The 262,500-nt window shown below is 31.0% G+C and overlaps 5 protein-coding genes and 2 long non-coding RNA genes across 9 annotated transcripts; 2 read left to right on the top strand and 5 right to left on the bottom strand.

The window, feature by feature from the left end:
- Positions 1 to 119,119: 119,119 nt before the first annotated feature.
- Positions 119,120 to 175,214, top strand: LOC126835330 (uncharacterized). The gene is made up of 5 exons (XR_007685189.1): positions 119,120 to 119,193; positions 133,259 to 133,340; positions 149,092 to 149,174; positions 162,624 to 162,653; positions 175,136 to 175,214. It is a non-coding gene; the product is annotated as an uncharacterized LOC126835330 (long non-coding RNA).
- Positions 175,215 to 198,020: 22,806 nt separating this feature from the next.
- Positions 198,021 to 203,349, bottom strand: LOC126835306 (UDP-glycosyltransferase UGT4-like). Its single transcript, XM_050567801.1, has 6 exons — positions 203,177 to 203,349; positions 202,864 to 203,086; positions 200,983 to 201,575; positions 199,743 to 199,965; positions 199,180 to 199,399; positions 198,021 to 198,795 (listed from the first exon to the last, which is right to left on the bottom strand). Exons 1-6 carry the CDS (start codon positions 203,201 to 203,203, stop codon positions 198,501 to 198,503), a joined length of 1,581 nt encoding a protein of 526 aa, XP_050423758.1. The 5' UTR covers positions 203,204 to 203,349; the 3' UTR covers positions 198,021 to 198,500.
- Positions 203,350 to 204,556: 1,207 nt separating this feature from the next.
- On the bottom strand, positions 204,557 to 209,716 carry LOC126835305 (UDP-glycosyltransferase UGT5-like). The gene is made up of 6 exons (XM_050567800.1): positions 209,576 to 209,716; positions 209,242 to 209,488; positions 205,765 to 206,357; positions 205,456 to 205,678; positions 205,170 to 205,389; positions 204,557 to 205,080 (listed from the first exon to the last, which is right to left on the bottom strand). Exons 1-6 carry the CDS (start codon positions 209,627 to 209,629, stop codon positions 204,795 to 204,797), a joined length of 1,623 nt encoding a protein of 540 aa, XP_050423757.1. The 5' UTR covers positions 209,630 to 209,716; the 3' UTR covers positions 204,557 to 204,794.
- A 1,303-nt stretch (positions 209,717 to 211,019) lies between these two features.
- On the bottom strand, positions 211,020 to 214,652 carry LOC126835304 (uncharacterized). The gene is made up of 2 exons (XM_050567799.1): positions 214,446 to 214,652; positions 211,020 to 213,594 (listed from the first exon to the last, which is right to left on the bottom strand). The coding sequence occupies exons 1-2, from the start codon at positions 214,542 to 214,544 to the stop codon at positions 212,014 to 212,016; spliced, it is 1,680 nt and encodes a 559-aa protein (XP_050423756.1). The 5' UTR covers positions 214,545 to 214,652; the 3' UTR covers positions 211,020 to 212,013.
- Positions 214,653 to 217,812: 3,160 nt separating this feature from the next.
- LOC126835302 (uncharacterized) lies at positions 217,813 to 222,469 on the bottom strand. Its single transcript, XM_050567798.1, has 2 exons — positions 222,352 to 222,469; positions 217,813 to 219,722 (listed from the first exon to the last, which is right to left on the bottom strand). The coding sequence occupies exons 1-2, from the start codon at positions 222,448 to 222,450 to the stop codon at positions 218,079 to 218,081; spliced, it is 1,743 nt and encodes a 580-aa protein (XP_050423755.1). The 5' UTR covers positions 222,451 to 222,469; the 3' UTR covers positions 217,813 to 218,078.
- Positions 222,470 to 223,509: 1,040 nt separating this feature from the next.
- On the bottom strand, positions 223,510 to 228,215 carry LOC126835329 (uncharacterized). Of its 3 annotated transcripts, XR_007685188.1 has the most exons (5): positions 228,027 to 228,215; positions 227,753 to 227,972; positions 227,100 to 227,208; positions 226,832 to 226,996; positions 223,510 to 225,658 (listed from the first exon to the last, which is right to left on the bottom strand). It is a non-coding gene; the product is annotated as an uncharacterized LOC126835329 (long non-coding RNA). The 3 variants fall into 3 exon arrangements; XR_007685186.1 differs by having other exon boundaries at positions 223,510 to 226,996; XR_007685187.1 differs by having other exon boundaries at positions 223,510 to 226,996; positions 227,111 to 227,208.
- A 7,234-nt stretch (positions 228,216 to 235,449) lies between these two features.
- On the top strand, positions 235,450 to 262,075 carry LOC126835301 (nose resistant to fluoxetine protein 6-like). The gene is made up of 14 exons (XM_050567797.1): positions 235,450 to 235,592; positions 240,265 to 240,472; positions 244,836 to 245,047; positions 247,339 to 247,553; positions 251,187 to 251,281; positions 251,415 to 251,617; positions 251,682 to 251,842; positions 252,013 to 252,181; positions 252,303 to 252,496; positions 253,460 to 253,601; positions 253,693 to 253,882; positions 256,564 to 256,706; positions 260,775 to 260,905; positions 261,879 to 262,075. Exons 2-14 carry the CDS (start codon positions 240,289 to 240,291, stop codon positions 261,934 to 261,936), a joined length of 2,097 nt encoding a protein of 698 aa, XP_050423754.1. The 5' UTR covers positions 235,450 to 235,592; positions 240,265 to 240,288; the 3' UTR covers positions 261,937 to 262,075.
- The last annotated feature ends 425 nt before the right edge of the window (positions 262,076 to 262,500 follow it).

Below are 262,500 nucleotides of genomic sequence, written 5' to 3'. Positions count from 1 at the left end.
GAGTCATCCAAAAGTTATTTTATTCAAAACCATCTCACCAGACCGAGAATATTATAGAAATGTCAAAAGGTTTTTTGTTTATTTATTAGAAACTTTTGATATTGTCTGATAATAATTGGAAAACAATTTGTAAGAGCAGTTTATTATACGATTTTTAATTGGTCGTTATACTCCAAATAAATTGGGTAAAATAACTCTAGTTAGATTAATGCATAGCCAACCAAAGCTATATGTTATAATTTGAGTAGAAATTAGAAGTCCGGTGAATTTGAATAGCACCGGTGGTTGAAAAGGTAATGGGACGATTCTGTTTACTGCCGATAGGATTCTGGGAATCAAGTGGAACTTATTAGTTTAACAACTTCCAAGTATTATTAGGAACAAATAATGTTATAGATGTTGAAGTGACCGAGAAAACAGACCTTATTAGGACTACGAAACTTAGCTACTACTCACAAGAATGTCTATAGTTCTATGTAACATGGCTAATCGTAAAATAAATAGATTAAAGCGAAAATAAATTAACTAGTAACACCTCTTACCACTGATATATTTAGGATAATTATATTAAAAAAATAATTATATACAATGAAAAACATAATATGTATAAGACAAATTGGCATACGTTTTGAAAATGGGTTGTCCCATTTAAACTTTTCGGAATAAAGAAGTCTGATTGTTTGCTCAAAAATGATAAACTGCAAATTGGTGAGTTAACTACTTAAAATTATTTTTAATTATTATGAATATAATAATATTTTTTTGTGAAGGCACTGATAATTAATATTTTTCATACTCTCTCCGATACATCAATAAAATTAGCTTGCAACAGGTTATAATTGTCGACAAGTTATTTTGAAAGCGTTTGTTTGATATATGATGTAGAATAGTATGAATCTATATATAAAACCTATATCATTATGAAAATTAAAAAGTTATTAGGTAAAATAAAATAATGTATTTAACTAACTAAATTATAATGTTATAACCTTAATATTAAAAAATATCTTGTTTTTTTGAAGTGTCAGCCACCTACTTTATAAAGTTTTAATAAAAAAAAATTGGAACAAAATCCTTTGTACCATTTTTAAAACGCTGAATGGACAACTGCAAACAATATAAATTTATATTTCGTTATTAATAGTAATTTTAGAATTAGTTGACTTAGAACTACATTCTTATTATTATAATCGACTAACGAATAAAAATAATGGGTTATGCGTCAAATGTGTGAAATATCAAAAAGTACAAAAAGCGCCTCTTATTAGCTGCGTTAACAAAATTCACAACATTTGTATTATTACAATTTAGATTATATTTATTAAAATATTGTAGGGGATATGTAATGTAATGTAATAATGTAATACTATGTACATATTGTAACTTAGGTTTGACCCGTAAAATAAACAAATATATATATTTATATATATAATATATGTAAAGCCAAATTTTTTGTGGGTGGTATTTGCGCGCTTAAATTATAATATCGTTAACAAAATACCTTGTACATTTATTTAAAGTATTGATGGCAAATCAATTAGAAATAGAAAAGTGACAATATATCGATTTTTGTTACCGGTGATTTATGCCGGTGACTGAGCGCTGGTAGGCGTATGATTTACGGTGTTGCAATGGAGATCTGCTACTGTTTTTTTTTTATACCTATATATTGTCCGCGCGAATGATATAGCTGGAAAAAGAAAGAGTTTGAGCTCGGTAGACAACGAGAGCTAATGACGTGTCGGTAGAGTATAAGGGATCAAAAGGGGCGTAGTATTGGCATTCATTTTTGCATTGTAGTTCACAAAATGCTAATCTCGATATTTTTTTTCATTTGCGTTAAATAAAACCAATCACAAAGGGCACGTTTTCCTGGGTTATAGTTAAAGAAAAATACTTTATCGCGTTAATGGAATATCCGTTCGTGATACCGATTTTTTATGTTTTAGCTAAAGTACGACGTGATTATAACTACACTGTTGTTGCAATAAATGAATATTAAGTGATGTATATAATATAACCATTGAAATCGCTACAGAAAATACTGTCATCACTATTGTAATATTAATACGAAAATGAATAAACGAACAAAGATTAAATACCTAAAAAGTTGAGGTGAAAATTCAAAAAATACTGGAACAATAAAAGACAGTATAATAACTGATTAATGATGATACTATTAGGTCGGATGCTGTGTGTATCGTATATTAAATAATTTAACTGTATAATAAAGCCTATATTGAGATTTTATTTCAATTTTGTTTATGCCCAACTTTATAAAGTATTTATAAAATAATTAATTTGTAATATCACATTGGAATTTACAATTTTTCAAAAGCTTATAACAATGCTCAAAAGTGTTTTATAAAAAATCGCCCATAGCAAAATTTAGATTAATAGCACTTTTACGCTAAAAGTCTCAGAAGAGTCTACAAAAACCATTCAACGCTGAGAACATCATGTCTCAAACTCTCTATCCGTTTAGACTGATTGGCTCTAACCGTGGTCAAACATAAAATCCTTAAAGTTATGTCCTAACGACTACTACATCTAAAGCGTCGGACTACGAATCAAAAAAGTTGATAGAACTTTCTTGCGTTACAAAATAAAAAGGTTCAATACATTTAAGTAAGTACGGTCAATGTATTCACTATGGACAATAAACGTTTTAGTAGCAAACGTTTCAACGAGTTTTGAAAGGATTGAAAGCAGATTGATTATTTAAATTGTTTCTATAAAATGAGGCTACAAACATAAATTACATTTTCTCGGCTACACTGGAAAACATAGAACTATAAATAAGTTTTTGAGCTTAGAATACGATAGAGCTTTCTTCAATCCCCTCGAATTCTCACTATACCCGCCTTTCCATTGTCCTTCCCTCCCCTCAATTTTCCTTTTCCTTTCCTCTCACGTTTACTTTCCGGTAGATATACATCCAGCCCAAAAACTTATCCATGTTAAAATATTACATTTTCTAATTTTGTATTACATTTGCTTACTCATTGATTAACTTATATATTTGAATCGACTTCATCATAATATATGCAGTGCAGTGTACACTGTAGAGTTTAGCGGCGTGTCACTAAAATCTAAAATGATTACAATATAATTGTTATTTTTATGGAAATAACTACGCATTTTTATTGGTAAGCTATTAGTAACTATTGGATATTATACACGGTGTAGGTGTGCAATAACATTATTTTGTTATTCTTTCTGAAATTATGAAAAATATGTTTAAAAATATTGTATTTGTACGCCTAAGGAGTACATAATAATTAAAACAACTAGCGAAGGTCAATAAAAATATTATAATCTGCTGAATTAAACTATTTAAAGGGATAGCTATAATAGCTCACTATTTAACAAACTATTTTTTGATGTGTTTCATTAATATTTACTTTTTATGGTTAAACAAAGCAATTAAAAGTAAAGTTGTTGAGCTTTTATAAATACCGACCGTTAGCGGCGTTTGGAATATTGCTAATATGAGCTGCCATTGTTTTGTGCTATATTATCGTTATCTAGAGTTTAAAATTAATTAAATTGCTAAATGTCTGTGGGATAATTAATATCTGTTATACCCGAGTGTTCCTTATCAGTAATAATTAGTTTTTCTTTTTTATAATGGAAGCAGAGAAGTTTTATAAAGTAAATACGGGGGTAGAAAATATTAAAACTGGAAGAAGTGGACTGGCAAGTGGCAAGTTAAATATAACATAAGTATTCAAAAAAATAATGTAAATAACATCAAAATAATTTATAAATAAAAATATTTATATAGTATATTAATAAATGTAAATAATTATGTATAAGGACATAAGAAACGAATTTTGAAATTTTTTATCTCAAAACGGTCAAGCTGCTGTATGAATGCTGTGTGCGTTTTATATATTATTATAATTTCATAAAACATTATTATTACTTGAGTTTTTTTATACAACACACTGTATTTCTCGTTAGTTTAATGATATAATAATAATTTCTATACTTGTTACCATTATCTCATTTTACTTTGTTACAAAACTTTTGTATTTTAAAAATATTTTTAAGAATGAAATCGACAAGTAAATAATTTTTTAAATGATAAAATTATCATTGAATATTTTTAATCCACGATACAAATGAAGGAAATTATATTACATACAATTTTTCAGTGGACTAATATAGAATGTGCCCTACAATGATTGCCCTATAGTATACTTTAAAAAGCGAGAGTATACAGTAGGCCTCCACCCCAAATAGGCCCTCAATATTATGTGTATATCTCATATTATATGTTTGATGTAGATCTTTTAATGTTGACGACGCGATGGAGGTAATTATTTAGTTTTAAATATTATCACGATCATGGTCAAATTTGGAAGTGTACAAAAGACGTTTGGGTTGTGTGACACCGCGCGATAAACAATACAATATTATATTTGTATGTTAAACGTGATCATCGGTCCGTAAACGGTTGTATTCCACGATAATAATAATAATAATATGACTTGGTCACAAAACGCCATAGAGATTATTGCGGACTGTGGCACGACAGAATAATTAATTATTGTCCCACGAAAGTCCGTACAGAACTGGCACAACAGCCGTTGTTGCATATGCAATATTCGAGTGGTCTGCAATCCGGCTGGGGTGTTTTGAATAATAACGTTTATTTGAGAGTCGTTTGCTCATCTGGCGCCATCAACTTCTTATTGGCGTCTCATTTCCGGCAACACAATACAAATGCTTGTCTGAATATGAGATGAATCTTTGCATCGCATCCATGCAGAGGTTTGAGTATGCGATGTAAACGAGGTGTAGACGGTAAACGTGCCATTTATTGATCGTTTATAATTTGATATTGTCGCCATATTTATAACAGTACTGCTATACATATTTATTCTGTTTCACTGAACACATAATGTGTCCACGCATTAAATCTTCGTGCAAAGTTTTTTTTAAGAACGACGAAGGTAAAAAAAAAACACATCTGAAAAAGTATTGTGGGCAATGTTATTACGTTACCACCGTCCACCGAGAATAACCTACCGGGTCAATAAGATTGCATAACCTATTCTAGAAAAGTCTTGTTGGAAAATAAAACGTCCTCGGGCACGTTAGTAATAATTATTTTAGGTTGTCGGTAAGTACGCAGTAAGTTAATTTACTGCACGAGTTGTGTTTTTCTTTGTTCGACTACAAATTTATTATTTTTCGTGGCAAATACGAAAATTCACAGACGCAACAGGATATTTCGAAGAGTTCTCGAATTTCCTTTCCGAATACAAACGCCAATAGCCATTTAATCAACACATAGTTAACGATCTTGAGATCCTTTTTCCCAAATGGCCAAACTAGTGAGTATCTCATTTCCGCATAACTCATCACTCGATTCTTGAAAAACTTACCAGTGTCGAGTTTATCGGTAATGAATTACCGACGAATTTCTAAATATAATATTATCAGTTTTTTTTAAATCTAACTATATAATTATTTAACTCGTATCCAGATTTTTTAATACGTCCTTTAATTTTCTAAGAACGTTGAGTAGAACAAGTATGGTCATTACGTTAAGTGTTATTGGAAAAGTATTCCAGATGGAAAAGAGTTTTGTTTAAAAATCTATGAGTCGATCAATTTGTTTAATACTATTTACCAATACTCCTCAAAAACAAGATAATTACACAAAAGTTCTATCTAATAACAAATGTTGGAATAGTAATTAATGGTGTTGTATAATATTGTATACTTTAAATACACTATGTGTTAAATGAATAGCAATGGATGGAAAATAATTGTAAGTGGATATTTGGTACTGATTTCATATTGTGTGATTTATATTTGATAATATAAATAGTATTTGTGTAAAGGCACGAGCATCACTATTCCGGTTGATTTAAAAATGTAACGTTTTTATTAATTTGTAATAAAATATAATATCATATTGTAATTACTTTAAGTTTTACGTTTAATTGTAGTGTGTTTAATCATTTATTCGTGTTTTTTTATTTCCTACTTTAAGTACCAAATTTCCACAAAAATACTACGGTGTATTGCAAAAGGTTACGGATCATACATTAAGGCATACAGACACGTGTATATTGAAGCATCAGGACATCGACAGCCTAATACCCGTCGGAGTATATAATATTGTATATACACCATGAAAAGTCGTTTAGGAGTACTGTTTGATTACGTTAAATATTGACAATAAAAGAGCCAATAAAGATTACTAAAATGAGTGATATCGAGGACACTTTAGAAATTGCAAACGAAGGTAATAATTAACTCATTTGATCTTGGCGGACTTATTACAGGAGATTGTAAGAAACCGATGAATGTTACAAAAGGAACCATTGAAACAGAAGACGATAAATAGAAGAGATTATAGTCAGGACGAATAGCTGTGTTAAAGGATGACAGTAATTGTCAAAGCTTGACTGTAACGTCAGTAGACAATGATGAATGAACTGTTACAATATTTACTTAATTTTAACATGGCATGGCTTATGCTATGTAGAATGAATTATTAAGTGTCTACAAACGGAAATCTGAAGCAGGTATATATTTATTACAAAACACATTTTTCAGTTATGTGAAAGATCCTTCGGATGATATATCAACACATATCTGCAAACTTGAGAATCTTCAGAACCCATAAAATTGATAGAGGAAACATCTCAAAAAATATATTGCTGACCAATATCCTGATAAAATTCCCACCGTCGTGAGTCGTATAAACATTTTTACATGCACGAACGAATTCATTGTAAAAACTTATCTCGATTACTTTATGAAGAGTCAAGAATACAAATGGATGGTTCAGGAGTTGAAGCAGTCGAGACAATTAATGCTATAACTGTCAAAAAGTTTCAAAATAACTAATGTATAGCTATAGAAATAGGCCGTCCGCTAACCGAGCATTGTATTATCTATATAATCGGATGCCATAATATGTACAATAGATAACATAAAGATACAAGTCTCTGTACAATAAGATCACTAGCCATCATTACAAGTAAACTTAAAGCATATTACATTTAACTAATAAAGAATGAAATTGTTAATAATAAGGTTTTGAAAAACCCAGCTAGTTGATCAGTAGTCTCGTAGATTTTTAAATAAAACACATTTTTTCTTTTAAATTTTTATTCTAAGTTAAATATGCTTTTTATATAAAAAACATATCCTTGAACTTAGTTACAACAAATTTCTTATTCATATTATGTATAAAGTTATCTTATTTCAACATTTACTCTATCACAATTATTACCTACTATTACTTTGATATTTAATTAATATTTATTATTAATACAATGGTACAGGCCTAAGAGCCTACGTGTAGCGATAGTACAATATACAGTACAAAGAAAAAAACATAACACATTGTTTATTTTTAGTAGTACTACTTGACTAATTTCAGTGTTCTTGTAATCGCTATTAAAATGTTTTCTACGAATTACAGCTAGTTAACTATGATAATAAAATATACTTAAGAGAGACAAAGGCCACCCGTCTGAGATCAATGATAAGAGTGAGAAACGCTTAAGCCAAGTCATAAAACGTATAGATAGTAGTTATAAAGTAAGAGGAAATCCAAGTGTTTTAGTTGATTATGTTATAAGATTGGGTACAAAATTTAGTGATAAAATCTACTAGGTTTATACGTTTTTCATTCCAAAGTCATAAACATATTGCTCTGTTAGTTATCTATTGTTAGACATCTAACTATTTAGGTTATTTCTGGGTTTTTTTTAAAAAGTTTTTTGCTCAATATTGCTATGATAACGACGGTTATATTCCAACGGCAAACCTTTTCTATAACAATTTGAAATGTCATACATTTATCGTTAAAAAACATTTAAGAAACTTGGAAGACAATTTGAGTTATAAGCGAATCTTTTTAACCCTTATATACGTGTTATTTAAGATAACTATACTGCAAATTTCACAAAACTTTTTCAGCTCGTATGTAGTGATAGAGATAATTACAGTTGTTATTTGTATCAAGCTTAATTGTGAAAAAAATGTCATATTCGTTATCGGTTAAAAGGTAAGAATTAAAAGTAATAATTGGGTGGTCATTTGATAATTTTAATGAAAATGTAAATATGCACTGATTCAATAGGTTTCTACTTTTTATCTATTATTTTGTAATGTTACTATCATAAGCCCCTTAGGTCATGTATTGGACGTAAATTCGGTTGTCAAAATTATATTGTGGCTTTTTTTTCTTCCACGAACTTAGTTCTTATTCTCCTAACCACTATAGTTACCACTTTGACTGGTTAGGAGGTGGAAGTTGTTGATATAAGCGTCTAACAAATTTATACTTAAACCTTTATATTTATCTGCTTTACTTTGTCCCATGCTAAATATGTGGCCTTCCCTTATTATACCCATGAATGTATTATTTAAACAATTTGAACATCAAACGGGTTTCTTGAGACTAATATATGCGTTAGCAGCAATTAGAATTCTGTAGACGACATTTTCTTCAGCGTAGGATCATCGTAAATTGTAGTTACTCGACGTTGCTGGAATTTCAATGTTATTCAATTTTACTTTGACATAAAGGGATGTTTACAGAATCGGTGGAAAAGCAGAGATGTGCGCAAAACGTGCGTAAGCTCATAACTATATTCATGTATATATATATCGGTATAAACTTGTGACTTCAATGTAAACAATAATTTTGACCATTCGAAATTCCCACAAAAAACATTAAACATTTGACCTGGCAAGACCTAGGTCCAGACATCCATGTAGCTACTGTTCAAATCATTCCCCGAGCCAGCGCAGCGGTGAATTGATAGGAGTGTATAATAAACTGTCGACAGTACTAAAATTATCTTCCAGGACATTATAGGTACAACACAAATGGCCGATGATGGATTTCCGGGGATTATTCCGAGTAGGTAATTAATTACCCCGCCAAGACCGAGATGACATTTCTTATCATTATTGTTGTTGCAAAGTTATTTTCGTGCAAGTGGTCTGTCCGCGTTTATAATCAGTAATCACGTTTCAGACACACCATCGCAGTTGTTATATTAATCACTATAACAGCTGTAATGGTAGAAACTTGGTTATTACGAAGCGGCGGTAATTATTACAAATTATTTTAATGATGATGATATCTAAATTGTAACAACGACGGTTTGCGTTATTTGGCTGAAATTAGCTCATTTACTTCTACTTATGTGGTAAAACAATGATTGTATATTAATACAAAGTTTTTAAATCTTCCCAATTTTTGTTGGTAAAATTAAATTATACATTTTTTTATCATTTTAATACAAATATAAAAATGTATATTAAACGGTAAAGTTGAAGATACAAACTGTACAATTTAGTCGATATCAAAGTACTTCTAAAACAAGTTTGCAACTGGAAATATGTTATTGAATACATTAAAAATATTACAGCTTCAGTAGTTTTTATTAGATTCTGTCTACTGCGTATTGCAAAATTTGATAATCCGGTACTTCTGACGCTTTTTATATCAAACAAAGTATATAATAGATTTTTTTCCATTAGCTCAATTTTTCGTATAAGTTTTTAAATCAGTTCAGTGTAGTATAATGCAACAAGAAAATATTTGAACTTATATATTTACAGGATATCTCGTATACAATGTATTGTTCTACTGAAAAATTGTTGCAAAAATAAACAAATATTTTCATAATAGATCTTTTTTCTATAAATTGTTGAAAAAAAAATATTCTCCAATAATATTTTATGTAGGATTATTTTTACAATGTTAATATTGATAGTAATTATATCTACATACATCTACAGTAAGTATGCCTTAACCATTTTTAGTAAACATCAGACTGACCATATAATCCATATGTTAATAAATAAATACCGTAGACTTACTGTAATAGGTACTGTAGAAATGTATTAACTAGTATTTATGAGTATATGAAATTGAGTTGAAAGTCTATTGGACAATTTTAAGTAACTAATAATTAGCATTTTCGCAGTAATAATTAAATCAGATCTGATTTTAGTAGAATGAGGAATCTAGAAGCAAATAAAATTGTGGAGTGTGAATATCTTAATTCATTCGAAAGTCAAATTAGATTTTTCCTTAATATAATATTATCAAACTTTTGATTTATTTTATTTGGATTTACATTTTTTTTAGCAAATAAATGGTTGTAAGAGTTGAAACAAAGTAATACGTTGATACATAAATAAATAATTACACAAAAATGTAAACTTTCTCTTTTACTATATTATATTACGTAAAAAAATACTTAAAATTAACGCACAAACAATAAAATTAAATATCTTCATAACACTATAATGTTATATGCATAATATACCATTTTAATATTTTAGGTTGAATATATTGTACAAAAAAAAAATCCGTGTTTTTTTCAAACATAGTTTTAACTGATCGTTAAAACAATTAATATTCGTTAGTACAAAATACAATATTATTTGATTTATAAGCAGCTGCGCTGTCACAATGACAGTATTTTAGAAAGGTTGATAAATCATTGTTTTTTGGGGGAAACATGTCGTATAGCTTATTTACTAGGTATCATATGTTTCGCAGTGAATTTTATGTACTCGAAACTTATTAGTACAATATTTCATATCATATATCATAACCAAACTAAACGTGCCTAATATCTATCATAATGTTAGTGATTGCAGTTGATAATAATATAACACTATTTTCCCAATATTGGCGGAGATTAGGGGCTTGAGAATCTAAAAACCTTTAAAATTCCTCAAAACTTAAAATTAGTGCTACATCTATTTTTATTTCAACAAATCTCTCACTAAAAAATAAATGTAGGTATTTTTAAATGCACTAATTTTAAGTTTTTGGTATCCCAAACCGGGATACTAACTGGCGGTGATTAGGGGGGCCTAATCCCCGCCAGTGCTTTTTAAGGAGAAATAATATATCTCCAACAAAAACCTAACAGTGAAAAATGGCCAAGTTCTAGACCCCTGCCCAAAAAAGTCAGCCTATCAAAGTAGATGATAAACATATTTTACAATAATTATGAATTGTCAAAGTATTATACATCTTGGTTATTTGTCAAAGTCAAACAGTAAAAACTAAAAAGTGATGAATAATAATTCTTTTCAGATTACAAATTTAAATGACATATACATTATTTTTTATAACATCAAGCAAATACTAGGCTTATAATATTTTTCAGAAAACTGTTTATTATTAATATGTATGTTTGTATGGGACTATTAATTCAAATGTAGCATAACTAGACAGGTGTTATGTTAGATAAATAAAATATCTATGCTCTTGTGCGGGGTGAGGGTGTAAGGTTTTATTTCACCATAGTAGGAAAAATACCGACACTAAATTTAAAATTAGTTTTCTCTTGTCCTTTTCACGGTGCCATAAATCTAGAATAAGAATAATACAGAGTAGAGCATTGTTAACACTATCACTTCGTTTGGACGTTAACGAAGATTTAAAGCGCATCCCAAAAGATAAACTCGACTAATAAAGTAACATTGCTGATGTTTGTTGCATAACTTTAATGTTGACAAAGTGTTTTGGGACAGAAAAAAAGCCCATTCCAGACAGTGAAAAAAAAGTACACAAAGTCACGTAAGCGGATTTTATTAATCCATTCGTCATAATATCATAATATACTTCATTTTGTTTTTTTTTTTAGTTGGAATATAAACACCGCTTGCATAATTTATATAATACAAAATTCGAGAACGAAAAAATTATAACATTTGTGTGGTGTACGACTGGCGCATTAAATTATTTTTACGTTTGGCTAATAATATTTTAACGTAAAATACAATTACTTTTTTTTTTTTAAATCGTGAGCTTAATATTAAGTAATTATTATTTTATACGGTTGATAAAATAAAAATGAATGTATATATATATAATACTATTATGATATTAAAAGAACTATTGAATGTTGCACGAATGTTCAACAGTGGCCCAGCGAATTGCAATTTTAATGAACCGTTCGGTTATTGATCAATGATTTTTTACGACCTCCCAAAAGGGGTTTCAATTGAAATGAGGACATTTATAAATATCTCGGTCCAATACAACAGTAATTACATAATTAATTAACCGAGTACCGACTACAATACGAGGAATCGAGCACTCGAACTCTGCGTGGAATTTATTGAACAAACAAGAATAATTGAAAGCGTGTAAAACAAATTTAACGTCGGCCTTGTTACAACAAAAAAAAAAAAGCGCTGCAAAAACATTATATTGAATTACAATAATTTTTTATCTTAGTTCAACTCGACATTCGCAGGAACTACTCCAAGAATTAAAATAAAATCTATTTTTAATAATATTATTTTATCAAATACTTCTCAATCGCAACTTAAAACCATGTAACACAAAAATCAATAATCCTAACATTTTTAAAATGGTAATAATATTAAGACAGTATTCATACAAAACATTAATTTCTTACACGTATAATTTCTCAATGTGTTTATTTGAAATAGCCATGTACTTCTTTTTCAGTCTACTTTTACATTTAAATCCTTTTACATCAATAGGTATCTCCTACTTTTACAATTTTAATTTTACTTATTTCTTACCATAAACATTCCACTCGACTATTTCAACATTTTCATTTTAGAAACTTTTATTTTGCTTTCGTCTCTCTTATTCAATTTACAATTTTCGCCTTTAATTATTTACATACTAACAATTTACCTACTTCACGTTGTTATACTACCGCATGGTAACCATTCGAGCTAAGTGGGTTTAGTGAGTTAAGTTACCGTGCGTGTAATTACTGTAGTAGTTCATCTTAAAACGCGATTGGAGGACACAAATATGTTATATATAATATAAATATAAATATATATATATATATATATATATCATGTTTATCCTTAATAATTGATTGCGTCTATGGTAGAATCTAGTTAAGCCGTGCAGTCAATAATCACTTTACACGCTATACGGCTTTTCGACTGTCGCGTCGCAGAAACAGAATAAACACGTCAAGGAAGAAAGCCGTAGAATGTAATTGAGTTGGAATGGCAAGACGGCGTTGGTATAACCATAAGGGAAAATATTGAATGGTAGACAGTGTTCCGGTCGCTGAGTATGTGTACTCACCGAAAGACCACGGAAGCGGGGTAATTGAGTTACAGCAGTGGAAAGTGACGAAATTGTTGAACTTATAAGCCACACAGCAGTGGGAAATGTAAAAAGAACGTTAAAGTGAAAAACATTATTTTAGGTTTAAATTTTACAAAAGGTACTGTTTAAAAAATAAACGGCGTAAGGACAAATTAGTAATCGAATGGTTTATGTGCTATCAACAATTTAATGCATAGCCCGGATATGATAACGTTTAATTTTCTCTTCATACAACAGTAAGATACTAAATTTCAAATAATATTATTTCAACTATATTGTTTTGACGCATATAAATTTTTATAAAACTGTAAGTTTTTAACTTAAACTAAAATGGTGTACTTTTTAACACGCTGTATTAATTTAATTAGTCATAAGAAAGAAATAATAATCACATTTAACCGTATTAACCGATTAGAATTATCATTGTCTCCATTATTAGGTAGGTATATAGAATATAAGATAAATAGAATATAAGATAAAATAAAACAAATGTAACAACAAATATAATGTCAATTTTGTTGAGATTACTAGGCATAATAGTTTGATATTGTGACTAGATTTATCGTTCTCATAAAAAACCTTAACCATTACTTTAGTTAGTCGGAATATGTATTTTGAGTAAACTTTTATTATGATGTTTGATCAACCATAAAAAAACTATTATTTTACAATTAATTTTCTTAACGTATTAATTTTGTGGTTTTCTTGAGCTTGTGGTGCAAATTTTCGCAACACTTATCTTATTTATGTATGTATATATATTTATATTGCGTATGTATTATAATAAAATGTATCAATTACGTCGATCACTTTATTAATACGTTGTGGTGTCTTAGCTAAACAACTAACACAAGTCATTATCTTAACAGCGTCGTGCTTGTTATGAAACAGATTTTACTATCTACAGAGCAGTATTATTTTACTTGGAATTGTTTGTTTATTTGTTATGATTTGGATATATTGGCGGGTTTTTAGCACGCCATTTTCCAACGATAATTGTTTTTCCCGGCAATACGTCATTCAATTCGTTCACCTTTCAACTTCAAACACTACGCTTAACCGAACACGATAAACAAAAAAAAAACGTGGAACAATTTTCGATTGAAATTCTCGCTGTATACGTTTCTTTACCCTCGTATTGACCCTTTCAGTCCCGTTCACATCAATGTCTTGGGTGCGCATATATATATATATATATATCGTGTGTTGCCATAGTCCATCTGTTGACGCAATCAACTTTCGAAAGCCTTCAATTACTGTCTGCTCCACGCCACCCGTTCGCAGCCGCCTCTCTGGACATTTGGTGATTTCGTTGTGCCAAAACAACTTCGGGTTTCACTCAATTATCCCGTCGTTCAAAAAACATCCGCCACTCGTACCCTCCGTCCCCCCGTCCACCAAGCTATTACACCAACAATACGCTATTTCCGGCCTATAGCCGAAAATCTGTTCCTCTAACGTCAATTTAATAAACGCGCATCAATGTATGACGAGAAATAGGGGAGGGTCTGAAAGGGGGGTCTCTAAGCAGACGTCGCTCACCTTAATATTGATTACATTATATTGATGTCTGGCCAATTGCGCGTTTTTCCTATAGATTCATTTCAAGTGTATTTTTCATTGAGGGAGCAACGATTAGACCAGAGCCAAGGTGATTAGCTCGTTAGAAAAAAAAATAGAAAACCTATCGTGTCGTTTAAAAATAAATGACTCCTTCAGTACTCATCAACTGCTAAGCAGTTAACAACGATTTCAATAGAGCACATCATCGTGTGTCGTCAAATTCGATGAGCTACACTCAGCGAAAACGCAGTAAACTAAACTAGTAACTTACGCGCTACATTATATGATAATGCCTTATTGAAACATATATTTTAGTTATATTTTAGATTAATCTAGTACATTATAGCACTAGATACTACTATGTAATTCAGTAGTAATAGTAATTTAAAAAAAAAGTTCACGGATCTTCTATTAATTTTATACTATTCGAAGTATAACAATAATATATTTATTTAAAAGCTCATATATAATTAATAATAACAATTTTTTTTTATTAAAATAAAAAAATACTATCTGCAAAAAAATGTATGACAAGTATTTGCGATAAAACAATATATACATAACTTTATAAATATCTTGTGGAGAAACCGCCCAGTGGCGGAACTTCTAAAATAATTTAATAATATGACAAAATAAAGTTTAACCATTTCGTTACTGACATCCTCGTACGAGGATTTAACTTTAAAAATCGAATAAAATATTAACAACGTACTATCATTATTATTACTATTAAAAATGTCTTTGAACACATGTTCTAGTATAGATTGATGATAAAAAAATCGACACAGCTATATTGATAATCAATATCAGTCCGATAAGTAAAAAAATTGTTGAATTTTTTCGAGAAAAAAAAAAATCCCATGAACGAAAGGGTTAAGTGTTACGCATATAACAGCTTGCTTATGAGTCTGCAACCACGGGAGACATTTTATGTCCACGGGAGGATATAAGGATATGTTGACTGATCAGCAAGAGGACCAAAATTATCTAAATAAATAACAATTTTAAATGCACTCTACTATACTTATAATAATTATAAACTATAATCAGTGGTGTAGTGTAAATTAAAATGAAAAATTAGACATACGATTGTTAAAAAAAACACAATGTAGAATTTTTGCACACATAAAATAAAAACACGTATACACTTCATTATTCTTTACACTATAATACAAATAATTTAAAAGCACTATTTATTTTAATAATATTATGATGTATACTTGTAATAACTAACATTTGATACTGTTCACTAGTGATACTAATTAAAATTTTTAATAATACCACGGTTCGCTTCTTTTAGTTGTGTGTTAACCAACAATGACAATATTGAATAGCAACCACGAATCGCCTTTAAAAACAATGAATTATAATTACTAATATGTTTTTAAGTATATAAATGACAACAAAACAACTTAATACTATAAAAATGACACTTTTAACGTAAGAAAAACAAGGGGGGGACTTAACATACCAAGTTAGTTAAAAACTAACAGGAGGTAGGCAATAAGGAATAATTAGTATTTGTTATATGTATGAAAAATGTATTATTACTTATTATTAATAATTTAAAGTTAAGTTTTTCTAATATAGGTTAAAAGTCTATTTTGTTATTTAAAATCTTGAGCAAGAACATTGAATAAAATAAAATTAACATAGAACACAAATTAATCTATTGTCTACAATTTTTTTAATGTAGAAAAATATCAAAAAATCCTTAAATTACACTACAATTTGTCTTTCGGCCATTCATGTAAAGGATAGAAAGCGCAAGAACGAATTTTGGATAGATTCAATGTTATGACTTATGATTAAGATATTCTAGAAATAAGGCACTAGAAGAGAACTGCATATACTAATTGGGAGCGAACCAGGGAAGATATACGTTTTTATTGCTAATGCGTTATTGGAGTAGAAGCAGCCACGTTTGAGTAATTCTACTATCGAAGATGCTTTATGTTTTAATTTTATTACACATCAGTTAAATTTAATTTGATGTGAAAATAACACACCTAAACCATTGACCATTAAAATACGTTGGACTAGATTATTTTATAAATTACTAGCTGTTAGCCGTGACTTTGTCCGCGTCAAAATCAGTTAAGCTGTTTCGAAGATTAGCTGGACAAACAGACAAAATCCTCAATTTTATTTATACTCGTATGGTGTAGATAGTTAAATTAATACTGTTTTTTTATCAGAAAAAATGATAGCTGATCATTTACTTATATTATCAGCTATTAATTATATGTGTGACATGATACTGTACACACACAGATTCATTAATATATTATTTTTCATTATAAAAATAAGTTTTTTAGATAGTGTATTCTCAGACTCTGTTAATATAATTGTCTTCTTTTATTTATCAATTGGTTTTAAGATATTTAAATTCAAATGAAACTATGGTTAGTGAATAAAGGTAATACTTACGCCGGCAAATAACTCCAAGTTAATAAACATTTTGATGGTAAGTCTTATATAAAGCTTGTTGGAATTGAGAGTTGTCATTGCCAATAGAATCAACTTTTTAGTCGCTATATTCATGTGTGTCCAGTTGCTGTTATATAGCGAGAAATTCATCATGTTTTTCTGTGTAAAAATACAAATCAATGTTTGGACAATTAAGTAATACTTTGTACATAAAAAAGAATTACAATTAATTCTATTCTCTAGACTCTGTTCAGCGAGAGAAAGGGCTTGCGCAGAAACCAAAACACGTTACTCCTATGTATACTTTGTATGTGTATGTGCATACGAAAGTAAATTGTTTTGGTTTCTGTGCAGGTCCGTTCTCTGTGGATAGAGTGTAGTATACTACTGGACCAGGAGTATCTTAAAACAAGTTATCGGCTAATTTTCTGATACCCATCGAGATAGATAAACAATATTGATACTAAAAACGAACCATGTTTTAGAAGCTTTCCCACTACTGCAAAGCAAGAAATATACTCTACCATAATATGATATATTTGCCCTGCAGTAGTGAGGAAAACGTTCAAAACTTGGTTTGTGGTCATCGCACGGCTGTTTTCGAAAAGAACGTTCTCCAGTATTGTTAATCTATCTCGATGCTGATATCTAACGGTTATCCGAGGATTATTGATTTCCTTATGTCATTTATATCTTATCAACTTATTTGTTTATAAATAATTCTAACTTAACAATAATCCAGGGATTGACGATTACCTCATGTCACTATCAAATACACTTTACCATCCACAACCCCCACTTCACTCCTAATTATAAGCCCATTGTCTCTCCATTCCCAACCTCCTCAAGATGAGTAACACCGTAATACTTTTTCGACCTAAACACTTTTTATGATATTATAATTAATAGTTAATTTATATAATTTATATTTTACTCTTTTCCAAATAACCTGTTCCAGGTTAAAAAGGCTATTATACTTTATAGTGAGGTCCAGTGATAGCAGAAGAGAGTATTATGTGTAAACAAATTTAGGCTTCTATTGGACGATTTTTTTTCCGAAAGATATAGTGAACCGTATTCTTATGTTGTAAAATATGTTTATTAAATTTAAGTGTTTTTATCAGTCGTAATCAATAATCCGCATCAAACATAAAATTCATAAGTAAATAAGTATTAAATATAAAAATTACCTGAGTATCGATGTATTCGAAGATATAGCAAGTATAAAATAGTTGGCAAATAAACACAGGCAGGGAACAAAATTTCAAAGATTGTGCTGATGATAATAACATTCCATTAAAATAGTTCTAAAAAAAATTAAACAATTAAAAATGATGTTATAAATTATTTTTTTCGTGTTATCAATAAACATCGGTTGACTTACCATTATAGTTATGTATGAAACACTGATAATCGTGAATGATGCCACTATTAATTGAGGTAAGATAACTGGTTTTATAATTTTGTTGAAGTCTCTTAATTTCCTATTCATTTTTTTAAATTTGTGTAAAGAATAACCGTAATTATTTATAATGAAAAAATTAATGATTGAATATCATTTAATAAGTGTACCACAATGTAATTATTATCAAATATTTAAATTCTTCTTTAAAAATAAAAAAACAATTTTTGTGTAAACCTAACTCACCCTAAAACTAGTTGATGGTCGTTTATAATACAAATTAAATCTTCCGTTACGTCTGATGTATCTTTTTTATTTCGGGTGGCTTGTCCGTGATCTAAAAAATTACTCGATTAACATGTAAACAAATAAACGTATATTAGTATAAGACAGCGCTGTTGGCGACTATATATTTTTTTCTAATTTAATTTTTACTACGGCACCTTTTTTAAAATTAAATAACACCCACATTGCCTTATCTCGTTCCACATCTTGTCCTAATATATTATACAACTAGTATGCACCGGACAAAATATGTAAAAATATTAAAATTAATATACTGTTTATAATCAGTTAATGATAGGTGAGAATTTATTTTTAAACCCGAGATTTTATTTAGTTACAAATTAAAAAAAATAAAAATGTTTAAAACGAATAGGTCAATCTAATATGTTTTTATTAAGGAACGGTGATTTCTGTGGGTTCGATGTTTTGTTGCCAACTTGTATTTAAATATTTCAGTTTTTCGCTAATAAATATAATGTTTCTGAATTTATTTAGGATGAATTAGTATTTTTTGTGTCCCCAAAGTATTCATGTCGGGTTCCTAAAAAACATAGTAAAGTAGTCAACTTTTTATAGAATTAATATTGGACAATCTTAAGTATAGATAGGAAAGGTTTTTTTAAGTCTAAATTCCTTTATATTTTGTGTGTGTGATAGACAAATTAGAAAATGTTCTTAAATAAAAAAAATGTAATTTTTGTATACATTCCTTTTATCTACTTTAAGTTGAACATTATTGTCCAAATAAAGTTTAAACACAATTACCGTGATGTGACTGACATGGTGTAGAATTGTATCCAAGTGATTCGTAAGTATTGGCGATTACGTTTAGTTGACCCGCTATGGCGATGTACATGCAAATCATCAATGTGTCATAAGTTGCAATAGACTGAACAAACCATAATCCGTTAACAAATTCAATGAAGTGAAATAGTAAAGAAAACTCGTTGTATGTGGCACTGGGTATCGGGAAAAACATGTTAAACGGGTTGAAGCGGTAATCGGTGTACGTGCCGTTTAAGTTTTTCACGTGGATATGTTTACCAGAAAATACAAATGGAAATATCACCCAAATAGTTAAAATTATATAGCAAACCACCGTGAATAATCCAGTGAGCTTAGTCGCTCTTGCCCGATAGACGTCTAGCACGTCAATGTTATAACGATAACTTCCTATGAAATCAAACCTTGTGACGCTTATACATTCCCAAATTTGTTTCGCTTTCCACACTATCGTTATGATTTTGTACGTGCCAAAGGAAAAGTTGAGTAGCATTATTAACATCAGTACGAACTGCGTTCGGTCGTTTATCCAATAGTATAGACCAAAAAAACAAAAAGACAAACAAAATAACGTGCACGCTGAAATGAACACAACGCCAACGTGGTAAATGTTGTAGCCAAACAATTTTCTGCCGTCAGGGTTGATGATTTGATAAAGTCCTGATATCTTCGCTAATGTCAAATTCATTATGACATTAGTGGGTCTGCTAGTGCTGGACATCATGTACGTTAATTTTGCAACTAATGACACCTAGTGTTACAACACAAATATAATACAGTTTAATAAAATATCAAAGTTTTTTTTTTTTGCAGGATACGATGTTTGGTACAAATTTTATTTCATTTCTACGAGAGTTAACTTATATTATAGGGTTCGGTATGCTTAGTGTGATCGTGACGTCTTAAATTATATATTTATCGCTTAAAAACATATTATAATTATTCATGTAGTTTAACTAAGTTACTAATCTTGAAATATCTAGGATCAAGTCATTAAATCCTTGAGGATTGAGATATTTTCAAACAATCTATTAACTATAAATGGTCAGTAAAATTACCCTTCAAATTGCCTATACGTTTTTTAGCTTCGGTGCGGAGCTGAGAAGGTATTGTTTTTCCAATGATGTGTTTTTATTTTTGTGTCTGGACCCACGATATTTCGTAAACCGCTAAACCGAGTTCTTCGTGTAGCAACTCTATAGATTAGAAATCATACCTGGAAAGTACTAAATTTGGCCAAAATTTTTAAAAAGTCATCAAGAAAAACACCTAAAAAATGTATAAATTTATCAACTTAAAATTACGATGTTCTATAACTTTTTTAAAAATAGTCGAAAAAGTTCCAAATTTATATGAATTGTTCTTCAAACCTAGTACTATCGATAAACATTAACAAACGGAAAAATTATTATAAACCTTTTCTCCTAGAAGGGATAGAATTTTTTATTTATTTCACTTTATTAAGCAAAGTTTTAGAGATTTAGATCTGAAAATTAGACCAAAGGTAGATCTATAATGGAACTATAACATATACAACTTTCTCAAAAATCTGTAGTAAAATTTTTTTTTATTAAGGAAAACACCAAAATTAGAGTAAATTTACACTTTGACCGTAGTCAGTTTTTAGGTTGCTATGTGTGAGTGAATCAACAGTCAACAGGTAATGAAAATATTTTCATTATATTGTTAATTACGATATATAGGTAACTATGACAGTACATTTTTTTAGACAGGCGATCTACCCTTATCGTATCCACCCTGCACAAGACTAAATATTAAATTTTAAGTACATTATTGCTGGTCCCACGATAGAATGGAACTTTAACTGGTTTGAACATACTATCCACAAATTGGCATCGAAGCGTTTATTTAAAAGTGATTTTATCATTTTCAGTTATAATAAAATCTGTAGACCTGTGACCTCTCCGTCCCCACTATGCCCCGACCCCACTTTACTGGCTTTTTTAATATGTAACGAGAAAAAGTCTATTAAATGAATAATCCTAATAGAAAAATTTGATTGTTATGTAAGTATTTCAGGTAAAGTAAGTAAAAGTTAAGTAGACCAACTCATGAATAATTAATATTAAAAGCTTTAATTTTTAAAATATCACCAATATTATATTAAGTATTAACTCTTTCAATAAGTAGTGAGTAATAATATAACAAATACTAAAAATATTTAAATACCTAATTTAATAAACTTATAGTATTCAAATATTAGCACGTACCTTTAATGTAAAAGATAAGTGAGCTCAAATGCCGTTTTAATTTAATATTATGACATACATAAAGTGTAAATTTTCAATAAGAATACGACTGCACATGGAACACAAACCGTAGTTAAACATAAAATGGATAGAAATCGTATATAAACAAATCTTTTATAACATGATTTTCGAAGAGAACTATGAAAATTTAATGTAGACAAAGTAGGTGTAGCAGTTTTACTCAACAATGTTTCACCTAGTTTAGAAACGTTTATTTTTTTTTTTAGTATAAGACCTTGCGTGTATAAAAACTTTATATCGTCATTTTGATTCCGAGAATACGGAAACATTTTCAGTAGTAATATATATATGTTTTAAAATAAATGTTTATATAATATAAATATATATATGTAAACGTTCATGTATATGTGTGGAAATATATGACCTTAAAATAATTATTTTAAAACTGAAATCATAATGTATTATATCCTAATACATAATTAATGTGTTGTCAACATTTAAAGCATCATTTAATATTATGCAATGACTTGTTATCCTCTTTTTATATTATTTAAACTGTTAAAAGAAATAAAAACTTTACTATATTTTAATCAAAGTGACAATTTTTTAACATACTATGTGAAGATTATATTACCAGTCATACAAATAAACAACTGTGTATTTGCTGTCGCCTGTTATCTATAACTGTAAGTGAAACTATAATTGGGTACTTTTAAATTTTATGTATCCAACAAAAACCGTACTTTTGTGTGTAATATATTATAGTGATATTGTGAAATAAGTTATTAATTTGCAGTAAATACGGTCCTTTAGTTAAAAACAATATGAATGGTACTAATATAATTTGAAAATGAAACATTAATATCAAATCACTAAATCGTTGATGTTGTCGCTGTCGAGCAATCCATTAGCTATAAAATGTTAGAATTCATATCCTCTATACATTTTTAATGACAAGGAATAGTCTAGTAAATGATTAATGAAATTATAATGGTTTGATTTTATTCCGAGTACTTATGAAAAATTCAGTAATATGTTCCACTTATGGTTAAAATAAATATATTATTTTGAATTCGTATTATTAAATGAAAAATGCAAGGAGTTATTTAATATTTAACATAGTTTCGGGTAACTTTAATTTCTATTATTTATGAAGTATTAAAACTTTCTTTCCCTATATTGGAATGAAAATAATTTGATTCAACTATTGTTATATTTATGTGAATTGATATTGGTTAAAAAATTAGGTTAATATCAATATTTAAGGAAAACAAATTATTAATAAACGACTGAAGGTTGTAAGGAAACTATAAAAAAAAATTCCATAATATTCCACTAAAACTCATAAAGTACAAAAAAACAAATAATTTTAAACGTTACAATCAGATAAAAGCAGTACAGTAATAAAAGTTAGCAAAAAATGGGTTCAAGCATAGAATAATAAATAAGTAATAAAAAAAAAAAAGAAAACCACATAAGTTTAGACTATAAGAAATAAAAGACAAAATGTCATTTATTACTGATTATGCTAAATTAAAATTCTTAAAAGAACTCATCTTAAAAATAAAAGTATTATTCGACTATATTACCAAAGTCTACCTCGTGACTTTTACCTCGTTGACCATATAATTTTTGAAACATTATTTTTTTTATTTATTAGAAGAGGCCATCACAATAAGTTCACCGATTTTTATGAAAATTTGGGAGGTTAATTAAAAATGAGAGCTTTTAGAACTTTCCATCACAATCCCTACCTGTTATCAGCTTTCAAACCAACATTTGTTAAAAATGTTTCACTTTAATCTCGTGCTTTTATTTTTATTTGTAATTAACTCCTCAAAGTTTCATCAAAGTCGGTGACACCATTGATATGACCTTTTTTTCGTAATGAATTATTGACACTTATTAGCGCTTTTCGACTAGATTATTCTTACCCTGTTCATATACATAAGCTTTTTTATGTATATTTGTAATCAAGTAAATATTTAAAAAAATGATTTACGCCTTTTTTTAATAAATATTTTATTTATAATTTTTTATTTGCTCATAAATATTATGTAGTATCTAATATCTATACATATAAATTATGCATGAGTAGTTATTTAAATTTATCATTAATGTTATTTAAGACATTTTTGAAGTGACTCTTTTTATGTCGTGGTTGAATGAGTTGGCGTGTGGGAAATAGGAGCATAACGAAAAATGAAACGCTCAGGAATGGGCAGCACGAATTATTTCTTATCAGCTGGTTAGCTTATCAATAATCTTTTATCAGTATCCAGTAATTTCATAAAAACCCCTTATCACTATGCCATTGTCGTCCCCACGATCTTATAATCAGGTCTGCTAACTCTCTACACGGAAAAGCGTAGCCATTTTTTCACAACTTTTGGACATTTTTTGCACAACTCTGTCCGGGTATTTATTATATTTCACCATGAATATTATTTTAATTCCTAATACATATTTGAAACACGTCAGAAAAAATCTCTAGTAGAGTTATGATGCACGTTACCAAAAATTGGCATCAGAATAATTCCCAATAGTATCAATTATATAATATTATTGTATCGGTTGGGCGTAATCTGAAGCTCAGGCTAGGCTAAAAAAAAAAACACATTATCGTGAAACTGAAAGTCGATTTACGTTAGTACCGCGTGAACTCTCATATATATTGGAAAATGAACGCCAATAGAAATTATTAACCGATACGGGATTTTAATTACATTTCCAGACAGATAAAATACTAACGGGGTTGATTTTTGTTCACCCATTAATGGTTGAAAATTACTGATTGTAAGTATGTTAGTTTTAATATCCTGGGCGTTTTTTAGCGCTTATTTTCTACTGAAATATGTTAATCTTAATAATTTTTTTTTAAAGTTTAATAATATTTTAGCTAAATAAAAAAATAAAAAAACAGCTTACTACTCGCAAATGCATTATTATTTTAATATGCGCAATAATATTTTTATAGTGCTTGAGTTTATATAAGTTTGCGAGCTTTAACTATTAAAAGATTCTCGGTAAACTCAAGAAAGTGTGTGACAAGCGTAGACGATCATAAAAAAGGATTGGTGTTACATTTCCTAGAAAGCGGTCTGCTCGTTTAAGCTATATAAAGCAAGAAAATGTTTTCGCGTTGCATAAATTATTTAAGGGTTTATTGCAAAAAGTTTTGTAACTCTTTTCTCTGGATATTGAACGTAAATGCGCATGTAAATATTTATACATTTTGTTTGGATCTAAAACATTAGAGATATAATTATTGGTTGCACAATTATAGGGTTTCTTTGTAGTCTGAGGAATGAATAGTGTTCGAAGGGTTTCTTTGGCAGATTTATTTATAATTTTACAAGTTTGATAATTAGTACCTGACAAAAGAAAGTGTTGTATAAAAGAGGTCCTCTATTGTGTATACAGTATCTAAAAAATACACAATGTTTTACTTAGTAAAATGATAAATTTCAAGCAAATAATATTGTAATGTATTACCTATTATAGTAAGAGCTAAATTTTTTTAACTTAAAATAAATAAGTTTATTCAATACACTGTATCATTTAATTACCATAATAAGTACGTAAGTACAATATTATGTAATACATAGAATATACAATGTATAAGTTATAATAATGTAGCATAATATACCTACAATACTTTACCCTCAATAATATGATTAAAAGGTGTTATTATAATATTGTTATCATAACAATTTAATATAAACGGATTAGATTAGGTTAATATAGTTATTAGTTAAGAAAAAAAATATGTTTCTACATAATATATAATATTATTTTTAGACCATTGTATCGTTAGTACTTCTTATTTTTGCATGATCACAAATTGAATCGTATTTTAATTATCTCTTAAATATAGTTGTTTTTGATATTTGGCGAAACTGTTTGAAATTACACGTTAGCGCACTTTTGAACATGTAGGATTGTAGACTTAAGTCTTCATTCGTGGATTCTAATGCAATTCACACAGGAAATGTTTAATATCGATAAGTTTTACCTCTCTATAGTAGTGTTTATGTTTAGATATAAATTGTAATAGGTAATAGTTTTATTTTCAATAAAATTATAGTAATATTGTAATATATTATTGTTGTGCGGGATGATAAATCATCGAATTAAAAATAATTTTAACGCTTTAAATCATATTAAATAATACTAGCGTGTAATCGTGAAAATATATTTTAATCAGCTAAATATAAACAATGTCTAATATCTATACATAAAACCACCACGGTAGAATGATTAAAGTGTGTTTAATAAATCAGTGTAATACTACAACGATGGCAGCGTTTTCCGATGGAAGGAAAAAAATATAAATACAATAATAAATAAATAAACGATATAAATTTACATTTAATGCTCTCTTGGTCCACATTAGAAAACAAAGTTTACGTACACACCGGGGGAACCGAGTGGCAAGCTCGGGGTAGGTGGTTGCGTTTTACCCTGGCCTCGTTAATATTGCATTACGAAACACACTGTATCGCACACCGACCCTCTTCTAAATGATCGCCTTTAAATTATTAAATCATTCCCTGTTTGTTATCATTAAAAGCATACCCCCGAATTCTCTTATCCTTTCCCATCGTGCCTACCACACTCTTGGAAAAACCTTTATTACTCACCTGCAACTTTCGCATAATTCATTCATTTTACTTGAGAATTTGCCACTAAGACGTCGCTGAAATAGGTCACACATCGTCCATGATTTTAAAAATAAACTTCATTTAAAATAAACCTACGGTATTCAACCAAAAATTAATGAGTAAAAATCGTATTTAAATTTACCCTTAAATATGAATTTTGGTATATTAAATATTTAATCCCATTTACGCAATTTTTAGACTTGACCCTTAACCACGTTCACCAAACTTTTAATTAATATATTTTTTTTATTAATCAAATTGTTACAGTTAAATATGAAAGCAAAATTAAATTTATTTTATAAGTGAATACTTATTAAATATATACGATACCACATTGTTTTTTTTGTCAACTACATTGGTGTTTTAAATACACCACTCTTGTAATTATTGAAAAAAAAATAGTAAGTGGACATACCCGGTCACCGCAGAATTGTCTACAAAACAATACAAATCTTTTGTTAGAGGTCAAATTAAAAACCTTTTTTATGGCAATTAATTTTGGGCTTAAGATCTTTTATCCGAGCATCACAGATTAAATTTGTATTAAAAAATTAAAAAATTTGTTTAAAATTATAAATGACAAAACCCATAAATTAAAAAATTAACAGTTTACCTTCGTTATTTAAGATTATGTAATACATCATGATTTTGAACCAGAATAGAGTCAAATAAAAAAGTAAAGAATATAAATTACCTAAAATAAATACAACAGAGAGACAACAAAGAGTCGAAGTGGTCCTAGGTTTTTAGGAATCTTTATGTCTAAAAGTGATAAAATTCCCTTAAAACATGATTTGATACGAATCTACAATTGCTAGCAAAATCACAAAACCTATAAAAGCAATATTGATTAGATACATGACAATTAACGACTATGAATGACTATAAACGGTAGGTGAACTTTAATAAAAACATTTTAAACATTCGCCCGTATCTTTTTACTTTACCTAATGCACAATTTCAAATTGCTTACGGTATGCCCTTTGGAGCGTTATAGCGTTATGAAAACCACCCTGGGGACACCTGTGGTCCGGCTGCCTGGTTTTTATCAGTATCGCAAACACCGACGGAATTCTTAATTAATTTGCCATTAACTCCTTAGATTCGACTCTTCAGACAGACATTATTAACCCAACACGACAATAAGAATTATGACGTTGTGAAGTGTTATTATTGTCAAATTCGACTACTAAGCGTTCGCCCAAAGACTTAACTTGAGATTTTAGCCCGACACCTTGTGTTTGTTTTTAAACAAAAAATTAAAAAAGTAAACGAATACACGTCACATCGAGGCTTCTGTATAATAATATTATTCTTAAACTATACGGAGTTCTAAAAAATAGAAAACAAATATTTGAACTATAATAATACTATATAAATATTCCCTTGCCCGTAGTCACTGCCACGTCCGGTCGATCCAACGTGTACCACATAAGTACTTACGCGCTACAATGGGGTTTTTGGGGAAAAAACGATATTATGTCACGTTATTATTGTAGTCAGCGGGCGTAAGATACGTGTCTTCCAAAACGAACGGATTTCTATAATATAGTATTATACCCAAAGGATTTACCTCCATACTCGTATTGTGCGTTCGCCTCATTCTTCTAGAGTTTAAATAAAATTCATGTAATATATATTACGTAACGTCTTACTCGGCGAATCGATTCGATAAAAACCACGGGTGTACTCGAACGGAGAATACAAAAACAAATAGATATACTGTGTATATGTATATAAGTATAATATACTCGTGTGTTGCAGTTAACCAATATTACACGCATATATGTTTAAGTCCAATTATTGGTTTCCCAAAAACGCTATCTCGAGTTTTTTCTTCAAAGCAATTCGACAGTACTGGGCCTTTGAATGAATACAAAACAAAAATACAATATATTATATAACATGTTCCTTCTTTTTTTTTTTTTAAAGCATCCCCAGTAAAACGATGATTCGACGGCTCACCCGACATCGACGTTTCCGAGAAATATACTTAGTACTTACCCACATATATTAATATTATGTACAGCTGTACTCAATTTAAGATTATATTTGTTCAGTAAATCGACCCTAATGTAAATAGTTTATTATGTATGCCGTTGCTTTCAGACTATCCGTGCATCATGAACTAATCAGTATAATGATTTGACTAAGAACGTTTTCGCATACACCAACCCCATATAAATGTAATACACTTCGTACATATACGAAAACACACCCCATGGTATTTAGAATTTGAATACTTAAGCTTATTGTTAGTATTCATTTACAGCAAACTAAATGGTTACCTTATCGAGTTGTATAGTATGGTCGTTCTCACCAATTTAGCTTAAAATTTATGTTTATTTCAACAATACTTATATATAAATGTTAAGTCAACCTGATAATAGTGAACATTCATATTTTAAACAAACTATATAGTTCATAATTATTAACTGAAAAACAAATTTAATTATTTAAAGTTCTATCATGTTTTTATGCATATTTTAACAGGTAGACATTTTATTCTCTTTACTTATTTCTGGTGGGTATATCCGTGAGAACAAAATATAAACTGACACAACTATGGCAAAAACTACCCTATCGTATGATGATCATTGTTTTGAACAGTTAATGATAATCACCATTCATTTTTATATTAAGATTCATGTCATATAAATAAAATATTTTGACTGTAATAATAACGTATACTGTAATTACAATTAACTTTTTTATGAATAATATTTTATTTTATACTTTGTTTAATGATCTGGTATATTTTTCTACTTTCATTATAAATAATAATACTTGTTTTAAGTCAAGTAAATAATAAGGATTAAGTTTTTGTTGGGCCTGAGTGGTTATAATTGTGTAATTAAACATCAAAGGATAAAATTTAATTTTCGAAAAGCTATGTTTATCGTGGAAAGACCTTACGCGTTAATGATACTTAGGGTGCCCGTTATTAAGTATGGAGGTTTATAACAGTGAAATATAATATACATGATCTTTTTAGGGTTTCGAAGATTACGCCAAATTTAATTATAAAATACCTAGTATACCGGGTACGGAGAAATATGATCTGAAATGATTTTATAATTATTATTTCAATAGGCCCGAGCGAATGTTCTAAATTAAATCGCATACCGTATTAATAAGTAAACGTCATTAAATTGCTAGTAATTATTATTATGCACACACAGCGAAAATGGACTTATAATTCAAACCCACATTATATAATACTATTTAAATATCGTGACAGTCTTAGCTTAAAATATAATATGGTTTACCTACCCAGCGAAATAATTTAAAGTATACAATCTGTTAGCTGTGTTACTAGTCACGATATTACAAATATTTATTTTTACTTATTAAGATTACTTAAATTAGTACTTAATTACTTAATTACATAGTTAAGTTGTTGCTAAGAGGTTGTTCAGTTGACCTAACCTAACCTAACCCTATTTATCTATAAAAATCATGTTCAGTAGTTGCTCTATTAAGTTTTCTTTTAACTAATAGAGAACTATTGAAGAGATTTTTCAGTGGCAAAATTGCAAAAGCAAACATATTTTCAAAACTATTAAGGGACCTCTACATCTGCGTATTTTTGGTCGAAAAAAACTTATTCTTATTCAAACGTACTGTTCCTAAAAATACTCCGATTTAAGTTTTTAAAAAAAATTTGAGTTCTTCAAAACATTTTCAAGGCATAGATTTAGTTGAAAAAAGTTTAAAATAGCATTTTTTTATATTGAAATAATTAACTAACTGAAAATAATTTAAAAATTGTGTCATAACCGATGCCTTGGAAATTTTGTGAAGAATTTAAATGTTTTTTAAAAATTTAAAACGATATATTATTAAGGACAGTACGTTTGAAGTAGAAACATGTGTTTTTGTACAAAAATAGATCCTATATGCGTTATAAAAGTAAAAAAAAAATTATTTTCAAAATAGATACTTCTTTCTTATGGTAGTATGTCTGTTTAAAAATGTTAGCTTAATGTTAAGTTTTAGCGAAAAATTGCCTATACAATGCGCCTTAATAAATACTAGTGAAGAGGCCTCTTAAATAAGTTAGGTATTTATTTTTAATGTACGAATATGTAGTGTATGCATAAATAAAACATTTTAAATTTGGATACATTCAATTTTTCTGTAAAGCTAATTGCATAAGAAACGAATGTAATATAATTTGTTATATTATAAAGGAACTCGTTTCGTGTCATAAAATATTTTCTCTGATCAATATTATAGAGAAAACAATTTTTTTTTTAGTCTAGAAAATGTACAATAATATTTTTTTTTCTATGAAAGTGGTTCGTTGTGGTTGACAACATATAGCTATAATAATAATTTATTAGGTCTGCGAAAGCAGTCGATTTTAAATTTGAAAAACTTGTAGATATATATTCATTAATGTTAAACAATAAAAGTATTATTTTTTTACAATAGGTCCAAAGTTTGTTTTCAATATGTTTCTTCTCTACAGCTGGAATACCAAATGTGTAGTTGTATTATATCACTCATATAAAAGATTTGAAATAGTTAAAACTTTGTAGATTCATACGGAGGAGTGTTCAGGATAAGTTGGGAAAATATACACGAATACCTAATGTAATATAACCACATCAAATCTATATTGTTATGGATGTTAAACTGCGTTACAAACGAAGGTTACCAATACAACACTGTGTACAGTATAGTATTGTAGTGCCTTAATGGTTGGTACATCTATAAACACACAGACACGTGCGACGTCGGAATTAACGAGCGACCAATTAAACAATACGTAAGTGCGTGCACTAGAATGTATGCTTCTTTGGCCGGTCTTCGCAGCGTGATGGGTAAACTTTAGAAATTAATTACAGTCGATGAACTCAGTACACACCCACATGTCCACATACGGTAAGCCTCTCTCGTCTCTTCGTCCTTTGCTCATATCGCCTTATAAGATACCAAGGTTTGCAGCTTCTATCCGGTATTTAGATACATGCTGCCTTTCTTTTGGTCTAATTGCGATTAAATTCTGCCGACAAACAACGGCAACGATAATTGTCGTACACGCACATATTTTGGCATATTATACTTTTATACTTTTTTTTACAAAAGTAGGTATGTATCGTTGTTGTCGTTGTTCAAGAAAACCGGCCCTTGACCTTGAATGTAACCCAATCCCAGCCCTGACTGTTATCAGTGGTTTCCATTTTTCGTCAATTTCTAAACAGAGCCCGCCCCTTTAGTATTTGAAATATTTTGGTCTCCGATTATTGTCTGTACATAGATTTTCTTAAAAAGAGTATGAATAGTATTTCCATTCTAAGCAAAATATTACAATAACGTTGATAATATATATTTATATAAAATAAATCGCGCCAAGTTAATTTTACCGCACTTATAACCCATAAAGAGATTTTACCACTAGACGCGCTACAGTCGGGCTCCAGTTTACGTGAAAGCAATTACAGGATGATCCATCTGATGTAAAACACTAATTTTCTCGGAATATAAATCATATTATAAGAATTTTTTTTTTGTATACATTAAATGTATAATGTAGATATATATTTTTCAATACTTTTAAAATGTTTATCTTCATTCCTTATACGTAAAACAAACATGGACTTCGTTATTTCCAATGGGAACATGATGTTTTAATTGTGTAGAAAAAAATGTTTTTAATTTTTATCAATGTGTTCATTTTCTACGACTTTATAAAGATATATGTTACATTCCTCTGTATTTTTTCAGTTGTCCAAAAAAACAATAGTGCATACAATTCGTATATTTTATGTTCGGATTGTCCGATAGGCGATAACAGCGGTAACCCGGCACGATAAAATGTGTAGAGATAATGATACCGAGCGGTTCTTATCTACCTATTCAAAAACAGCGACGACTGCTGTGTATTTGGATAACCTAAGAAATAGAGGGAATATAATATATTTGAATAATATCTTCGCAAAGTCATAGCAAACGAACGGAATGAAAAAAATTAAAAATTCAAACTCTAAAATTGTTTAAACATTTTTCGTCTAAATATTTATTGAGTTAAAAACAAATATTCCATTTTTAAAAACGAAGTCTATACTTTTATTGCGTACAAGAGATGAAAGTTAAAAGTTTCTAAGTATTGAAAAATCTAGTAAACTATGTACCTACAAGTATAAGAAAAAAATAATTTACAAAATATTCATACTTTCCGAGAAATAGAGTGTCTTACATCAGACGGATCACCCCGTTAAATACATTGGTGTGTGCCATTCTTGATATGGAGATTCGGAATGGGATACGTATTTTTTTCTGTCGTCTTTCGGAAAATAACGTTTTCGGACACTTCCCGTCGCAAATCGGATACTGTACATGAGTGCCATGAGTGTGGAATAATACATGACGGGTTACGAGGAAGCCCGGGGTCCGGAAGGCTTAACCGGGAGAGAAACGCGCGCGTGATACAGCGAGATTTACTAATGCTTTTAAATTGACTTTTGGCTGTTGACCCATGTGGAGGCAAAAAAAAACAACCATCAGCTCTCCAATTGTATCCTATAAGATTTAACGATTGAACATTGACGAAATTTGGGGGGGGGGGGGGGTGGAGGGCTAGGGATTCTAAAAAGCTTAAACAAACCTTAAAACTTAAAAAAATAGTTCTATATTTCTAATAATTTTTCAACAAAATTTGCATTAAAAAATAAGTAGGTATTTTGAAAAACACTTATTTTAAGGTTCAAGTCTTAAGGTTTTTAGTATTTCAAATTTCAACCTCTCCCCTCTCCTGATCACCGTCAATGCGATTAAACCGTTTTTTTTGCATTTTGTTACAACACAATGATGTACAACTTCCTCGTCGACACCACGAGTGTGTGTGTAGATTAGATTGGACACTTTCTAATGTAAAACATAATTTATTTCTACTCCGTTTAGAGTAAATCTAAGAGAATATTACCATCCATAAACTAAGTATTGTTTTTTAATAGATAATTATTTGTTAGTTAACCGTTATGTTAGCAAAATTGAAATCGTATTTAAAAACATGAATATTAAGAATGACTTCTACACATTTATTTTTATACAAATTAATAATAATTAAGCTATTTGATGAAATGAAAATATTGCGTTAATAACAATATCTTCTGTGATTAAGTTTTAAATACTATAAACAGAAACGACATATATTTTTCTAGATAAATTAATCTTAGTTAAATTAAAAAAAATACAATATTTACTATAAGTTATCCCTTCTTCAACATTAGTTCAATATCAAGGGAATAACATTGCACTCCCTAGTAGTTCCGGAAATATGCCCGGAATTAACTCTGAACCCCTGTTTGTAAGTTCAATCGGATTACATTAATTTCTTATTTTTCTATGGCAGACATTTTACCTCTTAATCAACTTCCAATTCCAATAATCCATTTGTGAAAATGTTCAAAGGCTTATATTATTATACTTTGTTTCATTTTCTTTCATGATGTTTATTACTTATTATTATTAAATTTGTGTCATCCTTTTGATGGATGTGTTCTGCTAAAGTTTGATCATAGCATTAGTTTGGTAAAAAGGTCTCCATATTTTTTTAAACCTCTTTGAAAAATGGCTATGTTAAGAATAGTTTTTTTCTTTGGTCTTTTTGTTTCAGTTTGGCTTTATTAATCATAGGGGTCATATTTAACTGTTATAAACTTTTTTTAAACTAATTAACTTCGTTTACCCTTTTACTTAGGGTATGTTTTCATGTATTACTGCAGAATAGCTGAATTACCGTAGACGCTAATAGCCAACCAAGGTTGGTAATTTAATTTACGACCTATTAGACCTCATTGTTTGCTCTATGTTATGGTCCGATCAAACAGCGTTGGGCCGAAGTAAACTTCAGTCAAGGCTGTGCCCGGTGTATTATTTCAGTAATAACATTTTGTGATATAGAACGTTTAATAATCGTATTATGTCAACTTAGAGTATTACTAACAAGGTACCCTAATAGACTTTCGAGTTCCAATAAGACCCAACGTCATTAGTTACTCGGTGTTCGTAAAGTTTTTCTTTGTGACCTTATTTTGGGTAGCGCTTAAAAGGTATAACCGCTATGAACACTTAAAAAGCAAAGTACCATACAAATAATCGTGGTTTCAGTAATATTGCCTGAACAGACAAAAAACCACAGAACTGCAGATTCTACTTAATATACTTTCTCAGATTCGCATTAAGACTTAAAACAATTTCTACATATTTGTAGGTTGCGTTTGATAGAATAGTTTGGCATAAGTCTCGAATGGTTAAATCAAAACGAATTATTAAAGGTCCAAATACACGCAGTGCGCTAGTTGACTCGGCTTAGGTTTGACCCAATACATAACCACATCAAAATGTACAGGGAATCTAAACTTTATACTACAGTATAGAAATAAAATAATAAAATATTTAAATAAACCTTTAACCAAGCAGGATTTTTGTGGTTCAGAGCTGTTTGTTTAAATATTTTATTATTTAATTTCTTAACTATGTATGTATTCATAAAACCGCAAGCGTTGCTTGAGTATTTTCAAGATTTATATTCCAGTAATAATTGCATAGATAAAATTGACAGAATTGAAGACAAAATTGTCTTAGGAGGGTTATAAAGGTTCATGAGAAATAATGATTACAATACATAACTAGTATTATAAAATCAATGTTTGAAAATTACTGTAGTTTAATGTAAACTTTTAATCACCCTGTAAGTACAATCGAAATGTGATGTTTATTAATGCACTATATAATAATATTGCATATAACAGCTTAATTTTAAGTCATACTAATCGATAAAATAATTGCGCACTACTGAAAAATGCGTCCGAGTAATTCACGCTCGCTTATTGCATAGAACGCCCAATATGTGCAATTTGAATTACTTTCAAGAAAAAAAGAAACATCCGTCACGTTGGTTAATAACAATTTTGTTAATTAATTAAGCTGTACTTACGTGCCGGGCCTTAATGGCGCCCTCGTGAAAATGGGATTTTTGTGGGAGGGAATTGCAACAATGTGCTGTTGTCCTGTCTATAACGTGATTATAACTCACGTTGCTTGTATCCAGGCTATCTGGCAACAGCAGGATATCTGAACGAAAATTGAATGAGTCGTGTACGCTTCATAAGGCGCGTCTGAGGGTAATGACGTTATTTTTGTATCATGGCAATAACAAACCAAAATCGAATTACCTGATACGGGCAAAGTGGCTGGCGATCAAGTTTATGGTTTACCGAGTCCGGTCGATGAGGAATTTTTCCGTCGGCAGTTTATACGGCGACCACTTTACGGGCGAGCATTGGAACGAAAACATGGGAAAACAATATCATATAAAACTTTATGGCGTACAATGAACACATATACAGCTGGCCATATTATACGAACTGCGCAAAATGCATCGTAAAGTTTAGCGTTTATGTGCGAGTGAAAACGTGTAATGTGCCGTTGGAAAATGGCTTCTATAATACCCGTCGAAGGCGTCACGTTTTCCAACCGTTCGAATCTGTAACGTAGAACTTGATTAAAACATTAATTCGATAAGTAGTAAACGGATAAACGTGCTTCATTCCGTTATTGTTACTCTTTTGATTTCGACTCGCATGCATATAATATTCATCACCATACTTTAACACAAAACTATAAAAACTATATTATATAAAATATGTGGCGTCGTATTCTATGAATAATAATAAATTCGGTACTGCGTTAACACGCATTCGTAATGCAATTTAGTTATTCAACTCGATTCCTGAATTTTCATAGAATCTTACAACGGCCGTGGCCTTATCCCCACCTTTTTACTTACACCACTGCTCTGAAATTGAAAATTGGAAGTAAACTTAAATGCTAATTAACATTTCTATTAAATCACATAATATAAATGGAATGTAACCACGGTATTCAGCTACCGATTTCACATCGAGTCGATAATAAATCCATATTAATTAAAAACAAATTAAGTTAATCTGACGTTAAGGCGATATGGTATTGATATTGCTAACTTTCTTAATTTTCAACCTAGGCTTTTAACATTTTGATCTCCTGATTACTCTTTGAATAAAAACATGTAAAAAAAAATGTTGTATATGTATATAGTGAATTAATTTAGGTGAAAAAATGTACTCTCATAAAAGTCAAAATAATTCGACTTCTAATCTATGGAACTTTGTGTTCTTAATTTCATACTGATGCTGGTGATATACTCAAACAATCTTAGAAAAACGTTTTGCTGTAACTGAAGATATGTAATTTTGACGGCTTCACACACTTTGTTTAAAAAAATAGGTTTTTTATGCCTTCCGCTTTCCCCCTCCCTTTCTTTTCCTATTAAAGCTATCGAAAATCCCTCTTTAGAATTTGACAAGCATATCACATGAAATAGAACGAGACCAAGAACGTGAAAATCCGTCATTTAGAAGTGGAGGTATTTTGAGACTTGTATTGCAAAACATGCAAAAATTCAATAGCGGGAAATGAGCTTCTAAGTTAGCATAAGCAAGCTCCGAAAGTGCACAACTCGTCTAAAAAGTGCGAAAACTCGCACTTACAAAATCCAGAGTGACTTTTTTGACACATACACATGTTCTCCACATCCAAGAGGGAAAAAAAAAATTAGAAAAAGAAAGGAAAATTTCAAGTTATTGGGTAGATTTTACTACCATATCGCCTTAAGTTATACAAAAACCCATCCTTAATGCGCACCAGCTTGACTCCTATTGTCAACACCAGAAACGCTTTAAATTTGCCCCTCCCCTTCGTAAAAGAAGTGGAGTGTTACACTTTAACATTCAAATGGATGGCAATAACGCACACGTGTTAAGTTAGTTTACACCATGCGTTTGAGCAATTGGCAAATTCAAAGTTTTTAATGAGTTTATATATAACTATACTTACACTGTCATCTTATACCGTATAGTGTGTACGAGTTGTCTAAATCTATTATATATAGATGTATATGTGTGTATATATCTATTTAACTTAAGACCGTAAATTTCTTTGAAAATATTTACAGTGTTGTACTTATCTTTTTGTAGACGATTTATTAAATGTTATTTTACAGTATTAAACAATATTTACATTTTGTTTTAAATTCTACACATCTATTGACTTTGAGACATAAATAATAACGTATATATTATATATTATCTTTCCAAAATAAGATTAAAATCTAGCCAATAACCAGTTTTGAATAACTGTTGAGTCTTAAAAAGTCACGAGTGAGTGCACGCCGAGTGGGGTCTGTGAGAAGAAGCTTATCACTATAGACTATTGGTAGGTTGGTCCCCTTTTTTGCGAGTTCACACCCTGCAAAAACAACTTTCACTTGGAAAATTTCAAAAATAAAAACTTCAATATTGTAATTATTTTTCGAAAAAAATAGTGTCGAACGTTAAATGAATGACCCTATGATTTACTTCGCAAAAAACAAATTTAAAAGTTTAACTTATAGTTATTAATCTATGAGTGTACCTAAACGAATTCTTAACTCTACAGACTCTACACGTCTATATTAGCACAAAATGTATTATAACAAATTTAAATAAATTTATAATTTTATACTTTAGTGAAAAAAGCCTTCGAACTCAATAATTCAATTTTCGATTTCTCTATATACTACCGACCATTAGCCAGACAGCTAAGTATAACTTAATATTCATGAACGTTAAAAAAAAACTACTATAAAACATAAACACTTAAAAACTTTTTTATTATATTATTTAAAAAATATAATAAAACCTAACCTAACCTGTACGGTAATTTATAATCATATAGGTATGTCTTTTAATAGTGAATGAATTATTAACGTTCAACTTTGATTTTTCTATAAATGTTTTATATATAACATTTTGACATTTCCAACAAAAAAGGTCGTATAGAAAAAATTTGTTTTAATGTCGAAAAAGTCAAAAATAATTTAAATGTTGAATAAAGTGATTCCCGATTATTTTGATGCGGTCTATTAGTATTACAAAAGGTAATAATATATTTTGCTTTACCAACCGCATTCTATTCATATTTGTTACTACGTCTACATGCGTGATGTGGATTGTTTTAGGTTAGTCTTAACTAATTAAATAGAATATATTATTATACAACTAAAAAATATTATTTTTTCGGTATACATATTGGTTTGTATTAGTTGATTAAACCACACTTTTTATGTAACAGTACGAGTATAGTTAAATACAACCTCATTAAGAGCTTTGAATTTGCGAATTACTCAAACGCATGATGTAGTCATACAAACACGTGTGCGTTATTGTCGTCCATTTGAATATTATTATAGCAGTCTTATATGATAGGATATATTATTTTTTTTTTAGTATGTGGGCAGGGGCAAATTTAATGTGTTTTGGGTGTTGATAATATTATTTTACCGGCGCTTAGATGTTATATGGCTGTGGTATAGTGGCTGAGCGACGGCGGCAGCTACAGAGATGGATCAATAGACAGGCGTTGTTGGTCGTGCTTGCATACAGAGCGTACGCGTAGCTAAAAGCTACGAGAGTGTGTATAATCTCTTTTGTTTCACTTATTGTACTGAAACACAATAGAGTTTTGTTCACTTTGACCGCAATATCAATTAAAAAATATATAAATATACACAATGCATTAAATTTCAACAGTATTTAATATATAAATTTGTATTTATAAGCGATTACATGATTAATTTCGCATACACTCGCTTTTGTTAGAATTACCATATAATATGTCCATACAAGTACAATATTGAAATGTTACATATTTAAAATAGAGCTTAATATGTAAATTATTGCCAACAACGATTTTTATACGTTCTTTTTTATTAATTGACAAGTCAAATGTATCGTTGATGGCCAAAATCATTTGTGATTAAAGTCATATTGGTATGAATTTTAAATTAAATTTGATAAGAAGTAAAATCAAATCTGAAAATCATCTAAGAAAAAAATTGTTTGGCTTATGAGCATAATTTATCCACTGCTTATCAGAGAAACTGAAACATTTGCACAACACTAACTTACAATTATTTTTTATGATTGTTTTTTTATAAATAAAAATAATAACCTTAGTGGTGCCAAAAGAACTTTTTTAAATGATACTAAAAAAAATTAATTTTGAATACATTTTGTAAGCCACATAAAATAAATAGGAAAATTTTTAAATATTGTAAATAATTTACAAACTGTTTCTTAAGCTATGTTATTAACAATTACTCGTATAGTTAAAGTATTATTTTAACGTATCGAACAAATTAAAATTTCTTGTAAATAATTAGAAATTTAAACTTTTTTTAATTGTATTATTATTAATTGGCTCTTGTTTGTTTTATGTATGGTCCATTTCATAGAATTATTAAGGTAAATATTTTGTAGTACAAGCTCTTATTTAGAAAATGCTCTTACACTTGGTATACACATTTTTAAAAACTATTAATACTTATGCTGAATTGAAGGTAAATGGTTCTGTACAATTATTCGTTATATTATTAGTGTTTTAATTAAGTGAACATAAAAATAAACAAAGTTGATCTAATCGGTAGAGTTGGGCATTATTAAGATAATTTTTTATCTAGATAATTATCTAAATAATTTTTGTATTCGAATGATTATTATTAAAATAAAAAAACTGATTAAATTCTTTATTCCAAGTTGTTTTGAATTTTTTTTTCTATGCTAATTTTTTTAATGTTATCCTAAATAAAAATTTTATTCCGATTTATTTAAATTAGCTAAACAATCATTATTTTTTTTTGATTTTAATGGGTTTAAGCTTTCGATACAACTTATTCATATTATGGGTTTTTTTAAATATTAATTGAGGGGATTGTATGCGGTCTGTTTTTTTACATGATTTAGACAAAATGTTGACTGTTTAGGTTGGTCCGATTTCAATATGTACGAGTTCTTTGGCAATTTTACTAGGTTATGTTGGAAGCGGATTTTTAAATTTTTTTATGTAATTAAATTGTTTTTTATAATATATAATATGGACAAATGTAAATTTTGTTTATTTGATTACAAGAAACTGAAACTTTAAATGAAAATCATCTTCCTACATAACATAATTAAGTAGCCAAAGAACTCGTTCCAGAACCAGTTCCTCTGAAAAAAGAATTCGTTCCACTTTTCGTTCCTTTTTTGTAACCAAGTTATTTAAAAAATGTTGTCATTTTTAAGGTATATTTTAATCATCGTGTCAAGTTATTACGTTTTTCATCAAATAGTATATTTAATATCATTGAAGAATATATTAATATCAGAGTAATATATTAAATAATTAATAATTCAAATATTTTGTTTTTCCAATTCACACTTCATAGTTATAGGTATCTCAATAAGTTAAAAATATGGGAAATGGAAAACAAAAATAAATCATACCTATTTCAAAAAAATAAGTAAACATACCTCATATCGTTTTTTTTTTGTTAGAATTTAAATAACAATAATAATTATAAAAATGATTTTTAACTATTGAAAACTTTGGGAAACTTGAAAACTTATATCATAATAACAGTATTTATAGTAGGTTGATTCATTTAAATAGCTTACTATATAGGCTGGGGTATGTAGGAGTCGTTCCGTTGTCAATAGTCAACGTAAACCAACTAAAAATACCTTTATTTATAACGTCTAGAAACAAAGAAAACTACACTAAAATATGTTTTTAAATTTTTTAAGGAACTGTCATTTTCGTTCACTTTCCTAAAAAAAAAAAGTATTCGTTCATTTTCCTCGTTTCTTTATTTTTAATGGAAACAGTTCCAAGCTGCGTTCTTACAAAAAAAACTCGTTCCAGGAATCCGTTCCTTTTGGAACGAATTCCTTCTCAACACTGTTAAACCAGGATACATAATAGTAAACTAATTAAATGTTATGAATATTTGATTTTGTGCTAAACAGTAAACCATGATGTAAAAAATCGCGTGGCATTAATAATAATTGTCTTGCAAAATATAATATTGTACCAAACGGGATACGACAGCTATTTAATAATGCGGAACGCTATCCGTAGAATATGTATATATATTCGATCTCCGGACGACCGCGCCCATTCAATTACACGCGGTATGGTAATAGTTATTGCGGTGTATCGGGCGGGTATGTACAGTGCATATTGTGCAGATGTCGATTGGAAGAAATAAACCCAGCCATATAGCTACTGCGGGGCGCAAATCGAGTTCCATACTCATTGCGGATTCGTTCAGCTGTAAGTCAAAACTTTCAGCTCCGGTCGGCCTTTTAGCGGAAGACCATGTAATAAAGCTCTTTGGCCGATCCGTGAGTTACGGTTATTTTATGGAACATTGCTTATGGTTTTGCATTGGTCGGGAGGGGCCAGTGGAAAAGACAAATCATTACTCTGAGCGCTTGTGTGTGCAAGGAATTTCCAACGACTAATATCCATCCAGCTTCGTTTGGATTCCACATACGGTCTGAACCCCTTTTTACTCTTCGCAGCATAACCGTCACCCTACGCTTAAAAAATAAACATGTCTTTCGGTTGAATAAACGATTTTTAAAGAAATAATATTAAGTTTTTCTGTCTCGAATAAAATAAAAAACAAATTAACGAGAAACAACGTGTTGACATAATTTGTGTTTAAATTAAATTTCAGGTTATCTACGTGATGACGTTTTATGATAGCAATTATTTTCGTTAATGCGTAACGAATTACATTATATAAATTAAACATTTATTTTGTAATTAATTAAAACCTACAGCGGACGTGGCTTACACCAGAAGACCCGCTTTGTACCTTTTTGTATGTGTTGGGAAATAATAGGTTATTTACAATTATACGTTTAATTTATAGTTCAGAAATACTATACGAATCCTACTAAGGAAATGATGAAAATATAATTATTGAATTGTTTATTTTATTTTGTATACTATACAAAATATAATCTACGGAAAATGCTTTTGCTTTACACGTCGTTTTAGAGTAAGAATATATGGAAATGTTTTAATTCAAGTTTGAAAGAACATGTAATAATTACAAAATTTGAATACATTTTTAAAAATATGTCACACCTATGTAATACTAAGATATATAAGGCGTAAGGTATCTTACGCCATAGTATTACTAGTTTGTAGATCAACAATCAAAAAGTATACTTATTATTTTTTAATAATTTACAAAATTATCGATAAACTAAAACTTGAAGGTGAGTTTACTATCTAAGAAGAAATCAAAATTCAGAAAACTTACATTTTCTAGTGATCGGGTGTGGCATGTTTTTGTAACTTATATCTCTTATAATTAATAATAAATGTCCTCGCTTAATGTAACTGTCAAGTCAAAGTTTAAATGTAAAACTAGAATTCTAAATTATTATTTTTAATATTTATATTTCTTTTGTTAACAAAATTAAAAAAATATTTTATAATATTTCACATTCAGTGCTACAACATATTAAAATAAATATTTTATCTTGAAAATTTCTGTTTTTCTTTATAAGATCAAGTACTTCCAGTTTATTTACTAACGCAGTAATTTTCTCATTGTCTAGTTCTAATAATTTGCCTAAAGTCAAGTATAATAATTTAAATATTATGACAATTCGTCAATTAATCACTTGTCCTATATTTTATTTTTTACTTTAAAATATTATAAGCTATCAATCACAATACCAACTAAGTATAATATACATGTATGAATAAGACAGTTGTTCATTTATAGTGTGCAAGTTGTAATTTGAGTGAAAATCAGAATATTAAAAATTTAATAATTTAAGCTTTTTTTTTTAAACAAAAACTAAATAATGAACCACATTTCGACATAAATAATTACTTGTACTTGTACTTCACTTTATGTGAGGACTGTCACATAAAGGATAAAAAGATATATCACATAAAAAGGATTATTACACAGATTAAAAAATATAAAGTTGTGGCGTATTTAGATATAATATTATTTTAGACTTAATATTTAGATATCTATCTAAAGTATAGTGCATACTAATACCATTGATTATAAATAATATAGATAGCCCACTGTCATGTAATTTTTGCTGCGCGTAAATTGTTGCCGTTGGAGAGCGCTTTATGCTGTTTTCAGTAGCAGGGTTTCGGAACTAATTCCGGAACATGTTACTTCATGACCCCCTGTTGTAATCGTTCCGGAGCAAATACCCCGGAACTCGTTCCTTTCATATTTGTACCGGAACAAATAAAATGTGAAAAATTGAGATCACATTGTATAACAGCAATATGAAAAAATATATTTTAATTTCATATTAAACCCTATGAGATATTAAGTGTTTCATGATAAAAGAATCACCCTGTATATGCTGTGTAAAAAAATTACACTGGAAATTAGCCCTATATTATAGCCCGTATAAATATGTAAAAACATATTAAATTAATACAAATTAAGTGTTTTTTAACTTTGCAAGTTTAATTCATGATTAAAGGACTGATGGTTTTGATGGATTAGTTGCATACATTTTTCTTAGTATGTATAAATGTATTATAATAACTCTGTTAACTTTCACCAGTATATACTATATACATTTATTGAAAATAACAATAATTGTTATATCAAATGCATTAACTATAATCTTTTGGTGAATTAATTAACATTTAACTTAGATAAATGTGTCTATTGTTCCTAAAATACCACACACAAAAGCTAAAGTAACAAAAAAAAAAATGTGCACCTTCAATAAACTCAAACGAAACAACACAATACGTAGAACAAATACATTTTACTACATTAATAAATTATTAATAATGACAAGGAACAATTACATTTTATTTGTTCCGGAACAAATACCAAAGGAACGAGTTCCGGGGTATTTGCTCAGGAACAAATATCAAAGGAACGAGTTCCGGGGTATTTGTTCCGGAACATAAAAGGGAAATGAGTCAAATAGAAACGAATTTTGATGAACCCCTAGGCGGTAGATACCGCGAGCGCTGATGATGGACGCGTAGGCGCAATACAATCAGGAATGACGTAGTTTATTATCAATGCTAATACTTATGCTATGTCAAGTAAGCAGTTTATAGTGTCTGTACTCCTTAAGTTTTCGAATAATGTCATTTTTATTTTTGAATAAAACAAGAACATACACAAAAAACGTTCTTGTTCTGTTTCAAGTATATATTATTTTTATCTAGAAAAATTGTCCAATAAAAAAAAAATTGTATTTTTTCTTATTCATATTTTTTATGCGAAAATATTATATAGAATTCACAATATATACCTAGTGTTGATGTTTTATGCTTGTTGTCTCGTGAGCTGATTGTAATAAATTTCAAATAAAACATAGTTTGTTTACAGTATTAAATTAGCATTTTAAACTATAATAAGCGCTTGTGAAATATGAATTCCTGATAGAGTTGTAATTAAACCGTGTTACGCAATGAAAGTTGTGTCGACTTACTTTTTATCTTTTTTTTTTTTTTAATAAAATATGTAAATTAAGGGGTGATTGCGAAATAGAAAATAAGGCGGAGGGGTAAAAAACGGATGCCTCATAAAGATGAGACGGAATTAGTTTCTTTACGGTGACTCTCCGAGTTGTCTTGGCTCATTTTCCGCTAATCTGGCGCTGATAGGTTTCCCGTATAATTAAACGGCGTAGCGCGACGATTTCGCGATGAAGTAAAAAGACAAATTTTATTCAATTAGTTCTGCTCGTTAGGAGTCGTGGGAATATTCAATTAGTATGCTTAATTAACGGATGAGATTAATTTCCGGTTTTTCGTCTGGGCCAAAAGCCTTCCGGCGTCAACAGCTACTACCCGGCGCGCAATTTGTGTATTTCTTTTTCCGAGTTCATTAAAATGTATATATACACAAAAACGCACACACACACACAATATATTTATTTATGTATGTACAATTTAAGTAGTAGACAAGGGACGAGCAATAACGGTGTCGTGATATTGTGAAAAATAAGAGAAAAAAAGTCCAACAGTATTAAAACGGATTATTTAAATCAGCGCCACCATAACAGCCAACTTTATAGGAATTTCAATTTGTAATACCAATTTACTGTACCTATACGTGTATACAACATACATTACTACTGCATTATTCATGTGTCTAGAGACTGACTGAAAAGTTGATTTTCTATGACACTACATGTACCCGATCCACCGCCTTGCGAAAATAAAATAAAAACATTTTACTGCCGTCGAAACAATGTAAGGTGTAATATTGATTTTTTACTATTTCAATATATATATTTACATATTACATTTATTTAAATGACTAAACCGCGTATTTGCATAACACTAAACAACTGATAAATGTTTCATCCTCTGAGTATCCAATTGGAATAAAATACAATAGTTGAATTGAATCAAAATAATTGTCTATTATTGCTTCAGAAGTTTTAGTAATCAATGATAAAATAACGATTTTGAATTATAGAATAGACTATATTATTTTATTCTACGTATACGGTAGACTTAAGGTATTATCGATAGTGATGTAAGCCCTATTAATAAAATAAATGTCTCTAGTTTCCACATTTGTAAGTAATTTTCCTACTAACATTTTTACTTTACTACAAACATTGGACACACCTTTAATATTACGCGGTTTGGTAACAATTAAATGTGTGTGTTTTTTTTTAAATAAGTTGTCAAGACGTTATAAAGAATTGCTGAGGCTAAAGGGTAGTAATATATAATTTTAAATTCTCCATTGATCAGTTATTTTGTCGGAAAATTGAAATTCTTCTCATTCTGTTAATACTGTTTTGCTTAATCATAAATATTACTATTATACAATGTTACTATAATATAGTTGTTGTACAATACTATTATTTTCGTCTGATAGTTATTTTTGTCGGTTGACACGATAGTTTAAAAAAACAACTAATATAACGGCAAGCGTTAAAAAACTAACTGCCTCATAAATAACAGCTGATGATAAAAAATACAGCGTAGGTATGGTGTTCTTTGACTGAATCGACGGTGGCGCTGTCCTATAACTGGTGACCAAATCATATTAAAACGATGGAAAGCGTGTAGGTAGACCGTGGGTGTGTGTAAGCTTGTTGCAGTAGTTAGATGAGGCGTAACAAGAAAATTATTTGTCACACGGCTAAATCGACTGGCTGGTGATTTTTATTTGGGTGTGCCTAAAAGTGGCGATAAAAAAAATACTTCTCCGCAATCTGTTCACATCAGAGCAGAAAATACAAATTTAATATACAAAATGTAATAACGTTATTCTCGAGGTTATTTTTCAACATTTTTGGTCATACATCAATTTCAACAAAAAGGAAAAAAAATGAAGAAACACTAAATGACGAACGCATAGAGATAAAAAAAAACTACTCGAATAAGCTCCAGATATTGAATATTATGATTTTATTCAATTCAGATCGCGTCCTTTTTTATCCCGTAATACGATTTTATTACTGGTAATATTCGAGTAAAAACGTCGATTGTGAAATATTGAACACACTAGCCATTTATTCTAAGAATTAGCCGAATATTTTCTAACAGAATAAACACTATAAAAGTATTTGTTTTTAATTGTAACATGTAATATATTGTCCACATTAATTACCGTTAGTAGACAAACTTACATAGTAAATTAATTTCTATATGAAACTAAATCCGTATAATATATTGTTTTACAAGCACATTTTAAATAAAAGGCATAGGAACTAAGAATTACCAAGATTACTAGGAATTTCCAGAAAAATTTTTAATTCAATCTCATTGATCTGTATTAACTAAAACGTTTTTCCATTTTCTTCTATTATGAAACTTTTTGTACTGAATTTTCATAAAAGCCGGCTTTGAAATTTTATAATCATACACAATGTTATTTGAGGGTAGTGCTCTGAACAATATATTATATTATATACATGTACATTCCGTGGGAATAAAAGTACGGAAAACTAAAGAATCCACGAGAGCAGCTGAAAAGACTATGTATACTGAGCATAATCTGAACGTGTGTGCTTTGTCTTTTGGATATAATTGTCAGATCTTTTTTCTAGAACACAAGTATTACGCCTAAAGTATTACACCACAAGTATTATACCTATACATTGTAAAAAGTTGTTGCTGTGTTTTTCTCGTAGTCGGTTTTCCCTCGTGCAAAGGCCATCAAACCAGTATCAGTGTTATACATCCGCCGTCGTTGCTATTGCGCCGGTCGGTCATAATTTATATGGTAAACATGTAGATTAGTCAAAAGGTCATTGTGGAAATTTGTTGTACGCCCAGAAATCGGAGAGCATCTGTTATACGAGCAACGCAGAAAAGTTTGAATATAAATTAGGGCGGATGTTACCGGACGGTATTAAAATAACGTCTTTGGGCCCCATCCACTGCCACCGCCCACTACCTCTATCGTTGTTATCCTTACAACACCGTATACTGTTTCCGCTACTCCCCAAAGGTGACACTTGTAGTAATCCCCGCACGTACCGACCTTCCTCGAGCCAACATAACTACGATGGCCTAACAATTTCCTCACCCCTCATACTTGGTTTTCTATATGCCACGTCTCTCGCTATCTCTTTCTTACACAGGCACACATTCATAGACTCCATCATACTATTTCTGTCCCTCTTTCTCTCTCTCTCTCTGTGGCTTGTTATTAAAATACACATTCACTGTACCTCCCGGCGCTTTTCATCCCTTATCCCACTTCTTTACCCTACTCCTCCCCTTTTAATTCAACACGTACACGGCGACGTCTGGATGGAATGCACAGACAAGCGTGGTGACACGGACATTAGCATAAATCATTTTTGCACTGCCACCGCAACCCACGTTCATCTGTAAAGCCAGTCTGCGACTCTCAGCGGTGAAACTGTCATCGCCAATTGGTACCAAACTAACAAAGTTATCATTACAATAATAATAAGGATTTTTTTTAATTATAATTTTTAATTCATTGTAAAAGTTGTAGAAATATTATAAATGAAGTAAAATAGGTTACATACTACATTATAGTAAATATAGTAAAAATTTGTTTAAGTAATAACATTGACCATTGGCCATGCGTGAAGTTGGTAAAATGTGTAGTTTTCAAGTATGTAGCATAGTAAAGGACTAACAATCAGGAAAATATGAGTTTTATAAAATGGTTTTGAAGTTAGCATAGTATTTTAAAGAGAGAATGTTAAGCTTTATATTTTAATTCAGAGGTTAAATGTAGAAGAAATAAGTAGGTGTATTCTAAAACAATAAGACCCATCACATTCACCAGTATGACTGATTTCTGTACACAACTAATTTTCATGTCGACTAAAACAATAAGACTATTCCTATTCATTTATGTATATATATGCCCCCCCCCGTTTAGGACCTCCGTATCCGCCCTTGTGGATTGTTTTGTTATTTAATTTTTACCAACTACAATGAACATTTGATTGCATGGTAGATTATTTCATCGTCTATACAAAATACAATATGATACAAGTATACAACATTATAGGCATTGAAAATGTTTGCAGTTACGTTGTGCGGTTAGATAACACCTATTATTGTTTAAAATATGGTACCGAATATTATTGTACTGCTTGTACATGATTATAATGAAACTACCGAAAAAGTTTAGGCACGCATGCTCGTTATTTAGAACTTTTTAGGTCGCAATAACCTAAGTATAATTATCGCAGCAATCTGTGCAAAACATCAGTATAAATATATTGCCATCGATGTATACAAATTCAAATTCCACTGCAATTCCCTTTTTGTATATAACTTTTACCACAGTTAAACATAATGATAACTTCAATGTGCTTTCCGATGACTGTTGAATAGTAAATATCCACCATTGCAACAAAATTAAATAGAAATAATGACAACTGTTATTGGTGGTCTATACTTTCTTCAATTTCTATCTTTGGTTTTAAGTGGATTCTGCTGTAACGAATCTCAAGCTTTTTAAATATTGTAGTAAAATATTTGATTATCACAATAGTACATTTACCATAATAGTAAAGAAAACTTTAATATATTATAATATTAGATATTCAGTCATTCCTGTAAGATATTATAATTCACTATCTTCAGTTACTCCGGCTTATTAAATATGTATATTTATTTTAAAAGCCCACGTAGGATAATATGTATTTTTTCCCCAAATTCTTTGTTTTAGTAAATATATTTTACAGAAATGACAAACTTCTTTATGAGTGATTTAGTTGTATTCATTTTCATAAATCCAGTCGAACTTTGATACTTCCTCTAAAATGTTTTGATACTGATTCGTTTATATTTGCTTGCACTCTATTAGTTTTTTTGTCATATGGTTTATTTCCAGGAAATTCTTATTTCCCATTGATCTGTACTACCTAAAACGTTTTTTCTTTTTTTCTTTTATTATAAAACTATTTTGTGTTAAATTTTTATGAAAGACGGTTTTGAAATTTAATAATATTACACAATACTGTTTGGGTGGTTGTGCTCTGGACAATATATTATCTACATGTATACTCTATGGGAGTAAAAAAAATAAGGAGTCCACGAGAGCAGCTAAAAAGGAAATTGCCTACTTCTCCGAAGTGTGTTCCTGATCCACTTGTTAGATTTGTTTTCTTGCGCACAAACACATATACATAAGCAATGTAAATTTCTAACAGCGTTATAATATTTTTCTCGCAGTCTTAACCATATATAAAAGTGATAAAAGTTTTTAATAATTTAGCAAATTAAAACTGACAAATACGGTTATTTATAAATAAAAAAATTGATCCTTTACACACACCTGGCGGGAAATTACTAAACATTTAACATGTTTTAGGTTATTCTCAACTAGCTTGTCTTATTTATCACTGTTGTGTCCCTTATGAGCTGATTTCCTCTTGTTAATCACTGTTCTAATCTCATCATGTTCACTTTTCGTAACGCTTTTAGTGAGGTTAAGATCGCAAAAACATACTCAATATTAAAATGCTTGTTTATAAAATATGTTGTTCAATGAATTATTAGTACTAGCTTTATATGATATGTATGGTATTTGCTGCTCTATACGTATAGATCATAATAATATGGGCTATATTTCTTTGGTAGTTAACTAACACGACGTGTCGCTATCATTAGACGTTACATATGACTGTCAACTATGACAATGATTGTCAATTATAACACTGTGTCTGATGTTTAGAGGGTTTATGGAAGAAATTCGTACTTAGGACTGTTTGTTTTATTTTTAAATAAGAAAAATGTTTAGAGTTCATGCGTTCTGTAAAGGGATTCAGTTGTCTTTCATCGCTGGCCTGAATAAGATAATGTCGACTTTATTAAAGGTTAAATTGACAGCAACGTACGCATATATGCTATAATAGTTTATTTATTTTTATGTGTATTCAATTAAGTATTTGACTAGTTTTATCATTTTTCTAGTTCTCTACCTCTATTTCTAACCTATCAGTCAACTTCAATAATCTCTATTCCCTACAATAATCAACCGCTACGACATGAACATTTTAGTAACTCTTATTCTATTGGGCTCTATTTAGTTGACAATAGAATAAAAAACATTATTCTTTTCTTGTATAAAATCTCTTGGCATTATAATCTGTTTGTTCATTAAGCTCGCACTTATTACAATATCTCTTATTGCGCTTTTCGTCGTTTGCAGCTCCCGTTACACTTAAGTACAAACATTTAAATATAACACTTTCTTTTGAAACTTTGTACAGCCTACGGCAAGAGTAAACGCTTTAGGTATAAGAGTATAATTTAACAGTTCTCCAAGACCTCGTATCATATTACAGTTACCCGAACATAACATACCATATATACCCAAAACATACATATATAATATAGTGTAAAGACTGAACATGTAATTTACATAAGTAAATTTACAAAAGTAACAAACACTCATAATAGCGTTTCATTTTAAGTAATATCATTATACCAATGTTGAGTAAACACGACGTGTAAATAATAACATACAACCAAGCGTGAAGCATGTATGTCAAACAGCAAAAACAATGTGTATGTAATTATATACAACAGCTATAATGTGTTTATTGTTGTTTTAACATTATATGTGTATGATACTAATGGTTTTATATTAATGATGTATTTTTCTTTGAATACATAACAAGTTAAAACACAGTTTAATAATATATAGCATCAGCTGAATAATTTTCTTCTGTTTAGGTTTGTTTTTCTTTATGAGTATTTGTTATTGCATTAACATACTTACGTAGATACTCTGGTGTAATTGTTATAAAATAAATTTTACATTTTATAATTATTTAAAATTATATTCAATAATCGAATCAACTCTTTTCTTCATCATGCTGGCTTTTTTTCAATGTTAATTTTCGATGGTAAAGCTAAGTATGGTGACAGGCCAGAGTAAATTAGTACGGTCAGGTAGCGAATGTTGGTCAATAGGACTAAAGGCCCATTTTCACGATAAGAGTACTCTTGCGATAGTACTATCATAATAATCGCCTCGATAGTACTGACGTGATAGTGTAGTGTCTACACAGTCATATTTGTTTTTTGCGAATTGTGTGACAGTTATAAAATGGCCGACATAGAATTAACTGTCATATTACTATCATACAATACTATGACAAGGTTTACACGGTGATAGTTGAATTTACTGTCGCAAAAGCACTATCAACTATCAAGTCACCCTTAATAGTGTGACAGTACTGTCACAATAGTGCGATAGTGACTATCATGTTGTTTACACGTTGAGAGTTTTACTATCACTATCGTATTAGCTACTATTGTGATAGCAGCTATCACGTTTTCTATCATCGTGTAAATGGGCCTTTAGTTAAAATAAACTTTTAAGCTTTGCTGGCTAGTTTAATATTTCAGTGGGCAGTCAGGTAAAAGGGATTAAAATAATGAAGAAGGAATTGACCCGGGCGTTCCATGAATTTATTATTATACTTACTGATATTGCTGACCAGTCACCGGCACGGTTTGAAAGCAAAGCCGCAGCAATGTATTAAAAGCAGCACGCCAGACTACTCGGGTCCTCTTCCATAAAGAGCTTTCACTGTTTTAGAGACACGGGACAGGGAAAAGGTCACTGTACATACCTATATATATATTTGCATATGTATTTATATTGTAAGGGACGGTCGAAGGTACTTGAGCTGTTCGAGAAATTCAGCAATAAATAGAATGCGACCATTTGGCTAAAGCTCGAGTTGTACACTTACCCTTATATCTACCATTTAAGGTAACTCAGCTGTGTCACGCAAAGCTTTACCGCAAGTAAATTAAACTTTACTTTTTAAGTATAAATTTAGCGTAGCTTGTCAATAAAACCGTTCGGTGATTTATCAACATTATTAGCATAAATACTTGAAAATCCTAAATTATCAGTCTATATCGTCTTCTCCTAAATCTTACAGTTCGACCATGTTTAATATCAAACAACCGTATTTTAAAAATAGAAACGAAATGCTATCAATGAAAACATCAAAACGGAAAGAAAACAGAAAAAATATTTTGTAAAACAAAAATAAGTATTGTAAATATCTGGGTTATAAAAATATTATTGATTATTTAGTTGTTCGTTGTGGTTTTAAAATCTTATTTCCAATCAAGTTTGTAAAATACTGTGTGTCAATCTCCCGTAAAAAGTTTCAGTATTTTTTTCTAGACAATCAGATCAGTTAACATTGGGGCGTTCTGGAGTATGTAAAATTCAATGAATAAACATCAAGTAAAAGTGTACATGTAGTTTGTATTTTTTTTATATTGGATATCTGTTTTATCCGTAGATACCGTTCTCATTGTCATACAAAACAGACACAGTAGCCTTAGGGATTTTCTACAACTACTGCAGACTCGTTCGTTTTCTTGATTTTGTTTGTTTGAAAAGTTTGATACTAACAGCCGTTGACATCTGTATGTCACCTTAAAAATACGATGTTAATGTTAAAGTTTTTGACAAACTTTATGGGATGCTCGTTTAGTTTTAAATGAAAAAAAAAAATGCTGAACGGTAATCTTTTCATCGATTTTCACCCCACTCATTCCTCATTCCAAACTCTTCTTATTCTTTTCTTTTAAATCCTCTGAAAGATTTTCATCTCTGTCAGTCAACAGTATTATACTAAAACATTCTTCATTTTTTTTTTTTTTTTGGTTATAAGTTAAAACGTACACAAAAGACTACAAGAATAAAATCTTAACGTCGAGCAAAGTAGTGCAATTTCATTAACCAGAGTTTGTAAGTTATTATATTTTTTTTTTATATTTACCAAAATTATAATTTCGAGAAAAATATTATTTTACTTTTTTTTAATAAAAGACAAACATGACTGCAAAGTGCAAACTATTTTTTTTAGTATTCATTTTAAGAGTATAGCTTAGACAGAAAAAATTATTTGGTTATAATTTAAAACTAGACATTTTATAGTTGAACCTACTATATTATGGTTTAGTAAATCCAACTACAGTTATGTATATTATACAGCTACAACTAAATTGTTTACTTAATTTAATCATAATTAAAAATGTATATTCTTGTAATCTTATCTTGTATATTATTGTAAGTCTTGTAATCTAACAATTTTAGTTAATGTAACTATATTTTAATGAACTATTTAACGCCAATGGCTCAGCTGTCATAACATTTGTTAACAAACAAAAATGGCTTAGTAATTCAAACGGCATTTATTGTATCCATTATTCACCATTTATGATTGCGTTAACTATTTAAATAGCTATTTTATTATATATTACTATGTAGTTTTTTCCCGTGTGTGTTATATTTATGTAGAAATTATTATTGTAAGTCTCGTATATAACAAAGAAAAAATAATATGTAGCTACCAAAATGTAAAACAAAATAAAAAATGAAATTTATCATTAGACGTCAATTAAATTTACCCAAAGAAAATGTAAATATTATTATATTGATTTTATAAACCATCTATTCATTAATGTACCCAATTTGCCTATACCAAACGCCGTCTAAAATTAAAAATGATATTAATGTAAGCTCGCTTCTAATATCCCCAATTATAATACATCTAACCTTTTTAATTCAATGTTAATTTAAAAAATAGTTAATCTAAACCAAATTTAATAAAAGAAGGTAATGTTTAAATAATTTCCAATATAATATATTTATTGTCGTTCTTTACCACAATAGCTAGTCAAATATATTTTATATATTACATTTAAAACGTATATTTAAGGCCAAAAATGAAGTTTTGATTTATTAATAATGTTCAAAAATCTATTACAGTGAGCCATTAAAACTTTTATAAAAAACAGTAATAGTTTTCTGTTTATTTGAATTATTTTTTTTATCGTTGATTTCACTTAAAATATGCTTACAGAGTTGTTTAATTAAACAATAAACTATACTGAGCAGCACCATAAATTTGACACATTTCTAAAAAAAAAAAAGTATACTGGGTGACATATTTAATTTTTTAATAATGCACAATATATATCATAATATGATTGTACACTAAATGCCATTTTTATTTACATTATGTTAATACTACTAGCTCGGTGACCTATGTAATAATCATATCCGAATATTATTAAATATTATTATTCATATCAATGCGAAAACTAAATTAAAAAAAATCAGCGAATTAAATTAATGTGCATACATTAAAACTGTTAAGTTCTAACAAAAAATAGATTAACAAACTAAAAACCATAACAATAGTGGGACGAAGAGGGTCAAAAAAAAAAAATCACTAACTTTTGTGGACCGAAAGTGAAAAAAAATTATTTTTAAATAAACGTTTCTATGTAAAATATAGAAAATATTTTTTTCAAAATATGGGAGAGCATGTAATTTAATACATTTTTGAAAATTAATAGAAAAAAAATGTCTGTGATGATTCGGTACTATACTTTACTTATTTTTGGCTAAGCTGAATATTACTACATAAGTATTACTTATAGTAATGACTATAATCAGAATTAAAATAGAAGCCATATATGATATCTTATAAATAATATAATACAAATTCGTATAAATATATATAACTTTTAATAAATCAATACTTCAATCTAAAAAGTCACATTTTAATTTTATATATTTTGAATTTCGGATAAAAATACGAGGTCAAAGAAGAAAACTGAGGTTTTTTTTTATTGATTATAAAATATGAATTATTTTTTTATTTTAGAAGCATGCCTTTTAACTTCGTAAGCTAATGATAAGTCACCAGTAGTTTTTAGTTTAATTAATAAAGTTAATAATCTTCTTTGAATGTAATTATTCTAAGTGAATGAATATATTTTAATGAACGCTAAAAAGTTAACAAAAGTAATTTTTCTTGTAATAAACTCAAAGATGGATAAAAACCAGACCGGAGTAGATATAATGAACTCAGAAACCCATAATTATTCTGACTTTAAATAAAGTATAAAGTTCAAAGTATTAACTGGAAGAACTTGTGGCTTTATTTTAATTTATTCATTACTTAATCATTTTTTTGAATTTATATTTAACACTAATTATAAACATAATAACAACTAATTTGTTATGCATTGGAAACCCAAAATAAAAATCTCAAAGCTAGGTAAGTAATAATTTGAATAAAATATTGCATACCAGTTAGTTTGACAGATTTTAAATCTCTATACTATAAGAAGTTTTAGATTATTATATTGTGTAGCTTTCTATTAGTTATTACAACAATTTCATTCAACATTTCAAGAATATAACATACAAATTTAAAAAAATCGATGTAATTTTATTTTTTAGTGACATGTTAAACATACATTTCTTCACTGGTATTTAAAATAATCTACTGAGTGCTTTTTGAAAAAAACCGAAATACCTGTCTGTGTTTTGTGAAATTTAGGAGATAAAATCACTTTAAACTTTTTAACCATTTGATCCGAAATTTTAGATGATAAAAACTATCAAATACATAGACTATATTACTATATTATACACTAAATGTTCGAATAATCGTTAAACGATTTTTGGGTTTCCCTGGAAAAAAGTGCGGTTGTTGGATTTTCATTTTATTTTGTAAGTAATGTATATAACTTTATTAAATATACACATAGGCTATTTATATATATAAATAGACTATGTGTATATTTAATAATTTTATATGGGTATAAAATTTAGTACGGGTTTAATTAAATTACGGTGTCCGTTGAAAAATAATACAGTTGGTGGTAAACAAATACTCTGTAATACTTATTGTTTTATTTGATGGGATTATGGAAATGCGTTTTGTCGTTCATGTTGATTTAGCAAAACCTTTATTATTTTTGCAATGAACAACCGATTCGTCGCATCAGAGCTGCCTCTGTACAGTTCCTGAACGATATTGTGTGAAAACTAAACTTGAAATATCGTCTGTTGTCTGTTAAATTCAATATACCCGGGGGGTAAGAATTGCGTTTAATTCACCTACACCACTCCTTCTGAGCCGTTGTCAGACACTTCACACGTTAATAGGGCTTCTGAGACAAACCAAACGACTGTGTTCCGATTACGCGTGTAGAATGCCGGAAAGTCTGGAAGAAGGTTCATTCTGGCACGAACAAAAGCGCCGTTGATATGACAGAGGGACGGGTAGAAGAGATAGAGGAAGAAAAATAAAAGAGTTTTTCAAGGGAGCAAAAAATGTCATTGAATTGAAGAAACGATGGTAGCAAAAAGCGAAAAAAAGTTGTAGGGCTGTATAAGGTAAACGGATAGACTAAAATCTGACTGATATTTTTTAGGCACCGGGAGAATAGCGCATGGTCTAAATCCTCTTGGTCGAGGAAGTAAATGCGAAAAAAAGGAGTAGAAGAAAATAATGTAAAATCCTATTGAGTAGATTATACCTGGAGATCTTTCAAGAAAAAAAATATGATACCAATTATCGTGGTAAAAAAAAAGTATTGCCTGGAGAAGGTTATAAGTTACTATAATATTATTATCGGCATTACATAAGTACTTATGATTTAACTGAAGTACTTTTTAAAATACTTTTATTTCACATAATTATTTGTTTTTTGTCATCTTCTTTTTATTTTAACATTTTTTACTGTCGTTACTAAAATGGTTAACATATAGTGACAGTCAGATTTTAAATTACCTGTACTAATAAGTAAGTCTTAATAAAATCTAGATAACCTTATATTAGTCATATTTGTAGTTAATGTAGCCATTTTTCTGCGTTTCTTTTAGTTATATTTCATATCTTAAAGCTATAAATCATTTTTTCAACTAGTTACATTAACTCACACTTATTAATCCAAAACCATAATTTATAATGATTTAATGAAAAAAAATTCGTGTACAATCTATTAACATTGTACTTATAATTCATACGAGGATAAATAATTTAGATTCTGTAATATCTACACTGTAAATAATTTTTTTCTGGAATTAATATAATGTATTTGATAATTTATGTATAATAATTATTAATAATTCTCGGTAAAATTACCCTAATGGGAGACAATAAAAGTGTAAGAATAATCAGTATACATTTTTTTTTAAATGGGACTTTTCTCTTTAGTCGTACACTAAAAGTCCTATTGCGTCGAGCAATTTGGTAAAAATGCATAATAGCTGTACATACAAAATATTGCACATAAATTCTGTTCGGAATTTCATTATTATTAATAGCACAATAGAATTTTTTTACAGATAGTTATATTGACAAAATGTTATAGAATAAAAGAATACATTTTTAGTATTTTCTGAATGAATTCATTGTCGTGCACAAGGTTGCAATTTTGACTGAAATGGAATAATGAAAACGTAAAACTCTGCAACAGTTATTTAAGACGTACTATACTAATATAGAACCGTGTTTATATTTTATCGTGTTTGCTAACACGTTAGTAATGTTGGTTTATTTAAACATCCCGAAAATATATGATAAATGCTCGCAGAATAAACGATGGATGTACAAACACAATATAATAATAATATTGTTGTTATATGTTTGCATAAACTCGGTATTATGTGCAAGTGCGTTGTGTAAATAAAATTGGGATTTGGAATGGCAGACCCATACATCACTCGGACTTTGGTGGGCGTGTTTCGCATCGCAGCGCAGGTACGTTTGTTTAACACTATTTAGTACTATTGAACTCGGCTGGGAGGGCGACAAGAAAACAAATGAATCGGAAAAAGATCCAATAAAAAAATCAAATAAATAAAACAAGGCCGGCGTAAGGAAGGAGAGCAATAGGTGCGTATAATATTATATGGAGGCGGCAAAAAGGGCCGAAGTTCTATTTTTATTAGCAGTTTGATCGTGACTGCGGGATCGGAAAAGCATTACGGGTGCCAAAGGTGGGCGTGAAAGGGACACATGTTTGGATAAATATTTATAACTCCAGAGCGTTTTACGGAATTAGTCGGTTATTTATCGGTCACCGTACCACTATATTGGTTTCCAAAGGGGAAGCCCTTAATTCGATTCTATGATCCCCGGATTTGTATTCCCAAAATAAATATCTCAACAAAATACCATTCTCTTTCTCACACACACACAATACACTATACAGCTATAGTATATATTATAATAGTAATAAATAAATTACACCAGCCTGGTTTAAAATCCCTATTTTTCTCTCGCTGCCCATATGTGCCTTAGTAATAATTTTTTTTATTACTTTTTTAATGATGTGGACCGTAAGACAGCCGGTCTTTATCGATTTATTAATTTCGTTTTACTATCAGTAATAACTTTTTAAAAACGCAACTTACCGGAATACCTACAGGTATTTGAAAACACATAAAACTCATGATATATAGTTTATATTATATCTGAACAATGTACAAAAAAAATCAGTTTTCATAGAAAAGTTTGAAGATGAATATTTTATTTAATATTTTTTTTTAAACCGTTTTCTTTATCTTAATAGGAGACCACTCGGCGTCGGACATCTGAATATCGCTATATTTTACTCGGTTTTTTCCACCCGTTTCTGAGTAAATGTCAAGTCATGACATTAAATATAAATGTCAACGGACACATCAAAAACAACAATGGGCATAAAAACAATAAAACTTACTAATAAGGAACAAACACCGTAACGGATATTTGATGTAAAAGTTCATTATAACAACATGACGTCTTGTTATAAATAAATTTAGAGAAACAAAATAGTTTATCATTGGTATCAAAACTACCAACCAATAGTTTAATTTCGAATGCATTAGCCAGGTGACAAACTATTAATGTCACTATATAATAAAAACAAATTACTGTTATTAAAATATACATTATATTTTAGCAGTCACATTATGCATTATTAGCACTTTACCCCGACTAGCATGTAAGCCACTATAAGTAAGGGAGACACAACAGACACACGGGACAATGAGCCAGGGGCACCGATGCCCAGTTAGTTAGTTGACATACTATCATCTTTGGACTACGTCCTAATTTATCTCAAGTCGTTAATTAATACTTCGTGTTACTTAACTATTTCATATTTTTTTAAAACTTTATCCGTACTCGTGTGTCCGTTCAACTCCGTCATTATCTGGACTAACAACAGAGAACGCTTTAGGATCCAAGTAGAGGTGTAATACGTACATAGATTTACTTTCAATAAACCTGTTTTCTTTTCGTTGTCCACTTGAGAGTTAAGTTATTTAGAGGTAAGATCACCTGTTAAGCTCTTCTAGTGATGTACCAAATATATTAAGGAGACTTTAGAGATATTTAAGTGTAGATACGGCTTAGGCATCCATCCCGTCTTCGAGTATACTAATTTAATCCTATCGGCTGTCGTTTCGGTCTAGCCTAGCTAACTAGCCAAACAGACACATGATAAACATTTTAATGCTTTAAAATATTTATATTCTTAAGTTTGTCGTTCTACCTAGGACAACATAGTATTATGCGAATAAAATGATTTACATCGGTAACTGCACGTGATTCAAAGTAAAAAAATAACCCATTTACACTATTCTTAAATAGTTTCAACATACATGAACATAAACCTTAAAAAATATTATATAAAATTATTATTTGAAAAAACCCATAAATTCATATTTGAATCCCTACTTATCACTGTTATGACGGTAGTGTACTTTATGGGTTGATATCTTTAAGAGTTATTGGTAACTAGGGATCCGTATAAAGTTACTTATTGGGCTTGCTGGCATATAAAACGCATTTTTCCATAATAAAACACGTTTTCATTCTTAAAATATATTATATTATACTATGTATTTTTTCTGCAAAGCATAACAATGAATGACAACGGTCGGAGCTACTGATTTGTTGTGAGTATCGAATGGATTTTTGACGAAATCAAGTTATTCATTATTACCTAATACAAAAAATTAACCAATTTCCAATCGAAATGTTTGAAAAGTACCTAGTTACTCTACTAGATTAGATTTATGCTAAAAAAAAAAAAAATATTACTAGAACAGTATAATACATTTAAATCTTAATTAAAATTTAGGTCTCCATCGTTCGGCAAGGTGGTCTTAGACATTTTTTTAATTACTATTGAATTTTTGAGCGCCTTTAGAATTTTACTTTCCACATGCTGTATTTGTATCGAAAACTCACAATACATTCAATTATGGTTGTAGACTTTTTGATGAGAAACTGTGTTACATTGAGTTTTACCGATAAAAAGTTCTCTTATTGAATTCTCTGGTTATCCATTGGGTATACAAGGTATATTGTCGATGCGCGCAAACAGTGAAGAATTTCATCTTGTACACGCAGGCAGGAAGAGAAGCAAAGTATTTCTTTGGTCTCCATGATAAGTGGGTCCCATTATCTAGGGAATTCCCGCTGCTCCGGTGAAAAATGAACGACCCAGGTACTACAGCGTGCAGCGAAATTCGCGAAGGCTTGAGAAATAGTAAGGTTAAAATTGTCTTCGTGGTAGGATGTGCACGGTGAATGCATATCAAAAACTACTGCTGAAATATGTAGAAAACAATAGCAGACGGACCATTTTACAGACGGATAAATCAAAAAAAATAATGTATCACTTAAAAAATTAAAGTCTTGTTAAGATTAAATTTTTTTTTAATATAATTATGCCTGGTAATGAAACGCTAGTTTTATCTGAAAACAAAATATATTTTATATTTCTTTCAGCTAGGATACATTTTTACGTGGGTAACTGTAGAATCTCGAGTTTCACAACTAATACACTTTAACTGTCATCATTTTCAGAGAAAAACGATCTCTATCTCTATAGTTACACTCAGTATATTGGTTTGCAGTCAAAGCTGGTGTCCTGGGGAGGGGGTTAAGCAAAGCTGTTTATTCCGTTTAGTTTTTCATCGTAAAATTTAGATAAAGTAGTGTAAATTTAAAATAAAATTAGAAATAAGCCTAAGTGCACATCATTTATCGTAAGTAGTAACACACTAATTTTCTCGTAATATAATTGCAGTTTTTCTTTTTGAAAACATTGTTGTCTGTGTTATTTTACAATATTATAAATCACTAAATATTTTTATTTTTAAGCATTTTTCAGAGCTCTATTAATTGTTGAATTAAATAACCGTACTAAAGTACGGTAACCTATAAATTACAGTAACCTATAAATTTAATTACATTTTTAAATTAAGAATAATTTGCTGAACATTTTTGAAATATTGTTGATGCTCCTCTTGTATTTTGAATATTTTTTAAATTAAAAAAATTTAATACCCGTTGAAATTTGTTTGTAATAGCTCTTAACGCAGTCTGTTCATATGATTCATTATTTGAAATAACTTGTTAAGCAAATTAATTTGTTTTTCAAATAAATATATACCACCAACCGCGCTCGCTCGGCTTGCGAATTGTTTGCAAAATATGTTAATATTTTTCCACGTTAAGTAAACACTTATAAATTTATATGTATGTAAATTATTGTTATTATATTCTAGTTTTGTTCGTTATTTATTTTACCGACATAAAAACAAACATTCCGAACGAATGTACAATTTGGTAAGCTGTAATAAAATACAGCCAGCCAGACTGTCACTTTACCTACGATTAAAAGTGTACATAACAAATAAAATAGTATAAATAATGCAAAATATTAAATGGAACAAGCGAACAAAATGTGCATGTTTTCTGCGTGACAGTCGCTATGAAAATGGCCATTTAACTATAAATACACATACTCGACCACAATAATAATTAAATCGCTATTTCGGTGTACAATAATATTATAATAGCATACTATATTACGGCTATCCAAAGAACAGCAGCTATATTGGAAAGCATGTTAACAATAATTGGTATTGGATTAAATAGACGTCGGTTAATTATAATTATTACGCAAGTGCTTACGTATAGTAAATATCTTTGTTACACAATTGCTTGGATTTAGGTTGAGTTTCCATTTGCTAAACCATGAAGTGATCTCGTATAATGACGTTTGTAGTTTTAATATAGATAGGTCCAGGGTGTTATCTTGGGTAAGAATTCTAATGTCGTCGAACATTAGTAGTTTAAAATGTGGACTTATACGAGTTATAGTAAAGCATATGTTTAAAGACAAGTATGGATGTGGGTGGATATTGTGTAGTATTTTTCCATGTAATGTATTCATCGGTGCAATACAACTATAGGCTTTAAATCCATCCTAGTAAAATAATTGATTGTCCGCTTTGACTCCCAGATATTGTCGTTTCCACGAACCGCAAACGTGTATCCAACAATGCCTTTCAATCAAATTGTTAATTTTACGCGAGTTCACCAAACCTGTCATTCAGTTACTCTAATAGCATCAAAATATTTTTCAATCATCTAAAAGCATTGAAAATTTGTAAATAAATTACTTTTAAGACTGTGTTTCACATTGCATTATAAAAGTTATCAATATTAACGTTTTCAGTTGAAACTATATTTGTTTTGATAAATCTAACGTTTTAGTGTACAGCTTTAAGCACAAAATAATATATTGAATATCTCGGTTCAGCAGAAGATTTGTAAAAAGACATCCCTAAAATATAACAAAATCGTATGATCTCATAAAAATAAAACATGTGTATTTTAAATAAAAATAATAAATAATAATATTATAAACTGTTAATATATACACATAAAAAAAATATATATATGTATATATATTTACCTTAAAAAATAATTTTTTAATAATTTTTTTTTTTTAATTTTGTGATACAGTTGTTTTGAACACTATTTTTCTCATTAATGATATAACTAATTATAATAATAATTGTAAATTAAAAAATGAAAAAATGAAAAAATGTTCCAATTTTTTTTTATATTTTAATTTAATTTTTAAAAACAACATTTTAGTCGGTTTTTAATATTATATGACATCCAATTAGCGTTGTATAATCTTTTTACCTTTTTTTTTTTAAAGTTGATAAAATAATTCTTTGTTACTCGGTTACTTGTCAACTTAAGAAATATATCATTTGATACAAAAATTATATGATATATATTTGCTTACAATATTCACATAAGACTGATAGTTTGAAAATATTGGTACAACCGAAATTGTTTGGTATGTTTTGTTTTTCATTGTGCATAAATTTACAAATTTACCTATGTTATAACACAGGAAAAAAACACAAAAAACAAAATATAATAAACTGTTTTTCAAATAATTAACTGTCAATTTTTTTTTTTTTTTATTAGATCTTTTGCTATTTACAATAATTTTGTTTTTTGTTTTTATAAGTTGTATAGTTCATTACTATTTCCAAAACGATTGTACTATAGAGAATTAAACCAATCAGTTTTTCTCTGTATTTTTTTCATAGCAATAATATATTAAAAAAGGCATTCCAATGTTAATGTTCCGATGTGATAATGTTTTTAATATTATATAGTGTTATGGAGTTTTTATAATACATAGATTTTTTCAGAAAACCAAATCCAAATATTGCATTGTCATACATTACAAAATATATGACTTTCAAAACACAAAACGAATATTGTACTTTTAATATTTTCTATAATAAAATTTAATATATATCATTTTTAAAATGATCACAGTGGGTTGAGGAGATGAACTGCCTGCATGGGCGTAGAGATATTGCATAACCAATACGCCGTCATACAGTAACTTATTTGTCTAGGCATAAAAATAACAACGTCGACTAGACTACGGCGCGGCGATTGTGTTTGCTGGCTACTGTGACAAACGTGTTATTGATATTCACCACAGGCCAAATACGTCCTATCCCAAGTGTACACGTTTCAATTTAGGGTTGGTGTATAAATGTCAATATAAGGGTGAACTGATCAAAATCTATATAGCCGTCAGTTTCGCACAACAAACAAACAAATCGGGACGCAAATCCTAGAAAGAAAAACAAGGTAGGTATTGGTGAAATATCCTAGTCACGCAACACGTGTTAGTTCCGCTCTCAATGTAAGCCCATCCTTTTCACTTATTTAAAGCTCACGGCCTCCTTAAATTATTATTGCCATCATATAAATCTAAAAAGCACAACATAAGGTGTACGAATGTCTTGTGAACGTAATTAACGATTTGCCCGCACTGAAAGTTATGTTACTTTTTCTGTTTTTGTCTCTCACCTTGGTATTTACCTATGTCATATCGATTAGGCATCTATAAGAATTACAATTGAGTGTACATGTAATAATAATATAATATATAATTGTATAATACATACTCAGTGGAATGATGTGATTGACAATGATGTGACCCCTCTTTCAAGGTAAGCTTTTTGCACTGAATAACATGGAATAATTTTTTGTTTTTTTATGTCATTATTTTTTTACTTAACTGTCGAAACCTTCAATTTTTGACTTATCGAAAAAATGAAAACGGGGAGAAAATAAGCCATTTGGGGTCCTCTAGATGGTCAATCATCTATTACTCACCTTTCATGCTGGAACACCCTGTATATATGACAATGTTATCACCACCTAAACTAACATTTTAATACATATTATGGAAAAGTGACGTTGCATTTTTACTTTATATGAAACTGTACACAAAATGGCTGCCTCCCAGGTGGGGATATTTTTCAATCTGAATACGCGTTCCGAAAAAATCTTGTTGAATTGATATGTAACATGATTTTCTGGTACCTGGCCACACTTGCGTCCATCGAGTGGCCAATGAGTGGCCGGCGTGTTACCAAAACCAACATATGGCATGTGACAGATCATTTTGGGTTAGAATTTTATTCTCAATCCAGTGGTGTCCTTAGAATTATTTTATATTAAATGATGTGTCGCATGCTACGATATATGTTGGTTTTAGTCACATGCCGGCCACCTTGTGGACGTATATGTGGCCAGATACCAAAAAATCATGTTACATATTATTAATTCAACAAGATTTTTTCTTCTGATTTCAAATCTAAAATTATTTTTTCGTTAGACAAATTTTTAAAGAGATACGAGTTCTATTTTAAACAATTTAAAAATTAAAAAAAAATTAAATACCAATTATTGTACTCTTAGATCATCCTGAATGTCTCATTTGAAGATCGGTAGAACTTTACATTACACCCTGTGAAGGATTTATATATATATATATATATCTATCTGCTACGGTGTTCCTGGTTCCGACCAGTTAACTTGAATGAATGGTTAAATTGATTCAAAATAACTAACCAAGTGAATGTTGCCAATTAATCAATTAAGGCCAAATATTAAAAAACGACTAAAAAACTTTTGGCCAACAAAAAAAAAATTTTTAATTCAGAAAATTATAAATGTAAGTATACTTAAATTGACATTTACTCGGTCGTAAGACATATACATGTGCCTATGTATCCGCTTGTTGTGTGGATACTTTGAATTGTTTTCCTCTCGAATCGTTATGTACTATTATAACTGTGATGTACGGAGAATGGACGTCCGAAGATACCGCCCTAGAGTTCGGTGTACACTTGGATAACACTCGTCAAAAATAATCGTCGGTAATACTTGTTAAAATTATATATATTTATCCACCGGCATTTTCGTGTCGGTTAATGGCCGATTTGTTATCTGTTCGCGTGATCGTTGACCAAGTCAAATTGGCGTCATAAGTCATAGTCACGGCCGGACGCTTCCATGCCACCCACACCGGCTCTGTTTCCCTTGACCCACTCGGCTCCCTTAACGATGAACTTTAGTTTAGCCATCGATGCCGTGCCACTAATGACCCAACGTTTGTGTGTGTGTGTGTGATACAAATCGGCAGAAATCCTCCTATCTTCTATTATTTATATGTATGTACATCCACATACGATTGCACATTGAAAAATTAATAAAATAACATAACATTATAACATATAATTCAACTGTGGTAGGTATGTTTATTACTTTCTTGTGTTTCTATTTTCTTCCCCTAGAATTCTTGCGTATCATTCTGTCACTCTCAAGTATACCCAGAAGTTCACTTTTACGGACCAAAACGCAAACATGCCATCATAATAATAATTATTACTTACACGCCGTGCATTCGCGTTTTATCGTTTCAACCACGCAAGTACATATTTTTTGTTATGGCTCAAACAAAACGCCATTACATACTCTACAACACCGCAACCGCCACCGAGACAGCACACTTAATGTGATTCTCGAACTATTGTACAAACAAAAATACATAAGAAAGAAATGTATCCCATACACACGGTTCAGGGATAGGTCGTAGACAATTTTTTTTTTAGTGAAAAAAATTGCTATAGTTAACTTATTTCAATCAGACACCATAAATTGTAATATATTTTTAACACTATCGCCTTTTTTAATCATTTTTTTCTAAAATAATATCTGTCTTTAACTCAACATTATGCAGTTCCCTCATTTTCATTATATACAATTTATATAGTACGGTACTTATCGCCATTTTTATCTCTGGTCATTTATTTTTTCTCAAATAGGATTAGAATCCAATCTAGATTCTAGATCGGAACTTATCGATAAATAACATATTATAACATATTATGTTCCTATATTAGTATAAAATATTGTTTTAACATAATTGATTAAGAATTCAGATTAAAAAACAATACTATGATTTGACACATAATTAAAATGTCTCTTACTTAAAAATGTTGCTAAACAACAGAGTATTGCGTGATCAACCACAATTCAAAAATCTAATAATACTAAGTACCTATAGCGTTATATTTTCTTTTAATTTAAACAAAAGCATTGTTCAAGTCTCTGGAATTGTACTAAATAAATCATTTGCCTAAGGTCCTGTATTTATTTTCAATAGTCTAAAATTTAATGACATCGGTCATTAAAGAATTATATTTTCTCTTAGAAAAACTCAATTACAACAAGATAACAATATTAAAAATGTTTAAAGTGTTACTATAGGATTATTCAGTTTCGTTAAAAAAAAAATATGTATATATATATACTTTTACACTTCTATATATGATTTACAGATAAAACTTTAAACATTTAAACAAAACTAATTTGTATTATACTTTTTCGATAAAAGAAAAAGGAAACTTTTTATCATTGGAAAAACAGCATTTAATCAAGTTTATAAGAGTTACACATTTTTACTTTGGTGTTTGTTAAATAAAGTATTAATTAATTTTTCATAAAATATTGTACAGTTTTAAAGGTATATGTATAGTGTGTATAATAGATATATATCATAATATATACTTAAAGTAGTTACATACTGTATAACCTATGTAACTATTCTTACATTTAAGTTTTAATTACTTCTTCATTTTCTTTTTTTTATTTCATTGATCCGAATAGACTTAATTTTACTATTCACCTAATTTAACGTTCATAATCAAACATTCAATGACTGCCTAAAAAATGCACTAGTATAGCCCCTACTGTGTTTCATACCATTTTTTTAGGCTCGACCCAAAACTGAGAGAATATTTTTAAAATTGTATTTATTACAATTTTAAAAATTAAATGGTTTTTATTTATTTTATGCAAAAAAAATTGAATCTGGTCACAAAACAATCTTATAATATTTAAAATAAACATTTTGAGAATGGAAGGTTTTAAAAATGTATATATTAATTTCTACTCAGATCATAATGTAATATTATTAGTGCTGTGCTGTTTTTCACTCAAAGTGAAATATTTCTAAAAATAATTTTACCTAAAAAAATTGTCCAACGTACAAATTGGGATAGTATAAATTGAACTGTATGTATAAACTATTAGCTTATGTATACTAAAAATAATATATTTTAAGCCTTGTACATTTAATCTTTTTCTTCTACTCAATACCAATGCGTTCTTATGAAAAATAACAACTTTCATAATCGCTGTCGGCTAGCTGCAAAAATGACTAAATATAACATTAACGCGCTTGCAACTCTCAATAAAAAAATGTTTCTTAGGGTTGCGGCAAGAAAATAAAAATGGATTGTATAGTGTGGTTATTATTGTTTTATACATTTTCGAGAGATTGCAGCAAGTTTTTGCGGGTTAGCTACGACAACGATAAAAACCAACGAAAATTGTTTGCTGCACGTTTTTGTGACTATCTTGAAAACTTATTACATACATCTAAGAAATTACTGTATTCAACGCGTGTTAAAGGTATAAACAATGTACCACTTATAACAGGTCCGAGAACCACAAGTAGGGTTGACTATGGCACATAAGTTATGCTATAGAAAATCCGAATTAGTTCGTTGCTGAATATCAAAGCGCTGCCGTCGGTTCAATCGATTGAAACGGGAACACGTCAGCCACGACCTGGGGTCCGGTGTCTCTGAAAAATCTTCCTCATTTGGCATATTATTCTACCACGACAATAATAAGCTTTTACATTAAAAAAAAAAAAAAAAATTCCATCCTTCCACTTTATACCATCCCAAAACCAACCCTCGTCGAACTCGTACATTCCATATTTTTTTTTTCAAATCCGCCGATGGTACTTTAAGATAACGCATAGAGGCGGCCAAGTTCGGTATGCTTTATAAAGACTGAAGTATTGTTTTTTTTACTCCAACAGACAGATAACCGTAGAGTGAATATTGTACAGAGAAGAATGATATACGTAACAAGGGGGAGAATATAGTGTAGTATAAAAAATATAATCATTATCTAATTTTCAAATAAATTTAATAAAAAAATTAAAGATTAAATTTTTACTCTAATATACCGGTCCTGTTTTGACCGCTTGTCGGTGAAAGTTAATAGTTATAGCAAAAGTATAATATATTCTTAAAAATTCTTTATTGCCCCATTAAATATACGGTGAAATTATTTATTTGTCCGTCACTTTCTAGTTACCCACATGAAAAAGTATTATGTCTTATGTTCAAAAAAATCATCTTTTAACTAATTACCGTTTTCGTTAATTAACTATTAGATCGTGTTATTGGTGAAAACTAAAAAAAACTACGTCCACTGTTAGAGCTAGGGCAAATGTTTAAACTCAAATTTAGTTTAATATTTACAGCACAGTATTTAACGGGTTCCATAAAAATATCCAGTGAAAAAAGTATTATTGAAGGTTCGGTCCAAATAACATGCTGTTGACCACTTTTTGGTTTTAGATTTTTTTTGCGGAATATTGTGCTATGTACCTAAACTAAATCTAATTTTAAAAAATAGCACTTCCCAGGTTTTCTTATCGCACACAATCATCATGCAATGAGCGTGGAAACCTATGAAAGTCATTGATACAAATTTGTTTTTTCTTTGATACTGTAAAATGTACTGATTGGTTCTTAGTAAATTCGGATCGATCCTTCAATTTATTGATTAAATAATTAAATAAATTTGTATTCATCTTAATATTATCATATAATTTTCCTATTTGATCAATAAATATTTTGGTTGTTGATGTACCTATTATTAAAAAAATATTTAATTCCAATGCATTAAGAGTCGCCTTAAAAGAGTACAAAATAAATATCTATTCTAAGTAAATAAATATATTTTATTTGAATAAAATAAAATACTATCTTGCAGAATTATCATATTGGTGGTAAACATTTTAGTAGTAGTCTTACTCAAAGAAATTAGAAATCAAGTATAAAATATTTAATAATATGATTTCAATAGAATAAAAATATACATTTTATATCGAAATCGTTGTACGAAGAAGAGTCCATTGGCTAGACACGTGTGATTGATGGTGTATATTATATTATACTGCTAACTTCCATTACAACAGCGAATTTTATTCGTCGACGCTATACATATCGATTAATTATTTATAATTGACGTTTTATACATGGTAATATTATAGATAAAAATAAACTTAAAAACTTTTCAAAGCCATCAATAATACAATTCTAGACGTTCGGTAGAAGTAATTTATAACAATCTATCTAAACGTAAATAATGTATTTTGTCCGGACTAGGAAAATTAACTACCAAATGACTAGGATGGCACATTGCTGTTTATTCTTTAACTATGGTTTCAATAATTGTATTATTATACCTACGCTGCGGTATAAGCATTTTAAATTTTTATTGGAGTTTTGAAGAACACTTTTTGCGCTTTTGTTAACACTTATTTCCCACAAAATACTCGTTATATTTAATAAGCATTAGGAACATTTTTTTTTATAAAATGTATAGTAGCATAAAGGTTATTTAAAAAAAAATATATATAGCCTAACAATGATAATATAATAAATAATAATAACAAATCTTTACTAAACAAGTATAATAAATGAATGTAACTAAATAAAAAAATTGTTTTACTATAACAAAAAACAAAGTATACTTACAATTACATAAATATCAATAAGAAAAAGGGAAAAAGTCCTTTGTACTAGTAATTTGTTAATTTTAACTAATGAAGAGTGAACAGGACCAGCCTAATATCAAGATCAAATTTAAGGGAATCCGGCTATCTAGAAGACCCTGTTTTAGTTACAACTCTGTTTAAATATAAACAAATTGTCTAAAGATTTTTAAATGAGAATAACAAATCGTTGAGTTAATTACTATTGCGTGCAAACAAAATCATTACTATTATTCTCACAGCATAGCATATTATTATCATTGAGTATATATTAACATTAATATTATTATTGAGTATACATCTTTAATTACTATTATACAGTTATTACTGACGAAATAATATTCTACAAGTAAATAATGATACAATAACTTGATAGTATTATTATTTGTTCAGAAAAGCGGTCACATATAAAAGTCCGGTTTTTCTATTTTCTCAGTCTGTCAATTGCATCGATGTTCAATGGCTAGGACGTTATTGGCAGACAAAATACAGAGAATAAAAAATAGCATGTTTCCATTAAAATATTATTATTCCGCCGTGTGAATAGTGAATGTTTTTGAAACAATATCTGAGTTGTATTTTGGTATAGAGTGTTCCTTTAAAATAACCGCACTCCGCTCGTTGCGACCCCCTTTAGTTTACTTACCCAATATAACAAAAACGTATTAAATGTAGTTTACTAAAAAAAAACGTTCAGTGAACCTAATAAAGTAATCCTTTTACTAACAAAGAAAGGTATTTTATTTTGTATTTATATTATAATATTATTTTGTAATACAAAGAGATAATGGGTTGAACAAAATTACTCTAAACAGAAAAAAAAGATAAATTTCATAACAACTATGTCCAATAACAATATATTCCAATATATTATGAAATAAAAACTACTTAATTTTATAAACTGGCTGTGTAAAGTGATTCAATGAATATTAAGTGCTATTACTCATGAATCAAAATTTGTTTGACGACAAAGCTAATAATAATTTTTTTATTACATGATAATAAACATTCAGGTTGTATGTATAAGCGTATATTATACATACCTACACTATAGATTCATTTAACGCTGGATTTTTGATTGATTGGTATGATCAATCAAACCATAAAAAAAATATGTTTTGTATGGACTCCAGGGCACTGTTATGTAGAAGAAACAAAATGGCTGACAAAGCAGCTCATGAATCTATTGCTAACGCAAGTACAAAAACACTTCCATACATATCAGTAGTAGATGCACAACGAAACATATCATATTACCTTAGAAATGTTTTGAATTTATAATGGAGAAACCCTGAGAACAAACTTCTAGAGACAATAAACAATATTGATAACTGTGCTAAACCCAAGACTCTTGATAGAAGAGAAGAAGTTGTAAAAGCCAAAACATCTGGGATTATTATTTTTGTTTTTCTTGTGAGTTCGAAGTTATCGTCCAGACTTATTGGCAAACGTAATGTGTTCTTTTATAATAATATTCCACTCATGTCTATAGTTTTGTAACGGTTAGTATTGACATATTAAGCGAGAGGTTTTTTACACAGTGCCTGATAACACGGGCATCGCATCATTTCAATATGTTGAGTTTCAATATCATTAAGTCAACAACTGGACTTAGGTTTTAGCGAGTACAATATTGTCCCACGGTGACAGTTGTGCTGTTCGCAGATTGTATACAAAATTATAATATTTATTTTATCATACTGATATATTATACAAACGGAAGAACAATGATATTAAACATGCGTATTATGTGGCGCTAGTTGTTTAGTAAACAACATCCGATTTGTTGCGGCCGCCTTTACCGACATGAGGTCAAGTCGTGCAAGCATAAGCTCGAGAGGGCAGTCGTGGTATGGTAGAGAGAATAAGGTGGGCAACACCAACGACAACAATAGATCACCTGTTTAGACATGGAAATATATGCTGAGAGGACGGACGGTGTGTAGTAAGAGGAAAGAAGAATATATTATTTTGTGTATACCTTTATGTTTTATATTATTATATATACCTATGTATAAATATACTGGTCGGATACAGGCGTATTAACACGTCAACGCCGGTGACCAGAAGCAGCGGCAACAGTATTGTCGTCGTCGACCTCTTATCTCTCTCAAAGCTCCGGTTTATTTCCCTTTCAACCCCCCTCAATTCTTCCATCCCATCGCTGGGTCGCATCAAGTCCCCTTCTTATATTCTATCTCTGCCGCGCACATACGGAAAGCAAGACATATATATATATACACATTATATTATGTGTCCTTTTGTCAGACGACAAATCCTCTACCGGACGTCGGCGGACCTAGAGGCTCTGCGAAAAACCCATTAATTCTGTTCCGTGAAGACAGAGACGTAGCTCGAGACGACAACGGATCGCAAAGGTATAATTTTCTTTTTCAATCTACAGCAAAAAAAAAATTTAACTGTTAGTAAACAAATGTCCACGTAGTACAAAATATATTATTTACCTTATTTTTTATACACAGTAATATAGGATTATCCAGCTTCCGCGTAACAAGTCAAATACTATACTATGATTGGATAAAAAAAAATAAGCTTCAAAAACATTAAAAATAGATATTCCATACAATCACTAGGTTAGGGTTTGAAATGCTTTTAAAAATATTGAAAAATATGATTTTTATTTTTTAAGTATAGGTTTACTTACCCTTTACCTACAATGTACCTACTTTTCAAATTAGGTGATTTTAAATATTTAAAATATGTTCGAAATATTATATATTTTCACTTGTGGTTATACATAGTAAAGAAATACAATTATTTAAAAAAAACATACACCAATTATGTAAATGTATATGGTGTTTTTCTGGATTTTGACGAAGAAAGAGTGAAATTTTTACATTTTTGGCCTACTTAAAAGTACTTTCAGATACGATGTTTGATGATTGCTACACAAAGAAATAGGTTCAATGGTTCGAAAGATATCGTGGATCCAGACACACAAAAACAAACACATTATACAGTGAAAACAATACCTTCTCAACCACGTATTAAAGCGAAATCTCCACTTAAATATAAATTACAACATATAACATTAAAATTTTAAAATGATTTAATAGGAATAATCTTCTGTTAAATAATGTTGCGTTATTATTTTAATGAAAACTAAAGCGTGTTTTGAATACCTATAATAATGTTGTTATAACCATCTATTGTAATTTTAAGTGCTCAGCAGTTACACAATAATGCCTAAACGTATATCATGTTGTTGAAATGATCATACAATAAAATATGTGTGACATGTGAGTGTGTGTATTATTGTATTTTCATCCGAGTTTAATTAAGTCTGAACGAACGAAACAATAGTATTAGTAATAATAGTATATTGTTGTAATATCAATATATATATATAGTTTTATTCGCGTTGAGCGTACACAGCGCAGTCAAACGATTCCATCATACAAAATATGTTGAAGATAGAGTTGATAACATAGTTCCTTTAGCACGAGCCCTTCGCCGTCTTTGGTACGCCCAATCCCTGCCTCAGCACCGTACTTAATTACATTTCTCGATGGTTATTTAGTCTCGAGGTGGTTCAATTATAAATTGATGCATCCAAAAGGCACATAGGCGCCTTTTTTTTTGGTCTTACCTCCTCTCTCTTTGTTTTTTTGTAAAGCATTAACGAGTTTTTCAATTCCCCCGAGCTTAATAATAACGCGAAAAGTCCCCCAAAACAGGATTAGCTGGTGAATCACGGAAATCTTGGATTCTCCCGTACAATCCGGTCGACAAATAAAACAAATTAATTTTTCTCTCCGCGAAAGTCACCGATAGAACATAGTCTCTCCATCTGGGTTCACTCTACTAAAGTATCAATTTATTGTCCCTTCGTCTACACTTGAACAAAACAATGACAACGACACGATTTTTAACGATGTCTCACCGCCAGTCAACGCGAACGCGTCAGCGTCATTTCCACTCTGATCGTTATAATGCAACGTTATCATAAACAGCAAACCAATATATCGTGTATGTTCTTTTTTTAAGCAGTTATTTTTTGAATAAATATAAAATGTTTATGAAATGACGACAAAGTATTATAAATATAGCCGAAATAATTTATAGTCGTATAAAAAATAAGGGCCTGAATAAAGTATTGGTTGAAATGCACATTTTAAATTGTAATAAAACAAAATACTCTTTTTAAAATCAAATATAACTTTGTACTTTAAATATGAAATGTAAATAATTTAAATGTTTGTAACCATAGTAACCCAAAATAAACACTTGGTTTGTAACCATGGGAACCACGGTACTCGGGCAAATGGTAGGTGATGATTAAAGGAACAGGCCGATTCTGTGTACCACGATTCTGGGCAAGCTTTTAACTGTTGTAACGGGATCTGGGACCGGGACTGGGACCCATGAGTAAGAGGAGGACATAATAACCGGAAAAAATGTCACAAAAACGCTGTCACGCTGTTATCTGATAAGAGATAGGAGATTAGAGATGAAGGATGGGGGTGGGAATGGGAATTATTTTACTCAGCCCTGGCAGACTAAATCTCGGGCAACGCCGGGTCCGGACAGCTTGTAACTTATAAATATTGTGTTTAAATTGTATTGAAACGACCAGATCATTTTTACTGAGTTAAAAATAACAACGAAAGCGAAAAATAGAAAAATATTTAACAGTACACTTGTTAAAAAAAAAAAATCTATTGGTAACTGAGTAAACTCAGTTAAGAGTATCCACACTTCATGCAGATACATCAATACATAGATATGCCCTGATAATTATAATAATTATTTCCGATTTATAATCTCCTTGCGATACATGACGATAGTATAGTCTAAATTATATGTTACTACTAAACGTTTTTTAGTAGTTTTATAATATCTGGGGATGTTAAATTTTTTTAATTATTTGTTGTTTTCACAACGAACAAACTTGAATGAACGGTTATAAAATTGACTCAAAACAACTTACTAACCAAGTGAATGTTTTGTCAATAAATCGATTAAGGCCAATTATTAAAAAACTACTAAAATACTTTTGGCCACAACATAAAATTAATCATCACCTACCTTTCGAGTACCGTGGTTACCATTGTTACAAACCAAGTGTTTATTTTGGGTTTAAAACCAGCTTCCCAACAGGTTGTTATTCGATTCTGTGTGTCTAAATGTTTTATTTTCAGAATGACCCTCCATAATCCTTCTCCATTCTCCTTCACTGTGACACTTAAAATGTCGCGGACAAATTTTATGAATGACCCTCAGCCATAAGACATATCCATGTTAAAATGAATTTATTAACATAAATTAATAATAGTTTATTAATTATATTATTTTATAAAGGCTATTATGCATGCTACTGTATACTTAGTTTGGTTTCAAATGCCACATGCCTCTTTCTTCTTTATCTTCGTTTTATACTCGTACTTCCAACTACATGGGGTCAGCCACCCTAGTCCTACACCTTCACAGAGCTCGACCTTCTACATCTCGTTTAATCACCCCAGCTATCCTCATATCACTCACTATTCCGTCTTTCCATATTTTCTTTGGTCTTCCTCTTTTTCTCTCTTCACGTCAAACGTTCTCAAAAATAAATTCAAATTGTAATAGAAAATTGACATACATAACAAACCTTGGAAGTTTAGTGAAATTTACTCATCTAACCCTTTTTTATATATAGTCATTAGATCTGTAGCTCTTGATCATCTTATTAGTGTTTCTTTTATAAGTATATTTATTTATTTCATGTTTTATTTGTGTACATTGTAATCTAATTTCCGAACAAAATTGTACTGCTTTTGATCAACAGCTATATAAAGTTATATATAAAGATGTTTTTGGTGTCGAGTCGTATGACTATAGGGAGTAAAATATGAGAATGGAATGGCACTGGAGACAAGCCTTTTTGTATGCGAATATCACAATTATTATTAACCGTTCACAGAAACGGTGAAGTAGGCTTTTAACTTGAAACGCTGTTGGTCGCCTATAAACAAAAGACTTCAAGAGTACTACCGCAGTATCGCATACGCACCCTCCGATGCTTGTTCTGACTTCATTTTGAACAGGAACTGTACCGACTTTCTTCCTCATGTATAATAATATATTTTCCGCTTTTGTCATGCACATCCTTGTCTTTCCTCAAAACCGTCGATATCGAGGACCCGTATAATGCTAGTGATAGTTATACATTGCGTTCACCTTGTTATACAGTGTCACTTATTTGTAAAGTTTACATCCCAAAAATCTCCGGGACTGGTTTAGTACAATAACAGTTGAACTATTTCGTTCATCGTTAGAAACAGAAGCAATATTCAATATGGTTCCCAACATACGAAACAGATAGGAACTTCAACAAGAAGAAGATTTTATGTTTAATTTATTTTATATGTATCTTATGATACACATAACAGTAATGTTCCTCGATATTATAACCTTATAACGATATGGTTAATGTTCTACCCAACTTAAAAATTTAATTTTTGCTTAATGTTACTCGCGTTTTAGTTGCAGTTCTCATTGTCAGGCAAAATAATATTATTTCGCTGTCGTACTTATCATAATCGTGCAAGACACGAGGCAAACAAAAGAAGTCCGACACGGTTTCCATTATGATATAATAATAGATTACGTATCAGTTAAGACATTTAAATAAAAGTACTAGTTAGGAGACTGCGTGAAAATCGGAACACGATAAATGAACGTCTACACTTCAGACGACTTGTCGAGTATAATAAATAATAATACTATATTATGTATTGTACTTACTTTTATCTTATGGTACATCTTGCATGCGCTCTTGTAGTATCGAATTGTGCGAGTTCCTTTTTGAAACTAAACGGCATACATTTTTTCTTATCACATCATTAGAGAACCGTCGCATTGATTTTATACTTCCACACAGTATAACAATCAACAAAAATAAAGAAAAAAGTCCTCCTTTTTAAAGAAAATCTTATAAAAATTAATCATGAATGAATTTATGGCACCTATACCCATTCTTATCCAAGTTGAAAATTTCACACAGATCGAGTAAACAAATCAATAAAATAAATCTAGTAAACGAGTTGTTAACGTTTATTTAATATCCAATAAATATTAGCAAATATTGATGGATCATTGGACAACAATGAGACATATTTATATCCCCTCTATTTTTTTTTTTAGAAGACTCAACAACAATATATATATATTACGGCCGCGGAGACGATCGCTTCAGTTTTCAGACAGCAGCGAAACCAGCACCACGTAACTAACACGCAGTACAGAAGAATAATGACTTCCGAAATGTTTTCAAATCTAATTTGATAATATATAGGTGTAAATGTAAGCCATGTACATATCTCAAACAAACCCTATAGGTTCAAACTATCAACTAATTTACAATAAAATTCTCTTTTGAGATATAAGGTAAATTTAATTTATAGCAGAGCAAATAGTCATAACTTCTACATTTTTTGGACTAGAAAGCCGACATTTTGGACAAATATCGCGTTCAGCCAAGATCGTCAACTGTGCAAATTTCAGATAGATGGAACTAAAAAACTCCCGCCAAAATCATACGCAATCACTCAAACACCGTTAAATTTTAATCAGTCGTCTAAGCAATCAAACAATATTAGCTTAATGGTAAATTTATTGAAAATTTGCTTGGTTGGCCTAAAGTTATTTTTCTAAGAATGGTATTACATACATATTATATTTTAACAGCTTTCGTACGAGTCCGCAACACCACGGGATACATTTTTATGTATCTAAGGTGGCTAGTAAACATATCAAGTTTCTGGCTAATATTTTAGTGTTTTTATGATATCTGGCCCAAACCAATTCATAAAGAATTTGGCCCCTTAAATTATTGAATTTATCATTTAGTTCTAATTTGAACGTTGAACGTACAACATATCTCTTATCTCCCACCCCTATCTCCCATCCCTAGCTCCCACCCCTATCTCTCACCCCCCATTTTCTTCCCTTATCTCTCTTATCAGATAAATCAGCTGTTATTTTTCGTTTTGATAAGCGGTGTCGGTGTCGATTTTCCGTGTGTGTGCCATAGCAAAGACATATAAATGTCAAAAATTCAAATCCTCATAGTCGCTATTAACGGACATAGGAATTCTACAGAAGAACTGACGAACTAACTGACTTTTATAAAATGATATATTTAAAAATACATTTATGCTGTATTGGCCTATATTATATTTATATACAGCAGTTCTCGTTTGTTTGAAAACGAGAAACGAAAAAGGCAAACACGTCGGCCATGCTAGGGTTTTAATCGATCGAGAGAAGAGCCCAAACAATACAACAGTTAATTGAATTGTTATACGTTTAAAACAAACACCCTGCACACTTATATGCAATGGCTACGGAGTATGACCACAAGCCCGTCTCTTAGCTGTTTCCGTCTCTTTGTCCCTTCTCCGGTTCCCCGTCCCAGAGGTCCTAAAACTTTTTGGGTGGGTAAACGTTTGAACAGGGAAATTGCTCGACTCACATAACAATGAACATAAAACATTACAAGATCATTATGATATAAATAACGAAGAATTGTGGAATTTTACGTGGTTAAATTATATTTTGGTTTATACTATTATGTATGTACATCATAATATCTATAAATTGGAAGCAACCAGGGAGCCAAAAAAAAGCGATTTTGATATTATTATATAGCGAGGGTGAAAGCGAAATGTAAAGAGATAGAAGAATAATGCTGGCAACATAAATATACCATTACACAGACGAAATGTGAACGATAAAAATATGTACTCGCTAGTGGGTTACAAAGACGGTCGATGAGGTAGAGGGGGAGTAAACGAAGCAGAAGGGGCAACACATTTTCTTTAGGATAAACCAATGAAATATGTGTCGAGGTAGTATTGATTTTCGGAAAACTCTGAGAATCACTCGCGCGTAACGCGAGACGACCGAAAATCCTTTACAATAATAATAATAGCAGCTGTGGATCAACGATTTTCATCACGTGTGCCGTCCATCGATCCATATATCACCGTTTTGTAACTCAATTGTATCATTTTAGTGCCAGTCGATTATGTTTTAAAGCATTCAATATAGTGGTTTCTGAATTTCCATTTTTTTTTTTTAAACTACAAGTTATAGTTTGACAGTTAAAGTGAGAGTTGCATTGAGAGAAGATTATTTGAAGTCTAGAAAAACAATGATTTTTTTTTTTGTAGTTGAAATTACAAAAAACTAAAAAATCTTAATGTCGATCCTACTTGGCAAGCGTTTATTTTCTAACTCGGGAATTTTGTACTTTAATAATATAGCTACTAGGCTTTCGTGAATCGACTCTACAGACTACATTCCATTAAGTGTAGAAAAAAGATAATAAATTTATGCATTTTCAAGCAATTGAATATGGATGAACATTATATTCCATTTGTGTATATGTAGTTGAAACTAAACATGCAAACGTAAAAAACACATTCATATTTTACACTCACCCGAATAAAATAGCGGGTTTAGCGAATGTTGATGATCTTATAAAAAATTATATTTATCAATTAAATTTATACTTTTATATTACTGTTGCGTAGAATGCTAAATAAATACTTGTAACTATAAGAAAAACCAATTTTGGGAGGTAAACCTAACAATTGGTTATTGACTTTGTTAAAACGATAGCTGAACTTAATTATCAAAAAACTCTTACAATTTACCTATCGTGCTTGATGACTTTTTCGGATACCACCCTTTTTTAATAAAATAACTTAGAACATGAAATTTTTATGTAAATATTTGAGTAAACATTGTTAACGGATCGGGTCATGTGAGGCGTTACTTCCAGGTGATTACACCGAAGCGATACAACAAATATCGCTATCATCTGCGTTCATATACAGAGTGACTCATTTAGCATAAGACACTAATTTTCTCGGAAAATAATTACAATTATTTAGTTAATAAATAGTATGTTATATAGTTACGAAATATTTACCTTTTTTTAGTATTTTCCAGAGCGCTATCAACTTTTGAAACTTAAACGGCGACGTATTTAAAATAAAATAATTTTCTAAACATTTTTACTGGTCAATAACCAATAGGATAATTAATTTTTTAATTTACTTAAATTTAAAACTAAGGATGGGAGTACAAGAAGGTTATACAGTAATGTACGCAGATAAATGTAACGCTGCACTCCACGCTTCTTCCAGAAATAAATTTTCCAAAAATGGTTGTCGACCAGTTAAGATTTTCAGCAAATTATTCTTATCTTAAAATTTAATTAAATATATATGTCACCATTTAAATTTCAAAAGTTGATAGCGCTCTGGATATTACTAAAAAAGGTAAATATTTGGTAATTTTATTACAAAAATAAAAACATAATTAACATTTAATAACATAAAGGATACATTGGACCATATTTTTACACTGAGACAGATAATGGCTAAGTTTTATGAATTTGATAAAGAACTGCACCTTATATTTATAGACTATAAGCAAGCTTATGATAGCATTGATAGGGACAAACTATGGGAAGCACTGAAAGTACTAGGCATTCCTAAAAAGTACGTAAGTCTTATAAAAGGATGTAACAATGGAACTGTGTGCAGAGTTCGTTTCCTGCAAGAAATGTCTGAAACCTTTGAGGTAAAATCAGGCCTCAGACAAGGTGATGCTCTATCACCCACCTTGTTTAATCTAGCATTAGAAAAAGCAATTAGAGAAGTATGGGACGGTCGAAAAATGGAAATATGTGGGGAACGAGTAATATTGGCATACGCAGATGACATTGTAGTAATGGGAGAAACTAGAGATGAAGTCATAAATACTGCGTCCAAACTCTTGAAAGCAAGTAAAACCATAGGGCTGTGTGTAAATGAGGAAAAGACGAAATACTTAATGGTAACAAGAAGAAGTCCAAACATAGACCACATAACAGTAGATGACTATAGTTTCAAGAAAGTGGAGGTATTTAAGTACCTAGGTGTTAACATAAATAGCAACAACGACATGCATGAAGAAATCAATGATCGAATAGCATGCGGCAACCGATGCTACTATAGCATAAGGAGACTCCTTAAATCAAAACTACTGTCACATAACTCAAAGACACTACTGTATCATAGCTATCTACGACCAATAATCACATACGCGTGTGAAACATGGTCACTGACCAAAGGAGACAGCAGACGACTAATGACCTTCGAAAGAAAAGTACTGAGAAATTTATACGGCCCGAAATTCAATGCAGAAACACAAACTTACGAAAGAAGGAAAAATCAAGAACTACAGGAGTTATATAACAGGCCAAATATTATTTCATGTATAAAAAGCAAACGACTAGAATGGTTCGGCCATGTTTGGAGAGCGGATGGACAAGTAATAAAAGAAGTCTTAGTTAACAAAATAAATAAAAAACGTCCATTAGGAAGACCAAGGACCCGATGGGTGGATGTTATAGCTCAAGATATCAAAAACATAGAAGAAGAGTCATCTTTTGACGACGCATACGATAGAGAGAAATGGAGAGGTTTTGTGATGGCAGCGATGGCACTTAATGGGCCGATAAGCTGAGGAAGAAGAAGAAGAAGAAGAAGAAAGGATACATTTTTTAAAAATATAAACTACAAAATAGTTTATAATATAAACTACTAACATTTTCTGATAATATCAGGTTCTTACGTTAAACGGGTCACCCTATATAAACGAAAAAAACACGAGGAAAGATCCCCTTTTTTCAGATTTATTGTTTAGCTACAACGCAGGAGTGCATGCTTTGCGTGAGCCTGTGTCGCGTTAACGCAAAATATTATCATACAAAATATACATACATTTATCAGAACAGATTAAGTTATACAATATATATATATTATAATACACTGATTTCCCAATATCGTGCGCGTAGCGACCGAGTCCTTTCATCGTAGAACTCATTAAACGCGCCATTTAATACCACTAACCGTCTTTATGTTGCTCATTTCAACCGATACCTTTAGAGCAAGCAGGCATTTATTTACTCGCAGCTGCATTAAATCCGAGCCCCTTTTGACGTAATTAATCCAAACTTAATCTCTCCTGAAAGATAATAGCGTCAGACGATAACTATTAAGATACGGCTAGCGAGACGATTATTTTAAACGGTTTCGACATAATATTTTCTCGTCGAACTTCAGCTGTAATACTACGGTTTAACATAAAATTCAAATCATAATATAGCCTTTGCATTCGTGAAAATAAATTATTATATACCAAATGATAATAGTAATTTATATTAAAATACCATTAAATCGTTAATACGTTCACCGTAGCTGTATGTCACATAATATGCTACCTTTGAAAACGTTAAACATATAATTTAAAAAAAATATATTGATGCAGAGACCTTTGGTTTTAATTAAATCCGCTGTCAAGTTAAGGGTAAGGTGTCGCGTTTAAATGGGACCACTAAGTTAGCTTATTCATACAAGTAAGTATGGGAAATCGTAGGTGTAACGCGCACGACTTACACGTAGTAATCAAATAATCAGTTATCAATTCTATTAGAAACCAGTAATTTTTGGGTTAATAGTTATTGGTTCCTTGTCAATATACAATAATTCGAGTTAATAATCCAGTTGTTGTCAAACATTTTAGAATTTTTTTCATATTACATACATACTCAAGTGATACCTCATCTGTTAATGATAATTATTACTGTTATTATTTAAAAAACACTAGCAACTTAAGACTTAGCGTTATATATGTATACATCAGTATGCACTATATAAGAAGATAAAATGTTTATGAAAGAATATACAATTCAATTGTGATGGCTTGCTCTCAAAAAAAGTTTATTTGAGAAAAAAATAGTTGCTAGAGTTCTAAGATCTTACTTACTAATCGGACTCCCATTAATTTGCACATCACGTACATCAAGGTACGTCTTACATTGCACTGTAGAACATGTAAAACAATTAATTATTATTAGCACACATATTTGAAGTAATTTTATATTAACTTTAACTTGATTAAAGTCTGAGACGCAACTGATACATGATATTAAATTAAAGTGAGATTTAAGACACTTTATAATATAACCGTTTAAATTTTGGCTGTGTTCAACAAATATCGACTTTTGTCTTTAATGATTATTATATAATGTGTATAGCAAAGTTTTGCTTAATATCAGTTTACATGAAACCGCATGATCCTGAAACCTGAAACTTTTGTGTTCATTATCTAAAATTTGCTACCTACCTACAACGTCATCGCATAGCTTTGACGTATTGATTTTGTTTGTCTCATTTTGTCGAATTCATATTATACAATGCTCTTGAATACATTTAAGCAGACATAAAAATATTATTTTGATGTGTAATATTTAGTTTATTCTGGTGCACAGTGCATACTAGTATTCTTATTCGTAGTAACGACTAACGAGAGTGAACGCGAAAAACCTTGAACGTTATACGATTTGTAAATAACTTTATTATAATACATCGATAACAATTTTTATTATTACTTTATGTTTTTTATTTTATTGTCATCAGATATCAACCTAATAATTCTATTTTCGTCCATTGCGTGTCCAAGCATCGTTTAAAGGTAATAGATCAAAACCGACAGTGGCGTGTCGGCCTCGGTCTGCCTTGAATGTGATTATTCAAATCCCGTTGTGTTTTTTCAATCATCTAAGTGCAACAATAGATTTAGCCGATTTAAAATAAAATAATAATTTTACAATTATTTGTCTAGTTAATAGTTGTACTACAACAAGAACTAACATGTATTCTCTCAACGTTTTTGTGATATTTAATTAAACTAAAGGTAATTGTAGAAATACAAAAAAAAAATTCTTATCATTTTGTTTTTACAATTTTTAATGGTACTATAAAACTATCGGATTATTTAGCTATAGAAACCTGCCATTATGTATTCAACTTTGATCGTAAGATAAGATTTTAAAGAAAATAATTTCCTTTGAAATGTAAGTCTATATTGTTAGAGTTACCAAGCATAGAGACATTATTAAAATGTCATGGAGAGTTTCTGTAATAATCATGATTATACTTTGTAGAAAGCATGTTTTTTTATAAAAAATATGTATTTTTTACAGGAAGTCTTTTGTTTGAACGTGACGATTGTTGTATAATAAACATTCGTTGTTTTATATTGTTATGGCCTTTTATATATTTTGTGTGTTTTGTTCGGTTTGGCTGGGTGTTGGTTTTCCGACTGCAACGCGCTGTTATGTACACAACAACGCCGACAATAAAATATTATTATATGTGACTATAACAATATCGAAAAGACATTATTAAAGGGCAAACGTTGTTAAAGTTTGTATGGCCTGCACGAGATTCGGTTTTCAGACGGGGATTTCGTTGAAGTATCTAACCTCGTCTGAGCGCTCCCCTTTATGCTTACACAATTGTCCTTAATTTGACTAATCTCAAACGTCTTCCTGTTCTACCTACGCAGTCATCATAGACATAGAGCATAGTATGTGCTTTCATGCGTTCAATCACCAAGTAGACCATCAACACTAGAACTACAGTAATTATTGCTTATCTCGTGCCATATTTTTGTGTGTAAAAAATTAATTAATAAGGCGAACATAGAAATATATATGATAGACAAACAAAATGCATTGATCATCATAATATTAATCCGTTGCCCTTTAGTTTTGATATGTAGCTCACAGAAGGTATTATATTTACTTTCTTAACTCTAAATACAATACATATAAAATAATTCAATGTTAATTTCAAAATAATAAAAATAATTACTATTATTGTTGTCTTCGGTATTCGGTGTATGATTATTGCTTGATAGAATATCCGCATCCAGCGGTCACTACGTTATTCATCATATTTACCTTAATTTTTTCAATTTATTGCATCACAGTGCGTTACTACTGTTAGTTTAATATACATTTACAACCGAAGTCTAAACTATACATCACTGGCATTAATCTTTTTTCGCACTGAGAGAGATATTATTTTTTTGTATTAGGGTTATTCACTAAATCCAATTGACCAATCAATGAATAAAAACTACAACTATTACCAATATCATGATGGCATCTGAATAGACAGTGTCTCCGCAGAGAAACTCGTAGTATAGTATACGTGACAATAGCGAGATGTCTTCTATACTTTACATGATATTAAACAAAAAACTTTTATTGAACTAAGACACCATCACGCTGTATATTCTGTAAAATAAAGATAAAAAATTAAGTATACCGCAGCCGGACTTATCTATCAGTTATTAGCCTTTTTTCGCAGTATACTGGTCCAGTAATAGTCGTTGTCAACGTAATTGGTTAATTATATATTATACTGGTAAAATTGACAAAACTGGTCAATAATACACACATTGTTTTAAGGAAATATCACTGCGGTCACCTCACAGTTAATTTTAGTTTTAATACATTTAGAATGCTAAATAGTTGATCTTTGGCTCCGACGAAGTTTAAAAAGAATTAAACGTTAATCGTCCTATGTAATACCATTGATTTTAAAACGTACAGATAAGCGGTGGTGTACACAAGAATGGTGACCGATTTTATGCAGAATTCCCGTCGTCAACAGAGGTACCCTCGTCATAGTTTACCATCCGCATGTCCATAATCTATGACGAGGGTTCCTCTTTTGACGTCGGGAATCCTGCATAAAATCGGTCACCATTCTTGTGTACAACACCGCTTATTTGTATATTTTTTAATCAAAGGTTATACCGATATAATGTTCTTGTTTGCAAATAATTGCAAATAATGCAAATAATTTTTCAAAATTAAAAAAAAAAAATGTAACTATTGTGGCCATTCATAAAAAAAAGTTCTAATATAAAAATGTAACTGATCCAGTTTGCTGTTCAACTTAGTTATGAGTAATCTGGGTAAAAAATAACAATTTAATGATAATACGCATTATTTGACCTTAACTCGATCTATGTATTTTGTGCATAAATATGTTAATTGCATACACATAGCTTAGGACAAATAACTATTAAACTATTAGATTTACTAAGTGCTAACAATTACTACAAGTTTATTAGCAAAGTAATTACATGTTGGTGATACCTAATGCCATTAGACAATTAAATAGTGGTAATCCTCAGTTTCCGTAAATCATTTTTACAGAGTGCCTCACTATAATATAATTAGAATCACAGCTTTATAAGTACTTTATAACACCAATAAACATAATGCATTGTAATATTAAATTCTAGAACGAAAGCCAACATTTTTCTAATTTTAAACTATGTAGTAAATAATATTATAAAGCAAATATTTTCTATATTATTTATTTTATATTAATATATATTTTTATATATACTTAAACTTCTTTTATAGCATTAAATGGCTAATATTATCTATAATCAAAATATCGTGGTCTTTACACAGGTAGGATACATTATATAAATCTGCTTGTAATTTATTACAGCAACTGTAGCTTTGTTGCTATAGATAAAGTGAATGTAAAGTTGGTAAATAGTTTGTCGCCTTTGTGTTACCCGATTTGTTAGAATGTTGTTTGCGAGCCGCCCAAAAGTTTTTGTCTTCCGAGCTCCGATACGCCGTATGGGTTGTAAAATGCTAAAAATATATTATATATTATATTATACACCTTGAGTATAATTTTATAAATAAAACATAAAATATTCTCTTTTATCACTAATATATACATATACTATATTAAATATGTATAAAAATCCGCATAAATCAGTGTCACCTATAGTTGAAGAGAAATATCTGCACGGAAATTCAATGACTCTAGAGAGAAGAGAGAAAAGATTTTTATAAGTAAATACTTGGGGAATAGGAGAAGCCGGATGTAGTGAAATAAATAAATGGAGTTTGAAAAGTTAATTTCTATGTATCTCTCGGTGTGACTGACTCGCCATTTATTGCTGTCTAACAACTTTTCTGTTCTTTCCATTCCCAAAACCATAAAGTTATTCGCATTGCTCGAAACATATTTAACCTTAACAATCACAAATCGTCTACTGCAATATATTTAGACGCTCTTAGCGTAATAAAAAGCTGTCATTCCAACACAGAATAGTTGCCAAAATAAACATTTTTTTATTCTCTTCTAGAATATTAATTCTAAAAAGTTCAATTCAGAATTTACTTGAGTAGGAATCAATATTGGTGACAAAAAGCGGTACTATAGTACTACATTTTTTAAAGGACAAAACAAAAAAAGGAGACTAATTTTTAAGAAAACGGTTTGTCGAGTGTTAAGTTATTGAAACTGTTTCTCCACTTATTATTATAAGATTATATATTATATATTAGGGTGGCGCAAAAAAAAACGATCTTCGAAATGTTAATGGGCTAACATTTAAATTTGTTCTATACATAAAAAAAGAGACTTGGTAAAAATTTGAGATAAAAAAAAAATGTTTATACTGGTCGCTCAACGCGTTTTAAGTAAATTGACCAAAAATTCTCAAAAAACCAAAAATGACTTAAATTATAACATTTTTGGTCAAAAATCATCATTAGCACATCTAAATTGTAGTATTTTTTGGGTTGAGTACAACTGTTTGAGTTTCAAAATCCTAAGTTAAAAATTAATTACGTAATTAACAAAAATTCGTAATTATAAGGTCAATTTTCAATTAAGCTTAAAGTAACTAAAATATTATATATATGTATATATATGTGAATATATATTACTTATAAGAAAAAGTTATTCATCACAAAATGCTTACAACCCAATTTACAAACTATTTTTATTTTTTATCAAAATTATCATAAAGTTTAAATTCATTCAACTTTAGTCCAGGTTCATATTTGTTAGTTTGAAAAGCTAGTTCCCATTTGAATCACTTTAGAATACTATGAATACTTTGAACTAACTATGTTCTTTGTTAGTACCTAGAATGAAAGGTTTCGTACTCAATTAATATTTAATTATCTACTTAAAACATTGATAATATATATTTGAGATACGTTCTTTCATTCAGGTATTGATATGTTATATTGGTTTTATTTCTATTTTCTAAACATTTTTTTTTTTGTTGTTAAGAGTTTTTGCTTAAAGTTTTGGTATGATTTACTCAATAACAACATCTTAACTATTATATTTAGGCATTTAACAGAAAATTATAATTAATAAACATTTCAAATATACCTCATAGTATTAATAGTAAAGTTTAAAGATTCATACTATTTAAAAAAAAACAGACATTTTAGTAAGCAAAAAAAAATTCAACAGAAGCGATATAAAACGAAAAATGTAAACATAATGGTTTACCGAAGAAAAAGTTCAGAGAAATCATTTTGTGAAGAATAAGATAAAACTGAATTTTCGTTTTTCGATTCTCGTTTTATCAAATTATTGCCAGACAAGAAACGTGTCACGCGTTTATATTTCTTCTGACATATAAATTCCCATTAAAGTAATGCTAAAGAAAGAAATGCCTCCTGACACCTAAAACATATTTACTTTAAACGCTCTATTGTTATAAATATTTTAAAAATAGCTACGACGCTATCTGAATATTATATAAATTTAGTTATATAGTATCCTACTGGTACAAATACCTAACGTTTGAATCAAGTAAATATTTTTCGCTCACTGAAAACAATTTTATTTTGAATACAAAGTAAAAAAATGTTGTATATCTTATATATATATATAAAGATTAACTGTCGAAAAAAGATACATATTTAAACAAAACATCAATTAAATATTGAAACAGAGTTTTACCCTATTTATTATTTTGTCTGAATGCGTTTATTTATTATGTGATTACTGAAAATTTATAATTTAAATGTCTATCTACTTATCAACTCTTAATTCTCTTAAATTATATTTGATTGCAAACATTATTGTACTGTATCCAAATAATTCTCTCTATTTAATCAATATTGATTATATTACAATGTACAAATTAATGATAAATTATGAGCCATGTTATATGATAATATTGGTTCTTATATTCCCTTATTTTTCAACACTTGATTCCATACTAAGGACATCATAAATCCAAATTAATTCTCTCAACAGGTTAATACATAACACCCACCAGGCACCAACTATTTATACTCGGTCTATAGGTACTGTGTCCCATATAAGAGCGGTAGTGCGCAGTAACCAAAACATTAATGAAACATAACGCAGCTAGGAGTGACGCGTTTTGAGGTTTGAGCAATACTCCTCTTATATGGAAAAGAGTATACTTCTACCTCTAATCTTTCTAAGTTGAGAAACAATATCTCTTGATATTCTTTTAATATTTCTAAACCATCTCAATCTATATAACGGACGCAATGAATGTCTCTCATATGTGAAAACCGTAAACAGGTTAGTATGACTTCTGAAAACTTTTCAGTGCTCAATAAAACATTTAAGATGTACAAACATTATACTTTCTCGAGTGGTTCTAGATGAGAAACTGTAAGTCGAAATAATAGGCTTATCCTAGGTAGAGTAATGGAAACATCAAAACTACTGTTCACAGTATACCACAGTCACACCGCTAAGGCTTGTTTTATATGTATGTAACCTCTTCAGGACTGTTGATACATTTTCAGGTCTATAAATAAATGTTTTTCAAATATTCATCGGCCACTTAAGATTAATAGATAAATAAGAAGAACAACCAGTACGTAGTCAACGAGAAGAGAAGGCCACTCGACAATATAAAATGATAGTAATTATTTTTCAAATAGCTCGAGTGTAAAAGGAGCGAGACGGTTACTAACTAAAATAGTTTATATTTATTATGACGTAAAACCGACTCGACTGATACGAATCCAATTTATTTTAAAAACATCTATCGAAGACATTAATTTGTAAGCTCATAAAATGCGTTTCGCGAGCAAGTGAAGTATATCCGAGTCTTTTTCCTAGTTTTTTTTATATCTAATGAATAAAAAAAAGTATAGGTAATTCCAGTTTAAGTATTTTTATTTCATTTGGAATGTTGTATCTCATTTTGCCTCAATATTCTTATATTTATTGCACACAAAACCAATTATATTATATAATATTATCTCGCTTCGCCACTTAATTAAATATTATATACTTCATTTTTATACATAAATGGTTTACTGTGATAAACCCACAACATATCAAGAAAGGAAAACGTAAGTAAAATATTAGAAAGATCAAAGACCATTATAATACATTTTAAAGGAAATATTTGAAAAATAAATGTATTAGATAATGTTTTATATTGTAAGATTATTTGTGATTTTTATTTGGTTCAATATTAGTGTGTGACACATACATTTCATAATACTTAATTCAATAAATATGGACTTAGTTGAATAGGGCCCATGCTTTTGTTTTTAGTTAAAAATTAAGATGTTTAACATTATTTAAAACTGTTATTAATTTTCGGTTGTTTTCAAAGTAATTGTCTTTTTTAAAAAAATGTGCAACAGTTGATTGGTAAATTATTGTTCTTGTACTATTTTTTTTTTTTTACTTTTTAGTTCACTTTTTAACTATTTTTTTAAAAAACATGTTTTTAAAGGTTTTTTTAAAAAAAATGTTTTTCATATTGTTTTTATGTTATGTGATTTCAATTTTTCACAATTTTTTTGTTTATTCCCTTCTTCTATCTTAGTTATTTTGATAGTAACTTTTGAAAATTAAATGGTAAAGCATACATTTCATTAACTTTTAAAATTGAGAATAATGTACTAAACATTTTGACTGGTGGATAACCAGTTTTGGAAGTTATAAGGGTTTAAAAGTTAGGATGGTAGTGGAAGTGCGCGCAGATAAAAATAATACTACACTCAACCTTTTATCCTGCTCTAAACTTGAAACTTCAATATATCTATGGGTATGGAACAGATGGCGTTGAATCAGCATAAGATGAGATTTAATCCAATAGGCACTGGAGAGTTATCAATGAGTTTCTCAATGACTCACAATCAGCAACTAACCAATATGTGTACCCCGTAAAATATTATGCTTTAATCAGAAATTTCAAAAGAACATGGAAACTGGAGAGTATAAACAAGAAGTTAAATTACATCTATGGTGCAAGTTGCACACACACTAAATATTGGCAAAGGACTTATGTGAATTTCAAAAGATTTAAGATACTTGTCCGAAACTTACATGGGCTTTCAAAGTCTTTTGTACATGTGTAGTTTATGAATTTTTAAATACATTTACATAAGCTAACGGACTCCGTTTTAGCTTAAGATTATCCTCTTCGCCATTAACGTTTGCGTGGCACTTATTTGTATGGCTGTACCTATAAGGAAAAGAAGGATTTATTTTATATTATGAATACTTTATGGAAAATTATAAGCTCGGTAATATTGAACGCCGTAAAAAATGGCTACACGAGGTCAAAATACATTAATACTAACATTTGATACAAAAGTTGATATTATATTGCCTATGTCATGTAACATATTAAAACATTTCTAATAATATTTCATAATAACACAAATTCATACAAAAAGAGGCACAGTGATTTTAAATGTTTAGAACCATTTTAAAGGTCGAAAACTTGACCAGTATTTATAAAACAAATATATTTTTTTATCTTAACTATATAATATTCGACAATAAATGAAGTTTTATTTTAATATTATTAATAATAAATTAAGTTGATTAACAAGATCGGTAGTCCTACTACCACTTAGAAATGTTTTTTGTTTATACTTACGGATAAAAACCAGTAATTCAGTGATAGTTTTGAACTCGTAGTGATTCCAAACACCGCCATTTTTTGCACGATGGAGATAATATGTGTATCGTTGCATCTTGAAGTTCCATGAGTTTGTTTTTTTATAAAAATTAATATGTATCATAGAGATACATATTATATCAAAATACAAACGACCTTTATCTAGTTTTTATTAGGTATACTATTTCATGCTTCTTCTTGATACCGCTATTATTTTGTTTATATTTTTTTCGCTACAACAGAATTTATTCAACTTTACACTGCTCTAGTAGTAAGCGTGTGAACATACAAATTTATAAAAGTACAAACCTAACTCTTTTCATGACTTAGTATAGATTATATTTGTGGACACGAAAATAATATTATTAAGTGTATACATACCTATGTGTGAGTATTTATCAGTTCAACAAAATTGCTTTCAACACAAAACAATACTTTTATCGAGAGAATGGAGTGTAAAATATTAATGCATTCATTATAAATGTATACTGCAGTGATAATAATACTGTTAATGATTTAACCTAATTTTGAGGGACAATGTATTTTTATGAATACTACCATTCGTTATTATAATTAATGAAAGGACGGTCCATTTAGCATGTTGTGTTCTGTATAGAATTGCTTGTTTAAATCATAATTATTAAGGTACCACAAACATTTAGTGTTTAGTCGGTGGAACTTTGTAGTCAACATTGCCGCTTTGCCAACTGAATTTGTATAATAATCGGCAAACACTAATGAACTCGAGTAATAATTGCACTATGCTAATAGGTAGGTACACATTGTGTAAATGGTTTTGGTAGATATTTTCTCATATTTTTATGATATTACGAGTCCGCGAGAATAAAATAATTTAAAAGTCAACTAGTGCAAACTATATTATTATGTATTTTGTAGCGATTCACTCGACTGTGCAAAACATATACTCTACCTAGAAGTAATAAAAAATAATAATAATTACGGCGTTTATACATAACTAAAAAGAAATTGATTGTTTCTTCATGATAATTTATAGACTAGTCAAAGAAAGGAAAGTACACGACGAGAGAATTACGAGAAGTATTAATTTACCTACACCGAATAGGAGTGATAAGTTGGTGCTTTGTGCAAACAGAAAAGATCAAAGCCTCTCGAATAGCTGCTTCCGTAGTTGGGGTTACCTTTCAAACTCGACATAATTGTAGAACACTGAGGTTAGACCAGGTCGTTGTGACTTTGCGAATTTACTCTATGTATTTCGTTGTTTAATGTTAAACAAATTAATATTATTATTATATTTCAGTAGTATTAATATTCTGTGAATTTTTAAAAAATCTTGGGTTTTTTTTAGACACCTTGAAGTTTTGCACCGCAAAAATGTCTATTCGTAACAGCATTAATATATTTTCAAATAATATGATACATTTTAACATAATATTATTAAAAAATCATGGTGCACAACAACATAATATATCACTTTTTACTATATTTTTACAATTGTCAATTGTATTTGCAGGTCATATTTTTGACACGGAATCCAATATTATTTATACAATGATTAAATAACAATCTGCTAAATTGATTTAATCTTAATAATTATTTTTCACGATTTTGTTTAAAACATCAATTAAAAATAGATTCATTACACTGTACACAACTATACGAAACTAACAAATGCGAAAAAAAATTATCTCAAATTATCTTGAGTGAATTTCTGTGTTTTTAATTAAAAATACGCTAAACTAATAATAGTTTGTAATTAAAAAAGTTCTGAACAATCTGTGTAAGTTTCAAAATAACAACAACCTACAATTTATCCAGCTCCACGGTCAAAACGCTAGCTAAGTATAAAACAAATTACAAAGATTGGTCTTTTACACCGTGTAAATTTGGCTTTTTTCATGTAGATAACCATTGAACATTTTCTTATTTTTTTTTGGCGGTGAATAGTGATGACACCATAGGATAGTCATCAAGAAAAATCACTAGAGCGTGTGGTTGCTTATTATTGTGATTTCTCGCTCTTTTCCTATTATTCTCAATCATATTATCATTTTGATGCTTTCATCATTCATAGCTTGTCTTTTAAGGGTATTTTATTTTTCCTAGGAACCTTACGTTCAATTTCATTCCTCTTTAGAAGAATACAATAATGAATACATTACATATATATTTAAGAGAAATGAGGAATGGAAATACATTCGTTTTATGGCAGAATATGAATGCAAATTAATGAAATGCCAAAAAAAATGTATTTTTAATCTAGTCTTAGATTAAAGTCTAATTTAGTGGATTCGACGATCTGGTTAGTCAGTGGTCACCTTATCTATTGTTTATGAATGTGAATCTGAATACACTCATTATGAAAATGGGGGTAAATGGTGAATAGGAAGGCGTTACTTTTTTACTTCAAGAATGGAAATGCTTTACTTTTTAAAAGGAATATTCCAAACACTAGTTTTTTGTCGTTTAAATAGTTAATTGGGTACAGATTTTCTTTTGCTTTCTATGTATATTTACCGTTGTTACGAAGTGTTAATAATATAGAAGGACCCACGTCAAACCGAAAATGTAGGTACTTCTCAAGTTTATTATTCATCTGTACGATTTAAGTGTTTATCACAGCAAACTTACTGTACTGTGCAATTATACGGTGTCTCGTGTTATTTCCACAATGTGTAAGAAGTATTAGCCCACAACAGCGTAAGATACATTATGTATTTGCATAGAATTCCCGCGTTGTTGTAATTAAAGCCGCAGTATCGTTCATCACTAGCTCTGGTTATACTATATAGATTTTTTTTTTGCTTCCTCTTTCCTATTTATTTGTTTTTTGTCAACACTTAACTTAACTATACATTTTGTCTTTTCTTATATTACATTGTTTTTAGATATCTTTATGTACAATATAGTATTTACCTATTGTAACGTGCTTGTAATTATTGTTTTAATATTAGTATTTAATTGTTGAGCCATCATAAATTATTATCCAATAAAGGCTTTTATAAAAATAAAAAAACAGAAGAGACAGTTAGTGAGAGCCAGAAATCGGTAAAATTGTTGAGAGCATCAGTGTAAGTTGTAACCATTATTACAAATTATTCATTAATGACGAAACTGATTGCAACAATTTTCCAATTAGGAAATGAACAGTGTCCCTGTAATAACAGAAAAAGTGTAATTATCTTTATACTGTCTAAACTGATGCTCCCGCAGGTGCGGAAAATCTATCCCCCATAAATAACCCACATATAATTGTTGAAAGTGTTTTTTCTGGTTATTGTGCGGTATAATATTATACTCTCGGTAGGTACATATTGGTACAGGCCACGTAGGGTTGCCAACCGTCCTACATTGGCCAGGACAGTCCTACATTTGTATGATTTGTCCTACGTCCAACAACGCTTTAAATTTTTTGTAGGACTATCCTACATTTCAATAAATGTACCCAATAATATAGTTTAGTCTATGAAAAATTAAAAAAGAGTCATGTATATTATTTTTTATTTTGTTTGTTCTCATTAGTTTCAGTATGCATTTCATAATTAATATTGTTTTTTGTTATGATAATTTATATTAATAAATTTCATTTTCTTATCAACTTAAAATAAGTATTTACTATTTGGGTGAGGCCCTCATTTGGCAGGGGACCATGGGGCCCCGCTGCCGGCTTGGATATGAAAAATATTGTCCTACATTACACAATTTGAAAGTTGGCAACCCTAAGGCCACGTCACGAACACGGTGTGGCGTATGGAGAGCAACAAAAGACGACGTGGGTAGGCGGGACGGGGTTTGGGAAGAAGAACAAGAAGAGTAAATTTGATTAAAACCATTTTTCTCGCGAAAACCCGAACGGGAAACATTAAATGTTATGGCGTTTTTTGTGTCCGCCATGTATGGACAAGCCGGCAATATTTTTCATGATTATCGGTCATTGATAAGGAGATGACAGTGAGAGCGTAATTTAAAAACAATATATTTCCACGGCGCGAAAACAGGCGTGTCCGCCGACCGTATCCTCTCTCTTATCTATCTCGGGTCGTAGCGACCGACCAGAATTATTACACGCCGGGTTCGCCCGGCCAGTCATACAATAGATAACCGCAAAAATAAATAAATAATAATGGTGAGAGGAAAAAAGAAAAAATAATAATAATAATAATGCTCAACAACGTTCGGCTCGAGTGGCAATAGTAGAGCGTGGTGTCCGAGGGGAGCAAAAACCGATATAATATGCTAGTATTTGTGAACGCGAAACTGTCTTTACAAGACACAAAAAAACTGACCGTTTTATTTTTTCTATTTATTTTTCACAGCGATACTAGAATATTCTCCATACCATAATACTCTCCCTCGACGACTTTATTCGAAAAATGTATACTTTAATGCTCTGTTTTACTCTATATTTAATAGGCAAAATATATTTTTTTCAAACATGAATGGGTACCATCCTGGACTAGAACCAGGACCCGAATTTCAAAATTTGTTTTAAAACCTTAATTGGAACCAGAACCGAAATCACCTAAAGATTCTAACACCCGCTAGGTACTGAGATTATTGTTTAGTTATTAATTAATAAAACAAAAATAAAATATGTAATAAATAAATTAATATATGAGTTACTCTTGTTTTTTTTTTAGAAATTATATATAATATCGTCCTCGTTGTTCCTTATAGAAGTTATATAAAATAAAATAGTTGTTTGCACAGTAAAAAAAATGTACCTATTTAAATTTGTTTTCCAATTCAATATCGCGATATTAAGATATTATTAAAGGCAGCCAAAATACATTGTCAACCGAACATTCATAAATGTTTCTTCATATAGTCTTAAATAAAATTTTTGTAAGATTGAACTATTAATATGAATTAGTATAATCACAATATAATATCACATATATGCTATACAAATGAACGTTTAATAAGCTTACCTATTTATACTGTTAAAATAAATATTTTCAAGAGGAGGTAAATAAAAATGTATTAGAAATTAAATTAACAATTATTATTTTAATATTTCAACAACAAAATTTTAATGTATACGATTTACTCTTGGTCTAGCTATAAAGTGATGACTTGATGACATTTAGATTATTTTAGAAATAATTGAGAGAAATAATGTCGATGTAACTATTTAATCTACATTTAAGACATATTATTACTTTTTATTTTATTTTTTTGTGAACTGGTGTTAATTTCTAAGCATGAGTTGAGAGTTCTGATAAATCAATATTTAACTATTTATAATACATTTATATTTTTTCGCATAATACATCGATAATTATTGTTTTGATATGAACCAATTTTAAAATAATCTATTCAAGCAATACAATATAGGTGATTAGTGCTTTATTTTGAAGTTGGTTTGAGCCTAAAGTAAGTGTAGTTAGCTAAATTGTTTTAATTGTTTTTTATACATAATTTTATATTAAATAATAACATAATACAATTTATTTAATTAATATAATGACAAAATAATAATATTTAACTAATATACTGACAGCTTTTAAAGCTGAATGAAAAAATACATTTATATATTCTATTCGTAATAAATATGTTTATTAATATTTGTTGTATTATGCTTGAACCGTAATATTGCATTAGTGATTACTGCTTTACAACTTACATACATAACTAATGAGTTCTGTTTTGGCACACAAACGATACAACTCTATAATTTTCTTTTGACGGCAAAAGAAAATATAAAAGCCAACTGCCAAAATAAATTGCGTACGATATTATTTATACATACCTAAGTATAGTTTAACAAATGTTATGTTAATGATAATAACATACATTATATGTACATTGTACATGTAGGCGTACGTCTATAGTATGATAATGATATGATATAATATGTCTTGAGCTAACGAATGTCAAACTTTTGACTAGACAATATTGTATATTATTATACGTTTCTATATAATAGATTAGTTATGGTGATGTTTTCATTGTAAGAACCAGTAAAGGGGAGAAAATGTTCTCAAAGTTCGCAATACCTTGTCATTTGCGTTTGATTTTCTTGGACCCAAAATCGCGTTTTATTGACGTCAGCCTAACGCGAATGACTTTGATTTTGAAACGGATAATTGTGGGATTGATTCGGAATTGGAAATTGACCTTTGCAATAGACCTGTATAAACGTTAGGCTGCAATAAAATAAGCTAATTTAAGCTCAATATATATAAATAAATAAATTGTTATATTCTATTATGTCTGTACCGGTATAACGATGGTAATTTTCTAATTTTATGAAATAATATTATATTTTAGTGTCGCAGTGCTTTATTTGATTTAAACACACATTTTCCCCGGTTATAAGAAAACTGTCAGGACCATGGTATTGCGACTGGTAATGGAAAATCCAGTGTCAAGCTTCTTGTTTTAAGGGGTCGAGCAAACTTTTACACACAAAAAAAAAAATACAAATCGAAGAGGTACACCGTACAACACACTATAGTGTTTACTACGTGCCCGTTACGTATCGTTGTTATTTTCTCTTGGAGCTTATGCTTGTTTTTGCTTATTCACCTAAAGTATTTATGTCGTTTCTAAGAAAATAGTACATGTCAGCAAAAAAAAAATCGTAGAATTATGTACTAGAAGCAAGATAAATATCAACTCGGTAACTGAACAATTGGTATATAATCATAAAATATACAGGGTGTTCAAAAAAGCTTAGAAACGATTAATTTTCAGTCACTTTTGATTGAAACATTTCTTTAACCATGTCTTTTTTATGTTATTTGGTGTAACTTCACTCAAAGTTTAATCTTATATAGTTTGTCACGTACACTATTAACTTAAAAACAATTATTGGGATAACCCATAGTATTCAAGATATTCTGTTAAAAAATATTAACAGTATTAGCTATTAGGTATTACTGTTTACTATTAGCCTACCATTAGCCTTTTAAATATTAAGTTAATTTGCTATTGAGAAGCATTTATAAGTGTATCCAAAACGGATAATATGCAAACCAGCTTACAAATATCTCGTAGATACTACAACAAGTGGAACAAGAGTATCAGAAGAACGTAACGTAAAAATATCTGTTTACATTGAACCACTCTAACAGCTGATTAAACAATTCTTCGATGTTAGAATTAGTTTGGTTTTTACTTGACGCTATATCCAGTAGTGGGATGATTCGCAGTAAAAAATAAAAAAGTTAGGCGCGTCAAAAACCGAGACAATACGGGACGGGGCCGAGACTGTTGTACATTATTTAAATTACATCATAGCAATTACTTAGTTCCCATTTACACCGAGCTGACGAAGTGTTTTTGTTGAGATTATAATAAGCAATAACTGTTCCCAAAAATTAGTTTTATTTTTAGCAAAGCAGGCGCTTTGAAGTGCTAAATGAATGATATAATTCTAATTAAATAACTGTAGGCCATCTAGTTGTAAATCGTATCTGTACTTAAATCACGCTTTATAATTGGTGAAAAGTGCGAGTGCTTAACCCTTATGAATTATACTTGTTAAGCCAAAAAGGAAATATTATAATACATTTACGCTATTATCGTCGCTTGCCTAAAATCCAACAAATCATTTTCATCTGACAACATGCAGCAGATCATTTTTTAGGAGACAATAAAATATGTTTTTTTTTTATTACCACCCTTAAAAATATAACTTTTAAAGTCATATGGCTAGTAGATTTCTGTTTTATTAAACTTCATAATAAAGGAAATTTTTATAATGAAAGGTTTTATTGGAAGTATTTTTTTTGAAAATACGGCTATAAAGTAGGATATGATTTTAAGCACCCCTCATTTCCTGACTTTTATACATAAACAATTTATAATAAATACAAAAAACACATTTTACAACCGATAATAAATTTCAACGTTTGGTAAAGGCCTGTGGGTCGTAAAACAATAACTCACGGGTATAGTGTATATGTGTGTAATATGGCTTTAGAAGTCTAAACACATAATCACTAGAAAAACTTGGGCGACAACCGCCTGGGTCGCACCGTTAATCATTATATACATAATACTTTTTAAATATTGTTTTCACCTCTCGAACACACCTAATTGGGTTTTTCGGTTATCTTCTTTTGCCCTAAAAAAAATGGTAGAAATTAGTTGGAGACCTTAACAGATTTATCGCCATCCTTTTTTAATTATATGCTATTAGCCACCCGGCCTATATATAAATATATATACCCTGTTTCTACACCCTATCGCACTGTGCTGATTAAGCGTTCAGTAAATTTAAGCGTAAAAACAAATGGCTAACCTTTACCGAAAGCTCTGCATTTTTCATTTGGACTTTTCGTGGAAAACGGTTGCGAGCCGCTGGTGTATATTAATATTAAAAAATCTACCCTGAACGTTGGCGATTTCCGCAGAGATTATAATGTTATAAATTAGGTTTCGGAAAGAAAACTCGTATCTTATCTTCACCTTATTAATAACAGGCCGAGTTTTCACAAATAAAATCATTAACGTGTACACTGACCCAAATCCCTAAAAAAAAATCAACTGAAATAGTGTTGATTTAAAAAACTCCGTTCATTAGACTGTAATATTATTACTATATTATAATAATTGATTTATTATAAAAAACAAAAATTATTATGACGTATAATCTATTATATAATAATTATAATAACTTTTTAATGATAATTTAACTGTATAAAAAGAGCCGTCGAGGAGATAATATATTCCCTATCACATTACCCCCCCCCCCCATATCAAAACACGTCACTAATTTTAAGTGTAAGAAATAGGCAAAGTAAGCACAGCATGCTATACTCGGTTTGCATCAAAGCGTTTCCTTGAAAGTCATTTTTTAAGAAACTCCAAATTACTTGTCTTCTTTACCTTTCTCTGCTTTTTATCAGATTGGCTTTACAACTTTCTCACAAGTTCTATCGTTGAATTTTTACTGATATAAAATATGCATACCCAGTTCCATCTTTTACAAGTGCATATTGGGGGCACGAGCCCAGGGTCCTCGGCCTGATGGGGTCCCAGAATAGTAAAATGTATTATCTTTACGTTTTTTTTTGGTTTTTTCAAAGGGATTCCAAACTCTGTGTGCCCAAGGGCCCCTACATAGCCTAAGACGGCCTTGTGTATAACCACAGCAAAGAGGTGGACCACACCATGCTTACATGTTACTGTATTGCGTTTGAGTAATGCCCGTCTAAACCGTGCCAAGTACAAATCGCTAAATATGCCAAGTTCAATTCTAAACAGACACCGCGGTTCCAATTTATTATGATGGGTTCGGTAATAGTAATTTTCAGCAGAATTATAATTCAACACTAAATACACAGTCCACCGAACTAGTGGCCAACTCTGGAATGTTATCGAGTGTTTTATTATTCTTTCTTCTAAATCGATTGGCCGCGAAAAAAAACGTCGGCTTTCATTGTGCGGCTTTCCATTGCCGCTCGAACGCGTTATAACGTGCTCGTGTAAAATAAATAGAAGTTTACTGCGGCCGAACCGCGTTACCTATACTTCCGACAAGCATAATATTAATGCGCTTTTCCCTCATGACCCTCTCGCCGTCGATAAAATGTATTGCCGACCGCCTATAAAACAGTATATAGATATAATAATAATAGCCGGTACCTACCTGGAAACGCGGTACTGCCTGCTGCTGCCATTACACTATTTGTACGCCACGCTCAAAGTTTAAATATGCTTACACACTATAATACACGGTGCGTTATACGGGATACCGTTACAGGAGTACAAAAGAAAATATTGATGTAGTGTGGAAAATACATATTATATGAAATATGTATATACATATTTATATAAATATGTGTAACTTATCCGGTCGTCCGATAAATTCGTTTTAATTTAGCTGACAAAATTCACAAGCCAGTTTTGGACACTTGGGGCGATTGATTGATGGCACAGCCGCCCACACCCTACAGGTACACTGTACATACATGTATTGTGTATATTGTGTATTATTCTTCCATTTTACACGGCGCCGAATGACGCTTTCCGAATGGGCACTACTGTTGTTTTTATACACACACATGATTCGCACCCCGGACACGTACGGGCTATATAGAATACCTATATGTGGACTATACGCCGCGTGTACGGGTCTTTGTGTGGATGAGGGGTAGAAAAAAAATGAGAGATAAAAACGGCGAGAGATAAAGACGGTAAAGATGATGTACACATAATATAGGTATATATGTTGTATTTGAACACGAAAACCTCCATAATCGTTTTTCTTGAAAAACAAAAGGCGTCGGCCGTGGGAAATAAAATTTAATCGTCGCTAAAAATTGACGGTATACTGGCCGGCGGCATATTATATTGTACTATGTACATTTAGTACCCTACATAGCAACTGTGTACCGTATAAATATATATTTCTCGGTACCGGACGATTCGCAGTCGTACCAATGAAACTCATTTTTGCAGTCGTCTCGGGTGAATATATTAATTTTATAATCGACCACGTCCTAGATTCTAAACGATTAAATGCCGCAGCATAGCCGTTTTCAATTTCCTGGGCATAGTGAGGTTAGTTTTCAGAAAATACCCTGTCGAGTTGGCTAACTTTAAAGCCTACTCTGTTTTTTATCGAATCCAGTACGCCTATTACAATATGTTTTTAAATAACTCAAAATCTAAAAAAAACATTCTATCCCTTATGAAACCGAAAAAAAATTCCCAAAAAATGTCATATCTTTCATTACAGGACGCTAACTAATACTATCGATATACCTTGAAAACCAAAACATATCAAAAAATCATTTCACTAGAAGAAATGGTAAAGCAGCAAATGGTAACGTACACATTTAATTAACTTTTTATATTGAGTATAATTTGCTGAAAATATTAATGATCGATAAACAGTTTTGAATAATTACTGTTGAATGTATTAAAGTTTAAAATTAAAAATAGTAGTTGAAGTGTGGCTGATAAACGCGTGCAGATATAACTAATGCTACACTCTAATTTCCTCCCATCCTAAATTATAAGCTTTAATACATTCAACAGTAATTATTCAATTATAAGTTAATTGTGCTCTGAAAAATATTAAAAATTATATTTGAAAATGTATATGATAAAATAAAAGATACAATAAATGATAAATGAAAATAAAATAGATATAATAAAAATATTTTTAAAAACAAAAACGGCAGGATTACAATTTTTTTTTTGAAAATTTTAGTGGACTACTTTGTTGTCTCTAAGAGAGAGAGAGAGTGTGGACTACTTTGTTGATTGCATATAAATAAATTTTAACTGTTTTTTAACTTATATCTTGTCTATTGCTCGAAGCAATAAATTAATAAAATACGTCCATTGTAACTAATAGTAATAATTTTCACAAGTGTATAAAATAATGCTAAAACTTTTGTGAAGATAAATAATTTCGATTAGATTATTAAAAATTATCGATGTAAGACGTTTGAACGCCAAGAGTGTTTTTATTTAGGATATTTTGCACTTATACTTCCAAGTTAAAATGTCAGTTATTAATTATATAAAATATAAAATAAAATACAGACCGTTATAATATACAAGGTGTCCCACATATGATATATCTTTTGTAATATCTTTTCAAAAAACTTTTATTGTTAAATAAATATTTAGACTACTGACTAGGTCCTAAGCTAAAATATTATTATAGTTTTTGCAATAAACAAAACAACTTATATATTTAAAAAAAATGTATTCAAAACTTGTTAACGACCTGTCAAAATAGTATGTTTAATATGTTATAGATATGTAAAAATATATAATCAGCTGCTTTATCTAACTACGATGAACTAATCAATAGTGTTTATATTAACCAGTTGTAAACCTTTTTTATTAATAAACTAAAATATAGAAATAATACCTACTGGTTAAATTGATATAAGTATTTTTACCTTCGAACGAACGGCGCGTTGTGTAGGCAATTGAGGTGCATTTCTGATCGGCCCGATATAGATATTGTTTTTCAGGAAAACGATAACAATATTTGTTATAAATGTTTTCTATGACTGATCTACACGATGATAAAAACGTATAATATGGTTTACAAAGATGGTTTTTTTGCGTAGGTATTTGTTTTCAGCGCTCTGTGGCAAAATAGTTATGTAAGAAAATCTCGGTTAAAAGTTTGGCCAAACATTTCCGGACGTGCAGCAGCGCTATTATTATTTTTCCATTAAGTACCCGCTCGTTCGTTTTGGGTCGTTGTTGCTTTCAAATCATCCACCACGATAAAAAGAGTCGCATAAACGTTATGGCATGGCCGGGCGTTTGATTAAATTCTATGATTATACATACACACTGGAATATATTATTATACAGCTGCGGATGTAGTTGCTTAAATGCCAATTTTAATTCGTGTTTTGAAAAGATGAAAAAATCCATACAGTTATATGCAAAAACGTGTTAAGGTCGGTAATATTAAATGCAAATTTAATTTGGGCGCCTCCGTCGCCGCCGCTGTAAGAATATAATAATTTTTATAACGACACGGGTAAAGAGCTCCGAGCTTTTCGTTGCGATTATTAATTCATTCCCCCTCCACCACTTTTCCTGCTCTTTTTTTTCTATTGCTTTATAAACGCATACCAGTGCATACGACGGAAACGCGAAATCGCTGTGTATATTCCGGGAAGAACTAATGGGCCGATTGTTATTATTATGGATTTTTTTAATGAATTTTTTTTAAAAAAAAAGGCCCGTAAAACTCGCCTCAATTATTACTAGTCGTTTGATCCCCCCGTCTCCAGTTTTAATAAAGTGGACTTGTTCTCTCCTCGGGCTTAGTCGCGAAACAAAAACATAAAAATCATAACACGACAAAGACGGGGATGACGATCATGATGAAAACAACATTTCTTATATTTGTACTGCGACAAACGGATTGACCGTGATTGGGGGAGTGTATAACATAATAACAGTACAGAAATGAAAATATAATATGTCTTTTTTTTTTGTACTGTCGTTATCAGATCTCGTGCGGCAGTAGCGGAGGCCGAGGAGGAATAGCAGATCCGTTTAACTGTTTTTCATCTGTTGGGAAATTAATTTTTCCGACCCGGCGAATAACGAAACAACAAAAATGTATATAATAGTAATATTTACATTTAAACGATAACAATGGCGCGGCGTCAAAGGGAAATCCTCAACAAAAATCCCCAAAATAGAAACTTGATAAAAAAAAAATACAAACAAAAGTTTCTGCGCTGTTCCGAGAGCGATATCAATTGTTCTCAGGGGTTTTCGGTGTTCTGCAAACGAGGAGGTATATACGCCGCGCCGTGCCATTTTCTTTTATAGTAATAATAATAATAATAAATTATCCGAGCGCAGGTTTGTTATAGGAATTTAAACGTACGGCAGCCACTCGAAATCCGACGGCATGACGAAAACCGACGGAAAGAAGACGAGCAAAACAAACAGAACAGAATAAGACGTGTATCTCTATACACAGGTTAACAACCCGGCCAAGACCGCCTTTGCCGCGGTGAGTGCTACGAAAAAACGGACAAAAAATACTTCATTCCATGCCTAACCGATATCGATTGACAGTGAAACTCTATACCAATATATTATACATATATATAATTACATAATAACAAACAATCTACTGTACATTTTCAATACCTTATATTTCAGAATTACTTACGGTTATATGAAAGTTAAGAGTACGAGCTGGAGTGAGTCTTTCGCAAACGCTAATATTATGATTTAAATTTTTTTTTTCTTGACCGTCATTGAAAAAACAATCTGTACAATAGTTTACATAAGTATAAGAGTTATGTTGAAGACAAACACAAAAAAAAAAATCCGACAAAAAAACAACTGTCATTTAAAAAAATCGTATTCTGTTCTTGGTATAATGTTCTCGACCCAGTCAGATATTAGACTTTTTTAAATTATTCTTTTTCATAATTTTATAGTTTATGTTAGTCCGAGTTTCATATATTTTCCAATAATAATATAACGGATATCCTCATCCTTCATTCGTTAAAATCTTGTGAAGTTAGGCATTTGAAATGGTAAGGTATACAATTTAATTAGCTTTCCAAATTAAAAATAATTTGCTAAACATTTTAATTTGAGCCGATGAACTTTTGTTACTCGGTCCGTATATTTCCACCATTATAGTAACGCTACAATCATAATTGTGTACTTTATGAAATTAACCATGATTTTTATAAAACTGTAAATAAAGCGACGCGGACTTTTCTATTTACTCTGTATGTATGCAAATATTAGTAGAATATTGTTGTATTATTTGATACTTATGACAATATGTGAACATAAGAAAACTTATGAATATTCATCTGTTCCGGAATTATATTTTCTAGCAATATGATCGTATTATGCGATAATAATGTTAACCCAACGGCTACGGGCTTGTAGTTATTATAGACAAAATAGGCTAGAATAACCATTACATAAATCTCACTTATCCCGTTATGGAAATGACAACACATTATGCAATTACCTACCGAAATTGATTTGCTGTGCTCAGCCGAACCGTGTTCTTATCCTGCCTAAACCCTTTTACCCCCACAAGCATATTATAATAATGGTCTTCTAGAATAACTGTACTGGTATCCCGTTCGCCAGGGAGGTTCATATACTGGTAGGATAACTTGACTATATTCGTATTGGCCGTTGTCCAGTTATATTTCCTTCTCGTTTTATTTTCGTTTTCGCTTGTCACTCTCTCCTTATACTACAGGGATCTTCTTATAAAATAATTTTGCCGACAGATTCTATAAACCCTATACGACTTGATAATTCAATAAGCCAACCCTCATTTCTTTTTAAATAAGCTCTGACAAATGAAACCCGCGTGAAGGTGCCAAAAATAATAATGGAATTATTCTCCTGTCATCCCCTCCAAAGTAGTTGAAGTATCTATAATCTTATTTAGAACTTATTTTATCTATAAGTATCCCATTCTATATTTTGTTTCTAGTTTAAATATCGAATTACCAGTAGAGACTGAGCTACCCTAAGCGAGCTTTGTACTAATTCTATATGCTGATTATAGGTTTAATTAGAGTTTAAATTTAGAAAAATAGTATTTAACGTTATTTGTATTTTTACTTTTAACTTTATATTGAACAAATATTCAAACATCAATTCGACTAAACGTTGATTTATTTTTATTTTTATAGACAAGAAAATCCTTGTAAAGAAATTGTATAATTTTGTACTTTTTTTTTATTGTATTAAACAATATTTAAATGTTTATCTTTTTTAAAATTATAGAGTTCTACTACTTTTTAAAAGTAATAGAACAGGTATTTTCCTTTTATTTACCTTAAGAATATTTAATATAGTTTTTAATTTATAGTAATTTTATTAGTAATATACAACCTGCTTTCGCTGATAAATAATTCTTTACCTTTTATTTAGGTTCCAATAAAATAAAATTATATCCTAAATAATTTTTATATAATCACTGTTTTTAATTTGTATGTTCTTTGGCTACATTCTTTATATACTTTTACTATTGAAGCGCATGTTCTCATTATTCACAATTCAGTTAAAATTTGGCATACTTAAGTTTTTAAATATAGTAAAGAAATTGTGAGAATGTGGGGGTGGGCGACAAAAATTCAAAAAAGTTAAAACAAAGATCACCCTAAAGGTTATACATATCATTCATCTAGTATGATAAATAATAAAAGTTTTTTTTAATGTTCGATTGAAAATTGGAATAAATTATAAACAATTTTGTTCTTTCTTTTTCCCCCATTTCAGAATCGTCTTCTGCGACATCTCGTTTGGGACCTTAAAATGTTATTTGTATTCTCAGGCGCAAGAAAGGTATATCTATGGTAATATATTCTAACATGTCAACTACAACACTGGGTTATGGGAGAAAAAAACGAGGAGACCTTTTAAAAGTATTACAAGATTAAGGCGTCTTTGTGACATTGCATAGTAATTCTCAAACAGCACGTACTATGTCCGGCTGCGAAGGACTCGAAAAAAAATTCAATTTTGTTCAAAGATAGATAAATAGTTAAGTTGGTCGAGTATAACGATTTTTGCTTTTGTGTGAACAAAGTGCTGAATACCGTCGCCAAAGTAAGGTAACCGAACTTTTTGTATAAAACATCTAATGGCGCGTCCATACGGGCGTAAGAAAGGCTCCTACAGCTAAGGTTAGGCCTAAGACGCGTGGTGCTATTTCAGCCATCACTGTGATTTGTCGGCTTTATATGCCTCGACTCGGTCTTCCTGTAACAGTCGCAGGATTAAACAGGCGATATTATAATTATTATATTAATTATTTTCATTATATCTCTTTCAAGCAGAGTAGTATAGTTTAGCTCAGTTCTATAGTGGGTACAATAACAGGTACAACTTTTTCGAAACTTGTAGTCAAACTTTTATGCCGCACTAAGCTAAAAAAACGTTACGGATTTGACACAATTATTTAAGTCGTAAAATAAATAAAAATAATAACGATAACAATATTTTAATAATTTTAATATTTTTTATAATTGAATATCAAACCGACGGTTTACTACAACCGGTATATTGGTGTTACAACACTAATAATAATATTTATTCATGAATAATATTCAGTAATCGAAAACCTGTGTCAATATATTACCTTCTAAGATCTAAGTTTCACATCAAACGCGTGTCTTATGACACACCGTTGTTTATTTAGTTTTGAATTATTTTCAGCAATAACATTATATACTAATAATAATATATTTTACTATAGGTTCTAATGTTAAAAACAAAAATTGATGTTTATTCACTATTGTAAATAATCGACGTTGTGAGGAAGAATTCATACACTTTTTCACCGACGTGACATTAGTTGTGTAGCCTAAACAATGTATGGGGATTGTTGAAACGTTAAATTAATTGATAAATGAAAAAATCAAATAAATTTAAAAACATATTAAAATTTGTAGACATTTTATTTATTCTTCAAATTCATTTTTTTTTTTAGTCGTAAAAACTAAAACTTCTTTAGAAGAATAATTAATTTTGTTTGTGATTTAATTTTGATTGTAATCTTTTCCAAGACCAAATACTCGATCAAGCATGGCGTGTAGTAATTGATAAATGACAATCTACTTATATGGTATTTTTTAATTTCTTAACTTTCTTGAATTCTGCTTAGGAAAGTTTTGCGGCCAATTTCGACAAAAAACTGAAGTTTCTTGTCACAACACAAATTCTATCCAATAGAATTTTTCACTTTATTGTCCCAGCTATTTGTTTTTCATTTTGTCTTTTTACTGTTTATTCTCTACATTTAAATTATCAAAGTTTATCTATTTTTATGTTATTTTCCTGGCCGTTTTTACTCGTGATACACGATAGTGTTCATACTTAATAGATTTTCTTCAAAAAATCACAATGTAGAATCACTTGAAAACTTTCGAAAAAAGCTTTAAAGTTTTTGTAGGGCTTAGCACGTTTGATATTATTCTCGAATGAAAATTCACTTGGTGAATATATGAGACGGTTTTCTTTTTTCGCAGAATCAAATTTATCTTTGTACAAAAGGTTAGCCTTGTATTATAATAATATATACTATCAAAATACAACACCGTTGTCTCGACTCTCGGATTTAAAACTGTGTAATAAGTGCATTAGTTTAAATTTAAAATGATATTTCCTCGAACTACTGTGAGCGCTCGTACTCAATCTAGAAAAAAATGTTATTACACTGTTACCGCTGTATAATATTACTTCAATGTTTATATTTTAAAAGCTTGGTAGGTATATAATACAATATACAAGGTTATAATATTATGTAACGACACAACTCGAGCGAAATGGTTTATGCGGTTTTTTTTATTTTCTCCAACGCCACCTGAAGGGTTTTTACCGCATAGTAGAATTATGTTTAGCAAATATTCAACAGAAAAAAAAAACGCGTAATCAATTCACGTTTACTTTTCTCCCCTTAGAAATTCTGTCAAAACGAGTAGTGTATTCTCTCTGGGTTTTTTTTTAAATATTATAATACCGGTGTGAGGGGGGTGGCGGCCAACTACCGCCAATACCCTAGAGTAAAGTCCCAGATGTTTTACCGAAAACTTTCTATTCCCTAAGCGCGTGTCGCGGTGATGCTATAAAACGTTAGTTCAAAACGAACGCTAAACGGTTTCACTAACGGATTTATTAATAGCGGGTACATTATGGCGTGTGTTGTCTAACTCTTGTTTGGACATTAATTTTGCTGAAATGACGTTATTATATTTTAAACTGATTATTATAATTTATTCGACTATCAAATTTGAATATTATTGATTCAACAATTATTGCACAACTCTGCATTAATAACTAATTTCTTTTTAACGTATTACCAACTACACCACTACTATATACTCGTTGTCATGATCGATAAATAAACGCGCCAAATATCTATAAATAATCATAATAAATAGTAATACAGTTTCGATATGTTTGCACCTATACCTAGGGTTTAAAAGGCCTACCTTGTACTGCTACACATGCGCAATAATAGGTACAGATGAAGTTGGCTCTGAAATAGATAGTGTTTATAAGGCTAAGTATAAAATTATCTATAATACTTTAATTAAATTACAGTATTATATAATTAAGAAGCGTAAATTTATCTCTAACCGAAAATTACTGCAACAACAGATTAGGTAATCAATAAATCGTAGTTAAAAAATAACAAAAAAACACTAGTTTTCAGTGTCTATAAATCACGTTAGATTTATCGGTCAGTATTTCATGTGTACAATGGACGTGCCTGAAAGTGTTACGCGTTAAAAATATCATAATTTATAGTTAGGACAACAAGCGCAGTGTAAACATATATTTTCTCTGATTAAAAACATCGAATCTACCATTAGAAGACTGGCTTAACCAGTGTTGGTGTTCACACAATATGTAAACGCCATGTCGCCGAATGTCCACGAGTCCTTCGTCTTACTTTACTCGTTTTCGTTGTAGAATAGTTATAAGTTAATTATAATTATTGTACATACATCCATTGGTGCGAGGATATAAAATTGTTTACACAGAATGTTGTCAAAAGTTATTAGTAACTCATAGGGAACGTTGAAAAAGGGACTATGGCGTTCAGTAGTTGGCTAGTTCAGTAATTGTTCAAATGTCACTAGTAAAAGAAAACATAACAAGTAATTTTCGAAATTGGACAGTTGCAATATCGAATGCTAAATCTTTAAATATCTATATTATGCTGTATTACTAATTTCCAATAAATGCAAATGATATTTTTGCTACAAAAAAATTATTAAGTGAAGTTATTTCATACCTAAAAAAAAATACCGTTTGTATTTTTAATTAAATTACTTTCATATTACTTTGTACACAAGGTTAGTCTATATTTTTATTGTACTACAAGAAAGTAATTTACTATAAAATCGACTGGTGTTGTAATTTGGGTGTATATTTACAGTTTTTTTAAAACTATTGGTACATACTAGTTTTTTTTATAATACCTATAATTATTATTAGTGTATTTTTACTGATATTATTACACTGTTGTTAGATTAGCAAATGCTCAAAAAAGAAATTTAAAGTAAAATCCCATATAAATGAATTAGAACCTAGGTAATAAAAAATAAGTATAAGAAATATCTATTTTACAAGTATGGTAGTATAAAAAACGTGTAATTTAGTAGCGTTATAAACAAAATGAAGTTAGTATTTTATTTATAAACCTTTAAGCTATATTGCAGAAGCCGATGGTTTTTTCATTCGTTTAATAGCTTCCACACATATTACTTAAAAACGACATAATAATATGTAAAAACGGTAATGCTTTCTTAGAAATGACTTTTTTTTAACGTTCTATTTCAATTTGCAATACTATCACATTCATTATACTTTATAATAAATAATTTTATATACTACATGACAAGACGAATTTATACTGTTTGAAAATTAATCATATATTTATAATCTGTTGTTGTCAATAAAATATTAGCTTACACTTTATCTTAAACTTCATTGAATCCAGTAATCCAGCCCGGGCATGGATTCTAAATAATTATGTACTCATTTTAACGTTTAGTTCAGACGTTTTGTGTTTTATCTTTTAGATAGTATATTCTGAATAAAGTTATGTGTCTCTTATAATTAACTATTAAATATTTAACCTGAGTGATAGAAGTAGATACCATTATCTTATATTATATAGACACATAAATATGCAGAAATAAATTAAATTGTAAATAACCCTAGCATGAATAATATATTTTCATAGTGCAGTTAATATTATCTTAGTAATATTTTTATTAAGTACATTAGAACGATTTTTAATAAACTTGTTGACATTGTTTAAAAAACTACAGCTACTGTCAAGTGCCAATAGTATTATAATTTGTCTCAGTACTATAATATCAACAAGGTTGAAACTTTTAACGCTCAACAGAATTGGTAAGCACTAAAGATGCGATTTAAGTTTTAAAGGATATATTATAGTGCCTTATAAATGTTTCTCTTATTTAAGCTATAGCTTTAATTTCATAATATAATGTTTTATAGCATTGATATTACGGTTTATTAAAACTGATATTTTATTTTATGTATTAGTACAGTGGACGAGTCTAGTTTCTATGTAGCTGGCTCAGTAAGGTATGATTTTACAATAATTTTGCCATTTTTTTCATTAAAAAAAGGGCAAATAGATCAAAAGTTTTTTGATACTTAAGTATAAAAAAAAATATTAATGGTCAACTGAGCGGTTATTATTTGACTATTCAAAATTAATGAGGAACCATTAACTCTTCAAAACCAAACTATTTATTTCATTAATCTAATGGCCGTTTTATACTGGTTTTCTTTTATATTTTTTAACTTTAATGCTTATTTTTAAATGGAAACTAGAATTATTGTATTTCAGTAAATTCTCTCACAGTAAATTAATCAGAATTTTTTCTATTGAAATATATTTTAGTTTTTTTTTTGTACTACTATAATGAATTATTATTAGACTTTTTGTTATATTATACTATGATAAGTGATCAGTGATCACTTATCACGCAATAAAAAATCCAATTCCATTTGTAACATTAATGCCTGTTGTTATATACCTAGCTGTCTGAGCTATGAAATTTATTTAACTACAGCTGCCTAATCGGAACCCCATAGATGGCTAAAGAAAACACCGTGTAAACTTCTTAATGAGTTTTAGTTTACCTACCATAAATCAAGTGATATTTTCTCGGATGGGTAACTATGTCGCAGATGTCACTATTATTATTATTATTAATTCGTTGTCGTGATCGTGTTTTATTTAATACAATATTAATACATTAAACTGAACGGTTAATAGCAGCTTAGCACAAATGAATATCTTATTATTAAGAGTATTTTAATGTTTATCTGATATTAATTAATGTGTCGTTTCGACACGGTCGGTAGGTCACGGACACCATAAAGTGCTGTTATTACTTTTATTTTTGGTAGTTACACTATAATTGATATTTTTATTTTTATTAGCAAATATTTTTGTTGTACATAAATACTTTATTCGAATACGTTTTTTCTCAAAATAATTCAACAACGATTGCAAATGGTTTTAAAGTAAAATGTCTCGTTTAATGTTGAACAAATTATCATTTTTAACTTGCATTATGATAATTAAATACTATGAACTTGTCTCAATAGAATTAAAACTATATTACAAAAAAAACCTATATTTCTTCCTTACAACGATGAACCATTATAATTATTCAGCATTTTCCATGATTGAATTGCACATGGATGATGTGTTTTCCAATTATCAACTAAAATATCTAGATACTGAATTATACTGAATGAGATGCTAAATACAGTGATATGAATAATATATTATACAGTTTTCGACAACTAAAGATTTGCATAATGTGTTAACAATTTAATCAATTATTGTTGTGATCATACACAATTTAGAATAAATCTAATATAGATGGAAATCATAATTTATACATTTTAACGAAATTCAAAATAATATTAAATTATCAATAGTCCCCTTATCGGTTGTGTATAAATAAATAACAAACATTAAACTAGTTATAACATTTTTTTTTTTTGAATTTATCTTCCTATTTTCCTTTAAAATAAACTTGCTGTGAATTCCAAACTTTATTCTATACAAAACAATTTCAGCTAAAGAAAATGATAATATGCCATGTATGTTTTATTATGTACATTATAATAACATGTAATGACTTATGTTGTACTATACACTACCAAATATATATGATGGCTTAAAAAAACCATTTTAAAAATAAATCAATTGTGTTTATACCGTATACATGGAAAATGTGAAAGACAACCGTGAGGAGTTAAAGGAAAATGTGTTTTTGAAATTTGATAGCCGTTTCTATAATAAATTATTATTATGGTTCCCAGTGTTTATATAAAGAGTTGGTGATGTCCGTATGAAAAGACTAAGGGGTAAAGACTAACATCAGGCGATGGATTTTCTTTTGTTCTGTTAAATCGAGCCAACACTAACCGAAACTTTAGCCTTTACCGGGTCTGAATTGTAATCACTAACAACAACCGCAATCAAAGCGAATAAGTATTCCCGGTATTTCTTTGTTAAGAACTAAGTTTGAAGAATACCACACAAACTTTAATGTTTAATCATTGGAGGTATGATTGCTGCACGAGTGTACTACCAATAGAAGAGAATACAAGTACACATTATTACTGGGGTTTCCCTTTTGTTGGTTGATTTATTAAAAAAGGTTACCAGCATATATTATTTAAATATAACGGAACTCAATCACTAATAAATATTAGTAAATAACAGAGCTTTTAATGAATTTAAGTAACCGTTGCCTGCTTAACATACAGGAGTACACATAAAAAGATTTTAGGTTTCCAAAAAATTTTAAGTTATTAATGTATTAAAAAAAAATTCCAAATTCTAAGATGGGAAAGATAAAAATGTACAGTGTGCTTTATTACAAGCATAATATTATAGGGGGTTAAAGTTAGGCAATTTCTTAGCGTGTCACTAATGAAACGCGCATTGCTATTAAAAATGTTATGCTTAATTTATACTATTACTGTATTCAATTTTTTTAATTGATTGTGGTCCATTCTTTATTTTTAAATATTTTTTTTTTTACTTAACAAACACTTATTATTGGGTGCTATATTTTCATCTTTTTTTGCAAATCATATTCTGTTAGATTAACCTATATTATTTGGTGCACAAATGTGTTAGTATATATAAATTATTTTTTGGGTGGTCTGAAAAAGTCTTGGAGTACATGTCTGACACAACATGTCAATTGCATACATGACGGTGTTCTTGCATAACTACTGAATATTAATACTCAAGATCGATAAGTACAATTGAATATAATATAATTGTTAATAAATTAGTAGTACTGGTTTGAAACGCTAAGTTAGCAAAACTTACACTGTGACTTATTACTTTCGTCTATACTCTATACTCTTTAAAAAAATAGTCTCCATTATCCAATTATCGTTTTAGTAATATTTAATGTGCTATTTAATGGCGTTTCAACTCATAAAATATGTTTAATATAATATCGTAAGTTTAATTTAATACCTACAACTAAACAAATTAGCCATGGGCATATTCTTATACTTAAACTGCATGTGAACGGCTAAAAAACTTGGATAACGTTATTAATATTGTTTTCAAAGTAATTTTTGTTAGGCAAACGAAAACAAACGAGTGTTCAATTCTGTTAAACAAGTTTCACTATCACAAAACCCGCAATAATTTATTTTCTATTTTTAAAAATATATTTTGTTTTAAATAATAGTATTTTATAATAACTGTTAAATTGTTCATTTATCATGTTTTTGGCAAGAAGTCGAGTATTAATGGCACAAAATATGTTACAGTCATTTGTTTCTAAATAGTATAAATGTTATTTACTGCTTCACCCTAATATATCATTTATTTTGAGTGCTTGTATTATTTTCTTGAAATCGCAAATAACAGTCGTTACAATATTATAAGTGAACGTACTTCAAGCCAATTGAAATTTAAGTTATTTACAAGACAATAGTTTGGCGTTCTTGGCAACACGCCAACATCTGTAAAAATAAATGAAATTTGTTAAACGTTTGTTGTTATACATGTACAGAATTTTACATAATATGTAAAAACCGTGTGAGTTGCTGCAAGTGTCAAGTCCGTATTCACACGGTATGTATTTAGATACTACACCAGGTTCATTTTGCCACTAGTTAAAATAATTAATTCAGTCAACGATAAAAAATAAATATTATACCAAAGAGCCGAATGAGAATTGCAATAATATAAGCCTAAGGCGTTTAAAGGATAAAACCATTTTTTTTTTTAAACTTTAGAATAAATGTTACCGGATAGAATTTAACGTAGCTATTAAAAGTAAAATATAAAGTAGTAATAGTTTGTTTTTCTGTATAAATTCAAGTTATAATTACATTTGAAAAAATGGTAAACGTCCAATAAAAAAAATTATTTCAAACAAAAGTTATATTTTAATAGCAATTTAACTAAATATATTTTTATAAAGAAATAATGCTTCGGTTGTTGGGAAAGAAATATGTTAGATTAAATTTAGCTGTTATCAAAACGACAACAATGGGAAAGCAGGAATAGGTATAAATTCCTTGAAAATAAAACATTAATTTTTTTTCATTGTTTCAATTCTAAATTTTTATACTAGTGCTTTTTACGTTAACTGAAAGCGTCGATACAAATAGTGTAGGCTATAATTTACATAATGTTGTATATTATAATAGTGTGTTCTAGAATCAATTGTAAAATATGACTCCGTCGTAAAATATTCAATATATGTTTAAAATTTGTTAACGCGAAGTACACAAATTTAGACATGTATAGTACTATAAAAGGGACTTATATATAAATATATTAAATATAGGTTTTTGAATAGTATATTCTATGTATGACCTTCGCTAGTAAAGTTATTTTAGTACCTACATTAAACCCTGAAAATATCGATTACTATTTACCTAGTGGAAACGCACACCTACTATAAACAATAATTTTTTAATTTGCACGTCATAACAATTAATAAAGTTATAATGAGTGAAAATTGCTATTAGGAATTAAAACTACTACTAAGTATAGCTCCAAATAATCAGTGGCGGCGCTTTTACATACAGCAGTCTTATCAGCCATATAATACACAATTTGTATATCCCTCAATTTTTTTAATGAACTAACCTATTTCTCCAAAAATTACAGATTGGCAATACAGACGTAAAGCTAAAAGTTAGCTATTAGAAAGCTAAAGAAATTGAAGGGTAAATTAATTCGTTTCTAGTATACACCAACATTTAAAGTATATATTATTTTATTATAGAAAACTCCCTATTTGGTACCCCTAAAGAATGGCTTCGAATATTGATGATGAATGACAATGTTTCTAGCATACTCCAGTACCATAAAACACATATCTATAAACATATTGCCTATGTATTGCCCCTTAAAAATAGCCAAATAGGTTAGGTTATAACTTTTAGTGATAACTGGTAAAACACGATTTTTGAAGAAAACCCTCTATAAATAAAACATAACAAAACAAATTATAAAAGAGAACTGTTCAGCAATAACGAAATGCGTCGGTATTGTATCTTGATCGATTGGACTGCATATAAAAAACAAATGCGGGACTTCTTTAATAATATTATACTATATTCGTATGCACTTTGTGGAAAACGGCGTGGCACTTGTGGTCCTTTGAACAAATAGCATACAAAAAAACAAAGTGTTAAAAAAAGGCAAATATTAGTAGTGTATGCTGTGTGTTTGTACACCGTGCGCTAGTAGTAGGGTACACAGTGTCTTCGGATGTCATGCGGCCGACCAACGAGTCTGTTGCGCCCGGCGAATTTTAATAAAAACGTGTACCCACTACCCTCCGCCTCCCAGGACGACGACCGGAGTGTGCCGCCGGCGGTGATAAAGGGTTGCGGGCGCGAAGGGTGTGGTCGCCGCCGCTGCACGTGGCCGCGCGGGTGTGTATTGATGTGCCGCAGTCGGCCGGCGGTGGCGGTGCAACGAGCCTGCCCGACCGGCGACGACGGCGGACGACCGTGCCGGAGACCGATATCGCGCGTCGGCCGCAGACGGCGGCGCGCACCGTACCCCCGTCTCGCCATCGCCGTCGCATTCGGGTGCCGTACGCCACCAACGACTGCCGGTGTCGCGCCGACGCGGTCGTCTGCCGCGCGCGCACAGGTATCGCACCGCCGCGTTACCGGTGCGGCGCGCGCGCTACGGTCGCGCGGTTCACAACTGGCGGCGGCACGGCAACGCACAACGGTCGCCGGTCATTCGTACGCCGCTTCCATCCACCAAACAACGTCACTTGGTTAACCCGTGCCACCACCAGGTCCAGCATCGGCCTTACGACATTTTTATTTTTTATATTTTTTTTACCACTAGTAAGTACACAATTTAAAACACTAACGGCCGTAACAGTATTTTTTTAATAACGTACACCGTCGACGAGCGTTTATTATAATTTGTGTTAATTTTTTTTTTCGCGGTATGATTTTTATTCGTTTTATTTGTTTTTTTTTTTTACTTAATTTGTAATTAATTTTATTTTTTTTTTCGACCACCCCTAAATTGCGATCGCGGACGTCGTCCACGAGCCACGGAAGTTTTTGGAGAGGGAAACGAAAAATACACAATCGGTGAGTACCAATATTTTTTTATAATTATGTTCTAATACCATGGATCGCCCTACACCGAAAATTTTGTTTTTTAAAATTTATTTTTTTTTTTAAACAGCTAGTAAAAAATGAAATAGCGACGGGACGCCTCGTATTTTTTTATTGAGAGAACTTTTATTCGAAACACTTTAGCATGTTAAATTTTTTTTAATTTTGTTTCTGAACTGTTTTTAAAAACACTCGAAATTAACGAGCACTATAGAAAAAAAGAAGTATTGAACGAGCCAAATATATTGTTTTGAAAAAATAATCCAACTTGAATTTTAAATTATATATTTTTCCGTGAAATTTTGAATGCGTTCTTAAGTTTAGGCGCTAAATTTGGAACGTGATATTAATTTAATATGCACTCGAACACATTAAGCAGGCTGCACTCTTTGTGCGAAAGCCTAAAATTAGTATTTTATTACCGAGACTCACATTCCGTCTTCCATTGGTTTACATTTAGTAGATCATCTTTACTTCACATTTTAGAGCAGCAACAGATACAAATATATAATATCCTTTGTGACAAAACTTTTCGAATAAAGTACTTAGAACAATTTAAATAGAAGTGATATCTAAAGTTAAAACGTACAATTATGAAAAAATTGATTTAATAATCAAAAATAATCAAAAACTGACTGATCATAACAGGTGGTATTAACTGGTAATTGCCTCGGTGCGCAATTACTATTTAAAATTGCATGCACTTCGAATTACAACCAAGAAATATATTAATGTACTGTGGTCTGTGTTTTTAATGTCTTCACTTGTAAACAAAACCCGCGTTATTGCGTTAACTAACCGCGATGCACATAATAATAATATAATATTGCATGTTACATTATTGTTATGACGTATGATTTTCTTATGGTTCTTAAAATTTATCACGTTTTTCTCTCTTACACCTATTGTTTTTTTTTTAACCAATCCCCTCACCCACGGTTTCTAACTAAGTGAATTATTAAAAAAATTCTCATTAGAATACAATAATATTTAAACAGAAATAAATGAAAGGTGTTATTCCTGCGACAACTCCGGTAAAGGTTTGGCTGAGAAAATAATTTTACATTTGCACTCTATTTGAATGTTTTTATAACAGCATACCTGAGTAGCAACGCCCTTAAAGGCCGACAACTAATACTAATGACGTTACGGGCCAATTATTATCGTTTACACCGCTGCCGCTGAGTTTATACCGTTAAGATATTGTGTAATTTCATTTTTAACGACCGTTTTGTTGGAAAAACTATTAAAAAATAAAAATCACGTATCTACAATATTTTTCTTATAACAGTCGGTGTACTTTATGACGGATTTTTATCATAGCTGCGTATTTAATATAACAACAACGATATTATAATATTATTATTTACCGTGGTACGTGCGCGGGTCTGTTTTCAAGTATGAAAAACACTTGTACTTACCTAGGTACACTGAAATAAAAAATAAAATACATAAAATGCGTTCATCGTGCCGTGTTCTGTTACGTGTTCTACAATAATAGTAAAAAATTTTAATGGATTCTCTTTCATTTTTTTTTATCATTGTTATTATTGTTTTTTCCCCTTTTTTTGTTTAATTACGAGTCACGTCATCATTTCGAATGATATCCATCACAATTGCACTGCGCAAGAGGGTCCGCAAGTGAGGAAAATTAATTGTAACCTCCTGCGACGATATTAACGTGTCGGTGTGTAATTCATATGAAAAGTAGTACAATTATTTGTGTATAATAAGTAGAATGTAAAAAATACGATATCAAAAAAAAATATGTATTACGGCTTGTAATATTTTCAATATTATTTCTACATCTACTGCATATTTTAAGGTAACGGTAATTTGCGTGGGCTCCGGTCGAAGAAAAATAAACGTTATAATAATATCTTTGGCAGTTCTGATACATTATTATGTTAAACAATAATATTAATAAACTGGTTTCATAGCTTGGGTTTTGTATTTGCCTTTCGACCAGTTTTCGCGAACCAGCATTGAAGTTTCTCTCGTTCTCGGGGCACCGGGTCAGCAAGACAGCTTTTAATTCAATTTCCCCGTTGAATGTTAACCATACTGACCTTTTCACACCCTTGGCTTACGTCTTATGGACATCGAGATGATAGCGAATGATTCGAAGTTGGCATCTCTTATATGATGTTCGCTTTTGTTCATGAATTTGTCCATGGTTTTAACATTTTTCAAACGTCGTCGGGGGCGATGGCGACTAACCAGACATTTACCTAATTTTTTGTTAAAACACCAGATGGGTAATTCGCTATTGTGTGTGTAATAAATGTTTCCGTTCCAAAACCGGAACAACGCCAACGACGTTTATTTTGTTGTTTGACTTGTTTCGGTGAAAACTTTAGAAGCTTTCGAAGATCTGGGTGGAAAAATAACAACAATAAGTCATTTTATTCTGAACGCATAAACGGATATTTGTAGAACTCTGTTTGAGTTAACGCCAGAGTAAGATATCAACAATATTTTTACGTTCCCCCCCTTGCGAAAATATATTCAATACGGTTTCCTACCCCGGATCGATTTCAACTGAGTCTCAAGCATGTTTGTAATTCGATTTGAATAAAAAACGACGGAAATCGGATTTTCGCCTTCACCGATGCCATTACAGGGAAATATGTACAGTAATATTATACGAATGTTTTATTATTCATATATAAGTACATAATCTAAAAACCCAGAAGCCTAACTTGTTGTTTTTGTTTTATTTTTCGTTAAAACTTTCCCTTTATTTTTTTTTTTTTTGTGTGTACTTTGTTCACCCCGCGTTTTATTATCGACCACCGACTCGGCGTTTTGTTTGCTAAAAGGCGCTCACTCGTCTTTATACAATGTTCAACAAACAAACCGCCAACAGTAATCCTCTACCGACGAATAGGTGGTATACAATTCTGTACTCCGGTTTTCCTACCAGAATTTTTAATTATTACACCGGTTAAGCCCCACGTGGTGCCGATCAACAAATGGTAGATGTAACGCCAAACTCTACAATACTACGGTATATGATGCGGACGCGTTTGTAAATCGACTTGAATAAACTGCTGTAACTCGTACCTATGTTATAATACTGTGTGTACAGTGTATGTGTATGTACTCAAATAGGTATATTATATATATATATATAAAAAAGCATGCACACCTTTTATCTGTACTTCGCATCATAATAATAATAATGTTTTCGTGTCGCGAACAGTGGAAAAATAATAATCATAAAAAAATGAACTACAAACATATCATAATACAAAATATGACGTACTACAGAAGTAATTTGTTTTTTCTAACACGCGATGGGGAGAGATTTTGTACGTGGCAGCTGTCCGATTTAAAAGGGTTTCAGGGGCCGCCGAGTACAAGCGTTTTGTGGGAGAACGCCTGGTTAGAACAGTGTGAAACTTGTGTGTGTGTTTCTTCCCCCGACAGTACAATATAATATTGTTATCGTGTCCTTCATATGTGCCTGTACTTTTTTCACACACGATCGGTTTTTCTCTTTAAAACCACGGATGTGAACCATTTATTATAGTACATACATTCAGTACAGTATTTCAGTACATATATTATGTACCTATGTATGTACTGAGAAAGTCAAACCAAAGTTTTGCAATACATCGAAAGCAATCGACAACGGCCGTTGACACATTATTATACAACTATAATATTCGCATACACGAGGAGGGAGACAGGGTGTCGTGATAGCCCTCAGCTATATAACATATGAGAGCACGGGAGGAACATTTGTTAGAAAGTCAGTAGATAGGCATCGGGTGTTAGAATTGAGTATTTTTTACAAGCTTACACGAATGTGTGCTTAAAAATTGATAATGCAATAAACATTCGAGTATTAAAAATCTAATTTCTGAACACACAGTGCCTCGGAGATATGATTGAAAAATCCAGTAGACGGCCTGGATTCAATTTGTTAATCCATCGATGGTCTGTTAACAAAATATTTAGATTAGCAAGAAAACTATCGTGTCAACACTTCAAAGCAAGTCTCTCGACCAATGATATTTTATATGCATATTATCAAAATTATGTTATTACTATAATCGGACAATGGCATGTTTTTTTTTTTTTTACTGATGGGTGGGTGGGCCGACTGTAGTAATCATAATTATGATATTTTAGTGTGATGTCCTCTGCGCTAACTAATAGGTAGGTGCGGTGTGCTCGTTAGGTATCTACGGCTACAGCTACTGTATACTTTGAGTTTCCCGTTATAATTTTCCCAAAAAATGTGCACAATAGTATTATAATATTGCTTTTGGAGCGTGCGCACTAATTTTCCCCCACATTGTTTACTCGGTATCAACTAAGCATCCGTTAAGTCATCATTATCAGCAACGCGCGCGCGCGTGTGTGTGTATGTGTGTTTTATCAGCGGTAATTTTAAGTTTACACGGCCATTATATATGAATAAATGTTTAAACATTTGCATTGATTATGTGGGGCGAGGAAGGAGAAGTAGGGTCTCACCAGTTTATTTGTTTGTACAAAAATTTTACGATCGCTTGCACTGAAATTTATTTTTGTTTTTGATGGGTGTCTTTCTGAAACACTCACCAAAAATAAAACTACCGTATATAATATATTTAGATCACACCGCTACACTGCAAGCGCAGTGTTTGGTTTTCGGCACGCTACCATGTAGGTACATAATATTATTATCATGGGCCGGGCATTAAGGCCTTCCTATGCACTGTGTGTGTGTATATAACGGCATTTCTTTTGCGTACGGGTCGTTAAGTCATAAAAACAATAGGACCCGCAAGCCTAATGGTACATGATCGCATAACGTCTAACCGACTGTTTTAAGAGTCACGGACGTCGATTATTACTAATTATTATTATTATTATAACCTGGTCGGCCCCCCAGCTCGTTAATATTATCATTGTCGTTGCATTCCGGCTGATTGGCCATTATTGTTTATCGCCGACCGTAAGTGTACATTATAATAGTGAGGAGGATTATCGAAATTCGACAGTACGCACTCTGCGATTGACGCCCGAGTCGATATTATTTTTCTTGAGAATAATATATTTTTTGCGTACGATGAACGCGTTTTTGATGATACGGTTGCTGTTGACCATTCGACTGATAACATTATAATTTTAAAAACGCCCTCTGGTACTCAAAACACCATCGGCCATCTGCATAACATTCCGTACTGTGCAATGAGTTCGTGTGAAACGTCTCAATACTCGATAATAAATATATCTGTATGATGATATTATTATTATTATTATTAAGATAAACGGTCGTTGATCAGAAGTAATAAATCATATCCGACTAGGATATTGACCGTAGTGGGCCGCCAAGAATGGGAAATTAACTCGTTGTGCCCGAAGAACGATTATTATCCTGCTCACGAATAAAAACATTTTGATAATATTCCGAGATCATTATCGTGGCTATATTTAGGTATAATATCATGATAAAAAAAATAAGTATCAATTTTATTAATATTTATTTGCGTTATGTGAATACATTATAATTGTTTTTTGTTCCGTGGGTGTAGGATCCTATTGCTTGTTTAATACCTAGTTGTATAAAACAATTTTCATCATTTTGTTAAGTAGCACAAAAAACACGTTTAGCGTTGTGTTAAACGCCAAAAACGTTTGATTCTTACAAAAACAATGTTGCTTCAGATAACTTTCGAAATGGAATAATGTTAAACGACAGCCGACGTTTGCACTTAACCAAAAAATTGTTACACAAAATTATACAAACACATAACACACACACAAAGAGTAACCGATTTAACATAAGGCTTTCATATTCTAAAACTATAGTAGCTTTTTAATATTGTTAAATAACATAAATAAATAATAATGGTTTCAACAAGAAAAACTATAAAACCGTGTTATTGCTTTCTGGGAAAATGAGTGCCTTACGTTAAATTGAATATTGATCACCTGTATATATTATATATAAACGTTTAATGTGTTTTGTTTTATAAGTTCAAACTCAGCTGTCACTTGTCAGAATAACATACTACTAATACTATTAATCATTGTAATCAACATTTGTTCTAGTTACAAAAAATAATGTAAACTTTGATTTGGTAACGTTTTTAATTTCTGATTTACATAGTGATTGATTAAGGATGCTACACTCATTTTCTCATAAAATGATTCCAATTTGGTAGTTTTTTTTTGAGATACTTAAGTTTTTATTATTGTACAATATTTGAAAATAATTAAAAATCTATAACTTTTCTCCAGAACGCTATTAACTTTTGAAACTTAAATGGAAACGTATATATTTAATTAACTTTTTGAATTGAGAATAATTTGCTGACTGGTCGTTAACTGGTTTCGAACAATTACTTTTAAAGTTATTAAAGTGTAAACCTTTGGAAAATACTAAAAAAAAAATATATATTTATAATATTGTAAAATAACTATAAATTGCAATTATCTTAGGAGAAAATTAGTGTCTTAATTATTCTTAATGAATGCATAATGCGCGTTTTTTCCACGTTCTTGAATATGTATTTTTTTAAAAATCCTGTAAGGTGAAAAATTTAGTTACAGTTTCTTTCTAAAAATAATTAAAAAGTTTTTTTGCTTTTACACTTAGAGTGTTATACGGTTTTATATTAACGTGTTTCTAACTACAGATTAATAATATTTTATCAATGTTTCTTTTATGATAAACTGTATATTATGTTAATAATATAAAACATATACCTATTATGCAGGGTGTATAAAGACGGTTGTTTTATAATTACATTTTATTGGACGAGTGCCCTATTTAAACAGTTAACCCCAAAAGAACAATACATTGGCGTGCATTGTACGTTATGAGCTATAGAGTTTTATACGAACAGTGTGTAGTTTAATAGCACATTAGTAAAATGTATTTTTCAATAAACTCTTATTTTACTTATTGGGAAATGCATTAAACCCTTTCGGGATATTTCGGCGTGGTGGCGTTTTTATTTTAGAGTTGCGACCGGGAATGACTGGAAAGTAAACGCAATTTGTTTTGTTTGTACATATATCATATTTGTAAAAGCTTTTAGCGATGTCCCAGACCTTTTAGCACGAGTAAACTCGTTTTCCTCTTTACGCTTTTCATTTTTTTCAACGTCGTTTTTGTTTTTCCGCGATATTAGCACTTACATAGAACTTTTTTTATGCTCTTTGTAGGATCTTTTAACCATATTATTATATGGCGGTGGTTCAGTAGCTGACCATATCGCGTAAAGCCGCCGCAAGGTATCCAAAACTTGGTTACTGATAAAATTATTAACCGTGGCGTAACGGAAAATCATGAGAGTTTCGCTTAATGGACTCACGAGCCGCAACGATAAAGTTTAGTTCTATGAATTTTCTCTTCCCGATCGACGGTTATGGTCCTGATGTATAAATGGGGAAAAAACTTTTCGTTCCACAAATTTTCACTCCTCAACGCCACACTTTATTTTTTTTTACCACATTCGCGAAAACACTCAAGAGTTCACACATTTTGTCTAATAAATCAACTAAACTCTTTTGCTATTATAATTTAAATCGGCGTCTCGCAGGCAGGCAGTTTCGGATCAGAGTATACGTCATCATACTCATTGGAGTTATAAGTGCAGTCCACGCATAGGCATTGTAGACGAATTTAGACCTAAATGGCTGGAGAAACGGGCAGCAATTTAAAATCATGTTACGATATTACAAATACATAAATATACTTATTTTCCTTATCGCATACACCATTGAAAAACTTACTGTGAACCGTGTACTAACAGTATTATTTACACATTTGTCGTTATTTTATTTTTATTGTAAAAAAGTTACTTTTTTATGCTCGCCGTGCAGTTATTTCCCAATTAAAAAACGCACGGTCAAACTAAAAAAACAAATAAGGACTGAACCATGATGTTACAGCGATAAAACATATATTATGATCAAAAACTTCTAACATGTAACCTACACGTTACCCACTATACATAGCATCGATAATTGACGATCAGAGCGTAATGCCGAAGACGATCCAACTCAAGTATATCATATTAATATTAATACGCCGATTGTACCTAATGTAATCATAAATACCGTTTAAGACGACCACTTTGAATCTAAATTTAAAAACGCCCAGAGGACCGACACACCCGCACCGGTCATCCCGCTGATACTTTGCCGATACACCTAAGGCCAAAGAAAATACACACGAGGAAATGATTATTTATAATTTACAGCAGCTGTCCCGCAATATTTCTGAACTGCTGATATTTAATATTGCAGTTGAATTTTATTTTTAAACTAAAGCCCACCGATGCTAGTCCAAGGCTCTCCGGTCCAGCGCGACACGTCCGTATTTATAAATAAAACTTCATTTCAATTGCAGGCAATTTTTTTTCTCCCGTCCAGTCACTCGGACGGTCTAAATTATTATGTACATATCATATTTTGATTACCATGTTTATTTTTTTTCCCACCTCATACATCTCTTACGGAATAATTTATAATATTTTACGAAGTGCAATAGCGACAGGGGTTTGACCTTGTGAGAACAGTGGCGACGGCGGTGACCCTTCAACTTGCTCTCACAAATACCTCCCCCCCTTATACATTGTAGCTGATGGTGTTTAATAATAATATTCCGTCTTCTCTGCGATACCAACGTGTATGCGTCATTTACAATAAGGCACTAAGTCGGTTAGAAAGGGTCACAACCACCGTCGACACCAACTCGGGGTGCTCGTTTCCAGTTCGTCAATAAGATCACAATGGATTTTCTCTGCTGCAGAGAATTTCCATATAAACGATGTTACGTTATTGAGATTCGTTAAAATAAGTTTCAAACGTCAAACAAACCTATATTATTATTTATACTATTTCATGCGGTCTCGCATGCAAAGCAGATGATATTTTGAATAAAATACAACGAGTATCATATTTTTAGAATATTTTGCTGAGTGTTGCTATTACTATTTTGACCATCGACGTTTAGCATTTCGGCGAATTCATTTTACTATTTTCACTAGTTTTGTTTACAAACATTGTACGAATTGTAAATTATAAAACTAAAAACGGGCCCAAACAATAATCTAGATATCCGAATTAAGTCGAATTTGATTTGATGTTATGTATACAAACGTTAAGGACACATTTTACAAAAAAAAAAAAAAATGTTCTGTGCATTATAAGAAACGACAGTCGTTTTATCCATTACCACATCTGTCAGACGTGATATAGTTGTCAGCACCACTTTGTACAGTTAGAATAAAGTATCGTTTTCATAAAATCTGCGATAATAGAATTATATTTTTATAGACTTAGTTTTTCCCTATACAAACGTATGGTTATCAGTAGTGGTTGTCAATACAACTGGACAATCCTAATGAACCGATTTAAAATTCTAATTCACAATCTAAACCTTTATTTTAAAAAACGCTTTCCTGTCGCAACTAAAGTTTAGCATTAAAGAGTACATTTAACCAGTGTAAGTGTAGAAAGTTTAAAGTGAGTAGTATGTACTACCTAAAGTGTTTTACATATTGTGCTAGTAGTCGGTCCGTCCACAGAAATAATAATTATTATACTCTTGTGAGAAAAAGATTTCTTTCCCTTTCAGTCGTTTGTAATATTTATTGTTGTCCGACGTGTAGTAATTATTGTTCAAACACTTATCCGGGGTTTGTCTGTCTACTTGATATTATGTTTCCAACGTAATGAAGACTCCTCTTATTATTGGTGGTTCACGTACCCATTATTACAATTAAAACGTCGTCGGCGTGCACACATACAACTTGCACAACGTCGCGTCCATTGAAGTACCGAGGGAAAATCTTTATACTGTCCTATCCTGTTTATATTGCTCAGTGCTCACACAGACGGTGTGTATAATATGTGTGTGTGTGTGTGTGTGTGTGTGTGTTCTTCTTCTAAGGTCCGTCGACGTCGTCACAAAGGAACCCGAACTGGTTTTATATTTACGAGCACATTCACGAAGACCAATCGTTTTCCGCGTGCAATATTTATGGGCGTACAATGTGTGTCTGTTAGATGTAGTCGGCTCTCTCGTGCAAGTCTCCGCAGCTTGTTTACGGTCAACGAGCTGATACCAATAATAATAATTGTATTGTACGATAATATGCAACGGTGGTGTGTTATGTGCACTGTCGATGCAGATCAATTATGTTCGCCGACTCTTTCTTTATATCGTGTAATGCTGGTGCCACGGCCGTCTCGGGTCGTACTCAAGACACACTATATTATAATCACCGATATAATAATAATATGTACACCGGTAACCGGACACTGTGCGTTATCATCGGGTTTCATTAGGTTGTTACAATTATTATTTTATCGTTATTATTAAAAGATGGCCGGAGATCGGTGGCGGAATCTGTTTGCACTACTCGAATTACCTGACCGGACGAATACGGTTTTCACGAGAACAGACAGTGGGGCTTCCGACTTGATATGAATAAATATTATTATAATCATGTGCTAAATTTTCTACTATCGTCCACTCTAAAATAAAACTATAATATAATCAAGGGCACTAGTAGCTGAAAATTCAGAGGTGGACTCCCGTCTATATGATTTTGTAATGGATTTTGAGAATTTGGGATAAAATTTTATTTTAACTTGCAGAGGTTATAGGGGGATGTTGTCCCTCTGCCCGTTTTCTTTGGGCGCCCTTGAATATAATATAACGTTACAATTGTTATTATTAAAGACAACCGGTCTAAAAAAAAACAATGCGCTGTGAATAAGAAGGCTTGTTGATAGCTGTGTTTATGTTGATCCATTTTATACAGAGAATAGCTAACTCAATTTAATTAACATTTGTGCCGCCCATTTTTCATTTTATAGTCATAATGATCGCTTTGATTATTTTATATCTATACATGTAGTGAAAACGAACATTTTACGTTTAGAATCGTGTCTCCAGTTAGATTACATGAAATTGAATATGTAATCGCATACTTCATAGTTTTAAATTCGTCGGATTAAAAATACAAATTCTACACTTGAAAATATTTTTTTTTCAAATAATGGTTTGTTTTTTATGAATTTTATTATTAATAAATTAACATTTAATCAGTTGAGCTTTTTCAATTTTTTTTTCGAGTAAATATTTTTAAAACGCCATTTCTATGCTAACGCTCTAAAAATATTTCCATCACAATTTTCGCTCAACCGACTCGGGTTTTATTTTAGTGGAAGCAACAAAATTATATTTTTTATGTTATTATAAGTTTAATGGTGTTTTTATTATCTGAACTGTCTTTTCGTTTAGTCGTGCACATCTGTATGTTAATCATATTTATCTATATACTTTATTTGCCCGGCAAACAGTACACGAGTCCAGATGTTTAAATGCGATCTTAACTGACAAACGTTTGATCTATAATTACTGACCCGTTTTAAAATCTAATTTTAAGCGTAACAAATTATAAACTTTATTAATACATTAAGAAATTGACGTTCTATACCGTCGGTTATCATCAAGAAATGATTCAAAAGATGTTTATTTTGGCAGTTACGTTATTGTTCGATTAAAATATACCGTAGTAGCAATATTTTTTGTTTTATTTTATTAACATCAAAGCGGTCGATGGACATGTCTATTCATTTGGTAATTCAGCAGTGTTCATGGAAATTCTAACCATTTAGTAGTATCTACCATGTACATTGATGATATACACTTGCGTTTTAACCGTTCAAATTGCCACCTATAATCTCTTTTTTATTATTTTTATTGTTCATTTGAACACGTATACCTACCAATAATTTTCGTATATTAAACTATAACACTCAAAATAATTGAAGCTAAATAATAAATAATCATTTTTTGACTAGCGGATAGTGTAATTTTGAATGTCGTTTTTCTTTAGCTAGTTTTTAGCTAAAATGCATTTAATAATTTGATTTGTTTTTCTAATACTTGACGTTCTTAAGGATATACTGTCAGACTATTATTTGTCAGACTTGTCGCGCCAGCTTTCAAACAAAAAACTTAAAAGTATTTATTCTCAACGATGTTCGTATTTTTTTTTAAATTTCATCCAGTCTAATCGCGGATAAATAACAATTATATATATATATATATATATATATAATTTCTGTGGACTGCCCGAGTGTGGTTAAGCAATTAACTGCTGTAATTGCCTTTGGACATCTGGGCGAGAATTTTGTTCGCAATCGATCGTCCAGACAGACTGTCTGATGTTGGAACATCGAAACAAGTTTGCTTGGCGATGACATTGATCTCTCCGAGTGGGTCCCGTCATATTACATTATATTATAGCGTACAAGAGATTATATGAAGATCTATTATACAAATGTGTGCGCGAGCGCGTGTCTCGTGAATAATAAATAACATATTTTGTAGTTTTGCTCTATCTTTATCTCTCTCTCTCTGTCTCAGGCTCATACTCACACTCGTTCTCTCGCCTTTTCCGCATCCACGACAAAATATTGCCAACGTCTATCCGCGTGATCCATCACACGACGCCCCTGTATATTATCATAATCATTTATAACATAACCCAAAATATGCACGGTTCTGCAATCAACAGCGAATTCGCGCTTTGTCCGTGTTAGACGTAGTAAAAACTCATTTAAATTCAAAGGAGCTTGATCGTGATCATTATATATAGTGTGTATTGTAGTTGCCATATGTCTTATTTTATTTTTTTATATTCAGATCCGTGTTTGTTTCAATAAATGTTAAAACGTCTCCCCTTCTCCCCCTCTCTCAACGCCACTGTCAACAGTTGACGAAACGAAACGTAGTACGCTAATTGCGCAGCTATTGAGCGCATTGTTTCCAGACCTATACTTCATAATATATATTATACAAATAATATTTATTTCATTAGCACGGTATTGTTTATAGTCTTTGAAAATTATATTTATATATATAAGCGTTATGCGTATGGAAACAAGAGCCTCTGTCCAGGTGCCGATCTTCAGGGTGCATGCATATCTAATGACTCACCAATCAATAACTAAATATTATACATTTTCAATGGCCAAGTTAACCAACCATAATATGGTGATGTAATACTGTATAAATACTTCTGGTCATACACTTGAATAGCTATAACAATTGTTAAGACGCATCGTGGTGTAAACAGAAATGTGTGGTGTAACCATACAAAATTTCTAGTTCGAAAAAATATACATTTTGAAGATCTTAAAAAATTTAGAACGTATGATGTAATCATTAAATTTGTATAGGTGAAAAATGTATTACATTATACAGGTGTTCAGAATGTTATGAAAGAGTCATTTTGTTTATGAAAAACTTTTTCAGGTAGAAAAGTAATAACATCTATAATATATCAAATTATCATAAACTCAGACAATACCTAGATATTTCAATTTTAAAAATAGGATGCTGCTATATTTTATTAAACTAATTTTTATTATTTATCAACTTGTATAAAGGTACATATTTGATATTACGTATTAGCATAAAAAAATTGTACAGAAATTAAAACATAATTATTTTGAACTCTCATACCACTAGACAATCCATACATACCAGATTAAGGAAGAAAGCTTACTTTTATAGATTTACTAGGCTTGTATATAACATGACTAACACTTCACAATGTTTTATACACATATATGATACAATAATGTTTAATGTACTTAATAAAAGTCTTTTAAATTCTAGGCCCTGCAGGGTGTTTATGATTTTTACATTTATGTATGTATTGCTATGATGTGGTTTGTAATATAAACTCGTTGTGGTGATAAAGTTTCCTCCTTAATTTCAAGACCGGTACGAAATGATTGTACACGGGTCCATTAAGTGTTACGCAATTATTGCTCTAAGGGCCAATCCCAAAAGGGTCCAAAACCGCAGCATCCGTGGCATGTTTATAAGTACATACTCACGAACTCTCTAAAAAGGAATAAGCACATCCATACCTCCGTTATAGTATGCACTACTTATGAATACCCATTTGCAAAACTTGTCCTCTGTCGCGTCCCTTCTTTATATAAGTACTATAATAATAATTAATAATAGCGAAATTTAACAAAATGTTTTCTTTTTCAGAAATCTATACACCCATAGAGAAATATAAAGAATACCCGAAGACCATAATATGTCACTATTATTTGCACACACGGCTCTTAAGGTAAATATTAAAAAAAAAACGTATAATCAATATTCTCGTAACGTTGTAATCATGTTTCAAACATTTTATACTAAGAAATTTTTTTTAAAATTTTTTTTTTGTTTCATTAATTTTTTAGTACATGTGATTTATAGACACTACAGGGCGATCCACTTATCGTGAACAACTCAATATCTCATAGGGCTTAATAAGAAATTAAAATTATTTTTTTCATATGGTTTTGTATACAATGTGATCTCAATTTGTTGTTAGTGAAGTTTCAAGTTTAGGGCAGGAGGAAAGTTGGAGTGTAGTATTATTTTTATCGGCGCGCATATCCCAACCGCACTTCCCCTCCCATCCAAACTTTAAAACTCTTATAACTTTAAAAATAGTTATCCGAAACTGGTTATCGACCAGTCAAAATTGTTAATACATTATTCTCAATTTAAAAAGTTAATGAAACATATACGTTACCATTTAAGTTTCAAAAGTTGTTATTAAAAAAAATAAACTGGAAGGCGGTAAAAACAAAAAAATTGTGAAAAATTGAGATCCCATTGTATAAAAACCTTATGAAAAAAAATGTATTTCTTATTAAACCCTATGAGATATTGAGTGGTTCACGATAAGTGGATCACCCTGTATATTATTTTATAATGTTAATCATATTTTTCGCTTGAAATTAATTTTATTAGTTGAGCATAACAAGTTTATTCATTTTTTTTATAAGTGTAAAAACAAACTTTTTTAAAAACTGTACAATATCATGTACGTTCCTAAAAAAAAAAAAAAAAATAAAGGTTAGACAAAGTTATCTTGGTCGCCCCCCAGTTTACAGTTGATAAAATACACACAAACTTGTTTGTTTACTTTAAGATTTGCTTGTACGGTTGACTGGCTAATTTTTCAACCGTATGCTCGTTTTTTCTTTTTATCTATCCTCTTTAATTTAAACTTTTCTTCGACATTTACGACGGTTATATGCCGTACTTTTAATAGTAGACTTTTAATGAAAAATTGTGCTTAACACTCCTAAATATAAAATAATATAACAGACACTGCGCATACGGTCTAATGGTCTTTAAAACAAATTACAAGAAAAACGCCAACAAAACATCTTATTAATAGCCCTAATAAATAAAACTGGTTTTCTTAAAACAAAAATTCGAGCGTTCAGCTTCAAAAAATCAATACTAATCTAATTTTTTTTGGAAAATTAATGTTTTAATTCAAAGTCATCAAACTATAAATTTAAATAATTTCAATTGACAATGATAAACTTCATTTATTTTAAATATAACATCTGTATATGTAGTTACAGTAATAAACAGATAAGTATCTATAATTCATTATGTATCTACGACGTTTAAAATAAATAGTTAATCAAATAATCTTAAAATGCTTTAAATGAACTAGGATTTTATAAAAATGCTTAACAAGTCACTTGCTTATCTCTAGAGTTATCTGTTTTGTATAACAAGTTGTCACTCGTTGTCGACAATTATGTTATTATTATTAATATTTCATCTTGGTTAAACGTAAAATATGTATAATTTTATTATCATGTGCATCAATTGAAAGCATAAGATTTTTGAAAACAGTTAACCCTTATAATGTGTAGATGTGTGTTCGTGTAGTTAGCATAATACCGCCATCAGTAAAACGTCTATGTAAAATGGATTAGAGAGCAAGAGAAACGGATAGAGGTAGGCAAACGAGGGATGACTTTATCCATTAAAGACCGTTTTCTGACATACCAACTATGTACATACATAAATATAATATGTGTGTGCTATGGCCTCTGAAATATTTCTTTTTATACATCCTGTGCTCCACCACAGTATTCATCACTCTACATTTTCTTCTTTTTCTTTGCATTGAACGTGGTCACGAGCTCTCCGTTTGTATATACATTTATGTTTGAAGCATTCATATTTAAATACGGCGCATAACGAGCAATTAATAATTACCATCGGCGGGGTCGAACGCTCGTATGAATAGTTTCTATTGTGCCACTGAGAACCACTAGTAAATATACATGTACTTTGAAGTAAAAAAAAAAAAAAAAAATACCATATTATCCTAAAACACTATGCACGCCTGCGCTGTCCACCCACCCGGGTTATTCGGCTATACAAACTCGCCAATGAATAATGAAGCATGTGACTTTTGGAGATGACACACAATGACTGCAGCAGTAGGTAGACGTTAAAAGACCGCAAGTTTTTTCCTACCAAATACACAGCTCAGTATTCACACACAATAAGTAGGTAATACTCACGCTGGCGATACGTCGAGCGATAGTATTATTATTATTATTATTACAGTGCCGTGTTGTTGCTGTTGTTCCTTATGGGTCTGGTATATATATATATATATATATATATATAATATAATATAATATACATAGTATAATGTCGGGCGTGCCCTCGTTGTGTTAGATCAGATAAATTAGCTCTTGTCCGCAAAACCATGTGTGTGTGTGAACCTACTCTGTATAGTATATATTGTATAGCCGGTGGACGCACGCTAGCTGACTGTAACGGGATGGTCGCGCAGTGTCGTGTGCTCCAAGTGCACGATGCTTTCCTCTGGTTGCAAACGAGACGCGTATACCCATATGATCGTTGTACCTTACCGTTCATATTGTATACCTATATCGCGGAACCTGGTGTATATAAAAAAAAAAAAAAACTGTACAGCCGATAATAATATTGTTGTTGTTCGACCTCTCGGTACCCGCGCACAGGTCGTATTTGTAACCGGGTGAAGACAAAGAGCACTGGCCTAAGTGCGCGGGTCACGCGTGACGGGCTTTGTGTCGGAACTGGGTGGGGCGCGAGGACGATGCGGAGGCGGCTGTGGCGGTGGCAACGGTGCTCGGACTATATCACAGTGGAAGAAGGGAAATAATAGAAAAAGAGAGAGAGAGGATAAGACGGACAGATATCTCTCATGTGCGTACGGTGCCGATCCGCTATTAAACAGACCATTGTTTCAAGTGTGCGTGTGTGTCGTTGAACCAATTAAAACTAATATACCAGACACTAGGCAAACCCAATATATATATAAACTGTATATAATTATTATAAAGCACAGCATCCCGGGCGATTTGCGTGAGAGAATACACGGAAAATATAAACGGTGTATACACGTACAGCGTGGTGCGAGTACGGTGCAGAAAATAAAAAAAAGAATAGGAAAAGGTCAAAATCAAAATACCGCACGCATAACTATATAAGTATTGTGGCGTCGTACGACTGAACAAGCGCTGGCCACGTATACCACAGCTGTACCTATACGCTTGTAATGAGGCGATAGGTATCTTTAATCGGTTCCCGTCGCGTTCCGTCAAAAACATTGTTTTTGTTTTTGAAACGAAGCCCAAAGAAAAGATACTGGGTGCCCGCTCGTATCTATAGGTACCATCGTCGGCTGTGATAATATTATGTACTTAGCTGGGGTTAACGTCTTCGGTTTCGACGTATCCGTCAAATCGATGACCCGAGTCTTTGGGTTTCCACTCGAGCGGTGACAAATTCGCCGGCGAGTAGCAACACATAGCCCCGGGGATGGCTGCCATGCCGTATTAAAAAACAACACAGTAATTTAGTAAAGTCATTAGAACGTCGTCATCGTCGTCGTTTTTTGATTGATTTCGGACGGACGAGGGAAAACAGAACGACTGTATGATATTATGACGCGATGGAAAAGGATATTTAAGAAGGAGGAAAAAATCAAAAAATAATAATAATAGTTAAACGTACAAAAGTAACGAAACGACGTGAGAGATCGCGTGGGAGTGAACTGACTGCAAGGTTATGCTGGTGACCCTGGCCGTGTTGGAAACCGATGGTGGTGATGACGATGCCACCGTGCTCAAACGACCGGAGATCCGGTCATGGTTGGTTTCTCTGTCCTCGGCGTTCCGAAAAGAACAAAATGGAATTGTTCCGCAGCGGTTAGCAACGTGTTGCTGCTTTTAAAAACAATATTATTTTTATGTATATATATATATACGTATGTATCCAAAGCAAAATGGGAAAACTGAGAAAATACATTTAACGCGAAAACGACGTCCAGCCGGTGCCACCCCACGTGGATAGACCCCCATAGTCTCTTATAATAATTATTATTACCCACGATGAAATGTTTAACAGGATTCTCTCATCGTCGCATTACTTTCCGTATACGCAGGAGGGTACCCGCGGTTGCAGCAGCATAATTATTCTAACAACGTGTATATATATATATATATATATACAGATATACTATATAGTGCAAAAAGCGTGCACTCGGTGTGCAATATCCACAGAGTGTAACGGGTTATGCCCGACCTGGGCCCAGTCACACACAACGGTGGTTGTAAAAATCAAACAATGAACAACCAGATCCGCTTTAATCGACTATTGTTTCCACTATAATATACTCGGTCCGATGGACAATTTTTACGGATGGTATTGTTACCATCGAAAACACTACTACTATAAATATATTTCAATATTTATTTAATGTATTTATTACTATCACTATCAATGGTCAATGTACCGAATGAATAATATTCAGTTTTGTTAAAGAAACTGTGTCAAGTCACATGTTTGGAAATTACAGACGGAACTAATGAGAAGACAAATTTATGGATGGTTAAATTGGGTACTGAGACTTAATTTTGTTTATAAATTAACTGATAAGCATACCGAACCGTGAATATAACAGTAGGTTATTGTGGACAATAATCCCGGAGGTGGGTAAAGTCCCAATTCTAGTCAGAGGCGGTGTCAGCTGTTTTTTAATGACGTGGCCATGCCGGGAAAACATTTAGTCCAATAGAGAATAAATACTAATTATACATTTACAATTTCTACATAATATATCACGAAGTTTTCAATATCATAAGTTACTACAAGTAGGGCACTGCTGGGTAAAAGCCAAATATGAGAATGGTGCTTGCTATAGCCTAGCTAGCGCCGTCTCTGCTTCTATAGTCTTCTTTAGGTCCGTGTCTGCACGACATATTATAACATAATATATCATAAGCTAGTATTTCAATTCGAGACCTTAATAACATTACAGTCCATTGGCGGCTGTACACTTGGTTTTGGCTGGATGACAGATTGGCCAATGCCAAAATCATTTTTATGATCTATTAAACTTTATCGGGACGGAATAAATGTATAATATATTGGAACGCATTAAATTCTCGACCGTGCACAATAGATGCGGCTGTTAAAATATAAATTATAAGTAGTGTGCGAATAAAGAAAAAGTGCCATCAGGAGTTTATTGGCAGTGGCCGGTTTGAGGCATGGCCAACAAGCCAAGCGTCCGTATCGTGTACGCCACTTATACGAGCTTTAAGCTGACTGTAAAATTGACGTTTCAAAAAAAAAAAATCATAAATACATCTATAAATATATCAAAGGGTCTCAATCCCGTGCGGGAAATAGGCCAACGTCCGAGGGGAAAAAACCGTTTCGGACGACTCGAAATAAACATAAAGCGGAGGCGACGCTCGTTCACGCTTTAAGATGCCGCTGATGCTTATTGATCCGGTAGGTTGACGTGGCTTATAATCATTTTTCTGACGGTACACGTTTGCCGAGTTCACGAAGTTTAAGGACTCGTGCGATGTTTATGGACAAATCATGACCCGCACCCTTTCCAGCGCCCAAACAATGGCCGGACATGCACACAAGAAACACGCTCGCTGTCCACCTGCCGGTTTAGGTGTACACGCGTTAACTGTACCGCGTTAAGTTCACTTTTTATAGAAACCAAGAAAAAACCACAAACCATTGATAGACCCGTTCTGATTGCGGATACGCTATTAATCGATATTAGAGTGTGAATAGGTTGGCTCACGCGCGTTGAAGCCATTTGGATGCTAGTCACGTTCAGCGTGGTTGTCGCTTATTTTTTTGCCCCTTTAAATCACAGCAACGATTAAGAAGAAGTCGGCCCGGATTAGGTTCTGTAATAATCATTACCATCATCATTGTTGTAACTGTTATTATTATAGTACAATTATATGAATGCACCGCGACGGCGTCTTATTACCCGCTGCAATGCGTTCGATAATAATATTGTTATTATTATTATTATTATTATAATTTTGTCAAACACCGGGAACTCGTTCGATCATAGTATCGAATAAGGCTTATTGGATCGGTTGTTCGACGGACGTTTTGTATGCCAAACAAAACGGAAATGCGTTGCCTCTAAAATTACACCGTTAGGGTCCACTGTGGAGATTAATGGTGTACCGCCGGGGAAACGGTACGGACGAATCGCCCGGGAATCCTTTTCAACTACCGCCGCCCATCGATTTATCGTCTCGTATACTTGCATAGGTATATACAAAACAGGTATACGTAAAGCCGCAACGCCCAAGTTCGTATCGCATGTACAACGGCGAAAGAACTAAAACCCAAAAAGTACAAATAAAGCCAGTACAGCGGGGTCGACCATAATGGGGACAGAGCATATTGGTATCGGAGAGGTCGGTCACACCCCACGGGTTTCCAGTAAATGTCTGATAACTAAAAGTCATAAAATCACTTTAAAATGAAATTATTGATGCGAATATTTAGATGGTACTTATTTTAACAACGTGCTATGAATATTTTTGTTATAATACCCATAACCCGGTCCCAGCCAAACCGCGTTCTATATAATGTCAAAAATAAATTTTCGGCCTTTATCAGCTGTAAGGGTCCCGCATGTACATAAATGTATATAATATATTGTAATATAGTAATAGAAACAAAAACAGCTGCATCGATTGTTCCGGTGTGTGTTACCGGTGTCATCTAACCAATTTTGTGCGGTGTGTAAACACACAGGTGGAACTCGAGCTACGATAACACCTGCGGCAACATTAACAAAATAAGCTCCCATGCATTGTTACTGTCCGTGTGGTTTGTTTCCAACGTAAACCCGTTCGCAGTGACGCTGTACACGATGTTGTATAACGACATTATAATAATGTTGTAACCTTTTTAAGAGTGATAAATCCAACTAAGTGGATAAATTGAGCTTTGAGGGAGGAAATGAAAACATATTCAGTGTTATACAACACTGAAAAAATCCATAATTATGACACAAAGCTTATGAACATTACAAGTATTACATTTACATAAATATTACAAACTTGATAATCGCCTACTCGTAAGTTCGTTGTTACCCAAGGATTGATAATGATTGATTATACAACGTGGTAGTATTTCTAATCAGATTATGATATTTATATGATGGTTCGATGGTTTTTTAGACGTTACATCGATCATGAACATTAATTTCACCAAGTAACGTTTTTTATAGTTCAATTTGAATCTATTCGATGTTCTTAATCTTAAAGTATTGTTGAAATGGAATTTAATTATACATAAACACGATCATAGGTACTACTTATACACGCATAAACGAATCTAAGTTTTCGTTCCACTCGTAAGTCCCGGTGACTGGAATTCGTTTTTCGATGTTTGTGTATAAAAAATAAAATCATATAAAAGTATTTAGAGGGATAAGTTCACCTTAGTGGTGGCAATGGCAAGAAATGCGGTCATCCATAATTCAGTGGATCATTGGAAGTCGGAAGGTTAACGCGAGCTCACTTTTGCTAATAACAAGTTTTGCCCAAGTTATACGTTTTTAAACACAGTTTAAAGGGGCGTTGTCTCGGCGGTGGCGTACCCCATGAAATATTAATCTTGTTGATTTAAGTTTGCCATGGCACTCTGATTCTTCTTAACCAAACTGCTCGCGTGTCCGTGGGTTGGTATTTTATTACTATTATTATTATTAGTGGTAGCTATCATTATAATAATGTTTTGTATATACTTTTACAGTATTAAATCGGTTTTGTTTACTACACTGGCAGTGTAAATTCCCTGGAGAAACGAAATGTTTGTTTTAAAATAATTAATTTTTACTCTTTTATGTTTGTGCGATATTGATTTTATATATTTTTTTTTTTCGAGCTGCTATATCTTCGTTTTCACACCCCGTTGTGTTTTCATTGTTCAAAAAGTGTATAGATATACATTTTAATACAAGTATAAATATATATTAGGTAGGTATATTGTATTATATTTGTACCAAAGTTGAACGGTGGGGCGGCGTGCTTTATCTTTTCATCATTTTATTTTGGTTATTATAAACCCATTCTGTTCGTGCCAAAACTAGGGTGGGTAATAAGTTGTTTTTTGTATTTGTACGTGTGCGTGTATGTGAGTGTCATTTTCAAAGGGAGAAGGGTCGTCGGGTTACACTTCCTTTTTAAAAGAACATGGATTTTTTTTTTTTTTACAAAACGTGCTCGATCATCCGTGAATAACTCATCAAAATTCGGTTGCGCCCATATAGATCCGTCGAAAGAGAAAGAGTGAGAAAAGGTTTCCATTCGAATAAAAATTTTATATCTGTATGGAAAATCAAATTTTGTTTAGCGTCTGACTTTGCAGTTAGCCTGTATAAAGTTTGGTTACCATTTTAATGTGTGTTAGCAGAGTTGGGTTGTGTTTCAATCAATCGACGATCATTCGTATGAATAATGTATAATATGAAATTTTATCAGCTTTTCTAAAAAAGTACCAAATCACGATATTATATTTTAGATTATGAAACTGTTATTAATTATACATATATGTACGACAAGCCCTTTGTCAGGTACATACATATAATAATATTGGAAAAATCTAAAAATCTAATTAAAAATTAAATTTTTTCAAAATTTTTACTAATATCATTTTGTAAGATAACACTAACTCTGTGTAAATGACTATCGTGGAAAAATTTATTTTTTGCTTACATTAATATTTTATTAAAAAAAAACAATATTTTTGAGATAGAACATTGTTTTCAAAAATCCGTTTTTACCCTGTGGATTCTGATCCTGCATAGCGCGACGTTTATTTCATAAGACCCTTATTTTAAAGATTTTACTGTCAGGTATAAGAAGGTACGTGCCGCGAGGGACATGGAATTTCCGGTCTGAAATTTGTTATACCTATTTCGAACTAATTTAGGGGGCGTCTCAATTGAAATTCCACCTAATCCAATATAATGACTACTCTAATAAAAAAATAAATATATATATATATACGTTATATATTTATATATGTCCCTCCGTGGGCTAAGTCAGCGAACAAACAACGTTGGCCTTAACCTTATATAGATTAGCGTGACTCTTCTACGGGTATCGATACCTCGTTGCTTGCGGTTTTTTTTTTATATTTACTTTCAGGGTAAGTAAATGTTTACCGATGTCGCGGTCGGTCGGTGTATGTATATTGCAAACACTCGTTAATTAATATCGTGTAAATCGGTCGGTGCGGTGCACGCGATAAACGTCCATGTGTACCGTTTGGAGCGCGTGTTTCCTGTAATCACATTACAAATTGTTTTATACACGGTTAGGCCCGGCGGCGGTGGCGGCAACGGCAGAGGTTTTATTTACTTTTCTCACGGGAACCTCCTAACCGTGTAAGTTTTGGCACGGGCCCAATCAGACAATCCTGGCGGCACGGCTGTTTCCTTCTTCTTGTCCGATATATATATATAGTAATAATTTACCAGTACAGTACAATAATAGTGATACCGTATAACATACGTCTTTAGAAACAACCGCCTATCGGATCACCGTTTTAAATATAATATTGAAGTGCACCACTTTTTCGCAACAATACCGCGGCTGTGTATGTATAGGGATTTAAATCGAACACTCCATTTATAATAATATATTATTGTACACGTCGTATGTATTATCGTGTAGGGCTGCTGGTATAATATTATTATCGTGGTGTTGACATTTGATTACCGGGCACAGAGCACAAACGATAATTACTTGGCTCGTTGTACGCGTATTATTGCGGCAGTGTGTGTGCAATAAAATACTTATTGTCGACTGCCGGTATGAAATATGTTTTCATGAAAAAAAAACGAGAAACCTCTGCATATAAAACACATTTATACACAAAGGACTTGCGGTAAACACCAATGCTAATTATTCCACAGCCGGTACTCTCGGGGTGCCTGACCGACGCGACGAGGCCATAAACGCTTTTCATCTCGGACGCAATTTATTTCCAGTCGGTGCAGTCGCATAGTATTATAATATGACTGATGTCGGCCATAGTATTTATCATTTATTAAGTTAAACCTACATAAATTATATAATTTATGATGACACGACGACCCTTATGCGACAAACGTTACCAAATAGTTACATTGTAGTATTGTGTTAAACGGTTAATAAAATAGCTATTAGTTCATTGGGGTCTTTATTTATTGTTATCTCTACTAAAGTATATTTTGTCATCCTAATTGATGTTCGTCATCATCGACAGTTTAACTATATTCAAGTGTACACTGTACAGTTGTGGTCGTAGTTACGGTAACTCTTGACGTTATTTTATAAAATTGGGTTGGTGCTATTTTTGAATCTTGATTGGTTTTTGAACAAATAATTGTGTTTAAAGTTCAGGCAAGGGTTTTGGCTACATGTTTTTCAGCTTCTTCCGAGGTTTCTTTTTTTATAACAATTTCGGGAAATTGTATAACAAACATATTATTGTCTAATCGTTTTGTACAACATATTCCGTCCGTCTATATAAATCCCGTCACATGTTCATAAGCCGTTGGCGAAACGATAAACCCGCTTATGCGTTTGTATATAATGATAATAAATATGTTTTTAATGTCCGGTAGCATACCGCTGTCCAGTAAATACACGGGTAAGCGAACCCGCCTAGTTTCCGAGGTGCTACTGTAAAAAAACCTTCTTTTTTTTTCACGTAAAAAATAAGCTGTTGCCCAGTCGCGTCTTTTAAAAATCGCTTAAGCTAAGACCGTCGTTAAAACCGGTTTTTTTTATTTCATCTCTCGCCTTCACGTAATATAATTATTATTACTCGTCTAGTTTCATGTACCATATTGATTCGGTAACCTGTATGATAGCATTATTATACGTTATTCGAATTATTCGGCGCACACAAAGAGACGGCAAAACGGACTGGACTATATTATTATATTGTTATTATCATTGTAGAAAAAGTGCGCGCCATCCGCGTGTAATAATTTATTGCCGGGCCTAATTACGGCAATGACTGTGTCTTTTCTCTATTAAACAATTAACACAAAAACAATTTTCCATTCGATCCTGTTGCCCGTACGAACTATAAACGGCAATTAGGACCGTTTATACTTTATATCAATGTGGTCCGAACACAAGTTTCACGGTATATATGTATTAATATTTTTGAAATCGTCTTTTTTCGTATATGTGGCGTATCATTATAAAATAATTAAAAAAATGTTGATCCCGGACGCTCTCTACAGCTCTCTCCTCTTTTCTGTCCGAAATGAAAAACTCGTTACAACTGACGGCAGGGGTTTAAAAGCACAGTGATAATATGAATATAATAATTTCACATGTGTTTGTAAGAGAAAAGAAAAATGTGTTAAGTTTTTTTCTCCGAGCCTAGAGTGGTTTTCAATGTGGTTCACTTGGATTTTAAAACAAAACTTTACGCCGAAACGTTTGTGTGATCTCTGCGAATTCGCACCACTAGTTTGCCAATAATTTAATCTCCAACCGGCGACCGTTGTGCGTGTTGTCGAACTTGATTAGAAACACATTTCCGGAACTTCGTCTCGACGTCGGGAAATCGCATTCAATGCGTCCCACAAGCGGTTTCCGATTTCCGCAACACGTCGACCTGTCACCTTGCCGGCAAAGCCGTTATTAAATTTCTCGCACACAACGCACATATAAACGCTGATCGACCGACATCGTATTTGTTTACACCCCACGACGACACGTTGTTGTACGTCCTCTTCAATGCCACCTGATAGGTTTAACCAATCTGTTACGGCGGTTTCATTTGGCGGAGGAGAAGGCTTTTTGGTGGTCTCCCGCGATTTAATCTATGGTCTTCGTACGACGCGACGGCGACCTCTCGTTGGTCACACGTGCCAAAATAATTTTCCCAGTATGTTTCTTGATCCACACGAGAAAAGTAGATGGCTCTTAAATTATTAATGTCGAAAAGTACCTTTGGTATACTATTTATAATTTGCGTAGAAATCATGACCTAGTGCAGGTTGTAGATCTGGTCGAGTCCGATATAAAACCGCGTTTGGACACTTTTTTACACCCTCGAATTTTAAATACCCGAAATAAATGTTCCCAAGAATGATAGCTCATTAAATTTTGTTTTATGTTGCACCGTCTTATCGTTACGGTGTACTCAAACATATTATTATACAACGTTAGTTTGGCGCTGAAGCGAAAACCGTTTGAAAATAATATTGTATCGTTAACGGAAGCTGTTACCCGTGTGTAAGCACAGATTGCATGTAAATATATTATACCAAAGGCGCATAGTAATTTGGAGGAGAGTAAACTTTCGTTGATTTACCGCGATCTCACGCTGACTAATGATACAATCAACTACACTCCGCTACCCATGCCGTTGTTCTCGCCGTAGATTGTAAAACATAACCACTGCATACATCACACGGAAATGAATGGGCGAGATCACCACCTTGTATGTAACGCCGTGGTGGATGATGTGTACCTAAATTTATATTATTATAATAAAACACACACACACAAACGATGTATCATATTTATGTTATAAATTATTTCGAGCTCGCGCTGTATAAATTTTACTTGTCGCCCAAGTAAATTGTTATAATATTTCATAATAATTGAAAAATTGCGTTTAAAAAAATTAATGATGTGCGTCCTAACCGGTCCGTCGTCAATTTTGTTCGAACGAGCCAATTAAATATACATCCTACACGGTAAAAACGACAAGGAAAATAAATTCGAACGGCCACAATGACTGTTGGTACGACCTATGCAAACGGAACCAACCGAATTTCACATGGTATCTGAAATGAAACCAAGCTAACCTAAACCATTATGTCGCTTAGGTTTTTTTATCGTATATAACAACTCGTTCGTCTTTGGGGGCTAAACATTTTAACATGTTAGTGGGTTCAGACACATGGTAAACGTACACTCAAACACAATAATAATATTATAACAATTATAATTCTGGCAAGTAGGTGCACGTTGTTTTTTACTGATGCAATTATTTGCCTCGATGACCAACATAACAGGGACGGTCAAGGTTGTTTGACCAAACGAGCGGTTTACCATAATTCAAGGCCGTAAATCACGTAGACACACGCACATTCTGCCTTTTTGAATAGTAATTACAGACATTTCTTAGTCGACATTACCATGGTAAAAAGCGCATGCGCTTATGCGGTTTTTGTATTCAATGGAAATAATTTAATTGCTACGTCGTTTCGAGCTACTTTAAAGCTTTTTTAAAAAATATTTTGCCACCCAATACTTTAAATACATTCATGTTCTATGTCGTGGTAAAAAAAATAAAAACTCAATAACTAATAAATACAAAATAAATAAAAAATTGTTGTACACAATGTTTTGCCGAGACTGTGGTCAAACTGTATCTAATTTTTATCGCTTATTATTATCCAGTTGTTATTATGATAGTTTTTTTCAACTTCATTAATAAACTCGCTGTCAGTAATCATTTTACACGCTGTTCGTTATTTATTGTACTGTGCGTTGACGTTTAATAATGAATTAGTTTTAAATGTTGATGAACTGTATTTTTAACAAAATGTATACATTCACTTTTGTAAGATTACCTACCAGTTGATTTTGACCTTAGTATTATACATATATATATATATATTAGTCTTATAACAGTAGGTATTAACGTCCTTAAATGTTGCACGACTATGCAATTTTCTAACCAAGTAATTATTTTTGAAAGATTGCCATTTAAAAAAAATCGTTGTTTATCAATAGTTCTTTTTACGGTAGGTATTGACATTCTTACGTCGTCGTTGAAATTATAATAATAGGTTTGTGTTAAGAATAACATTTTTGTACTAGAATTTACTCCGGCGTAAAAAAATTTGGGCACGCGTCGCCCAATGACAACAGCCGCATTGGCTTCTTTTGCCTTGAACTCCGAGTCAAACGGCGGTTTTCATTTTACTTTCTACGAAGATCAAGAATGACACAATCAATTGCCTCGGTTGTCTTTATAATAATATATTATGATGACCGAGACATTGGGGTCGCCGCGTTTAATGATCCATGTGTCGTGTTTGACTTGAAAATTTGTCATCTCACCGTTTAATTATTAATATTGTCGTCAACCGTTTTTGGCATTTGGAAATGTTAGAAAAAATTTCTAATTGGACTATTTAACGATTGACCCGAATTAGTATGAACTGCGACCATGTACTCGATTAATAAGTGTTTTTCGTTAACTTTGTCATTCCGCGTTATGGTTATTTTGATCATAGAAATGTTTGACCAACACTATAACCTAACCTAATGACGGATGTTTGATATAATGATATATATTTATACAATACATGTATTATATAATATTATGTGTGTGTGGATGAGTTTTATTTTTCTAAATAAATATAGACAAACGGGTTTTGCAATTTAATAATACTACTACTTTATCGGGATTGAGCAGCTCAGGCTGAATAATTATGTCCGGCGGATACGGATCTTTGCATTGCTCTATGGTTAAGACGGTCATTTGCATAGAGTTCGTTATGGCCTCCTGCTAGTGGTTTCAATAAACATTGTAACGTCGTTTATATGTATCGTGACGTGGACGGTGTGGGAATCGTTGGCGGCCATAGAGTGTTCTCGTCATTAGCGTGGCGTACGAAGAATATAATAATAATATTATTTTCTTCTCAATAGAACAGATACGCATCTTCGTTTGCCTGGCAGCACAACGTTGTTAAAGGCAGTAAGTCCGTACTGGTGTGTCTGTGCACAAAGTCTCCTCAATAGGCCGTTGTGTTTGAACACCGTGTATAATATAAGATACCGCAAGTGGAAACCGCAAATCTAGTTTAACATAATACATAATATGATATCGGTTATTTTTTTGTAGTTACTGTTACATGCCGAGACAACACTTCAAGTAATGCTGCTGCAGCTGGCAATCGCTACGAATGCACTATAAAATAAACAATATAATATATTATTAAAGATTATAGAAGACAGATATCCGCCAAACATCCTATAGCGTTTGAGTAGGTACATTATTCTACATTGTCCTACTCTCAAGAGTCGGTCAGTCTCTCCCGTATATTATAATGCCATTTTCGTACGCCAATGCTAAACACTAATAATCTCTAACCTGGCCTAACCTAATCGTGTGCTAACAACGATAAAATGTTAGTGTAACTATTGTGCAAAATAGATACAAATAGAAAAAGAAAAATTTGCGGAACATTTTTTTTTATCGTAAGAACACTAGGTTTGCTTTTTTTTATCTATCATTTGTGAACACACGACATGATTAGGTGTATATTATGTATTTTTACAATGTCACAACTGCCGATGTTTATCGTCAAACATCCGTAATTAATATTCAATTGACTATCTGACAGTAGACAGATAGATAGTAGAAAACACCGATTGTTTAGTAATAAAACTTTTAAATAGGTTCTACGTCGATCTATACAATGTTTATGCAAACGTCGGGTTGGGCTTTCGACGCCAGAAACCTTTTGAAAATAAAACAATAGGTATCATGACATTTTTTTGTCACGTCGAAAATGATATGTATATATATATATATATATATATATATATTTATTTTTTTTTACAAGCAGTAAAATCAAATTGTGCTTACACAATAGCACTGTAATTTAGTAACGTTAAAAATGTACGTTTTGTTTTCAGGAGTTGTTCTGGTTTGGACGGTATACCTGCACTAAGAATAATATAGGTCATGAGCATAGCACACAGGAGACAGTTCAACAATGGTGAGTACTTAATATTATAACGATTCTGTTTATTTATAGCGTTTATATATTATGCGCAATGCCTATAATTGATTTTTTTTTTACTCGTTGCTAGCCAATTTTTTTTTTTCATAATATTGTCGGCTTGCGTTGACTGTGAAAAGTGCTAAAAAACACACACGCACAAGCGTATACCACTCCCACGAACTCGATTTTATTGTCAGAGAGCAATGAATTGACGTCACCTGGGCGTGATAATTACGTTCTTCATGTGGTAGGTAATATTTTGTTCATGTACAATAAAAATTGTCACCGCAGTTATGACTACAATTATGGCGTAGGGGGTTTTACAGAAAATATGTCCACGTTGTATACACGTCATGCACCTGATGTATAACGTGCATAACATACTCCAGAATGTGTTTGAACCCTGTACAGTTTACTTCAAACAACAATAATATCATTCGAGCGCACCTATATCTTAAAAAAAATTACCAGTTTTGTCTGTGGTTTTAAAAATTATGACACTCGATTTGCCTCCGGTATCGGGTAGTGAAAGTCTTTAAGTTAAATTTTTAGTTACATAGTGCATTTAAATTGAACGCTCGTGAAACACTATCCGCCTCCATCGTTTGAATCCTCCACAATGATTATCGAATCGCCCCTATGAATAAACTTTTATTATTTTCATAAAATACAAACGGTGGCGTTGCGACGGTGGTCAGTGACAATTGTTAAATTATTTTATATTCGACAAATATGAGACTTACCAAGAGCGTACAACATGAGTTATACTTACATACAACGTGTACCTACACAATATAATGATTGAGGAGGTAAGGTAAAATTTTAGGATCGCACACCTCCACCGCGGTATTGGAAGAAAAAACAAACAATAAATCTGATGCTCGTGGATGGAAGCCATTTAAGAACGATAATAAACAGTAGGATTTCCGCTGGTTGTGTGCTTATATTATATATCTATATATATATATATATATATATATATGTGTGTGTGTGTGTGTAACCGACAGTTCCTGGCAAAAGTTGTGCACGTAAATGGGTGAAAAAGGAGTGCTGCGGTGGTAGCGGTGATCAATGCCCAATTGCGTGCCGACTACAATCGAATGTTGACCCTGTGCAAAAGTTTTTGAGCAATCGGAAAAGTTTTTACCGTGTGTAAGGTTTTAGGACGCTAAGCGATGGTGCATGCACCGCTTTTGATTTTAAACGTTTACTTCCGAAGTGTAATAAAATACAAGAAACCCGCAGAGAAATGGGGGGGGGGAGGGAGGCGTAAATTCCGTGATTGTTAAGGAACAATCTTGGTGTAGAACACGAATTCTTTTCAAAAAGTAACAAAATATGTTGTTCTCCAGGATGGAAGAACTATTTGGGTCGGAAAATAAAAATTATTATTAAAATTATTTACAACAGGTAATCTAAACCGTTAACTCCCCGTAGTAACTTATAAGTCTAAAATTTGATTGACTCTAACTGCGAGAGGAAATATATTGATAATTCAAATTTAAAGTTTTAAGCGCGACCAGACAGACAAAACAAGGTAACTTTATAGTGATTGCTTTTATCCTTACAAAACAAAGTTAAATATATGTACACATCATCTCTCATTTCAAATGCATTATCGTGAGCTGGGTGTAATATGGCATGTGCTAATTTTAAGACAATCAAGAATCGTACACACTATTTAAAAATGTTCAATCTAACATCACTAATTGTTTTTAATAATCGAAGTAAATGTACTGTCAATTTAGCCATGTAATTCCTTAAACTAGAGTTTTGAAGACAAAGAACCCTATAGGCTGTGAATATATAGAATGATTTAAGGGGTTGCAATATTTGCTCCTAATGAATGATTTATTTAGGTGATGAAAAAATAATTCTACAAATGGTTTAAATATCTGTACTTCCGTTAGATAGATTTTGAATAGTTTTCTATAAGGACACAAATCATTGTACACCTTTATAATATTATTCGACAATTGAAACAGAGTAATATACCAATAGCTTTGTTTTCTGAATATGGTATAATATAATTGCCATGTGGAAAATAAACTCGACCTATTTGGTACAATAGGAGAATCTCCTATTAGGACATACTATAACAATTATTAATTATTTTTCATTAACTCTGCTTGTTGAAATAGTGCTTGAACTCATTAAAATTAGATATTTTGCAATCCCCTCGAAATCTCACGCTTAATAACTCTGCTAGTCCAAATTATATTATTTCCAAAATGTTATTCTTTTATAAATAATAATAATGAATCACCAATAATAATGATTGGGTCCGCGTTCACATTAAATCTTTTGGGAATGGAAGACAATGACGATGATGAAAGATAGAATTTTGAAAAATAACTTCGGTCGCATACTGCTATATTCTCGGTTCTCTTATATTGTTATATCCGGCGGTTATTACATTATTGCTAACCGAAGCATTTCTTGCTCTCTCTTTCTCTCTTTTGGGACATATTATTATTATTATTATTATTATACGCTTTATATATGTAATACACACGCAGTATTGGGTGGACATTCGTTTCTTCATACTATATATGAATTCGTGTAAACGCAATATACGCTGGCCTGAGGGAAGTAAAAATAAAATAAGATCATGTGTTAAAGTACAATATGCATTACAGTAGATAGAAACGAGGGAGGAATAAGGCTATAATATAATAATAATTTTCGCAGTCTTGTAACCAAGCGATTTATGTACATAATTTTAATGTATTGCTGCGGCCCGCGTGATCTCTAGGATTCTATATCATAACAATAATAATAAAAACTAGTCTTATTTATCTTTTTGGTCTGATGCTGTAAATAACCGTATCTATCGACAAATGAAACATTACGGCGACGGCAAATTATATGGGCACACCCGGTCGACTCAGTGTGTGAATGTGTGCTTATCATGTGTGTGTGTGTGTGTGCGTTTGTATGAAGAACAATCCAATTGTAAGAAAATGGACGGGAAGTCAACCCTTGGGTGAACGCCAAAACCCTTTGGTGTTCATATATATATATATATATCGTTATGTTATCCTTTATACGCCGTAGACGTATTATAGGTACACGAACTGTTGTTATAGATCCAACTGATTTCTAATTATACATTTTTATGGACGATTACGTTCAGAACGAAAATACACATAACCGCAACACTCGGTATGTATCAGGGGATGGTGGTTATTGTAGTTTCATTGTGACGCAAACAGAAAGGTAAAAGTCAGTCTAATTAGAAAAGCTAAAAGTTTTTGTTCACAAAAAATGTATTTTCATTGTCATTAAAGGTTGACCACATTATTATTAGTTTAGCCATAATTATTGATTGTGTTAATATTATTGATTTTGCTGAGTCGTTATTTTATTTTATTCATATTATGATGCTTATTTCTTTTGGCTAATAATCGATAGCAATGTGAGCTTATAAAAACTTAGTAATATATATTTTTTTTTATATTGATTGTGTATTAATTTAATCCATTGCGATTGGCGGAATATCAGGAGTTGTATATAATATTATATGCCCGCGAAGAAGGGAATGACACTACTTCCGATATAGCGATCGTCCAATTACTAGAAAACCTCTCAGTCGCATAAATTGATATTTATTTCCCCCAATGTATTGTTGTTATTTTTGTAGGAAAACTGTCATTCGGCGGATTTATGTATGTACCTACCTACAACATATATAGCGCCAACAGTCAATTTAAACCCTCCAAGACGAACGTTGTACGTCCCAAGAGAGTATCATACATCAAATAGATTGTAATTAATTGGTCGCGACCCTGTACAATTAAACACTGTGCGCCGCCCAAGACACATTCGCGTGGAACGAAGGCTATGTACTTTATATGGCATATAACCGCGTCCTTTTAAAAATGCGTCTGATACCATTTATTGTTATCATGTAATAATTGCCAGCCGACATTCTCAAATTTAAACTTAGAATGTAGTTAAGTTGATCAACAGGATCTAGTTAATGGAGTGAAATTACATAATTCTACTCTAATTCAGTGTGTAAGTGAATCTTTGGTTATATTTTAATTAAAAAATTTCACTGGTTAATTATTGCACTTATTATTATGAATCATTATTGATGTGCTGAACATTTTAAAGTAAGTATATAAATAGGTAACTGAATCCTTTTAGTTACCTGAATGTATGCGTGTAGTCGATGAGCATGTATTTTTATTAATAAGCAGTATTTGGTAAATAACATACAAAAATACTTAACCAGCGTCCAGCCAACCAACCATATAGTACGTGGACTCGAAGATACGTAAACTGTACAAACCTTTATAATCTGCAAAAGTATGGCGAGGGTGCAGGAAAATCCAAAAAATCCCACTAGCGTTTCCCATTGTATTAATATTATACATTATGAATGTACGCGGGATTTTATGTATAATCTCATCTCGCTAAGGGTCATTTAAAAACGAATGGGGTGAAATATGTATTTTCAGCCCAATTAGGAAGACCCATAGTCCTTTGTTCCAGAGTTATAATGTATTTATAGGACGACCTGCTCTCGGTCCCGATGTTCGCTGTTAAGCCGGTGAACTGTAAACGTCCGTACATACTTTAAATAAACGGTTAATTACACATTCAAGGCACTGCACCTTCGGCGCGTTTATGTTTTTACATATTTTTATTTCAATTATTTCCGTAGAATTTTCTATAGCAGAACTTAAATTAGTGCTCGATTCCTGTGGTTTGATGCGTGTGTGTTAACTGGTGACTGGTGAGCTTTCGTCATTTAAAAGGATATTCCCGTGAACTCTCCGTCCATGTATATATTTTTCTTTTTCGACAAAGACCTTTATTATAAGGAACACTCTAATGCCCGCCCCCTCACTTCCTCGCCAATATATACGGGTTTTCATTTGCCAATAAATCGTCTATATTCGGTTGAGCGTAAAATGTCATCCACCACTGCCGCCGTCCGGTCGGTGATCTCAGTCCGCTTGCTGCCGCCTCCTCTTAAGTCTTACACCGTACACATATATATTGATACATACGATGGTATGTGCTTTTCTCGACGTGTCTTTTTTTTAAATTTTGTTCATTAGCTCCGTCGTCGAATTTTCACTCCAAGAACGTTTAATCTTTAAAAATTCACCCGATACACCGCTATAAACGCTTGTATTACTTTTTTAACACCTCACATTTACGAACTCGGCGTGCGTGTTAACTGTTAGCCTTAATTTATTTATTACTCCCGCCCCGAACTATCGGTTTTTCACGACCAGAATATAACGATGCCTCGCGGTAGTTTCAAATAGAAGCGTGATAATATTTGTTTTTCGAAAACTCGCTTTTACAAACTACTAGAGAAAAAAAAATCATGTATAAAGTGTCGGCAGTTTCCGGGTCGTGGAGTCTTTATAATTGAGCGCCAAAGAACTACTTTATTTTGGTCACTCCTGTCCACTGTACATATAGTATTATAAGGGATCGACTGTGGATACACATAGACACCGATAAAAAAAAAATATAAATTGTAATTAAAAATTATTATGTTCATTATTTCACAGTATTTATTAATTTATTATTGCTAAATACTATGCGCATTTCATTGTATAATTATGTATTTCAATTAGGTTGACAATTATAATACATGATAATGACTTACTTGCAAAAAGCAATAAGCACGGTTGTTAAATAGAAGAAACTCATTTGAATCGAGAATGTTATAAAATAAATTATGTTAATTTAAACTTTTAAGTTGAATAATAAATGTATTGTCATTTGTCTCTCGGTAAATAGTTTAGAAAATGATAAAAAAAGTAATTACGAAATTCGTATTTTTTTCTAACACTCTGTGGTGGGTCTTAAGTATGTATTTAGTCTCTAAGCATCGTCTAGCGTTTTTTTGTTTTTCACTCGAAGAATCTAAGATAATGCTTAAAACCCACTGTAATTGGATACAGTAAGGGGAATTACACCGAACGACGGTACAATTTTGTCAGTCTTCGTAATTTAATTATAATATATAAACTTAAAAGGAAAACTTGTTACGAAAAGAGAGTTTTAGATTTTTTTAATTTAAACAGAAATCTGGAAAGTTCTACAAAAATATTACAAATGAATTCTTGTTGAAACAACAACAAAAATACAGTCATCGCTGTAATACATATTTTTTACAATACGGAGTACCCATAGTGTGTATTCTTGCACTCAACAGAACTCTGTATTATTATTATTCCTCCGTCTGCATAAACGCTTCTGTGTATAAGAGTAATATTTTCCTTTTTACCCTTTTACGTTTATAATATAGTAAAGCTCTGTCAAAGCCGTATTGTTACCTATCAGTTTTGTATAGGCCGAACTAGGATATACTAGGTTCGTTAGGAGAAAAAATATCAGAATTTTTGCTGGTCAAAGCGTTCCAAAACACCCAACTACCTACCTCTCTCTCTCACGATATACAAGAATAAATAAAAAGATTCCAATATCTGCGACGGTTGGGTCATGAACAATTGTCCATCAATCATTTTGACTATGATGGAAGACTGTATATAGCTTCGCGTTTTATAGCCAAATGTTTTGTTTGGAAAACTTTACCTATACGAGACTATTCTATAGAAAACGATTTTCCGGTGTGCACGTTACATTGTAATATCATATATCTTACCTATAGTGTATATGATGTTGTATTATTTATAAAAATACGCCAGATTTTCTCTTAATATCGATTTGGATCTAACAAAATTGGTAATGTTTTTTACGGAATATTTATTATTAGTGTGTGCGTATGTGCTTCGTTATACATATTGGGGCGGTCCTTATATGGTTTTTTTTTAATTTCACGTTGGACAGCTATCAGCCGGCTCAAAATGTCTTTAATTTTTATTTCATTCCCCGTTTAATCTCCCTGTTTGAACATCAAATATATGTATAGAGCGCCCCGACCACCCTAATGCACATGAAAACATGACTTCTCGCACTGGCGTGTGTGACTGTTGTGCGGTGTAACGCAAATTACTTTTAAATATTATATTATTATATGTATACAAATATTATGTATTCAGTATTATAATATGTGCTCGAGCCTCGTCGTTGCCTCGGATAAAGGTTTAGACGGTATTCAGTTCGCCCACGCTGACGTCAACGTGTCAGAATTGAAGTATAAGTATATAACAAAATTATTATCTTTATTATTTCGTTCGGCCGGTGAACTACGCACGGCGCCAAAGGTGACGCCTTTACACTATGTGGAAGAACGTTAAATTAGCGTTGATTAACTTACGCCGCGAAGAAAAACGAATGGAAAAAGAACAACTCGTAACGTCATCTTATTATTATAATAATATAAAGACAGTGTGACGTATGTAAAAGAACTCTTGTGCGTGTGTTCGTAATATTATAGAAAAACGCAAAAGGGGGTGGGGGGGGGGTGACCCGGCGTCATAATGCAATATCGTTTCTTAATATTCATGGCGATGCTTCTCGCCTCGTTCCATTACCAGACATTGTCCATTCATCATTCCGCATGGTCTACGCTTAATTTCCAACCGCCCATTAAAATGCACGCGCTGTTTCTTCATTATTTCCAGCGCGGCGCACATGCCCAAGACACACTCGTCGCTGAACTATATTATGGTATACGCCCGCCGGCATTGCCGCAAAAGCAGCAATTGACAGCCGCGGTTCTAATGCTGTTTTTACCTGTAAATATGTCCAAAAAAGCTAAAAAAAATCATATTATCACGATTTGGAGTATAAAAAAAACAGCCACGGATTAGATGTAAAAAAAAAAGCAGTCTGCACCAAGATTCGGCCAAAATTCATTATTAAAAAAATATTATTCGTTTGTCACAATGGTAACATAATTTACAAAACGGTGAAAGCATTTTACATAAATAAAAAATATTTTCTAGCAAGTTATTCGTTTTCCGGAACAAATGAATTTTTTTAAATAATAACATAACTATAGTGACCAGACGTATTCTTTTTCGTAGGATAGTATTCTTTTTGGATACATTGTCCATAATAATAGTGTTAAATACATGAAATTGTACTCTTTTTTTTTTAAATCATGGGCTAATACATGTTTATGATTTTTTATAATTTGATTATTCATTTATATTTTATGGTTTGACCTACTAATGCATATTAATACAATATAAATATTTAATATTTTGCCACTTTAGTATGAACATTATAATTTCAAATAGTTGGTTTTTACAATTGATAAATAATAGATTAATCCGATAAAAAAACAATTTATATAGATGGAGATGACCTATGGGCTCAATGGGTAGAATAGTATACACATTGGCCAATTATGATAGAGGAGGAGCTAAGTTTTAAAATATACTTTTTTTAACTATTATATCTGGTCACCATACGTATAACGTACAACCATCTGAATGCATTAAAAACATATTATTCCGGTATCAATTATATATTTTTTTTAGCTTAAGAATAAATATTAATATTGATCCATTCTAGGTATTTTTACTGCTCTACGTCAGAAGATTGTTTTTTTTTTTTTTTGATACTTTGGTGCTTGGAGTGGACATATTGTTAATTGTATAGGTAAAAAAACGTTTGTCTTGAAAAGAAAAAATATAGTTTAAATAACATAAGCTGTACCTCGAAAATATGTAATTGTATTTTGCCCGTGTAGCGGCTAGCCGACATGTAACTGGTGTATGTATATATATGATATCAGTCTGTTCAAATAGAGCATTCAATTTTAAGTTTGTGTGTACATAATATCATAAGATTTGCCTAAAACGAACGCCGCCGTCAAGATAAAAATCAAAAATTGTAGCTGTTCTCTGCCGCACGCATCGTGACCGCTTTACGGGATAACCGCCAAAAACGTGGGAAATGTCTATGATTTTTTTTTAACTATGTATGTGTGTACACTGTACATACCGATTATGTTTTTCTCTTTTTGTTTTGTTATGGGGAGCACTCGACGACCGCGCCCGGTATTAAGACGTTGTCCGGTGACGACGGGCTTTATACCTTTTATTATATTACTTTATTATACTTGTGTATTTTGTTTTGTTTCGATGACTGGAAAAATCATAATTGTTTTTTTGTTCGAAGAGCAATAACGTTTATAAACTGGCTCCCCGTCGTGTACCCCTACTGTATGCGTATATATATATTCATTAATCAACAGGTAGCGAACAGGTAAATGGCTACCGGTATTTTTATATTTGATTATTATTATTATACACACAGCGCCGAAACGGCCACAATAGGATCGAGACTTGTTCGTTGTATGTGTGTAGTTACTGGTTATGATTTGAATAGGTTCGAGAAGACCTAAGTCGCAGTCGTGACGTTTAGGTGCCGTTTTGTCGGGATAGAGGGCCGACTAAACAAAACAGAAGAGCTGTCCCGATGGTTGTACGTTGAGTTTTCGAAGCCAAAACAAAAAAAAAAGAAAACAATGGAGGAACTTCGTCCGATGATTGGGTATTGTTCATCGGTTTTCGGGAAACACTCGACTCACACTGGTCCGTCGACACGAGCCTGTCAGCTTGAACTTTCAACACTACCCGATACCCGATATTTTAATAACCGTTAAGATAAACATCTTATTCAAAACGTACAGGGTGTGATCTCCTCTATATCTGTTTGAACAGCGAAAAGTGACGGTTCATTTTTTAGATTACTCCACATTGTATTGGTATAATGCATCGCCGACGCAGTCAGATGGCCACCTCTGAATATAATAGCCCAAATCTCTACATCAAACAGTAACATCGATCACGTTAGGCTTTACTTAAAAATTATTTATATACATACAAAAATAGTACAATTTTCCAAATTGGTAATCAACATGACAACATTAATGTATACCTACGTGTTGTTCGACGCATAATATATTGTATCTCGTTGTTATATTTTATATACTCTTATATATGTATCTGACACGGCTGTAGTATTAACAGGCACACACTAAATAATATATATACATATAATATACTACAGATAGCGTTGTGCTTAGTCAACGTAACGTCGACTCGTCTCTGCAGGTGTGATCCGCAGACATCGTTACGCTACGAAAATATTATAAACGTTATGCACGGTGCGTCAGGGATTTACACTAGATTATTGTATTTATTCTACTGTGACCCATATTATTGTCTTTTTTTGTTTCAAGTATAACTATGCGGTGTGTGAATGCGCGCCGAATACATCTTAACCCGTTATTTTAAAATCTTTTGATTCTTTCAAACAATCGTCGTTGTTATTGTTATTCCATAAGCCGGTGCACTTGTTTCCGGCAAAATAGCCGGTATAGAAGGTTTGTTCTTCGCCTGGTCGCTCACTGCAATATCCCGTCCACGTTTTATTTTTTGTCACGGGATACAGTCTACAAATAAATTAAATAAATATTAAAATGATTTTTTTTTTACTTACAACACTTATTTGCGTTTTACCAAGAAAGTTGTAAATACAAGAAAGTAAAATGGAATTTCATTTAGACCCTACCCCAAACCATGCGGTACCTATTTAGGGGTTTGTTATGTTGCTTATTGTGAAGTTGATGAACATTTGTACTATTGGAATCTAATCTGTCTCTTTGAGACTTGAAGGGTATTGCCGAAAATTATTGTACTTAGAAAAATGTACTGTTGGTGGTCGCGAGAAATTATGAGTAGACCTATTCTGTGCGATGATGATATAACAATTGACTGTTGTGTGCGTATAGGGAGTGTCTTAGATGGAAACAAAATAATATATTTAACATTGATCAGTGACACAGGAAAGGCTGCGCCTCGCTATCAGCCGTATTTCGTTACGGTATATGCCGTTAATACTTAATATGTAGTTATACCAATAATAGTTATAATAACGGAGAAGAAGCGACGGCAGAGCAGAAACAGTAAAAAAGTAATTACCAGTTTCCGGCAATTACCATGTTTATATTTATTTTCTTCAATATGCTTAGGAGCGGCATATATAAAAAAAAAAAAATTGAAAAATAATATTAAAGAATATCCAAGAAAATCAAGTACTTTATTTCAATTAATTTAAGTCGAATAAGGCTCCTATAAAATAGCTGTATTAATATTAGATTCTGATACCTAATGATACACTGTAAATCTATAGCCATTAGCCACTAAGGCGAGCGAACATTTTGGGCCGCTTGTATTTTACTAGGCAAATTATTTACACAGTTTCAATGAGCAAGTAATAATACTCAATGTAAATTTAAAAAAAACCGATTACATTTTGTACCAATTTTTGTACAATTTTGTTGTTTCCTGTTATAGGGCGACCGGGCCCATATACTTAATGTTTTAAGCTGGTCGACCTGATTTACATAATCCTTAGACCCTGATTCTAAACGCTGTATATCAATAATTATTTATCAATCGTTTTAGTTGAACGTCTAGTGTCCCACAAGGTAGTCACCTGATGAGAAATGCGCCCCTGTACAGAATGATGCGTGATTTCAATAATCATCATAGTACGTAGACCATATTTGTTGATCATGTTTTATTACATTCCTGTTAATCTTAGAACCACAAATTACGTATAAAAGCCGTTTGGCGTCAATTATGTAAAATAAAAAAAAAAAACAATAAGAATAGGTGTGGTGCCGGTCAAATTTTTTTTCTACCGATAGACGCTATTCTAGACGTCCTCTAGCCGTCAGTTAGAGCTAATGTTGAAGTCGACGGATAAAATACGCAAAACTTAGGCGAACCATCTGACTAATTGTTACAAGGGTTGAAGCAATCCAGGCGCCCGCACCCCTTTTCTTCTTTGCCGGGTCCGAAATCGTCGTTGGCAGCCGTTTTGTTTGCACCAAGTTTGTTCGGAGACGATTAGTCAACGTTATTATCTCCTATTAACCCCCTCCCCTACCCTTATGCTCCCTCCTTCTATCCCCTTCAAACGATTTTCTCAGATCTGAAACCCGCATTAATCTTCCCTGCAAACGTTTTTGTTTCTGGCAAACGTAATTAATTGAACAACATCCGACAACGGACGAGGAATCCTCGAGGTACCCGAATTATATATACGTTTCTATTTGTGCGACTGCCCGGGCTTTTTTCGACAATTAGGGTTTGTTTAACTCGCAGACTGTATGTAATATTATTATTATTACATTTCCCCTCGACCGGCTCGACACAAAAATAATGACGTTTAACTAGACAATGAAAGCCAATTTTTTTGGCCAAACAACGAAAATATAAATGCAACGTAAACACGCGAAACGATGATGTACTTAACGCTTTCGTAACGTTACACCGGCGGCAAGTTTAGTACTTTTGCCTGACGTTTTATATACTATGTATATATCATATAAATGTATAGGCAGGTATTTAATACTTATAAATCTGTCGTACCGACGCTCGGCGTTCGATTTAATTGTGTTTTCACCTTTTTCACTTTTCTTCTCCTCCACCGCGACCGTCGAAGCCGTCGTTCGGTTTCCATTACATTTTTATTTGATTTATCGAAAAAGCTTTTGGGTCATACCAGCACCCCCCCCCCATCCCTCGTCCTCCTCTTCCCGGCTGTCACCTCGCCCGTAAGTTTTCTTCTCTTGCCCATTGCTAACCATTAATCACGTTGTTTCCGCGTCACGACCATTGTTTTCGGTCCGAAGCGTCACGGCGTTTAAACCGTTATAAACCAGGCACAGGGGAGCCCCAGGGACCTGAGCAACGGCTGTCAGCGGCTCCGCTTCAGGCATCAATCATCCCTGGATATGCCCGGTCGATACACCCATTAGAGCGCATGCGCCCGTTCCAGTCCGTCCCCACCTTCGATATTACACATAACACATTATTATTATTTTATTAGCTATTGCATTATACACGGTCTGGTTGACATTAAAAAGATATCCGAATTTCCCGTTCACATCATTCAAATTGTCCAACAGCCTATTAAGTGTTAACATCTCCTCTCTAATATAATAATAATAACAATATATTATATTGTTGCCCTAAAATGTCCAGTATTCCACATCGCTACCCGAATGTTAATAATAGTTATTAAAACGTTCGAATTTAACAGGCCCAGGAGTGACCACACGAGGTGTTAATTTGATATAATAACTCTCATCTGTAAACTTCCGGATTGCTTCCAAATCTAGAAAAGTCATTATACATTTTTGAGCAATATAAGTTGCGATAATTAGCATAATACATACTTATGTCATCACGCTATATCTAATGTTTAGTTTTGTTTAAGTTATACGCTTACTAGCATTAAACTTGCTTTTGTGAAAAATTAAAACTTTAATGCCTTATTGCATTAATAATGAGGTGAAATATAATATCGATTACCATTTTTTGATTAAATTTACAGATATTATCTTATGATAATGATAACATTTACGGCGTGGGTTTTAAACAAAAGAATAATACATTATAACTAATTATTTATAATAATATTATTAAAGAACAATACTAATGTAACCACGTATACTAATTTATATTTATTTTTTTTCAGGTTTTATTCAAAAATAATAATAGTCTTTTGGTAAGTACTATAAAACATACTGCAATAATTACAGTTCGCCATTCAACAACATACAATATTATTAGACAGCAAGTTTTTTTTATCGCACAACTTATTGCACAACAATATTCTTATAATATAACATTAGTATAGATCAAAATGGTGTAATTAGTTAAATACAGTTTAACGAATACACTACATTATTTATTGTATGAGTGCACAATCATAAATTTGAATAATTCAAATTTTATTTTATACAATTTTTTTTTATCATAATAAATCTAACCCCTAAGGCCTAAATTATTTCGTCATAGCGTTAGGTAGCCATAAAAACTATACCTACCCTATTTTTATAGAGCACACAGAACTGTTAACAATTATTTGATGGTCCATTATTTTGTTACCATTACTATATTCAAAAAGTCATGGTGTAAATTCAGAACAACTATAAAATGATTATTCAGTACCTATGAAATTATGTTTTGGTAAATTTATTTAAAAAAAATTCTACTTAACCCACTTGAAACACTTGTGTGAATTCTATAGACTAAATAGATACGGATAGATGTTTTTAACACCACACTAAAGAGCATTTTTACAACGTCTATTTAAACCCTACGTTAATTGATGGTCATTGGACTAACACATAACGGCGTGTAATGTAAATCCATTCTTTTTTTTTAAACTATTATTTTCTTATTATTGTTTTTTGACTGGTCGAAAATTAGACGCCGTGTAAGCTTCTGGACAGATGCCCGACACGAAACCGCCGTGTGCGGGTGTATATAAACATTTCATCGAGCTAAACTGCATAATATATTTTTAAATCCATCATCTGGCGTTCATATTTTTAGATTTCAGTGCATCGACAGCTCGGTAAGGCTACTCATCGGGTTTTATTCCTTCCTTCCTTTTTTTTTTTTTTTTTAATTCCATTGCTGTGTTTTATACGATGCCAGGCTGTGTTTTATACGATACCGCCACCGCCGTCGTACTCTCATCAATCAAGCATCGTCGACCGTGGTAAAAATCGAACCCTGACTGTTAAAAACTTGTCACGCAACTCGCCATATACCGTTTGCCCCTTCTCTCCCATTCTTCATGAATCTCGCTGGGGTTTCGGGACTTTATCTTTAATTAAAAAACACTCTGTGTACAATATAATATAGTGCGAACTACGCTTTTTGCACGCGAAAACTTTCTTATTTGTCCAATTAATATAAAAGCAATGTCGCCAGACCGGCTGAATCATTATCGGACGCTCTGTTTAGTAGTCCCTGTAGAGTTCCGTGACCCTTATTATGTACGTCAGTACGCCGAGTAGTTCTCTATACAATAAATAAATATAATGAGTCCGAATATTATATTGCCTCCTTAATCACCTTTTTTTTTTTGTCATCCCCCCGTATTTGACGGCCTGATAACCGACTTATATTTAACTTGTGGTTTTGGAGAAGATTTCCTACAAAATATTAATTATTGAAGTACTCCAATCACACATATTATAATATTTATACGAGATTAACTAGCAACTGTCATAGTAGCATGTGGGCCAGCAATCCAAACGAAGTGGCTCTTCCGTCAAATCGGTGATGTATAAAATATCAAAATATTGTTGTTTAATATCGCTACGGAACCGCCTGAAAACTGTATCTGTTCTACCTGAAAACACAAGCCGGGCAAAGGTGATAATTATGTATTACTTTTTTTACCGAGCAATTTACCGGACATTGGCAATTCTAAATAGCCACGGCTAATGTGCTCCGGACCGGCAGAACTCGGAAAGCAAGACCCTTTAACTCCAATGCGTTAAACTTCATTACGTGTTGGCATCCTGCCAAAAGTTAAGTAGATATCTCTCTCTCTCTCTCCTCCGACAAGTCTACACACACACGCAAAGTGTTATCGTCTGAAACTTTGCCGCCGTCGTCTTGTACTTCTTAGTTTATTCAATTAAATTTTCCAACCGGCACCTCGGCAGTGCGGGAAATTCGTGTGTACACGACCAAAGACGTGTTGAGGGTTGCCGATGGTAGTATAGGGTTCCCGGCTTGCAAACTGCCAAAATGTTTCCTGTTTCTATTCGCGAACCATACACTCTGCTACCGTAAACGAGATAAAATCCAAAACTCAAGACAAACTTAGTTGGTGAAATAATAATAATAATAATAATTCTATAGCGGTTAACGCAATAATTATTTCGGAGCAGAGTTTGGAGAAACGATTCAAGCACAATATAGTATTATAATAGACGTAAGGAATTCCACGATGAAAAAGAGCATTTCTAAAGGCGAAAAACAGTGAAAAATCATTTGAAACGACCCAAACAAAAAATTATGTAACACGATGATATGTAACGTATGACACATACGTTCGTTTCTCGGCGTTATATTAAAAAATTATAATATTATACCCTTGTTATTTGTTGTTTTTTATGCAACTGTCATCAAAGGTATATTTTTGGTTTATATTCAAATAGCCGTTCAATTATACATAATATTTTATCGGCACACCATATATGGCACACATCGCTCTGATGTTTTTGCATAATTTATACTATTCCATAGCAATTTGTCTCCGTAACGGTTTAGTATTATTTTTTTTTTCAGAATTTACTACACCGTCAACCTTTTGTTTGTATATCGAAATGATTGAATTAATGCATATTTTATGTGGAACACCCTATGTAGGTACCTTATTGAATATTAAAATTAGAACTCGTCGTTTGTATCGAAGGATTTTCTGATAACATATATAATTGGATATAGAAAAAAAACAGTGTTTCGATTCTCAACAAATAACATAACCAAGTATAAATTGACGTTGTTGTATGAGTCATTAATAAAAAAATACCATATAGGCTATCATAAATGAACAGACTAATATGACTATATAATCTAAATTCGTTCTTAATATTTTCTAAGCATTTTTATATGTATTTTTAGTACAGGTTAGGTCCGTTTAATGTAAGACGCTCATTTTCTCTGAAAATAATAACAATTGTATAGTTTTTCTTTTAAAAATTAGGATTGGGGGAAGAATAGATTGTAGTTTAATTTTTAACTGGATACGCATTATTCTCCATACTCTACTTTCGTTTTAAATTTGAACTTTATTAATTTTATAAGTAATTTTTCAAAACTGGCTGTCATCTAATCGATGTTTTTAGCAAGTTATTCTTAATATTAAAATTTAGTTAAATATGTACGTTATCGTATTAAGTATAAATGTTGAGTGAAATGTTGGCAAATACTAATAAAAAATTAATATTTAATATATATTTTTTTAATTTAAATATTTTTTTCAAAAATAAGCACTACAAAATGTTAATTATTTTAAGAGATTGAGTGTCTTACGTTGAGTGGATAACTTTCTAAAATAAATAAATAAATTTAGCTTAGACAAAAAATTTACGAACTATATTTTTTTTTTACAAATCTTTGCTGCTATAAAAAAACTAAAAATATTTTTTTAAATTAGACATAACACATTGTTATACACCCCTCGGTTCTGACTTAAGTGTATTAATGATAATCTTGGTAATCTTAAAGATAGAAGTTATGCGGACGAATTATGGTCAGAAAATTTAATGACGTTTCTGTAATTTCCATTCGAGCGTTATGCATTGATATTTTCTCATCAATATATTATAATGAAAATATAACAGATCCTATCGCCTTCTCTTCCTGCTCCTAATTCGCATCAATTTGTGAGTATCCAATTTTCACCAAAATCAATAGCGCTGTAGGTGTATCATCAGTAGTACTTAGGGGCATATGTGAGCTTCAGAGTAGGTATTGATCGAATATTATTATCGGATATCATATTATGCAATAATAGCGACGACGGTGCCGAATCCAAAATGCGTTGTTGGCAGTAGTACATGGGCTCGTGAAAAATCGGATACCGAAGTTATTTTATACTGCTCGTGTCGGCCATACAATGAGCAAAAGTCACGTACAGCGATTTAATTGCGTGCCGTCGGAGTGCGGCACAAGCTTTAGTAATAAATTATTTTCTTATCACGTTTTATTTTTTTATTCTCGTTGCCGAGGAAAGAAAAGCCGCACACTGTTCATTTATTTTTTTTCTGTTGTCATTATTTCTTTAGTATAGGTATTACGATTTTATTATCGCGGCCGCCGACGGTCACGCCAAACGACCACCGATGACCCGGTCCCTCAACCACCCTGTATAACGGCGTCTATGTATTCACTCGGTCGACTTGTATAGCATACAAATTGCGTTTTAATTAATCGACTAAGCTCGCTGAATACGCAACCCCGATTCGTTTTATTTTTATTTTTTCCAAACTCAATTACCTTAATGAAAATCTTCAAAGGATTCATTTCCAACAAATCTGCCTTTTGTTTTGTAAACCGTATCGGGCTTCTTTTTCCGTTGGATATTAATGATTTTAATATCCCTACACAGCGACGGTAAAAATAGAAATAACCATAATATTATGAACTCTCCGCGGATGGCGAAACGACCTGCTTAATGGACGCGCGACGGCAGACTAGCAGACTTTGTATATAGAGTAGGAGTTGGGATTGAAACGGTCTCCTTCAGATGATGACAGTGCACACGGCTGTCGTGTAATAGTTTCTTCCAGATAGGCACGGAAGTATAAAAGGGATATCGTTGTGCGCGTTTTTGTGTTAGCCGGCCGTTATATATGGTAGATCGGAATCGTGATTTCGCGTTAAGTCTTCTTCAACGTGAACTCCTTACGAATGCCGGGCAATGATGGCGTTGGCGACGATCGGAGGATGTTCCCGAAGTCTCCGGTCTCATTGATTTCCACAGAGATTCAGCGCACGATGAACTCGTTAGGTGCAAACGGTCGCCATCTGAATTTCAAATCACAGCTCGTGACAGTAACCGGCCTGGTACGCGTTGCGTTTCATTTGCCACCGCGAGTGGGTTAAAAACACACACACGCGCATACAGACTTGTACTATATTATAACAATATCGTAGCCGCTGTCGTGTCGGGTATAGGTACACATTTTAATAATGCGCTTTTGGTCGCTGTGAGCTATTGAACGGCTGGCGGTTTCCTACGGTATAGATGTGACTGCGCGAGAAACCAATGTTGATCTCGCCGGACAACATCAGACTCCGTCAACGACCGCACTATAAACTAACAGGGTGTTGTATTTCACATGTAACGTGTGCAAACACATGGCAGTCGAGCGCGAAGTTGTACGAGATAATAATAATAATAATATTTATATATTTTCAGCTCTTCTCAATTTCGTTGACTGTGCGATTATCCCTCGGCGTGGAATCCACCAAGGGGCTACACACATACACTCATATATATATATATATATATATATGTGTGTGTGTGTAGGTCTCCGTAATAATTGCATTCCATAGTACGTTAAAAAACGATCTAAAAATACTATACAAATATAGTATTATTTCCTCACCCTTCTGTACGCCCTCGTAGAGTTGCTGTGCCTAACAAAAAACGAGGGAGTGTTAGGACGTGTAGAGTTCGTTGCGATAAAACACATTAAACGGCCAACTTGGAAGAACTACTGAGAGAGAGAGATAAAAATACTTATTAATGGAATAGTTCTATGAGAAATTATTATTTCAAGATATTTCCCTGTTAGACTACACTGTTATTGAACTGGAGCAAACATTTTTGATGCACCGAGTAATGTTTTTTTTTCAGGGCGGTCCGGTAAACTTGTCGGTGACGCGTACCTTCTTTTTTTCGACGATAACAATATAATGTTACGTAAGCATTTAAGTTTTAACCGGCACGTGGTACATGTTTTTTTGTCGGAGGTTCCGTCACCCGTGTTTATCTTTTTAATTATATTGTTACTATTTTCCACGCGTAAATATTTGCCGTCAAATTTATAAAATTTTATCAGCCCATAAAAAGTTGCCCCATAGTTATTATAATATAACTTATAAGCATGCCGGTATGCCGCCGTATAAAATGTCTATAACGGGTGATCAATAAATGGTTTTGTTTCTGTAACGCCTCGCTGTACACAAAGTCAAAGCATGATAACTCTACAGAATCAATCGTCATATCGATCTCAAGCCGACACAAAAGTAAGTGGCTCTCTATAGCGATGGCGGCGGTATAAAATAATATAAATTACGAGTATATTATGCTCTTTACTCCTTCGGTGCTGTGCGACCTGATCTGCCGCCTTGTCTCATTATCGTATACAGTGATACAGTGTGTACACTATATACAAACGCACAATGTACACACTACACACCATATATATAAACGCGTAACCCATGCTGCGTCGGTTGAATAACCTCCTTTGGTTTTAATAACTTCGCTCGTTTCCTCCTCCGACTGAGCTGAGTTGATTAAACGCCATCACGCTTCAATTTCGTGCTGATCCAAAGTCGGTCGTCGTCGAGTGCTGCAGTATTTTGTATCGTTTTTTTATTTTTTTTATTTTACCATATTATTTATTTCCCGCCGTGTAAGTAGAACGATACGCAATATCCGATATCGACCGCCGTCGTCGTCCTCATGCTTGCCCGGCTTATGTTCCTATAAGTAACACACACGTACCTACACTTGCAGACATAACTCCAATATGGTTTTCGATTGCGTTGTAGTAAATGGCGGGGAGAGATTCACCTGATCGTGACCGGACCTTAAAAAAATCGTGAGCGTTAAAAAATATGGCAAAATGAGAAAGATATAAAACATAAAAATTATCTCCGACCGCTCGCGCATTCATATCGCCGTCGTCGTATTATCTTCCTTATATATATATATATATATATATTATCTTTACCCTTTCCACGGTGGAAATGGCGACGCAAATTGCAAAGCGCGTTCTTACGCACGATCTTCCCGTGTATCCTCCGCAGCTCGCAGGACGCGACCGTGGCCCCTAAGTCCATCTTACAAAGGAACATAATGTACAATAACTACGGTTCTATTGACAACCGTATATAGGGACCACACGTGTGCCTCGTTATACCCATGTATGATATCACGTACGACTGACGCGGTCCAACAAACTCGGTTCCGCTTTACTTTTTAATATTGTTTTATTTAGTATACCTGTAGATTATTTCATTTTTTTCCAATATTTTTTCATGTTCAACTTGCTCAGCTGTTTATCCTGGGCCTAGTTGACCGATTGTTTTTAATAATAACAAGAGAACGGTATGCTTAAAAAATATTTTAAGGACACAATCACGTTCTATCGCGCCTATGTTGACACACCGTTTGGGTAAAAAACAAATGTTGTTTACCTTATTGAAGTGTAATAATTAATCGATCCGACCAAGACGGCATAGCGAATCATCGCCGAGACGTCATCGGTTGTATACATTGTGTATATGATTATAGCCGTTGTGCCCATTATATATCATCCGTTTCCCGAGGGAGGCACATGAAACCGTCCACCGGAACTTCGGTTTTACGGGTTTGGATGTACAATTGTATAGATACAGTACACAACGAAGAGGGTATTTATAATATAATGCGAATCGTACACAGCCCGAAGAGGAGATTACCTTGGCGGAGCCTAGAGATAATTCTACAACAATAATAACTATAATCCGGCCATGGAACTAGCACGCAATTACCATATTATTATTATACGAATCGGCGGCTATGGTATACATAATGTGCTCCTCACATGCGGTGTACTAAAAGTTTTTCTATTACTCGCAAGTATGAAATATATTTTCTCCCCATTTTGCTTTCGGCCCTTTTCTTTTGTTTTATTCCGCTCGGGCAAAACTATCCGCAAAAACTTTGGACAAGTTGAAACTTACACGAATATTGTTTATCACTCGACCGCCCACCCTTTGAGCGTACTTTTGTTTATAGTGTTTCTTTTAAAATATACATCCGAAAAGCTTTTTGGCTTAGACTTTTAAATTGAAAAACAAAATCTCAAACGCTATCTGTGATCATAACGTATTCGCTGCGTTCACCTAGTAAGCACTGTGCATTTACCAAAAGCGCAAATCTCAGTATGCAATAACGACATTTTTATTACTATTGTTTTTTGAGCTGTTACAACTGCGGAGTCATCTCGACGGCCGAGCATAACGCTAAATAATAATTGTCGTTACTCAAATTAATAATTATTATCATATCGATCAAAACGTAAATGCTGCGTGGTCTGATCGCGTGAATAAAGTATAAGTTGAACGGTAAAAACGTCTCGAGCTGTTCTCCACGTTAATGACGAAATCGTCAGCCCCTCTCTTAAATAATCATATTTTTAAGTGCACTCCAAGATGTTTAACGAATTTAAATTTAAATTGTGTAACGAACAAATAGTGTAAAAAACGCACTGTAAAAATTAAAAAGGAAAACGATTTTTGGAACTTTTCACTCGGGTCATAATCATTATAATGGCAATATCAACAACGGCGGTATATAGTTCATTTATCCCTAGAGAAAGAATAATAGCACACAAAGTTAATTTGTTCTTCCGAATTCTGGGCTCCTATAGTTATGGCTTTGGCCGTCGCCACTTCTTCTCGAACCAATCGTCATTCGGTCGGTGGTACACAAACATGGCAACCGTTTTGACGGGCCGTGTAAACACCGCCGCCGGACAGTGGTGTAGTAATTGTTCCATCAAATACACGAATAACGTTAAATGTTGTTGTCGCTGTTTATTTTTGGTTGGGTCGGCATGACCGGCGCTAATTAAATAAAAATACAATATCGGCAGAAGGACCGGCCGTCGGGCCCTAAACTCCGGTGCTTGTAATTGACAATGTCGGTCCGTCGGAAATAATACTGCATTTGCCCCCGGTCAACCCCACCGCAATGTAGCTGTTGTAATTTTGGACCCGAACCGGGGAGGGGAGGGGTCGGTCGTCGCACTTTCGTGGCATGAGCTCTGAAATGCCCACGGTGGTCGATGGAAGTGGCGGTGGCGGCGGCGGCGAGAAAGGCAGGACTGCCCGCGACGACCGAAATGCGTAATCCCTGTTTCCCTTCAACCCATCCTCTTCTCGGCGTCAAGTCGCTTTCAACAGTAATGACGTCCGGCGACTCCCCGCGTTAATGTAATCATTATTATTATTATGCGTCGCGTTGTTGTGCGTTCCTCATTATCGTTTCCGGACCCAGGTCGGAAAGTAATAAAGTGTACAGCAGCAAAAATCGTTACGGCAAAGTATAAAAATAATAATAATTACTGTATTATGTTGTCTTCCTTGCAAACTTTCCCCGTCAACCAGCTCCAATCTCCTTGGGGTAGCACGCTCAGAACATAATTTGGACAAAAATATAAAACCAAAGAAGCCAAAGTTAATAAGCGAATAATTTAAAATTTATAAAAATGAATTTAGTATTAAAATTAACGATGAATAAATGCTGTATAAAAGAATTTATTTTACACTCAAGAACACAGTTTTAGACTAACACAATGTTCGTGGGTTATTTTTGATATTTTTTTATCTGACTGGTTAGTTCAAACTTACGAGAACAAACTTGTAGTTAATTTAAAACTAACAAAGAAACCGTGCTAAATGAAAAAAATATATACATATATTTATGTGTATTATAGAAGATCTATTAAACGCTACTGTTCGTCATGGTCTTCAGTTTGTATTTTTAGCTATACTATATTATAATTAATTAAGAAAAGTGAATACAAGAAATTTATCAACGAAAACACAAAAGAAAACACCCGGCTAACTGAGACACGCTTAATGTCCTGTGTCATGCTAATAAACGTTCTTTTCCCTTTCCATTTTGGTCTCATTATTTGGGATGGGTAAATAATAATAGTTCTCAGCCTCCACACAAAATTGTCTCTTATTATCTCCAAACACGCTAATCAGCAGTCGGACCTGCCTTTCTATCATTCCACATTTACACTCTTATCACTTCAGTGATATTTCCTGTCCTCATATTAAAGTTAAATTTACTATCCATAAATAGTTGTTGTAATTATTGTTGTAGGAAATAACATTATAATAACCTAACGTAGGATTAAAGTTTTAATAATATAATTTATTTCAAGTTAACATTTTAAATGTTTTCAGTGTTCATCCGCAAGCTGATATTATGTGTTTTCTTTTTAACTGTAAGCGGAAATCAGCAGTTTATTTCTGGAGCTCTGTGAGAGAACTGTTACGATAAAGCTAATACTTTTGTTTTTATTTGATCAAAATCGGCTCAGTAGTCTTAAGAAGTGTTAACAAACAAAAATCTTTGTAGTTAAAACTTACACTTAAACATATAATATATTATCTCCCTCTCGTATAAAGAAAATATATATTTTTACAAATGGATTTCATAGAAACTAATAATAACAATGGTACATTATATTATGGTGACTGCAAATAGGACGGGTTGTCCCACATATATGAATATTATATAATACGCGTGAATATTAATTTACACGGATATTTTAAGAACTCAGCATACTCGCCAGGAAATTGATTGTTTTTGTATGAAGTTTTTTGATAAATAATCGTGCGCGATCCATCTGGTCCGGCCGAATATAGGTATAGCCTCTTAAAATAAACCGTCAATATGACGTGCCGCACGTGCGCTCCCATTACTCTTTTTCTCGCCATTAAATAAATAATAATATACTATTATATATCTACTTCAGAGCCCGTAGGATCGTATATAGTTGGAAAAAATTAAATATCAATTTTTCAGTTTGCCATGTCGCCAATGAACCAGTAAAAATGGTTTTCATTATTATATTCTATACCGTTTAATAATTGTCAGTTTTCTTTTTGTACCGTCTTGTCTCAGAGTAGCAGAGTCGAGCCACAAACGTCCAATATAAGTTAAAGGAAATAAATTATTTTTTTTTTTCATTTTAATCCCGTGTTCAATTTAAATCAATGTTGTTAGAAAATTTAACGCTTATAAAGAACGCCAAGTCTGACTTGTCAACGGTAATTTTTTGTTTGGTGCCTTTATTTATTTTCGGTACGATTATTTTTATAGTTTGTTTGATCAGCTAGTGCTTTACATAACTGGATCATACGGAACACTCGGTCTATGTACAAAAAAAGTCCCTCGTTTTTTTTGGCGTTATCCGGCCACGGTTGCCACTTGCCAAAAAAAGGCGATAAACCGTCTCCTCGACAGGCTGTGTATGCAATATCCGGAATGACTATATAGACACTGTGCAGAGTTCGCATCAGCGTTGGCAATAATGAAAATTGTAAACAAATGATAATTTATTAGCCACTTTGCTGTCATTCAGCTGCCAACGGCAACGACAACGTGCAAACACATCAACCTAGTGACGAACGATGGTGCCGGCAACATAATATACGTTTTTCTTTGTTATCACTATCGGCTTCTGCTGCTGCTGTTTGTCGCCCACGCATAGACGTTTTACCACAGAATAAACAGAAGGGATTCTTAGAGCTTATCAAAAACCGGTCAGACATATTGAGAAATAGACAGTGACGCCAGATCTCGGATATTTCTTTGTTTTTAATTTTCTGTGACTTGTTGTCCAGTTTGTCCAGTGAACAGTTTAGCCAGAATGAACGAAAAATGAGAATTTCCCTGCACCTATCAGCGCTGCCCATTTCTCCACAAGATCAAATTTCTATAGTCGTAGCTTTTGTTTAGTATACTTTGGCGATAGAGCAAAGAAACCAAAACAAAACAAAAAAACTAAACGAACCTGATCGATTCTATCTGGTAGAGAGCCGAACGATAGCAGCTGCAGCTGCCGTTGCTGCCGGGATGTATAAAAATCTCCGTCACCGTCTTGGAGTTATCAACGAATCGTAAAAAATAACACTTACTTTCATGGATCTATAAACAATCGTGACCACGTGTGAGACCGAACCGATCCAAAACTGGGGGGGAGGCGTCTGTTCCCCGCTGGGGCTCGTTTCTCGTAAATGGCTACCGTGCTATATATATATATATATAATATACCTCGTACTGTAGCGACACGTCGTTGTTAGCTTTATGTCCGACATTTTAAGTCCATTATTTTTGTTCGATTCGGTCCAAATCCCCTCGTGGACGGACCACCTATCCCGAAGCTGTGCTTGGTAAAATAGTACGAAAACCGCATATATCGAAACTAAATTACTCCAGTTGACCATCACTCGTCGGGGTGTATAATGTATATCAGCAATCGTATACAACTTAAGCGCCCCGAGGAGCCAATGCAAGGCCATCGTTACCCCCACAAATAGGGAGAAGGGAATTTCGACAGATTTGCTATCCGGGATACGGGTCGTAAGTCCGTCTCCGGAGTATATAAACAACAACCTAAAAAATACATTATCGGTAGGACCGACTAGTCGCTTCGAAAACCCTATATTTATCTTTTACAATAATGAAATTTACCAACTACTATAAACTGGCCTATTGCCTATATAGCTTCAATAAACCGTGCTTGGTGATATTACAATTTAACCAAATATATACATGTGCTGTGTATATTATAATGTTAACAGCCATGTTCAATTTTCAAACATTTATAGTCTTCACCGTAAAGTCATATTAATTTAAAATTTGCTTGATTTTTGCAGATCGGAACGTAAAGCGAATGTAACAATAAATGAAAATACGTACCATAATCGAACTTCTATCCAGAAATCAGATGTAGGTAAGTAATACAATAAAATCTGCTATTTATCGAAATTAATAAAACAATAATAATTAATTAAAGTACGCGTGAAATAACGTTGAAACATATAACTTTTGTTTTACAAAATACACTCTATTAGTCCGATGAGATAATAAATAAATCCAAGTTAAAATCCGACTACCCTATCTAAATACATACAAACGTCATGCTATACCTAATTTATTTTAATTAAAAATAGTTTGATCTTAAAACTGTATACTTCCATCAGAAAACACATTTAAAAATTAGCTCCTGTGTATTTAGATACGAAAGTCAGTTTGCTTGATTGAATTTAAAATCTCCTTGTAAATATCTTTATCTCGTCTTTGACTATTATACCTAATGTGTGTCTTAATTATGATCTTTGCCGTCTTATTTTCTTATTTCGTATACGGCCATGTATATACATCTTAGACGCAGATATTAAAAATAAATAGTATATTTAATAAAAATCGTGAGATAGAAGTACAAATTGTATAGCATTGAAGTAAATCGTTTTCAGCATAAATGCACCGGATAAAATAATTATGTCTTATTTATTATGGCCGTTTCTGGGCCGATTATTCTTGCTGAACGCATTAAGTCCCTTTAAAGTTCATTAGGTTTCCATTCCATCGACCAATTATATGGGCACCGTCGATGGTAGTTTTTATGCTGTTATTACAATATATAAACTATTGATGTTGTGCGCAACTTGCTTGTTAGTAGGTTTCACCAAAGTCCGGTTAGGCTGTCTGCTTATACGAGTATAAAAATACAATTTAAGTTATTGCAGCTTATATATGCACCTGTCCACGATCGGCGTTGTTCGTTTACCGGCTGATGCTCAGAGAAATATAACATTTTCTATCCAATATTTGTAGTTCAGTAACACCTAATGAGTAATGACATGATAGTAGAGTACCTATAACAGAAAACAGAGTAATCGTTTAAAAATTAACGATTCTAGCTAATACAAGACATAAAACATAGTTATATCAGATAAAAATATTTCTAAGAGTGGTTTTAAAGATAGTTCAAAGTTATTTATACACAAAGGGCGTAGGGGAAGAAGTTTTGAGGTAATGGTTCCATTCAATGGTACATTGACACTATTATCGAATGTAGGGATCCCATTCGGTGAAAAAAAGGTTACAGTGGGGCCAACTTAGCGCCTTAAAAATGGTTGACACTTAAGTTTGTTGCGCAAACCAACTTTGTTTTTGTTCTCCTGAAAAAATGTCATAAATGAACTACTACCCATCTTTTCCGGTGCCCTTCATATCCATTAATAAGCCGTCAAAAGAAAAAGTGGTGTAAGTCACGTTTTGCAGATAAAAATAATACTCCACATTACCCTTCCTTGGTAATGAATGATGTTGGTTTTCTGTTTCTTACATCCAAAAGGCCGTAAGCTGTCAATTTTTTTTTTTTTTAAACATTGAGTCGTCGAACAATTTCTATTATAATTAACGCTCCAGTACTCTGCTGTTACAGTGGGAGTTCACAGCCAAGAGGACAAATTTCGCTTTCACTTGTCGTCTGACATCAATAGTTAGCTATGTCTGTATTTATCTACCTTAGGGCTTTGTGTGCAATATAAATAGTAGAACATGACTGCTTATGAGTTTATTGCTGAAGCGAGAATATTAAAAAATAAATAAAGCGCAGAAGGTATACTTTTACGAGTTGTGGAGATAAAAAACGCGTTTACAGACGACTGGTACAGCACTTGAGCAACTATCCGGTTAATGTTAGTCGCCCACTGTTTCTATACGGTTGTTAGGGTGGAAAATGGACGGAATTCAACTAGCATAGGCACCGCATACGTTTCCGGTCGATTGGCCATCAAAGTTCTGCCAGTACACTTATTCCCGATCGCTGTTTTCCTATATTCCTTTGGTTGAGTGTTTCTAAAACGACTACCCGATCGAACGGTCCGGCCAGGAAAACGCCCTTGTAAGTACAACGCGGGACTGCTTTGTATTTTAATGCGCTAGCAGGAAATGTGATCGCTTATGTGTATATAAATATGTATACAGACCGTGGCGCGGCAGCAGCTGTAACGAACGTTCAATTTGGATAAGTACTTGCTCGCTGGATCCGTAGAGTCATGAATGTTTCATTATGCTTTCGGTTATTTACTTTTTTTTCTCTTTTTCCGCAAATATTTTTTCTGGAATTAAAAACTACCCAAGGTGCGCTCACCAAATAAAACGTCTCCCGGCAACACAGCCAGGCAATCAAGCTCCAACACGGTCTCGCGAACAATTTTAAATAAAAGATCATTAGATTGTATACTATTTCTGTGTATTTGAGTCACCCATCATTCGTTATTAACTGAACGGAAGTAATATCATAATACGATGACCATGCAAACTCTATAGATAATGAAAGATCCTTTGTTCGATCACTCTAAAAAAACAATGAGATTTCGAACACAGTTTAAAATTCGATCATCAATAACTATGACACTGGCGTAATAACTAATATCTCGTCGAAAGTTACCACATTTTCATTTATTAATTTACATATTTTGTTTGCATTGTTTTTTTACCAGAATGATAAACTAGTTTACAAACTCTTTCGCCTGCTCTGCCCAAACCGAAGATCTTATTCTCAGTGGTACACAATGTGGGCCAGCTCGGTGTTTTTATGCTCGATCGTACCGACGTTGGACGAACAAACGTGAACTTGACTAGTCACGACCAGCTGTAATGGGTAACATAATAAATAACGGTAAAATATTAGATGCAGAAAAGCGCATTAGCATGGGCGACTACCATCGTTGCTGGCCGTCATCAATTGTGATTGTTGTTCGCCAACTGGCGTTTAGTACATCGATTTGCATGGCGTAGTATTAACTACAATCTTCTGATTTGGTCGTGCTAATAAATTTGTCTCGCGCTTCGGTCACTGCAGCAGCAGAAACAGCAGGCCTAGCAGCATCAGCTATAGATGTTGATCCCACTAACGGCTTGCAAACAGCTAACGCCCAATCATACCGGTAGTACTCAAACATCGATCATTTAAATTATTGCCTTTTTAGCTAGTTGATAAATGGTAAGAGTATTTTCAATGAACTGACGGAGTTTATATTCTATAATAAGACGAGGGAGATTTGGCAAACATTGTGAGTTTTTTTTAAAAACTTTTTTGAAATAATATTCATATTTGACCTTGTTAAATGACAATACAGACTGAAAAAACCAGAGTTAAAAAAACACAACTATTTATTATAAAACCTATTGTGAGGCTGAATTCATTATTCAGGAACCCTTCAGTATTGTCCGTTGATGAATACTCTTTATTTTACAACTATATTCCCTTGTCATGTTTTCTTACATTTTCCATACATTGAACAAGCAGAATATTAAACTCTTATTTTGTGTAACAATAATGTTTTTAGGGGTTATTATTATCAACACTAAGTTGAGGCATTTCATGCCATTCGTATTTTTCAGAGATACTTAAAAGAAAAGACGTTCTTTACCGATGCAAAATTTCAAGACTCGTTTCTTCGAAATACAATTTTATGAAAACGTTTTGCGTTTTAATAGATTTACCAAACTCAACGAAAGATCCAATTAAAACGTCGACGGTTTAATCGAAAAAAACGTTTTTATGAAAGAAAAAAAAAATCATTCTCTCACCGTGCTGAACTATGGCAATCGAGTCTCCCCGCCGTAAATGCGCTCGTCTGGTATTCACGCCTTTGTAATTGATTTAGAGCGAGTTAACAGAACTGACGACATCGGTATTCTATTGGCAGGCTATGTGTGTATGTGCGCGTTTATGCGTAATGCGGAAAAAGCAATATAGGATGAAATTTTCAATTTCCCAGAGTCTCCTTTTGTCGGTTCCGGTCGAGCCCCGGCTAGTAAATGCAAGTAAATTCGGTTATGAGCTGTTACGCCCCCGTTCTTTCTCTACACGCATATATATATATCGTTCACGCCGTGATTTTACACCGTCGGAAACATTGCAAATCTAATCACGTATACCTCCGACGGCGTCGAAAACAATCTGGTCCCCGAGCGCCGGCGGGCGTTTCTTCAATTACAAGTCGACGATGACGCACGTGGGCTGCCGGTAGATGTGCGGCTAGCCCCCGACAATATAGGGAATATTCATAAAAAAAATAAAAATAACACCTTCCCTTTCCCGGCAGTAGTTCTCAAAACGGAAATGAAATGTGCTGCCAGTCGTGTACGCCGTGTGTGTGCTAAGGATGGAAAAGGTGGGAAAATGTTACGGGAAATATTTCCCCGTCGCTTTTCAGTATATGATAATCATCCGGCCTGCTATGTCGGATAAACGAACGGCGACCAACCGATAAAAGACTCGGCCGATGCATCGGGCCGGAAACGCCCGTTCATTGCCGCCCGACCGAACACAGATTTCCGGACTCTTCAGGGTCCTTCCAACGGTATAATAATATACTAAGTGTGTTGTACAATACACAGTCTGTCGCCTGTTCCGTTCGATAACGGACCCAAGTAATGTGTGCAAGTTATAATTCGTGGGTAATAATAAAACGGTCTCGATTCTCGTCAAGTGTTCGTATTTAGAAAATCGTTATTGACCGGACTGCAGTAGTCCGGAAAAGGGATTAACGAAACGAAATCAAGTTGTTCCCATTGAATTGTGTCCGACTTTTTTTCTTTTTGAGTTAAATTATATTTCGTACATATATCTTCTGCGGTCGGTCAAAACAGTATATTATAAAAACGTTACGTTACTTTTTGATAAACCTATTGCCGTTCAAGTCGAAACGTACAGTCGAGATCGCCGACCAAGGATACCGTAATAATAGATAAAAGCCATCAAGTATTTACAAAGGATCGTCAGGTAGGGGGAAAAAGTCATCTCGTTTCGTGGACCGTCGCCGTTACAAAGTAAAAACATTTATGAACTCTATACTCTTTTTTTTTTTTGGCTACAGACAAAATGTCAAAAACAGAAGTCGCTGGTCCGGCCGACACGGGTCGTATACCTAAATCGTCGGGCAACGATGCTCGGCCATACAATAGTAAAACGCACACGAGCCGTCCAAATGTCTGACCAGCTCTCGAAAATAATAATATATTAATCCACCACCGTATCACCCATGTCCGTCACGTGTAAGCCTGTTGTGTGTTTAAGCTGTTCTCAAATGCTTGTCGGTTTAGTAATTATTTTATCATCGATGTCGGGAAATCCGTGTTTTTGTTAGCACGTATACCGGCCCCGACTGTCTCTATATTTTATTTCGTGTTGACACTCCAACGATAATCATTTCCATACCAATATCGTGTGACTGCATAATCTGTAGTGGGGTTTCGCGCGTAAATACCTATTGTATACCGTCACAATTTATATTATATTATATTATATTTTCATATCGCTAAAGTCCAGACAGACCGGAAAATCGATAATACCACTATGGAGTTTACTAGACGCGGTTCAGCACACAACCCAGAGACCATTGACAGTTTATCAAGCGTTCCACACAAGCTATTGAAGAGCCAAGAGCGTACACTCAACGTACGCGGTTGCCTATTGATGGTAATATTGCTAAGTTGGCGGGCCTGACTCGTTGCTCAACCTGTGCATTTAAGGTTATAAGGTGAGCAAAGTTTCAGGTGTGCCAACGCGGCGAACGGTCGTCACAAACGGAAGAATATAGGCCATCGATCAAACAACCATATTGTTAATGTCTTAAAGTCATAACGGTCCACGTGTCGCCTGAAACTTGCTTTGACCTCTATATATTTACAGTAAGGTGAGCAAAGTTTCAGGCGTGTAAGTGAGATCTGATCAAGCGACGTCACTTTTGAAGAGAATTTTGAGGGGTGTTTAATTTTTTTTTACTACCCGGTGACTGTAATGTCTGTATACGTATTTTTCGTAGACTCTTTTTTACTCTCAACGTAAGCCACCCCCCTCCTTCGATGCCGACCACTAAAAACTAACTTATGTTAGTAAATATTTATAATGTAATTTTTTTTATAAATTTAAAAATTAAAGATTTTTACTCACAATATTTGATTATATATTCTTTGTATTCTATGTATTTTTGTTATAACAAAACTAAATTTAATTAAATTATAAAATCAAGAAGTCTGTTTTTTTATTTAGTTCTTGCAGTACATCGTCGGTCTCTACGATTAAGGTTTTTGCTAATGGCCATTAGTGCTGACTGCCGAGGCCAATTATAATTTAAACAAATGTATTTTTGAAAGTTTTAATGTAAAACTTATAGAATGTCTTCGTCTTTGTATTGTTAAAAATAAGACGTAGTTTCTTTATAAGAAAAAAATGATTTAATTTGTTGTATATATAATATAAATTTGTCATGTGTAATATATTTTTTTACCGATACCGTGGACACCCCCCCCCCCCAAAATAAGCCACTAGCTACATGATATTGTATTATTTCTTTACCTTTATTTATTTTTATTTATTTATTTATTTTTCTTTTAATATAGTTTATATAAAATTATAAAACTTAAAAATAACAGTTAGATAGATTGTACCCTCAAGCTAAACTCATAATAAATTATTTAAATGTATTTAAGTAATAAAGGTTATTAATATTTATATAAATTTATTCCATTATTATTGTAACGAAATTATTTTTTATACTTAGGCATAATTACATTTGTATTAATCTTAAATCTAGTATGATAATTATGTTCATATGTATTATCTATATATATATAATAAAATAATAATAAAAACCCTTAACCATAAAAATTATATACTCTCCGCGAATACGTCGTATTTCGGCAACAATGTTGTCATCTTCAGCGCTCACGACAGACTGAACGACATATCTATATATATGTAATAATGAATGTATGTATGTCTGTTTGTCTGACCTTTATGCATTAGTACACCATTTATACGATCGCCATGAGACTTGGGAAGTTGTTGAGTACACTCCCGTGAAGGTTTCTGGCATAGTACTTTTTGAAAATTCCACCTCAAACACGAATTTTGTACTGTAAATACGAAATATTTTTCGTTACTAACCTAAAATAAACACTTGGTTTGGATTCATGGTAACCACGGTACTCGAGCGAATGGCTGGTGATGATTAAAGGAACAGGTCGATTCTATGTACCACTATTCTGGGGACGCTAATATACATTTTCACGATCGGAACTAGATCTGGGGCTTGAGTAAGAGGGGGACATAATCAATATAATGTAATGTACGTATGTAGATCCAAAAAAAAGACGAGACGGGCTAAAGCTTTACAATATACAACATGGAGTACTGTATATTGTACTATATGTCTGTTTGTTATTAGTACACCATTCATTCCGAATATTTTACTCAGTCCTGGCAAACTAAATCCCTAGCAGCGCCGGGTCGGGACAGCTTGTGATGTATAAATTCAAGGTATTTATATTAAATTACTAATAACCTACGAAATAAAGACTTAAAATCGATGAAATGTATACTTCTGTTTTCAATATTTGGCCAGGAATGTTTATATTAATAATTATGTATTAGGTACTTATAATTAGGTACACGTTACCGTCTACTTGATTTTACCTAAAAAATAAATCTATATTTCTATACTTATTATTCAAAAGACTATCCTTATTTATGGAAGATACTTTAAAAATGTTATGCGGGGTAATATTATGGGTAAAATGGGTCAAAGAAAATGTACTTTTTTTTAATAGAAATAAAAATGATAATTTAAATTTATATTTATATACTGTAATTGTTTTATACAATTTTAATTTTTTTTTTTTAATTTATTTACTCGCAAAAACCATGTAATAAATGCTAAGATAAACATTAACTTTCAGTTTTCAGTGTTACTTATAGTGTTTTAGTTGATGTCAACAACCAACGTTTAAACTATGTGGATTTTAAAAGACTCACGTTTTGGTTGTATCAAATTGTATTTTTAATTCTAATTGTTCATTAAAATAATGTATTTTGTAATATACAATCGCATTAACCTATATTTTTAATACGATCTGACAATAATGTATTTAATTTAAAATACAATGTGTTTGTATTTTCAATTGACAGCCAGATGGTTGGAGTCGTGTAACGTATCATCCGTAGGTACGTGTTACCCTTATGAGTTATGAATGATTGTAATATATATAACGTCGTGCATCATAATAACAGTAATACATTATAAAAATTATAATGTATACGATGTTCTTTTATTCGGTACACAATCAACTAATTTGAGTAATTTCAAAATAAAGTTTTTATAAATAAATTCATGTGAACTACTGACAATCAGTAATAATTAACGTTTACACTTTTTGTAACGGTAAATAATTAAAACTAAACGTGCGCGTTGTCAAAATGTAAAAACAAAACAAAACGACTTTGAAATAAATTACACCGTTTAAATGGAGTAGTATTTGAATTGGGGAAACAATAAACCCTAATGTCGTTAGTCACTGGATCTCGAACCAACGACTGCTGAATCATTGAAAACCGTTAACATTCAGGTCGGCATTCGGATCGAATTATTTCTGTTGCGTGTACAAGTGCATTGTTTAATTAATATTTAATTACAACATTTATCCACGATGGTAATAGGTAATACCCGTTATTGTTTTTGTCGATATTTAAACGTTTACACAGTTCTCGCGGTTTAATTGAGCTGAATTATTACTAAATTTGGTCTTATCCTTAAAAAAGTTGTTCTTACATTTCTGCGAAACATTTTAGTTTTATATTTTTATACTAGCTGCTTAGTGTTACATTTTTGTTGTTTATTAGATAATTATTGGTATAACCATATCTATGATATAGGATAAACAAATTACAGGATAAAGTACGAAAAAAATCACAGAAGTAATTATGGAACTACATACCTATTCCTTCTCATCATTGCATCGAAGCTAAAATAAACTATATGGATGTTACCCAACAACTTTTTTATTAGGATTGATATTAACAAGTTCAGAATAGGAGTCAAAGTTTCTACGCTCACGGTTATATTTCTATTTCTTTATTCAATCAAGCATAACAATATATAAATATAAAAATATAGACGAGATGGGATGTAAACCAGGTAACTAACTCTCTATCTCGGAGAAGATAGATAAAACTGAAGAATACGTCTACTAGATGATAGAACAGCAAAATTTAACAAATGTCATAAGGTTTGTATTTGTATTAATATAAAATGTAAAAAAAAAATGGAAGAATAATATTTATATTTTTTCAGATAATTGATTGATTATTTATCAACAATAATTAAATTATATAAACTTAACTGACAATAATATTATGATGTAGATAAATAGCATGTACCCTATTGATAACACTATTATTGTTATTATAAATTACTTTATTAATGTACAACAAAATTCATTAAAATTTAAACAAAATCCAAAATAAATTTTTTAGAGTTTTTTAAATCGCTTCCAAAGTTGTATTGCACGTAATAATGAAAATCAGAATATTTCAATTTTCTTTCACGTTAAAAAAAAATACGAATTCTAATATTTTTTATTGGGCAGATTTACTCAAGTAGATCCATAATCTATCACAGAAATCGTAGATGATATTTTGTACTTTGATGGGTCATAAGTTAAAAGAGCTAACCTCTTCAACCTCAAAATTGAAGGAACCCCGAAAATGGTGGTAGTAAAATTTCAAATTGCATAAACATCATTCCAAAACAACAGTTTTAAGTAAGAAATTACAAATTTGTAAAAGGCAATATGAGTTTTGATTGTATTTTAATTTTACCGTTATAGTTTTAATTTTCCATCAGTAATTATTGCAAAATTTGTTTAACGTTTCTATTTCATGAGTCAATAAAAGTTATCGTGTTGTGTTCAGTCAAGTACGCTAATATTTTGTAAGCAACATGTATGTGCTTTGAAGTGTATGTACGTTGAAAATAATAAATTCCTAATTTTTTTAAAGGAAGGAGTTTATGTGTTTGTAGATTAACGAGAAACTTTTTTCAATTTTGACTCGTACATACTAATATTATTATATTAAGTAATTACAATAATATAACGTAAGTAATTAAAAAATAAAATATTTAAAAAGCATTTATTTGCAGTTAACAAAAAAAAAATAATAACAATATAACAAATTACACTATTCTGTAACAAAATTCGGTTATTTAACCTCTGGAAAGTATGATCTCTACACACAAGCATAATATTATTTTATTTTTATGACAGAAAGAATTCAAAGCACAAATAATAATAATTCAAAGAAAGTCGGTATTTAAACGAAAACGTTACCCTGAATATCATTGTAGTTGCTGGCCATCAGATAAAACATAAAGTAATAACGGCGTTACCTGAAGCTTATCATTTTATTAGATCTGGTATAATATCCCAATTGGTTAGAGTTATCAGTTTAAACTTGAACGTTTGTGTCGTTTGTTAGGTCCCTATGACAAAATGTTATTGTTTGATGGCGCGATATTCTAAAAAGACGCTGTACACCTATTATATAAACCAACATACGAACACAGATAATGTTATAATCTTTATGCAGAAAAAATTAAGGTTTTGTCAGATCACTGTAGCCCAAGTGAGAGCGATTCTCCAGAGGCGTGTTTCTAGGTCAAACAATTGTAATTTTGTCTATAGAAACGACTGTGATGGTTGGACAAAAATAAATAAACAACCAAAAAATAATTCTCGTTGCAGTACGATAGAAATGAAAATAAACTCAGGTCCCTAATATCATATCAAATGACACTTTATTCTGTATAGTGCAGCTTCTAACTCTAGTAGGAAAAAGACAACATTTTCCACAGCTCAGTAAATTTCCACAAAATTTGCATTGTGATTATCAAAACCATCCAGTTTCTCATTTTGAGGAATATGTTCGAAGACTAAGTTATTTTTTTGAATATTAGGTATTTCTTTCTATATTTGCTTAGTTAGTCCATAATATGAATTTATAGAAGTGTTATATATCTGATTTTTCTTTAACGTCTGATGCGAAGCTCATACGAGTACTAAAAAGGTTTTACAAGTTGTATTTAAAATTTGACTTTTTATAAATAATGAAAAATTGACAAACCATCTAAGGGTAGCATATTATGTTTTTTATCTTTTATTTAGTTATTAACGTAATTTGGAACTAAAAATCTAAAACTTTATTTACTAATGTGTTAAAAAAAAGTATACCACACGTAAAACAATAAATAATAAAAACCCTAGATGGACACGAAATAATTTCCCATCGTATGAAATTACTTACAAGCTGAATTTGTAATTTGTTAAATTGTATTTGTGAAAAGATAATCTCGTAAACAACAAAGATGTAGGTTTTTTCACTTACACTGTGAACTAAGATTACTAAACTTCTATAATTTGTTGTCTTATTCTACTTTATATAAGTATTTCAAGAATAGAGTACTCGAATAGTAATTAAACTGTAATGATTATGGTTTATATTTGTGTTAAGTGTTTTTCTACAAGTGTTTTCAAAATTCTCTATATATAGTAATAAATCGCTACTTCGTTTCACCCGTAAACGGTTGACGTTATCGAAAATTTCATTTTAAATTATAATTTTGTTTTATTTTTGGCTAAAACCACTTAGTGTAGTATTTCTTTAGGTGGGTACACACAAGAGCATTTCGGTTTAACGTTACGTTATAATGCTTACATGTGTGTACATACATCATTCCGATGATACACATTCGGGGGTGCTGCACGGGTTATCGGTTTTTCGACGAACCTGAACGTGTATACAATACACTGTAAATGTTCAAGTGTGTACCTGTCTTATTATAATCTACCACCTATCCATGTAAGTAAATGTCAACCGCTCTATAGACCAAGGGGGATGCATACATTTTGAAGTTTTTATTGTGCGTATTTCACTCTATACTATGATTTTGGGGTTTGGACACAATTTATACAATATCCCCTTTGTTTAATTACTTTTATTGTAACTTTAATTATATTATCATCATCGACTGCTTGACAAATTGATTATTTTTAATGCATACAGTTATTAACCAATGTGTGGCTTCTGAGGCGTTTACCCGACATACGAACCCATTATTGAAACCTTAAGAATAATATTAAATAGAATTTTGTACGGAAAATGGAAACTGACCAACAGTACTACCAAAATTCGTTCGCATTTTACTCCCTGAAAGGTTTCCCTTTTTGTTACACACGTTCTCTAAAAATACTTACTTGATACTTTCAGTTTATTCACTACAATGCTTAGGCCAGTTCTAAACATTGCCGCTGTCGTCTATAAGATGCCAACTTCTAAAATGTTACCAAAGTAGAGTGTTACAATCAATAATTAAAAATTATAAATGTAAAAACAAAGTAATAACTGAAATAATACTGAGAGATGACTTAACTAACTAATTTATAACATCTTGTGATAACATAATTATGGCGTGTAATTTTTTAAGGTTTTTGTATTTTAATATAAAAAAAAATACTTTTAAGGATTAAACATGTTAAAAGGTAAACCATAGTAGGAATAACCAATAATAACTAAAACAGTAGGTAGTAAAATACTTATTGGTATAGGATGAAGAATTAAAAAATTGTTGTTTGATACTTTTTATGTTTCAATGTCATGTAATGTAAATGTTTACAAAAATATACTTTTGTGCTCACTGCATAGTTGAACATAACCATGTACTAGTTAAATGTATTTTTATAATATTCGCAGTAATTTGTCCTAGCTAGTTTGTTCACCAGATGATGAAAAATTATAGGAAGCGGAAATCGTTTTATGTTAGTTGCATTTAGGTAGTTCAGTTTCTTAAGTGCAATAAACACCTTTACATACTTAGCAGTTATATTTTCTAGAAGCGTTGGGGATCAGCGATAACGTATTAATACAAATATACCACATGACGATTAGGGTCGTTTAGTACAGTAATCACGACTGAAAACGCTGCTTTATAAACAGAAGCCAATAAAGTATACTTTATTTCAGGTCTACTGAACGCCGTATTTATAGTCTTACGCAACATAACATTCGTACAGCTGTTTTTAAGTTGTATTTAACCAAAAATCGAACAAGTACAATAAACAAGTAATTGTCGTTTACCCAACATATTAACTGACTTTAAAATAATCATAAATTCTACCAAACTATCTCATTGAATAAATAAATGGTATCCAGGCAACACGTGCAGTAGTGACCGTTTGCTATTTCCAATTACACACAAAACCTTACACCATTTACAACAGTGTCGTTTATCGTTTAAAAACAAAACTTAGGTCTTTGTAAAACTTTGTTTATGTACATTCATACTGGTCTACAACACCCAGTGACAATGTACTTGAAGTACTTGCTTAACGACTAAGACGTTGTCAATTATTCGGTCAATTAATCCGAGTGTCGATTCAGTCAGTTGGTTTTGCCACGGTAGGCGGATGTTAATTTACATGGAATTGCGATTTAAAAATGTCATTTTCGCCAAGCATTAAGACTGCGAGCACAGACAATGGAGAGCGTTTTACTCGGTTAAGTGTACTGAACATTATGGAAGGAGTAACGACACCGGTTAAGTCTGTCGGAAGTGAACACATCACGGCAGGCTATTCCATTCAGTGGAGCGATAGAGGTCCAGACGTCAATAGTTATTATTACTACTGCAATAGTTAACACGAAATATTATAAAATACCATTTTTATATTGCAAACATTGCCTAAACATACAATGTGATGATTATGACGCCTTAATATCAAAACTGGTAGTTACCGGTATAGTATTGTCTAATATTCATATGCAAATTGCAATTGATCAAACACATACACGTTTTTTCATATTCATTATTTGTATAACCATGTCAAAGATTAATGTCTAGATTTACCATGATTAAATAGAATACAACTCTGTTTAATAATACCTTTGTTTTTTTTATGTTATACAACTAAAACAATATATTATTGAAAGTAGGAGTGGCACATATGTATTCAGAGGAGGGGTGGGGGGGGGGGGGTAAAAGTTTGAGTGTTTATTAATTTGAATTTAGAATATAAATTTATTTAATTTAAAGTATGATATAAGTATTTTAAAAAATGTAAAACAGCCACTGTATTGATATTTATTTTAGACATTTAAAAATTAATTTTAATTAGCCCGTTATTAACGGAAGGGCATTGCTCCTGCTCTTACTATACTTCTAAACGTAAAATATCTCTAGAATGAAGTATAAATTTATTCAAAACTCGTTTACAGCTAGTCAACATTATTAAAAAAGCATACTTTTACAAAATGCTAAACATTAACAAAACTTAAGTGCCCTCTTAATAAAGTTATGACCTTGACAGGTTTAACTTGTCTTATGTCAGCCCCTCCCCCAATTATAAAATCACACGCTAGTAATTATATTATTATATGGCGTATTTATAAGAGGGGGATATAGGAGATAAATCCCTCCCCTCGGTCTTCTTAGGTAGAATAGTTAGAAAATCGGTATACTTTAAAGTAATATTATATTGAGAAATACGGATAACTTAACTATAAAAAAAAAAGGTCAAAGGAGGGGATCTATCTCAAATATCTTCCATGACCATGCCACAGTATAGGCATATTTACATTACATAATGTAGAGTGCATATTTTAAGGAACTAGGACTAATCGTGTTTTGAAAAATTTGATAAATTGTTATGGATTTTTAAGGATTAAATATAATTCACTCTGTTAAAGTGATGACGAGAAATCTCTGAATGCAGAGATTACATTTTATATTTTTATCATTGAAAACGTTTCCAAGCGAACGCCCATAAAATCGGTTGAATAATTTTGAATAGCCCGCGCGTTTATGAGTATTATGTGGAATAGACTTGCTACTTATAAGTTACAACTTAACCTAAAAGCAAAAAAAATTAGCTATACTTAAAAAAAGAAAACGTATATCACTTTAATCTTGACGGAGGGTTTTCTCCGTTGTTCAAAACTGTAATAAACGACACTGGGCGACTGCTATCGGTTTTACTAGCCGGCTACGTGCGAACCTTCCATATGTCTAGCCGTGGCATTGTTACTCTGTTCACGCATTATCCGCGGGCTGTAAATCGTAGTCTTAGAAAAACCAAAACTACCATTAGAGTAGAAAAAAAAGGAAGAAATAAAATAAAAATAATCGGGACAAGGGACACCTACACGCGCCGTGTTCGCGTACAACGCTCACGGCCGGCACACACTATCCGTCGAAATCCCTTGCACGTACTGTAACTATACAGGCGAGAAATAATAAAAAGTAAATAGGATTTTTACACTCAACCTCTTCGTCTAACCCCTGACGCCTCTATACCACGACCATTTTCACGTTTGTACAGCAATAATAATTATTACCAAGAAATACTAGACCGGAGTTAAGACAATGTACAAGCTGTGAATGTCAGAAACCATTATTTTACGGATAATTAATAACGATTACGATGTATGCAACTGATATTAATGGCACTGATTTAGTACTTAGAATAGTCAATGATGATAGTTTGTAAAAGTAGCATTAAAATGATTTGCTTTAGTTGGCTACTATTCTTATTATTACAGGGGTAAAGGCCCAGCGAGTTGACGCTGTCAAACGCCTACAGTTATCGTTTCTGCAGTTCTTTATGTAATAAAACACTTGACTTAAATAGTCGGATTTTGTACTTTTAATGAAATTATATAAAGCGTGACGTTTAAAGGCGCCAGTACCAGTGGTTGTTTTTCAAAAGGAAAATTTCCTACAGAGCGCATGATTTTTATGCGATACAATAATGGTGAAAAAATTACACATGCACACTATGAGAAGTCTTTTTTACTATAAAACAAAATTTACCAAAACCAAACCACTCTGCACTTGCTGTCATGTCTGTATTCCAGCAAAGCCTTTTTTCAACCAAAATAACAAATAGCACGTTAAAAATTATATTATCCTAAGCTATTATAAAATCACTAAAAACTATGTTGATATGATTGATTGATTGACATAAACACTTCATTTATAAGCCTCAGTCTAATCATATTTTTGATTCTAAAGATATCCGTGGAAATATTTTTGAATGATTTTCCTTTTTCTTCTATGATCTACGTTTTTGACGATTAAGCTCGTTAGTCTATAGTATTTCACTTTAACGATACGAGGAATCCCTTTTCCTGTTACAAAAGGTAAAAAGGAAACTCTCGAATACGGAAGTGATTCATCAAACCATTGAAATTACAAATGAACAATACGAATAATAGTTATAATATAATGTATACTTAGACATTTTGTCTAATCTCTTCGTATTGATCAGTTTTTTTTTAAATATATCACCTCTAGAAAACCAAAAATAAATAATATTTTTTTGTCTCAAAACAAAACGAAGCTTTCAGAAAATTCCGTTTTATCCGTACAACAAGTAGCCAAGAATTTTAATTGTATTTATATTTGTTGTGTTTGACATTAAACGTTTATAAAACTTGACATAATGTATTTTAATAATATTATTATTATTAAAGTAACTGGGATCATTCCATCCGAGCATACACAATAACACATTTATATCATACAGTATAATTCATGTAGATATAAAAAAAAATGTAAAATGTAACTCTGCACAGTCAACCTGTGCTCTTTGGCGACGACACAGCGATAATATGACCGGTTTAATTAATTGTGCTGTCGGTTATTTTGATTGGCGTGCGGTTCACTGAGCCAAGACCCGCTGCTACAAAACGTGGAAATGATTTACGATTTTATCTAAAGAGTTTGCTCTCCATGCTCTTCAATGCTTCATTTACCGACAAGGAAAAGTTTCCGTTTAAACCACGCCGTTAGTGTAATAATGATATTATTATTAGTGTTGTAATATTGTGCCCATTTGTCTATTGTCTCAACCCGCATTTTCGTTTGGTTGAAAGATGGCCACGACATTTCACGTTGGTGACATTGTCTTGTCCAAACTATCTCGTATCAAACTTTACCCTAGGTGCAACTTTTTCTTTGTTGTACATTTATTAATATTGGTGCATGTATTTATAAATAAAACGAAGAATTAAGAAACAGTTAAGTGTTTTATTTGTCTTACAATCAGTTGTAGAAACCCATGACAGGTGCAATTCTCTCCGAAAACATTTTTTTAGTCGATAAGTTAGATCTTTTATCAACAAGTGACTTTCAAATTTCAATACGATTCATACCAAATAGCAGATAGTATTCGTTTCGCCACCAACGCAGCGCAGCCACAACCGTCATCGATTATCATATGGAAGAAATTATATTAATGATACCCGTTCATCATATCAATTGTTTGTAAATTGAATTTTAACAAAATGTCTGATAAAAATTGTATTAGATATGAAATATCACAAAGTTGTTTTTGTTTACGTATTTAATTTCAAGGGGGATTGCATGCGGTCAAGTTTTTCAGTCAAAACACATAATTTGTATTCCATTGCACAGACCGAACCAGTGATTCGATAAGCAATCTAAAAATAGATTTGAATTCGCCATGAAGTTTACTTAGGATCGATCAGGGTACTTTTTCCAATTTTCAATTTTAACCCTTTCCAAATTTGATTTTTACATTTTATATAATGTTTAAACGTGTTTTATACACAGTAGGAAAAATGTACGTTGACCGATCTCAAGTTAACTTCATGACAAATTCAAATCTGTTTTCAGATTACTTCTCGGATCACCAATTCAGCCTGTGCGATGGAACAAAAAATGTATATTATACTAACTAAAATAGCTTTTACTCATAGACAAAATTATTTAAATTAAAAATGTTACCATGAAGCTTATACAAATTAACAGGTAAACTAATTGACAGGATCGAAATTTATTAAAACCACTTTTTTCTTAAATATTGCCTATACAAAACTCCTTAAAAAACAACCGCATGCAAACCCCTTAATCTAAAATTAGCATCATATGAATTATCCAGAATATTAATATACTTTTTATTCCCGGCGCGACGGTATTTTGATAATTGAAATAATGCGCCTCGATATAGGCCACTTATTATGCTTTTAATATTATCATAGTTATTATTAAAGACACAATGATCATTATTTTTCGAGTGTTGTGTGCCAGTTGCAAACGAAAGCAATTAAATTTTGTAATAATAATTATTATCTTTCAAGTAGTCGGTTAGCTTGTCAACACTTGAACGTTATAGGTAGTATATTATAATATTAAGAGCAGACCTAAGATGTAGTTGATGGTATTAATGGCACAGACAAAGTTTTAATAACCAATCTGCTAGAATGAATTGTTTATGACCGTACACAAAACTTTTAAACGATCACTACCAATTAATATAAAATGGCTGTTCCGAAATCTACCACTTCATTGTCTTCAATGAATAATTAAATTGTAGTGGACTCTAAATAAGAAGATCACTTTTCGCTTTTCTTTGGTATACAACAGACCAATGTCGTACGAAGACACCGAATGCAAATGATTTGAAAAAAACTGTTCGGGACACTTAAGCGTTAAATATTATCATCAAGTATATATAATATTGTATGTATATCTTAGGATAATATCTATCAAATATACAATAACGGTTGTTATTAATACGGTTATCACAAATGATGTTCATCTAAATAATCCCACGATGTCCACGATAACCGCAATTGCATCTAAATATCTCCTGGGGACGCTTATGTACCTACTCAGTTGAATTTTAGGACTGCCGAGGTACGTTAATCTAAATATTTACATCAGTTCTATTCTCACAGGAATACAATAATATACAAACGTCCATTTAATATGTTTGATGACCGTCCAAATCAAATAAAGTATTATTTATTTACCATGGTAAAACTTACCATAGTCCTTACCATAATCGTTTTGTTCGTTTTTACTCGAATACTTATAATTAATGATAAGAATAATAAAAAAAAAAGTTACAGTCTACTTAAACTAATGGCTAAAATTACAACACACGGAACATGCTTTAGTCTGCTCTCTCCTGAAAAGTGATTATTTCTGTTCTATAATCTCCTTGCGATTTATGACGATAGTGTAGTCTTAAATATGTGTTTTGGCTAAAACGTTTGCATGACGACGACGACTCTTTTAAAGTAGCCGCGCTATTTTCGTTACGCTATTTTGTGTCGTTTTCGAGCTGGGAGACCAAGACTAAACAATTTACGAAACACTTTACAATATAAAGTGCAACAACAACAGTGTTAGTGTAAATCAACAAAATGTAAAAACAAATTATTTGTCCGATATTGCAATTTCGTATTAAAGATATTTTACTATTATGATAGTTTTAAATAATTAATCGGATATTTGGTGTCCTGTCATATTGCATCTACTAAATATGTTATATTTTTTAATGAAATAGCAATTGTAGAAAATGTTAACTATAGTTTTTCGTTATTGCATATATGTAACTCCTAAAAATATACTGTTTTTTTTTTTTTTATGTAAACGACTATTTTATTTAATAATGAATTTTGTACAATAGGCAATTTAAAAATAAATGTAGGAACTTTTTTAATTAAAATACATGGCACTACCCGTATTTTGGCCGCAAAACTTGTCGTGCGGGGGACAAGGTTTTTTGGATAATACTCTTAGTAGAACTACAACAATTTCATAGTACACACAGAAGAACTTTACCTGACTCTGACCTGACTCTGGTATACTGTATGAACCGTGCATTTGTAAATTTAATTAAAAAGACCTGTACACCGACGTTCTACAGTAATTTTACTAACTTTATATAAACTAATATATATTATATTATACGGTCATGGTTAACTCGCCGAGGTTAACCCGCCGCATAGAGCTGCGAGCAAGGTAAACATTTCCCATGCAAAACGTCAATGCCTGATAACATACGAGCATTGTTCACACTTATCGCCATTTTTCAGTGTGTGTGGTGTGTAGCAGCAGCTAATGCCGTACATGTGTTCGGTGCGGCTGTTTAAATCCCAGTCGTTACCGTAATCTGAGAGACAACAAGGCGCACATATTAAACGAACAAGTTTGGCTTCGGCATTACACACGGTAGGTAGGCAGGTACGCTTGGCCGTACAATCATAACAAACGGTATTTATTTGAACGCGCTTTTGTGTACCAGACGATGATGAACACTGTTTTAACGAGATGTTTATTCACAGAGGCGTGCGTGATAACCAAATATTATTGTAACAGAACAAAACCGCGTCGTAGCAGTGAAAACGCAGCCTGCGAACGGCCTTTGTGAAAGTTAGTTTAACTGGAAATTCATTTCGATTTGTTTTAATACCTGGCAACTAATTATCGTTAAATCAATACTAGCGTCACAAACCCGAGTTTCGTGGAAATGTGTTTTAGCCTAAACCGAGTCGATTACTTAAATTGTGTCGTGTGTATTTGCCTTTTGAACTCTGTAAAACATACATTACATAATGGTTATTCTCTTTGAGCGTTGCAATTGTGCTGATCCGCATGTAATTACGCCCCGAGATCTTGGTAACTTACCGTGGATTTGCTTTTGAAAGTTATTTACCACCCATATTCGTGCTTGGTCGAGACAAACTTATGCAAAGCCAATTACACCAGAATTATGGTATAAATTACCTTGTTTGTTTGTTTTGTTATTGCACAACCTGCTATAAATTATTACACGACTACAGTTGAAATATTTTTCCGATTTTAACATAAGCAAATTATGATGATGATAATCATAATAATAATATCTTAGATATAATAAAAAATAGCATTTTTCATCAATAATAAATTATTGAATTTTTTTTTCAGTTCTAGTTAGTTTGAATGTCGTGAACACAAAACATATGCCCCCAACCCCACACCCATATATTTTTTAAATAGCTCAGATCCAATTAAAAAATTCATATCAAAATATACCTGATGTATAGGCTTCAAATCTCTAACTAATTCGTGGCTAAAACATCACAAACGTTTCCTAAATCAACAACACATTTTTTTTCGTGGTTGCATTCCAGCCATCTGAAGATTCGCCAAAGTTCAATTACTTTATTCGTTTTTGTCTCTTTTGGGAAAAAATAGTTACATTGCTATACTGTTTTTCCAGTTATTTGCTTCCTAATTGACATTCTTTCTAACTTTTACCCTGGACACGAACCCTACCTGCTCCCCTCGCTGGCTCTGGATAGTAGGTAGGTATAGGTATTATTATAAAAGCTATAATAAAAAACAAATAATTTACTTGTTAGTTGCCTATGTTTTATTCGTACAATAACTCCTCTCTTGCTCCTCGAACGGTTACACGAGAAATAATATTTCTTTTCAACAAAATCATTATTGGTTTTATGGCTATTTTTTTACCACAACGTTTCGTAAACCAATTATTATAGGCGTCATCTATCTATTTTTCCGGAAAGATAATATAATTAAAACCCGCTAAAATAGTCAAAACAAGAATCCGAATTTACCATTGAAAAAAAAGAATTCAATTTTTAGTAGCCATATATTTGGAGTTGGGCGTAAAACTTCATCGATAAAGTTTTACGCCCTTGATAATTAAGATAATTTTACGACTGGGGTTGAATCTACCCCCCCCCCCCCCAGAGATCCGGCTCTGAAGATATGTGAAGCCACAAAAAAGAGAATACAATGATATGGAATCGAAAGCCATAGAAAGATATCATTGTAATAGTGCACAAGAACTGTATGAGAAATTAAGCATAACAACAACAGAAATGTATTTAAAATCTTAGAAATGGACTCGGTTTTACATGGCAATACCCCCCGCAAGTAAAATAGTTAGATAATGTTAGGACTTAGGGGAGAAACTAGAAAGTAAAAATAAATTTCCAATTTCATTTTTCCCCAATAATGATCTCTATTTAAACGCATAAGATATTTCTTTTAACTATGCGTGTACTGCGGTGTATTATCTTTTTTTATGCCCTTTAGATGCCATTTAAATTTAACAATATGTAGATACAATTATAATATATGCTCTAAAGTCTAAACTATTGGGGTCCACCGTCCAATGTCTAGAGATGTTTTTAAACAATTTTACTTCAACTGCAACAGCCTTTTAAGATTTCGGTTATACAATGAGTTGTTACCAGCGACCCCAGAACTTTGTTCAACTGTGTTTGCTGTTGCTATACTATTAACTGTACACTCCCACAAACCGCCCCAGTCGTCTTAATCAAGTTTCTTCAGAAATACTACGTTGAAATAGTGCTTTGAGTTGTAGTAATAATATCATACTCGTTTGTTTTACTAACTAGGCATGTTTTGTTTGTCGGTTTGCCGAGTTTAGGGTTCATTCCCAGAAGACTGAACGTCAAATTAGTAAGATATATCAACACGACGAAACACAAATCAAAGTGTGTATATGAGCCGCATTAAAGCAAGAAGACGGTCGATTTAATAACATCATCATGAAATTATAACAAACAAATAAAGTATACAACGTAGTACACCGTGGTTGTAGCTGCTCACTCAAAAACTTCAATATTCTTAATATTAGGTACACGTCAAATACCATCACATCATACTTTCTAGAATTGGAACTATTCACAGCGCTAAGTCCTTAGAGTACGCAATTTTGAGGAAATTAAGGTAATATTAGGCATGATATTGGAAATGTTATTCAATGTAATCACTGATAAAATACTGATTTTTATAACCAATAATAGCTATATACGTTAATAATTAAATTGAATTGCATAACATTTTAAAGGTTTACTAACCAAATTCACAAACCAATTTTTATTTTAGTTCGACTGGCCAGGATCAATGCTGCCTTTTTTAGGTGATTTAATTTGCTATACAAGCACGCATAAGATGTAGCTATTTTTTTGCTAAGATAAAGCGAGATAACTGAAATCAAATTAAGCAAATACAACTGCAAAATTGTTCAGAGTAATAATTTATTTTTGTATTTAACTATGTAGGCATCATCACATAGTTTCAAATAATTAATTTAAATTGAACATTGTGGAATTCTTCGGCTGCACTTGTCTCACTTAGTTGCAATTACGTTCACATTGACTCTATACTATTTACTTACTCTATGATATTAAATTTAAAAAAATATTACTACAATTATTATGTATACAATTTATTCACATAATTATTTATAACATATCAATTAAGTATAACTTTCTTTCATAAATGTTTGGAGTTCAGTTTTAGAAAACAGCATAATTTAAAATAAATTAAGAAAAATATCATACAATAATTGCACATTGCACCAAACAACCATATAACATTCAAAACAACAATTAGTATAATAATATCTGAAATAGAATAAAACAAAGAAATTAACTTAACTCAACTATGACGTCGTTTTTTGAGCTATCGAGACTCGAATAAAAGTTATAGTTTTAACTCTCAACATGTATACCTACAGTTTAAAACACATAATTATTTATTGCACTTTCTTTTCGCTCGAGATTTTATTATTTTTTCTTTTCAAACATTTCCTAAACGTACATCTGAAACACTTGAAACTTATGTATACAAACACTGTACTTAATAGCGAAACAAACGCTACTACGTCCAAAAGTAAAAACTGAAACCAGTAAATATCGTTGGCTGCCGTTTTGAGATGGTGGGCACCCTTGTGTCGGATCACGTACTCAATCCAAAAAACAACATTATCCATAAGCGATATTGGGTTGTCCTTAAGTATGGCAGACGATTTTTGAGCGTTTACTTTGTACCTTAAATACACGCAAAAAGTTGCATAAATTATGTATGTTCAACAAACATATTTTATCAACCATATAATAACATAATAATATAATCGTCAACTGTAAAACATATCTAGACTCTATACATACAAAATAACTTACAGCGAATTCGATTTAAAAATATCACTGAAACGGGATTATCATCTGATCATACACTTATACGATAAATCGATTAATCAAATATCAGCATTAAAGTTTAAACTACCAACTGTACAACATCATGCAGGTACATGTCTGGCCAAGATTGAGCTATTTTTCTAATCTAATGTATGTCTTAGTCGATGATTCAAGTTTTAAATAATTTAACTTTTTTTAAAAAAGTCATATTTTTTTATGGAATGTAACGCGTTTTACCGTGAATCATCGAGAAGTGACCGGAGATTGTCGCCAAACGCTTTGCTGGTGAGTTCGAAAAATGGTATGTACTCGGCAAAGCCTTTAGACTTGGCTTGAATGCAATTTTGAGCCTGGTCGCCAAACACCGATAAACAGAGTACGGGCACTCCGTGATAAATAGTTTCGATCATGCTGTGTATGCCGCCATGTGTAATAAACAGCCGGCAATTTGGATGACCTGCCACAGACCAGAAATTACAGTTAATATTATAAAACAAGCCTAATGGCAAATAAAACAAATTATTGTCCATTGAGCACCAAAACCGAACACCATAACATTAATTATTCCTCTGTTGAAACGACAGCTATAATCACAAAATTAACTAGTAGACGAATAAAAACATATACAATATTATAAGGCATTTGAGTATACTGTATAATATAAAATATATGACTGCTTTCGGCATAGAGTTTTAAATCTATATTATATTAATAATTAAATGGAAGTGGAATTATTAGATGTGTGGAAAACTGGATACCTATATGTACAGGTTTAGTTTTAATGCTGTCTATGCTCTTACCGAGTACATCGTTTTGAGGAAACCATTTACGAACGATTACGTTTTTAGGCAAGTCAGGTATGCTGTCGTCTTCCCATTTCCACAACACCGTTTGCTTGATTTTACCCAACTCGGACAACAGCAGCGACACCGTTTCGTTTGGCATTTTCGATGCTTGAATAACGGATCCCATACTGAAAAATACTACGCCATTCTTAGCACCATCCACGATTTCCTTTAAATCCTACGGTATAGATTAGAAACAATTAGTACATATTTTTTAGATAACATTATATTTTGAAAACAAAAAGAAATGAGAGCCTCGCGTGTTTGTCAAATAAATTAATTAACGTGGCACTTATCAAAGTGTCTCATAAACACTAAACTCTAAAGTAAAGTTTCAGTACCTACAGATAACAAAAAAATTTAAAAAAAAACAAAAATTGTTATGCCTTATAAGATAGCAGTCCCTATTTCTTGCGATCCTTTATGAAGTATACGGTGCTTGTTTATTAAAGTTACAACATGACAAATGTTAATATTATAAAAAATCCATATTCGAAGTGATAGTCGCCGTCACCATTTCCTAACGTTATTTATGCGTGCCGTGTCCTTGAAATAACCGTGATATCTCGACCAGAAGGGTTTTGTACGTGTTCTACCATGTAAAATGATGTAACATATTATGTGGCTTTCTTTAAAAGTTGGGTTTTTTGTTTTAGCATTGTTTAACTATTACTCTATTTTTACTGTGATTGAAATGTTCATTTATTTCGACAATGGCTACTTCTATGGTTTGGCATAAATCAGTTGCTAATTTTCCAAGAATCTTCAAATTTGATGGCATTTTCAAATTTTTATTGCTTCTTTGGACATCCTTTCTCCATTTAGATCTGTTCAACTCTACATAATGACCCCAAATTTTGATAAATTTATTTTTTTAACTATAAAAAACAATTTTTAGTGATGGGTAAAAAAGAAACATTGTGATGTTTTAAGCGAGACTTATTAAGTATAGATAAAACCTAGCCATCCACTGTGTTAAGATCTACTAATTTAAATCTATCGGCTGTCGTTTCAGTATAAACGCCAATTGGTGAGAAACCAGTAGGAAGACAACGTATGAGATGGCCTGACTCAATGAAAAGCGAACAAACAAAATGAAATGTCACGCGAGACATCAGCATAGCCAAGCAACCAAGTACCTGAATGTACACAGTACACACGTTTCAAACCTTAAGTAAATAAAACAACAGCTTACTTGTGGCAATTGTTTGGCCGGGGTGGTGTGCGTGCCCGCCATTGGAATGAAATTGGGAACCGTCGGCGACACTGTACCAAGTACCGGATTACTCATGTACACGGTCAAGGATACATTGCGAAGCATGTCAGTCAGATCGGGTCGGCCTTCGTGTCCTGGATAGTCAAAATACGAGTCCATTATGGCCCGATGTTGTGGTATGCTCACCAGTCGGTACATACAAGTGCTGAAGAAAGCTAATGCGGTGTTGCCCAGCCTCTGGACGAAAGACATGCCGGTAGGAAAGTTGCTGGTGAACTCGGGTATGTAAGCGGGATTGTAGGGATTGCCGTGCCATTGGGAAACTCTAGGATTGGTGTTGAACGGCAACAGTTGGACGACCGGAGCTCCATACTTGTGGCCAATCGTGACGCAGCTTTCGGTAAAAAAATTCTCGAACAACACCAAATCGAAAGACGATCCATCGTTCCGAATGAAGTTCTTTACCGCGTTTCTATCCAATGCTATTTTGGTTATCTTTGGGCCTAACCACAGCACGTAAACGACCACCGGAAGCTTGTTAAGTAATCTTGACCTGTCCATGTGGTTTATTTCTAAACAAAAATTATTGTTGAATAAAATATTACGAACAATTACACGCGGTCACTATAGTCTAAAATACAAACTATACAGATTCTAATCCCATTTCCTAATAAACAACAAGGCCAAAAGGATTCACAGTCGAGAGAGTGACTAAATAAAATAGGTAGATGATTTCGGAGTAATTAGAATAGCCACATTCTAATTACTGCGACTTTTGGTACTTTTTGTATACAGAAATTAAATGACGGTGTCAACATCGCGGTGCGACCACCAACACAACTTTTTAAGACGCGACTGCTTGGAAGTTAATATTACAATTTGGTAAAAAGTTTTCATCTTTGCATTGGTTATTTAAAACTATATAATATTATACAAACATATATTAGGTATATAGACTATGTGATAAATACTGTTTTAACATTACCGAATGTATTCGGAATTTACATATAGTTTTTATCTGATATTATTATACATATTTGTTAAACAACAATAAAATAATCAGTATTTTATAATACCAAATTAAATCACCACTCAGAAAACCATTTTTATAATTGTATTCCAAAATATAACGTTTACCTAACACATTACAAGAATGTCATTTAAAATATTGAACTTTACACTAGGTAATAGTAAGAACAAAATAAGTATAGGCTACATTTGTAAATATTTATGTACATAAACTAGATAATTGGCAAACAATTTGTTCCTACTTATATCCTAGACCACATGAAATTGTATAAAATAAGAGTTTATTGGTATAAACTGAAAAATGTATTTTGTTACATAAAATGTTTTTGTTGTTATTTTTTAAAAATTAAATATAATATTAAATTCGTGTATGTATTATATTTATATACTGTCTAATATAGGTACGCCATTAAAACACATACAGTAAAACAATTGCGTCAAATGTCGATGACGTAGGACAAGACCAAATGTCTATGGTCAGTATCTCTTAACCCTTCGAGACTATATTGCAGCCAGTGGACTAACCCACACTAGAACGATAATTATTATCTCCTAATACGATTGTTGGTAAATATTAGAGACTATATCTAATTATGATTAAAGTTGCACTAGTGGCTATATAACATAGAACCATAGAGATTAAGGACTATATCCAACAATGATCGCTTATAGTTGCCCCAGTGGATGATCTATTTAGAAGTGAACCGAAAACGGTCAGTTAAAATTTTTATACGACAGAGTATTATATTTTAGTACTAGTATTATTTTGTTTTTGTATTTGATTATTAATACATTTTACCTAAATAAGATAGACAGGTAGATACTACATACTTTTTTCGAGATAATGTTTTTCCACCTCGATGTGCGTATACAACAAGTCATTGCCCAGTGAAAACGGCGAAACTAGCGTTAGGTTGTGGCCCCTTTTCACCAACTCCCTGAGCAACGGTTTGAAACCGTTGAAATGACTGTGGGTTTCGGTCGGCAAAAACGCCAAAATGTTGGACGCTCGCACTTCCGGCGTCCCGTGCCAGGCAAAGGCCAGCCACGCGGCCTGTGTAAGGAACAATTAATTATTATTTTTTTAATAATAACGACAACATACATATAAAATGTCACCAAAAAAAATAAATTGATGGCTTACAATCAAATGAAAAGCTAATGCATTCATGTTTAATTCACTGACAATAATGCATAATGTAACACACTGACGTGTAGTCGTTTGGCTAGTCTACTACTCACTGATTACTGACTGATCGATATTGTCTTCAACGTGCACGGTGCATGCCGCAAGACCGGTTTTGTATACCAAACGCGCTGCTTGCAACAAACTCGTCTATAGCCGATAACTGGTAATTATGTAGTGTTATATAATATATTATCGCAATTCCCACTCCGGAGTAATAAGTGTATGGTCATAATATTATTGTGATTGTTTTGAGAGATAAAATTCGAGACAATTATACGTATGCAATTTGATTACGTCAAAAAGGTTGTAAACAAATTATTGTATTAAATGCTCAGATTTTTTGTTTGCTTATTATCAAAATCATATTTCATGGTTTGTAAAATGTTAGGATAGAACATAACATAATAATAATTTATTGATTAGACAGACACAAAAAAAAATATTTTGCTAGCCACTGACTCATTGTTATTTGCCAAATAGAAGAAATGTTTAAAACTTCAGTCTTTTAGAATAACTCGTAAGTGGATCTTGTAGATTGTTTGATTAACAAATAAAAAACACATTTTTCATTTATAATCGTTATAACTTCAAAAGTTATAAATATTTTTTTAATTAAAAAAAGTTTCTGAAAGCTGACATTTGTGTACCTTTAAAATATTTATATACATTTGAAGTCTTTTCTCAATTTTTTTAATTAGTTCTGTTTTGAAGTTGTGACGATTTAATAAAAAATATATTTTTTATGTATTTCAAATGGAGAAAATATGGCTTTATAGGAACCACTTAAAGATTTTCTACAAAGCTGAGATTTTTTTAAATTTCGGGGGTAGCAAATAATTTTTTCTGGGCCAGTAATATTCATATCATTAATCTGTGTCTACAGCAATCCTAAATTATGACAGACCGCTTTTTGCTTAATTATTTTATATATTATTTGTAATTTTTTTAATTTATGTATATTATTAACGTTTAGTGTAAAACCATACTTTAATAACTTGTAATGTATAGAAACACATTTTTTTTACTTTAAAATTTAAATGGAATCATCGATTCTAAAAAAACAATTGCAATTATAAATGACCAAAGGTCACTTTTTATAATTGTTTTGTTGGAGTGTTATCGTTATTGTGTAATGATACAGATTGAATGTGTGGTGAAATTAGTACTGATGAAAATAGCTTTTATAAATATCAGTGCGAACGTTTCAATTTACTTATTCTGGTTCAAGTCCAAAAGTGAATAGGTACAGCTGATTAAAATAAAACAAAATATATTATAATTTAATCATTATTTATACAAAGCTAACATTTTGTCAAAATAATAATAAAACAATAATGATTTTGCGTCAACTTTATTCTAAAGCCGGAAAATAAATATTATTCTATATAAATGCAAATCGATTTGTGTTCATACATATTATATTGTTCGTTTGAATTTTCAATAACGAAGAACACTTTTATTGTAAAAAATATACATACATATTGAATATCTATATAAACGGCGTGTATAAAAATATGTAAAATACTCAACAACGAAAAATGTACTATATATTTGATGGTCTCTCAACAAAGTCTTATTGATTCTTTTTTTCAATCGACGCTTTTCGTTTACAACACAGGCCGAACGTTAAAACCAATATCTTTTTGGTCGTGTACACGGTTAACACGACAACGGACAAAACGAATAATACAACGTCTAGTAATAAAAACTGAAACCAATTAAGCTCGTTAGCTGCCGTCTTGAGATGTGCTGCTCCTTTGTGCCTGATCACGTACTCAATCCAATAGATAGCAGTCTCCAAAGGAGTCAATGGCTGGTCCCTGAATATGGCTGACACCCTTTTGGCGTTTTCCGCAAACCTGTAAACAATAACCATCGGGGCCACGAATCCGTCAGTTCATACGCTACCGGTTCAAGTATTATTTAAATAAAAGTTGTCGGCACTCACCTAGGATCGTTCAGCAGTCTGTGCAAGGCACTACCGATAGCCTGGTCGGTCAGTTCGAAGAATGGTACCTGTATGGCGATTCCTCTGTATTGAGCTCGCAGCGAATTTCCAATTTGGTCACCGAACACGGGGATAGCTAACATAGGGACACCGTGGTAAATTGACTCAATAGTGCTGTGCACTCCCCCGTGCGTTATAAACAACCGGCAGTTTGGGTGACCTATGAAAGACTAAATATATCAAAATTGTAACCGCCAGTATTTACTGTTGCACATATTTAACAAACCTAGTATATCGTTCTGAGGAAACCATTTGCGAATGATGACATTTTTGGGTAACTGAGGCAAGTCGTCGGCTTCCCATTTCCACAACACGGTTTGTTCGATTTTCGACAGTTCCGAAAGCAACATCGAAACCGTCTCTTTGGGCATCTTCGATGACTGCACAATGGAGCCCAAACTGAAGTACACCACGCCCCGTTCAGATGTGTCTAGTATCTTTTTCAAGTCCTGTTTAGACAGACGAACCGAACAATATAAAACCATCATTTAGATTTATTTTTTCAAATAATATAGCGTATAAAATACTTAATTACTTGTGGCAGTTCCTTTGCAGGTTTGCAATGCATGCCAGCCACGTTTATATAGCTAGGCACCAATGGTACAGGTGAACCTATGATCGGATGGCTGTTTATGAGGGTCAATGAGATGTTTTGAAGCATAGTGGCTAGGTCTGGTCGGTTCTCGTGTCCTGGGTATATAAAGTACTTGTTCATCACGGCATTTTGCTTGTATAAGTAAATAACCCTGTTGACCGTTGTATATGCCAGAACCGAAAGTGTGTTGGTCGTCCTTTGGATAAACGTCATGTTAGATCCAAAAAAACTAGTCACGTCAGTAATGTACGCCGGATGTAAAGGATTGCTATGCCATTGAGACACTCTGGCGTTTGTAGAAAATGGAAGCAATTGGACCACCGGAGCGTTGTACTTATGACCAATCGAGACGAAGGATTCGTGGAAAAAGTTTTCAAATATGACTAAATCGAATGAGGATCGGTCGTTGGTGATAAAATCTTTAACTGAAGACTTGTTCAACGTTAGTTCGCTAATATACGGGCCGAACCAACATATTTGTACGGCCGCTGGTATGTAGTTGATTATTTTTGCAACTTCCAACATGTTACCGTCTGCAAAAACATATACATTTCGATACAAAGCCACAATGACTATTTAAAATATGGTTATGTATTTAAATAAAGCATTTCTAATTACAAATGGAATGTAGGTGAATGAAAATGGTGTTAGCTATTGTTCCAAAAACTTTTGCTTTGCACTTAGCACTAAGGATTTATGCCTCGAAAGCTACATTAAATGGATTCCTCATTGGAACTAAGTACACTATGTTGTGCACAGTATATGTCGTTGGAGCACATTACCTAACCTGACGTCTATACTCATGTTATAACTTATAAAATATAATCAAGGCTACTAATAAGAAGGTAAATGATATTATTTTACATAATTTGTATCATTAACATAAAAATAAATATATTTTCCGAAACATAACACGATATCTAGTCTGATACACAAATGATCAAAACCAATATGTTATGTAATTTACTTTGATCCACTAAAAAAATAAATTATTGCCATACGACATTACAGTTAAAACAGTTTATATACTTTGGTCCAAGTGAATTACTCATTTCGTTGTAATAGATAATTTGATATTTATCAACTATTATCATCTATAAAAAAACCTTTCACAAAAATAATACTATAAATGAGACCTTTTAATTTAATTTAATGAAATTCTATTTACTAAACATTATACATCAACAAAATCATCGTTTAAAGAATTATTTAGCTAATTTCAATTTTATATTAATGATGAGACAATTAGTTAATTACTTTATATTTTATAAACATTGTAAACAGTCGTTTGACGTTTCTTCACATAATAATATATGAGTATATTAATGTGGTCTAAACATGTTTTTTAAGTTTTGCTCTTACTCCCCTTAATATTGTTCTTTATAGTAGAAAAATAAGTTTAAACATTTTAAAATATATATTTTTGTCTTATCCCAAGCCAATATTTTACAATAAATATATAAACATATTATAGCTTATTTGGTTTTCATAGAGTGGAATAGACTGCTTTAATTCTTACTCTGTCTAGACAGTTTCCTGCTTAGGGAAGGTGCCCGAAGTGACGGAGTATCCAACAAGTGACGTGAGCGCTAATTATTTAATATTTTAATATATTTTTTACCTTTTTTAGAGATAACTTTTGAATTTTGGAGAAGTATATTTACTAGGTTAGTTTTTTTGATCAGCCTTCTGAAAATATTTTTTTTTATAATTCAAATAGTAAATAATTGGTCTAGAATAGGCCAAAAATATTTAAAACATTTTTTTTCTTACGTAATACTATAAAGAAAAATTAAGGGGAGTTAAGAGCAAAACTATCAAATACCCATTTTTGTGACCACCCTAATATATGATATATAAATAAAAAATAAACGAAAATTGATGTATGAATTATTGATTGAGTATATATCATAGTGTATACTATAATCAGTGGTATTATTTTATTTGGCTATTAGGAGATAAACCAATGTTGTAAATTGCTTTGATTTCGTCTAGAAACTTGGGGAGGGGATCAGCGATTGGAAGAGACGTTGCTTGACGAGTACTAAAACGTATATTGATATTGCCTACAACTGATAAGTATGGACGGTGCTATGATACGGAATAAGAAACGTGGTATTCTATGGGATTTGAATAGCAAGGTCATTATTTCTTCAATTATGTTCCTTGTTGAAATCGGATCTACTTTTAGGTACGTTTTTTAAATATATTTTGTTTCCTTTGTAGTTTGCAATATGATCTTTGTTTTTTAGAGGAAACATTTAGCTAGTGAACCTAGTAATTTTCGACGAATGGTTAGCTCCACATTTAACATAGCGTGGTAAGTGGTTAATGAGAATAAAAGATGTTTGTATGAAAATACTCTTGACACTATGGAATACTGTTATAAATAGCTGTTGTACTTTCATGGTTTTTCAATTTTTACAAGTACACATAATAACGATAACATATTAAAAATCTCCAGGTTACTATCTGATAGTTGCAAAAAATATCTCGAAAGTGGAAGAGGACGCCTTAACTCATAGAGGTTTAGGAGTTTTACACAAATAAAATATGTATAAAAATTATATTTCTGTTCCCTAAAAAAAATTAAGGAACAAAATATTTTAAGACTATTATGACCTTTCAACTTTTCTCCCCAATAACCATGTGAGATTTAAAGGAACATTTACTCAGTCCAATTGAGGCCAAGTCGTCCTACAATAGTCAATATTGAATAAACGTGTAACATTATTTATAAACATGCCGGTGGACGTTTTGATTTTATTGTTTGTTTGGTATTATCTTCCAATACAGTATTGAACATAACTATGTCTTGCTCTATGCCTTCTTCAGAAAGCACAGGAAACTTATTTGATGCAGGGACTACTTATGACATTTGTTCGTAAACTTTGAAAGAAATAGGCGAAGATGGTGGTGACGTTTTTTCTGCGATATTTAATTTTATTATATGAACATGTTAAGAAGACAAATATTTAAGATATCATTGCCTACCTACATCTATCTAATAACTAGTTTCTTTAATGAAATATTTGTTAAATTTGAATAAAAACATTATTTTAAAATCCATTTATTGTTTTTAGTGTAAGTAAGGACTTGGGTAACCATTAGTTTATATCTAATAAATTAAATTTGATTAAAAAATAAATAACTATTTTTAACAACATGCAAATTCAGGGCAGAAGAAAACAATTTAGAGATCTTTTACAGTGCGTTATGTATCGTTATGTTTTTGTTTAGCACATAACATCAACAAGTCAATTTCTAGGATGTTTTATTTGTCCGTTAAGGAAATACCCTTTGCCGTTCTCCCTTAACACAAATTTCATTTTAAGCTAATTACCCTTAACACAAAAATTTAGTGCGTGAACAAGTTTAAAACGATTAATTAACTAAAACATTAACGATTAATCATACCTGCAATGGGTTTCGAATCTTTTCCGTACACATGCTCTTCCACCTGGACATGACGATACGGATATTCGGCTTTGTCCAGTGGCAACGGCGATACCAAAGTCAAATTGTGACCTCTACTGACAAGCGTTTGGAGCAGCGGCTTGAAACCGTTGAAATGGCTTTTGGATTCGGTGGGCAGAAAAACCAAGATGTTGGACGGCTTGGCGGACAATCCAAAGTCGCCACTCGACCGTGACACGCATAACGCCTGTAGAAAAAATATATTGAAAAACAATATTTACAAAAAAAATGAATTAAAATCGATTGAATCGAAATGTATGTATTCTCCACTTACGAGTATCAAAGCGTAGTATAAACACAGCTCAACATATTTGAAAACGCGCAGCATTGCCCGGCCAGCAATAGCTGTACTATAGTAGACCACCACACGTCACGTCGTCGGTCGACTAAACTCGGTAGTAACATCATAATACGTATTATAATCAGTTATAATATGGACCGGACAGCAATAGCGTGTGGAGTGAATCAACGGGTTGGTTACGTAACAAAGTAAATAAATAAAATACACCTCGCAGCAGAAATGCCAACGAGCCATTGTTTGATATTAATAATGCAATCATCTCTATATTTATCTTACATAGCGAATGATAAGTACAAATGTTTTGTTGATGTTTGGCGGAAAATATTGAGCACCTATGATTATTAGAAAATACACGCATTCATAATTACTATTGAAATATTTGTAGCGTTTTAAAATGTGTATTTTTCGTGATATTTTTTTTATATTTTAACTAGTGTTAAAATATGATGTAATTGCTGCGTAGGAAATGGTACTAACGGTAGGTTTTATCAGGAAACCCAAGTCTATAATATATGCGTTATGATAAACCTCGATTTTCGTTACAGTAATAATTTTTATTTCATATTTCGGACCGATCAAACGTAGCATTAATAACTGTTTCCAAGAAACTATAACACAATAGAACATTTATATTAATGACTATCAATTTTACAGTTTATCAATGTGTATCAATATTAATTATGTAATGGTTTATAATATACGTTAGGATAAATATAAAGTAACATTTTATTGCTATAGAATAACATTTAACAGATTGATGCAAATTGTATTGTTAAATAATTAGTTTAACGTCGAACAGTATTCTGTATCAAAACTTTTGAGTTAATTTTTAATATTTTCAGATAAACTGTACTCGTAAAACGCTGTTTCAGCGGTTTTGGGATTTACCGTGATCTTGATTGTTTAGTAGAGAACCCGGTTAAGTTAGGTAGATGATTCGTCGATGACACTTACATGTTGTGCATAATACATATTGTTATATGTTGTGTAATTTGTAATTAGTGTAAATAATCAGTATTTAAAATAAAACATATATTATGGAAGTAATAAAAAAAAATTAATAGAATTTTACACTATATCCATGTTGTTATTTGCAATGAGGATTGTTTACAACGAAAAGTTTTTAATAGTTTATGTATGTTTTATACATATTTTAGTTACGTTTTGAAGAAAATGGAAACAATAACTTATTTAAAACTATAGGTTATACAGATTCTATACTTAGTCAAAAAGCATAAAAAAATGATTAGCCAAAAACCATAAGTCCATTTTAATTGCGTCAAGATCGAAGAACAATTATTTATAATATATTGTTTACATTTATAACTTAAGCTTTATTATAACATTAATATACTATAGTATATTAAAAATATGTAAAGCTAAAAATATATCAATTTAAGTATGACATAAACCTGCTTGACTCCTTTGAGTTAAATATTATTTAAAAAATATTTAATTATCTAATTTGTTTCTAGTGTTGTATAAGCTATCAATATGGTTTCAATATTTGTTTCCGCCACAGGAACGTTTCAGAAGCACATCGCGTCCATGTCATACTGGGTAGTTTTTTTTTAATGTTGATATATATATATTTAGTGTAAAAAAAAACATTATACATTTACCACATTACTACTAGGTCATTAAATGAGTCTAGATGTACGTTTTCCCACTGAAATGTGAACATACAGCGTAAAGGTTATACAATTTTCAAAAATAGTCAACTTCGAGCTGCTTTTTTGACCAAACCTTTGCACTTACATACAAATGTATAGGAAGCAGATTTATGTATACTTATTTGAGAACAACTTTTGTTAAGAAAGTTTTGTGGTAAGTATAGTATTTTTCAAGAATTTTGAAGATTTTGGTGGTGTTCAACCCCTCTAAAATAATTAGCAGTCGTAAACTATCCTATAGGATTCCTGTGCTACTAACCCACGTCATTCCGATTATCTCAAAACTTGCTTTTTTTAAATGAACTTTCTTAAGCATGTTATTTCTATGAAGTTATAATACTTATCAACAATCGCAATTTAATTTAAGTAAAAAATATAACCAGCGTAAGCACATGTGTTTCAACTGACGGTTGAGAACATATAATGTGTACAAGTACAATTTTAGGTAACATTTTTTGATGCTGATTAAATTAATAATCATAATCAACAGTATATACATTTGATGGTTATCATCAAATTAATAATAGTGGCTTTTTGTTAAAAATGGATGTATTTTTAAGCATGTATCAAATTTGTATGTATAGTAGAAATATGTACGTGTATTTGTATGTATAGTAAAAATAGATAAACATAAGATTGTCACGTTAAGACTTGAATTCAGTGTAATTATTTTTTTCATTTGGTATAATTCGGAAAAAGTCAAACAAATATTTATATTACTGTGTACTGGTCGAATATCTATAAGTCAAACATCCAAGTTTCTTTTTCGCTGTTGTGCAAAAACTTAATGATATTTAAGTTAAAAGAACTATCATAACTAAACTTAATAAACGTATTATAAAAGATCCTTAACGAGTCGTTACATTCGCAGAGTGTAGTGTTATCAATATTTGTGCTAAGTTGATCAGACATGTTTATATAGATGCGTTTGTCAAATACTCCGAAGCGTTTTAGTAGTTGTTCAAGTTTGAACGAGATCGTTTTGGTGAATATCTGAAATGTAGGCTGATCCATACTATTAGCCAATGTCAAGTGATGGATCACTTCCGCGTAAAACGTATCGTCGTTCAAGTCGAGGACGTTCAAGAAATCCTTCAATACTTGTATAGGGGTATTCATAAACCAATCTGCTGTTATGTTTTCATTTGTTTCCCTATCCTGCCACCTTAACACTATGTATACCATAAAATGTTTTAAAACATGATAGAGCAAAGTAATGGAAACGACGTCCTTAGCCACCAAATAGTAATTGACAATCGCAAACGGATCTGAAATCCATACGTTTTGTACATTTGTGTGTACTTTGTTCAACGCTTTTTCGATTTCGTACCAGTCGATGCTATTTAATTGAGGAGAATATTGAAAAAAATAACCATCGAACTGCCTTCTATCCCAAAAGAAGTCGTATACACGTACTCCCCTTTCATATTTGAACAGCGGGACTAAATCTTCAGTCGAACCAGTCACGAGTCCGAAAATCTCCATCAGCTTAAAGGACACTTTCAAACTATTAACAATTTTATTCATGTTTTTTCCGAGACCATATACTATATTTTTGTTGGATTTAGTTCGACTTAAATAATTGTTATCAGTGCACTGGGCCACGAAATTGTTGACTGTAGAGTTAATTTCACTGTGATTACAAAGGTTTTTCAATCGTATTTGACAGTTGCCAACATCACTCAACATTATCGAAACGTTCCATAGCCAGTTGGCAGCGACGCGTTTGGCCATAAACACAACAGACAACATTCTATTCACACACTTTTTGTAGGCATACACGAAGTTTTGGATGTAACTGGAAAGCTTAATTGTCTGCAGATCTATTAGATATTGCTGGTCAAGAGGTATGTAGTCTATGATATCGTTAACCACTTGTGTTGTATAACCACTCTCGTTTCTTAAGTCTACCGGATTTTTCTTAATTATCTCCGAAATGGGAACTTCGTCATTTTTGTCTATGACTATTAATTTGACTTCTTCGCTAAATTTAACTTTTTTTTCTATCGGTCTTTTTTTTATCGGTCTTTTTTTTATTTCAACGCTTGCTGAGCTATAACTGTCGTCCGTTGATTCCTCGTAAATCAATAATGACTTTAAATTCAACAAGATGTTTTGCACGGCATAACCGTAAGTGCATTTTAGCGATGTCATTTTCCTTTCGAATTTTGTATTCAGCTGCTCAACATCTTCTGGATTTTGTATACCGTCAATAATAATGGACTTGATCTGTTCTAGTTCATTTTGAGTGAATTGAATTTTATCTAATTCCCATGTACGAATAACATTCAATAAACCAACGAAGACTTGGATATCTTTCTGAAATAAAATTAGAAACGTTTTTTTTTTTTAAACAAGTTGAACCGCTATAAAAATTTTAATTAGTTCACTTTTATAATAAAAGTTTAATTAGTTAGCATTCAGTATTTATTAGTAATTTAAAAATGTTATATGCTGCAGAAACAATTTTAAAAGTTATCTATAATCAATTTTAGTCATTTTACACAAAACATAGTACGCATAGTAGTAACAAGTGCTGGCACAAATAAATAAAAGGAAAACACTCAACAGCAAATATATAACCGAATGTATTTACTTTAAGCGATAACAACAAACCATTGCCAAATCATTGCATATAACTTTTTCAAAACTGTAGGAATTTTAAATGAAACCAATACAATATTGCAATTTGCAAAAACATTTTTTCAATAAAAATATTTTAGAAACTATTTTATCAGGGTCAAAAGGTATAAGGTAGGTTCACACACGAGTAGAATGCCAAATTGTTCTATTTTTGATAATGATTCTTATAACCTTACCCACTCCCGAGATTCATAAAACAAAATGTCCAGGGAACCGTAACGTTCCGGTTAAATTTAATTTTTATAATAGAGCAAACAAATACGAATAAGTTGAAAGTGGAATAAGTTTAAGGAGTGAAGGACATAAAGTCATTAATAAGTTTGTAAATAAAAGAGGTATCGGCAAATTTCCTACGAGTCGTAAGAAAACTTCATTGGAGGATTTTTTGAATATCCCTAATTGAAAAATTATTATCTACGCCAAAATACATACTATACCTACGTAGCGGAATTTTTTTTTTTTAACTCAAAAGTCGCAACTAGAAATATGTTTTACTCTATAAACTAAAAATAATAGAGGATTTGTACCTTATCATCTTCGCTATAAGTAGCATTTATTGAATTTAACCATCCACTCAGAAGGGAAACAAAACAAATAAATACGTAAAAATATTGTAAGCCTCTCATTATTTTTCCGTTTAGACTAGGTGCTATTCAGCATATCCACAAAAAATATTTTAAAGTGTAATTATTAGTTTTTTTTTTTCTAAAGGCCTCCACAAACTATGTACACAGTTGTGCAAAAGCTACGTATAAACTGTTGTAATAAACTAAGAAATACAACTAAATATTAGTAGGAATATGTATAAGAGAAGGAGTATTTGAACTTGACGGGATTTAACAGCAGACACATGTTATTTTTTTTAAATCCATACACTTTCAAAGTACACTAGGTACTTGTGTTTAGTTCACCTTTAGATTTAAGCTATATATTTAGTGTATAAAACACTTGCCATTTTTCCTTTAAAAAATGTTGATGTTTTCACTGAGGTGCTGATATTGTATTGATCTGACAAAAGATATAGTTCATAAGGCACTTTATAAGGTCAAAAGTTTAAAAAGTTGACTCATTCTCTTTAAAAATGACGAAAACGCTCTAAACAATTTTTCGTTATTTTAAATACGGCTCATTATAATACTAAACCAGAAAGCATTATAAACGCTTTTCCTCGAAAGAGATATTCATGTTTCTTTATTTCCCTTATTTATTTGTAAATTTCGGAAATAAGATATAAATATTCGTTTTTTCCATTTCAATCTACATAGACATTGAATATTTTTATTATAATGATTCATATTGATGTTTATTACTTTTTACATGTAAAAAGTAATTCGAAGGAAAAGTTTATACAGTTAGATAGAAAATAATAGATTTATAAACCATAACACGGATGTTTCAAGTATACCAATTAAATTGTTTACTTTCTTAAAAAGGAAGCAACGTTTTGAATTTTGGATCTCTAGATCAAAAAGCTAAAAAAATAAATAGGTATTAGTTTTACAATGATACTTTTTACTCTTTTAAATTAACTTCGAAAGTCCTACTGCCCAAATATATTTAAGAGCTAACAAAAACATAAAACAACCGTGATCATAATTTGTATTATTTATTCAGAGTAGATCACCTAATAACCCATACAAATAGTTAAATATTAACATTAAACAAATACATTATTTTAACTTTTGGCAAGGAGAACGAAAGCAGTCTTTTTTGACGTTTTAGACCAAAAAGTCAGAAATCATTTGACTATTGAGGATTGTCGGATTTAAATTCTGTAAAGGTATACAAGTTCTTTGGCTACTTGACTAGTACTAGTTAATGTTGGAAACGGATTATTCATTTTTTGTAAAAATATTTCGTTTTAAAATTGAAACACGTTCAAATTTAATTTATTTTATTACAAAAATTGCATTTTTAAATGAAAATCTGTTTCCAACATAATCCAGTAAACAAGCCAAACAAATTATTATATTTTTACAGAATTTAAATTGAACTAGCCAGTCTCACAATTGTGCTATAACGAAAGCATTTTTTACCACCACAATGACATTTACTCATAAAAAAACTAACTGTATTGCCCGGTTTCACAATAGAATTATGTTTGTTTTTCAATTATAATGTATTAATATTAAAATTTTCAAAGGAAATCATGGTTCGGGGGTGGCAAAATTTGTTAAGACTAATTTTTACTTGTATGCAATAAAAACCCTTCTTCCACTTATTTCAAATCCGAATAGAACTCAAAAAATGTGACAGACACTTGATAATTTATCGGGGAGTTTTCTTTATGATCCCCCGAGATGGGAGCAGGATTTCTAGCTAAATGTTTCCACCTACCATCATTCGGATGAACTACTAAAATTTGATTTCCTTTTTGGCATTATGCGAAGAAACTACTGTACGATTGAATAAATCCTACTCAACGATGGAGAAAAATATTAACGAAAAAAAATAATAACAACTAAATGTTTCTTACGCTTATAACACATAACAATAACGTTTACAACGCGTTTTTTTTTTTGTCTATTTAACAAATTAATAATAGTTTAAGAAATACATACAAATTTGTCACGTTAGGTAAGTGCGTTTATGTAAGTTTCTACTTTCTTGCACTAATAATAAAAAATAAATGAAAAGAAATTAAGGTTAAAACTTTGAGGTATAATGAACAAGTGTGCATTCGAGACAATATAGCGTCTAGGGACATGAAGCCGAACGACTCTGTTATGACGTCTGTACGACCGTTTATGAGGCGCGAAAATGTATAACATAGATATCACGGTTATAGGCGTAGTGTGTAGATCATCTTCGACGAACGGATTATTCAATTCGCGGTTTGGTTCAACATTTTATACTGTTTTTAAAAAAAAAATGTCCTCAGTTTACACTTGCCTATGATTTCAAAAATTATCTACTAAATACAATGTACGTAAATCGCGTCAGTAGTTTTGAAGTAGATATCAAATTCTCGACTTGGTGTTATTTTTTAAAATTGTTTTTTCCTATTAATATTTCTCGGTACTATTGAAATGTAATTTAAAAAAATACGTAAATAATGACCAAGTCTCATATTTGACAAACGACAGTATTCAATTTATTTACCACGGTGGATAATTGAAACGTTTTAGGCATACGCGTATAATATTCTATTAAGCATAAAAGTAAAACAAAATTTCAATACATATGTTTACTGAAGTAGATATATTTTGTTGTATAAATAACAAAACCGATAAGTACATACCTACATCAATAACCTATAAAGCTGGCACATATTATTACTGTTGTTAAAGAAACGCGTTCGTAGAATTTGTTTATTTTTTAAGACACTAGGTTTGGATCGAATTACAGTATTTTTTTAAACATGAATAGGAATAATTTTTTTTTGGACCTGGAAAAAAATTGTTCTTTTTTTTACATTTTTATTATACTTGTTAATCGACAGTTGCCTGTATTGTAACAACTTATTGTATTTTGTTATTTCAAATTAATACTTTTCTATACTTAAAGTAATATTTTTTTAGTAAAAATTTAATTTAAGTGAATATATTTTTATATTTTTTAATAATACGATAGAGTTTCAGAGTTAACTGGTAGTTTTTATTATATATAGCTATTATAGCTTTAAATGACTTAAAATGTTATTAGTAAAAAACTTGGTTTTGTTTCAAAAATGATTTTAATTAAAATGTTTAGCAAATATATTATGGGAATATTATATATTACATAAATTATATATATAATACAAGTAACAATTTTCTTTTTTTTATTGCATAGTGTATAATTATTATTTATTATTATCTTGATACATATCATTTCATAAATTATAGGATATGTTAATTTGTTTAACTGTTACTTTTTCTTTGAAACTGGACATTATGTTCTTAAGATTTAATAATAGGTAACTTAATATTGTGATAAGTTTTAAAAAAAATACAATAATACTTTTTGAAAAACAACTTTGATTTAATGATTTATTTTGTATAATATACGCAGTTTTTGTTTACTAAAATCAGTCAAGCAAATTTGACTAAACAATTTCCAACTTCAAAAGAGATATCCAATATCAAAATTGTCGTTTGTAAAATTCCAATGAAATAATAATAAAACAAAAAATATTGAATTTACGTATGTTACTATTGTTACTATTATGTTATGATTGCCTATGAATCCAACAACCATACTTCGTTTTCGCTCATTAAAAACCAATTAACAATATTCAAGTTTGAAGGATTAATATAAACAAATGTTTCAAGTACTTGATTAAAGAAATAGCGACACTCGGTACTATCCGCATATGGAATATTTTTAACCACGGTCTTGGACACACCTATGTAGATAAATTTGTGGAACACTCCAAAGCTTCTTAAATATTTTTCCAATTCGAGCGCGACTTTTGTAGTGATAATTTGAAATTTGGCGTGGTCTTTAAGCTTAGCATCGTTCATATATTCAAGTACTTCCGAGTAAAACGAATCTTCATTTAAGCCGGCGATTTCAAAAAAAGTCTTAAACGCGAGTGTAGGACATTTCATGAACCAGTCCAATGTATCGTCGGTTGGTTTTGTCAAAGAAAGCGTAACCAGTCTAAGAATTTTGGCCCATATCGTCCACGGACGGATCTCTAAGTAGGTGATAAAATGGATGAACAGGTGGTAGAGCATATTAATGAAAACCACGTCTTTTGTCATTGAAATGTATTTCTTTATTAAAAACGGATCGTTTAACCATGTGTCTTGCACTTGTTTGTGGGCGTCGCTCAAAGCCCTCTCGACTTTTTGCCAATCAATGAGATTCTTTTGCAACCACGGCATAGTATTAACGTCTAACGGTATTCTATTCCAAATACAACCGTATACAACCAATTTCTCTTGGTATTTGAACAATCTGGTCCAATCGGGATCCGGAGTAATCTCAGCCAGTCTCAAGTACTCCAACAGCACGGCCGACCGATTTAAACTTTCAAGCATGCTTTTTAAATCGTTTTCAAAACCATGTACTTTGGTCGGTGGAGCACGTTCCAAGTACTTTTTCGCAGTGCACTGAGTCACAAAGTCATCAATCGCAGTTTGGATATCGTCGCGGATCCATAAAGTTTCAAATTTCAATTGGAACCAGTTGATAGCGCTCAACACAATGGAAACGTTCCACAGCCAATTGGCAGCAACGCGTTTGGCCATATGTAAAACCGACAGCATGCGATTCACCACCATCATGTAGTCCTCAACATACATATGGTAGTTGCTCAGTGGCAGATTCGGACTCCTGTACCGTTTATTTTTCGACAAATCTATTACATACTCCTGGCCAAGAAGTTGGTTTTGCACGATGTTGTTTGCGTTTTGTGCCCTGAACCCCATATCGTTCCTCAGGTCTACCGATTTTTTCTTAATTATCTCCGATATCTGTAAAGTGTTCTCTTTGTCTATAGCTAACAATTTGACCTCGTCGTTGAACCTAACTTTTTTTTTTTTTGACGGTTCAACCTTCTTATCGCTACCGCTTTGATTAACTACATGAACTTCACTGCTTTGTGCTTTTTGATTTGATTGTGACTGCATTGATTTATCGTACATAGACAACCGTTTCAAATTTAATAACATGTTTTGCACCGCATAACCGTAAGTGCATTTCAACGCTGTAAATGTCCTTTCATACTTGTTGTTTAACTCGACGTCTCCTGGATTTTGTACACCGTTGATTATGATCCCCTCGATTTGGTCGAGTTCGTTTTGATCAAATTCTGTTTGCGCTTGATCCCATGTGGGTATGTCGTCCAGTAAGTCGACGAAGATTTTAATATCATTCTGAAACAAAGTAATTAGGTATGAATATTCCAATGTATTTTACTTTACACGACATACGTTGTTTACAATTTTTTACTTTGGCTATGAATATGGTCAACCATGTAAGACATTGTAAATTAATTTTGAAGTAATACAAATTAGCGAAAAAAACAATGCAACACTCGCCGCACAACACAGAACGCTTTACTCTGCTATCGATTACGGTCTAACGGTAAACCCATATTTAGTATTTACTATCAATTACTATACTGTGTTTTTAAGTATTATTATAATATATTATATTATGGGTCATTCCTTGCCTAAGTAGCCAGATAGTACACCTACAAATTAAACACTCACTTATGTGTACAAAGCTTACGGCTAAAAGTATGAATTTTTCCAAATTTTTAAAAAATACCTTTCAAAATATCCGTTTTATTAAAAAAATGAATCAATCAATTTTAAGAAAAATATTTAAAAAAATATTTGCCTCATAAAACAGCCTAAAGAGAAGGTTTATAGGAATGTTGTTAGAATTTTTTTCTAATTTTAGCTGTACAGGGTGACCACGAAAACACTTTACATTTTCAAAAAGAGAAAATTACATTAATTATTTAAAAAAAATTTTTTTTAACTTATGTAACATGTTTTTTGTTGTATGCCATTTATTTTACGGCAATTTTTGAAGAAAAAAATGTATTTTACTTAATATTATGTTTGTGGGTGTAAGCCGTTTACTTCAAGTAGCAAAAATTAGGTCAGGAAGGTAATGTCCGTCTTCCATAAGGCAATTTTCAACTCTTTCGAGGAAGTTCTTCCACACTCGTTCTAGTGTCTCCCTCGTGATTTGTGCCACCTCTGTACGAATTGCCGCTTTCAAATCATCCAAATTACGGGGTTTGTGTTCAAATGGCGTACACTCGTGGCTTACACCCACAAACATAATATTACATAATATCAAGTTAAATCATTTTTTTTCCTCGAAAATTGCCATAAAATAAATGGCACACACCCACAAACATGTTACATAAGTTAAAAAAAATTTTTTGAATAATTAATATTATTTTGCCTTTTTGAAAATGTAAAGTGTTTTCGTGGTCACCCTGTATATACTAAACCAAAGAAACTCGGGGTTTGTGTTGATGATGCTATTAATCTTTACTTTTTTTTTTTTAGTTTTTCTCATATTTTCGATAAATTAAATAATTATGTGTAAATATCAGATAATTTTCATCTTTTTTTTAAGAATTTTCAACACTTTATTGTTTTCTACGCGTTTTTATGGAGAACCCAGCTGACAATTGTTTATAACATTTTCTCAGCTTTCTCAAAAAATTATTAGAAAAATTCACAAATATTGGCAAAATGAAAGATCATTTTTGGAGAAATTTAATTTAAAGACATTATTTTTATTGTAAGAGCCGAGCAGGGAAGTTTTAAAAAAATTCGGGGGGGGGGGAGCTTAAAAGTTCGTTCGTATTTGGTGTTTTGACCCATGTATATATTATATATTATATATAATACTATACTAAATTGTTCCATATTCTATATATTTAATAAACTATATTGACATCTTCTCTAGCTCATTTAACAATAAAATATTATACCTTTGGTTTTTTTTAAATGTATGTACTGTGTACGAGAAGGCTATTACGTAAATGCCTTAGGTAGGTACCTATTGTTATTTATTAATCGATTTTTAAAAAATATAGGCATTGACACATGTGTACTACTTACGTCATCGATACAATTATTTTTTTTTTTACGCTTTTACGTCCGTTATTCCCACCGATCGAAGCTTAGATGTTATCGATATAATTATAATGTAAAATAAGTATAATCATCATCATACACACAGCTTAGATCTTGAAAGCCCAATGTTGCTATCATGAGACGGTCACTTCTTTTAATAGATCAGTATAATAATTAATAACATTATTAAACTGACCGATACTGTAATGTACCTGAACCCTGTGTTCTTGAAACGCCCGTTTACACTTTAAAACTAACATATTAGTGTGTCTAAATTGTGAGAATTTAAATAATCTTTAATATGTACACAATGTAATGTGTTACTCCCGGGTTAGGTTAGGTTTTGTTAAATCAATTTTTTAAAAATTCATCACCAATTGGCGGCACACAACAATACTGCAACGGCGCGGCGATGTCAGATTTGTTCAAAAATGATTTCCTGCATAAGCAAGCAACTTACATAATATTGTTTATCTACTAAAATGTTTCTAGTTAACAATCTACTTTAACTCAAGTAAAAATAAGTAAATTGTGTTTTAAAATATACTTAATTGGGATATTAATTATTACCCAAAAAGAGCCTTTGTTCACATTTTACCGAGGATGAGTTTTTGTTATTCTATTAAACATCAAAGACCTTTCAACTTAACGAGACAATATTTTTTATTATATATTAAATGCTAACTATAAATATAAATAAAATGTTATCTTTGTCTGAATATTCTAATTTTTCATTTACTATTGTTCTATTAGGTATGCTATTTTGATCATTATAAACAGTGTACCCCTTTTATAAATATTATGTTTTTATTTTAGGTAGGTATACGAATCCTATATATGATATCTACTATCCCAAATATGGAATGCACTCTACGAATAATACTAAACATCTAGGTACCTTATCATCTTCACTATAAGCTGCATTTATTACCACAATGATTTTACTTAAAAAGAAAACACAAAAAACAAAAATGTAGTAATACTGTAAGTGATACATTTTTACTGTAGATTTTGAATACAATACTAAATTTTTGCGAGGAAAATTTACCTCTTTAAATAATACTACCTACAGGAATTAAAAAAAAACTATGTATACAGCTGTACACAGCAAACCACGCCACTATGCATTACGTATAAATCCTAAAACAAACGATTGGTAGAGTTTTTAGGTAGTATCTTATGGTACACCAAATATTTTTAAAGATCATACGAAATATTACCTATTACCTCTTCAGTGCCCATTGAAGCAGATATGCAACATATTTATAAGGTAAATAATTTTATTTTGTTAGAAAAAAATACTATGGCATCCAATAGCTATTAAATAAATTGCTGTCTACTAAGTGTTATAAACGTATTTTTTTTTTTTTTTTATGTATACATTTTTACTTTATTTCCTAATTACCTGATTATTTAATTTTTAAAAAATAGTAAAATTAGTTCCAAATTTATATGGGATATTCTTTAGATAATGTATTAACGATAAATGTTGACAAACCAAAATAATATTATAAGACCTTTCCCTTAGAAGGGTGGAAACTTTTTATTTATTCTTGTTTTTCAAGCGAAATTTTAGGACTAAAGGTCTAAAAATTATACTATTCAAACCTATAAATTCAAACTAATTTTTAGGGAAAATCTGTAAGTGAATGAATCGTTAACAGGTTTTTGAAAATAATATTATCAATACTTGAAATAGGTACTGCCATCTATAAAATATGTTCATTATATTGTAAACTAGGTACGATGTATGGATAGGAACAACGGCAACGAAATATTTTAGACAGGCAATCAACCCTAAAACTAAAAATACAATTATAAGCACATTATTTTTTTACAATGATTTTATTGATATTTGTAAATGTATATACATATACCTAAAATATATGTTATGTGAAATAAAATAAAGTAATATACCTAAAAAATTCCATATAAAATATTTCAAAATGAATGTAATAAAACAAAATAATTTATAAAAAGATAGTTTTACATAATAATATATTACATTGTATTAAAAAAAATTTTAAAAATGTTTCATTTTTAAAATGTGTAAAAGATAAAAAGAAAAAAGATAGTGGATAATATTGAACATTGTGCAACATCTCATTTAAGTGCAAATTAAAATTTGTAACACGCGCTGTATATTAAAGATAAAATATGAAATACAGCAGGTAGTATTATATATATAGTTATATAAACAGTAAAACCAATACCACTTTAAGAATTTGGATATTTAAGTTTCTTACAGTTTCTAATTTCAGAACCTAGAATTTCAAACAATTTGTTTTATACCTATAGTATGTCCAAATTAAAATATATTAGAATCTTAAATAATTATTAAATCTTTAACTTCGACAGCTTTTATTAATATTGTCTAAACATCACTAATGTGTTATAGTTAATACAAATTGATGAATTAGAACGAGAAAAGATCATAATTACATTTAAAGTTAAGTAATCTTAAAATTAATTGGAGAAAAAAGGAATTTGTTATACTCTGTATCATTTATGAAGATAGACAGAGGAGCAAGATAGGATAGCTTGGGGGATACTGGATAAAACATTAAAAGAACATGAGTTAAATTGTTAATACTTAACAAGCTGGGTAAGACCTGTAATAACTAATAACAGGAATATCAAGGAGAAAATAGGATCAGTCGTCTGATAATGTATGTACCAATACAAGATAGTTTGTATCTTGGCCAATTTTATCAAAAGCCTTCAAAAAATCTCCAAAAATCACATGGTGGTGATATTAAATTAACAATAAATAGGTGATATTTTATAACATAATAAAGATTTGGGATTTTGAACTAATGTAAGTACTAATCCACTAAACATAAGCAAGATTGGGCTGAAATTTGAAACATCATTAAAATCACTCCTTTGAAGAAGTGGAGAAATAATACTACTTATCCAATAGTTAGTAAAATACCACCAGAAATAGATAGTTAGCGGAGAGTTTAAGATCTCTTAATTACATTTTAGAGGCCTCTACAATAACACGTATTAAGGCGCATTGTATAGGCAATTTTTCTCTAAATTTAAGCATTAAGCTAAAATTTGTAAGCATGATTACATAATTAACACAAAAATGAGGGATCTATTTTGATATTTAAAGATTATATTAATTTTTTTCAACTTCTATAACATATACAGGCTCTATTTTTGTACAAAAAATATGTTTCTACTTTGATCAGTACATTCTTTAAAATCATCCGATTGATGTTTTATAAAAACATTTGAATTCTTCACAAGATTACAAGATACTATTAAGGCACAATTTTAAAATTATTTTTAGTTAATTAAAAATTATTGCTTTGTGAAAACGTTAACTCTTTTAATGATTTTTACAATAACATAATACTAAAACATAAAATGTACTTTTTATCGATACACAAAGTAAGTATTGAAATATCTACAACCGCTTTGAAAACCATTGTTGAATCATGCATTTCAGGATACAGTTAAAATTATAATGAATGGTTATCAGTTATTGAGCAATAATACGCAGATGTGAGGCTCTTTAGCAAGAAAATACTAGGAATCAAATCTGTACCCGGACATGTTTTACAACTTATTTAATAGAATATTAAAATAATTAAAATTGTCAATAAAATATTTTTGACAAGAGTAGAGGGGAATGTTTAACATAGTAATACTAAGGATGTTATTTATACAATTATAATAATGAAAAGGATAACTGAATAAGTAAAATAACTAAATAGTTTGTTATTAAGCAACTGAAACCCCTCTATTTTAATTTAAGGAACTTTAAATATTTTTAGTATTTCAATTAATTAAATTACAGATTATACAGCAAAAATTTAAATCATCTTAGTTTTATACTCAACTTATTCACTTTTAGATAAAACTAAAATCTGTGAAAGTTACTAGTGACAATTGTATGTTATTGTAAAATAACATAAGATAAAATGTTTTTGAAGTATCAAAAAAAAAAATACATTTACAGTGGGCTGATAAAAAAAAATAACATAGAAAATATATTTTACCAATATTTAAAAGTAATTTCTAAAATACAAAAAAAAAATATTAAAATATTAAAAAAATTGATTTTAAGCCATTTATGTTCTTATGTAAAGAGGGCGAGTGGCCGAAGAGGTGAAGTGGTATTGCGTAAGCACTCATTATCACATATTTGACACTCCGTTACATTGGACACCCTCTCTAAGCAGGAAAACTGTCTAGAAAGAGTAAAACAAACTCCTAAATGCGACAAAACTAGGCCTTAAAGCAGTCTATTCCCGGTTTAAAAAGCCAAACAAGTTATAATAATTTATTAAATATCAAAAATAAAAATGTATATAATATTGGATTGGTATAGGTATCGGTAAAAAAAAAAAAATTTTTAATTTTTAAATTTAAATTTACTTTTATACTATAAAGAAAGGTGAGAGCAGAACTTTTTTTTAATAAAAATATATTTTTTTAGACCATCCTAAATCCTAATTATACCATTTCCTGAGCCATCTGATAATAATATCATACTACAATAATGTGGTAGGTATACAATTAGAGCTCTTTCACACGGTTCACGAAGCTACTCTTTGGCCTTTATGAGAAGTATAAGGAGAAATAATATGATTTTACAAACAACAATAGATTCAGATTGGTTGCACTACACATGGTGACAGTGTTTGCTTTCATCTAATAGAGGCCTCCTGTGAAACCGCTCTTATTGTACAACAGTAATTATTTAAAACATACCACCCCATTTCCCTGAGCCTACTTGTTTTGTCTATTTTAGTTTTACTAAGATGTATATTGAAATAGCATTTGTAAGTAACCTTTAAAGTCAGAATTCGGAAGAATCTAAATTTATAGCACTATGATGTAAGAAACTTGTTAAACTAACATTATTATGTCATTAAATCTATAGAGACAATTTTAAAAAACGAATTACAGCTTATTTTTCGCTACGAATATGATAATACTTAATAAATAATTCAGTATACAACAATGTAGCAAATTCCCGTTTTCTTTGCAGCTCCTGGATACTAATCGGTTGAAATTGTCTTTGTGTGCTTCAATGTAAATCTTTTTTAAGGGGCCTCTAAAACTAGCATTTTTTTAAGGCATTTGTAGAAAAAATTATAAACTAAAACTTAACATTAAACTAAGATTTATAACATATATAATAACACAAGAAAGAGGTATTCATTTTGATATTTAATTTTTTTTTAACTTTTATATTACAAATAGGCTCTATTTTTGTATTCTTGAAAATACTGAGATATTTAAATATAATTTAGATTCTTCATTACATTTATAAGGTATTGATGGAGGCACAATTTTAAATCTATTTTTAGTCAATTTCTTTGTACATAATCGCAATTTTTTAGAATACAAATATTTACTTTGATCGATACATCAAGCAAGTATTGACAAATCTATACCAATTTTTAAAACTTTTGTCGGATAACACGTTTTAGAATATAGTAAAAATTACCATGACTGGTTTTTGACAAAAAATATGCAGTTTTGCAGAGGCCCCTTAAACAAAGATTTTCCATACATCAACGCTGTAATAAATCAAAGAACAACCATTAAAATTTAAATATATGTATTTTTATATTATTATTGATTTTCAAACTTCAGTTTAAAATCATATAATATTATATTTACTTAAAACGCACATCTCCAAGTATTGCTGCGACTGCTAAATTGAATACCAATAATTTCTGAAATGAGCAGTCAATATATTTTAAGAAATGTATACAGCAAATCACCATACCTATAATAAAGTCAAAACACAATAATATTAGTAAATTAAATTATATGTAATGTAATTTTATTTGTTTGAGACTTTTTATTAGGACCCGATATACTGAAGGTTTGTGCTTATCAAGAAGCAATCAATACCATTTTTTTTTAAAAAATCACTCCGGTTAGCTAGATGGGATGACAATTTTTTGCAATGTACAACAATGATTTGCATAACAATGTTACACTAAATCATTGAAAACATATTATGGAGTAAAATAGTAATAAAAACCCTTAACCATAAAAATTATATACTCTCTGGGAATACGTCGTATTTCGGCAACAATGTTGTCATCTTCAGCGCTCACGACAGACTGAGCGCTGAAGATGACAACATTGTTGCCGAAATACGACGTATTCCCAGAGAGTATATAATTTTTATGGTTAAGGGTTTTTATTATTATTTCATTACATATAACCATAAGTGCTTAAGTTTTTTCTAGACATATTATGGAGACCCGAGAAAATATCAATTGGTAACGATAGGTGTAAAACAATAGGTACGAAAAACTTACTTTTTTGTTTAACTTTATCATTGCTATAATTCTCAAAGTCAGCGATAGGCACGACTGAAGATCATTTGATTATCTACACAAGCGACATTAGGGTTTTTAATGTTCATTGTCATTTTTGTATTATTGTTGTCGACAATCAATAAACATTCATTGTAGACCATTATGTTTTGTAACAGATTAGCATCACTGGTTAATTTGGTCATGAAGGCTTTTAGCTAAACTATAAACATTTTAATGTAAACAGTGAACAATTTGAAATAAGTTTAATAGATACCATGTTCAAACTGATGCTTGCAATCTTTTAAGTCCGATAAATTGTTGACAGTTAAGTTAGGTTATAAATACCGATCAATATTGAGCATTTAAAATTAACAAAATATATTAAATATTATACAGTACACTTTAATACTTGCAAATGGAATCATAAGTAAAAATGAAAATATTATTATTTAGTAATAAATGTTTTTTATTATGTTACAAGTGATAATATTGAATCATTCACTGATAACAATGCAAGTGTGTTATCAGCATAAACATACAGCATGAAGTGCTGCCAACAGGCGGAAAATGCTAATATTTTCAAAAACACTTGCTTATATCAGCAGCTGTACGTCATAGCAGCAAGGCACAATATTTCTTACAAACCATTACATTTATTGTGAGTCTTTAATATTGTATGAAAGAAGTAATCCAATTTAAGTCACCTTATATAAAACGGCTATTTAAGAGATACCAAATTTATGTTGGTTGTTGACTGTTGTATGTACATTTATTACAATAATTTTATTTTAGCGACAAAGAATAGATTTTGACTGAGTTAGGAATTTGATCCTAAATAAAAGGTTAACAAATTTAATAACGGAATTGAGAAAAACTAATCAAAGACAAACCAAGAAAAATCTATACATTTTTTTAAATATTATAATTAATGTGAAAGTGCTTTTATTTGTTTGTTGCCACCTCACGGCAATACTAAACCGATTTTGATAAAATCAATCGATTCCAAAGAAGAGGTTTCTTGAAGCCCGACAAAAGATACATTATGCTCTTCTTTAGCTCCATGTGTTGTCAAGAGAAAGGAGAGGATATACAGAGTGGCCACGAGATTTGACAAATGAAATAACTTTTGTTCTAGTGAATATTTTGAAATTTTTTGTTTTAATTAATTTATACTCATTTGCGCTATAAGCACCGTGGTTTTTATTGCACTTACCTGTTATACTTTTTTTATTTTTTTTATTACATATTTTGATTTTTTGTTCAAAATAATTTTTAAAAAAGAATTGGCGAAAAAAATTTGGATTTTTTATTCATCCGTTCAAAAGTTATATTCATTTGAAAGTGAGGATGACTGATGGCGGGAGGTGAAGTGCGGTAGAGTAACCGCGTAGATTTATTTTTATCAGCGCGTTAAAATTCAATATTGAAAACATTTGTTTTTGATTATCTATTTTAGTTTGATCCCAACTGGATTATGTATCATATATTAAGTATATACTATAAAATTACCTATAGTTATAGAAAAAAAAATTATAAATCGCACCTAGGGTCTTGGGATAGCATTAGAATAAGAGATAATATAAAGAAAATGATGCTTTTACACTAATTGCAAATAGCAGGTCTATACGTTTGATTTTGGAGTAAACAGAATTAAGTTAGTCAGAAATAAGTAGCAATTATCAAATGGAAAAAAAACAGAAAAAGTACTTAATAAAATATATAAATACAGTACGTATTTAGAAGGTTGCTGGTTAAAAAGATATCATGATATTAATTGCAAGGTTATCATCACCATACAACCTACATAGTATTTATATTAACCGGGATGAGGATATTTATTTTTATGAAAATATGACTATATTATAAAGTTGCAAAACTGCTCATTTATCAAAAATATTATATTTCAATCGTATACTATTATTTAGATTAGTTTCAGCTTATGACACAAACAAATCATTGGACCGACAGCCGCGTTAGGCGGGAGACCACTATATAATATTACTGTTTGTTTCCTAGAGTTCTAATTTATTTTTATAGTAAAACATTTTTAGTTACCTATTAAAAGTTAAACGATTCCGTTTTGCTAATAAGTATAAACACAATAATTTAACATGTTAATATTATTAGTGTTCCAAGAGTGAATTAATTCGGCGTACAAAGCCATTTACCCCTTGATTTCTGTTTGATGTATTCCATAACCAAAACTCGGTTTCTGTGAAAAATCTAATTTATCCAGATTTAAATGATGTAAACATTTGTTGTGTAATTTTCTCAGGACGAATCATACTGCCTGTTTAATAATGTGTCGATAAAGGTTCTTTGTCTATGAACGTTTCATGCTGTTCTATAGTTTGATCCAACTGCGTACATGATAAGTTTTGTTTTTCGTTCGTGGTTTTATTTATAGAACATAATAAAAACACGAGCTACCCATCACTACGGTTTCCATTTGTGTAGATGTATTTCAAAAGTAAAAAGAAGAATATATTTAGGAATAGATATGAAAGTTTTTGTTTGCTCAAGAGCTTCTTTTATTACATTCACCCAAATGAAAGTATAACAAACTCCTATAAGCAATATTGTGCTTATTAATACAAACTTGTACTGTTGAAAAAACAACATCAGATCATTAAAACCGAAAATCTATATGGTCAAAAATCGTGTGTAAACAATATAAACTCATCGTCAGGACATAGTTTTTACTCATATGGTGATGGTTGACAAATTAAATTTCTCTTATGTACATAATAATTGTGTTCTTAAAATACCATTGCCATTTGCATTAAATATTGAGTAATTATTGCATTAAGTGATGTCAAACACACAGTGTTAAATAGCCTAAATAATATTTCTTTTCATTTCTAATTCATTAACTATGCAACCAAATACTATAGATAACATTAAAAAAAAGTTTTTTTACCAATACCTTCTCGCTTTGCATCGAAGCTAAAAAGTTTTTGTTATTACTACTCTGTACGACGTCTATAGGAATAATAAATAGTTATTAGATTGTCTGAGTTAGAATGTGTTCAAATTTCAATATACTGATAACATAATCTCTAATAAAAACATTGTTTTTAAGTATTTTTTTATTTAGTGATGCGTGAAATTGTGTGCTATGTTTGCTGTATTTGTTTAAACTGGCTATTCCATACCTCTAGTGTGTTGGTTATTTCTCAACAGTCAACTATTTTAACATAAGTATAGTGTTTATTTTATTTATATAACCCTATGTAATAATATTATGGTACTTTAAGTTCAGTCTTGACCTTAATCGATTGACAATAGTTTTATTATGACAGTGTCGCGTTGTAATTCGTACAATATAGTTCTTCTACTTATTAGCAAAAGAACATTGAGACTTGAAAGTTGAAAGCCTATAGAATGTAAAACATTAGCTATTAATAAAATAAAAATGATTATAAAGATAGATTGTAAATTAAAAAAATGAGAGTTAACAAAAATGAAAACTTACTTCTTTTTTAAGACATTTTTAATAATTTATACTATCTTAATTACCTATTATCGACTCTAATTATGAGAATGGAATACGTATTATAGTATTCTATACTATACAGACGGTAATAACCTTATAATCTTTGTGGCCTTCAATATTCATTTGTTTAATTATTTTTATTCACGGGATGCACGTATGTACCCCAAGGAATTGTTCTTGAACTATTTTTCTTTTGCCTCCATAATATTACGCATTAAAAGTAAGGTAATTCTGTATTGTTTGATTTTTCAATACTGTTTTATTTTTTTTTCAGTTTGAACTACTCAATTAAGGCCGTATTTTAAAAGGTAATGAGCGCATCAATATTGCAACACTTCATGTGTATTCTCAACGCAGAACACTCTAAAGGTACACGATGGATGGCTATTGTTGTTACGAGCCATTGAACGTTAAAATGTGAATAGACCGAAGAATGACTGATAGTTATAATATTTTTCATGTGTAATTGTTGAATTACACCTCGGGCTACTAAAAACCTTTAAAATCAAAATAATCGAAAATAGGCCATTCATTTTCATTTGACAACTGTTAATTTATTTTCTCATTGCTTTACTTCCAGTTGAAACATATCAATACAATTATTACACCACGTTTTTATAATTTATAAGCTTGCGACAATAATACTAAAATAATATTGATAATACTTCCATTGCCTGAATACGTCCATAATATGTGTCGTATTAAAAGTTGTTTAGAATAAAAGAAAACTTACATGTTCAAGCCTGTACAACGTGCAAAGTTTTACAAATAGTATTGAACTGGTGAATCAACAACTCGAAGAATAGACGAAGATAATTAAGTAAGTCATTGGAAAAATTTAAGCTAAATATAAAACAGCAAAAAGATTTTATGTCTTTTACGGATGACAATGAAAAATGATAAATAATAAATGTATTGAAGTGAAAAATATACTAGATCATGTCTAGTTACTATTTCATTACTATATTCTTTAAACTCTGGTATTATTTTCCTAGATTGAGTATTTATATATTTCTATAACACAGCTCTTGTTAAATTTTTAATATTAGTAAGGTTAACACAACTTATGGCGTAAACATGTAATTATAGCACTACTAGGATTTTTCACTGTATTAACACATAACATTAACTTATTACAGTTTTCTCAACATAATATGTCTTAACTTTTGAGAACATAAGAAATTAATTAATCGCAATTTTAAATGTTCTACAATTCAAGAAATACGCACAAAAAAATGTAGAAAATCACTTTTTTAGTAAATATTTTACAGTTTTTTTTTAAATTGATTTATACTTATTACGTTTTTAGCGTTGAAGCAGTTACAAGAAATAATAAAATATGAGGTCTAAATTCTAATAAGTTCAAAATCATGTGAAATTAGGTCAAAGGACCTAATATTAAATATTGTTAGTTATTTTTGAAAATAGGTATTGAAATTTTAAACAGTTTAAATCATCCTAAAATTAGAATGGAATGCTATAAATTATTTTATGTCAAATGTATTTTAGACTTTTGTATCTTCTTAAGAGTAAATCTCACAGCGCCGCCTAAAAAGAAAACTAACTTTGAAAAATGTATTTATTTTTCTGTCCATGTATATTTGATATCCTTATCAAAAGCCATTATTAATATTAACAACTATCGCGTGATTCATTAGTTACTCATTCCAGTGTTAACCAGATACATGGGCCGTGAAAACGTTAATTATTGTGCACAGAAACTGGTTAAGGAATGTTACAATCTTTGTTTATCGCTAACCTAATAATATGCGCGATGATACGCGTTTAAACGTTTGATCGACAGATTACGATTATTGTTTCGGCAGAAAGACGAAAAAAAAACACTCGGTTCTTGCGGGATTCATTACAAAATTTAAATTGCCATCGAGCACATTGCTTAACCGCAGCACTACTTACCAATACAGAAGTTATTAGACAATATTTGCTATCCCGTTGTTTAAATACGCGTGACACAACATACTGTCGTTATACGAAAGCCCCTAATCATTCCATTACACTTGTGCACAACACTGCGCTAGTTTATTATCCAAGCTCCATTGTGTTGCTTGTTTGTAAACGTTTGCAATTATTGTGTTAAATGCGCATTTATTCAAATTGGAGCGTATGATTGAATCTTACTAACAACTTAAGATTATGTAACCGAGTCCGCTATAGGTACTAGGTTTCAAAATAGTTTAACCAGCGCAGAAACTAAAACGCATTACTGCCGGTGTAGCAGAATTTACGCGCTTTATTTATTATACTGGTTATTCGCTTTTGGAACAGAGTATAGTCTTTAGTAATATTATTATTGTAATTTAATTTATTTATTATTCATTTTACCGTTTAAACGTTAAGGTAAACTTTAACTAGTGATGAGGGGAAAACCCGTGGTAAATTAAACATAAAACTGAAAATGTAAATAACTTATACATTTGATACAACTATAGGCGCCGTCATTTATTTCGTTAACACCTACGTTTTAAAAACATGTATTATTGATTTTTATGAGGTTAATAATTCTGTTTTTAATCATGGTCGCGATTATTTTTTACTTTAACATCATTTTAACCCTACCAAAAAGATGTTTCACATCTTTTTATCTAATTTAAATATCGGTGAATTCAACGAATTTTATATATTTTGGGTTTTCGATCAATTTTAGATTTTTTTCTCTCGGCACTGACGCAAAAAATACCTTAAAGTTATGTTAGTACTAAAAAAACTAATTTACATATCGTTTATTTTTTTAAAAAAAAATCTATGTATTAAATATAAATATATTCATCAAACAGCTTTAACACAATAAATTGAAATGGTTAGATCTTAATTAATAATGCTACGGCTATTAAAAATAACTTCTATAGAATAAATGATAAAGCAATTATAATTAATTCTTATTTTGGGAAATTAGGAAGTTACAGAGTTAATAATTTCTTTTCCTGAGTAATATTTAATAGGGATATGTATATTGTATATTTTAGATGCCTACCTACTAATTAATTTTTTTGAAAAATATAGATTAATCTGTTATATTGTTATTTATTAATAGAAAAAAAGTGTTGACCCAAAATTATTTTTATGTTTAGAGCAGAAGAGATTAATTCTATAAAAATAAAATGGGAATTTGTTAAAAGAAACATAATATGTACATTTTAACAACTTTATTTAGTTAATGACACAGACATAACGTGCCTTTTAACGTATTATGGATATTTCAAAGTAATATCATACAGACAATATTATATGACGAAGGATATTTTTAACACAAAACGATGTGTCAAATATATAACTTAGGTCCCTTTTAACAAATGCCAATACTAAATAATTATTATCAAGATTTAACATGGGAACCTACTTAATAAGCCCAATTTGGTAAGTTAAATGGTTTCCCAATTATTAAAAAATTGTTTTTTTTTATGTTACGTAAAACCCGTTTACCAAAATAATATATACCAGTTACATTCCATTTTCAATTAAATTGGCGAAGTTATTAGCTAATACTAATTTAATGATTTATTCAAATTTTAAGTTTAAAAAAAATGTACACCATCTTTCATACCTTATATTTCTCGTTAATTTTTGAAAAACTTACATGTGTTAAAATCGATTAAGTATGTAATAAGTTAAACAAAAGAAGAATAATCCAAACAATAACAAGTCAAGCTAAAATTACCTTAGCATTCAACTAATCTTTTACCTACTAACGCATTTATGTTGGTCCTTTGAAATGTTTAAGAACATTTGTTCGAATTCAAAATTAGGAGTCTAACAATTGCATAAACAATAAAAATAATATATATTTTTTTTTATGAAACTGTGTAGCTGTTTTTAAATTATATCTAACAATTTCAAGAATGTATACCGAATATTGTCTTGAAAATCATGTTATGTGTATATTATACCTTAGTTAGTTGATTTGTTAGTTTGTTAGTTGGTTGACATGTTAGAGGAAACATAAGTCCAGATTGTACTTGGTTCCAATATTTGTTACTTTTAATTTTCTTTTTTACATTTTTTCAAAATTAATCAAATTTTATTGGATTGAGCTTATTTTTACCGTGATATGCAATGGAAAGGTTGTTATGGAAGACATTAACTTTTAATATTTCTTATGTGGATACAATTATAGAATGCGATTATATAGAAAATATATTGCGAATCACTGCGAGTCGGAGAGTGGGTATAATAATTACTTGAACTTGGACATATCTCCGGCAATGTCGGTCTGCACAGCACGTTTAGGATTACTCGCAGTTCAGTCGCCTGAGTTGGTTGAACGGAAGTGAATTCCTTATTCACTGTGGTCTGAGGATACACGAAGAACGGGAAAATATATCTCAGGTAATAAAATATGATTTTATACAGTACTATAGGTACACTTTTTGTGTTCATTGCGTTAGGATCAAACTTATTCTACATCATAATATTGTCTTATAAATTTCGTTTCAGTGAGCGCATGCCATTATAATACTTTGTAAAAAAATTAGAAATGATAATTAGTAAAACAGATATCCATAATGTGTTTATTACTACTCAATAAAACTATTTTTTTCTATTTATAGTAAGAATATGTATCGAATTATTAATAAATCCAGATAGTTAAACTAATTAAAAATGTTTCAACTATTATCGACGTAACACAAATATTTCAGTTTTTATTTATTGAAATAATTAACTATTTGAATCATTATGACTTTTAAAAGTATAAATTCAGTGATAACAATGTATATCTATCATTAGAAATATATGCTTACAGATGCACTATAATCATTACTGTTTTAGGATTTGTCCAGTTATATTCTATAATTATGTTTATATATTATATATCTTAAAGTTTTCGAGTTAACTGTATTTTGATTAATTTTTTTTACTTAAAAAACGTAATTTTTTTTATATGAAACGCACCATTTCATAAAATACATAAAATAACCTGCACAGAAACTATATAGTAAGAATAACATAAGGAAGTAAACAATATTGTACTATTATTTATTTGTTTAAAACAAATTTAGTAATGTAATTATGGTTGTCATCTAGTTAACTGTAATAATACCTACGTGCAAGTAATAACTACTTGAAAGTAAATACGGTGAAATTTGATTAGTAGGTTAAATTTAGTAAGTATCCGCCGGATACTATCCGGATATTCTTGTTGACGGTGAACACGTTTTATATAGTTTTGAATGATGAATAATTATGTTAATACATTTTTTTCAAACCATTCATAAACAAATGTCTAGAATATTTCTCTAGGAATTCATTAACATCGATAGGTTGTTATCGGTTTATTAATACTTAATACAATAAATATTTATATGTCATTGACTTACTCTAATTAGAATTTATTAAGTTCTAAAACACGACAAGGTATTTCGCTGAATTTTTTGCATCCATAACAATACAATTTAATTAGTTATGTTCAATTTATTAAGTCATAATAAGAAGTATAGACCTACTCTTAGCAGTAGCTCTTAAGTATTGTTGTTTAGCGAGACAACTAAAGTAGTCTGATGTAAGTAAAACGATTTAGTAGTAAGACCTAAACACATAGGATAGTTTTTAATTTTGTATTTATTCTACAATGAAGATAGTACGTTGAAGAATTTATCGTATAATAGCTTATTTTTTTCTGTATCCAGGGATACCAGAACCTCAAAATGGTAAAATTGGATCATAGAAGGTTTTATCGCGGCAACGACGATATTTAAGCCTATATTAACACCATAGTTTTTGGTTTAATAATGTTAAGTATTATAAATAAAAGAAAAACAGGCTGAACTATAAGCATTGGGATACGGTGTATAATAATACAGACTGTTGTACAATATATTGCTTAAGCCGTGAAGCCCAATATTATATTTACAAATCACATTTTTTACATGTTGGGTTATAAAAAAAAATACATTTTTTTTTGCCACGAAAAACAAGGAAACGGCAAGGAATATTTTAATTTTTTTTAGTTATACTTGTTTTTTCTTGTAAATCAACATAAAAGTATGCAACAAAAAAAAAGGCTAAAATATATATCACCTTATTGTCATATGCGGCAGTGGTGCGCAACCTGGGGGTCGCCAACTTTTAAAAGGGAGTCGCCAATAATTTAACAATGTATTACACGTATGTAATTAGTATAAAAAGGGAGGTCCCCTGATCGAGGTAAATTAATTTGAGGGTCGTGGATCAAAAAAGATTGCGCACCACTGGTATACGGTATAACTGAGTTCAAAATATGTATGTGCGTATTGCTTCGTAGACACTGATCGGAAATATTCAATTTCGACAATACCTATAGACAGCACAGTCCGTTGTTTTATATAAATGTTGACAAACCGGTCACGGTTTCCTTATATTTTTTCTAGAACAGCACGGGCACCTATATAAACTAAAGAATTTTTTTAGCTTTCTAAGATTCCAATAGGATATGGCATAAAATAATACAGCATGAATAGCCGGTGAACTCAATTTTAGCGGGATTCCCATTAGGAAACACAAAATGGTATTAAACTATTTACAATGAATGAAATAGATATTTTTTCAGTTTATTAACAGCTTAAAAAAAAAACAATTACAAAATTATAATAAATTTACTTGTGTACCCATAAATATGACAAACAAATATTAACATTAATATAGTTAAATACATAAATAACCCACAAGAAACATTGTTTTAACAATAATATTGAACTATGTAATATTACTTAAATAAAATAAATACATTTGTACATCATTAGCTATAGACATAATTTTATTTAAGAGAGCGAATATGGAAAATGTTCGAGGCGCTAGTTCTACATTGAGGACATTAAAATGTAAAGAAACCTAATAGTTCAGAACAAATTATAAATTCATTGATAAGTAAATACAAACATTTAAGTCATTAATGTTTCTATTAGATGAATTTCCAATTTTAAAATTGTAAATGGATGATAGGTACTGAGAATTTTAAGAAATTGAGCGATATTGCACATTCTCTAAACATTGAATATGTGACTTTAGGTAAGGAAACAGTATAACAATATAATTATAATCGAGCTTAGGTCTGACTAAAGGGACAATTTCGCTTTTAAGATATTTTGAATTGTGAAGTTCTTACAGTTTTTAGTAACAAAGCCTAAAATTTAAGAACATTTGTTGATTATGTATAAGTAGTGTTTTTGAAAAGATAGATTAGATTCAATTATATTACACCAAGAACACAGTTCTCGTAAACACGATACAAAGAGAAAAAATAGAATTTATTTAAACAGTTCATTATACTAAATCTAATGACTAGACAAATTAAGTGATAAACCAATAAATGTATTACATAAAAGAATATTTAAATAAATTGTTAAAATCTAACAAATCGATTAGATAGTATGTTGTGCGCTATAGTAAGTTGTTTTATTAAATCTGAATGACATTTCATAACATAACACGTATAACTAAAATATTAATTTAAGGCTTATATGATTGTGCATAGCCTACACTAAAACCCTTGTATGGTATTCTATGGTTACTTGTGTTAGTATTACAAACACGATTAGTACAGATTCATGACTTTGCTTTAAACAACCTTATGGTAAACCAGCGGGTTTTTTAAGCTTGTGTATTTTTACAGAGGATAAAGTTCCAGTAAAAGTATAATACCAGATTAAATATTACATATTACAGGTTTCAAAGATTACATTATATTTTTTAAGTTTTTCAAACGTTTCTCGCAGTGTTTCGTATATTCCCATTTTTTAAAATAAAATGATATATGATCTAAATAATTAGGTTAATTAATTTTTATCCCAATAAATTTCACTTGTCTATCTTACTAATAGTCCGTTAACGACTCAATGTTACATTTATACGATATTGCGGTGGCATAGTGAACAATTATTTATCTGAACAATGTGGGATGTCATTATGTAAAAGTTAACACACAAGTTAAGAGTCTGTTGATTAAATTAAAGATTCCTAAGGTCACCTAGAATTACCTTGGAACTAATAATTTTTCTGTAATAGTCTGAAGTCTATAAAATGTTTTCTATTAATAAAAGATGAAAAAATAAAGGCTATAAATATATTTACATTGTGTGAAATGTAACGTGAAAATAAAAGTTTTTTAAAAAATGATACCTAATTATTAAAGACAAGTCACTTAATTTAAAGAAAATTTGGTTTTTATAGATCATATGACAGATTGGTATGTAACTAATGATGTAGTTTGGTATTTATCATAAATTATAATTAGATATTTATTAGGTACTTAATTATACTTCAATTTGGTAAACATACTATTAAATTGTTTAGTGTAGATTAGATGGTACTAAATCAATTTCATTAATAATTTTATTTTAGACCTCATATTATTGAGGCTTATTGAAATTCCACTTTCTAGTATTATATTGTAAGCAATAGTATTATTATTGCTATTAACTAATTACTTTATTGTGTTAAGGATATTGGCCTTAATTTTAAGGAGTTTTGTATAGGCAATATTTAAGAAAAAAGTAGTTTTAATAAACTTCGACCATGCCAATTAATTTACTGGTTAATTTGTATAAGCTTCATGGTATTATTTTTAATTTAAATAATTTTGCTTATGAGTAAAGGCCATTTTAGTTAATTTTCCCGTCAAAAACTACCCATTTAACTTTAATTGGACCGATCATTGTATTGAAGCGATAAGACTTCTGAAAACAGATTTAAATTTGTTATGAATTCTACTTGAGATCGGTCTGTGTACTTTTTTGATAGCTTACTCCTACTATGTATAAAATACGTTTGAACACTATATAAAATTCCCAATTTTAAAATGAAATTTGGAAAGGGTTATAATTAAAAATTGAAAAAACACGCCGACCGATCTCAAGTAGACTTCATGCCAAATTCAAATCTGTTTTCAGAAGTCTTATCGCTTCAATACAATGATCGGACTGATTGAAGTAAAATGTGTAGTTTTTGACGGAAAAATTGGCCGGTACCTAATAGCCGTAAGTAAAATAAAACATTTTTTTTTAACAAATATAACATTGTATTTCAGCGTCTATTGGCGTCGACTGATGAGATGGTATTCCGTTTTTTGTTGTTACCATTGTTGATGGTCAGTGTCAACACATTGCTGACAGGGCCCTCAAATATAATCCCAACGTTACCTAATGTAATTTTGAATTCAACCAACTCACAATGTCAACGAGACAGCATACGACTACAAGCAGGCTTACAGAACATGACTCTGTGGGCACAACAAAGTATGTTTGAATACAATTTACTTAAAACAATTTTTATCTACTTGCATTTTCTTATACTGTAAAATGATTACTATATTATGTAATATATGAAGGGTTGCGGGGAAAAAAACTCATGTACATTTTTTTTCATTCTGAAAAAATCATGTTTTTAATTTCAAAACGTAATATATTTTGCCTGTATGCCTAAGCTTCCGGAGGTCGTTACTCTCGCCTAATCTGTTTTTTCCCAGGATCGAGCGCACAAAATATACAGTACGTTAAAACTTATTAACTTATTAAAAAGTTATTTAACTTGATACCAAAATCTCATTTTCAAAAAAAATTGACATTAATCTTTTTTCCCCGCAGCCTTCATACATTTTTCTATAAATGGTAAGAAAATGTATAATATAGACAATTATTATACAAAAATTAATAATTGTCCTCCATAGAAAATATACAATAATGCCACTGGAAGCATCGTAAACTATTAAGTGTTGTCGGCGGTGTTTATGAAATTATTAAATAATTGTATTATTTAATTTCCGCTACATAGAAAAACAGAACCATGGATATATTTTTGTGCTTAAATTATAATATAACCAAATCATACTTGATTGAATTAAAAAAATATCCTCTCCTTTCCCTTTCCTCTTGGTATCTAAATAAAAAATTACAAAATTACATTATCTATTAGTGGTAGGACTTTAAAAATGTGCGTTAGCAAAAAACAATGCATGCTACTGTTTTGTAATGTTATGTTGAAATAGAAATACATTAAAAAAGATAATTCGCTTAAAAAAAAATACTAAACGAGGAAGTAGATGAATTTAATAAAATAACATTAATGTAGTGTGGTATATTTTTTAATGTTTTCAAAGATGTAAGACGTAATATATATTATTATTATAATTTTTAAAATATTTTTTTAACTTAGTATTCAAAAATACAATATTTTTCTAATAAATATATTTATTTAGTTTTTAGTATGTAGTTATGTTAGTAGGTAATAGTTATTATTTATGTAATCACTCAACTAAAAATGCTGATGTTATATTTTCATTGGTAAGCCATAAGAATCCTGAATAGGTACATATTTCATAAATTTAATACTAAAATTGGTATACTGTTCTCATTTGGTTTTTGTAATATCATTATTCCAACCTCAATTATTTCGTACTTAAAGATTGAAAGTTTGTTTAAAACTAACCTAATACGATACCTAATAAGATAAAAATACCTTGACATACCTAGGTTTATTGTTAAAAGTTTGCGTTATGTTGTACGTAAATATATAATTAATAATTTAACTAAATTTGGCTTCTTATTTCTTCGATATCCAGTACACAATAATTATTACTTTTTTATCAATAATTCTAGAGCAGTTACAATTTGTTTTAAACATTAGACTATTAAATCACATTGTTTATATTTCAGCTTTGATGTTTGATATCTTGTTCTACATTATTCCATTATTACTTTGATTTATTGTAGTTCTTAGTGTAAAAATAAACATATATAATAATTATCAAGCAAAGGTATTTCGTTTCTTAAGTATACCGGCCGATTTGTTTCTTCTATAACTCGAATGACGTTTTTGAAATTTAGTTGGTGAATTTATCAACGAGTAACATTAATAACTCGCTATTAATCTTAAGTCATTAAACAATTATGGATGGATGAAAAAAATTGTATTGAATAATAGAATTAAAATAAAAAGTTGATTGTGGCTCTTTTTGGGAAATTAAAATAGATCTCGAAAATTCAACACGAATTTATTTTATGAAACTAGTTTTGTGAAATGACCTATTCAATTAGTGATTCGTTAAAAATGTAAATGGTTGGTAAAAAACAGTTTTGGATCTTTTTTCGTTGTAACCGCCTTCCTTCGATTTAATTTTCGGTAATTGTAACTTTTTTCCTGGAATAAAGTGTTTAGCGTCGTTGATTTATATTCTTTTGTTACATTAAATTTAAAATGTTCTTCTTCGAAATTAGGTACACGAAGCACACTGTTTTTTATGTTTTTTTTTAACATTTAACGTTTGATCCGAGTTAATATAGTCATTAGGGAAGCGCAAAAAAAATTTACCTTTGAAAAGTTAATGAGCTAACATTTCAATTTGTTCTATACATAAAAAAAGAGACTTGGTGAAAATTTGAGATTAAAAAAAAAATTTTTACTGGTCGCTCAACGCGTTTTAAGTAATTTGACCAAAAATTCTCAAATAAACAAAAATTGACTTAAATTATAAAAATTTTGGTAAAAAATCATTATTAGCACATCCAAATTGTAGTATTTTTAGCGTTGAGTACAACTGTTCGAGTTACAAAAAGTTAAAAATTGATTACCTAATTAACAACAAATCGTAATTAAAAAGTCAATTTTCAACTAAGCCTAAAGTAACTAAAAACAGTTTTTTTAATTTTTTGATACGTTATTACGTTGAACGTTAATATGTATGTTTCTAGTGAAAAATTTTTTTTTACTAATGTTAAAAATGTATACTTTTTTTGTCATTTTTCGTGCACCAAAATTAACGTTTTACTGAAAAATGTAAATTATGTGTCAAATAATAAAGTACTCATCGTTATGAATTTTAGCTATTATATTCTATTACAATTTATTTAATTTATACATGTTTAGTAAGCTAGCCCGATAAGCGTTTCACTTAGATACCATAAATATCCAGAATTGTATTTGCTTCTCATCTGTCGTTAAACAATTGTTGAATTGTGTCATTAAAGAAATTCCTCTTTCGGCTGGATCATTCACAACAAATGATGACTGCACTTTATAATATGCTAACAAGTAACATACAATTTTTATATTCAGGCCAAGTACTGGGATTTAGCTGTTCAATTTCTTTTTTTTAAAAGTTAATGTTAATTATTGGTTTACTAGTTAATGTGCAAATTAAGCACCTAATAATGGTTTAAATCTACTAATACAATTAAGACAATAGAGTGATATTAATAAGTGTACAAGGGCCGAGGCGGTTAAAGCGTTTTCTGAACAATTGTAGTATTTATATCTATAGCTATATGGTAGCTTATCGGGCTAGCTTACTAAACATTTATAAATTAAACAAATTGTAGTAGAATATAATAGCTAAAATTCATAACGATAAGTACTTTATTATTTGATACATAATACATATTTTTCAGTAAAACGTTAATTTAGGTGCACGAAAAATGACAAAAAAAAAAGTATACATTTTTAACATTAGTAAAAAAAAAATTGTTCACTAGAAACATACATAATGTTCAATAAAATAACGTATTAAAAATTTAAAAAAAATTGCTTAAAACGCGTTGAGCGACTAGTAAAATTTTTTTTTAAATCTCAAATTTTCACCAAGTCTCTTTCGAAGATCGATTTTTTTTGCGCCACCCTAAGAGTTATAGTATATTTACTAAATTTTCGGTAACCAGATTTAAGTTTTTGTTGTGTCATTTATCTTAAGGGGCCTCTACATTAGCATTTATTAAGGCGCATTGTATAGGCAATTTTCGCTTTAACTTAACATTAAGCTAAAAAAATTAAACATACATATTACCATAGAAAAGAAGTATCTATTTTGATAATTATTTTTTTTTCAACTTTTATAACGCATATAGGATCTATTTTTGTACAAAAACACGTATTTCTTCTTGAAACGTTCTGTCCTTAAGAATACATCGATTTAAGTTTTTAAAAAACATTTGAATTTTTCACAACATTATCAAGGCATCGTTCGTAGCACAATTTCAAAATTATGTTTAGTTAGTTAATATTTCATTAAATATGTAAACAAACTAATGTTATTTTTAAGTAACTGAAAGCAACCAGTTTAACAACCTGATCTTAAGTTCTACTCACAAGGTCGTGTACAGTAAGCGTTACATTGGGGACATCAATTCCGTAATATAATATATTATTTAATATAATTATTTACAATATTAAAAAAAAACCTAAGAATAATATATTTAGAACCATTCATAGATTTATGTTAAAAATTATATTTTATAAGTGAGTAGAATTCATATTATTTTTTTATCCACTCCACAATACTCCTGATAAGCGTTGCTAGTGGGGAGCTTGTAAAGTTAAAATCCTTTAAAAATTATAGTTGGCTCCAAAAATATTAACAGCTAACTCGGCGTAGCCCTCAGAAAAAATTTTAATTGAAATTATGTGCGAGGTTGATGAAAAATTTAAGAACTTCCGACTATAGTTGACTGTGTTATATCATTTTTTTTATAATACACATAAAAGCACAGCATAAATAATATTTACCATATTATGTTTTAACAGCCAATGCTGTTTTTTAACTATTTAATTATGTATAAAATATCTATACAAGCTGTGATATACTTAATTGTTCTATGCTTATAATTTTAGTGTGGGACGCATCAGCTAAACAAGCGGTCGGCTTATTGTCAGGTAGCAGATATCAGCTAGGAGACTTTGACGAATGCTTGCAAGTAGCTAGGCCCATAAAAGCTCAATATTGTCTGGTGGATATTAAAATCAATGTGCCAGCTGAATATTCGTATGCAGATCCATATGCCAGAGAGTATAATCCAATGCTTCCTGCATGGCACAAAATTTATGTAAGTATTGAATTACAAAAAATTAGCTTCAACATAAGCTTCGTTATGACATGATACCTAACCTAACCTAACACGGCGGGTTTGATTAAATCGTACAGTGTTTATCCGTTTAATTAATGTATACATATTTCCTATAACTTTTGTCTGTGTTTAAGTCAACCTTCAGTGATTGTCCTTGACACCGTGTGTTCCGTATTTCTTTGCTGGAATCGGTTAACTAACTGTAATGCTATAATTTTCTTCTCAAGTTAGAGTAAAAAAATGTTGTTGTATTGATATTTTAAAACCGAGGTAAATTATGTTCTGTACTCAAAATATAAAACTATAACTACGGGTCACAATCAGGTATACTAGTATAATGACCATAATTATGACAGAATTATATTACGATGTAATTGAGTACGAAAAGTACTCAAATAACATATAAATTATTCTTTATTGACTTGTTGGAGTACGTTCACATATTCTTTTTAACGATAATTTAAAACAGTTTTGCTCCAAATAGAGCAAATAAAACGTTTTGTTTTAATGACATTGAAACATCGATCCCGGTTCAGTGAATTATTTTTTATTACAGGCCAATGACTTGTTGAAGTCAGATTCGAATATCCTCATAAATTCTCTTCCTGTTATAGATTGTGAGTTTACCTTCACCCGCAAAACCAGTTTTCTTGTATACAGTTGACTGGTATTAAAAAAATAGCACACTTCACACGGTCACATAGTATAGAGGTATATAATATATTATATTATACACTGTAATGTGTACCATGTACATACGTTTTTACATATGATACTCGAATCATTTTATTTGATATTGGACATTAAGTTTTCTTTAAAACCGTTTAATAATACCATTAAAACTAAAATTAAAAAATAAGTTAATCGTTCAACTATATTATATACTATAACATTATTTTTAATTTTCGTTACTTTTTCAAATAATCGTTTCATTTGCTAATCATGTTTTATTTATCTTATTATTTATACTTAATAACATAAATTATAGTAAGTTACACAGTCATTAACATAACTAGTATTAATTCATACTTAGATTAAATTGGCAGTATTATAGAAGGTATCAAAGTACCTAGTTTAAACAGTTTTCAGGGTACTCAAACTGATAAAGTTTCCAAACTTATTGGACATTATAATATTCAATTTTTTTCCTTAGAAATGTTTTATAATACAAGTAATTGTTCAATAATCGCGTTAGCGTCTATAGTACTTCACACTGAATGGTTAAAGAACCTACCAAATACTTAATAATAATTACATTCTCACTCTATTAGTGACAAACTGATGTTTACTTAGCAGACATCACAAGTTTCTTTGAAATTTCATGTTTTTATTTTCAAACCCAAAAATCTAGTTTATTTTCATGCAATTATTGTAAAACTAATTTAAAATTAAAATATTCTACTCCATATTATCTGGCGAACATATTTTCTAAGAACCAATTGCTGGGTAGTGCGGGTACTACCATAACTTTCAACTAGTAAAAAGTTAGATGTTATTTATTTAATAAACTTGTTAGTACATTGCTGTATACTATATTTGTTATATGCTACTACTTTTCAAGTATTGAAAAACTTTTTAGTTTTGTTTAAGAACTGAATTTGAAATTAACAAGAGTAATTTATAAAGTCCCACTCCCACTCAGTCACTGTTCAATGAGCTAGTTGTTTCGTTTCTCAATTATGATTTTTTTTTTCTATTTTATTAAGTATCAAAAATTATTATCTATTAAATTATTATTTAATGATTATAATACATTATATAATTTATATAAATAATTATTCATTATTATTTATCGTGTGTTATAGGTTTGGTGTATTATAAAGCATTATACTTTAAACTACTATACAAGATATACTTATATACAGTTTTTTTACTAGAATTATTATATATTTTGTATTATTTTTGTTTTTTTTACACTTGGGATGTTTCATCTTTTAAGCAACCGTTACATATATGTTTAAAATAAAATAGTAAAAACAAAAAAATGCATACATTTTTTTCTAACCTTTTTATTTACAAAGTAAAACATACTGTTTTACTTTGTAAAACAGTCATACTGACTGATCTAGAACAGTAAAAATACAAATAGTGACATTTTTATAACACCATCCTTTCCATAAACTAACTGTGGCATGAGAAATACAATGTATAAAATAAGTTTATACGGTTTAGGAAATAAAATCGATAAACGTATATTTTACTGAAAATAATAACATTTCTCGTAAACCATAAGAAATTACTAGAATGTACTTAAAATGTTGTGTTTATAGTACGGCGGAGCGAGGTTCAAGCAGCGTTTGGATTTAATCAAATGGGCTTTATGCGTGCCTGAGTCGTGTTCGCCGCACGAAATTCAGACTTACCTTCGATCCTACGTAAAAGAAAACGATTTAGACATGATTGAAAATATATCAGTGGCCGACAAAATGTGCACACGAGTCGAGAGACCGGGAGACGAGTATAACATTTCCGACATATCGTTCGTGTGAGTACAATTAACTCTTAAATAAACTTAAAGTTAACTTAACCTAACCACACACACATAAAATTATTTGAAAGGGTTGTATATGAGTTTATAATAATTTCCCAATTTTAAAAAAATAATTTGCCCGTTATTTTCATTCAGAATACATTTTGGTTATCAACTTTCGTTTATCTCCTATTACTTAATATTTGTTTTTATCATAAATAACCATTGTATACTACAACAAAAATGATTTCAATTTACTTTATTACAAATTTTTTTTTAAATAGGCCATGTTAAACAAGTAGTAATTAACAAAATTTGAGGAGAAAATTGAAAATCTATTTGTGCACGATTCTTACTATTTAACCCTAAGTACTCTTTATACATACATTTGTTATAACTTATATAAATGGTAAAACCCTGCAAGGGAACTCTGTGCTGGAGTCTGGGAAACGTGGACCCTACATAGCAGGCGTTTTCGCTTGAAGGACAAACACTTGGCATCCCAGGTCAATAAGGAAATTAAACAACCATACCCTGAAGCAGCTTCAAACGGTTTGGCCCTCTTATTATGAGAATTGGCGTAGGGTAACAAACCTACACAGATACATACATTGTTAAGAATCAACTAAAATTACCTCTCGGATGAAATATATGGAGCTAAAGGACTTCTTAAACTGGAGCATTTGATAACAGTGATAAATGACAATAACGGGTCTTGAACGATATCCACTGGCTACAGAAACAATTATAAATATATTTAAATCAGTAATGTGTGCAAATTCGTGTAAATTTACTCAAAAATAAATTTACAACTAAAAAATTGATCATAAACCACTTTTTTAAATAGTCTCTAAATAAACACAGCTCAAAAGGTAATTTATCAACAAATAATTTTTATACTATTAATTATAAAACTTGATTCAGCAAAAAGGCTACACGGCCCATTTTAGTTTACAACTTGATTTCTAAAAAAAATCAAACAAGATAATTTCAGTAAACAGTTATAATAGTTAGGTATTTTAAATTACCTAATTAATATAATTTGTTTTGCCTAGAATAATATTTGCATTTATAAGTCGTCCCTGTAAATTAATTATTTACTAATTAAAAATTTAAAAGAAAATTAAATTTTTTAATGGATTCTTATAGTTATTATGGCAATAATTAAGATAGTTTTGTTGCCACTACTATACTTCGAGTAAAATGCAAATAGTGTAAAGTGGTTTCGGCTTACAAAGTAAGCCGAAATAAAATATTATGAGAACTACCATTGCACCTGTGCTGTAGCTTTTATAGATATTTATCAGGCAAGTTCCGTAAAAAAATAATGAATAAAATAGATGGAAGAGAAGTTTCTAAAAACGGTTGTAGTCTGTCATTTGAGTTTCAATTTATTTAAATACTGTTCCATGAATTTGATATCTTCGTCTTTTATATTCAGAAAACTTATTTTATTTTTGTTTCTTCAAGAAAATAACTACTCAAGGTAAAAATGAAATAATATAATTTTTTATATTTTTATAATAGGTAATATAATATATTTGTCATATTTTTCAAAAACAAAATTATCATTACTTTGTTGGCCCTATGATATATTTATTAATTTGAAAATATTTTCTTAACCCGAATCCCAATTAACAGCAATATTTAGAATATTCAGTTATGATCGCTTAATCTCGTTCGACAAGTCTAGTGACCTATAAAATTATTACCGGACCTGTGATTATCGGTGATTCGCTCGTTTAACTTACCATTGGATCTAACAGTATACACAAAAATAGAACAGTTTTTAAACCTAATCTTACCTTAAAGTGTGAGGTTTTATCGCTGAAAATAACGGTGGTATTGTTTAATATTAATAATCGATAATGTCAGAGAAATGAAAACATTGTGGTGCAAATGCGGTTGGAAAGGGCTTGACGAGGGTTAAAACAATTAATGGTTCACGTCAAAGGTGTCAGCCGCCTAAGGTAATACAATTGCTGTTTTGACGAAAGTCGAAACTTGTTTGGTGATGGTGTCGGCAAAAACCTCTTAAACAGCTGAACTCACACATTTTCCATTTCTGCTTTCAACAGCTATGTACAACAATATTATTGTATTACGTATGGAATCTTTTTGAAGGCCTTTCAGCGTAAATTGTTAGACATAATAAGACAATAATATTATTATAAAAACCATTAACAGTCAATACCTAGTGTAGTAATATTCACCATAGTAAGCAGGTAGAATAACAAACTTTCATTTCCTCAATTATACGACACACGCGCAAACTCCACGTGTATAATCTTTAAGGAAAATTAATAGATATAAATAGACTAAATAAACGCTTAGATGCGAATCTGTAATGATAGAATACAAATATCAATAAAAGCGTTGAAATGACAATAAAGTATTTAAAAATTCCTACCCCGTTTAGGAGAAAGGGTTTATTATACTTTTTAACATTTATAAGGCTCATTGTATAGGCAATTTTTCACTAAAATTTAATATTAACCTTAAATTTGTAAATAATATATGTAATAACACAGGAAAGAGATATTTATTTTTATTTTTTATCTTTTATAACGCAAAAGAGACCTATTTTTGTAAAACAAACGTATATTTGTATTTAGAAAAACACGTTCCTAAAAATACTCCTATTTAAGTTTTGAAAATATATACCTCCCTATACAACAGCGTAATACCGGAAGTAATGGCTCATAGTCAACATGTGTTTTACAAATTGTAATAAAATGTTATGTAATGGACTTAAGTCCCAATTTAACTAAATAGGGGTTAAACAATTAATCTTCAAGATCAAGACACAACTGAGACCTGAGAGATAGTATATGAACTTCCTCCATAAATATTCTCCACAGAATTTAAATTTAGGTGAGAAAAGGAAACTTTTACGACTCATATATAATCTTAAAATTGAAGATAGTTTTAATTTGAAGTTTGACAAATGGAACATTATTGTATTAATTAAAAAACAAGAATGTTTAGATAGTTTTGAAAATTATTAATGAAAGATACAAATAATTAAAAAAGAATCCTTTAAACAAAATGTTAAAAAAATATACCAATGTAATTAACAATTCAAAACTTGTAATTGAGGATAAAAGTAGATTTTTTGTAGGGGTTTCAAATTCTCAATTGCCGAAACTATTATATGCTTTACCAAAACTTCATAATCCAGGACTCAGTATGAGACCTATTGTATCGAACATCAATGTCCCAAAGAATGATTTATCTAAACATTTAGTTAACATATTTTCATCTTTTAAGTAATGGAATTACAAGATCCAACCGAATGCCAGGCTGATATCTTTTGACGTGGTAGCATTTCCCATGAACAAGTATTCCCATAGACATAACAATAGGTAAAAGCCGCCTAACACTTGTTGACGATGAGTCATTACTTCCGGTATGACGCTGATGTGTAGTTAGAGAGGGAGGTTGTTTGCCTGTAATCGGTCTCAGTCTATTATGAGCGCTGATGATGATAGCATTGCTAATGAAAAATGCGTATACACTAAAATGTATTATTTTTTGTGCTTAAGGTTTTTTTTTAAATATTTGATATTGTATTTTTTCTTTGTATGTATCAACAATATTTTTAGAATATATTCATAAAATATAATTATTTATTTTTATCCTTCACAGAGTACTTATTTTGGTGTTACTGTCGTTAGTCGTATTCGCTACTATATTTGATTATGCTGTATACTCGAAACAAGAAACGTGGCAGTGGAACCAAGGTAATAGAATACGATTCATATTGAAATCATAGACATTTAATGTCCCATAATCTTTCAAAACCGTTTTGTTTGCGAGAAAAGGAATAAAATTAAATATCCATTCTAAATAATGTTTTTTTTTTTTTTTACACAGAATCAAAAACCGTGGATATGATCATGTGCTTTTCCAGTAGGCGAGCCATGCAAAGCTTAAAACAAAGATCTTGTATCATTAGGGGCTTAGATCTCACACCTCTCTGCGGCGTTTCAACCATATCTATGATTTTAATAATCGTTGGGCACAGATGGGGATTTCGTTTGCCAGGACCGTTACAAAATTATGAAGTCAACGAACAGGTACATACGTCTGACTTTTTTAATGTAAACTTAGTTATTTTGCTTTGATATTAAATCGTTTCAGGTTTTCTATAATTATTTCATATCGATTTTCACATCTCACATGGACTTGTTAGTCGATTCGTTTTTCGCTATAAGCGGTACTCTAATGGTACTGATCCTGCTCGATCGCCTGGACACTTCTTTTGTACATCCCTTCAAAGTATTAGTGTTTAAATACTTCAGGTAAAAAAAAAACACTTAACCGCTTGTATTATAATAACCGTTTTGATAGTAATAATAAAAAAATATACATGTCGGTGTACAACGGCTATATTTAAAAAACTATTTTTTTTTTTTACTTTCTCTTTTATTTAAAATGTATTATAATTTAGAATACATTATGTTCATACCAGGTTGACGCCCGTGTACGCTGTGGTCATATTCTTTTTCGCAACCCTCCAATACAAAATGGGTACCGGTCCCTTGTGGGAAAACTTCATTGGGACAGATAAGGAAAATTGCCGGAAAACATGGTGGTTGAGTCTGTTATATTTAAACAACTATATTGAGGCAGATGCGACGGTAAACATAATAATACTATTCTACGCTACATACATATATATATATATATATATATATAGCCATTATTATACTTTATCATGATTCTTTTTCGTCTGATAATATCCCTCTTGTGTGTTCGTAGTGCGGATTCCACACATGGTTCATGCCTTGCGAATTCCACTTCACCATAATGGGTATCGCATTAGCGTTTATTATCCATAAAAATCCTAGAGTCGGTATGTACATTACTTCGTCGCTTATGGCTATCTCTGTGGCTATACCTTTCGCTCTCACGTACATCGGACAAAAACCGGCCAACATCGAATTTAACATGGAGTGAGTCTTGACCGTTGTATTATTTATTATAATATTAGCTTTCGACAATGCGTCAACATGATCCGATCAATCAACACGTGTAAATGCCACTTGTCAGACTTCCATGGACCGTTAAAGGCGATTTTTCTTAGATCTCACCTAAATCCCGTGTTGAACGCTAATCCCGTTCCTAAGCCATTGTTAAGGTCATACATCCCTTATAATTTATTATCTTACTGCACTCATCATCCTCCGAACTCGATTGTCTTTAACGCTTCGAGAAAACAACAACTACATATGATTATACACGTTAGGTACTTACCTACTATTCATTTAAATTTACAGTAAAAAGCGTAAATTACAATCATTGTAAAAAATGAAAAAAAATTATTAATTTTGTCTTAAAAGTTTTATTTTATATAAAAAATATAAAATTATTAATTAAATAAAAAATACATAATTGATATAAAATTATACTAGTATAATTAGTATGTATTAAGTTTATGTCATATATATACCATGATAATCTCATGATGAAAAATGGATCTATCATTTTCTGACAACACAACTTATATTAACTGCGTTTTATGCATGTCACATCTATTTAGTAATTTGTCCATATTCTGAATTGATTTTCTTCATGATTAAACTCATCCATTTCCCATAATTTTTTGGACGAGTTTTTTTGAAATGCGTAGCTTATTGACTACATACAAAATTTAATATCCAAGCATTTTACAAGAATAAAAATAGACATTTTCTGAATATTCTTAAATAGTTACAATATGAAAAATGATAGTCATAGTTACATTGAATTACGAGAATAAATTTGACTTATTACTTTATTATTATTAGATTAGTAAAATTAAAATTCCATTATTATCGTATTGTAAAATGTGCAAAAAATTATATATATATATTTTTTTAATTATGTATATTATATTAAAAGTGCTAATAACACTTACATTTTTTTGTCACGTTTAGTTTTACTACAAATCCAACTAATGACGAGTACTTTATGTCGATGTATATTAAATCACACACGCGAGCTGGTCCTTATATCGTAGGTGCTATATTTGGTTACTTGTTGTATAAAAGAAAAAAGAGTACACCCAAATTGAGCGCGGTAAGAAATGGTTTTTTGTAAAAAAAAAAAAATGTTTTTTTTAAGGAAAAATTATGGTATATTTTTTAAAATTAAATGTCTTTATATATAGATACAAAGTTGGTTCCTGTTAGGCATCTCTTCTATAATAATGATGACAACGTGGTTTAGCGGAGCAATCATTTATCACCCATCGTACGTGTACGATCCTCTACAGGCTGCCCTATACGGTTCTTCAGTCAGAAGTCTTTGGGCCGCTGGACTTGTTACCGCCCTCTATGCCTTAATATTAGGGCCCCCAAGTAAGTTCTAAGTTAAGTTTACTAAGTTACTTTCAGCTGTAGAGGAATGAAACAGAAGGATTAGAAAATCAATAGGATTATGCCGGGGTGGTAAAAAATAGAAACTTTATATTTTTGTATGGCACTATTAAGAGTCACATTTTAAGAATAGTTTTGATCTTTCCAAGAGAACTATATTGTGATAAATTCTGAAAAACAGAGTATAATGTAACATAATACAAGATGAGAATTAGGGTGGCATTGAGATTGCATGTGATAAAATGCTTTGAGCTCTTAAGTATAGTTTTTTTTTCTCTTAGTAATAGATAAGGTTACAACTTATATAATATTTTAAACATTTTTAAGTTAAGCTAATTTTAAGACAACAATTTAATAAGCAATTGTTATATTAATCGAAGAACAAAATATAATTGCGAGTGTAAAATTAAAGTATATTTGAAACTATGCAAAATATTAGAGAAGTCAACGATGCTATGGATAGAATAAATTATGTTTTGAATAGAAAAGTTAGCAGGTAGTATGCTGTTTAATAACGAGTTGACATTCGAGGGGAAATTACAGTACCAATGATGGATGCCAATGCCATTGGAACGGCATAATATTAAAGGGGGCGAGTATGTTATAAATGGGCTATGTATCATATTATACTATTGTGTAGAGAGTAGTGATGGGAAATAAATCCGGATTTTCTTAAAATCCGTAAAATCCGGTTTTCGGTTTTCGAAGTTCAATGAAAAAAATCCGGATTTTACGAAGAATCCGGATTTCATGAAGAATCCGGGTTTAATGACAAATCCGGATTTCAAAATTTGAACTTAAGAAACCGTAACCTGGGTTTAAATAATAAAATTATTAAATTAAATTGTTCAAATTAGTTGACTTTTAATCCTCTATGAAATGCTATTATCGGACCCCTTCAACTAAATTACCCTAAGTTATATGTTTCTAATAAACTTTAAGTTTCATATATGTAATCTAGCTTAAATACAAAGTAAGTATGCTGTATTACAGTTCACTATTTGTGATATATTGAAAACTATTACCTATTTAAAAATTGTAAGCTATATTTGAGTAGTTTTTACATACTTTTCTTTAACTCGCTAACACGTACTGTACGTCCGTACGTTTGTACGGATATTTTTCAAATCTTTCAAAATTAATTTAACCTACTTCCCGATGTCGTAGAAGGCTGAAACATGGCACAGACACTCATCTCGGATGATACTATAATATAATGTTATCATATTGGGACTCGGGCATCCAGGTCGCCCTACACAGGGTCATATGTGGGGGTCATTTCACTAAAATTTCATGTTTTTTTCAAATCTTCTAAAATTAATTTAACCTACTTCCTGATATCATATAGGCTGAAATTTAACCTAGACACTTGGACACTTGGATAGACACTCATTTTGGATGACAATACAATGTTCCGTCAAAATATTGGGACCTAGACATCCAAGTCGCAAATGCCGGGGGGTCAAATATGGCGACCATTTCACTAAAATTAAAATTTTTTTTCAAATCTTCTAAAATGAATTTAGTAATCTATTCACCAATTATTAAGTACCTTTAATAAGACTAAAAAGTAAAAAATAAAATAAATAAAACTTTGTTTTTAAAAACATGCTTTTCTAAAAAGTAGTAAAAAGTGAACTAAAAAGTAAAAAATAATTTTATTACAAGAACAATTTACCAATCAACTGTAGCACATTTTATTTAAAATGTCAATTACTTTAAAAACAACCGAAAATTAACTACAATTTTATATAATGTAATTGGTTCTACTGCTTAACTATTTATATCAAAAAGTATTATTAGTATTATTATTATTTATTTAGATTTAAAACATATACAATTCCAGATTGACTTTTTATTTTTCCTAATTTATATATATTGTGTTGTGTATTTTTCATATTATTACAACTTATTGCTCTAATCTATTATAAAAGTGTCATTGAGACTTGTAAATCGTGTTTATACATAATGTTCTTATAACTATAAAAGCAGATACCTAATTTACCAATTCAATAATTCAATTTTTATTTGTACACTACATAAACGCGTTGTACATAATACTAAATAATTAAAAAATATAATTTATTTATTATTGTAAAAAAATTGAAATCCAATCTACGAATTTATAATGAAAACTCCGAAATCCGGATTTATAATGAAAACTTCGAAATCCGGATTTATAACGAGAACTTCGAGATTCGGATTTATAACGAAAACTTCGAAATCCGGATTTCGAAGTTCGAATACTACAACTCCGGATTTCGAATTTCGAAGTTTAAAACTCCGGTTTTTTGAATTTCGCAAAATCCGGATTTTCCCATCACTAGTAGAGAGTATGTAAGGAGATGGTGGGCATAGAAGTGTGAGAGGGAACGGTCGATCCCATTTATATGCAAAAAATAATAAGAGAAGATTAAACTAGATAAAAGTAATTTACTAATAGCGAAAATCAATATTACTATACCAGAAAACTGTTGGAAAAATACTTGAAAGACTCCAGTAGAAATAGTTAATAATTAAACGGTAATATTATTATCTGTTAAAATAACATAGTAAAATAACATGGTTTCACTTAACATGTATATAAAATTACTATTTCCTCGGGTCTTATACCGAAACGTTTGCCCAACCATTTTCTCAACTAACTAGTTATGTTTTATTAGACTTTTTAAAGAGCATGCTGTCATGGAAACCTTTTGCTGTGTTGGCTAGCTTAAATTTCAATGCTTACATGGTGAACACAATATTGCCAGTAGCCGACACCGCCAGCCGGAGAACTCCTGATCACTTCAACATCAGACGCTTTGTAAGTTCAATATAACGTATTTTAATAGAAAGATTACAAGATTATTACCTTTAAGAATTTGAACGGTAATCTTGGTCACTATTATTTTTATTTTCCAGTAAAAATTCACATCTAACATGTTTTACTTAAAAATTAAACCTAATATGTCATTATTATACCTCTTTTTACGGTCTGTAGAATAAACTAATATATAACAGTGCCCACTGCACGCAGTATACTTTTTCAAAAAAAGTTTAGTACGCAATATTTCACCACCGAGTCGGTACTTATTATATTCATTAGATCTTTAGAGTTTCTGTATAGGTACCTTGAATACCGAGTAGGTGAAAACTCGGATGATAAATAATAAATAACAAGATCAAATATATTTTCTCGAAAAATTATTATACTGCGCGTCTAAACTAACAGCAATAAAAATAAATAACTTCGCTTTTTTATATTTATCTACTAGAATGTAATATAATACATGACTTTGAAAAATGTTTAGTATATTATTCACAACTAACTTTAAATTACCCATACAATATAACACTATATTATAATACTGTAATTATATATTTTTTTAAATAATTTTTTAGTTTAATATTTACAACTTACAAAAGAATAACATGCGTCACTAAAATAACGGGGATTCCCATCACTATATGTACATAAAAAAGCCGGATTTTTACAAAAAGCCCCATTTAAGCCACTGTATACTATTATATTACAATATAAAGCTGTTACAAAATATTTTTGATGAAAATGTAAAAACAAAACACAACACCAAAAAGATAAATTGCTTTTAGATTTTGTTTTTTTTGAAATCCTAAAGCAATTTACTGTCAAAGCTAGGCGTTTTTTTTTTAAATTTTCATCAAAACATTTTACTTAAGTTTTATTATATATTGTAATAATATTTAATATTTCAAAAATTTTAAGTGCCTTAAATGGCGTTTTTTAAAGTCCTTTACGGATTCCCATCTCTAATATATAAATATATATGTATATCGACGTGTCCGACGAAGAAGGATGTAACTCGATTTAAAAAAAAAAATGTTTAACTGATAACACTCGTTTTCTGTATTACCGGCAAATAAGGAAGTAACTTGATCGACCAAACAGGTTCTGAATAACACAATTCAGTTGCTACTTTTTTCGCCTGTAATACAGAAAACGAGTGTTATCAGTTAAAAAATTTTTTTTTTAAATCGTGTTACGTTTTTTTTTTTGTTGGACACGTCGATGTATAACAATATTTTCTTAATGTTAATTTGTCTAAAATTGATATTAACCAAGTTTGGATCATTCAAGTGTGTGTGGGTCCGTACACAAAAATAAAAACAAGTACAAGATTTATTGAAGAATCGATTTCTTTACAGATCCACATCGAAACTCAAATGTTATTAATTCTAAATACAGGTTGTATTCATTTAATCGAATTATTAAAACACTAAAGAATTGTGAAGAGCCACTCAAACAGAACTGAAGGGGCTTTTGCTAGAGTCTCAAGTATGGAAGTGAGCCTCTTGTAGACGGTGAAAAAGCAAAAATGAAAGTTGTTGATATCAACTGACTGGCCGAGTTATAATATTTTGTTTTTTTTATTAATCGAAACAAAAGCTAAATTTCATCACATATGGACCGTTAATAGCTACCAGCCGTTTGTGTGTAAATCGTTGTAATTTTTTTATTTTCCCCATAGACCTATTTTGTAGTATCTGCGGGTAAAATAGAATGTTTTATCATTTGTTATTTGTTATAATAATATTTATTTGTAAACAAAATGATCGCACGTGCGTGGCTTCCAGATAATATATGAGATACATAAATCACAATTTTTATTCCCTAGTGATCTCGTCGAATCACCGGCATTGCCTTTATTGTCTTACTAATAACGACATTAATATGCACACATGTTAACTCGTCCCCAAGCTCGTGTCGTCAATATTTTATTCGTTGTATGTATATCAAGGTTATTTTATATCATAATAATATGTTATGTTATTATACAATGTACAGTGTATGATTATTATTTATTCCTATTCATTGGTTAGTTCATAATATTATGATCATAAACTTGTCTTATTATAATGTACACAAGCATTTAAAAAAACATCATTCTACCTTGACAATCCTTTTGGTGAATAATGATACTCATTCAATTGAGAATTTTAATAGTTTTTCTTTTTTTAATTAGATTAATAATATTTCTATTATTTTTTTTTTTCTAATAATAATGATATGTTATTATATTTTCAATGGCGGCGTTACGGTTGATCTTCACGAGAGTTAAATATATTGACTATCAGTTTACATTCAAACCCGTTTGATATTAGTCGTTAGATTAAATAACGGATATCCATATCATTTAAAATATAAAAAACTTTTTTGAAAATCAAAACTAAATTTTGAGTCAAGTAACTCCGAGATAAGCCCTAAAGTTTTCAGTAAAATTCTGTAAAATTTTCACAATGCAACTAACATTTTTTTATAATATGTGATTAAACAAAATTTAATATAATATTTATATTATATATATTTTATATTTATTTCCGTTCTATCTCAAAAGTTCAACATCGGTAATTTATTTTAACCAAAGCGATATCTAGTCAATCAATACAATAATAATAATAATATTTGTATTTAAAATATCTTCATCATATATAAAGTTATATCTGTAACAACTGTGAATAAGTGTGTAAGTCGATTTAAGTGATTTCACAGAGGAGCGATTTTAAACTTGAAAGAAACCACTTGAGTACCTCTAAAGTATTTATCAATATAAGAGGATCATAAAAAAAAATCCTGATCCTGATCCTAATTCTGATTTATGGCAGCTAGTCAAAGTTTAAAATCGCTTCCCTGTAAAATCACTGAAATCGATTTACACTTTTATTCACAGTTGTTACAGATATTAAATCTGCTGTTTAAAATTCATATTTATACTGCTATGTACCTATATCCAAAGTTACTCTAGTAAGCCAAAATATTGTTAAAATTAAAACTTAAAAACACAATTTAATATAACTTTGGGAATTTCACCGTAAGTCATCAATATGTTATTAAATTATAATAACTTATAAACCTTTTGTTTGAACTTACAAGACAAAACAAAACTAATAGCAAATCTAACATGTCAATAAACTTTGAAACTTAATCGCATTTTGTTGTACATTTAATGTTTACAAAAAAAAAACAGCTCTTTAGTGTAATAAAATACAGACAACCATTTTTATATAATATATTTCACACAAGAGACAGTTTGACGGAAACACTGATTGCCGACATATGAAAAAATAATTTTTTTTCATAACAGCCTTCGACGAAATGAAATTAAAAAAGATGTGGCATCTGTCTACTATTTTGAGATCTCTGATTTATGTCAACGTCATGAATGTTTACAGAGTATTCATATAACTCCGCTCTCCAGTATCTCATTCGGTGTATGTTTTCTTTGAAACGAGGTTTTACGAGATTCGTTACTAGTAATATTTCATTTTAGAACCATAGTAATTATATTCTACACCGTTTAGGTAAAAAGATATTATCCTCGCCATAATTAACGAAAATACAACCTGTCAGCTTCTGCACAACGCCAAAAAATATCTAGAAAAAACCTTAGCAAAATTTGTGGTCAGTAGCAAAGTAATAAAATACTAAAAAAAACGTTATAAAAATACCCTTCGCCACAAAAACTAAAAAGTAATAAACTCTTTAGTAAAAGCGTAAACGTGTATTTTGGTAGCAAATCTATTTGTGTTTAAAGTAAACAAGTCTGAAGGATATTTTTTAATATTTTATTATTTCGTCACATATACAGCTCGTTGTTTTAATCACCTGGGCAAACCACTCATTTATTTTTGACCTTTGCATTGTATTTTGTGTTACTTGTCAACACATTAAGTCTTCTATTACTTGATAATTACTTGCGTTTACTAATAAAACAAATATAATAATACCGGGTACACTAATTTCTGGTTTAAGTAGCTATTGGTAGCTATACATTTACATTATACTATATTTGCTTGCCGTAAAGGTATATTACAAGACGTTTTAAGTTTTAACCATAATGATTTTTTTTTGTAGCTTGCAGATGCTACTTCTGATACAATTATGTGCCTGGTGGCTGGTTTGTTCCTTTACATATTGGTTGAAAGGCCGTTCAGGCTTTTGATCACTCAACTGTTCGTTTCCCGTTCAAGGACGAATCCAAGACGGTAAGTTTTAGTTCGGGTTTTATATATTTTGTGTAAGGAGAGTTTGAAATTGTTAAAAAAATCTGAATTTTATTTAAATTACTTCTAGTATTTAACAACAAACTAATTATTAAGAATATTTACTAAAGTTACATCATACAAAATAATAAACTTTGCAATGTACCCAAGTATACATTTCTTCCTGCAAAATGAATTAGTTAGTAAAAGCTATTTTTGACATCTACAAAGGTTTATCCTAGTTTTAAAGACAGTAGATCATCATCAGAGTTGTGCAAATTATTATTCGAATAAAAAATTGTCTTCCTATGTATACTAGTTTAATATATTTTCTAAAAATAGTAGGTATATATTAGATTTATTTGAAATAATATTTTACAATATAATAGCTTGAACTATTGTTTAATAATAAATAATATTTAAAACAATTATTTGAATAACTTTTATTTGAACAATGTTTTACATAGACAATTATTTAGATAACGTTGTTTTATTCGAATGATGCACAACTCTGATCATCATGAAGTAGATAATTTTAGATATCAATTATTTCACTAAGGGTCCTCGCTTGTAAATTATAATATTCAATTTATTTTAGCTATTTGCTTTTTAATTATGCACAATACACACCAAAGTTTACACTTAGCTACACAGAAGTGTACGTGTTTATAATCATAAAAAATATTTAAAAAAAAAAAATAGTTTTCTTAATAATATTTACAATCCACAATGTTTTGTCATATGATATTTTTGAAATCAATAATTCTATAGCCGATTGTTAAAAATCAAAAAATTTGTTGATAAAAAAAATATCAAAGTAAAGGCCAATAAGCTTTAAAACAAATGCTTATTTTATTTGGTTTGTATAAATTATAATTATCCTCGTATTTACAACTGTAACCGTTTTGGGGAATGATGCTTTTATTATATTATGCACACACGTTACATAAATTGTATTTTTTTATCTTTTTTACAGAGATTGTGCATCACGAACGCCCGAATTAGTCCTCCAATATAACAAAGTACGTGCGTGACCTATAAAAGACTCAAATATATGTAATTTATTTATTTTTATAAGATTATTTTCTTTCCTTTATTTTGTCTATCATAAACTTTTATTATTATTACATTAATAGTTACTATGAAAATAAATGTTTAATTTTTTTATTTTGATCCTCGTGTATACTTACGTTTACTCATATCTACTTAAGCATTTATACACAAATTTAGCTTGCACGGTACCGTCTAGAAAGGTATTAAAGTTATCTCACATAAGACATTTCGTGTACTGATCACTGACAGTTAAATCAATATTTATGTAGAAGATCGATTAATTTTATTTAGCGATCATCAAAACAAATTTGATATTCAACGGTGTTACTAATAAAAAATAGATATATGTTATAAAAAAATAATATTTAAAACCCTTAATCATAAAAAATTATATACTCTCCACGTATACGACGTATTTCGGCAACAATGTTGTCATCTTCAGAGCTAATGACTGACTATCTAAAAGTCTATAAATAACGATAAGTTGCTTAAGTTTTTTCTAGAATAGATATATTGTTTAATAAGATATGAATCAAATGTATAAG

The sequence above is a fragment of the Adelges cooleyi genome, unplaced genomic scaffold (genome assembly GCF_023614345.1).
Source record: "Adelges cooleyi isolate 19-005CV unplaced genomic scaffold, UGA_ACOO_1.1 ACOO_flye_CR_arks_rails_tigmint_CR_PRNA_23, whole genome shotgun sequence".
NCBI classification, from domain to species: domain Eukaryota; kingdom Metazoa; phylum Arthropoda; class Insecta; order Hemiptera; family Adelgidae; genus Adelges; species Adelges cooleyi.
Note: the sequence above shows the minus strand (reverse complement) of the source record. Positions and strands in the feature narration are given on the sequence as shown.

Bases quoted from the DNA above. Each gene is read 5' to 3' on its own strand.
- LOC126835304 (XM_050567799.1), bottom strand. From the start codon at position 214,544: ATGAGAGGCTTACAATATTTTTACGTATTTATTTGTTTTGTTTCCCTT. The intron at 213,595-214,445 runs GTACAAATCCTC...ATTTTATTTCAG, and splicing joins CTTATAGCGAAGATGATAAG to AAAGATATCCAAGTCTTCGT.
- LOC126835306 (XM_050567801.1), bottom strand. From the start codon at position 203,203: ATGAATGCATTAGCTTTTCATTTGATT. The intron at 201,576-202,863 runs GTATGTAGTATC...ATTTTTGTTTAG, and splicing joins AAAACATTATCTCGAAAAAA to AAATAAACCACATGGACAGG. The intron at 199,400-199,742 runs GTAAGAGCATAG...GGTCTGTGGCAG, and splicing joins TCCTCAAAACGATGTACTCG to GTCATCCAAATTGCCGGCTG.
- LOC126835301 (XM_050567797.1), top strand. From the start codon at position 240,289: ATGGTATTCCGTTTTTTGTTGTTACCATTGTTGATGGTCAGTGTCAAC. The intron at 247,554-251,186 runs GTGAGTACAATT...TATCCTTCACAG, and splicing joins ATTTCCGACATATCGTTCGT to AGTACTTATTTTGGTGTTAC. The intron at 253,883-256,563 runs GTAAGTTCTAAG...ATGTTTTATTAG, and splicing joins CTTAATATTAGGGCCCCCAA to ACTTTTTAAAGAGCATGCTG.
- LOC126835302 (XM_050567798.1), bottom strand. From the start codon at position 222,450: ATGTATCACTTACAGTATTACTACATTTTTGTTTTTTGTGTTTTCTTT. The intron at 219,723-222,351 runs GTACCTAGATGT...ACTTTGTTTCAG, and splicing joins CTTATAGTGAAGATGATAAG to AATGATATTAAAATCTTCGT.
- LOC126835305 (XM_050567800.1), bottom strand. From the start codon at position 209,629: ATGCTGCGCGTTTTCAAATATGTTGAGCTGTGTTTATACTACGCTTTG. The intron at 206,358-209,241 runs GTATGATTAATC...ATGTTTTTGCAG, and splicing joins AGATTCGAAACCCATTGCAG to ACGGTAACATGTTGGAAGTT. The intron at 205,081-205,169 runs GTGAGTGCCGAC...TATTGTTTACAG, and splicing joins AGACTGCTGAACGATCCTAG to GTTTGCGGAAAACGCCAAAA.